The sequence below is a fragment of the Pholcus phalangioides genome, unplaced genomic scaffold, assembly GCF_987345545.1.
Source record: "Pholcus phalangioides strain wild (caught in Gottingen) unplaced genomic scaffold, Ppha-v1.0 ptg000016l_1, whole genome shotgun sequence".
Lineage (NCBI taxonomy): Eukaryota > Metazoa > Arthropoda > Arachnida > Araneae > Pholcidae > Pholcus > Pholcus phalangioides.
This window is the reverse complement of record NW_028301609.1, coordinates 3,638,470-3,926,827: the sequence shown is the minus strand read 5'-3', so window position 1 is coordinate 3,926,827 and position 288,358 is coordinate 3,638,470. Positions and strand designations below refer to the sequence as shown.

The window sequence follows — 288,358 nt, the reverse complement described above, 5'->3', positions numbered from 1 at the left end:
GAAGAACAAGTGTGATTCTATAATGAAGAAGAGAAAACGGTGATTCCATAATATAGAAGAGAAAACGGTGATTCCATATTGGAGAAGAGAAAACAGTGATTCCATAATGGGGAACAAAAAATGCTGATTCCATAATGGAGAAGAGAAAACGGTGATTCCATATTGAAGGAGAGATAAGTGTGATTCCATAATGGAGAAGAGAAAACGGTGATTCCATAATGGAGAAGAGAAAACGGTGATTCCATAATGAAGGAGAGATAAGTGTGATTCCATAATGAAGAAGAGAAATGGTGATTCCATAATGGAGAAGAGAAAACGGTGATTCCATAATGAAACAGACATAAGAGTGATTCCATAATGCAGAGGAGAAAACGGTGATTCCATAATGTAGAAGAGAAAATGTGGATTCCATAATGGAGAAGAGAAAACGGTGATTCCATAATGAAAGCGACATAAGTGTGATTCCATAATGAAAGCGACATAAGTGTGATTCCATAATGAAAGCGACATAAGTGTGATTCAATAATGAAGAAGAGAAAACGGTGATTCCATAATGGAGAAGAGAAAACGGTGATTCCATAATGGAGAAGAGAAAACGGTGATTCTATAATGCAGAAGAAAAAATGCTGATTCCATAATGGAGAAGAGAAAACGGTGATTCCATATTGAAGGAGAGATAAGTGTGATTCCATGATGGAGAAGAGAAAACGGTGATTCCATAATATAGAAGAGAAAACAGTTATTCCATAATGGAGTAGATAAAACGGTGATTCCATAATGAAGAAGAGATAAGTGTGATTCCATAATATAGAAGAGAAAACGGTGATTCCATATTGGAGAAGAAAAACAGTGATTCCATAATGGGGAAGAAAAAATGCTGATTGCATAATGGAGAAGAGAAAACGGTGATTCCATATTGAAGGAGAGATAAGTGTGATTCCATAATGAAGAAGAGATAAGTGTGATTCCATAATGAAGAAGAGAAAACGGTGATTCCATAATATAGAAGAGAAAACGGTGATTCCATATTGGAGAAAAGAAAACAGTGATTCCATTATGGGGAAGAAAAAATGCTGATTCCATAATGGAGAAGAGAAAACGGTGATTCCATATTGAAGGAGAGATAAGTGTGATTCCATAATGGAGAAGAGAAAACGGTGATTCCATAATGAAGGAGAGATAAGTGTGATTCCATAATGAAGAAGAGAAAACGGTGATTGCATAATGGAGAAGAGAAAACGGTGATTCCATAATGAAAGAGAGATAAGTGTGATTCCATAATGAAGAAGAGAAAACGGTGATTCCATAATGGAGAAGAGAAAACGGTGATTCCATATTGAAGGAGAGATAAGTGTGATTCCATATTGAAGGAGAGATAAGTGTGATTCAATAATGGAGAAGAGAAAACGGTGATTCCATAATGAAGGAGAGATAAGTGTGATTCCATAATGAAGAAGAGAAAACGGTGATTCCATAATGAAAGAGAGATAAGTGTGATTCCATAATGGAGAAGAGAAAACGGTGATTCTATAATGCAGAAGAAAAAATGCTGATTCCATAATGGAGAAGAGAAAACTGTGATTCCATAATGAAAGAGACATAAGTGTGATTCCATAATGCAGAGGAGAAAACGGTGATTCCATAATGTAGAAGAAAAAATGCTGATTCCATAATGGAGAAGAGAAAACGGTGATTCCATAATGAAGGAGAGATAAGTGTGATTCCATAATGAAGAAGAGAAAACGGTGATTCCATAATGGAGAAGAGAAAACGGTGATTCCATAATGAAAGAGACATAAGTGTGATTCCATATTGAAGGAGAGATAAGTGTGATTCCATAACGGAGAAGAGAAAACGGTGATTCCATAATGGAGAAGAGAAAACGGTGATTCCATAATGAAGGAGAGATAAGTGTGATTCCATGATGAAGAAGAGAAAACGGTGATTCCATAACGAAAGAGAGATAAGATTGATTCCATAATGGAGAAGAGAAAACGGTGATTCTATAATGCAGAAGAAAAAATGCTGATTCCATAATGGAGAAGAGAAAACGGTGATTCCCTATTGAAGAAGAGATAAGTGTGATCATATGATGGAGAAGAGAAAACGATGATTCCATAATATAGAAGAGAAAACTGTGATTCCATGATGGAGTAGTAGAAACGGTGATTCCATAATGGGGTAGATAAAACGGTGATTCCATAATGGAGTAGATAAAACGGTGATTCCATAATGGAGTAGATAAAACGGTGATTCCATAATAAAGAAGAGGAAACGGTGATTCCATAATATAGAAGAGAAAATGGTGATTCCATATTGGAGAAGAGAAAACAGTGATTCCATAATGGGGAAGAAAAAATGCTGATTCCATATAGGAGAAGAGAAAACGGTGATTCTATAATGCAGAAGAAAAAATGCTGATTCCTTAATGGAGAAGAGAAAACGGTGATTCCATATTGAAGAAGAGATAAGTGTGATTCCATGATGGAGAAGAGAAAACGGTGATTCCATAATATAGAAGAGAAAACGGTGATTCCATAATGAAAGAGACATAAGTGTGATTCAATAACTCAGAGGAGAAAACGGTGATTCCATAATGTAGAAGAAAAAATGCTGATTCCATAATGGAGAAGAAAAAACGGTGATTCCATAATGAAGGAGAGATAAGTGTGATTCCATAATGAAGAAGAGAAAACGGTGATTCCATAATGGAGAAGGGAAATCGGTGATTCCATATTGAAGGAGAGATAAGTGTGATTCCATGATGGAGAAGAGAAAACGGTGATTCCATAATATAGAAGAGAAAACAGTTATTCCATAATGGCGTAGATAAAACGGTGATTCCATAATGGAGTAGATAAAACGGTGATTCCATAATGAAGAAGAGATAAGTGTGATTCCTTAATGAAGAAGTGAAAACGGTGATTCCATAATATAGAAGAGAAAACGATGATTCCATATTGGAGAAGACAAAACAGTGATTCCATAATGGGGAATGAAAAATGCTGATTCCATAATGGGGAACGAAAAATGCTGATTCCATAATGGAGAAGAGAAAACGGTGATTCCATATTGAAGGAGAGATAACTGTGATTCCATAATGGAGAAGAGAAAACGGTGATTCCATAATGGAGAAGAGAAAACGGTGATTCGATAATGAAGGAGAGATAAGTGTGATTCCATAATGGAGAAGAGAAAACGGTGATTCCATAATGGAGAAGAGAAAACGGTGATTCCATAATGGAGAAGAGAAAACGGTGATTCCATAATGGAAGAGATATAAGTGTGATTCCATAATGCAGAGGAGGAAACGGTGATTCCATAATGTAGAAGAGAAAATCCTGATTTCATAATGGAGATGAGAAAATGGTTATTCCATAACGTAGAAGAGAAAATGCTGATTCCATAATGCAGAAGAAAAAATGCTGATTCCATAATGAGAAGAGAAAACGGTGATTCCATATTGAAGGAGAGATAAGTGTGATTCCATGATGGAGAAGAGAAAACGGTGATTCCATAATATAGAAGAGAAAACAGTTATTCCATAATGGAGTAGATAAAACGGTGATTCCATAATGAAGAAGAGATAAGTGTGATTCCATAATGAAGAAGAGAAAACGGTGATTCCATAATATAGAAGAGAAAACGGTGATTCCATATTGGAGAAAAGAAAACAGTGATTCCATTATGGGGAAGAAAAAATGCTGATTCCATAATGGAGAAGAGAAAACGGTGATTCCATAATGAAGGAGAGATAAGTGTGATTCCATAATGAAGAAGAGAAAACGGTGATTGCATAATGGAGAAGAGAAAACGGTGATTCCATAATGAAAGAGACATAAGTGTGATTCCATAATGAAGAAGAGAAAACGGTGATTCCATATTGAAGGAGAGATAAGTGTGATTCCATAATGGAGAAGAGAAAACGGTGATTCCATAATGGAGAAGAGAAAACGGTGATTCCATAATGAAAGAGAGATAAGTGTGATTCCATAATGAAGAAGAGAAAACGGTGATTCCATAATGGAGAAGAGAAAACGGTGATTCCATAATGAAAGAGACATAAGTGTGATTCCATAATGAAGAAGAGAAAACGGTGATTCCATATTGAAGGAGAGATAAGTGTGATTCCATATTGAAGGAGAGATAAGTGTGATTCCATAATGGAGAAGAGAAAACGGTGATTCCATAATGAAGGAGAGATAAGTGTGATTCCATAATGAAGAAGAGAAAACGGTGATTCCATAATGAAAGAGAGATAAGTGTGATTCCATAATGGAGAAGAGAAAACGGTGATTCTATAATGCAGAAGAAAAAATGCTGATTCCATAATGGAGAAGAGAAAACGGTGATTCCATATTGAAGAAGAGGTAAGTCTGATTCCATGATGGAGAAGAGAAAACGGTGATTCCATAATGAAAGAGACATAAGTGTGATTCCATAATGCAGAGGAGAAAACGGTGATTCCATAATGTAGAAGAAAAAATGCTGATTCCATAATGGAGAAGAGAAAACGGTGATTCCATAATGAAGGAGAGATAAGTGTGATTCCATAATGAAGAAGAGAAAACGGTGATTCCATAATGGAGAAGAGAAAACGGTGATTCCATAATGAAAGAGACATAAGTGTGATTCCATATTGAAGGAGAGATAAGTGTGATTCCATAACGGAGAAGAGAAAACGGTGATTCCATAATGGAGAAGAGAAAACGGTGATTCCATATTGAAGAAGAGATAAGTGTGATTCCATGATGGAGAAGAGAAAACGGTGATTCCATAATATAGAAGAGAAAACGGTGATTCCATAATGAAAGAGACATAAGTGTGATTCCATAACTCAGAGGAGAAAACGGTGATTCCATAATGTAGAAGAAAAAATGCTGATTCCATAATGGAGAAGAAAAAACGGTGATTCCATAATGAAGGAGAGATAAGTGTGATTCCATAATGAAGAAGAGAAAACGGTGATTCAATAATGGAGAAGAGAAATCGGTGATTCCATATTGAAGGAGAGATAAGTGTGATTCCATGATGGAGAAGAGAAAACGGTGATTCCATAATATAGAAGAGAAAACAGTTATTCCATAATGGCGTAGATAAAACGGTGATTCCATAATGGAGTAGATAAAACGGTGATTCCATAATGAAGAAGAGATAAGTGTGATTCCATAATATAGAAGAGAAAACGATGATTCCATATTGGAGAAGACAAAACAGTGATTCCATAATGGGGAATGAAAAATGCTGATTCCATAATGGGGAACGAAAAATGCTGATTCCATAATGGAGAAGAGAAAACGGTGATTCCATATTGAAGGAGAGATAACTGTGATTCCATAATGGAGAAGAGAAAACGGTGATTCCATAATGGAGAAGAGAAAACGGTGATTCCATAATGAAGGAGAGATAAGTGTGATTCCATAATGGAGAAGAGAAAACGGTGATTCCATAATGGAGAAGAGAAAACGGTGATTCCATAATGGAGAAGAGAAAACGGTGATTCCATAATGGAAGAGATATAAGTGTGATTCCATAATGCAGAGGAGGAAACGGTGATTCCATAATGTAGAAGAGAAAATCCTGATTTCATAATGGAGATGAGAAAATGGTTATTCCATAACGTAGAAGAGAAAATGCTGATTCCATAATGCAGAAGAAAAAATGCTGATTCCATAATGAGAAGAGAAAACGGTGATTCCATATTGAAGGAGAGATAAGTGTGATTCCATGATGGAGAAGAGAAAACGGTGATTCCATAATATAGAAGAGAAAACAGTTATTCCATAATGGAGTAGATAAAACGGTGATTCCATAATGAAGAAGAGATAAGTGTGATTCCATAATGAAGAAGAGAAAACGGTGATTCCATAATATAGAAGAGAAAACGGTGATTCCATATTGGAGAAAAGAAAACAGTGATTCCATTATGGGGAAGAAAAAATGCTGATTCCATAATGGAGAAGAGAAAACGGTGATTCCATATTGAAGGAGAGATAAGTGTGATTCCATAATGGAGAAGAGAAAACGGTGATTCCATAATGAAGGAGAGATAAGTGTGATTCCATAATGAAGAAGAGAAAACGGTGATTGCATAATGGAGAAGAGAAAACGGTGATTCCATAATGAAAGAGACATAAGTGTGATTCCATAATGAAGAAGAGAAAACTGTGATTCCATATTGAAGGAGAGATAAGTGTGATTCCATAATGGAGAAGAGAAAACGGTGATTCCATAATGGAGAAGAGAAAACGGTGATTCCATAATGAAAGAGAGATAAGTGTGATTCCATAATGAAGAAGAGAAAACGGTGATTCCATAATGGAGAAGAGAAAACGGTGATTCCATAATGAAAGAGACATAAGTGTGATTCCATAATGAAGAAGAGAAAACGGTGATTCCATATTGAAGGAGAGATAAGTGTGATTCCATATTGAAGGAGAGATAAGTGTGATTCCATAATGGAGAAGAGAAAACGGTGATTCCATAATGAAGGAGAGATAAGTGTGATTCCATAATGAAGAAGAGAAAACGGTGATTCCATAATGAAAGAGAGATAAGTGTGATTCCATAATGGAGAAGAGAAAACGGTGATTCTATAATGCAGAAGAAAAAATGCTGATTCCATAATGGAGAAGAGAAAACGGTGATTCCATATTGAAGAAGAGGTAAGTCTGATTCCATGATGGAGAAGAGAAAACGGTGATTCCATAATGAAAGAGACATAAGTGTGATTCCATAATGCAGAGGAGAAAACGGTGATTCCATAATGTAGAAGAAAAAATGCTGATTCCATAATGGAGAAGAGAAAACGGTGATTCCATAATGAAGGAGAGATAAGTGTGATTCCATAATGAAGAAGAGAAAACGGTGATTCCATAATGGAGAAGAGAAAACGGTGATTCCATAATGAAAGAGACATAAGTGTGATTCCATATTGAAGGAGAGATAAGTGTGATTCCATAACGGAGAAGAGAAAACGGTGATTCCATAATGGAGAAGAGAAAACGGTGATTCCATATTGAAGAAGAGATAAGTGTGATTCCATGATGGAGAAGAGAAAACGGTGATTCCATAATATAGAAGAGAAAACGGTGATTCCATAATGAAAGAGACATAAGTGTGATTCCATAACTCAGAGGAGAAAACGGTGATTCCATAATGTAGAAGAAAAAATGCTGATTCCATAATGGAGAAGAAAAAACGGTGATTCCATAATGAAGGAGAGATAAGTGTGATTCCATAATGAAGAAGAGAAAACGGTGATTCAATAATGGAGAAGAGAAATCGGTGATTCCATATTGAAGGAGAGATAAGTGTGATTCCATGATGGAGAAGAGAAAACGGTGATTCCATAATATAGAAGAGAAAACAGTTATTCCATAATGGCGTAGATAAAACGGTGATTCCATAATGGAGTAGATAAAACGGTGATTCCATAATGAAGAAGAGATAAGTGTGATTCCATAATATAGAAGAGAAAACGATGATTCCATATTGGAGAAGACAAAACAGTGATTCCATAATGGGGAATGAAAAATGCTGATTCCATAATGGGGAACGAAAAATGCTGATTCCATAATGGAGAAGAGAAAACGGTGATTCCATATTGAAGGAGAGATAACTGTGATTCCATAATGGAGAAGAGAAAACGGTGATTCCATAATGGAGAAGAGAAAACGGTGATTCCATAATGAAGGAGAGATAAGTGTGATTCCATAATGGAGAAGAGAAAACGGTGATTCCATAATGGAGAAGAGAAAACGGTGATTCCATAATGGAGAAGAGAAAACGGTGATTCCATAATGGAAGAGATATAAGTGTGATTCCATAATGCAGAGGAGGAAACGGTGATTCCATAATGTAGAAGAGAAAATCCTGATTTCATAATGGAGATGAGAAAATGGTGATTCCATAACGTAGAAGAGAAAATGCTGATTCCATAATGCAGAAGAAAAAATGCTGATTCCATAATGAGAAGAGAAAACGGTGATTCCATATTGAAGGAGAGATAAGTGTGATTCCATGATGGAGAAGAGAAAACGGTGATTCCATAATATAGAAGAGAAAACAGTTATTCCATAATGGAGTAGATAAAACGGTGATTCCATAATGAAGAAGAGATAAGTGTGATTCCATAATGAAGAAGAGAAAACGGTGATTCCATAATATAGAAGAGAAAACGGTGATTCCATATTGGAGAAAAGAAAACAGTGATTCCATTATGGGGAAGAAAAAATGCTGATTCCATAATGGAGAAGAGAAAACGGTGATTCCATATTGAAGGAGAGATAAGTGTGATTCCGTAATGGAGAAGAGAAAACGGTGATTCCATAATGAAGGAGAGATAAGTGTGATTCCATAATGAAGAAGAGAAAACGGTGATTGCATAATGGAGAAGAGAAAACGGTGATTCCATAATGAAAGAGACATAAGTGTGATTCCATAATGAAGAAGAGAAAACTGTGATTCCATATTGAAGGAGAGATAAGTGTGATTCCATAATGGAGAAGAGAAAACGGTGATTCCATAATGGAGAAGAGAAAACGGTTATTCCATAATGAAAGAGAGATAAGTGTGATTCCATAATGAAGAAGAGAAAACGGTGATTCCATAATGGAGAAGAGAAAACGGTGATTCCATAATGAAAGAGACATAAGTGTGATTCCATAATGAAGAAGAGAAAACGGTGATTCCATATTGAAGGAGAGATAAGTGTGATTCCATATTGAAGGAGAGATAAGTGTGATTCCATAATGGAGAAGAGAAAACGGTGATTCCATAATGAAGGAGAGATAAGTGTGATTCCATAATGAAGAAGAGAAAACGGTGATTCCATAATGAAAGAGAGATAAGTGTGATTCCATAATGGAGAAGAGAAAACGGTGATTCTATAATGCAGAAGAAAAAATGCTGATTCCATAATGGAGAAGAGAAAACGGTGATTCCATATTGAAGAAGAGATAAGTCTGATTCCATGATGGAGAAGAGAAAACGGTGATTCCATAATGAAAGAGACATAAGTGTGATTCCATAATGCAGAGGAGAAAACGGTGATTCCATAATGTAGAAGAAAAAATGCTGATTCCATAATGGAGAAGAGAAAACGGTGATTCCATAATGAAGGAGAGATAAGTGTGATTCCATAATGAAGAAGAGAAAACGGTGATTCCATAATGGAGAAGAGAAAACGGTGATTCCATAATGAAAGAGACATAAGTGTGATTCCATATTGAAGGAGAGATAAGTGTGATTCCATAACGGAGAAGAGAAAACGGTGATTCCATAATGGAGAAGAGAAAACGGTGATTCCATAATGAAGGAGAGATAAGTGTGATTCCATGATGAAGAAGAGAAAACGGTGATTCCATAACGAAAGAGAGATAAGATTGATTCCATAATGGAGAAGAGAAAACGGTGATTCCCTATTGAAGAAGAGATAAGTGTGATCATATGATGGAGAAGAGAAAACGGTGATTCCATAATATAGAAGAGAAAACTGTGATTCCATGATGGAGTAGTAGAAACGGTGATTCCATAATGGGGTAGATAAAACGGTGATTCCATAATGGAGTAGATAAAACGGTGATTCCATAATGGAGTAGATAAAACGGTGATTCCATAATAAAGAAGAGAAAACGGTGATTCCATAATATAGAAGAGAAAATGGTGATTCCATATTGGAGAAGAGAAAACAGTGATTCCATAATGGGGAAGAAAAAATGCTGATTCCATATAGGAGAAGAGAAAACGGTGATTCTATAATGCAGAAGAAAAAATGCTGATTCCTTAATGGAGAAGAGAAAACGGTGATTCCATATTGAAGAAGAGATAAGTGTGATTCCATGATGGAGAAGAGAAAACGGTGATTCCATAATATAGAAGAGAAAACGGTGATTCCATAATGAAAGAGACATAAGTGTGATTCCATAACTCAGAGGAGAAAACGGTGATTCCATAATGTAGAAGAAAAAATGCTGATTCCATAATGGAGAAGAAAAAACGGTGATTCCATAATGAAGGAGAGATAAGTGTGATTCCATAATGAAGAAGAGAAAACGGTGATTCCATAATGGAGAAGAGAAAACGGTGATTCCATAATGAAAGAGACATAAGTGTGATTCCATATTGAAGGAGAGATAAGTGTGATTCCATAACGGAGAAGAGAAATCGGTGATTCCATAGTGGAGAAGAGAAAACGGTGATTCCATAATGAAGGAGAGATAAGTGTGATTCCATAATGAAGAAGAGAAAACGGTGATTCCATAATATAGAAGAGAAAACAGTGATTCCATAATGGAGTAGTAAAAACGGTGATTCCATGATGGAGTAGATAAAACGGTGATTCCATAATGGAGTAGATAAAACGGTGATTCCATATTGAAGAAGAGATAAGTGTGACTCCATAATAAAGAAGAGAAAACGGTGATTCCATAATATAGAAGAGAAAATGGTGATTCCATATTGGAGAAGAGAAAACAGTGATTCCATAATGGGGAAGAAAAAAGGCTGATTCCATAATGGAGAAGAGAAAACGGTGATTCCATAATGGAGAAGAGAAAACGGTGATTCCATAATGAAAGAGAGATAAGTGTGATTCCATAATGAAGAAGAGAAAACGGTGATTCCATAATGGAGAAGAGAAAACGGTGATTCTATAATGCAGAAGAAAAAATGCTGATTCCATAATGGAGAAGAGAAAACGGTGATTCCATATTGAAGGAGAGATAAGTGTGATTCCATGATGGAGAAGAGAAAACGGTGATTTCATAATATAGAAGAGAAAACAGTTATTCCATAATGGCGTAAATAAAACGGTGATTCCATAATGGAATAGATAAAACGGTGATTCCATAATGAAGAAGAGATAAGTGTGATTCCATAATGAAGAAGAGAAAACGGTGATACCATAATATAGAAGAGAAAACGATGATTCCATATTGGAGAAGAGAAAACAGTGATTCCATAATGGGGAATGAAAAATGCTGATTCCATAATGAAGAAGAGAAAACGGTGATTCCATATTGAAGGAGAGATAAGTGTGATTCCATAATGGAGAAGAGAAAACGGTTATTCCATAATGGAGAAGAGAAAACGGTGATTCCATAATGAAGGAGAGATAAGTGTGATTCCATAATGAAGAAGAGAAAACGGTGATTCCATAATGGAGAAGAGAAAACGGTTATTCCATAATGAAAGAGACATAAGTGTGATTCCATAATGCAGAGGAGAAAACGGTGATTCCATAATGTAGAAGAGAAAATGCTGATTTCATAATGGAGATGAGAAAACGGTAATTCCATAATGTAGAAGAGAAAATGCTGATTCCATAATGGAGAAGAGAAAACGGTGATTCCATAATATAGAAGAGAAAACAGTTATTCCATAATGGAGTAGATAAAACGGTGATTCTATAATGAAGAAGAGATAAGTGTGATTCCATAACAAAGAAGAGAAAACGGTGATTCCATAATATAGAAGAGAAAATGGTGATTCCATATTGGAGAAGAGAAAACAGTGATTCCATAATGGGGAAGAAAAAATGCTGATTCCATATAGGAGAAGAGAAAACGGTGATTCTATAATGCAGAAGAAAAAATGCTGATTCCTTAATGGAGAAGAGAAAACGGTGATTCCATATTGAAGAAGAGATAAGTGTGATTCCATGATGGAGAAGAGAAAACGGTGATTCCATAATATAGAAGAGAAAACGGTGATTCCATAATGAAAGAGACATAAGTGTGATTCCATAACTCAGAGGAGAAAACGGTGATTCCATAATGTAGAAGAAAAAATGCTGATTCCATAATGGAGAAGAAAAAACGGTGATTCCATAATGAAGGAGAGATAAGTGTGATTCCATAATGAAGAAGAAAAAACGGTGATTCCATAATGGAGAAGGGAAATCGGTGATTCCATATTGAAGGAGTGATAGGTGTGATTCCATGATGGAGAAGAGAAAACGGTGATTCCATAATATAGAAGAGAAAACAGTTATTCCATAATGGCGTAGATAAAACGGTGATTCCATAATGGAGTAGATAAAACGGTGATTCCATAATGAAGAAGAGATAAGTGTGATTCCTTAATGAAGAAGTGAAAACGGTGATTCCATAATATAGAAGAGAAAACGATGATTCCATATTGGAGAAGACAAAACAGTGATTCCATAATGGGGAATGAAAAATGCTGATTCCATAATGGGGAACGAAAAATGCTGATTCCATAATGGAGAAGAGAAAACGGTGATTCCATATTGAAGGAGAGATAACTGTGATTCCATAATGGAGAAGAGAAAACGGTGATTCCATAATGGAGAAGAGAAAACGGTGATTCCATAATGAAGGAGAGATAAGTGTGATTCCATAATGGAGAAGAGAAAACGGTGATTCCATAATGGAGAAGAGAAAACGGTGATTCCATAATGGAAGAGATATAAGTGTGATTCCATAATGCAGAGGAGGAAACGGTGATTCCATAATGTAGAAGAGAAAATCCTGATTTCATAATGGAGATGAGAAAATGGTGATTCCATAACGTAGAAGAGAAAATGCTGATTCCATAATGCAGAAGAAAAAATGCTGATTCCATAATGAGAAGAGAAAACGGTGATTCCATATTGAAGGAGAGATAAGTGTGATTCCATGATGGAGAAGAGAAAACGGTGATTCCATAATATAGAAGAGAAAACAGTTATTCCATAATGGAGTAGATAAAACGGTGATTCCATAATGAAGAAGAGATAAGTGTGATTCCATAATGAAGAAGAGAAAACGGTGATTCCATAATATAGAAGAGAAAACGGTGATTCCATATTGGAGAAAAGAAAACAGTGATTCCATTATGGGGAAGAAAAAATGCTGATTCCATAATGGAGAAGAGAAAACGGTGATTCCATATTGAAGGAGAGATAAGTGTGATTCCATAATGGAGAAGAGAAAACGGTGATTCCATAATGAAGGAGACATAAGTGTGATTCCATAATGAAAGAGAGATAAGTGTGATTCCATAATGAAGAAGAGAAAACGGTGATTCCATATTGAAGGAGAGATAAGTGTGATTCCATAATGGAGAAGAGAAAACGGTGATTCCATAATGGAGAAGAGAAAACGGTGATTCCATAATGAAAGAGAGATAAGTGTGATTCCATAATGAAGAAGAGAAAACGGTGATTCCATAATGGAGAAGAGAAAACGGTGATTCCATAATGAAAGAGACATAAGTGTGATTCCATAATGAAGAAGAGAAAACGGTGATTCCATATTGAAGGAGAGATAAGTGTGATTCCATATTGAAGGAGAGATAAGTGTGATTCCATAATGGAGAAGAGAAAACGGTGATTCCATAATGAAGGAGAGATAAGTGTGATTCCATAATGAAGAAGAGAAAACGGTGATTCCATAATGAAAGAGAGATAAGTGTGATTCCATAATGGAGAAGAGAAAACGGTGATTCTATAATGCAGAAGAAAAAATGCTGATTCCATAATGGAGAAGAGAAAACGGTGATTCCATATTGAAGAAGAGATAAGTCTGATTCCATGATGGAGAAGAGAAAACGGTGATTCCATAATGAAAGAGACATAAGTGTGATTCCATAATGCAGAGGAGAAAACGGTGATTCCATAATGTAGAAGAAAAAATGCTGATTCCATAATGGAGAAGAGAAAACGGTGATTCCATAATGAAGGAGAGATAAGTGTGATTCCATAATGAAGAAGAGAAAACGGTGATTCCATAATGGAGAAGAGAAAACGGTGATTCCATAATGAAAGAGACATAAGTGTGATTCCATATTGAAGGAGAGATAAGTGTGATTCCATAACGGAGAAGAGAAAACGGTGATTCCATAATGGAGAAGAGAAAACGGTGATTCCATATTGAAGAAGAGATAAATGTGATTCCATGATGGAGAAGAGAAAACGGTGATTCCATAATATAGAAGAGAAAACGGTGATTCCATAATGAAAGAGACATAAGTGTGATTCCATAACTCAGAGGAGAAAACGGTGATTCCATAATGTAGAAGAAAAAATGCTGATTCCATAATGGAGAAGAAAAAACGGTGATTCCATAATGAAGGAGAGATAAGTGTGATTCCATAATGAAGAAGAGAAAACGGTGATTCAATAATGGAGAAGAGAAATCGGTGATTCCATATTGAAGGAGAGATAAGTGTGATTCCATGATGGAGAAGAGAAAACGGTGATTCCATAATATAGAAGAGAAAACAGTTATTCCATAATGGCGTAGATAAAACGGTGATTCCATAATGGAGTAGATAAAACGGTGATTCCATAATGAAGAAGAGATAAGTGTGATTCCTTAATGAAGAAGTGAAAACGGTGATTCCATAATATAGAAGAGAAAACGATGATTCCATATTGGAGAAGACAAAACAGTGATTCCATAATGGGGAATGAAAAATGCTGATTCCATAATGGGGAACGAAAAATGCTGATTCCATAATGGAGAAGAGAAAACGGTGATTCCATATTGAAGGAGAGATAACTGTGATTCCATAATGGAGAAGAGAAAACGGTGATTCCATAATGGAGAAGAGAAAACGGTGATTCCATAATGAAGGAGAGATAAGTGTGATTCCATAATGGAGAAGAGAAAACGGTGATTCCATAATGGAGAAGAGAAAACGGTGATTCCATAATGGAGAAGAGAAAACGGTGATTCCATAATGGAAGAGATATAAGTGTGATTCCATAATGCAGAGGAGGAAACGGTGATTCCATAATGTAGAAGAGAAAATCCTGATTTCATAATGGAGATGAGAAAATGGTGATTCCATAACGTAGAAGAGAAAATGCTGATTCCATAATGCAGAAGAAAAAATGCTGATTCCATAATGAGAAGAGAAAACGGTGATTCCATATTGAAGGAGAGATAAGTGTGATTCCATGATGGAGAAGAGAAAACGGTGATTCCATAATATAGAAGAGAAAACAGTTATATACCAGTTCCATATAAGAGAAGAGAAAACGGTGATTCTATAATGCAGAAGAAAAAATGCTGATTCCTTAATGGAGAAGAGAAAACGGTGATTCCATATTGAAGAAGAGATAAGTGTGATTCCATGATGGAGAAGAGAAAACGGTGATTCCATAATGAAGAAGAGATAAGTGTGATTCCATAATGAAGAAGAGAAAACGGTGATTCCATAATATAGAAGAGAAAACGGTGATTCCATATTGGAGAAAAGAAAACAGTGATTCCATTATGGGGAAGAAAAAATGCTGATTCCATAATGGAGAAGAGAAAACGGTGATTCTATATTGAAGGAGAGATAAGTGTGATTCCATAATGGAGAAGAGAAAACGGTGATTCCATAATGAAGGAGAGATAAGTGTGATTCCATAATGAAGAAGAGAAAACGGTGATTGCATAATGGAGAAGAGAAAACGGTGATTCCATAATGAAAGAGACATAAGTGTGATTCCATAATGAAGAAGAGAAAACGGTGATTCCATATTGAAGGAGAGATAAGTGTGATTCCATAATGGAGAAGAGAAAACGGTGATTCCATAATGGAGAAGAGAAAACGGTGATTCCATAATGAAAGAGAGATAAGTGTGATTCCATAATGAAGAAGAGAAAACGGTGATTCCATAATGGAGAAGAGAAAACGGTGATTCCATAATGAAAGAGACATAAGTGTGATTCCATAATGAAGAAGAGAAAACGGTGATTCCATATTGAAGGAGAGATAAGTGTGATTCCATATTGAAGGAGAGATAAGTGTGATTCCATAATGGAGAAGAGAAAACGGTGATTCCATAATGAAGGAGAGATAAGTGTGATTCCATAATGAAGAAGAGAAAACGGTGATTCCATAATGAAAGAGAGATAAGTGTGATTCCATAATGGAGAAGAGAAAACGGTGATTCTATAATGCAGAAGAAAAAATGCTGATTCCATAATGGAGAAGAGAAAACGGTGATTCCATATTGAAGAAGAGATAAGTCTGATTCCATGATGGAGAAGAGAAAACGGTGATTCCATAATGAAAGAGACATAAGTGTGATTCCATAATGCAGAGGAGAAAACGGTGAATCCATAATGTAGAAGAAAAAATGCTGATTCCATAATGGAGAAGAGAAAACGGTGATTCCATAATGAAGGAGAGATAAGTGTGATTCCATGATGAAGAAGAGAAAACGGTGATTCCATAACGAAAGAGAGATAAGATTGATTCCATAATGGAGAAGAGAAAACGGTGATTCTATAATGCAAAAGAAAAAATGCTGATTCCATAATGGAGAAGAGAAAACGGTGATTCCCTATTGAAGAAGAGATAAGTGTGATCATATGATGGAGAAGAGAAAACGGTGATTCCATAATATAGAAGAGAAAACTGTGATTCCATGATGGAGTAGTAGAAACGGTGATTCCATAATGGGGTAGATAAAACGGTGATTCCATAATGGAGTAGATAAAACGGTGATTCCATAATGGAGTAGATAAAACGGTGATTCCATAATAAAGAAGAGAAAACGGTGATTCCATAATAAAGAAGAGAAAACGGTGATTCCATAATATAGAAGAGAAAATGGTGATTCCATATTGGAGAAGAGAAAACAGTGATTCCATAATGGGGAAGAAAAAATGCTGATTCCATATAAGAGAAGAGAAAACGGTGATTCTATAATGCAGAAGAAAAAATGCTGATTCCTTAATGGAGAAGAGAAAACGGTGATTCCATATTGAAGAAGAGATAAGTGTGATTCCATGATGGAGAAGAGAAAACGGTGATTCCATAATATAGAAGAGAAAACGGTGATTCCATAATGAAAGAGACATAAGTGTGATTCCATAACTCAGAGGAGAAAACGGTGATTCCATAATGTAGAAGAAAAAATGCTGATTCCATAATGGAGAAGAAAAAACGGTGATTCCATAATGAAGGAGAGATAAGTGTGATTCCATAATGAAGAAGAGAAAACGGTGATTCCATAATGGAGAAGAGAAAACGGTGATTCCATAATGAAAGAGACATAAGTGTGATTCCATATTGAAGGAGAGATAAGTGTGATTCCATAACGGAGAAGAGAAATCGGTGATTCCATAGTGGAGAAGAGAAAACGGTGATTCCATAATGAAGGAGAGATAAGTGTGATTCCATAATGAAGAAGAGAAAACGGTGATTCCATAATATAGAAGAGAAAACAGTGATTCCATAATGGAGTAGTAAAAACGGTGATTCCATAATGGAGTAGATAAAACGGTGATTCCATAATGGAGTAGATAAAACGGTGATTCCATATTGAAGAAGAGATAAGTGTGACTCCATAATAAAGAAGAGAAAACGGTGATTCCATAATATAGAAGAGAAAATGGTGATTCCATATTGGAGAAGAGAAAACAGTGATTCCATAATGGGGAAGAAAAAAGGCTGATTCCATAATGGAGAAGAGAAAACGGTGATTCCATGATGGAGAAGAGAAAACGGTGATTCCATAATGAAAGAGAGATAAGTGTGATTCCATAATGAAGAAGAGAAAACGGTGATTCCATAATGGAGAAGAGAAAACGGTGATTCTATAATGCAGAAGAAAAAATGCTGATTCCATAATGGAGAAGAGAAAACGGTGATTCCATATTGAAGGAGAGATAAGTGTGATTCCATGATGGAGAAGAGAAAACGGTGATTCCATAATATAGAAGAGAAAACAGTTATTCCATAATGGCGTAAATAAAACGGTGATTCCATAATGGAATAGATAAAACGGTGATTCCATAATGGAATAGATAAAACGGTGATTCCATAATGAAGAAGAGATAAGTGTGATTCCATAATGAAGAAGAGAAAACGGTGATACCATAATATAGAAGAGAAAACGATGATTCCATATTGGAGAAGAGAAAACAGTGATTCCATAATGGGGAATGAAAAATGCTGATTCCATAATGAAGAAGAGAAAACGGTGATTCCATATTGAAGGAGAGATAAGTGTGATTCCATAATGGAGAAGAGAAAACGGTTATTCCATAATGGAGAAGAGAAAACGGTGATTCCATAATGAAGGAGAGATAAGTGTGATTCCATAATGAAGAAGAGAAAACGGTGATTCCATAATGGAGAAGAGAAAACGGTTATTCCATAATGAAAGAGACAAAAGTGTGATTCCATAATGCAGAGGAGAAAACGGTGATTCCATAATGTAGAAGAGAAAATGCTGATTTCATAATGGAGATGAGAAAACGGTAATTCCATAATGTAGAAGAGAAAATGCTGATTCCATAATGGAGAAGAGAAAACGGTGATTCCATAATATAGAAGAGAAAACAGTTATTCCATAATGGAGTAGATAAAACGGTGATTCTATAATGAAGAAGAGATAAGTGTGATTCCATAACAAAGAAGAGAAAACGGTGATTCCATAATATAGAAGAGAAAATGGTGATTCCATATTGGAGAAGAGAAAACAGTGATTCCATAATGGGGAATGAAAAATGCTGATTCCATAATGAAAGAGACATAAGTGTGATTCCATAATGAAGAAGAGAAAACGGTGATTCCATAATGAAGGAGAGATAAGTGTGATTCCATAATGAAGAAGAGAAAACGGTGATTCCATAATGAAAGAGAGATGAGTGTGATTCCATAATGGAGAAGAGAAAACGGTGATTCTATAATGCAGAAGAAAAAATGCTGATTCCATAATGGAGAAGAGAAAACGGTGATTCCATATTGAAGAAGAGATAAGTGTGATTCCATGATGGAGAAGAGAAAACGGTGATTCCATAATGGGGAAGAGAAAACGGTGATTCGATAATGAAGGAGAGATAAGTGTGATTCCATAATGAAGAAGAGAAAACGGTGATTCTATAATGAAAGAGAGATAAGTGTGATTCCATAATATAGAAGAGAAAACGGTGATTCCATATTGGAGAAGAGAAAACAGTGATTCCATAATGGGGAAGAAAAAATGCTGATTCCATAATGGAGAAGAGAAAACGGTGATTCCATAATGAAGGAGAGATAAGTGTGATTCCATAACGGAGAAGAGAAAACGGTGATTCGATAATGAAGGAGAGATAAGTGTGATTCCATAATGAAGAAGAGAAAACGGTGATTCTATAATGAAAGAGAGATAAGTGTGATTCCATAATGGAGAAGAGAAAACGGTGATTCCATAATGGAGAAGAGAAAACGGTGATTCCATAATGAAAGAGACATAAGTGTGATTCCATAATGAAGAAGAGAAAACGGTGATTCCATATTGAAGGAGAGATAAGTGTGATTCCGTAATGGAGAAGAGAAAACGGTGATTCCATAATGGAGAAGAGAAAACGGTGATTCCATAATGAAGGAGAGATAAGTGTGATTCCATAATGAAGAAGAGAAAACGGTGATTCCATAATGGAGAAGAGAAAACGGTGATTCCATAATGGAGATGCGAAAACGGTGATTCCGTAATGAAAGAGACATAAGTGTGATTCCATAATGAAGAAGAGAAAACGGTGATTCCATAATGAAAGAGACATAAGTGTGATTCCATAATGAAGAAGGGAAAACGGTGATTCCTTAATGGAGAAGAGAAAACGGTGATTCCATAATGGAGAAGAGAAAACGGTGATTCTATAATGCAGAAGAAAAAATGCTGATTCCATAATGGAGAAGAGAAAACGGTGATTCCATATTGAAGGAGAGATAAGTGTGATTCCATAACGGAGAAGAGAAAACGGTGATTCCATAATGGGGAAGAGAAAACGGTGATTCGATAATGAAGGAGAGATAAGTGTGATTCCATAATGAAGAAGAGAAAACGGTGATTCTATAATGAAAGAGAGATAAGTGTGATTCCATAATGGAGAAGAGAAAACGGTGATTCTATAATGCAGAAGAAAAAATGCTGATTCCATAATGGAGATGAGAAAACGGTGATTCCATAATGTAGAAGAGAAAATGCTGATTCCATAATGGAGAAGAGAAAACGGTGATTCCATAATGAAAGAGCAATAAGTGTGATTCCATAATGAAGAAGAGAAAACGGTGATTCCATAATGGAGAAGAGAAAACGGTGATTCTATAATGCAGAAGAAAAAATGCTGATTCCATAATGGAGAAGAGAAAACGGTGATTCCACATTGAAGGAGAGAAAACGGTGATTCCATATTGAAGGAGAGATAAGTGTGATTCCATAATATAGAAGAGAAAACAGTTATTCCATAATGGAGTAGATAAAACGGTGATTCCATAATGAAGAAGAGATAAGTGTGATTCAATAATGAAGAAGAGAAAAAGGTGATTCCATAATATAGAAGAGAAAACGGTGATTCCATATTGGAGAAGAGAAAACAGTGATTCCATAATGGGGAAGAAAAAAATGCTGATTCCATAATGGAGAAAAGAAAACGGTGATTCCATATTGAAGGAGAGATAAGTGTGATTCCATAATGGAGAAGAGAAAACGGTGATTCCATAATGGAGAAGAGAAAACGGTGATTCCATAATGAAGGAGAGATAAGTGTGATTCCATAATGAAGAAGAGAAAACGGTGATTCCATAATGGAGAAGAGAAAACGGTGATTCCATAATGAAAGAGACATAAGTGTGATTCCATAATGAAGAAGAGAAAACGGTGATTCCATATTGAAGGAGAGATAAGTGTGATTCCATAACGGAGAAGAGAAAACGGTGATTCCATAATGGAGAAGAGAAAACGGTGATTCCATAATGAAGGAGAGATAAGTGTGATTCCATGATGGAGAAGAGAAAACGGTTTTACCATTTTGAAGGAGAGATAAGTGTGATTACATAATGGAGTAGAGAAAACTGTGATTCCATAATGAAGGAGAGATAAGTAAGATGCCATACTGAAGAAGAGAGAACGGTGATTCAATAGTATAGAAGAGAAAATGGTGATTCCATAATATAGAAGAGAAAACAGTGATTCCATAATGGAGATGAACAAGTGTGATTCCATAATGAAGAAGAGAAAACGGTGATTCCATAATATAGAAGAGAAAACGGTGATTCCTTATTGGAGAAGAGAAAACAGTGATTCCATAATGGGGAAGAAAAAATGCTGATTCCATAATGGAGAAGAGAAAACGGTGATTTCATATTGAAGGAGAGATAAGTGTGATTCCATAATGGAGAGGAGTAAACGGTGATTCCATAATGAAGGAGAGATAAGTGTGATTCCATAATGAAGAAGAGAAAACGGTGATTCCATATTGGAGAAGAGAAAATGGTGATTCCATAATGAAAGAGACATAAGTGTGATTCCATAATGCAGAGGAGAAAACGGTGATTCCATAATGTAGAAGAGAAAATGCTGATTCCATAATGGAGATGAGAAAACGGTGATTCCATAATGTAGAAGAGAAAATGCTGATTCCATAATGGAGATGAGAAAACGGTGATTCCATAATGTAGAAGAGAAAATGCTGATTCCATAATGGAGAAGAGAAAACGGTGATTCCATAATGAAAGAGCAATAAGTGTGATTCCATAATGAAGAAGAGAAAACGGTGATTCCATAATGGAGAAGAGAAAACGGTGATTCTATAATGCAGAAGAAAAAATGCTGATTCCATAATGGAGAAGAGAAAACGGTGATTCCATATTGAAGGAGAGAAAACGGTGATTCCATATTGAAGGAGAGATAAGTGTGATTCCATAACGGAGAAGAGAAAACGGTGATTCCATAATGGAGAAGAGAAAACGGTGATTCCATATTGGAGAAGAGAAAACAGTGATTCCATAATGGGGAAGAAAAAAATGCTGATTCCATAATGGAGAATAGAAAACGGTGATTCCATATTGAAGGAGAGATAAGTGTGATTCCATAATGGAGAAGAGAAAACGGTGATTCCATAATGGAGAAGAGAAAACGGTGATTCCATAATGAAGGAGAGATAAGTGTGATTCCATAATGAAGAAGAGAAAACGGTGATTCCATAATGGAGAAGAGAAAACGGTGATTCCATAATGAAAGAGACATAAGTGTGATTCCATAATGAAGAAGAGAAAACGGTGATTCCATATTGAAGGAGAGATAAGTGTGATTCCATAACGGAGAAGAGAAAACGGTGATTCCATAATGGAGAAGAGAAAACGGTGATTCCATAATGGAGAAGAGAAAACGGTGATTCCATAATGAAGGAGAGATAAGTGTGATTCCATAATGAAGAAGAGAAAACGGTGATTCCATAATGAAAGAGAGATAAGTGTGATTCCATAATGAAAGAGAGATAAGTGTGATTCCATAATGGAGAAGAGAAAACGGTGATTCTATAATGTAGAAGAAAAAATGCTGATTCCATAATGGAGAAGAGAAAACGGTTATTCCATATTGAAGAAGAGATAAGTGTGATTCCATGATGGAGAAGAGAGAACGGTGATTCCATAATATAGAAGAGAAAACAGTGATTCCATAATGGAGTAGTAAAAACGGTGATTCCATAATGGAGTAGATAAAACGGTGATTCCATAATGGAGTAGATAAAACGGTGATTCCATAATGGAGTAGATAAAACGGCGATTCCATATTGAAGAAGAGATAAGTGTGACTCCATAATAAAGAAGAGAAAACGGTGATTCCATAATAGAGAAGAGAAAATGGTGATTCCATATTGGAGAAGAGAAAACAGTGATTCCATAATGGGGAAGAAAAAATGCTGATTCGATAATGGAGAAGAGAAAACGGTGATTCCATAATGGAGAAGAGAAAACGGTGATTCCATAATGAAGGAGAGATAAGTGTGATTCCAAAATGAAGAAGAGAAAACGGTGATTCCATAATGGAGAAGAGAAAACGGTGATTCCATAATGGAGATGAGAAAACGGTGATTCCATAATGTAGAAGAGAAAATGCTGATTCCATAATGGAGAAGAAAAAACGGTGATTCCGTAATGAAAGAGACATAAGTGTGATTCCATAATGAAGAAGAGAAAACGGTGATTCCATAATGGAGAAGAGAAAACGGTGATTCTATAATGCAGAAGAAAAAATGCTGATTCCATAATGGAGAAGAGAAAACGGTGATTCCATATTGAAGGAGAGATAAGTGTGATTCCATGATGGAGAAGAGAAAACGGTGATTCCATAATATAGAAGAGAAAACAGTTATTCCATAATGGAGTAGATAAAACGGTGATTCCATAATGAAGAAGAGATAAGTGTGATTCCATAATGAAGAAGAGAAAACGGTGATTCCATAACATAGAAGAGAAAACAGTGATTCCATAATGGGGAAGAAAAAATGCTGATTCCATAATGGAGAAGAGAAAACGGTGATTCCATATTGAAGGAGAGATAAGTGTGATTCCATAACGGAGAAGAGAAAACGGTGATTCCATAATGGAGAAGAGAAAACGGTGATTCCATAATGGAGAAGAGAAAACGGTGATTCCATAATGAAGGAGAGATAAGTGTGATTCCATAATGAAGAAGAGAAAACGGTGATTCCATAATGAAAGAGAGATAAGTGTGATTCCATAATGGAGAAGAGAAAACGGTGATTCTATAATGTAGAAGAAAAAATGCTGATTCCATAATGGAGAAGAGAAAACGGTTATTCCATATTGAAGAAGAGATAAGTGTGATTCCATGATGGAGAAGAGAGAACGGTGATTCCATAATATAGAAGAGAAAACAGTGATTCCATAATGGAGTAGTAAAAACGGTGATTCCATAATGGAGTAGATAAAACGGTGATTCCATAATGGAGTAGATAAAACGGTGATTCCATAATGGAGTAGATAAAACGGCGATTCCATATTGAAGAAGAGATAAGTGTGACTCCATAATAAAGAAGAGAAAACGGTGATTCCATAATAGAGAAGAGAAAATGGTGATTCCATATTGGAGAAGAGAAAACAGTGATTCCATAATGGGGAAGAAAAAATGCTGATTCGATAATGGAGAAGAGAAAACGGTGATTCCATAATGGAGAAGAGAAAACGGTGATTCCATAATGAAGGAGAGATAAGTGTGATTCCAAAATGAAGAAGAGAAAACGGTGATTCCATAATGGAGAAGAGAAAACGGTGATTCCATAATGGAGATGAGAAAACGGTGATTCCATAATGTAGAAGAGAAAATGCTGATTCCATAATGGAGAAGAAAAAACGGTGATTCCGTAATGAAAGAGACATAAGTGTGATTCCATAATGAAGAAGAGAAAACGGTGATTCCATAATGGAGAAGAGAAAACGGTGATTCTATAATGCAGAAGAAAAAATGCTGATTCCATAATGGAGAAGAGAAAACGGTGATTCCATATTGAAGGAGAGATAAGTGTGATTCCATGATGGAGAAGAGAAAACGGTGATTCCATAATATAGAAGAGAAAACAGTTATTCCATAATGGAGTAGATAAAACGGTGATTCCATAATGAAGAAGAGATAAGTGTGATTCCATAATGAAGAAGAGAAAACGGTGATTCCATAACATAGAAGAGAAAACAGTGATTCCATAATGGGGAAGAAAAAATGCTGATTCCATAATGGAGAAGAGAAAACGGTGATTCCATATTGAAGGAGAGATAAGTGTGATTCCATAATGGAGAAGAGAAAACGGTGATTCCATATTAAAGAAGAGATAAGTGTGATTCCATGATGGAGAAGAGAAAACGGTGATTCCATAATATAGAAGAGAAAACAGTGATTCCATAATGGAGTAGTAAAAACGGTGATTCCATAATGGAGTAGATAAAACGGTGATTCCATAATGGAGTAGATAAAACGGTGATTCCATAATGGAGTAGATAAAACGGTGATTCCATATTGAAGAAGAGATAAGTGTGACTCCATAATAAAGAAGAGAAAACGGTGATTCCATATTGAAGAAGAGATAAGTGTGACTCTATAATAAAGAAGAGAAAACGGTGATTCCATAATATAGAAGAGAAAATTGTGATTCCATATTGAAGAAGAGAAAACAGTGATTCCATAATGGGGAAGAAAAAATGCTGATTCGATAATGGAGAAGAGAAAACGGTGATTCCATAATGGAGAAGAGAAAACGGTGATTCCATAATGAAGGAGAGATAAGTGTGATTCCATAATGAAGAAGAGAAAACGGTGATTCCATATTGAAGAAGAGATAAGTGTGATTCCATAACGGAGAAGAGAAAACGGTGATTCCATAATGGAGAAGAGAAAATGGTGATTCCATAATGGAGAAGAGAAAACGGTGATTCCATAACGAAGGAGAGATAAGTGTGATTCCATAATGAAGAAGAGAAAACGGTGATTCCATAATGAAAGAGAGATAAGTGTGATTCCATAATGGAGAAGAGAAAACGGTGATTCTATAATGCAGAAGAAAAAATGCTGATTCCATAATGGAGAAGAGAAAACGGTGATTCCATATTGAAGAAGAGATAAGTGTGATTCCATGATGGAGAAGAGAAAACGGTGATTCCATAATATAGAAGAGAAAACAGTGATTCCATAATGGAGTAGTAAAAACGGTGATTCCATAATGGAGTAGATAAAACGGTGATTCCATAATGGAGTAGATAAAACGGTGATTCCATAATGGAGTAGATAAAACGGTGATTCCATATTGAAGAAGAGATAAGTGTGACTCCATAATAAAGAAGAGAAAACGGTGATTCCATAATATAGAAGAGAAAATGGTGATTCCATATTGGAGAAGAGAAAACAGTGATTCCATAATGGGGAAGAAAAAATGCTGATTCGATAATGGAGAAGAGAAAACGGTGATTCCATAATGGAGAAGAGAAAACGGTGATTCCATAATGAAGGAGAGATAAGTGTGATTCCATAATGAAGAAGAGAAAACGGTGATTCCATAATGGAGAAGAGAAAACGGTGATTCTATAATGCAGAATAAAAAATGCTGATTCCATAATGGAGAAGAGAAAACAGTGATTCCATATTGAAGGAGAGATAAGTGTGATTCCATGATGGAGAAGAGAAAACGGTGATTCCATAATATATAAGAGAAAACAGTAATTCCATAATGGAGTAGATAAAACGGTGATTCCATAATAAAGAAGAGATAAGTGTGATTCCATAATGGAGAAGAGAAAACGGTGATTCTATAATGCAGAAGAAAAATGATGATACCATAATGGAGAAGAGAAAACGTGATTCCATATTGAAGAGAGATAAGTGTGATTCCATGATGGAGAAGAGAAAACGGTGATTCCATAATATAGAAGAGAAAACCGTGATTCCATAATGGAGTAGTAAAAACGGCGATTCCATAATGGAGTAGATAAAACGGTGATTCCATAACGGAGTAGATAAAACTGTGATTCCATATTGAAGAAGAGATAAGTGTGATTCCATAATAAAGAAGAGAAAACGGTGAATCCATAATATAGAAGAGAAAATGGTGATTCCATATTGGAGAAGAGAAAACAGTGATTCCATAATGGGGAAGAAAAAATGCTGATTCCATAATGGAGAAGAGAAAACGGTGATTCCATATTGAAGGAGAGAAAAGTGTGATTCCATAATGGAGAAGAGAAAACGGTGATTCCATAATGCAGAAGAAAAATGCTGATTCGATAATGGAGAAGAGAAAACGATGATTCCATATTGAAGGAGAGATAAGTGTGATCCCATGATGGAGAAGAGAAAACGGTGATACCATTTTGAAGGAGAGATAAGTGTGATTACATAATGGAGTAGAGAAAACTGTGATTCCATAATGAAGGAGAGATAAGTGTGATTCCATAATGAAAGAGAGATAAGTGTGATTCCATAATGGAGAAGAGAAAACGGTGATTCTATAATGCAGAAGAAAAAATGATGATTCCATAATGGAGAAGAGAAAACGGTGATTCCATATTGAAGAGAGATAAGTGTGATTCCATTATGGAGAAGAGAAAACGGTGATTCCATAATGGAGAAGAGAAAACGGTGATTCCATAATGAAGGAGAGATAAGTGTGATTCCATAATGAAGAAGAGAAAACGGTGATTCCATAATGAAAGAGAGATAAGTGTGATTCCATAATGGAGAAGAGAAAACGGTGATTCTATAATGCAGAAGAAAAAATGCTGATTCCATAATGGAGAAGAGAAAACGGTGATGCCATATTGAAGGAGAGATAAGTGTGATTCCATGATGGAGAAGAGAAAACGGTGATTCCATAATATAGAAGAGAAAACAGTTATTCCATAATGGAGTAGATAAAACGGTGATTCCATAATGAAGAAGAGATAAGTGTGATTCCATAATGAAGAAGAGAAAACGGTGATTCCATAACATAGAAGAGAAAACAGTGATTCCATAATGGGGAAGAAAAAATGCTGATTCCATAATGGAGAAGAGAAAACGGTGATTCCATATTGAAGGAGAGATAAGTGTGATTCCATAATGGAGAAGAGAAAACGGTGATTCCATATTGAAGAAGAGATAAGTGTGATTCCATGATGGAGAAGAGAAAACGGTGATTCCATAATATAGAAGAGAAAACAGTGATTCCATAATGGAGTAGTAAAAACGGTGATTCCATAATGGATTAGATAAAACGGTGATTCCATAATGGAGTAGATAAAACGGTGATTCCATAATGGAGTAGATAAAACGGTGATTCCATATTGAAGAAGAGATAAGTGTGACTCCATAATAAAGAAGAGAAAACGGTGATTCCATAATATAGAAGAGAAAATTGTGATTCCATATTGGAGAAGAGAAAACAGTGATTCCATAATGGGGAAGAAAAAATGCTGATTCGATAATGGAGAAGAGAAAACGGTGATTCCATAATGGAGAAGAGAAAACGGTGATTCCATAATGAAGGAGAGATAAGTGTGATTCCATAATGAAGAAGAGAAAACGGTGATTCCATATTGAAGGAGAGATAAGTGTGATTCCATAACGGAGAAGAGAAAACGGTGATTCCATAATGGAGAAGAGAAAATGGTGATTCCATAATGGAGAAGAGAAAACGGTGATTCCATAATGAAGGAGAGATAAGTGTGATTCCATAATGAAGAAGAGAAAACGGTGATTCCATAATGAAAGAGAGATAAGTGTGATTCCATAATGGAGAAGAGAAAACGGTGATTCCATAATGGAGAAGAGAAAACGGTGATTCTATAATGCAGAAGAAAAAATGCTGATTCCATAATGGAGAAGAGAAAACGGTGATTCCATATTGAAGAAGAGATAAGTGTGATTCCATGATGGAGAAGAGAAAACGGTGATACCATAATATAGAAGAGAAAACAGTGATTCCATAATGGAGTAGTAAAAACGGTGATTCCATAATGGAGTAGATAAAACGGTGATTCCATAATGGAGTAGATAAAACGGTGATTCCATAATGGAGTAGATAAAACGGTGATTCCATATTGAAGAAGAGATAAGTGTGCCTCCATAATAAAGAAGAGAAAACGGTGATTCCATAATATAGAAGAGAAAATGGTGATTCCATATTGGAGAAGAGAAAACAGTGATTCCATAATGGGGAAGAAAAAATGCTGATTCGATAATGGAGAAGAGAAAACGGTGATTCCATAATGGAGAAGAGAAAACGGTGATTCCATAATGGAGGAGAGATAAGTGTGATTCCATAATGAAGAAGAGAAAACGGTGATTCCATAATGGAGAAGAGAAAACGGTGATTCTATAATGCAGAATAAAAAATGCTGATTCCATAATGGAGAAGAGAAAACAGTGATTCCATATTGAAGGAGAGATAAGTGTGATTCCATGATGGAGAAGAGAAAACGGTGATTCCATAATATATAAGAGAAAACAGTAATTCCATAATGGAGTAGATAAAACGGTGATTCCATAATAAAGAAGAGATAAGTGTGATTCCATAATGGAGAAGAGAAAACGGTGATTCTATAATGCAGAAGAAAAAATGATGATTCCATAATGGAGAAGAGAAAACGGTGATTCCATATTGAAGAGAGATAAGTGTGATTCCATGATGGAGAAGAGAAAACGGTGATTCCATAATATAGAAGAGAAAACAGTGATTCCATAATGGAGTAGTAAAAACGGCGATTCCATAATGGAGTAGATAAAACGGTGATTCCATAACGGAGTAGATAAAACTGTGATTCCATATTGAAGAAGAGATAAGTGTGATTCCATAATAAAGAAGAGAAAACGGTGAATCCATAATATAGAAGAGAAAATGGTGATTCCATATTGGAGAAGAGAAAACAGTGATTCCATAATGGGGAAGAAAAAATGCTGATTCCATAATGGAGAAGAGAAAACGGTGATTCCATATTGAAGGAGAGAAAAGTGTGATTCCATAATGGAGAAGAGAAAACGGTGATTCCATAATGCAGAAGAAAAATGCTGATTCGATAATGGAGAAGAGAAAACGATGATTCCATATTGAAGGAGAGATAAGTGTGATCCCATGATGGAGAAGAGAAAACGGTGATACCATTTTGAAGGAGAGATAAGTGTGATTACATAATGGAGAAGAGAAAACTGTGATTCCATAATGAAGGAGAGATAATTGTGATTCCATAATGAAAGAGAGATAAGTGTGATTCCATAATGGAGAAGAGAAAACGGTGATTCTATAATGCAGAAGAAAAAATGATGATTCCATAATGGAGAAAAGAAAACGGTGATTCCATATTGAAGAGAGATAAGTGTGATTCCATTATGGAGAAGAGAAAACGGTGATTCCATAATATAGAAGAGAAAACAGTGATTCCATAATGGAGTAGTAAAAACGGCGATTCCATAATGGAGTAGATAAAACGGTGATTCCATAACGGAGTAGATAAAACGGTGATTCCATATTGAAGAAGAGATAAGTGTGATTCCATAATAAAGAAGAGAAAACGGTGAATCCATAATATAGAAGAGAAAATGGTGATTCCATATTGGAGAAGAGAAAACAGTGATTCCATAATGGGGAAGAAAAAATGCTGATTTTATAATGGAGAAGAGAAAACGGTGATTCCATATTGAAGGAGAGAAAAGTGTGATTCCATAATGGAAAAGAGAAAACTGTGATTCCATAATGGAGAAGAGAAAACGATGATTCCATAATGAAGGAGAGATAAGTGTTATTCCATAATGAAGAAGAGAAAACGGTGATTCCATAATGCAGAAAAGAAAATGCTGATTCCATAATGGAGAAGAGAAGACGGTGATTCCATATTGAAGGAGAGAAAAGTGTGATTCCATAATGGAGAAGAGAAAACGGTGATTCCATAATGGAGAAGAGAAAACGGTGATTCCATAATGAAGGAGAGATAAGTGTGCATCCATAATGGAGACGAGAAAACGGTGATTCCATAATGCAGAAGAAAAATGCTGATTCTATAATGGAGAAGAGAAAACGATGATTCCATATTGAAGGAGAGATAAGTGTGATTCCATGATGGAGAAGAGAAAACGGTTTTACCATTTTGAAGGAGAGATAAGTGTGATTACATAATGGAGTAGAGAAAACTGTGATTCCATAATGAAGGAGAGATAAGTAAGATGCCATACTGAAGAAGAGAGAACGGTGATTCAATAATATAGAAGAGAAAACGGTGATTCCATAATATAGAAGAGAAAACGGTGATTCCTTATTGGAGAAGAGAAAACAGTGATTCCATAATGGGGAAGAAAAAATGCTGATTCCATAATGGAGAAGAGAAAACGGTGATTCCATATTGAAGGAGAGATAAGTGTGATTCCATAATGGAGAAGAGTAAACGGTGATTCCATAATGAAGGAGAGATAAGTGTGATTCCATAATGAAGAAGAGAAAACGGTGATTCCATATTGGAGAAGAGAAAATGGTGATTCCATAATGAAAGAGACATAAGTGTGATTCCATAATGCAGAGGAGAAAACGGTGATTCCATAATGTAGAAGAGAAAATGCTGATTCCATAATGGAGATGAGAAAACGGTGATTCCATAATGTAGAAGAGAAAATGCTGATTCCATAATGGAGATGAGAAAACGGTAATTCCATAATGTAGAAGAGAAAATGCTGATTCCATAATGGAGAAGAGAAAACGGTGATTCCATAATGAAAGAGCAATAAGTGTGATTCCATAATGAAGAAGAGAAAACGGTGATTCCATAATGGAGAAGAGAAAACGGTGATTCTATAATGCAGAAGAAAAAATGCTGATTCCATAATGGAGAAGAGAAAACGGTGATTCCATATTGAAGGAGAGAAAACGGTGATTCCATATTGAAGGAGAGATAAGTGTGATTCCATAATATAGAAGAGAAAACAGTTATTCCATAATGGAGTAGATAAAACGGTGATTCCATAATGAAGAAGAGATAAGTGTGATTCAATAATGAAGAAGAGAAAAAGGTGATTCCATAATATAGAAGAGAAAACGGTGATTCCATATTGGAGAAGAGAAAACAGTGATTCCATAATGGGGAAGAAAAAAATGCTGATTCCATAATGGAGAAAAGAAAACGGTGATTCCATATTGAAGGAGAGATAAGTGTGATTCCATAATGGAGAAGAGAAAACGGTGATTCCATAATGGAGAAGAGAAAACGGTGATTCCATAATGAAGGAGAGATAAGTGTGATTCCATAATGAAGAAGAGAAAACGGTGATTCCATAATGGAGAAGAGAAAACGGTGATTCCATAATGAAAGAGACATAAGTGTGATTCCATTATGAAGAAGAGAAAACGGTGATTCCATATTGAAGGAGAGATAAGTGTGATTCCATAACGGAGAAGAGAAAACGGTGATTCCATAATGGAGAAGAGAAAACGGTGATTCCATAATGAAGGAGAGATAAGTGTGATTCCATAATGAAGAAGAGAAAACGGTGATTCCATAATGAAAGAGAGATAAGTGTGATTCCATAATGGAGAAGAGAAAACGGTGATTCTATAATGCAGAAGAAAAAATGCTGATTCCATAATGGAGAAGAGAAAACGGTGATTCCATATTGAAGAAGAGATAAGTGTGATTCCATGATGGAGAAGAGAAAACGGTGATACCATAATATAGAAGAGAAAACAGTGATTCCATAATGGAGTAGTAAAAACGGTGATTCCATAATGGAGTAGATAAAACGGTGATTCCATAATGGAGTAGATAAAACGGTGATTCCATAATGGAGTAGATAAAACGGTGATTCCATATTGAAGAAGAGATAAGTGTGCCTCCATAATAAAGAAGAGAAAACGGTGATTCCATAATATAGAAGAGAAAATGGTGATTCCATATTGGAGAAGAGAAAACAGTGATTCCATAATGGGGAAGAAAAAATGCTGATTCGATAATGGAGAAGAGAAAACGGTGATTCCATAATGGAGAAGAGAAAACGGTGATTCCATAATGGAGGAGAGATAAGTGTGATTCCATAATGAAGAAGAGAAAACGGTGATTCCATAATGGAGAAGAGAAAACGGTGATTCTATAATGCAGAATAAAAAATGCTGATTCCATAATGGAGAAGAGAAAACAGTGATTCCATATTGAAGGAGAGATAAGTGTGATTCCATGATGGAGAAGAGAAAACGGTGATTCCATAATATATAAGAGAAAACAGTAATTCCATAATGGAGTAGATAAAACGGTGATTCCATAATAAAGAAGAGATAAGTGTGATTCCATAATGGAGAAGAGAAAACGGTGATTCTATAATGCAGAAGAAAAAATGATGATTCCATAATGGAGAAGAGAAAACGGTGATTCCATATTGAAGAGAGATAAGTGTGATTCCATGATGGAGAAGAGAAAACGGTGATTCCATAATATAGAAGAGAAAACAGTGATTCCATAATGGAGTAGTAAAAACGGCGATTCCATAATGGAGTAGATAAAACGGTGATTCCATAACGGAGTAGATAAAACTGTGATTCCATATTGAAGAAGAGATAAGTGTGATTCCATAATAAAGAAGAGAAAACGGTGAATCCATAATATAGAAGAGAAAATGGTGATTCCATATTGGAGAAGAGAAAACAGTGATTCCATAATGGGGAAGAAAAAATGCTGATTCCATAATGGAGAAGAGAAAACGGTGATTCCATATTGAAGGAGAGAAAAGTGTGATTCCATAATGGAGAAGAGAAAACGGTGATTCCATAATGCAGAAGAAAAATGCTGATTCGATAATGGAGAAGAGAAAACGATGATTCCATATTGAAGGAGAGATAAGTGTGATCCCATGATGGAGAAGAGAAAACGGTGATACCATTTTGAAGGAGAGATAAGTGTGATTACATAATGGAGTAGAGAAAACTGTGATTCCATAATGAAGGAGAGATAATTGTGATTCCATAATGAAAGAGAGATAAGTGTGATTCCATAATGGAGAAGAGAAAACGGTGATTCTATAATGCAGAAGAAAAAATGATGATTCCATAATGGAGAAAAGAAAACGGTGATTCCATATTGAAGAGAGATAAGTGTGATTCCATTATGGAGAAGAGAAAACGGTGATTCCATAATATAGAAGAGAAAACAGTGATTCCATAATGGAGTAGTAAAAACGGCGATTCCATAATGGAGTAGATAAAACGGTGATTCCATAACGGAGTAGATAAAACGGTGATTCCATATTGAAGAAGAGATAAGTGTGATTCCATAATAAAGAAGAGAAAACGGTGAATCCATAATATAGAAGAGAAAATGGTGATTCCATATTGGAGAAGAGAAAACAGTGATTCCATAATGGGGAAGAAAAAATGCTGATTTTATAATGGAGAAGAGAAAACGGTGATTCCATATTGAAGGAGAGAAAAGTGTGATTCCATAATGGAAAAGAGAAAACTGTGATTCCATAATGGAGAAGAGAAAACGATGATTCCATAATGAAGGAGAGATAAGTGTTATTCCATAATGAAGAAGAGAAAACGGTGATTCCATAATGCAGAAAAGAAAATGCTGATTCCATAATGGAGAAGAGAAGACGGTGATTCCATATTGAAGGAGAGAAAAGTGTGATTCCATAATGGAGAAGAGAAAACGGTGATTCCATAATGGAGAAGAGAAAACGGTGATTCCATAATGAAGGAGAGATAAGTGTGCATCCATAATGGAGACGAGAAAACGGTGATTCCATAATGCAGAAGAAAAATGCTGATTCTATAATGGAGAAGAGAAAACGATGATTCCATATTGAAGGAGAGATAAGTGTGATTCCATGATGGAGAAGAGAAAACGGTTTTACCATTTTGAAGGAGAGATAAGTGTGATTACATAATGGAGTAGAGAAAACTGTGATTCCATAATGAAGGAGAGATAAGTAAGATGCCATACTGAAGAAGAGAGAACGGTGATTCAATAATATAGAAGAGAAAACGGTGATTCCATAATATAGAAGAGAAAACGGTGATTCCTTATTGGAGAAGAGAAAACAGTGATTCCATAATGGGGAAGAAAAAATGCTGATTCCATAATGGAGAAGAGAAAACGGTGATTCCATATTGAAGGAGAGATAAGTGTGATTCCATAATGGAGAAGAGTAAACGGTGATTCCATAATGAAGGAGAGATAAGTGTGATTCCATAATGAAGAAGAGAAAACGGTGATTCCATATTGGAGAAGAGAAAATGGTGATTCCATAATGAAAGAGACATAAGTGTGATTCCATAATGCAGAGGAGAAAACGGTGATTCCATAATGTAGAAGAGAAAATGCTGATTCCATAATGGAGATGAGAAAACGGTGATTCCATAATGTAGAAGAGAAAATGCTGATTCCATAATGGAGATGAGAAAACGGTAATTCCATAATGTAGAAGAGAAAATGCTGATTCCATAATGGAGAAGAGAAAACGGTGATTCCATAATGAAAGAGCAATAAGTGTGATTCCATAATGAAGAAGAGAAAACGGTGATTCCATAATGGAGAAGAGAAAACGGTGATTCTATAATGCAGAAGAAAAAATGCTGATTCCATAATGGAGAAGAGAAAACGGTGATTCCATATTGAAGGAGAGAAAACGGTGATTCCATATTGAAGGAGAGATAAGTGTGATTCCATAATATAGAAGAGAAAACAGTTATTCCATAATGGAGTAGATAAAACGGTGATTCCATAATGAAGAAGAGATAAGTGTGATTCAATAATGAAGAAGAGAAAAAGGTGATTCCATAATATAGAAGAGAAAACGGTGATTCCATATTGGAGAAGAGAAAACAGTGATTCCATAATGGGGAAGAAAAAAATGCTGATTCCATAATGGAGAAAAGAAAACGGTGATTCCATATTGAAGGAGAGATAAGTGTGATTCCATAATGGAGAAGAGAAAACGGTGATTCCATAATGGAGAAGAGAAAACGGTGATTCCATAATGAAGGAGAGATAAGTGTGATTCCATAATGAAGAAGAGAAAACGGTGATTCCATAATGGAGAAGAGAAAACGGTGATTCCATAATGAAAGAGACATAAGTGTGATTCCATAATGAAGAAGAGAAAACGGTGATTCCATATTGAAGGAGAGATAAGTGTGATTCCATAACGGAGAAGAGAAAACGGTGATTCCATAATGGAGAAGAGAAAACGGTGATTCCATAATGAAGGAGAGATAAGTGTGATTCCATAATGAAGAAGAGAAAACGGTGATTCCATAATGAAAGAGAGATAAGTGTGATTCCATAATGGAGAAGAGAAAACGGTGATTCTATAATGCAGAAGAAAAAATGCTGATTCCATAATGGAGAAGAGAAAACGGTGATTCCATATTGAAGAAGAGATAAGTGTGATTCCATGATGGAGAAGAGAAAACGGTGATACCATAATATAGAAGAGAAAACAGTGATTCCATAATGGAGTAGTAAAAACGGTGATTCCATAATGGAGTAGATAAAACGGTGATTCCATAATGGAGTAGATAAAACGGTGATTCCATAATGGAGTAGATAAAACGGTGATTCCATATTGAAGAAGAGATAAGTGTGCCTCCATAATAAAGAAGAGAAAACGGTGATTCCATAATATAGAAGAGAAAATGGTGATTCCATATTGGAGAAGAGAAAACAGTGATTCCATAATGGGGAAGAAAAAATGCTGATTCGATAATGGAGAAGAGAAAACGGTGATTCCATAATGGAGAAGAGAAAACGGTGATTCCATAATGGAGGAGAGATAAGTGTGATTCCATAATGAAGAAGAGAAAACGGTGATTCCATAATGGAGAAGAGAAAACGGTGATTCTATAATGCAGAATAAAAAATGCTGATTCCATAATGGAGAAGAGAAAACAGTGATTCCATATTGAAGGAGAGATAAGTGTGATTCCATGATGGAGAAGAGAAAACGGTGATTCCATAATATATAAGAGAAAACAGTAATTCCATAATGGAGTAGATAAAACGGTGATTCCATAATAAAGAAGAGATAAGTGTGATTCCATAATGGAGAAGAGAAAACGGTGATTCTATAATGCAGAAGAAAAAATGATGATTCCATAATGGAGAAGAGAAAACGGTGATTCCATATTGAAGAGAGATAAGTGTGATTCCATGATGGAGAAGAGAAAACGGTGATTCCATAATATAGAAGAGAAAACAGTGATTCCATAATGGAGTAGTAAAAACGGCGATTCCATAATGGAGTAGATAAAACGGTGATTCCATAACGGAGTAGATAAAACTGTGATTCCATATTGAAGAAGAGATAAGTGTGATTCCATAATAAAGAAGAGAAAACGGTGAATCCATAATATAGAAGAGAAAATGGTGATTCCATATTGGAGAAGAGAAAACAGTGATTCCATAATGGGGAAGAAAAAATGCTGATTCCATAATGGAGAAGAGAAAACGGTGATTCCATATTGAAGGAGAGAAAAGTGTGATTCCATAATGGAGAAGAGAAAACGGTGATTCCATAATGCAGAAGAAAAATGCTGATTCGATAATGGAGAAGAGAAAACGATGATTCCATATTGAAGGAGAGATAAGTGTGATCCCATGATGGAGAAGAGAAAACGGTGATACCATTTTGAAGGAGAGATAAGTGTGATTACATAATGGAGTAGAGAAAACTGTGATTCCATAATGAAGGAGAGATAATTGTGATTCCATAATGAAAGAGAGATAAGTGTGATTCCATAATGGAGAAGAGAAAACGGTGATTCTATAATGCAGAAGAAAAAATGATGATTCCATAATGGAGAAAAGAAAACGGTGATTCCATATTGAAGAGAGATAAGTGTGATTCCATTATGGAGAAGAGAAAACGGTGATTCCATAATATAGAAGAGAAAACAGTGATTCCATAATGGAGTAGTAAAAACGGCGATTCCATAATGGAGTAGATAAAACGGTGATTCCATAACGGAGTAGATAAAACGGTGATTCCATATTGAAGAAGAGATAAGTGTGATTCCATAATAAAGAAGAGAAAACGGTGAATCCATAATATAGAAGAGAAAATGGTGATTCCATATTGGAGAAGAGAAAACAGTGATTCCATAATGGGGAAGAAAAAATGCTGATTTTATAATGGAGAAGAGAAAACGGTGATTCCATATTGAAGGAGAGAAAAGTGTGATTCCATAATGGAAAAGAGAAAACTGTGATTCCATAATGGAGAAGAGAAAACGATGATTCCATAATGAAGGAGAGATAAGTGTTATTCCATAATGAAGAAGAGAAAACGGTGATTCCATAATGCAGAAAAGAAAATGCTGATTCCATAATGGAGAAGAGAAGACGGTGATTCCATATTGAAGGAGAGAAAAGTGTGATTCCATAATGGAGAAGAGAAAACGGTGATTCCATAATGGAGAAGAGAAAACGGTGATTCCATAATGAAGGAGAGATAAGTGTGCATCCATAATGGAGACGAGAAAACGGTGATTCCATAATGCAGAAGAAAAATGCTGATTCTATAATGGAGAAGAGAAAACGATGATTCCATATTGAAGGAGAGATAAGTGTGATTCCATGATGGAGAAGAGAAAACGGTTTTACCATTTTGAAGGAGAGATAAGTGTGATTACATAATGGAGTAGAGAAAACTGTGATTCCATAATGAAGGAGAGATAAGTAAGATGCCATACTGAAGAAGAGAGAACGGTGATTCAATAATATAGAAGAGAAAACGGTGATTCCATAATATAGAAGAGAAAACGGTGATTCCTTATTGGAGAAGAGAAAACAGTGATTCCATAATGGGGAAGAAAAAATGCTGATTCCATAATGGAGAAGAGAAAACGGTGATTCCATATTGAAGGAGAGATAAGTGTGATTCCATAATGGAGAAGAGTAAACGGTGATTCCATAATGAAGGAGAGATAAGTGTGATTCCATAATGAAGAAGAGAAAACGGTGATTCCATATTGGAGAAGAGAAAATGGTGATTCCATAATGAAAGAGACATAAGTGTGATTCCATAATGCAGAGGAGAAAACGGTGATTCCATAATGTAGAAGAGAAAATGCTGATTCCATAATGGAGATGAGAAAACGGTGATTCCATAATGTAGAAGAGAAAATGCTGATTCCATAATGGAGATGAGAAAACGGTAATTCCATAATGTAGAAGAGAAAATGCTGATTCCATAATGGAGAAGAGAAAACGGTGATTCCATAATGAAAGAGCAATAAGTGTGATTCCATAATGAAGAAGAGAAAACGGTGATTCCATAATGGAGAAGAGAAAACGGTGATTCTATAATGCAGAAGAAAAAATGCTGATTCCATAATGGAGAAGAGAAAACGGTGATTCCATATTGAAGGAGAGAAAACGGTGATTCCATATTGAAGGAGAGATAAGTGTGATTCCATAATATAGAAGAGAAAACAGTTATTCCATAATGGAGTAGATAAAACGGTGATTCCATAATGAAGAAGAGATAAGTGTGATTCAATAATGAAGAAGAGAAAAAGGTGATTCCATAATATAGAAGAGAAAACGGTGATTCCATATTGGAGAAGAGAAAACAGTGATTCCATAATGGGGAAGAAAAAAATGCTGATTCCATAATGGAGAAAAGAAAACGGTGATTCCATATTGAAGGAGAGATAAGTGTGATTCCATAATGGAGAAGAGAAAACGGTGATTCCATAATGGAGAAGAGAAAACGGTGATTCCATAATGAAGGAGAGATAAGTGTGATTCCATAATGAAGAAGAGAAAACGGTGATTCCATAATGGAGAAGAGAAAACGGTGATTCCATAATGAAAGAGACATAAGTGTGATTCCATAATGAAGAAGAGAAAACGGTGATTCCATATTGAAGGAGAGATAAGTGTGATTCCATAACGGAGAAGAGAAAACGGTGATTCCATAATGGAGAAGAGAAAACGGTGATTCCATAATGAAGGAGAGATAAGTGTGATTCCATAATGAAGAAGAGAAAACGGTGATTCCATAATGAAAGAGAGATAAGTGTGATTCCATAATGGAGAAGAGAAAACGGTGATTCTATAATGCAGAAGAAAAAATGCTGATTCCATAATGGAGAAGAGAAAACGGTGATTCCATATTGAAGAAGAGATAAGTGTGATTCCATGATGGAGAAGAGAAAACGGTGATTCCATAATATAGAAGAGAAAACAGTGATTCCATAATGGAGTAGTAAAAACGGTGATTCCATAATCGAATAGTAAAAACGGTGATTCCATAATGGAGTAGTAAAAACGGTGATTCCATAATGGAGTAGATAAAACGGTGATTCCATAATGGAGTAGATAAAACGGCGATTCCATAATGGAGTAGATAAAAGTGTGACTCCATAATAAAGAAGAGAAAACGGTGATTCCATAATGCAGAAGAAAAATGCTGATTCGATAATGGAGAAGAGAAAACGATGATTCCATATTGAAGGAGAGATAAGTGTGATCCCATGATGGAGAAGAGAAAACGGTGATACCATTTTGAAGGAGAGATAGGTGTGATTACATAATGGAGTAGAGAAAACTGTGATTCCATAATGAAGGAGAGATAATTGTGATTCCATAATGAAAGAGAGATAAGTGTGATTCCATAATGGAGAAGAGAAAACGGTGATTCTATAATGCAGAAGAAAAAATGATGATTCCATAATGGAGAAGAGAAAACGGTGATTCCATATTGAAGAGAGATAAGTGTGATTCCATTATGGAGAAGAGAAAACGGTGATTCCATAATATAGAAGAGAAAACAGTGATTCCATAATGGAGTAGTAAAAACGGCGATTCCATAATGGAGTAGATAAAACGGTGATTCCATAACGGAGTAGATAAAACGGTGATTCCATATTGAAGAAGAGATAAGTGTGATTCCATAATAAAGAAGAGAAAACGGTGAATCCATAATATAGAAGAGAAAATGGTGATTCCATATTGGAGAAGAGAAAACAGTGATTCCATAATGGGGAAGAAAAAATGCTGATTTTATAATGGAGAAGAGAAAACTGTGATTCCATATTGAAGGAGAGAAAAGTGTGATTCCATAATGGAGAAGAGAAAACTGTGATTCCATAATGGGGAAGAGAAAACGATGATTCCATAATGAAGGAGAGATAAGTGTTATTCCATAATGAAGAAGAGAAAACGGTGATTCCATAATGCAGAAAAGAAAATGCTGATTCCATAATGGAGAAGAGAAGACGGTGATTCCATATTGAAGGAGAGAAAAGTGTGATTCCATAATGGAGAAGAGAAAACGGTGATTCCATAATGGAGAAGAGAAAACGGTGATTCCATAATGAAGGAGAGATAAGTGTGCATCCATAATGGAGACGAGAAAACGGTGATTCCATAATGCAGAAGAAAAATGCTGATTCTATAATGGAGAAGAGAAAACGATGATTCCATATTGAAGGAGAGATAAGTGTGATTCCATGATGGAGAAGAGAAAACGGTTTTACCATTTTGAAGGAGAGATAAGTGTGATTACATAATGGAGTAGAGAAAACTGTGATTCCATAATGAAGGAGAGATAAGTAAGATGCCATACTGAAGAAGAGAGAACGGTGATTCAATAATATAGAAGAGAAAACGGTGATTCCATAATATAGAAGAGAAAACGGTGATTCCTTATTGGAGAAGAGAAAACAGTGATTCCATAATGGGGAAGAAAAAATGCTGATTCCATAATGGAGAAGAGAAAACGGTGATTCCATATTGAAGGAGAGATAAGTGTGATTCCATAATGGAGAAGAGTAAACGGTGATTCCATAACGAAGGAGAGATAAGTGTGATTCCATAATGAAGAAGAGAAAACGGTGATTCCATATTGGAGAAGAGAAAATGGTGATTCCATAATGAAAGAGACATAAGTGTGATTCCATAATGCAGAGGAGAAAACGGTGATTCCATAATGTAGAAGAGAAAATGCTGATTCCATAATGGAGATGAGAAAACGGTGATTCCATAATGTAGAAGAGAAAATGCTGATTCCATAATGGAGATGAGAAAACGGTGATTCCATAATGTAGAAGAGAAAATGCTGATTCCATAATGGAGAAGAGAAAACGGTGATTCCATAATGAAAGAGCAATAAGTGTGATTCCATAATGAAGAAGAGAAAACGGTGATTCCATAATGGAGAAGAGAAAACGGTGATTCTATAATGCAGAAGAAAAAATGCTGATTCCATAATGGAGAAGAGAAAACGGTGATTCCATATTGAAGGAGAGAAAACGGTGATTCCATATTGAAGGAGAGATAAGTGTGATTCCATAATATAGAAGAGAAAACAGTTATTCCATAATGGAGTAGATAAAACGGTGATTCCATAATGAAGAAGAGATAAGTGTGATTCAATAATGAAGAAGAGAAAAAGGTGATTCCATAATATAGAAGAGAAAACGGTGATTCCATATTGGAGAAGAGAAAACAGTGATTCCATAATGGGGAAGAAAAAAATGCTGATTCCATAATGGAGAAAAGAAAACGGTGATTCCATATTGAAGGAGAGATAAGTGTGATTCCATAATGGAGAAGAGAAAACGGTGATTCCATAATGGAGAAGAGAAAACGGTGATTCCATAATGAAGGAGAGATAAGTGTGATTCCATAATGAAGAAGAGAAAACGGTGATTCCATAATGGAGAAGAGAAAACGGTGATTCCATAATGAAAGAGACATAAGTGTGATTCCATAATGAAGAAGAGAAAACGGTGATTCCATATTGAAGGAGAGATAAGTGTGATTCCATAACGGAGAAGAGAAAACGGTGATTCCATAATGGAGAAGAGAAAACGGTGATTCCATAATGAAGGAGAGATAAGTGTGATTCCATAATGAAGAAGAGAAAACGGTGATTCCATAATGAAAGAGAGATAAGTGTGATTCCATAATGGAGAAGAGAAAACGGTGATTCTATAATGCAGAAGAAAAAATGCTGATTCCATAATGGAGAAGAGAAAACGGTGATTCCATATTGAAGAAGAGATAAGTGTGATTCCATGATGGAGAAGAGAAAACGGTGATTCCATAATATAGAAGAGAAAACAGTGATTCCATAATGGAGTAGTAAAAACGGTGATTCCATAATCGAATAGTAAAAACGGTGATTCCATAATGGAGTAGTAAAAACGGTGATTCCATAATGGAGTAGATAAAACGGTGATTCCATAATGGAGTAGATAAAACGGCGATTCCATAATGGAGTAGATAAAAGTGTGACTCCATAATAAAGAAGAGAAAACGGTGATTCCATAATAGAGAAGAGAAAATGGTGATTCCATATTGGAGAAGAGAAAACAGTGATTCCATAATGGGGAAGAAAAAATGCTGATTCGATAATGGAGAAGAGAAAACGGTGATTCCATAATGAAGGAGAGATAAGTGTGATTCCATAATGAAGAAGAGAAAACGGTGATTCCATAATGGAGAAGAGAAAACGGTGATTCCATAATGGAGATGAGAAAACGGTGATTCCATAATGTAGAAGAGAAAATGCTGATTCCATAATGGAGAAGAAAAAACGGTGATTCCGTAATGAAAGAGACATAAGTGTGATTCCATAATGAAGAAGAGAAAACGGTGATTCCATAATGGAGAAGAGAAAACGGTGATTCTATAATGCAGAAGAAAAAATGCTGATTCCATAATGGAGAAGAGAAAACGGTGATTCCATATTGAAGGAGAGATAAGTGTGATTCCATGATGGAGAAGAGAAAACGGTGATTCCATAATATAGAAGAGAAAACAGTTATTCCATAATGGAGTAGATAAAACGGTGATTCCATAATGAAGAAGAGAAAACGGTGATTCCATAACATAGAAGAGAAAACAGTGATTCCATAATGGGAAAAAAAATGCTGATTCCATAATGGAGAAGAGAAAACGGTGATTCCATATTGAAGGAGAGATAAGTGTGATTCCATAATGGAGAAGAGAAAACGGTGATTCCATATTGAAGAAGAGATAAGTGTGATTCCATGATGGAGAAGAGAAAACGGTGATTCCATAATATAGAAGAGAAAACAGTGATTCCATAATGGAGTAGTAAAAACGGTGATTCCATAATGGAGTAGATAAAACGGTGATTCCATAATGGAGTAGATAAAACGGTGATTCCTTAATGGAGTAGATAAAACGGTGATTCCATATTGAAGAAGAGATAAGTGTGACTCCATAATAAAGAAGAGAAAACGGTGATTCCATAATATAGAAGAGAAAATTGTGATTCCATATTGGAGAAGAGAAAACAGTGATTCCATAATGGGGAAGAAAAAATGCTGATTCGATAATGGAGAAGAGAAAACGGTGATTCCATAATGGAGAAGGGAAAACGGTGATTCCATAATGAAGGAGAGATAAGTGTGATTCCATAATGAAGAAGAGAAAACGGTGATTCCATAATGGAGAAGAGGAAACGGTGATTCCATAATGAAAGAGACATAAGTGTGATTCCATAATGCAGAGGAGAAAACGGTGATTCCATAATGTAGAAGAGAAAATGCTGATTCCATAATGGAGATGAGAAAACGGTGATTCCATAATGTAGAAGAGAAAATGCTGATTCCATAATGGAGAAGAGAAAACGGTGATTCCATAATGAAAGAGACATAAGTGTGATTCCATAATGCAGAGGAGAAAACGGTGATTCCATAATGAAGAAGAGAAAACGGTGATTCCATAATGGAGAAGAGAAAACGGTGATTCCATATTGAAGGAGAGATAAGTGTGATTCCATGATGAAGAAGAGAAAACGGTGATTCCATAATATAGAAGAGAAAACAGTGATTCCATATTGGAGAAGAGAAAACAGTGATTCCATAATGGGGAAGAAAAAATGCTGATTCCATAATGGAGAAGAGAAAACGGTGATTCCATATTGAAGGAGAGATAAGTGTGATTCCATAATGGAGAAGAGAAAACGGTGATTCCATAATGGAGAAGAGAAAACGGTGATTCCATAATGAAGGAGAGATAAGTGTGATTCCATAATGAAGAAGAGAAAACGGTGATTCCATAATGGAGAAGAGAAAACGGTGATTCCTTAATGAAGGAGAGATAAGTGTGATTCCATAATGAAGAAGAGAAAACGGTGATTCCATAATGGAGAAGAGAAAACGGTGATTCCATAATGGAGATGAGAAAACGGTGATTCTATAATGCAGAAGAAAAAATGCTGATTCCATAATGGAGAAGAGAAAACGGTGATTCCGTAATGAAAGAGACATAAGTGTGATTCCATAATGAAGAAGAGAAAACGGTGATTCCATAATGGAGAAGAGAAAACGGTGATTCTATAATGCAGAAGAAAAAATGCTGATTCCATAATGCAGAAGAGAAAACGGTGATTCCATAATGGAGAAGAGAAAACGGTGATTCTATAATGCAGAAGAAAAAATGCTGATTCCATAATGGAGAAGAGAAAACGGTGATTCCATATTGAAGGAGAGATAAGTGTGATTCCATGATGGAGAAGAGAAAACGGTGATTCCATAATATAGAAGAGAAAACAGTTATTCCATAATGGAGTAGATAAAACGGTGATTCCATAATGAAGAAGAGATAAGTGTGATTCCATAATGAAGAAGAGAAAACGGTGATTCCATAACATAGAAGAGAAAACAGTGATTCCATAATGGGGAAAAAAAATGCTGATTCCATAATGGAGAAGAGAAAACGGTGATTCCATATTGAAGGAGAGATAAGTGTGTTTCCATAATGGAGAAGAGAAAACGGTGATTCCATATTGAAGAAGAGATAAGTGTGATTCCATGATGGAGAAGAGAAAACGGTGATTCCATAATATAGAAGAGAAAACAGTGATTCCATAATGGAGTAGTAAAAACGGTGATTCCATAATGGAGTAGATAAAACGGTGATTCCATAATGGAGTAGATAAAACGGTGATTCCATAATGGAGTAGATAAAACGGTGATTCCATAATGGAGTAGATAAAACGGTGATTCCATATTGAAGAAGAGATAAGTGTGACTCCATAATAAAGAAGAGAAAACGGTGATTCCATAATATAGAAGAGAAAATTGTGATTCCATATTGGAGAAGAGAAAACAGTGATTCCATAATGGGGAAGAAAAAATGCTGATTCGATAATGGAGAAGAGAAAACGGTGATTCCATAATGGAGAAGGGAAAACGGTGATTCCATAATGAAGGAGAGATAAGTGTGATTCCATAATGAAGAAGAGAAAACGGTGATTCCATAATATAGAAGAGAAAACGGTGATTCCTTATTGGAGAAGAGAAAACAGTGATTCCATAATGGGGAAGAAAAAATGCTGATTCCATAATGGAGAAGAGAAAACGGTGATTCCATATTGAAGGAGAGATAAGTGTGATTCCATAATGGAGAAGAGTAAACGGTGATTCCATAACGAAGGAGAGATAAGTGTGATTCCATAATGAAGAAGAGAAAACGGTGATTCCATATTGGAGAAGAGAAAATGGTGATTCCATAATGAAAGAGACATAAGTGTGATTCCATAATGCAGAGGAGAAAACGGTGATTCCATAATGTAGAAGAGAAAATGCTGATTCCATAATGGAGATGAGAAAACGGTGATTCCATAATGTAGAAGAGAAAATGCTGATTCCATAATGGAGATGAGAAAACGGTGATTCCATAATGTAGAAGAGAAAATGCTGATTCCATAATGGAGAAGAGAAAACGGTGATTCCATAATGAAAGAGCAATAAGTGTGATTCCATAATGAAGAAGAGAAAACGGTGATTCCATAATGGAGAAGAGAAAACGGTGATTCTATAATGCAGAAGAAAAAATGCTGATTCCATAATGGAGAAGAGAAAACGGTGATTCCATATTGAAGGAGAGAAAACGGTGATTCCATATTGAAGGAGAGATAAGTGTGATTCCATAATATAGAAGAGAAAACAGTTATTCCATAATGGAGTAGATAAAACGGTGATTCCATAATGAAGAAGAGATAAGTGTGATTCAATAATGAAGAAGAGAAAAAGGTGATTCCATAATATAGAAGAGAAAACGGTGATTCCATATTGGAGAAGAGAAAACAGTGATTCCATAATGGGGAAGAAAAAAATGCTGATTCCATAATGGAGAAAAGAAAACGGTGATTCCATATTGAAGGAGAGATAAGTGTGATTCCATAATGGAGAAGAGAAAACGGTGATTCCATAATGGAGAAGAGAAAACGGTGATTCCATAATGAAGGAGAGATAAGTGTGATTCCATAATGAAGAAGAGAAAACGGTGATTCCATAATGGAGAAGAGAAAACGGTGATTCCATAATGAAAGAGACATAAGTGTGATTCCATAATGAAGAAGAGAAAACGGTGATTCCATATTGAAGGAGAGATAAGTGTGATTCCATAACGGAGAAGAGAAAACGGTGATTCCATAATGGAGAAGAGAAAACGGTGATTCCATAATGAAGGAGAGATAAGTGTGATTCCATAATGAAGAAGAGAAAACGGTGATTCCATAATGAAAGAGAGATAAGTGTGATTCCATAATGGAGAAGAGAAAACGGTGATTCTATAATGCAGAAGAAAAAATGCTGATTCCATAATGGAGAAGAGAAAACGGTGATTCCATATTGAAGAAGAGATAAGTGTGATTCCATGATGGAGAAGAGAAAACGGTGATTCCATAATATAGAAGAGAAAACAGTGATCCCATAATGGAGTAGTAAAAACGGTGATTCCATAATCGAATAGTAAAAACGGTGATTCCATAATGGAGTAGTAAAAACGGTGATTCCATAATGGAGTAGATAAAACGGTGATTCCATAATGGAGTAGATAAAACGGCGATTCCATAATGGAGTAGATAAAAGTGTGACTCCATAATAAAGAAGAGAAAACGGTGATTCCATAATAGAGAAGAGAAAATGGTGATTCCATATTGGAGAAGAGAAAACAGTGATTCCATAATGGGGAAGAAAAAATGCTGATTCGATAATGGAGAAGAGAAAACGGTGATTCCATAATGAAGGAGAGATAAGTGTGATTCCATAATGAAGAAGAGAAAACGGTGATTCCATAATGGAGAAGAGAAAACGGTGATTCCATAATGGAGATGAGAAAACGGTGATTCCATAATGTAGAAGAGAAAATGCTGATTCCATAATGGAGAAGAAAAAACGGTGATTCCGTAATGAAAGAGACATAAGTGTGATTCCATAATGAAGAAGAGAAAACGGTGATTCCATAATGGAGAAGAGAAAACGGTGATTCTATAATGCAGAAGAAAAAATGCTGATTCCATAATGGAGAAGAGAAAACGGTGATTCCATATTGAAGGAGAGATAAGTGTGATTCCATGATGGAGAAGAGAAAACGGTGATTCCATAATATAGAAGAGAAAACAGTTATTCCATAATGGAGTAGATAAAACGGTGATTCCATAATGAAGAAGAGAAAACGGTGATTCCATAACATAGAAGAGAAAACAGTGATTCCATAATGGGAAAAAAAATGCTGATTCCATAATGGAGAAGAGAAAACGGTGATTCCATATTGAAGGAGAGATAAGTGTGATTCCATAATGGAGAAGAGAAAACGGTGATTCCATATTGAAGAAGAGATAAGTGTGATTCCATGATGGAGAAGAGAAAACGGTGATTCCATAATATAGAAGAGAAAACAGTGATTCCATAATGGAGTAGTAAAAACGGTGATTCCATAATGGAGTAGATAAAACGGTGATTCCATAATGGAGTAGATAAAACGGTGATTCCTTAATGGAGTAGATAAAACGGTGATTCCATATTGAAGAAGAGATAAGTGTGACTCCATAATAAAGAAGAGAAAACGGTGATTCCATAATATAGAAGAGAAAATTGTGATTCCATATTGGAGAAGAGAAAACAGTGATTCCATAATGGGGAAGAAAAAATGCTGATTCGATAATGGAGAAGAGAAAACGGTGATTCCATAATGGAGAAGGGAAAACGGTGATTCCATAATGAAGGAGAGATAAGTGTGATTCCATAATGAAGAAGAGAAAACGGTGATTCCATAATGGAGAAGAGGAAACGGTGATTCCATAATGAAAGAGACATAAGTGTGATTCCATAATGCAGAGGAGAAAACGGTGATTCCATAATGTAGAAGAGAAAATGCTGATTCCATAATGGAGATGAGAAAACGGTGATTCCATAATGTAGAAGAGAAAATGCTGATTCCATAATGGAGAAGAGAAAACGGTGATTCCATAATGAAAGAGACATAAGTGTGATTCCATAATGCAGAGGAGAAAACGGTGATTCCATAATGAAGAAGAGAAAACGGTGATTCCATAATGGAGAAGAGAAAACGGTGATTCCATATTGAAGGAGAGATAAGTGTGATTCCATGATGAAGAAGAGAAAACGGTGATTCCATAATATAGAAGAGAAAACAGTGATTCCATATTGGAGAAGAGAAAACAGTGATTCCATAATGGGGAAGAAAAAATGCTGATTCCATAATGGAGAAGAGAAAACGGTGATTCCATATTGAAGGAGAGATAAGTGTGATTCCATAATGGAGAAGAGAAAACGGTGATTCCATAATGGAGAAGAGAAAACGGTGATTCCATAATGAAGGAGAGATAAGTGTGATTCCATAATGAAGAAGAGAAAACGGTGATTCCATAATGGAGAAGAGAAAACGGTGATTCCTTAATGAAGGAGAGATAAGTGTGATTCCATAATGAAGAAGAGAAAACGGTGATTCCATAATGGAGAAGAGAAAACGGTGATTCCATAATGGAGATGAGAATACGGTGATTCTATAATGCAGAAGAAAAAATGCTGATTCCATAATGGAGAAGAGAAAACGGTGATTCCGTAATGAAAGAGACATAAGTGTGATTCCATAATGAAGAAGAGAAAACGGTGATTCCATAATGGAGAAGAGAAAACGGTGATTCTATAATGCAGAAGAAAAAATGCTGATTCCATAATGCAGAAGAGAAAACGGTGATTCCATAATGGAGAAGAGAAAACGGTGATTCTATAATGCAGAAGAAAAAATGCTGATTCCATAATGGAGAAGAGAAAACGGTGATTCCATATTGAAGGAGAGATAAGTGTGATTCCATGATGGAGAAGAGAAAACGGTGATTCCATAATATAGAAGAGAAAACAGTTATTCCATAATGGAGTAGATAAAACGGTGATTCCATAATGAAGAAGAGATAAGTGTGATTCCATAATGAAGAAGAGAAAACGGTGATTCCATAACATAGAAGAGAAAACAGTGATTCCATAATGGGGAAAAAAAATGCTGATTCCATAATGGAGAAGAGAAAACGGTGATTCCATATTGAAGGAGAGATAAGTGTGTTTCCATAATGGAGAAGAGAAAACGGTGATTCCATATTGAAGAAGAGATAAGTGTGATTCCATGATGGAGAAGAGAAAACGGTGATTCCATAATATAGAAGAGAAAACAGTGATTCCATAATGGAGTAGTAAAAACGGTGATTCCATAATGGAGTAGATAAAACGGTGATTCCATAATGGAGTAGATAAAACGGTGATTCCATAATGGAGTAGATAAAACGGTGATTCCATATTGAAGAAGAGATAAGTGTGACTCCATAATAAAGAAGAGAAAACGGTGATTCCATAATATAGAAGAGAAAATTGTGATTCCATATTGGAGAAGAGAAAACAGTGATTCCATAATGGGGAAGAAAAAATGCTGATTCGATAATGGAGAAGAGAAAACGGTGATTCCATAATGGAGAAGAGAAAACGGTGATTCCATAATGAAGGAGAGATAAGTGTGATTCCATAATGAAGAAGAGAAAACGGTGATTCCATAATGGAGAAGAGGAAACGGTGATTCCATAATGAAAGAGACATAAGTGTGATTCCATAATGCAGAGGAGAAAACGGTGATTCCATAATGTAGAAGAGAAAATGCTGATTCCATAATGGAGAAGAGAAAACGGTGATTCCATAATGAAAGAGACATAAGTGTGATTCCATAATGAAGAAGAGAAAACGGTGATTCCATAATGGAGAAGAGAAAACGGTGATTCTATAATGCAGAAGAAAAAATGCTGATTCCATAATGGAGAAGAGAAAACGGTGATTCCTTAATGAAAGAGACATAAGTGTGATTCCATAATGAAGAAGAGAAAACGGTGATTCCATAATGGAGAAGAGAAAACGGTGATTCTATAATGCAGAAGAAAAAATGCTGATTCCATAATGCAGAAGAGAAAACGGTGATTCCATAATGGAGAAGAGAAAACGGTGATTCTATAATGCAGAAGAAAAAATGCTGATTCCATAATGGAGAAGAGAAAACGGTGATTCCATATTGAAGGAGAGATAAGTGTGATTCCATGATGGAGAAGAGAAAACGGTGATTCCATAATATAGAAGAGAAAACAGTTATTCCATAATGGAGTAGATAAAACGGTGATTCCATAATGAAGAAGAGATAAGTGTGATTCCATAATGAAGAAGAGAAAACGGTGATTCCATAACATAGAAGAGAAAACAGTGATTCCATAATGGGGAAAAAAAATGCTGATTCCATAATGGAGAAGAGAAAACGGTGATTCCATATTGAAGGAGAGATAAGTGTGATTCCATAATGGAGAAGAGAAAACGGTGATTCCATATTGAAGAAGAGATAAGTGTGATTCCATGATGGAGAAGAGAAAACGGTGATTCCATAATATAGAAGAGAAAACAGTGATTCCATAATGGAGTAGTAAAAACGGTGATTCCATAATGGAGTAGATAAAACGGTGATTCCATAATGGAGTAGATAAAACGGTGATTCCATAATGGAGTAGATAAAACGGTGATTCCATATTGAAGAAGAGATAAGTGTGACTCCATAATAAAGAAGAGAAAACGGTGATTCCATAATATAGAAGAGAAAATTGTGATTCCATATTGGAGAAGAGAAAACAGTGATTCCATAATGGGGAAGAAAAAATGCTGATTCGATAATGGAGAAGAGAAAACGGTGATTCCATAATGGAGAAGAGAAAACGGTGATTCCATAATGAAGGAGAGATAAGTGTGATTCCATAATGAAGAAGAGAAAACGGTGATTCCATAATGGAGAAGAGGAAACGGTGATTCCATAATGAAAGAGACATAAGTGTGATTCCATAATGCAGAGGAGAAAACGGTGATTCCATAATGTAGAAGAGAAAATGCTGATTCCATAATGGAGATGAGAAAACGGTGATTCCATAATGTAGAAGAGAAAATGCTGATTCCATAATGGAGAAGAGAAAACGGTGATTCCATAATGAAAGAGACATAAGTGTGATTCCATAATGCAGAGGAGAAAACGGTGATTCCATAATGAAGAAGAGAAAACGGTGATTCCATAATGGAGAAGAGAAAACGGTGATTCCATATTGAAGGAGAGATAAGTGTGATTCCATGATGAAGAAGAGAAAACGGTGATTCCATAATATAGAAGAGAAAACAGTGATTCCATATTGGAGAAGAGAAAACAGTGATTCCATAATGGGGAAGAAAAAATGCTGATTCCATAATGGAGAAGAGAAAACGGTGATTCCATATTGAAGGAGAGATAAGTGTGATTCCATAATGGAGAAGAGAAAACGGTGATTCCATAATGGAGAAGAGAAAACGGTGATTCCATAACGAAGGAGAGATAAGTGTGATTCCATAATGAAGAAGAGAAAACGGTGATTCCATAATGGAGAAGAGAAAACGGTGATTCCTTAATGAAGGAGAGATAAGTGTGATTCCATAATGAAGAAGAGAAAACGGTGATTCCATAATGGAGAAGAGAAAACGGTGATTCCATAATGGAGATGAGAAAACGGTGATTCCATAATGTAGAAGAGAAAATGCTGATTCCATAATGGAGAAGAGAAAACGGTGATTCCATAATGAAAGAGACATAAGTGTGATTCCATAATGAAGAAGAGAAAACGGTGATTCCATAATGGAGAAGAGAAAACGGTGATTCTATAATGCAGAAGAAAAAATGCTGATTCCATAATGGAGAAGAGAAAACGGTGATTCCATATTGAAGGAGAGATAAGTGTGATTCCATGATTGAGAAGAGAAAACGGTGATTCCATAATATAGAAGAAAAAACAGTTATTCCATAATGGAGTAGATAAAACGGTGATTCTATAATGAAGAAGAGATAAGTGTGATTCCATGATGAAGAAGAGAAAACGGTGATTCCATAATATAGAAGAGAAAACAGTGATTCCATATTAAGGAAGAGAAAACAGTGATTCCATAATGGGGAAGAAAAAATGCTGATTCCATAATGGAGAAGAGAAAACGGTGATTCCATATTGAAGGAGAGATAAGTGTGATTCCATAATGGAGAAGAGAAAACGGTGATTCCATAATGGAGAAGAGAAAACGGGGATTCCATAACGAAGGAGAGATAAGTGTGATTCCATAGTGGGGAAGAGAAAATGCTGATTCCATAATGGAGAAGAGAAAACGGTGATTCCATAATGAAAGAGACATAAGTGTGATTCCATAATGAAGAAGAGAAAACGGTGATTCCATAATGGAGAAGAGAAAACGGTGATTCTATAATGGAGAAGAGAAAACGGTGATTCTATAATGCAGAAGAAAAAATGCTGATTCCATAATGAGAAGAGAAAACGGTGATTCCATAATGAAAGAGACATAAGTGTGATTCCATAATGCAGAGGAGAAAACGGTGATTCCATAATGTAGAAGAGAAAATGCTGATTCCATAATGGAGATGAGAAAACAGTGATTCCATAATGGGGAAGAAAAAATGCTGATTCCATAATGGAGAAGAGAAAACGGTGATTCCATAATGGAGAAGAGAAAACGGTGATTCCATAATGAAGGAGAAATAAGTGTGATTCCATAATGAAGAAGAGAAAACGGTGATTCCATAATGAAAGAGAGATAAGTGTGATTCTATAATGCAGAACAAAAAATGCTGATTCCATAATGGAGAAGAGAAAACGGTGATTCCATATTGAAGGAGAGATAAGTGTGATTCCATGATGGAGAAGAGAAAACGGTGATTCCATAATATAGAAGAGAAAACAGTTATTCCATAATGGCGTAGATAAAACGGTGATTCCATAATGGAGTAGATAAAACGGTGATTCCATAATGAAGAAGAGATAAGTGTGATTCCATAATGAAGAAGAGAAAACAGTGATTCCATAATGGGGATTGAAAAATGCTGATTCCATAATGGGGAATGAAAAATGCTGATTCCATAATGGAGAAGAGAAAACGGTGATTCCATAATGGAGAAGAGAAAACGGTGATTCCATAATCAAGGAGAGATAAGTGTGATTCCATAATGAAGAAGAGAAAACGGTGATTCCATAATGAAAGAGACATAAGTGTGATTCCATAATGGAGAGGCCAAAACGGTGATTCCATAATGTAGAAGAGAAAATCCTGATTTTATAATGGAGATGAGAAAACGATGATTCCATAACGTAGAAGAGAAAATGCTGATTCCTTAATGCAGAAGAAAAAATGCTGATTCCATAATGAGAAGAGAAAACGGTGATTCCATATTGAAGGAGAGATAAGTGTGATTCCATGATGGAGAAGAGAAAACGGTGATTCCATAATATAGAAGAGAAAACAGTTATTCCATAATGGCGTAGATAAAACGGTGATTCCATAATGAAGAAGAGATAAGTGTGATTCCATAATGAAGAAGAGAAAACGGTGATTCCATAACATAGAAGAGAAAACAGTGATTCCATAATGGGGAAAAAAAATGCTGATTCCATAATGGAGAAGAGAAAACGGTGATTCCATATTGAAGGAGAGATAAGTGTGATTCCATAATGGAGAAGAGAAAACGGTGATTCCATATTGAAGAAGAGATAAGTGTGATTCCATGATGGAGAAGAGAAAACGGTGATTCCATAATATAGAAGAGAAAACAGTGATTCCATAATGGAGTAGTAAAAACGGTGATTCCATAATGGAGTAGATAAAACGGTGATTCCATAATGGAGTAGATAAAACGGTGATTCCATAATGGAGTAGATAAAACGGTGATTCCATATTGAAGAAGAGATAAGTGTGACTCCATAATAAAGAAGAGAAAACGGTGATTCCATAATATAGAAGAGAAAATTGTGATTCCATATTGGAGAAGAGAAAACAGTGATTCCATAATGGGGAAGAAAAAATGCTGATTCGATAATGGAGAAGAGAAAACGGTGATTCCATAATGGAGAAGAGAAAACGGTGATTCCATAATGAAGGAGAGATAAGTGTGATTCCATAATGAAGAAGAGAAAACGGTGATTCCATAATGGAGAAGAGGAAACGGTGATTCCATAATGAAAGAGACATAAGTGTGATTCCATAATGCAGAGGAGAAAACGGTGATTCCATAATGTAGAAGAGAAAATGCTGATTCCATAATGGAGAAGAGAAAACGGTGATTCCATAATGAAAGAGACATAAGTGTGATTCCATAATGAAGAAGAGAAAACGGTGATTCTATAATGCAGAAGAAAAAATGCTGATTCCATAATGGAGAAGAGAAAACGGTGATTCCTTAATGAAAGAGACATAAGTGTGATTCCATAATGAAGAAGAGAAAACGGTGATTCCATAATGGAGAAGAGAAAACGGTGATTCTATAATGCAGAAGAAAAAATGCTGATTCCATAATGCAGAAGAGAAAACGGTGATTCCATAATGGAGAAGAGAAAACGGTGATTCTATAATGCAGAAGAAAAAATGCTGATTCCATAATGGAGAAGAGAAAACGGTGATTCCATATTGAAGGAGAGATAAGTGTGATTCCATGATGGAGAAGAGAAAACGGTGATTCCATAATATAGAAGAGAAAACAGTTATTCCATAATGGAGTAGATAAAACGGTGATTCCATAATGAAGAAGAGATAAGTGTGATTCCATAATGAAGAAGAGAAAACGGTGATTCCATAACATAGAAGAGAAAACAGTGATTCCATAATGGGGAAAAAAAATGCTGATTCCATAATGGAGAAGAGAAAACGGTGATTCCATATTGAAGGAGAGATAAGTGTGATTCCATAATGGAGAAGAGAAAACGGTGATTCCATATTGAAGAAGAGATAAGTGTGATTCCATGATGGAGAAGAGAAAACGGTGATTCCATAATATAGAAGAGAAAACAGTGATTCCATAATGGAGTAGTAAAAACGGTGATTCCATAATGGAGTAGATAAAACGGTGATTCCATAATGGAGTAGATAAAACGGTGATTCCATAATGGAGTAGATAAAACGGTGATTCCATATTGAAGAAGAGATAAGTGTGACTCCATAATAAAGAAGAGAAAACGGTGATTCCATAATATAGAAGAGAAAATTGTGATTCCATATTGGAGAAGAGAAAACAGTGATTCCATAATGGGGAAGAAAAAATGCTGATTCGATAATGGAGAAGAGAAAACGGTGATTCCATAATGGAGAAGAGAAAACGGTGATTCCATAATGAAGGAGAGATAAGTGTGATTCCATAATGAAGAAGAGAAAACGGTGATTCCATAATGGAGAAGAGGAAACGGTGATTCCATAATGAAAGAGACATAAGTGTGATTCCATAATGCAGAGGAGAAAACGGTGATTCCATAATGTAGAAGAGAAAATGCTGATTCCATAATGGAGATGAGAAAACGGTGATTCCATAATGTAGAAGAGAAAATGCTGATTCCATAATGGAGAAGAGAAAACGGTGATTCCATAATGAAAGAGACATAAGTGTGATTCCATAATGCAGAGGAGAAAACGGTGATTCCATAATGAAGAAGAGAAAACGGTGATTCCATAATGGAGAAGAGAAAACGGTGATTCCATATTGAAGGAGAGATAAGTGTGATTCCATGATGAAGAAGAGAAAACGGTGATTCCATAATATAGAAGAGAAAACAGTGATTCCATATTGGAGAAGAGAAAACAGTGATTCCATAATGGGGAAGAAAAAATGCTGATTCCATAATGGAGAAGAGAAAACGGTGATTCCATATTGAAGGAGAGATAAGTGTGATTCCATAATGGAGAAGAGAAAACGGTGATTCCATAATGGAGAAGAGAAAACGGTGATTCCATAACGAAGGAGAGATAAGTGTGATTCCATAATGAAGAAGAGAAAACGGTGATTCCATAATGGAGAAGAGAAAACGGTGATTCCTTAATGAAGGAGAGATAAGTGTGATTCCATAATGAAGAAGAGAAAACGGTGATTCCATAATGGAGAAGAGAAAACGGTGATTCCATAATGGAGATGAGAAAACGGTGATTCCATAATGTAGAAGAGAAAATGCTGATTCCATAATGGAGAAGAGAAAACGGTGATTCCATAATGAAAGAGACATAAGTGTGATTCCATAATGAAGAAGAGAAAACGGTGATTCCATAATGGAGAAGAGAAAACGGTGATTCTATAATGCAGAAGAAAAAATGCTGATTCCATAATGGAGAAGAGAAAACGGTGATTCCATATTGAAGGAGAGATAAGTGTGATTCCATGATTGAGAAGAGAAAACGGTGATTCCATAATATAGAAGAGAAAACAGTTATTCCATAATGGAGTAGATAAAACGGTGATTCTATAATGAAGAAGAGATAAGTGTGATTCCATGATGAAGAAGAGAAAACGGTGATTCCATAATATAGAAGAGAAAACAGTGATTCCATATTAAGGAAGAGAAAACAGTGATTCCATAATGGGGAAGAAAAAATGCTGATTCCATAATGGAGAAGAGAAAACGGTGATTCCATATTGAAGGAGAGATAAGTGTGATTCCATAATGGAGAAGAGAAAACGGTGATTCCATAATGGAGAAGAGAAAACGGGGATTCCATAACGAAGGAGAGATAAGTGTGATTCCATAGTGGGGAAGAGAAAATGCTGATTCCATAATGGAGAAGAGAAAACGGTGATTCTATAATGGAGAAGAGAAAACGGTGATTCTATAATGCAGAAGAAAAAATGCTGATTCCATAATGAGAAGAGAAAACGGTGATTCCATAATGAAAGAGACATAAGTGTGATTCCATAATGCAGAGGAGAAAACGGTGATTCCATAATGTAGAAGAGAAAATGCTGATTCCATAATGGAGATGAGAAAACAGTGATTCCATAATGGGGAAGAAAAAATGCTGATTCCATAATGGAGAAGAGAAAACGGTGATTCCATAATGGAGAAGAGAAAACGGTGATTCCATAATGAAGGAGAAATAAGTGTGATTCCATAATGAAGAAGAGAAAACGGTGATTCCATAATGAAAGAGAGATAAGTGTGATTCTATAATGCAGAAGAAAAACTGCTGATTCCATAATGGAGAAGAGAAAACGGTGATTCCATATTGAAGGAGAGATAAGTGTGATTCCATGATGGAGAAGAGAAAACGGTGATTCCATAATATAGAAGAGAAAACAGTTATTCCATAATGGCGTAGATAAAACGGTGATTCCATAATGGAGTAGATAAAACGGTGATTCCATAATGAAGAAGAGATAAGTGTGATTCCATAATGAAGAAGAGAAAACAGTGATTCCATAATGGGGATTGAAAAATGCTGATTCCATAATGGGGAATGAAAAATGCTGATTCCATAATGGAGAAGAGAAAACGGTGATTCCATAATGGAGAAGAGAAAACGGTGATGCCATAATGGAGAAGAGAAAACGGTGATTCCATAATCAAGGAGAGATAAGTGTGATTCCATAATGAAGAAGAGAAAACGGTGATTCCATAATGAAAGAGACATAAGTGTGATTCCATAATGGAGAGGCCAAAACGGTGATTCCATAATGTAGAAGAGAAAATCCTGATTTTATAATGGAGATGAGAAAACGATGATTCCATAACGTAGAAGAGAAAATGCTGATTCCTTAATGCAGAAGAAAAAATGCTGATTCCATAATGAGAAGAGAAAACGGTGATTCCATATTGAAGGAGAGATAAGTGTGATTCCATGATGGAGAAGAGAAAACGGTGATTCCATAATATAGAAGAGAAAACAGTTATTCCATAATGGCGTAGATAAAACGGTGATTCCATAATGAAGAAGAGATAAGTGTGATTCCATAATGAAGAAGAGAAAACGGTGATTCCATAATATAGAAGAGAAAACGGTGATTCCATATTGGAGAAGAGAAAACAGTGATTCCATAATGAGGAAGAAAAAATGCTGATTCCATAATGGAGAAGAGAAAACGGTGATTCCATATTGAAGGAGAGATAAGTGTGATTCCATAATGGAGAAGAGAAAACGGTGATTCCATAATGGAGAAGAGAAAACGGTGATTCCATAATGAAGGAGAGATAAGTGTGATTCCATAATGAAGAAGAGAAAACGGTGATTCCATAATGGAGAAGAGAAAACGGTGATTCCATAATGAAGGAGAGATAAGTGTGATTCCATAATGAAGAAGAGAAAACGGTGATTCCATAATGGAGAAGAGAAAACGGTGATTCCATAATGAAAGAGACATAAGTGTGATTCCATAATGAAGAAGAGAAAACGGTGATTCCATATTGAAGGAGAGATAAGTGTGATTCCATAATGGAGAAGAGAAATTGGTGATTCCATAATGAAGGAGAGATAAGTGTGATTCCATAATGAAGAAGAGAAAACGGTGATTCCATAATGAAAGAGAGATAAGTGTGATTCCATAATGGAGAAGAGAAAACGGTGATTCTATAATGCAGAAGAAAAAATGCTGATTCCATAATGGAGAAGAGAAAACGGTGATTCCATATTGAAGAAGAGATAAGTCTGATTCCATGATGGAGAAGAGAAAACGGTGATTCCATAATGGAGAAGAGAAAACGGTGATTCCATAATGAAAGAGACATAAGTGTGATTCCATATTGAAGGAGAGATAAGTGTGATTCCATAACGCAGAAGAGAAAACGGTGATTCCATAATGGAGAAGAGAAAACGGTGATTCCCTATTGAAGAAGAGATAAGTGTGATTCCATGATGGAGAAGAGAAAACGGTGATTCCATAATATAGAAGAGAAAACAGTGATTCCATGATGGAGTAGTAAAAACGGTGATTCCATAATGGAGTAGATAAAACGGTGATTCCATAATGGAGTAGATAAAACGGTGATTCCATATTGAAGAAGAGATAAGTGTGACTCCATAATAAAGAAGAGAAAACGGTGATTCCATAATATAGAAGAGAAACTGGTGATTCCATATTGGAGAAGAGAAAACAGTGATTCCATAATGGGGAAGAAAAAATACTGATTCTATATAGGAGAAGAGAAAACGGTGATTCTATAATGCAGAAGAAAAAATGCTGATTCCTTAATGGAGAAGAGAAAACGGTGATTCCATATTGAAGAAGAGATAAGTGTGATTCCATGATGGAGAAGAGAAAACGGTGATTCCATAATGTAGAAGAGAAAACGGTGACTCCAAAATGAAAGAGACATAAGTGTGATTCCATAATGCAGAGGAGAAAACGGTGATTCCATAATGTAGAAGAAAAAATGCTGATTCCATAATGGAGAAGAAAAAACGGTGATTCCATAATGAAGGAGAGATAAGTGTGATTCCATAATGAAGAAGAGAAAACGGTGATTCCATAATGGAGAAGAGAAAACGGTGATTCCATAATGAAAGAGACATAAGTGTGATTCCATATTGAAGGAGAGATAAGTGTGATTCCATAACGGAGAAGAGAAAACGGTGATTCCATAGTGGAGAAGAGAAAACGGTGATTCCATAATGAAGGAGAGATAAGTGTGATTCCATAATGAAGAAGAGAAAACGGTGATTCCATAATATAGAAGAGAAAACAGTGATTCCATAATGGAGTAGTAAAAACGGTGATTCCATAATGGAGTAGATAAAACGGTGATTCCATAATGGAGTAGATAAAACGGTGATTCCATATTGAAGAAGAGATAAGTGTGACTCCATAATAAAGAAGAGAAAATGGTGATTCCATATTGGAGAAGAGAAAACAGTGATTCCATAATGGGGAAGAAAAAATGCTGATTCCATAATGGAGAAGAGAAAACGGTGATTCCATAATGGAGAAGAGAAAACGGTGATTCCATAATGAAGGAGAGATAAGTGTGATTCCATAATGAAGAAGAGAAAACAGTGATTCCATAATGGAGAAGAGAAAACGGTGATTCTATAATGCAGAAGAAAAAATGCTGATTCCATAATGGAGAAGAGAAAACGGTGATTCCATATTGAAGGAGAGATAAGTGTGATTCCATGATGGAGAAGAGAAAACGGTGATTCCATAATATAGAAGAGAAAACAGTTATTCCATAATGGCGTAGATAAAACGGTGATTCCATAATGGAATAAATAAAACGGTGATTCCATAATGAAGAAGTGATAAGTGTGATTCCATAATGAAGAAGAGAAAACGGTGATTCCATAATATAGAAGAGAAAACGACGATTCCATATTGGAGAAGAGAAAACAGTGATTCCATAATGGGGAATGAAAAATGCTGATTCCATAATGGAGAAGAGAAAACGGTGATTCCATATTGAAGGAGAGATAAGTGTGATTCCATAATGGAGAAGAGAAAACGGTGATTCCATAATGAAGGAGAGATAAGTGTGATTCCATAATGAAGAAGAGAAAACGGTGATTCCATAATGGAGAAGAGAAAACGGTGATTCCATAATGAAAGAGACATAAGTGTGATTTCATAATGCAGAGGAGAAAACGGTGATTCCATAATGTAGAAGAGAAAATGCTGATTTCATAATGGAGTAGATAAAACGGTGATTCCATAATGAAGAAGAGATAAGTGTGATTCCATAATGGAGAAGAGAAAACGGTGATTCCATAATGAAGGAGAGATAAGTGTGATTCCATAATGAAGAAGAGAAAACGGTGATTCCATAATGAAAGAGACATAAGTGTGATTCCATAATGAAGAAGAGAAAACGGTGATTCCATATTGAAGGAGAGATAAGTGTGATTCCATAATGGAGAAGAGAAAACGGTGATTCCATAATGAAGGAGAGATAAGTGTGATTCCATAATGAAGAAGAGAAAACGGTGATTCCATAATGAGAGAGAGATAAGTGTGATTCCATAATGGAGAAGAGAAAACGGTGATTCTATAATGCAGAAGAAAAAATGCTGATTCCATAATGGAGAAGAGAAAACGGTGATTCCATATTGAAGAAGAGATAAGTGTGATTCCATGATGGAGAAGAGAAAACGGTGATTCCATAATATAGAAGAGAAAACGGTGATTCCATAATGAAAGAGACATAAGTGTGATTCCATATTGAAGGAGAGATAAGTGTGATTCCATAACGGAGAAGAGAAAACGGTGATTCCATAATGGAGAAGAGAAAACGGTGATTCCATAATGAAAGAGAGATAAGATTGATTCCATAATGGAGAAGAGCAAACGGTGATTCTATAATGCAGAAGAAAAAATGCTGATTCCATAATGGAGAAGAGAAAACGGTGATTCCATATTGAAGAAGAGATAAGTGTGATTCCATGATGGAGAAGAGAAAACGGTGATTCCATAATATAGAAGAGAAAATGGTGATTCCATATTGGAAAAGAGAAAACAGTGATTCCATAATGGGGAAGAAAAAATGCTGATTCCATAATGGAGAAGAGAAAACGGTGATTCCATAATGGAGAAGAGAAAACGGTGATTCCATAATGAAGGAGAGATAAGTGTGATTCCATAATGAAGAAGAGAAAACGGTGATTCTATAATGCAGAAGAAAAAATGCTGATTCCATAATGGAGAAGAGAAAACGGTGATTCCATATTGAAGGAGAGATAAGTGTGATTCCATGATGGAGAAGAGAAAACGGTGATTCCATAATATAGAAGAGAAAACAGTTATTCCATAATGGCGTAGATAAAACGGTGATTCCATAATGAAGAAGAGATAAATGTGATTCCATAATGAAGAAGAGAAAACGGTGATTCCATAATATAGAAGAGAAAACGATGATTCCATATTGGAGAAGAGAAAACAGTGATTCCATAATGGGGAATGTAAAATGCTGATTCCATAATGGAGAAGAGAAAACGGTGATTCCATATTGAAGGAGAGATAAGTGTGATTCCATAATGGAGAAGAGAAAACGGTGATTCCATAATGAAGGAGAGATAATTGTGATTCCATAATGAAGAAGAGAAAACGGTGATTCCATAATGGAGAAGAGAAAACGGTGATTCCATAATGAAAGAGACATAAGTGTGATTCCATAATGCAGAGGAGAAAACGGTGAATCCATAATGTAGAAGAGAAAATGCTGATTTCATAATGGAGATGAGAAAACGGTGATTCCATAATGTAGAAGAGAAAATGCTGATTCCATAATGGAGAAGAGAAAACGGTGATTCCATAATGAAAGAGACATAAGTGTGATTCCATAATGAAGAAGAGAAAACGGTGATTCGCAATGGAGAAGAGAAAACGGTGATTCCATAATGGAGAAGACAAAACGGTGATTCTATAATGCAGAAGAAAAAATGCTGATTCCATAATGAGAAGAGAAAACGGTGATTCCATATTGAAGGAGAGAAAATGCTGATTCCATAATGAGAAGAGAAAACGGTGATTCCATATTGAAGGAGAGAAAAGTGTGATTCCATGATGGAGAAGAGAAAACGGTGATTCCATAATATAGAAGAGAAAACAGTTATTCCATAATGGAGTAGATAAAACGGTGATTCCATAATGAAGAAGAGATAAGTGTGATTCCATAATGAAGAAGAGAAAACGGTGATTCCATAATATAGAAGAGAAAACGGTGATTCCATATTGGAGAAGAGAAAACAGTGATTCCATAATGGGGAAGAAAAAATGCTGATTCCATAATGGAGAAGAGAAAACGGTGATTCCATATTGAAGGAGAGATAAGTGTGATTCCATAATGGAGAAAAGAAAACGGTGATTCCATAATGGAGAAGAGAAAACGGTGATTCCATAATGAAGGAGAGATAAGTGTGATTCCATAATGAAGAAGAGAAAACGGTGATTCCATAATGGAGAAGAGAAAACGGTGATTCCATAATGAAGGAGAGATAAGTGTGATTCCATAATGAAGAAGAGAAAACGGTGATTACATAATGGAGAAGAGAAAACGGTGATTCCATAATGAAAGAGACATAAGTGTGATTCCATAATGAAGAAGAGAAAACGGTGATTCCATAATGAAAGAGAGATAAGTGTGATTCCATAATGGAGAAGAGAAAACGGTGATTCCATATTGAAGAAGAGATAAGTGTGATTCCATGATGGAGAAGAGAAAACGGTGATTCCATAATATAGAAGAGAAAACGGTGATTCCATAATGTAGAAGGAAAAATGCTGATTCCATAATGGAGAAGAGAAAACGGTGATTCCATAATGAAGGAGAGATAAGTGTGATTCCATAATGAAGAAGAGAAAACGGTGATTCCATAATGGAGAAGAGAAAACGGTGATTCCATAATGAAAGAGACATAAGTGTGATTCCATATTGAAGGAGAGATAAGTGTGATTCCATAACGGAGAAGAAAAAACGGTGATTCCATAATGGAGAAGAGAAAAAGGTGATTCCATAATGAAGGAGAGATAAGTGTGATTCCATAATGAAGAAGAGAAAACGGTGATTCCATAATGAAAGAGAGATAAGATTGATTCTATAATGGAGAAGAGAAAACGGTGATTCTATAATGCAGAAGAAAAAATGCTGATTCCATAATGGAGAAGAGAAAACGGTGATTCCATATTGAAGAAGAGATAAGTGTGATTCCATGATGGAGAAGAGAAAACGGTGATTCCATAATATAGAAGAGAAAACAGTGATTCCATAATGGAGTAGTAAAAACGGTGATTCCATAATGGAGTAGATAAAACGGTGATTCCATAATGGAGTAGATAAAACGGTGATTCCATATTGAAGAAGAGATGAGTGTGACTCCATAATAAAGAAGAGAAAACGGTGATTCCATAATATAGAAGAGAAAATGGTGATTCCATATTGGAGAAGAGAAAACAGTGATTCCATAATGGGGAAGAAAAAATGCTGATTCCATAATGGAGAAGTGAAAACGGTGATTCCATAATGAAGAAGAGAAAACGGTGATTCCATAATGAAGGAGAGATAAGTGTGATTCCATAATGAAGAAGAGAAAACGGTGATTCCATAATGGGGAAGAAAAAATGCTGATTCCATAATGGAGAAGTGAAAACGGTGATTCCATAATGAAGAAGAGAAAACCGTGATTCCATAATGAAGGAGAGATAAGTGTGATTCCATAATGAAGAAGAGAAAACGGTGATTCCATAATGGAGAAGCTAAAACGGTGATTCTATAATGCAGAAGAAAAAATGCTGATTCCATAATGGAGAAGAAAAAACGGTGATTCCATAATGAAGAAGAGAAAACGGTGATTCCATATTGAAGGAGAGAAAAGTGAGATTCCATGATGGAGAAGAGAAAACGGTGATTCCATAATATAGAAGAGAAAACAGTTATTCCATAATGGCGTAGATAAAACGGTGATTCCGTAATGGAGTAGATAAAACGGTGATTCCATAATGAAGAAGAGATAAGTGTGATTCCATAATGAAGAACAGAAAACGGTGATTCCATAATATAGAAGAGAAAACGATGATTAAATATTGGAGAAGAGAAAACAGTGATTCCATAATAGGGAATGAAAAATGCTATTTCCATAATGGAGAAGAGAAAACGGTGATTCCATATTGAAGGAGAGATAAGTGTGATTCCATAATGGAGAAGAGAAAACGGTGATTCCATAATGGAGAAGAGAAAACGGTGATTCCATAATGGAGAAGAGAAAACGGTGATTCCATAATGGAGAAGAGAAAACGGTGATTCCATAATGAAAGAGACATAAGTGTGATTCCATAATGCAGAGGAGAAAACGGTGATTCCATAATGTAGAAGAGAAAATGCTGATTTCATAATGGAGATGAGAAAACGGTGATTCCATAATGTAGAAGAGAAAATGCTGATTCCATAATGGAGAAGAGAAAACGGTGATTCCATAATGAAAGAGACATAAGTGTGATTCCATAATGAAGAAGAGAAAACGGTTATTCCATAATGGAGAAGAGAAAACGGTGATTCCATAATGGAGAAGACAAAACGGTGATTCTATAATGCAGAAGAAAAAATGCTGATTCCATAATGGAGAAGACAAAACGGTGATTCCATATTGAAGGAGAGATAAGTGTGATTCCATAATGGAGAAGAGAAAACAGTGATTCCATAATGGAGAAGAGAAAACGGTGATTCTATAATGCAGAAGAAAAAATGCTGATTCCATAATGGAGAAGAGAAAACGGTGATTCCATATTGAAGGAGAGATAAGTGTGATTCCATGATGGAGAAGAGAAAACGGTGATTCCATAATATAGAAGAGAAAACAGTTATTCCATAATGGCGTAGATAAAACGGTGATTCCATAATGGAATAAATAAAACGGTGATTCCATAATGAAGAAGAGAAAACGGTGATTCCATAATATAGAAGAGAAAACGATGATTCCATATTGGAGAAGAGAAAACAGTGATTCCATAATGGGGAATGTAAAATGCTGATTCCATAATGGAGAAGAGAAAACGGTGATTCCATATTGAAGGAGAGATAAGTGTGATTCCATAATGGAGAAGAGAAAACGGTGATTCCATAATGAAGGAGAGATAATTGTGATTCCATAATGAAGAAGAGAAAACGGTGATTCCATAATGGAGAAGAGAAAACGGTGATTCCATAATGAAAGAGACATAAGTGTGATTCCATAATGCAGAGGAGAAAACGGTGAATCCATAATGTAGAAGAGAAAATGCTGATTTCATAATGGAGAAGAGAAAACGGTGATTCCATAATGTAGAAGAGAAAATGCTGATTCCATAATGGAGAAGAGAAAACGGTGATTCCATAATGAAAGAGACATAAGTGTGATTCCATAATGAAGAAGAGAAAACGGTGATTCGCAATGGAGAAGAGAAAACGGTGATTCCATAATGGAGAAGACAAAACGGTGATTCTATAATGCAGAAGAAAAAATGCTGATTCCATAATGAGAAGAGAAAACGGTGATTCCATATTGAACGAGAGAAAATGCTGATTCCATAATGAGAAGAGAAAACGGTGATTCCATATTGAAGGAGAGAAAAGTGTGATTCCATGATGGAGAAGAGAAAACGGTGATTCCATAATATAGAAGAGAAAACAGTTATTCCATAATGGAGTAGATAAAACGGTGATTCCATAATGAAGAAGAGATAAGTGTGATTCCATAATGAAGAAGAGAAAACGGTGATTCCATATTGGAGAAGAGAAAACAGTGATTCCATAATGGGGAAGAAAAAATGCTGATTCCATAATGGAGAAGAGAAAACGGTGATTCCATATTGAAGGAGAGATAAGTGTGATTCCATAATGGAGAAGGGAGAACGGTGATTCCATAATGGAGAAGAGAAAACGGTGATTCCATAATGAAGGAGAGATAAGTGTGATTCCATAATGAAGAAGAGAAAACGGTGATTCCATAATGGAGAAGAGAAAACGGTGATTCCATAATGAAGGAGAGATAAGTGTGATTCCATAATGAAGAAGAGAAAACGGTGATTACATAATGGAGAAGAGAAAACGGTGATTCCATAATGAAAGAGACATAAGTGTGATTCCATAATGAAGAAGAGAAAACGGTGATTCCATAATGAAAGAGAGATAAGTGTGATTCCATAATGGAGAAGAGAAAACGGTGATTCCATATTGAAGAAGAGATAAGTGTGATTCCATGATGGAGAAGAGAAAACGGTGATTCCATAATATAGAAGAGAAAACGGTGATTCCATAATGTAGAAGGGAAAATGCTGATTCCATAATGGAGAAGAGAAAACGGTGATTCCATATTGAAGAAGAGATAAGTGTGATTCCATGATGGAGAAGAGAAAACGGTGATTCCATAATATAGAAGAGAAAACAGTGATTCCATAATGGAGTAGTAAAAACGGTGATTCCATAATGAAGGAGAGATAAGTGTGATTCCATAATGAAGAAGAGAAAACAGTGATTCCATAATGGAGTAGTAAAAACGGTGATTCCATATTGAAGGAGAGATAAGTGTGATTCCATAACGGAGAAGAAAAAACGGTGATTCCATAATGGAGAAGAGAAAACGGTGATTCCATAATGAAGGAGAGATAAGTGTGATTCCATAATGAAGAAGAGAAAACGGTGATTCCATAATGAAAGAGAGATAAGATTGATTCTATAATGGAGAAGAGAAAACGGTGATTCTATAATGCAGAAGAAAAAATGCTGATTCCATAATGGAGAAGAGAAAACGGTGATTCCATATTGAAGAAGAGATAAGTGTGATTCCATGATGGAGAAGAGAAAACGGTGATTCCATAATATAGAAGAGAAAACAGTGATTCCATAATGGAGTAGTAAAAACGGTGATTCCATAATGGAGTAGATAAAACGGTGATTCCATAATGGAGTAGATAAAACGGTGATTCCATATTGAAGAAGAGATGAGTGTGACTCCATAATAAAGAAGAGAAAACGGTGATTCCATAATATAGAAGAGAAAATGGTGATTCCATATTGGAGAAGAGAAAACAGTGATTCCATAATGGGGAAGAAAAAATGCTGATTCCATAATGGAGAAGTGAAAACGGTGATTCCATAATGAAGAAGAGAAAACGGTGATTCCATAATGAAGGAGAGATAAGTGTGATTCCATAATGAAGAAGAGAAAACGGTGATTCCATAATGGGGAAGAAAAAATGCTGATTCCATAATGGAGAAGTGAAAACGGTGATTCCATAATGAAGAAGAGAAAACCGTGATTCCATAATGAAGGAGAGATAAGTGTGATTCCATAATGAAGAAGAGAAAACGGTGATTCCATAATGGAGAAGCTAAAACGGTGATTCTATAATGCAGAAGAAAAAATGCTGATTCCATAATGGAGAAGAAAAAACGGTGATTCCATAATGAAGAAGAGAAAACGGTGATTCCATATTGAAGGAGAGAAAAGTGAGATTCCATGATGGAGAAGAGAAAACGGTGATTCCATAATATAGAAGAGAAAACAGTTATTCCATAATGGCGTAGATAAAACGGTGATTCCGTAATGGAGTAGATAAAACGGTGATTCCATAATGAAGAAGAGATAAGTGTGATTCCATAATGAAGAACAGAAAACGGTGATTCCATAATATAGAAGAGAAAACGATGATTCCATATTGGAGAAGAGAAAACAGTGATTCCATAATAGGGAATGAAAAATGCTGTTTCCATAATGGAGAAGAGAAAACGGTGATTCCATATTGAAGGAGAGATAAGTGTGATTCCATAATGGAGAAGAGAAAACGGTGATTCCATAATGGAGAAGAGAAAACGGTGATTCCATAATGGAGAAGAGAAAACGGTGATTCCATAATGAAGGAGAAATAAGTGTGATTCCATAATGAAGAAGAGAAAACGGTGATTCCATAATGGAGAAGAGAAAACGGTGATTCCATAATGAAAGAGACATAAGTGTGATTCCATAATGCAGAGGAGAAAACGGTGATTCCATAATGTAGAAGAGAAAATGCTGATTTCATAATGGAGATGAGAAAACGGTGATTCCATAATGTAGAAGAGAAAATGCTGATTCCATAATGGAGAAGAGAAAACGGTGATTCCATAATGAAAGAGACATAAGTGTGATTCCATAATGAAGAAGAGAAAACGGTTATTCCATAATGGAGAAGAGAAAACGTTGATTCCATAATGGAGAAGACAAAACGGTGATTCTATAATGCAGAAGAAAAAATGCTGATTCCATAATGGAGAAGACAAAACGGTGATTCCATATTGAAGGAGAGGTAAGTGTGATTCCATGATGGAGAAGAGAAAACGGTGATTCCATAATATAGAAGAGAAAACGGTGATTCCATATTGGAGAAGAGAAAACAGTGATTCCATAATGGGGAAGAAAAAATGCTGATTCCATAATGGAGAAGAGAAAACGGTGATTCCATATTGAAGGAGAGATAAGTGTGATTCCATAATGGAGAAGAGAAAACAGTGATTCCATAATGGAGAAGAGAAAACGGTGATTCTATAATGCAGAAGAAAAAATGCTGATTCCATAATGGAGAAGAGAAAACGGTGATTCCATATTGAAGGAGAGATAAGTGTGATTCCATGATGGAGAAGAGAAAACGGTGATTCCATAATATAGAAGAGAAAACAGTTATTCCATAATGGCGTAGATAAAACGGTGATTCCATAATGGAATAAATAAAACGGTGATTCCATAATGAAGAAGAGATAAGTGTGATTCCATAATGAAGAAGAGAAAACGGTGATTCCATAATATAGAAGAGAAAACGACGATTCCATATTGGAGAAGAGAAAACAGTGATTCCATAATGGGGAATGAAAAATGCTGATTCCATAATGGAGAAGAGAAAACGGTGATTCCATATTGAAGGAGAGATAAGTGTTATTCCATAATGGAGAAGAGAAAACGGTGATTCCATAATGAAGGAGAGATAAGTGTGATCCCATAATGAAGAAGAGAAAACGGTGATTCCATAATGGAGAAGAGAAAACGGTGATTCCATAATGAAAGAGACATAAGTGTGATTTCATAATGCAGAGGAGAAAACGGTGAATCCATAATGTAGAAGAGAAAATGCTGATTTCATAATGGAGTAGATAAAACGGTGATTCCATAATGAAGAAGAGATAAGTGTGATTCCATAATGGAGAAGAGAAAACGGTGATTCCATAATAGAGAAGAGAAAACGGTGATTCCATAATGAAGGAGAGATAAGTGTGATTCCATAATGAAGAAGAGAAAACGGTGATTCCATAATGAAAGAGACATAAGTGTGATTCCATAATGAAGAAGAGAAAACGGTGATTCCATATTGAAGGAGAGATAAGTGTGATTCCATAATGAAGAAGAGAAAACGGTGATTCCATAATGAAAGAGACATAAGTGTGATTCCATAATGAAGAAGAGAAAACGGTGATTCCATATTGAAGGAGAGATAAGTGTGATTCCATAATGGAGAAGAGAAAACGGTGATTCCATAATGAAGGAGAGATAAGTGTGATTCCATAATGAAGAAGAGAAAACGGTGATTCCATAATGAGAGAGAGATAAGTGTGATTCCATAATGGAGAAGAGAAAACGGTGATTCTATAATGCAGAAGAAAAAATGCTGATTCCATAATGGAGAAGAGAAAACGGTGATTCCATATTGAAGAAGAGATAAGTGTGATTCCATGATGGAGAAGAGAAAACGGTGATTCCATAATATAGAAGAGAAAACGGTGATTCCATAATGAAAGAGACATAAGTGTGATTCCATATTGAAGGAGAGATAAGTGTGATTCCATAACGGAGAAGAGAAAACGGTGATTCCATAATGGAGAAGAGAAAACGGTGATTCCATAATGAAAGAGAGATAAGATTGATTCCATAATGGAGAAGAGAAAACGGCGATTCTATAATGCAGAAGAAAAAATGCTGATTCCATAATGGAGAAGAGAAAACGGTGATTCCATATTGAAGAAGAGATAAGTGTGATTCCATGATGGAGAAGAGAAAACGGTGATTCCATAATATAGAAGAGAAAATGGTGATTCCATATTGGAGAAGAGAAAACAGTGATTCCATAATGGGGAAGAAAAAATGCTGATTCCATAATGGAGAAGAGAAAACGGTGATTCCATAATGGAGAAGAGAAAACGGTGATTCCATAATGAAGGAGAGATAAGTGTGATTCCATAATGAAGAAGAGAAAACGGTGATTCCATAATGGAGAAGAGAAAACGGTGATTCTATAATGCAGAAGGAAAAATGCTGATTCCATAATGGAGAAGAGAAAACGGTGATTCCATAGTGAAGGAGAGATAAGTGTGATTCCATGATGGAGAAGAGAAAACAGTGATTCCATAATATAGAAGAGAAAACAGTTATTCCATAATGGCGTAGATAAAACGGTGATTCCATAATGAAGAAGAGATAAATGTGATTCCATAATGAAGAAGAGAAAACGGTGATTCCATAATATAGAAGAGAAAACGATGATTCCATATTGGAGAAGAGAAAACAGTGATTCCATAATGGGGAATGAAAAATGCTGATTCCATAATGGAGAAGAGAAAACGGTGATTCCATATTGAAGGAGAGATAAGTGTGATTCCATAATGGAGAAGAGAAAACGGTGATTCCATAATGAAGGAGAGATAAGTGTGATTCCATAATGAAGAAGAGAAAACGGTGATTCCATAATGGAGAAGAGAAAACGGTGATTCCATAATGAAAGAGACATAAGTGTGATTCCATAATGCAGAGGAGAAAACGGTGATTCCATAATGTAGAAGAGAAAATGCTGATTTCATAATGGAGATGAGAAAACGGTGATTCCATAATGTAGAAGAGAAAATGCTGATTCCATAATGGAGAAGAGAAAACGGTGATTCCATAATGAAAGAGACATAAGTGTGATTCCATAATGAAGAAGAGAAAACGGTGATTCGCAATGGAGAAGAGAAAACGGTGATTCCATAATGGAGAAGACAAAACGGTGATTCTATAATGCAGAAGAAAAAATGCTGATTCCATAATGAGAAGAGAAAACGGTGATTCCATATTGAAGGAGAGAAAATGCTGATTCCATAATGAGAAGAGAAAACGGTGATTCCATATTGAAGGAGAGAAAAGTGTGATTCCATGATGGAGAAGAGAAAACGGTGATTCCATAATATAGAAGAGAAAACAGTTATTCCATAATGGAGTAGATAAAACGGTGATTCCATAATGAAGAAGAGATAAGTGTGATTCCATAATGAAGAAGAGAAAACGGTGATTCCATAATATAGAAGAGAAAACGGTGATTCCATATTGGAGAAGAGAAAACAGTGATTCCATAATGGGGAAGAAAAAATGCTGATTCCATAATGGAGAAGAGAAAACGGTGATTCCATATTGAAGGAGAGATAAGTGTGATTCCATAATGGAGAAGAGAAAACGGTGATTCCATAATGGAGAAGAGAAAACGGTGATTCCATAATGAAGGAGAGATAAGTGTGATTCCATAATGAAGAAGAGAAAACGGTGATTCCATAATGGAGAAGAGAAAACGGTGATTCCATAATGAAGGAGAGATAAGTGTGATTCCATAATGAAGAAGAGAAAACGGTGATTCCATAATGGAGAAGAGAAAACGGTGATTCCATAATGAAAGAGACATAAGTGTGATTCCATAATGAAGAAGAGAAAACGGTGATTCCATAATGAAAGAGAGATAAGTGTGATTCCATAATGGAGAAGAGAAAACGGTGATTCTATAATGCAGAACAAAAAATGCTGATTCCATAATGGAGAAGAGAAAACGGTCATTCCATATTGAAGAAGAGATAAGTGTGATTCCATGATGGAGAAGAGAAAACGGTGATTCCATAATATAGAAGAGAAAACGGTGATTCCATAATGTAGAAGGAAAAATGCTGATTCCATAATGGAGAAGAGAAAACGGTGATTCCATAATGAAGGAGAGATAAGTGTGATTCCATAATGAAGAATAGAAAACGGTGATTCCATAATGGAGAAGAGAAAACGGTGATTCCATAATGAAAGAGACATAAGTGTGATTCCATATTGAAGAAGAGATAAGTGTGATTCCATAACGGAGAAGAAAAAACGGTGATTCCATAATGGAGAAGAGAAAACGGTGATTCCATAATGAAGGAGAGATAAGTGTGATTCCATAATGAAGAAGAGAAAACGGTGATTCCATAATGAAAGAGAGATAAGATTGATTCCATAATGGAGAAGAGAAAACGGTGATTCTATAATGCAGAAGAAAAAATGCTGATTCCATAATGGAGAAGAGAAAACGGTGATTCAATATTGAAGAAGAGATAAGTGTGATTCCATGATGGAGAAGAGAAAACGGTGATTCCATAATATAGAAGAGAAAACAGTGATTCCATAATGGAGTAGTAAAAACGGTGATTCCATAATGGAGTAGATAAAACGGTGATTCCATAATGGAGTAGATAAAACGGTGATTCCATATTGAAGAAGAGATAAGTGTGACTCCATAATAAAGAAGAGAAAACGGTGATTCCATAATATAGAAGAGAAAATGGTGATTACATATTGGAGAAGAGAAAACAGTGATTCCATAATGGGGAAGAAAAAATGCTGATTCCATAATGGAGAAGTGAAAACGGGGATTCCATAATGAGGAAGAGAAAACGGTTATTCCATAATGAAGGAGAGATAAGTGTGATTCGATAATGAAGAAGAGAAAACGGTGATTCCATAATGGGGAAGAAAAAATGCTGATTCCATAATGGAGAAGTGAAAACGGTGATTCCATAATGAAGAAGAGAAAACCGTGATTCCATAATGAAGGAGAGATAAGTGTGATTCCATAATGAAGAAGAGAAAACGGTGATTCCATAATGGAGAAGCTAAAACGGTGATTCTATAATGCAGAAGAAAAAATGCTGATTCCATAATGGAGAAGAGAAAACGGTGATTCCATATTGAAGGAGAGAAAAGTGAGATTCCATGATGGAGAAGAGAAAACGGTGATTCCATAATATAGAAGAGAAAACAGTTATTCCATAATGGCGTAGATAAAACGGTGATTCCATAATGGAGTAGATAAAACGGTGATTCCATAATGAAGAAGAGATAAGTGTGATTCCATAATGAAGAACAGAAAACGGTGATTCCATAATATAGAAGAGAAAACGATGATTCCATATTGGAGAAGAGAAAACAGTGATTCCATAATGGGGAATGAAAAATGCTGTTTCCATAATGGAGAAGAGAAAACGGTGATTCCATATTGAAGGAGAGATAAGTGTGATTCCATAATGGAGAAGAGAAAACGGTGATTCCATAATGGAGAAGAGAAAACGGTGATTCCATAATGGAGAAGAGAAAACGGTGATTCCATAATGGAGAAGAGAAAACGGTGATTCCATAATGAAGGAGAAATAAGTGTGATTCCATAATGAAGAAGAGAAAACGGTGATTCCATAATGGAGAAGAGAAAACGGTGATTCCATAATGAAAGAGACATAAGTGTGATTCCATAATGCAGAGGAGAAAACGGTGATTCCATAATGTAGAAGAGAAAATGCTGATTTCATAATGGAGATGAGAAAACGGTGATTCCATAATGTAGAAGAGAAAATGCTGATTCCATAATGGAGAAGAGAAAACGGTGATTCCATAATGAAAGAGACATAAGTGTGATTCCATAATAAAGAAGAGAAAACGGTTATTCCATAATAGAGAAGAGAAAACGGTGATTCCATAATGGAGAAGACAAAACGGTGATTCTATAATGCAGAAGAAAAAATGCTGATTCCATAATGGAGAAGACAAAACGGTGATTCCATATTGAAGGAGAGATAAGTGTGATTCCATGATGGAGAAGAGAAAACGGTGATTCCATAATATAGAAGAGAAAACGGTGATTCCATATTGGAGAAGAGAAAACAGTGATTCCATAATGGGGAAGAAAAAATGCTGATTCCATAATGGAGAAGAGAAAACGGTGATTCCATATTGAAGGAGAGATAAGTGTGATTCCATAATGGAGAAGAGAAAACAGTGATTCCATAATGGAGAAGAGAAAACGGTGATTCTATAATGCAGAAGAAAAAATGCTGATTCCATAATGGAGAAGAGAAAACGGTGATTCCATATTGAAGGAGAGATAAGTGTGATTCCATGATGGAGAAGAGAAAACGGTGATTCCATAATATAGAAGAGAAAACAGTTATTCCATAATGGCTTAGATAAAACGGTGATTCCATAATGGAATAAATAAAACGGTGATTCCATAATGAAGAAGAGATAAGTGTGATTCCATAATGAAGAAGAGAAAACGGTGATTCCATAATATAGAAGAGAAAACGACGATTCCATATTGGAGAAGAGAAAACAGTGATTCCATAATGGGGAATGAAAAATGCTGATTCCATAATGGAGAAGAGAAAACGGTGATTCCATATTGAAGGAGAGATAAGTGTGATTCCATAATGGAGAAGAGAAAACGGTGATTCCATAATGAAGGAGAGATAAGTGTGATTCCATAATGAAGAAGAGAAAACGGTGATTCCATAATGGAGAAGAGAAAACGGTGATTCCATAATGAAAGAGACATAAGTGTGATTTCATAATGCAGAGGAGAAAACAGTTATTCCATAATGGAGTAGATAAAACGGTGATTCCATAATGAAGAAGAGATAAGTGTGATTCCATAATGAAGAAGAGAAAACGGTGATTCCATAATATAGAAGAGAAAACGGTGATTCCATATTGGAGAAGAGAAAACAGTGATTCCATAATGGGGAAGAAAAAATGCTGATTCCATAATGGAGAAGAGAAAACGGTGATTCCATATTGAAGGAGAGATAAGTGTGATTCCATAATGGAGAAGAGAAAACGGTGATTCCATAATGGAGAAGAGAAAACGGTGATTCCATAATGAAGGAGAGATAAGTGTGATTCCATAATGAAGAAGAGAAAACGGTGATTCCATAATGGAGAAGAGAAAACGGTGATTCCATAATGAAGGAGAGATAAGTGTGATTCCATAATGAAGAAAAGAAAACGGTGATTCCATAATGGAGAAGAGAAAACGGTGATTCCATAATGAAAGAGACATAAGTGTGATTCCATAATGAAGAAGAGAAAACGGTGATTCCATAATGAAAGAGAGATAAGTGTGATTCCATAATGGAGAAGAGAAAACGGTGATTCTATAATGCAGAACAAAAAATGCTGATTCCATAATGGAGAAGAGAAAACGGTGATTCCATATTGAAGAAGAGATAAGTGTGATTCCATGATGGAGAAGAGAAAACGGTGATTCCATAATATAGAAGAGAAAACGGTGATTCCATAATGTAGAAGGAAAAATGCTGATTCCATAATGGAGAAGAGAAAACGGTGATTCCATAATGAAGGAGAGATAAGTGTGATTCCATAATGAAGAAGAGAAAACGGTGATTCCATAATGGAGAAGAGAAAACGGTGATTCCATAATGAAAGAGACATAAGTGTGATTCCATATTGAAGGAGAGATAAGTGTGATTCCATAACGGAGAAGAAAAAACGGTGATTCCATAATGGAGAAGAGAAAACGGTGATTCCATAATGAAGGAGAGATAAGTGTTATTCCATAATGAAGAAGAGAAAACGGTGATTCCATAATGAAAGAGAGATAAGATTGATTCCATAATGGAGAAGAGAAAACGGTGATTCTATAATGCAGAAGAAAAAATGCTGATTCCATAATGGAGAAGAGAAAACGGTGATTCCATATTGAAGAAGAGATAAGTGTGATTCCATGATGGAGAAGAGAAAACGGTGATTCCATAATATAGAAGAGAAAACAGTGATTCCATAATGGAGTAGTAAAAACGGTGATTCCATAATGGAGTAGATAAAACGGTGATTCCATAATGGAGTAGATAAAACGGTGATTCCATATTGAAGAAGAGATAAGTGTGACTCCATAATAAAGAAGAGAAAACGGTGATTCCATAATATAGAAGAGAAAATGGTGATTCCATATTGGAGAAGAGAAAACAGTGATTCCATAATGGGGAAGAAAAAATGCTGATTCCATAATGGAGTAGTGAAAACGGTGATTCCATAATGAAGAAGAGAAAACGGTGATTCCATAATGAAGGAGAGATAAGTGTGATTCGATAATGAAGAAGAGAAAACGGTGATTCCATAATGGGGAAGAAAAAATGCTGATTCCATAATGGAGAAGTGAAAACGGTGATTCCATAATGAAGAAGAGAAAACCGTGATTCCATAATGAAGGAGACATAAGTGTGATTCCATAATGCAGAGGAGAAAACGGTGATTCCATAATGTAGAAGAGAAAATGCTGATTTCATAATGGAGATGAGAAAACGGTGATTCCATAATGTAGAAGAGAAAATGCTGATTCCATAATGGAGAAGAGAAAACGGTGATTCCATAATGAAAGAGACATAAGTGTGATTCCATAATGAAGAAGAGAAAACGGTTATTCCATAATGGAGAAGAGAAAACGGTGATTCCATAACGGAGAAGACAAAACGGTGATTCTATAATGCAGAAGAAAAAATGCTGATTCCATAATGGAGAAGACAAAACGGTGATTCCATATTGAAGGAGAGATAAGTGTGATTCCATAATGGAGAAGAGAAAACAGTGATTCCATAATGGAGAAGAGAAAACGGTGATTCTATAATGCAGAAGAAAAAATGCTCATTCCATAATGGAGAAGAGAAAACGGTGATTCCATATTGAAGGAGAGATAAGTGTGATTCCATGATGGAGAAGAGAAAACGGTGATTCCATAATATAGAAGAGAAAACAGTTATTCCATAATGGCGTAGATAAAACGGTGATTCCATAATGGAATAAATAAAACGGTGATTCCATAATGAAGAAGAGATAAGTGTGATTCCATAATGAAGAAGAGAAAACGGTGATTCCATAATATAGAAGAGAAAACGACGATTCCATATTGGAGAAGAGAAAACAGTGATTCCATAATGGGGAATGAAAAATGCTGATTCCATAATGGAGAAGAGAAAACGGTGATTCCATATTGAAGGAGAGATAAGTGTTATTCCATAATGGAGAAGAGAAAACGGTGATTCCATAATGAAGGAGAGATAAGTGTGATTCCATAATGAAGAAGAGAAAACGGTGATTCCATAATGGAGAAGAGAAAACGGTGATTCCATAATGAAAGAGACATAAGTGTGATTTCATAATGCAGAGGAGAAAACGGTGATTCCATAATGTAGAAGAGAAAATGCTGATTTCATAATGGAGTAGATAAAACGGTGATTCCATAATGAAGAAGAGATAAGTGTGATTCCATAATGGAGAAGAGAAAACGGTGATTCCATAATAGAGAAGAGAAAACGGTGATTCCATAATGAAGGAGAGATAAGTGTGATTCCATAATGAAGAAGAGAAAACGGTGATTCCATAATGAAAGAGACATAAGTGTGATTCCATAATGAAGAAGAGAAAACGGTGATTCCATATTGAAGGAGAGATAAGTGTGATTCCATAATGGAGAAGAGAAAACGGTGATTCCATAATGAAGGAGAGATAAGTGTGATTCCATAACGAAGAAGAGAAAACGGTGATTCCATAATGAGAGAGAGATAAGTGTGATTCCATAATGGAGAAGAGAAAACGGTGATTCTATAATGCAGAAGAAAAAATGCTGATTCCATAATGGAGAAGAGAAAACGGTGATTCCATATTGAAGAAGAGATAAGTGTGATTCCATGATGGAGAAGAGAAAACGGTGATTCCATAATATAGAAGAGAAAACGGTGATTCCATAATGAAAGAGACATAAGTGTGATTCCATATTGAAGGAGAGATAAGTGTGATTCCATAACGGAGAAGAGAAAACGGTGATTCCATAATGGAGAAGAGAAAACGGTGATTCCATAATGAAAGAGAGATAAGATTGATTCCATAATGGAGAAGAGAAAACGGCGATTCTATAATGCAGAAGAAAAAATGCTGATTCCATAATGGAGAAGAGAAAACGGTGATTCCATATTGAAGAAGAGATAAGTGTGATTCCATGATGGAGAAGAGAAAACGGTGATTCCATAATATAGAAGAGAAAATGGTGATTCCATATTGGAGAAGAGAAAACAGTGATTCCATAATGGGGAAGAAAAAATGCTGATTCCATAATGGAGAAGAGAAAACGGTGATTCCATAATGGAGAAGAGAAAACGGTGATTCCATAATGAAGGAGAGATAAGTGTGATTCCATAATGAAGAAGAGAAAACGGTGATTCCATAATGGAGAAGAGAAAACGGTGATTCTATAATGCAGAAGGAAAAATGCTGATTCCATAATGGAGAAGAGAAAACGGTGATTCCATATTGAAGAAGAGATAAGTGTGATTCCATGATGGAGAAGAGAAAACGGTGATTCCATAATATAGAAGAGAAAACAGTTATTCCATAATGGCGTAGATAAAACGGTGATTCCATAATGAAGAAGAGATAAATGTGATTCCATAATGAAGAAGAGAAAACGGTGATTCCATAATATAGAAGAGAAAACGATGATTCCATATTGGAGAAGAGAAAACAGTGATTCAATAATGGGGAAGAAAAAATGCTGATTCCATAATGGAGAAGTGAAAACGGTGATTCCATAATGAAGAAGAGAAAACGGTGATTCCATAATGAAGGAGAGATAAGTGTGATTCGATAATGAAGAAGAGAAAACGGTGATTCCATAATGGGGAAGAAAAAATGCTGATTCCATAATGGAGAAGTAAAAACGGTGATTCCATAATGAAGAAGAGAAAACCGTGATTCCATAATGAAGGAGACATAAGTGTGATTCCATAATGCAGAGGAGAAAACGGTGATTCCATAATGTAGAAGAGAAAATGCTGATTTCATAATGGAGATGAGAAAACGGTGATTCCATAATGTAGAAGAGAAAATGTTGATTCCATAATGGAGAAGAGAAAACGGTGATTCCATAATGAAAGAGACATAAGTGTGATTTCATAATGAAGAAGAGAAAACGGTTATTCCATAATGGAGAAGAGAAAACGGTGATTCCATAATGGAGAAGACAAAACGGTGATTCTATAATGCAGAAGAAAAAATGCTGATTCCATAATGGAGAAGACAAAACGGTGATTCTATAATGCAGAAGAAAAAATGCTGATTCCATAATGGAGAAGAGAAAACGGTGATTCCATATTCAAGGAGAGATAAGTGTGATTCCATGATGGAGAAGAGAAAACGGTGATTCCATAATATAGAAGAGAAAACAGTTATTCCATAATGGCGTAGATAAAACGATGATTCCATAATGGAATAAATAAAACGGTGATTCCATAATGAAGAAGAGATAAGTGTGATTCCATAATGAAGAAGAGAAAACGGTGATTCCATAATATAGAAGAGAAAACGACGATTCCATATTGGAGAAGAGAAAACAGTGATTCCATAATGGGGAATGAAAAATGCTGATTCCATAATGGAGAAGAGAAAACGGTGATTCCATATTGAAGGAGAGATAAGTGTTATTCCATAATGGAGAAGAGAAAACGGTGATTCCATAATGAAGGAGAGATAAGTGTGATTCCATAATGAAGAAGAGAAAACGGTGATTCCATAATGGAGAAGAGAAAACGGTGATTCCATAATGAAAGAGACATAAGTGTGATTTCATAATGCAGAGGAGAAAACGGTGATTCCATAATGTAGAAGAGAAAATGCTGATTTCATAATGGAGTAGATAAAACGGTGATTCCATAATGAAGAAGAGATAAGTGTGATTCCATAATGGAGAAGAGAAAACGGTGATTCCATAATAGAGAAGAGAAAACGGTGATTCCATAATAGAGAAGAGAAAACGGTGATTCCATAATGAAGGAGAGATAAGTGTGATTCCATAATGAAGAAGAGAAAACGGTGATTCCATAATGAAAGAGACATAAGTGTGATTCCATAATGAAGAAGAGAAAACGGTGATTCCATATTGAAGGAGAGATAAGTGTGATTCCATAATGGAGAAGAGAAAACGGTGATTCCATAATGAAGGAGAGATAAGTGTGATTCCATAATGAAGAAGAGAAAACGGTGATTCCATAATGAGAGAGAGATAAGTGTGATTCCATAATGGAGAAGAGAAAACGGTGATTCTATAATGCAGAAGAAAAAATGCTGATTCCATAATGGAGAAGAGAAAACGGTGATTCCATATTGAAGAAGAGATAAGTGTGATTCCATGATGGAGAAGAGAAAACGGTGATTCCATAATATAGAAGAGAAAACGGTGATTCCATAATGAAAGAGACATAAGTGTGATTCCATATTGAAGGAGAGATAAGTGTGATTCCATAACGGAGAAGAGAAAACGGTGATTCCATAATGGAGAAGATAAAACGGTGATTCCATAATGAAAGAGAGATAAGATTGATTCCATAATGGAGAAGAGAAAACGGCGATTCTATAATGCAGAAGAAAAAATGCTGATTCCATAATGGAGAAGAGAAAACGGTGATTCCATATTGAAGAAGAGATAAGTGTGATTCCATGATGGAGAAGAGAAAACGGTGATTCCATAATATAGAAGAGAAAATGGTGATTCCATATTGGAGAAGAGAAAACAGTGATTCCATAATGGGGAAGAAAAAATGCTGATTCCATAATGGAGAAGAGAAAACGGTGATTCCATAATGGAGAAGAGAAAACGGTGATTCCATAATGAAGGAGAGATAAGTGTGATTCCATAATGAAGAAGAGAAAACGGTGATTCCATAATGGAGAAGAGAAAACGGTGATTCTATAATGCAGAAGGAAAAATGCTGATTCCATAATGGAGAAGAGAAAACGGTGATTCCATATTGAAGGAGAGATAAGTGTGATTCCATGATGGAGAAGAGAAAACGGTGATTCCTTAATATAGAAGAGAAAACAGTTATTCCATAATGGCGTAGATAAAACGGTGATTCCATAATGAAGAAGAGATAAATGTGATTCCATAATGAAGAAGAGAAAACGGTGATTCCATAATATAGAAGAGAAAACGATGATTCCATATTGGAGAAGAGAAAACAGTGATTCCATAATGGGGAATGAAAAATGCTGATTCCATAATGGAGAAGAGAAAACGGTGATTCCATATTGAAGGAGAGATAAGTGTGATTCCATAATGGAGAAGAGAAAACGGTGATTCCATAATGAAGGAGAGATAAGTGTGATTCCATAATGAAGAAGAGAAAACGGTGATTCCATAATGGAGAAGAGAAAACGGTGATTCCATAATGAAAGAGACATAAGTGTGATTCCATAATGCAGAGGAGAAAACGGTGATTCCATAATGTAGAAGAGAAAATGCTGATTTCATAATGGAGATGAGAAAACGGTGATTCCATAATGAAGAAGAGAAAACGGTGATTCGCAATGGAGAAGAGAAAACGGTGATTCCATAATGGAGAAGACAAAACGGTGATTCTATAATGCAGAAGAAAAAATGCTGATTCCATAATGAGAAGAGAAAACGGTGATTCCATATTGAAGGAGAGAAAATGCTGATTCCATAATGAGAAGAGAAAACGGTGATTCCATATTGAAGGAGAGAAAAGTGTGATTCCATGATGGAGAAGAGAAAACGGTGATTCCATAATATAGAAGAGAAAACAGTTATTCCATAATGGAGTAGATAAAACGGTGATTCCATAATGAAGAAGAGATAAGTGTGATTCCATAATGAAGAAGAGAAAACGGTGATTCCATAATATAGAAGAGAAAACGGTGATTCCATATTGGAGAAGAGAAAACAGTGATTCCATAATGGGGAAGAAAAAATGCTGATTCCATAATGGAGAAGAGAAAACGGTGATTCCATATTGAAGGAGAGATAAGTGTGATTCCATAATGGAGAAGAGAAAACGGTGATTCCATAATGGAGAAGAGAAAACGGTGATTCCATAATGAAGGAGAGATAAGTGTGATTCCATAATGAAGAAGAGAAAACGGTGATTCCATAATGGAGAAGAGAAAACGGTGATTCCATAATGAAGGAGAGATAAGTGTGATTCCATAATGAAGAAGAGAAAACGGTGATTCCATAATGGAGAAGAGAAAACGGTGATTCCATAATGAAAGAGACATAAGTGTGATTCCATAATGAAGAAGAGAAAACGGTGATTCCATAATGAAAGAGAGATAAGTGTGATTCCATAATGGAGAAGAGAAAACGGTGATTCTATAATGCAGAACAAAAAATGCTGATTCCATAATGGAGAAGAGAAAACGGTGATTCCATATTGAAGAAGAGATAAGTGTGATTCCATGATGGAGAAGAGAAAACGGTGATTCCATAATATAGAAGAGAAAACGGTGATTCCATAATGTAGAAGGAAAAATGCTGATTCCATAATGGAGAAGAGAAAACGGTGATTCCATAATGAAGGAGAGATAAGTGTGATTCCATAATGAAGAAGAGAAAACGGTGATTCCATAATGGAGAAGAGAAAACGGTGATTCCATAATGAAAGAGACATAAGTGTGATTCCATATTGAAGGAGAGATAAGTGTGATTCCATAACGGAGAAGAAAAAACGGTGATTCCATAATGGAGAAGAGAAAACGGTGATTCCATAATGAAGGAGAGATAAGTGTGATTCCATAATGAAGAAGAGAAAACGGTGATTCCATAATGAAAGAGAGATAAGATTGATTCCATAATGGAGAAGAGAAAACGGTGATTCTATAATGCAGAAGAAAAAATGCTGATTCCATAATGGAGAAGAGAAAACGGTGATTCCATATTGAAGAAGAGATAAGTGTGATTCCATGATGGAGAAGAGAAAACGGTGATTCCATAATATAGAAGAGAAAACAGTGATTCCATAATGGAGTAGTAAAAACGGTGATTCCATAATGGAGTAGATAAAACGGTGATTCCATAATGGAGTAGATAAAACGGTGATTCCATATTGAAGAAGAGATAAGTGTGACTCCATAATAAAGAAGAGAAAACGGTGATTCCATAATATAGAAGAGAAAATGGTGATTCAATATTGGAGAAGAGAAAACAGTGATTCCATAATGGGGAAGAAAAAATGCTGATTCCATAATGGAGAAGTGAAAACGGTGATTCCATAATGAAGAAGAGAAAACGGTGATTCCATAATGAAGGAGCGATAAGTGTGATTCGATAATGAAGAAGAGAAAACGGTGATTCCATAATGGGGAAGAAAAAATGCTGATTCCATAATGGAGAAGTGAAAACGGTGATTCCATAATGAAGAAGAGAAAACCGTGATTCCATAATGAAGGAGAGATAAGTGTGATTCCATAATGAAGAAGAGAAAACGGTGATTCCATAATGGAGAAGCTAAAACGGTGATTCTATAATGCAGAAGAAAAAATGCTGATTCCATAATGGAGAAGAGAAAACGGTGATTCCATATTGAAATAGAGAAAAGTGAGATTCCATGATGGAGAAGAGAAAACGGTGATTCCATAATATAGAAGAGAAAACAGTTATTCCATAATGGCGTAGATAAAACGGTGATTCCATAATGGAGTAGATAAAACGGTGATTCCATAATGAAGAAGAGATAAGTGTGATTCCATAATGAAGAACAGAAAACGGTGATTCCATAATATAGAAGAGAAAACGATGATTCCATATTGGAGAAGAGGAAACAGTGATTCCATAATGGGGAATGAAAAATGCTGTTTCCATAATGGAGAAGAGAAAACGGTGATTCCATATTGAAGGAGAGATAAGTGTGATTCCATAATGGAGAAGAGAAAACGGTGATTCCATAATGGAGAAGAGAAAACGGTGATTCCATAATGGAGAAGAGAAAACGGTGATTCCATAATGGAGAAGAGAAAACGGTGATTCCATAATGAAGGAGAAATAAGTGTGATTCCATAATGAAGAAGAGAAAACGGTGATTCCATAATGGAGAAGAGAAAACGGTGATTCCATAATGAAAGAGACATAAGTGTGATTCCATAATGAAGAAGAGAAAACGGTTATTCCATAATGGAGAAGAGAAAACGGTGATTCCATAATGGAGAAGACAAAACGGTGATTCTATAATGCAGAAGAAAAAATGCTGATTCCATAATGGAGAAGACAAAACGGTGATTCCATATTGAAGGAGAGATAAGTGTGATTCCATGATGGAGAAGAGAAAACGGTGATTCCATAATATAGAAGAGAAAACGGTGATTCCATATTGGAGAAGAGAAAACAGTGATTCCATAATGGGGAAGAAAAAATGCTGATTCCATAATGGAGAAGAGAAAACGGTGATTCCATATTGAAGGAGAGATAAGTGTGATTCCATAATGGAGAAGAGAAAACAGTGATTCCATAATGGAGAAGAGAAAACGGTGATTCCATAATGAAAGAGAGATAAGTGTGATTCCATAATGAAGAAGAGAAAACGGTGATTCCATAATGGAGAAGAGAAAACGGTGATTCTATAATGCAGAAGGAAAAATGCTGATTCCATAATGGAGAAGAGAAAACGGTGATTCCATATTGAAGGAGAGATAAGTGTGATTCCATGATGGAGAAGAGAAAACGGTGATTCCATAATGGAGAAGAGAAAACGGTGATTCCATAATGGAGAAGAGAAAACGGTGATTCCATAATGAAGGAGAGATAAGTGTGATTCCATAATGAAGAAGAGAAAACGGTGATTCCATAATGGAGAAGAGAAAACGGTGATTCTATAATGCAGAAGGAAAAATGCTGATTCCATAATGGAGAAGAGAAAACGGTGATTCCATATTGAAGGAGAGATAAGTGTGATTCCATGATGGAGAAGAGAAAACGGTGATTCCATAATATAGAAGAGAAAACAGTTATTCCATAATGGCGTAGATAAAACGGTGATTCCATAATGAAGAAGAGATAAATGTGATTCCATAATGAAGAAGAGAAAACGGTGATTCCATAATATAGAAGAGAAAACGATGATTCCATATTGGAGAAGAGAAAACAGTGATTCCATAATGGGGAATGAAAAATGCTGATTCCATAATGGAGAAGAGAAAACGGTGATTCCATATTGAAGGAGAGATAAGTGTGATTCCATAATGGAGAAGAGAAAACGGTGATTCCATAATGAAGGAGAGATAAGTGTGATTCCATAATGAAGAAGAGAAAACGGTGATTCCATAATGGAGAAGAGAAAACGGTGATTCCATAATGAAAGAGACATAAGTGTGATTCCATAATGCAGAGGAGAAAACGGTGATTCCATAATGTAGAAGACAAAATGCTGATTTCATAATGGAGATGAGAAAACGGTGATTCCATAATGTAGAAGAGAAAATGCTGATTCCATAATGGAGAAGAGAAAACGGTGATTCCATAATGAAAGAGACATAAGTGTGATTCCATAATGAAGAAGAGAAAACGGTGATTCGCAATGGAGAAGAGAAAACGGTGATTCCATAATGGAGAAGACAAAACGGTGATTCTATAATGCAGAAGAAAAAATGCTGATTCCATAATGAGAAGAGAAAACGGTGATTCCATATTGAAGGAGAGAAAATGCTGATTCCATAATGAGAAGAGAAAACGGTGATTCCATATTGAAGGAGAGAAAAGTGTGATTCCATGATGGAGAAGAGAAAACGGTGATTCCATAATATAGAAGAGAAAACAGTTATTCCATAATGGAGTAGATAAAACGGTGATTCCATAATGAAGAAGAGATAAGTGTGATTCCATAATGAAGAAGAGAAAACGGTGATTCCATAATATAGAAGAGAAAACGGTGATTCCATATTGGAGAAGAGAAAACAGTGATTCCATAATGGGGAAGAAAAAATGCTGATTCCATAATGGAGAAGAGAAAACGGTGATTCCATATTGAAGGAGAGATAAGTGTGATTCCATAATGGAGAAGAGAAAACGGTGATTCCATATTGAAGGAGAGATAAGTGTGATTCCATAATGGAGAAGAGAAAACGGTGATTCCATAATGGAGAAGAGAAAACGGTGATTCCATAATGAAGGAGAGATAAGTGTGATTCCATAATGAAGAAGAGAAAACGGTGATTCCATAATGGAGAAGAGAAAACGGTGATTCCATAATGAAAGAGACATAAGTGTGATTCCATAATGAAAGAGACATAAGTGTGATTCCATAATGAAGAAGAGAAAACGGTGATTCCATAATGAAAGAGAGATAAGTGTGATTCCATAATGGAGAAGAGAAAACGGTGATTCTATAATGCAGAACAAAAAATGCTGATTCCATAATGGAGAAGAGAAAACGGTGATTCCATATTGAAGAAGAGATAAGTGTGATTCCATGATGGAGAAGAGAAAACGGTGATTCCATAATGGAGAAGAGAAAACGGTGATTCCATAATGAAAGAGACATAAGTGTGATTCCATATTGAAGGAGAGATAAGTGTGATTCCATAACGGAGAAGAAAAAACGGTGATTCCATAATGGAGAAGAGAAAACGGTGATTCCATAATGAAGGAGAGATAAGTGTGATTCCATAATGAAGAAGAGAAAACGGTGATTCCATAATGAAAGAGAGATAAGATTGATTCCATAATGGAGAAGAGAAAACGGTGATTCTATAATGCAGAAGAAAAAATGCTGATTCCATAATGGAGAAGAGAAAACGGTGATTCCATATTGAAGAAGAGATAAGTGTGATTCCATGATGGAGAAGAGAAAACGGTGATTCCATAATATAGAAGAGAAAACAGTGATTCCATAATGGAGTAGTAAAAACGGTGATTCCATAATGGAGTAGATAAAACGGTGATTCCATAATGGAGTAGATAAAACGGTGATTCCATATTGAAGAAGAGATAAGTGTGACTCCATAATAAAGAAGAGAAAACGGTGATTCCATAATATAGAAGAGAAAATGGTGATTCCATATTGGAGAAGAGAAAACAGTGATTCCATAATGGGGAAGAAAAAATGCTGATTCCATAATGGAGAAGTGAAAACGGTGATTCCATAATGAAGAAGAGAAAACGGTGATTCCATAATGAAGGAGAGATAAGTGTGATTCCATAATGAAGAAGAGAAAACGGTGATTCCATAATGGAGAAGCTAAAACGGTGATTCTATAATGCAGAAGAAAAAATGCTGATTCCATAATGGAGAAGAGAAAACGGTGATTCCATATTGAAGGAGAGAAAAGTGAGATTCCATGATGGAGAAGAGAAAACGGTGATTCCATAATATAGAAGAGAAAACAGTTATTCCATAATGGCGTAGATAAAACGGTGATTCCATAATGGAGTAGATAAAACGGTGATTCCATAATGAAGAAGAGATAAGTGTGATTCCATAATGAAGAACAGAAAACGGTGATTCCATAATATAGAAGAGAAAACGATGATTCCATATTGGAGAAGAGAAAACAGTGATTCCATAATGGGGAATGAAAAATGCTGTTTCCATAATGGAGAAGAGAAAACGGTGATTCCATATTGAAGGAGAGATAAGTGTGATTCCATAATGGAGAAGAGAAAACGGTGATTCCATAATGGAGAAGAGAAAACGGTGATTCCATAATGGAGAAGAGAAAACGGTGATTCCATAATGGAGAAGAGAAAACGGTGATTCCATAATGGAGAAGAGAAAACGGTGATTCCATAATGAAGGAGAAATAAGTGTGATTCCATAATGAAGAAGAGAAAACGGTGATTCCATAATGGAGAAGAGAAAACGGTGATTCCATAATGAAAGAGACATAAGTGTGATTCCATAATGCAGAGGAGAAAACGGTGATTCCATAATGTAGAAGAGAAAATGCTGATTTCATAATGGAGATGAGAAAACGGTGATTCCATAATGTAGAAGAGAAAATGCTGATTCCATAATGGAGAAGAGAAAACGGTGATTCCATAATGAAAGAGATATAAGTGTGATTCCATAATGAAGAAGAGAAAACGGTTATTCCATAATGGAGAAGAGAAAACGGTGATTCCATAATGGAGAAGACAAAACGGTGATTCTATAATGCAGAAGAAAAAATGCTGATTCCATAATGGAGAAGACAAAACGGTGATTCCATATTGAAGGAGAGATAAGTGTGATTCCATGATGGAGAAGAGAAAACGGTGATTCCATAATATAGAAGAGAAAACGGTGATTCCATATTGGAGAAGAGAAAACAGTGATTCCATAATGGGGAAGAAAAAATGCTGATTCCATAATGGAGAAGAGAAAACGGTGATTCCATAATGAAGAAGAGAAAACGGTGATTCCATAATGAAGGAGAGATAAGTGTGATTCGATAATGAAGAAGAGAAAACGGTGATTCCATAATGGGGAAGAAAAAATGCTGATTCCATAATGGAGAAGTGAAAACGGTGATTCCATAATGAAGAAGAGAAAACGGTGATTCCATAATGAAGGAGAGATAAGTGTGATTCCATAATGAAGAAGAGAAAACGGTGATTCCATAATGGAGAAGCTAAAACGGTGATTCTATAATGCAGAAGAAAAAATGCTGATTCCATAATGGAGAAGAGAAAACGGTGATTCCATATTGAAGGAGAGATAAGTGTGATTCCATAATGGAGAAGAGAAAACGGTGATTCCATATTGAAGGAGAGATAAGTGTGATTCCATAATGGAGAAGAGAAAACGGTGATTCCATAATGGAGAAGAGAAAACGGTGATTCCATAATGAAGGAGAGATAAGTGTGATTCCATAATGAAGAAGAGAAAACGGTGATTCCATAATGGAGAAGAGAAAACGGTGATTCCATAATGAAAGAGACATAAGTGTGATTCCATAATGAAAGAGACATAAGTGTGATTCCATAATGAAGAAGAGAAAACGGTGATTCCATAATGAAAGAGAGATAAGTGTGATTCCATAATGGAGAAGAGAAAACGGTGATTCTATAATGCAGAACAAAAAATGCTGATTCCATAATGGAGAAGAGAAAACGGTGATTCCATATTGAAGAAGAGATAAGTGTGATTCCATGATGGAGAAGAGAAAACGGTGATTCCATAATGGAGAAGAGAAAACGGTGATTCCATAATGAAAGAGACATAAGTGTGATTCCATATTGAAGGAGAGATAAGTGTGATTCCATAACGGAGAAGAAAAAACGGTGATTCCATAATGGAGAAGAGAAAACGGTGATTCCATAATGAAGGAGAGATAAGTGTGATTCCATAATGAAGAAGAGAAAACGGTGATTCCATAATGAAAGAGAGATAAGATTGATTCCATAATGGAGAAGAGAAAACGGTGATTCTATAATGCAGAAGAAAAAATGCTGATTCCATAATGGAGAAGAGAAAACGGTGATTCCATAATGGAGAAGAGAAAACGGTGATTCCATAATGAAGGAGAAATAAGTGTGATTCCATAATGAAGAAGAGAAAACGGTGATTCCATAATGGAGAAGAGAAAACGGTGATTCCATAATGAAAGAGACATAAGTGTGATTCCATAATGCAGAGGAGAAAACGGTGATTCCATAATGTAGAAGAGAAAATGCTGATTTCATAATGGAGATGAGAAAACGGTGATTCCATAATGTAGAAGAGAAAATGCTGATTCCATAATGGAGAAGAGAAAACGGTGATTCCATAATGAAAGAGATATAAGTGTGATTCCATAATGAAGAAGAGAAAACGGTTATTCCATAATGGAGAAGAGAAAACGGTGATTCCATAATGGAGAAGACAAAACGGTGATTCTATAATGCAGAAGAAAAAATGCTGATTCCATAATGGAGAAGACAAAACGGTGATTCCATATTGAAGGAGAGATAAGTGTGATTCCATGATGGAGAAGAGAAAACGGTGATTCCATAATATAGAAGAGAAAACGGTGATTCCATATTGGAGAAGAGAAAACAGTGATTCCATAATGGGGAAGAAAAAATGCTGATTCCATAATGGAGAAGAGAAAACGGTGATTCCATAATGAAGAAGAGAAAACGGTGATTCCATAATGAAGGAGAGATAAGTGTGATTCGATAATGAAGAAGAGAAAACGGTGATTCCATAATGGGGAAGAAAAAATGCTGATTCCATAATGGAGAAGTGAAAACGGTGATTCCATAATGAAGAAGAGAAAACGGTGATTCCATAATGAAGGAGAGATAAGTGTGATTCCATAATGAAGAAGAGAAAACGGTGATTCCATAATGGAGAAGCTAAAACGGTGATTCTATAATGCAGAAGAAAAAATGCTGATTCCATAATGGAGAAGAGAAAACGGTGATTCCATAATGAAGGAGAGATAAGTGTGATTCGATAATGAAGAAGAGAAAACGGTGATTCCATAATGCAGAAGAAAAAATGCTGATTCCATAATGGAGAAGACAAAACGGTGATTCCATATTGAAGGAGAGATAAGTGTGATTCCATGATGGAGAAGAGAAAACGGTGATTCCATAATATAGAAGAGAAAACGGTGATTCCATATTGGAGAAGAGAAAACAGTGATTCCATAATGGGGAAGAAAAAATGCTGATTCCATAATGGAGAAGAGAAAACGGTGATTCCATAATGAAGAAGAGAAAACGGTGATTCCATAATGAAGGAGAGATAAGTGTGATTCGATAATGAAGAAGAGAAAACGGTGATTCCATAATGGGGAAGAAAAAATGCTGATTCCATAATGGAGAAGTGAAAACGGTGATTCCATAATGAAGAAGAGAAAACGGTGATTCCATAATGAAGGAGAGATAAGTGTGATTCCATAATGAAGAAGAGAAAACGGTGATTCCATAATGGAGAAGCTAAAACGGTGATTCTATAATGCAGAAGAAAAAATGCTGATTCCATAATGGAGAAGAGAAAACGGTGATTCCATATTGAAGGAGAGATAAGTGTGATTCCATAATGGAGAAGAGAAAACGGTGATTCCATATTGAAGGAGAGATAAGTGTGATTCCATAATGGAGAAGAGAAAACGGTGATTCCATAATGGAGAAGAGAAAACGGTGATTCCATAATGAAGGAGAGATAAGTGTGATTCCATAATGAAGAAGAGAAAACGGTGATTCCATAATGGAGAAGAGAAAACGGTGATTCCATAATGAAAGAGACATAAGTGTGATTCCATAATGAAAGAGACATAAGTGTGATTCCATAATGAAGAAGAGAAAACGGTGATTCCATAATGAAAGAGAGATAAGTGTGATTCCATAATGGAGAAGAGAAAACGGTGATTCTATAATGCAGAACAAAAAATGCTGATTCCATAATGGAGAAGAGAAAACGGTGATTCCATATTGAAGAAGAGATAAGTGTGATTCCATGATGGAGAAGAGAAAACGGTGATTCCATAATGGAGAAGAGAAAACGGTGATTCCATAATGAAAGAGACATAAGTGTGATTCCATATTGAAGGAGAGATAAGTGTGATTCCATAACGGAGAAGAAAAAACGGTGATTCCATAATGGAGAAGAGAAAACGGTGATTCCATAATGAAGGAGAGATAAGTGTGATTCCATAATGAAGAAGAGAAAACGGTGATTCCATAATGAAAGAGAGATAAGATTGATTCCATAATGGAGAAGAGAAAACGGTGATTCTATAATGCAGAAGAAAAAATGCTGATTCCATAATGGAGAAGAGAAAACGGTGATTCCATAATGGAGAAGAGAAAACGGTGATTCCATAATGAAGGAGAAATAAGTGTGATTCCATAATGAAGAAGAGAAAACGGTGATTCCATAATGGAGAAGAGAAAACGGTGATTCCATAATGAAAGAGACATAAGTGTGATTCCATAATGCAGAGGAGAAAACGGTGATTCCATAATGTAGAAGAGAAAATGCTGATTTCATAATGGAGATGAGAAAACGGTGATTCCATAATGTAGAAGAGAAAATGCTGATTCCATAATGGAGAAGAGAAAACGGTGATTCCATAATGAAAGAGATATAAGTGTGATTCCATAATGAAGAAGAGAAAACGGTTATTCCATAATGGAGAAGAGAAAACGGTGATTCCATAATGGAGAAGACAAAACGGTGATTCTATAATGCAGAAGAAAAAATGCTGATTCCATAATGGAGAAGACAAAACGGTGATTCCATATTGAAGGAGAGATAAGTGTGATTCCATGATGGAGAAGAGAAAACGGTGATTCCATAATATAGAAGAGAAAACGGTGATTCCATATTGGAGAAGAGAAAACAGTGATTCCATAATGGGGAAGAAAAAATGCTGATTCCATAATGGAGAAGAGAAAACGGTGATTCCATAATGAAGAAGAGAAAACGGTGATTCCATAATGAAGGAGAGATAAGTGTGATTCGATAATGAAGAAGAGAAAACGGTGATTCCATAATGGGGAAGAAAAAATGCTGATTCCATAATGGAGAAGTGAAAACGGTGATTCCATAATGAAGAAGAGAAAACGGTGATTCCATAATGAAGGAGAGATAAGTGTGATTCCATAATGAAGAAGAGAAAACGGTGATTCCATAATGGAGAAGCTAAAACGGTGATTCTATAATGCAGAAGAAAAAATGCTGATTCCATAATGGAGAAGAGAAAACGGTGATTCCATATTGAAGGAGAGATAAGTGTGATTCCATAATGGAGAAGAGAAAACGGTGATTCCATATTGAAGGAGAGATAAGTGTGATTCCATAATGGAGAAGAGAAAACGGTGATTCCATAATGGAGAAGAGAAAACGGTGATTCCATAATGAAGGAGAGATAAGTGTGATTCCATAATGAAGAAGAGAAAACGGTGATTCCATAATGGAGAAGAGAAAACGGTGATTCCATAATGAAAGAGACATAAGTGTGATTCCATAATGAAAGAGACATAAGTGTGATTCCATAATGAAGAAGAGAAAACGGTGATTCCATAATGAAAGAGAGATAAGTGTGATTCCATAATGGAGAAGAGAAAACGGTGATTCTATAATGCAGAACAAAAAATGCTGATTCCATAATGGAGAAGAGAAAACGGTGATTCCATATTGAAGAAGAGATAAGTGTGATTCCATGATGGAGAAGAGAAAACGGTGATTCCATAATGGAGAAGAGAAAACGGTGATTCCATAATGAAAGAGACATAAGTGTGATTCCATATTGAAGGAGAGATAAGTGTGATTCCATAACGGAGAAGAAAAAACGGTGATTCCATAATGGAGAAGAGAAAACGGTGATTCCATAATGAAGGAGAGATAAGTGTGATTCCATAATGAAGAAGAGAAAACGGTGATTCCATAATGAAAGAGAGATAAGATTGATTCCATAATGGAGAAGAGAAAACGGTGATTCTATAATGCAGAAGAAAAAATGCTGATTCCATAATGGAGAAGAGAAAACGGTGATTCCATATTGAAGAAGAGATAAGTGTGATTCCATGATGGAGAAGAGAAAACGGTGATTCCATAATATAGAAGAGAAAACAGTGATTCCATAATGGAGTAGTAAAAACGGTGATTCCATAATGGAGTAGATAAAACGGTGATTCCATAATGGAGTAGATAAAACGGTGATTCCATATTGAAGAAGAGATAAGTGTGACTCCATAATAAAGAAGAGAAAACGGTGATTCCATAATATAGAAGAGAAAATGGTGATTCCATATTGGAGAAGAGAAAACAGTGATTCCATAATGGGGAAGAAAAAATGCTGATTCCATAATGGAGAAGTGAAAACGGTGATTCCATAATGAAGAAGAGAAAACGGTGATTCCATAATGAAGGAGAGATAAGTGTGATTCCATAATGAAGAAGAGAAAACGGTGATTCCATAATGGAGAAGCTAAAACGGTGATTCTATAATGCAGAAGAAAAAATGCTGATTCCATAATGGAGAAGAGAAAACGGTGATTCCATATTGAAGGAGAGAAAAGTGAGATTCCATGATGGAGAAGAGAAAACGGTGATTCCATAATATAGAAGAGAAAACAGTTATTCCATAATGGCGTAGATAAAACGGTGATTCCATAATGGAGTAGATAAAACGGTGATTCCATAATGAAGAAGAGATAAGTGTGATTCCATAATGAAGAACAGAAAACGGTGATTCCATAATATAGAAGAGAAAACGATGATTCCATATTGGAGAAGAGAAAACAGTGATTCCATAATGGGGAATGAAAAATGCTGTTTCCATAATGGAGAAGAGAAAACGGTGATTCCATATTGAAGGAGAGATAAGTGTGATTCCATAATGGAGAAGAGAAAACGGTGATTCCATAATGGAGAAGAGAAAACGGTGATTCCATAATGGAGAAGAGAAAACGGTGATTCCATAATGGAGAAGAGAAAACGGTGATTCCATAATGAAGGAGAAATAAGTGTGATTCCATAATGAAGAAGAGAAAACGGTGATTCCATAATGGAGAAGAGAAAACGGTGATTCCATAATGAAAGAGACATAAGTGTGATTCCATAATGCAGAGGAGAAAACGGTGATTCCATAATGTAGAAGAGAAAATGCTGATTTCATAATGGAGATGAGAAAACGGTGATTCCATAATGTAGAAGAGAAAATGCTGATTCCATAATGGAGAAGAGAAAACGGTGATTCCATAATGAAAGAGATATAAGTGTGATTCCATAATGAAGAAGAGAAAACGGTTATTCCATAATGGAGAAGAGAAAACGGTGATTCCATAATGGAGAAGACAAAACGGTGATTCTATAATGCAGAAGAAAAAATGCTGATTCCATAATGGAGAAGACAAAACGGTGATTCCATATTGAAGGAGAGATAAGTGTGATTCCATGATGGAGAAGAGAAAACGGTGATTCCATAATATAGAAGAGAAAACGGTGATTCCATATTGGAGAAGAGAAAACAGTGATTCCATAATGGGGAAGAAAAAATGCTGATTCCATAATGGAGAAGAGAAAACGGTGATTCCATAATGAAGAAGAGAAAACGGTGATTCCATAATGAAGGAGAGATAAGTGTGATTCGATAATGAAGAAGAGAAAACGGTGATTCCATAATGGGGAAGAAAAAATGCTGATTCCATAATGGAGAAGTGAAAACGGTGATTCCATAATGAAGAAGAGAAAACGGTGATTCCATAATGAAGGAGAGATAAGTGTGATTCCATAATGAAGAAGAGAAAACGGTGATTCCATAATGGAGAAGCTAAAACGGTGATTCTATAATGCAGAAGAAAAAATGCTGATTCCATAATGGAGAAGAGAAAACGGTGATTCCATATTGAAGGAGAGAAAAGTGAGATTCCATGATGGAGAAGAGAAAACGGTGATTCCATAATATAGAAGAGAAAACAGTTATTCCATAATGGCGTAGATAAAACGGTGATTCCATAATGGAGTAGATAAAACGGTGATTCCATAATGAAGAAGAGATAAGTGTGATTCCATAATGAAGAACAGAAAACGGTGATTCCATAATATAGAAGAGAAAACGATGATTCCATATTGGAGAAGAGAAAACAGTGATTCCATAATGGGGAATGAAAAATGCTGTTTCCATAATGGAGAAGAGAAAACGGTGATTCCATATTGAAGGAGAGATAAGTGTGATTCCATAATGGAGAAGAGAAAACGGTGATTCCATAATGGAGAAGAGAAAACGGTGATTCCATAATGGAGAAGAGAAAACGGTGATTCCATAATGGAGAAGAGAAAACGGTGATTCCATAATGAAGGAGAAATAAGTGTGATTCCATAATGAAGAAGAGAAAACGGTGATTCCATAATGGAGAAGAGAAAACGGTGATTCCATAATGAAAGAGACATAAGTGTGATTCCATAATGCAGAGGAGAAAACGGTGATTCCATAATGTAGAAGAGAAAATGCTGATTTCATAATGGAGATGAGAAAACGGTGATTCCATAATGTAGAAGAGAAAATGCTGATTCCATAATGGAGAAGAGAAAACGGTGATTCCATAATGAAAGAGATATAAGTGTGATTCCATAATGAAGAAGAGAAAACGGTTATTCCATAATGGAGAAGAGAAAACGGTGATTCCATAATGGAGAAGACAAAACGGTGATTCTATAATGCAGAAGAAAAAATGCTGATTCCATAATGGAGAAGACAAAACGGTGATTCCATATTGAAGGAGAGATAAGTGTGATTCCATGATGGAGAAGAGAAAACGGTGATTCCATAATATAGAAGAGAAAACGGTGATTCCATATTGGAGAAGAGAAAACAGTGATTCCATAATGGGGAAGAAAAAATGCTGATTCCATAATGGAGAAGAGAAAACGGTGATTCCATATTGAAGGAGAGATAAGTGTGATTCCATAATGGAGAAGAGAAAACAGTGATTCCATAATGGAGAAGAGAAAACGGTGATTCTATAATGCAGAAGAAAAAATGCTGATTCCATAATGGAGAAGAGAAAACGGTGATTCCATATTGAAGGAGAGATAAGTGTGATTCCATGATGGAGAAGAGAAAACGGTGATTCCATAATATAGAAGAGAAAACAGTTATTCCATAATGGCTTAGATAAAACGGTGATTCCATAATGGAATAAATAAAACGGTGATTCCATAATGAAGAAGAGAAAACGGTGATTCCATAATATAGAAGAGAAAACGACGATTCCATATTGGAGAAGAGAAAACAGTGATTCCATAATGGGGAATGAAAAATGCTGATTCCATAATGGAGAAGAGAAAACGGTGATTCCATATTGAAGGAGAGATAAGTGTGATTCCATAATGGAGAAGAGAAAACGGTGATTCCATAATGAAGGAGAGATAAGTGTGATTCCATAATGAAGAAGAGAAAACGGTGATTCCATAATGGAGAAGAGAAAACGGTGATTCCATAATGAAAGAGACATAAGTGTGATTTCATAATGCAGAGGAGAAAACAGTTATTCCATAATGGAGTAGATAAAACGGTGATTCCATAATGAAGAAGAGATAAGTGTGATTCCATAATGAAGAAGAGAAAACGGTGATTCCATAATATAGAAGAGAAAACGGTGATTCCATATTGGAGAAGAGAAAACAGTGATTCCATAATGGGGAAGAAAAAATGCTGATTCCATAATGGAGAAGAGAAAACGGTGATTCCATAATGAAGAAGAGAAAACGGTGATTCCATAATGAAGGAGAGATAAGTGTGATTCGATAATGAAGAAGAGAAAACGGTGATTCCATAATGGGGAAGAAAAAATGCTGATTCCATAATGGAGAAGTGAAAACGGTGATTCCATAATGAAGAAGAGAAAACGGTGATTCCATAATGAAGGAGAGATAAGTGTGATTCCATAATGAAGAAGAGAAAACGGTGATTCCATAATGGAGAAGCTAAAACGGTGATTCTATAATGCAGAAGAAAAAATGCTGATTCCATAATGGAGAAGAGAAAACGGTGATTCCATATTGAAGGAGAGATAAGTGTGATTCCATAATGGAGAAGAGAAAACGGTGATTCCATATTGAAGGAGAGATAAGTGTGATTCCATAATGGAGAAGAGAAAACGGTGATTCCATAATGGAGAAGAGAAAACGGTGATTCCATAATGAAGGAGAGATAAGTGTGATTCCATAATGAAGAAGAGAAAACGGTGATTCCATAATGGAGAAGAGAAAACGGTGATTCCATAATGAAAGAGACATAAGTGTGATTCCATAATGAAAGAGACATAAGTGTGATTCCATAATGAAGAAGAGAAAACGGTGATTCCATAATGAAAGAGAGATAAGTGTGATTCCATAATGGAGAAGAGAAAACGGTGATTCTATAATGCAGAACAAAAAATGCTGATTCCATAATGGAGAAGAGAAAACGGTGATTCCATATTGAAGAAGAGATAAGTGTGATTCCATGATGGAGAAGAGAAAACGGTGATTCCATAATGGAGAAGAGAAAACGGTGATTCCATAATGAAAGAGACATAAGTGTGATTCCATATTGAAGGAGAGATAAGTGTGATTCCATAACGGAGAAGAAAAAACGGTGATTCCATAATGGAGAAGAGAAAACGGTGATTCCATAATGAAGGAGAGATAAGTGTGATTCCATAATGAAGAAGAGAAAACGGTGATTCCATAATGAAAGAGAGATAAGATTGATTCCATAATGGAGAAGAGAAAACGGTGATTCTATAATGCAGAAGAAAAAATGCTGATTCCATAATGGAGAAGAGAAAACGGTGATTCCATATTGAAGAAGAGATAAGTGTGATTCCATGATGGAGAAGAGAAAACGGTGATTCCATAATATAGAAGAGAAAACAGTGATTCCATAATGGAGTAGTAAAAACGGTGATTCCATAATGGAGTAGATAAAACGGTGATTCCATAATGGAGTAGATAAAACGGTGATTCCATATTGAAGAAGAGATAAGTGTGACTCCATAATAAAGAAGAGAAAACGGTGATTCCATAATATAGAAGAGAAAATGGTGATTCCATATTGGAGAAGAGAAAACAGTGATTCCATAATGGGGAAGAAAAAATGCTGATTCCATAATGGAGAAGTGAAAACGGTGATTCCATAATGAAGAAGAGAAAACGGTGATTCCATAATGAAGGAGAGATAAGTGTGATTCCATAATGAAGAAGAGAAAACGGTGATTCCATAATGGAGAAGCTAAAACGGTGATTCTATAATGCAGAAGAAAAAATGCTGATTCCATAATGGAGAAGAGAAAACGGTGATTCCATATTGAAGGAGAGAAAAGTGAGATTCCATGATGGAGAAGAGAAAACGGTGATTCCATAATATAGAAGAGAAAACAGTTATTCCATAATGGCGTAGATAAAACGGTGATTCCATAATGGAGTAGATAAAACGGTGATTCCATAATGAAGAAGAGATAAGTGTGATTCCATAATGAAGAACAGAAAACGGTGATTCCATAATATAGAAGAGAAAACGATGATTCCATATTGGAGAAGAGAAAACAGTGATTCCATAATGGGGAATGAAAAATGCTGTTTCCATAATGGAGAAGAGAAAACGGTGATTCCATATTGAAGGAGAGATAAGTGTGATTCCATAATGGAGAAGAGAAAACGGTGATTCCATAATGGAGAAGAGAAAACGGTGATTCCATAATGGAGAAGAGAAAACGGTGATTCCATAATGGAGAAGAGAAAACGGTGATTCCATAATGAAGGAGAAATAAGTGTGATTCCATAATGAAGAAGAGAAAACGGTGATTCCATAATGGAGAAGAGAAAACGGTGATTCCATAATGAAAGAGACATAAGTGTGATTCCATAATGCAGAGGAGAAAACGGTGATTCCATAATGTAGAAGAGAAAATGCTGATTTCATAATGGAGATGAGAAAACGGTGATTCCATAATGTAGAAGAGAAAATGCTGATTCCATAATGGAGAAGAGAAAACGGTGATTCCATAATGAAAGAGATATAAGTGTGATTCCATAATGAAGAAGAGAAAACGGTTATTCCATAATGGAGAAGAGAAAACGGTGATTCCATAATGGAGAAGACAAAACGGTGATTCTATAATGCAGAAGAAAAAATGCTGATTCCATAATGGAGAAGACAAAACGGTGATTCCATATTGAAGGAGAGATAAGTGTGATTCCATGATGGAGAAGAGAAAACGGTGATTCCATAATATAGAAGAGAAAACGGTGATTCCATATTGGAGAAGAGAAAACAGTGATTCCATAATGGGGAAGAAAAAATGCTGATTCCATAATGGAGAAGAGAAAACGGTGATTCCATAATGAAGAAGAGAAAACGGTGATTCCATAATGAAGGAGAGATAAGTGTGATTCGATAATGAAGAAGAGAAAACGGTGATTCCATAATGGGGAAGAAAAAATGCTGATTCCATAATGGAGAAGTGAAAACGGTGATTCCATAATGAAGAAGAGAAAACGGTGATTCCATAATGAAGGAGAGATAAGTGTGATTCCATAATGAAGAAGAGAAAACGGTGATTCCATAATGGAGAAGCTAAAACGGTGATTCTATAATGCAGAAGAAAAAATGCTGATTCCATAATGGAGAAGAGAAAACGGTGATTCCATATTGAAGGAGAGAAAAGTGAGATTCCATGATGGAGAAGAGAAAACGGTGATTCCATAATATAGAAGAGAAAACAGTTATTCCATAATGGCGTAGATAAAACGGTGATTCCATAATGGAGTAGATAAAACGGTGATTCCATAATGAAGAAGAGATAAGTGTGATTCCATAATGAAGAACAGAAAACGGTGATTCCATAATATAGAAGAGAAAACGATGATTCCATATTGGAGAAGAGAAAACAGTGATTCCATAATGGGGAATGAAAAATGCTGTTTCCATAATGGAGAAGAGAAAACGGTGATTCCATATTGAAGGAGAGATAAGTGTGATTCCATAATGGAGAAGAGAAAACGGTGATTCCATAATGGAGAAGAGAAAACGGTGATTCCATAATGGAGAAGAGAAAACGGTGATTCCATAATGGAGAAGAGAAAACGGTGATTCCATAATGAAGGAGAAATAAGTGTGATTCCATAATGAAGAAGAGAAAACGGTGATTCCATAATGGAGAAGAGAAAACGGTGATTCCATAATGAAAGAGACATAAGTGTGATTCCATAATGCAGAGGAGAAAACGGTGATTCCATAATGTAGAAGAGAAAATGCTGATTTCATAATGGAGATGAGAAAACGGTGATTCCATAATGTAGAAGAGAAAATGCTGATTCCATAATGGAGAAGAGAAAACGGTGATTCCATAATGAAAGAGATATAAGTGTGATTCCATAATGAAGAAGAGAAAACGGTTATTCCATAATGGAGAAGAGAAAACGGTGATTCCATAATGGAGAAGACAAAACGGTGATTCTATAATGCAGAAGAAAAAATGCTGATTCCATAATGGAGAAGACAAAACGGTGATTCCATATTGAAGGAGAGATAAGTGTGATTCCATGATGGAGAAGAGAAAACGGTGATTCCATAATATAGAAGAGAAAACGGTGATTCCATATTGGAGAAGAGAAAACAGTGATTCCATAATGGGGAAGAAAAAATGCTGATTCCATAATGGAGAAGAGAAAACGGTGATTCCATATTGAAGGAGAGATAAGTGTGATTCCATAATGGAGAAGAGAAAACAGTGATTCCATAATGGAGAAGAGAAAACGGTGATTCTATAATGCAGAAGAAAAAATGCTGATTCCATAATGGAGAAGAGAAAACGGTGATTCCATATTGAAGGAGAGATAAGTGTGATTCCATGATGGAGAAGAGAAAACGGTGATTCCATAATATAGAAGAGAAAACAGTTATTCCATAATGGCTTAGATAAAACGGTGATTCCATAATGGAATAAATAAAACGGTGATTCCATAATGAAGAAGAGAAAACGGTGATTCCATAATATAGAAGAGAAAACGACGATTCCATATTGGAGAAGAGAAAACAGTGATTCCATAATGGGGAATGAAAAATGCTGATTCCATAATGGAGAAGAGAAAACGGTGATTCCATATTGAAGGAGAGATAAGTGTGATTCCATAATGGAGAAGAGAAAACGGTGATTCCATAATGAAGGAGAGATAAGTGTGATTCCATAATGAAGAAGAGAAAACGGTGATTCCATAATGGAGAAGAGAAAACGGTGATTCCATAATGAAAGAGACATAAGTGTGATTTCATAATGCAGAGGAGAAAACAGTTATTCCATAATGGAGTAGATAAAACGGTGATTCCATAATGAAGAAGAGATAAGTGTGATTCCATAATGAAGAAGAGAAAACGGTGATTCCATAATATAGAAGAGAAAACGGTGATTCCATATTGGAGAAGAGAAAACAGTGATTCCATAATGGGGAAGAAAAAATGCTGATTCCATAATGGAGAAGAGAAAACGGTGATTCCATATTGAAGGAGAGATAAGTGTGATTCCATAATGGAGAAGAGAAAACGGTGATTCCATAATGGAGAAGAGAAAACGGTGATTCCATAATGAAGGAGAGATAAGTGTGATTCCATAATGAAGAAGAGAAAACGGTGATTCCATAATGGAGAAGAGAAAACGGTGATTCCATAATGAAGGAGAGATAAGTGTGATTCCATAATGAAGAAGAGAAAACGGTGATTCCATAATGGAGAAGAGAAAACGGTGATTCCATAATGGAGAAGAGAAAACGGTGATTCCATAATGAAAGAGACATAAGTGTGATTCCATAATGAAGAAGAGAAAACGGTGATTCCATAATGAAAGAGAGATAAGTGTGATTCCATAATGGAGAAGAGAAAACGGTGATTCTATAATGCAGAACAAAAAATGCTGATTCCATAATGGAGAAGAGAAAACGGTGATTCCATATTGAAGAAGAGATAAGTGTGATTCCATGATGGAGAAGAGAAAACGGTGATTCCATAATATAGAAGAGAAAACGGTGATTCCATAATGTAGAAGGAAAAATGCTGATTCCATAATGGAGAAGAGAAAACGGTGATTCCATAATGAAGGAGAGATAAGTGTGATTCCATAATGAAGAAGAGAAAACGGTGATTCCATAATGGAGAAGAGAAAACGGTGATTCCATATTGAAGAAGAGATAAGTGTGATTCCATGATGGAGAAGAGAAAACGGTGATTCCATAATATAGAAGAGAAAATGGTGATTCCATATTGGAGAAGAGAAAACAGTGATTCCATAATGGAGTAGTAAAAACGGTGATTCCATAATGGAGTAGATAAAACGGTGATTCCATAATGGAGTAGATAAAACGGTGATTCCATATTGAAGAAGAGATAAGTGTGACTCCATAATAAAGAAGAGAAAACGGTGATTCCATAATATAGAAGAGAAAATGGTGATTCCATATTGGAGAAGAGAAAACAGTGATTCCATAATGGGGAAGAAAAAAATGCTGATTCCATAATGGAGAAGTGAAAACGGTGATTCCATAATGAAGAAGAGAAAACGGTGATTCCATAATGAAGGAGAGATAAGTGTGATTCGATAATGAAGAAGAGAAAACGGTGATTCCATAATGGGGAAGAAAAAATGCTGATTCCATAATGGAGAAGTGAAAACGGTGATTCCATAATGAAGAAGAGAAAACCGTGATTCCATAATGAAGGAGAGATAAGTGTGATTCCATAATGAAGAAGAGAAAACGGTGATTCCATAATGGAGAAGCTAAAACGGTGATTCTATAATGCAGAAGAAAAAATGCTGATTCCATAATGGAGAAGAGAAAACGGTGATTCCATATTGAAGGAGAGAAAAGTGAGATTCCATGATGGAGAAGAGAAAACGGAGATTCCATAATATAGAAGAGAAAACAGTTATTCCATAATGGCGTAGATAAAACGGTGATTCCATAATGGAGTAGATAAAACGGTGATTCCATAATGAAGAAGAGATAAGTGTGATTCCATAATGAAGAACAGAAAACGGTGATTCCATAATATAGAAGAGAAAACGATGATTCCATATTGGAGAAGAGAAAACAGTGATTCCATAATGGGGAATGAAAAATGCTGTTTCCATAATGGAGAAGAGAAAACGGTGATTCCATATTGAAGGAGAGATAAGTGTGATTCCATAATGGAGAAGAGAAAACGGTGATTCCATAATGGAGAAGAGAAAACGGTGATTCCATAATGGAGAAGAGAAAACGGTGATTCCATAATGAAGGAGAAATAAGTGTGATTCCATAATGAAGAAGAGAAAACGGTGATTCCATAATGGAGAAGAGAAAACGGTGATTCCATAATGAAAGAGACATAAGTGTGATTCCATAATGCAGAGGAGAAAACGGTGATTCCATAATGTAGAAGAGAAAATGCTGATTTCATAATGGAGATGAGAAAACGGTGATTCCATAATGTAGAAGAGAAAATGCTGATTCCATAATGGAGAAGAGAAAACGGTGATTCCATAATGAAAGAGACATAAGTGTGATTCCATAATGAAGAAGAGAAAACGGTTATTCCATAATGGAGAAGACAAAACGGTGATTCTATAATGCAGAAGAAAAAATGCTGATTCCATAATGGAGAAGACAAAACGGTGATTCCATATTGAAGGAGAGATAAGTGTGATTCCATGATGGAGAAGAGAAAACGGTGATTCCATAATATAGAAGAGAAAACGGTGATTCCATATTGGAGAAGAGAAAACAGTGATTCCATAATGGGGAAGAAAAAATGCTGATTCCATAATGGAGAAGAGAAAACGGTGATTCCATATTGAAGGAGAGATAAGTGTGATTCCATAATGGAGAAGAGAAAACAGTGATTCCATAATGGAGAAGAGAAAACGGTGATTCTATAATGCAGAAGAAAAAATGCTGATTCCATAATGGAGAAGAGAAAACGGTGATTCCATATTGAAGGAGAGATAAGTGTGATTCCATGATGGAGAAGAGAAAACGGTGATTCCATAATATAGAAGAGAAAACAGTTATTCCATAATGGCTTAGATAAAACGGTGATTCCATAATGGAATAAATAAAACGGTGATTCCATAATGAAGAAGAGATAAGTGTGATTCCATAATGAAGAAGAGAAAACGGTGATTCCATAATATAGAAGAGAAAACGACGATTCCATATTGGAGAAGAGAAAACAGTGATTCCATAATGGGGAATGAAAAATGCTGATTCCATAATGGAGAAGAGAAAACGGTGATTCCATATTGAAGGAGAGATAAGTGTGATTCCATAATGGAGAAGAGAAAACGGTGATTCCATAATGAAGGAGAGATAAGTGTGATTCCATAATGAAGAAGAGAAAACGGTGATTCCATAATGGAGAAGAGAAAACGGTGATTCCATAATGAAAGAGACATAAGTGTGATTTCATAATGCAGAGGAGAAAACGGTGATTCCATAATGTAGAAGAGAAAATGCTGATTTCATAATGGAGTAGATATAACGGTGATTCCATAATGAAGAAGAGATAAGTGTGATTCCATAATGGAGAAGAGAAAACGGTGATTCCATAATAGAGAAGAGAAAACGGTGATTCCATAATGAAGGAGAGATAAGTGTGATTCCATAATGAAGAAGAGAAAACGGTGATTCCATAATGAAAGAGACATAAGTGTGATTCCATAATGAAGAAGAGAAAACGGTGATTCCATATTGAAGGAGAGATAAGTGTGATTCCATAATGGAGAAGAGAAAACGGTGATTCCATAATGAAGGAGAGATAAGTGTGATTCCATAATGAAGAAGAGAAAACGGTGATTCCATAATGAGAGAGAGATAAGTGTGATTCCATAATGGAGAAGAGAAAACGGTGATTCTATAATGCAGAAGAAAAAATGCTGATTCCATAATGGAGAAGAGAAAACGGTGATTCCATATTGAAGAAGAGATAAGTGTGATTCCATGATGGAGAAGAGAAAACGGTGATTCCATAATATAGAAGAGAAAACGGTGATTCCATAATGAAAGAGACATAAGTGTGATTCCATATTGAAGGAGAGATAAGTGTGATTCCATAACGGAGAAGAGAAAACGGTGATTCCATAATGGAGAAGAGAAAACGGTGATTCCATAATGAAAGAGAGATAAGATTGATTCCATAATGGAGAAGAGAAAACGGTGATTCTATAATGCAGAAGAAAAAATGCTGATTCCATAATGGAGAAGAGAAAACGGTGATTCCATATTGAAGAAGAGATAAGTGTGATTCCATGATGGAGAAGAGAAAACGGTGATTCCATAATATAGAAGAGAAAATGGTGATTCCATATTGGAGAAGAGAAAACAGTGATTCCATAATGGGGAAGAAAAAATGCTGATTCCCTAATGGAGAAGAGAAAACGGTGATTCCATAATGGAGAAGAGAAAACGGTGATTCCATAATGAAGGAGAGATAAGTGTGATTCCATAATGAAGAAGAGAAAACGGTGATTCCATAATGGAGAAGAGAAGACGGTGATTCTATAATGCAGAAGGAAAAATGCTGATTCCATAATGGAGAAGAGAAAACGGTGATTCCATATTGAAGGAGAGATAAGTGTGATTCCATGATGGAGAAGAGAAAACGGTGATTCCATAATATAGAAGAGAAAACAGTTATTCCATAATGGCGTAGATAAAACGGTGATTCCATAATGAAGAAGAGATAAATGTGATTCCATAATGAAGAAGAGAAAACGGTGATTCCATAATATAGAAGAGAAAACGATGATTCCATATTGGAGAAGAGAAAACAGTGATTCCATAATGGGGAATGAAAAATGCTGATTCCATAATGGAGAAGAGAAAACGGTGATTCCATATTGAAGGAGAGATAAGTGTGATTCCATAATGGAGAAGAGAAAACGGTGATTCCATAATGAAGGAGAGATAAGTGTGATTCCATAATGAAGAAGAGAAAACGGTGATTCCATAATGGAGAAGAGAAAACGGTGATTCCATAATGAAAGAGACATAAGTGTGATTCCATAATGCCGAGGAGAAAACGGTGATTCCATAATGTAGAAGAGAAAATGCTGATTTCATAATGGAGATGAGAAAACGGTGATTCCATAATGTAGAGGAGAAAATGCTGATTCCATAATGGAGAAGAGAAAACGGTGATTCCATAATGAAAGAGACATAAGTGTGATTCCATAATGAAGAAGAGAAAACGGTGATTCGCAATGGAGAAGAGAAAACGGTGATTCCATAATGGAGAAGACAAAACGGTGATTCTATAATGCAGAAGAAAAAATGCTGATTCCATAATGAGAAGAGAAAACGGTGATTCCATATTGAAGGAGAGAAAATGCTGATTCCATAATGGAGAAGAGAAAACGGTGATTCCATATTGAAGAAGAGATAAGTGTGATTCCATGATGGAGAAGAGAAAACGGTGATTCCATAATATAGAAGAGAAAATGGTGATTCCATATTGGAGAAGAGAAAACAGTGATTCCATAATGGGGAAGAAAAAATGCTGATTCCATAATGGAGAAGAGAAAACGGTGATTCCATAATGGAGAAGAGAAAACGGTGATTCCATAATGAAGGAGAGATAAGTGTGATTCCATAATGAAGAAGAGAAAACGGTGATTCCATAATGGAGAAGAGAAAACGGTGATTCTATAATGCAGAAGGAAAAATGCTGATTCCATAATGGAGAAGAGAAAACGGTGATTCTATAATGCAGAAGGAAAAATGCTGATTCCATAATGGAGAAGAGAAAACGGTGATTCTATAATGCAGAAGGAAAAATGCTGATTCCATAATGGAGAAGAGAAAACGGTGATTCCATATTGAAGGAGAGATAAGTGTGATTCCATGATGGAGAAGAGAAAACGGTGATTCCATAATATAGAAGAGAAAACAGTTATTCCATAATGGCGTAGATAAAACGGTGATTCCATAATGAAGAAGAGATAAATGTGATTCCATAATGAAGAAGAGAAAACGGTGATTCCATAATATAGAAGAGAAAACGATGATTCCATATTGGAGAAGAGAAAACAGTGATTCCATAATGGGGAATGAAAAATGCTGATTCCATAATGGAGAAGAGAAAACGGTGATTCCATATTGAAGGAGAGATAAGTGTGATTCCATAATGGAGAAGAGAAAACGGTGATTCCATAATGAAGGAGAGATAAGTGTGATTCCATAATGAAGAAGAGAAAACGGTGATTCCATAATGGAGAAGAGAAAACGGTGATTCCATAATGAAAGAGACATAAGTGTGATTCCATAATGCAGAGGAGAAAACGGTGATTCCATAATGTAGAAGAGAAAATGCTGATTTCATAATGGAGATGAGAAAACGGTGATTCCATAATGTAGAAGAGAAAATGCTGATTCCATAATGGAGAAGAGAAAACGGTGATTCCATAATGAAAGAGACATAAGTGTGATTCCATAATGAAGAAGAGAAAACGGTGATTCGCAATGGAGAAGAGAAAACGGTGATTCCATAATGAAAGAGACATAAGTGTGATTCCATAATGAAGAAGAGAAAACGGTGATTCGCAATGGAGAAGAGAAAACGGTGATTCCATAATGGAGAAGACAAAACGGTGATTCTATAATGCAGAAGAAAAAATGCTGATTCCATAATGAGAAGAGAAAACGGTGATTCCATATTGAAGGAGAGAAAATGCTGATTCCATAATGGAGAAGAGAAAACGGTGATTCCATATTAAAGAAGAGATAAGTGTGATTCCATGATGGAGAAGAGAAAACGGTGATTCCATAATATAGAAGAGAAAATGGTGATTCCATATTGGAGAAGAGAAAACAGTGATTCCATAATGGGGAAGAAAAAATGCTGATTCCATAATGGAGAAGAGAAAACGGTGATTCCATAATGGAGAAGAGAAAACGGTGATTCCATAATGAAGGAGAGATAAGTGTGATTCCATAATGAAGAAGAGAAAACGGTGATTCCATAATGGAGAAGAGAAAACGGTGATTCTATAATGCAGAAGGAAAAATGCTGATTCCATAATGGAGAAGAGAAAACGGTGATTCCATATTGAAGGAGAGATAAGTGTGATTCCATGATGGAGAAGAGAAAACGGTGATTCCATAATATAGAAGAGAAAACAGTTATTCCATAATGGCGTAGATAAAACGGTGATTCCATAATGAAGAAGAGATAAATGTGATTCCATAATGAAGAAGAGAAAACGGTGATTCCATAATATAGAAGAGAAAACGATGATTCCATATTGGAGAAGAGAAAACAGTGATTCCATAATGGGGAATGAAAAATGCTGATTCCATAATGGAGAAGAGAAAACGGTGATTCCATATTGAAGGAGAGATAAGTGTGATTCCATAATGGAGAAGAGAAAACGGTGATTCCATAATGAAGGAGAGATAAGTGTGATTCCATAATGAAGAAGAGAAAACGGTGATTCCATAATGGAGAAGAGAAAACGGTGATTCCATAATGAAAGAGACATAAGTGTGATTCCATAATGCAGAGGAGAAAACGGTGATTCCATAATGTAGAAGAGAAAATGCTGATTTCATAATGGAGATCAGAAAACGGTGATTCCATAATGTAGAAGAGAAAATGCTGATTCCATAATGGAGAAGAGAAAACGGTGATTCCATAATGAAAGAGACATAAGTGTGATTCCATAATGAAGAAGAGAAAACGGTGATTCGCAATGGAGAAGAGAAAACGGTGATTCCATAATGGAGAAGACAAAACGGTGATTCTATAATGCAGAAGAAAAAATGCTGATTCCATAATGAGAAGAGAAAACGGTGATTCCATATTGAAGGAGAGAAAAGTGTGATTCCATGATGGAGAAGAGAAAACGGTGATTCCATAATATAGAAGAGAAAACGGTGATTCCATAATATAGAAGAGAAAACAGTTATTCCATAATGGAGTAGATAAAACGGTGATTCCATAATGAAGAAGAGATAAGTGTGATTCCATAATGAAGAAGAGAAAACGGTGATTCCATAATATAGAAGAGAAAACGGTGATTCCATATTGGAGAAGAGAAAACAGTTATTCCATAATGGAGAAGAGAAAACGGTGATTCCATATTGAAGGAGAGATAAGTGTGATTCCATAATGGAGAAGAGAAAACGGTGATTCCATAATGGAGAAGAGAAAAGGGTGATTCCATAATGAAGGAGAGATAAGTGTGATTCCATAATGAAGAAGAGAAAACGGTGATTCCATAATGGAGAAGAGAAAACGGTGATTCCATAATGAAGGAGAGATAAGTGTGATTCCATAATGAAGGAGAGATAAGTGTGATTCCATAATGAAGAAGAGAAAACGGTGATTCCATAATGGAGAAGAGAAAACGGTGATTCCATAATGAAAGAGACATAAGTGTGATTCCATAATGAAGAAGAGAAAACGGTGATTCCATAATGAAAGAGAGATAAGTGTGATTCCATAATGGAGAAGAGAAAACGGTGATTCTATAATGCAGAACAAAAAATGCTGATTCCATAATGGAGAAGAGAAAACGGTGATTCCATATTGAAGAAGAGATAAGTGTGATTCCATGATGGAGAAGAGAAAACGGTGATTCCATAATATAGAAGAGAAAACGGTGATTCCATAATGTAGAAGGAAAAATGCTGATTCCATAATGGAGAAGAGAAAACGGTGATTCCATAATGAAGGAGAGATAAGTGTGATTCCATAATGAAGAAGAGAAAACGGTGATTCCATAATGGAGAAGAAAAAAATATGATTCCATAATGGAGAAGAGAAAACGGTGATTCCATATTGAAGAGAGATAAGTGTGATTCCATGATGGAGAAGAGAAAACGTTGATTCCATAATATAGAAGAGAAAACAGTGATTCCATAATGGAGTAGTAAAAACGGCGATTCCATAATGGAGTAGATAAAACGGTGATTTCATAACGGAGTAGATAAAACGGTGATTCCATATTGAAGAAGAGATAAGTGTGATTCCATAATAAAGAAGAGAAAAGTGTGATTCCATAATAAAGAAGAGAAAACGGTGATTCCATAATGAAGGAGAGATAAGTGTGCATCCATAATGGAGAAGAGAAAACGGTGATTCCATAATGAAGGAGAGATAAGTGTGCATCCATAATGGAGAAGAGAAAACGGTGATTCCATAATGCAGAAGAAAAATGCTGATTCCATAATGGAGAAGAGAAAACGATGATTCCGTATTGAAGGAGAGATAAGTGTGATTCCATGATGGAGAAGAGAAAACGGTGATACCATTTTGAAGGAGAGATAAGTGTGATTACATAATGGAGTAGAGAAAACTGTGATTCCATAATGAAGGAGAGATAAGTAAGATTCCATACTGAAAAAGAGAAAACGGTGATTCCATAATATAGAAGAGAAAACGGTGATTCCATAGTGCAGAAGAAAAAATGCTGAGTCCATAATGGAGAAGAGAAAACGGTGATTCCATATTGAAGGAGAGATAAGTGTGATTCCATGATGGAGAAGAGAAAACGTTGATTCCATAATATAGAAGAGAAAACAGTGATTCCATAATGGAGTAGTAAAAACGGCGATTCCATAATGGAGTAGATAAAACGGTGATTTCATAACGGAGTAGATAAAACGGTGATTCCATATTGAAGAAGAGATAAGTGTGATTCCATAATAAAGAAGAGAAAACGGTGAATCCATAATATAGAAGAGAAAATGGTGATTCCATATTGGAGAAGAGAAAACAGTGATTCCATAATGGGGAAGAAAAAATGCTGATTCCATAATGGAGAAGACAAAACGGTGATTCCATATTGAAGGAGAGAAAAGTGTGATTCCATAATGGAGAAGAGAAAACGGTGATTCCATAATGGAGAAGAGAAAACGATGATTCCATAATGAAGGAGAGATGAGTGTTATTCCATAATGAAGAAGAGAAAACGGTGATTCCGTAATGCAGAAGAGAAAATGCTGATTCCATAATGGAGAAGAGAAGACGGTGATTCCATATTGAAGGAGAGAAAAGTGTGATTCCATAATGGAGAAGAGAAAACGGTGATTCCATAATGGAGAAGAGAAAACGGTGATTCCATAATGAAGGAGAGATAAGTGTGCATCCATAATGGAGAAGAGAAAACGGTGATTCCATAATGAAGGAGAGATAAGTGTGCATCCATAATGGAGAAGAGAAAACGGTGATTCCATAATGCAGAAGAAAAATGCTGATTCCATAATGGAGAAGAGAAAACGATGATTCCGTATTGAAGGAGAGATAAGTGTGATTCCATGATGGAGAAGAGAAAACGGTGATACCATTTTGAAGGAGAGATAAGTGTGATTACATAATGGAGTAGAGAAAACTGTGATTCCATAATGAAGGAGAGATAAGTAAGATTCCATACTGAAAAAGAGAAAACGGTGATTCCATAATATAGAAGAGAAAACGGTGATTCCATAGTGCAGAAGAAAAAATGCTGAGTCCATAATGGAGAAGAGAAAACGGTGATTCCATATTGAAGGAGAGATAAGTGTGATTCCATGATGGAGAAGAGAAAACGGTGATTCCATTTTCAAGGAGATATAAGTGTGATTCCATAATGGAGTAGAGAAAACTGTGATTCCATAATAAAGATGACATAAGTGTGATTCCATACTGAAGAAGAGAGAACGGTGATTCAATAATATAGAAGAGAAAATGGTGATTCCATAATATAGAAGAGAAAATGGTGATTCCATAATATAGAAGAGAAAACAGTGATTCCATAATGGAGAAGAACAAGTGTGATTCCATAATGAAGAAGAGAAAACGGTGATTCCATAATATAGAAGAGAAAACGGTGATTCCATATTGGAGAAGAGAAAACAGTGATTCCATAATGGGGAAGAAAAAATGCTGATTCCATAATGGAGAAGAGAAAACGGTGATTCCTTATTGAAAGAGAGATAAGTGTGATTCCATAATGGAGAAGAGAAAACCGTGATTCTATAATGAAGGAGAGATAAGTGTGATTCCATATTGGTGAAGAGAAAACGGTGATTCCATAATGGAGAAGAGAAAACGGTGATTCCATAATGGAGAAGAGAAAACGGTGATTCCATAATGGAGAAGAGAAAACGGTGATTCCATTTTGAAAGAGAGATTACTGTAATTCCATAATCAACAAGAGAAATCGGTGATTCCATAAGGGAGAACGAAAAACGGTAATTTCATATTGGAGAAGAGAAAACGGTGATTCCATAACGGAGAAGAAAGCAGTGATTCCATAATAAAGGAGAGATAAGTGTGATTCCATAATGCAGAAGAGAAAACGGTGATTCTATTGTAAAGGAGAAATAATTGTGATTCCAAAATGGAGAAGAGAAAACGGTGATTCCATAATGGAGAAGAGAAAACGGTGATTCCATAATGCAGAAGAGAAAACGGTGATTCCACAATGGAGAAGGAAAAACGGTAATTCCATAATGGAGAAGAGAAAACTGTGATTCCATATTGCAGGAGAGATAAATGTGGTTTCATAATGGAGAAGAGAAATCGGTAATTCCATAATGGAGAAGAGAAAACGGTGATTCCATATTGAAGGAGAGATAAGTGTGATTCCATGATGGAGAAGAGAAAACGGTGATTCCATAATATAGAAGAGAAAACAGTTATTCCATAATGGCGTAGATAAAACGGTGATTCCATAATGAAGAAGAGATAAATGTGATTCCATAATGAAGAAGAGAAAACGGTGATTCCATAATATAGAAGAGAAAACGATGATTCCATATTGGAGAAGAGAAAACAGTGATTCCATAATGGGGAATGAAAAATGCTGATTCCATAATGGAGAAGAGAAAACGGTGATTCCATATTGAAGGAGAGATAAGTGTGATTCCATAATGGAGAAGAGAAAACGGTGATTCCATAATGAAGGAGAGATAAGTGTGATTCCATAATGAAGAAGAGAAAACGGTGATTCCATAATGGAGAAGAGAAAACGGTGATTCCATAATGAAAGAGACATAAGTGTGATTCCATAATGCAGAGGAGAAAACGGTGATTCCATAATGTAGAAGAGAAAATGCTGATTTCATAATGGAGATGAGAAAACGGTGATTCCATAATGTAGAAGAGAAAATGCTGATTCCATAATGGAGAAGAGAAAACGGTGATTCCATAATGAAAGAGACATAAGTGTGATTCCATAATGAAGAAGAGAAAACGGTGATTCGCAATGGAGAAGAGAAAACGGTGATTCCATAATGAAAGAGACATAAGTGTGATTCCATAATGAAGAAGAGAAAACGGTGATTCGCAATGGAGAAGAGAAAACGGTGATTCCATAATGGAGAAGACAAAACGGTGATTCTATAATGCAGAAGAAAAAATGCTGATTCCATAATGAGAAGAGAAAACGGTGATTCCATATTGAAGGAGAGAAAATGCTGATTCCATAATGGAGAAGAGAAAACGGTGATTCCATATTGAAGAAGAGATAAGTGTGATTCCATGATGGAGAAGAGAAAACGGTGATTCCATAATATAGAAGAGAAAATGGTGATTCCATATTGGAGAAGAGAAAACAGTGATTCCATAATGGGGAAGAAAAAATGCTGATTCCATAATGGAGAAGAGAAAACGGTGATTCCATAATGGAGAAGAGAAAACGGTGATTCCATAATGAAGGAGAGATAAGTGTGATTCCATAATGAAGAAGAGAAAACGGTGATTCCATAATGGAGAAGAGAAAACGGTGATTCTATAATGCAGAAGGAAAAATGCTGATTCCATAATGGAGAAGAGAAAACGGTGATTCCATATTGAAGGAGAGATAAGTGTGATTCCATGATGGAGAAGAGAAAACGGTGATTCCATAATATAGAAGAGAAAACAGTTATTCCATAATGGCGTAGATAAAACGGTGATTCCATAATGAAGAAGAGATAAATGTGATTCCATAATGAAGAAGAGAAAACGGTGATTCCATAATATAGAAGAGAAAACGATGATTCCATATTGGAGAAGAGAAAACAGTGATTCCATAATGGGGAATGAAAAATGCTGATTCCATAATGGAGAAGAGAAAACGGTGATTCCATATTGAAGGAGAGATAAGTGTGATTCCATAATGGAGAAGAGAAAACGGTGATTCCATAATTAAGGAGAGATAAGTGTGATTCCATAATGAAGAAGAGAAAACGGTGATTCCATAATGGAGAAGAGAAAACGGTGATTCCATAATGAAAGAGACATAAGTGTGATTCCATAATGCAGAGGAGAAAACGGTGATTCCATAATGTAGAAGAGAAAATGCTGATTTCATAATGGAGATCAGAAAACGGTGATTCCATAATGTAGAAGAGAAAATGCTGATTCCATAATGGAGAAGAGAAAACGGTGATTCCATAATGAAAGAGACATAAGTGTGATTCCATAATGAAGAAGAGAAAACGGTGATTCGCAATGGAGAAGAGAAAACGGTGATTCCATAATGGAGAAGACAAAACGGTGATTCTATAATGCAGAAGAAAAAATGCTGATTCCATAATGAGAAGAGAAAACGGTGATTCCATATTGAAGGAGAGAAAAGTGTGATTCCATGATGGAGAAGAGAAAACGGTGATTCCATAATATAGAAGAGAAAACGGTGATTCCATAATATAGAAGAGAAAACAGTTATTCCATAATGGAGTAGATAAAACGGTGATTCCATAATGAAGAAGAGATAAGTGTGATTCCATAATGAAGAAGAGAAAACGGTGATTCCATAATATAGAAGAGAAAACGGTGATTCCATATTGGAGAAGAGAAAACAGTTATTCCATAATGGAGAAGAGAAAACGGTGATTCCATATTGAAGGAGAGATAAGTGTGATTCCATAATGGAGAAGAGAAAACGGTGATTCCATAATGGAGAAGAGAAAAGGGTGATTCCATAATGAAGGAGAGATAAGTGTGATTCCATAATGAAGAAGAGAAAACGGTGATTCCATAATGGAGAAGAGAAAACGGTGATTCCATAATGAAGGAGAGATAAGTGTGATTCCATAATGAAGGAGAGATAAGTGTGATTCCATAATGAAGAAGAGAAAACGGTGATTCCATAATGGAGAAGAGAAAACGGTGATTCCATAATGAAAGAGACATAAGTGTGATTCCATAATGAAGAAGAGAAAACGGTGATTCCATAATGAAAGAGAGATAAGTGTGATTCCATAATGGAGAAGAGAAAACGGTGATTCTATAATGCAGAACAAAAAATGCTGATTCCATAATGGAGAAGAGAAAACGGTGATTCCATATTGAAGAAGAGATAAGTGTGATTCCATGATGGAGAAGAGAAAACGGTGATTCCATAATATAGAAGAGAAAACGGTGATTCCATAATGTAGAAGGAAAAATGCTGATTCCATAATGGAGAAGAGAAAACGGTGATTCCATAATGAAGGAGAGATAAGTGTGATTCCATAATGAAGAAGAGAAAACGGTGATTCCATAATGGAGAAGAAAAAAATATGATTCCATAATGGAGAAGAGAAAACGGTGATTCCATATTGAAGAGAGATAAGTGTGATTCCATGATGGAGAAGAGAAAACGTTGATTCCATAATATAGAAGAGAAAACAGTGATTCCATAATGGAGTAGTAAAAACGGCGATTCCATAATGGAGTAGATAAAACGGTGATTTCATAACGGAGTAGATAAAACGGTGATTCCATATTGAAGAAGAGATAAGTGTGATTCCATAATAAAGAAGAGAAAAGTGTGATTCCATAATAAAGAAGAGAAAACGGTGATTCCATAATGAAGGAGAGATAAGTGTGCATCCATAATGGAGAAGAGAAAACGGTGATTCCATAATGAAGGAGAGATAAGTGTGCATCCATAATGGAGAAGAGAAAACGGTGATTCCATAATGCAGAAGAAAAATGCTGATTCCATAATGGAGAAGAGAAAACGATGATTCCGTATTGAAGGAGAGATAAGTGTGATTCCATGATGGAGAAGAGAAAACGGTGATACCATTTTGAAGGAGAGATAAGTGTGATTACATAATGGAGTAGAGAAAACTGTGATTCCATAATGAAGGAGAGATAAGTAAGATTCCATACTGAAAAAGAGAAAACGGTGATTCCATAATATAGAAGAGAAAACGGTGATTCCATAGTGCAGAAGAAAAAATGCTGAGTCCATAATGGAGAAGAGAAAACGGTGATTCCATATTGAAGGAGAGATAAGTGTGATTCCATGATGGAGAAGAGAAAACGTTGATTCCATAATATAGAAGAGAAAACAGTGATTCCATAATGGAGTAGTAAAAACGGCGATTCCATAATGGAGTAGATAAAACGGTGATTTCATAACGGAGTAGATAAAACGGTGATTCCATATTGAAGAAGAGATAAGTGTGATTCCATAATAAAGAAGAGAAAACGGTGAATCCATAATATAGAAGAGAAAATGGTGATTCCATATTGGAGAAGAGAAAACAGTGATTCCATAATGGGGAAGAAAAAATGCTGATTCCATAATGGAGAAGACAAAACGGTGATTCCATATTGAAGGAGAGAAAAGTGTGATTCCATAATGGAGAAGAGAAAACGGTGATTCCATAATGGAGAAGAGAAAACGATGATTCCATAATGAAGGAGAGATGAGTGTTATTCCATAATGAAGAAGAGAAAACGGTGATTCCGTAATGCAGAAGAGAAAATGCTGATTCCATAATGGAGAAGAGAAGACGGTGATTCCATATTGAAGGAGAGAAAAGTGTGATTCCATAATGGAGAAGAGAAAACGGTGATTCCATAATGGAGAAGAGAAAACGGTGATTCCATAATGAAGGAGAGATAAGTGTGCATCCATAATGGAGAAGAGAAAACGGTGATTCCATAATGAAGGAGAGATAAGTGTGCATCCATAATGGAGAAGAGAAAACGGTGATTCCATAATGCAGAAGAAAAATGCTGATTCCATAATGGAGAAGAGAAAACGATGATTCCGTATTGAAGGAGAGATAAGTGTGATTCCATGATGGAGAAGAGAAAACGGTGATACCATTTTGAAGGAGAGATAAGTGTGATTACATAATGGAGTAGAGAAAACTGTGATTCCATAATGAAGGAGAGATAAGTAAGATTCCATACTGAAAAAGAGAAAACGGTGATTCCATAATATAGAAGAGAAAACGGTGATTCCATAGTGCAGAAGAAAAAATGCTGAGTCCATAATGGAGAAGAGAAAACGGTGATTCCATATTGAAGGAGAGATAAGTGTGATTCCATGATGGAGAAGAGAAAACGGTGATTCCATTTTCAAGGAGATATAAGTGTGATTCCATAATGGAGTAGAGAAAACTGTGATTCCATAATAAAGATGACATAAGTGTGATTCCATACTGAAGAAGAGAGAACGGTGATTCAATAATATAGAAGAGAAAATGGTGATTCCATAATATAGAAGAGAAAATGGTGATTCCATAATATAGAAGAGAAAACAGTGATTCCATAATGGAGAAGAACAAGTGTGATTCCATAATGAAGAAGAGAAAACGGTGATTCCATAATATAGAAGAGAAAACGGTGATTCCATATTGGAGAAGAGAAAACAGTGATTCCATAATGGGGAAGAAAAAATGCTGATTCCATAATGGAGAAGAGAAAACGGTGATTCCTTATTGAAAGAGAGATAAGTGTGATTCCATAATGGAGAAGAGAAAACCGTGATTCTATAATGAAGGAGAGATAAGTGTGATTCCATATTGGTGAAGAGAAAACGGTGATTCCATAATGGAGAAGAGAAAACGGTGATTCCATAATGGAGAAGAGAAAACGGTGATTCCATTTTGAAAGAGAGATTACTGTAATTCCATAATGAACAAGAGAAATCGGTGATTCCATAAGGGAGAACGAAAAACGGTAATTTCATATTGGAGAAGAGAAAACGGTGATTCCATAACGGAGAAGAAAGCAGTGATTCCATAATAAAGGAGAGATAAGTGTGATTCCATAATGCAGAAGAGAAAACGGTGATTCTATTGTAAAGGAGAAATAATTGTGATTCCAAAATGGAGAAGAGAAAACGGTGATTCCATAATGGAGAAGAGAAAACGGTGATTCCATAATGCAGAAGAGAAAACGGTGATTCCACAATGGAGAAGGAAAAACGGTAATTCCATAATGGAGAAGAGAAAACTGTGATTCCATATTGCAGGAGAGATAAATGTGGTTTCATAATGGAGAAGAGAAATCGGTAATTCCATAATGGAGAAGAGAAAACGTCAATTCCGTAACGGAGAAAGAAAAACGGTAATTCCATAGTGGGAAAGAGAAAACGGTGATTCCATAATGGAGAAGAGAAAACCGTGATTCTATAATAAAGGAGAGATATGTGTGATTCCATAATGGAGAAGAGAAAACGGTGATTCCATATTGAAGGAGAGATAAGTGTGATTCCATATTGGAGAAGAGAAAACGGTGATTCCATAATTGAGAAGAGAAAACGGTAATTCTATAATTGACAAGAGAAAACGGTAATTCCATAATTGAGAAAAGAAAACGGCGATTCTATTGTAAAGGAGAGATAATTGTGATTCCATAATGGAGAAGAGAAAACGGTGATTCCATAATGGAGAAGAGAAAACGGTGATTCCATAATAAAGGAGAGATAAGTGTGATTCCATAATAGAGAAGAGAAAACGGTAATTCCATAATGGAGAAAGAAAAATTTTAATTCCATAATGGAGAAGGAAAAACGGTAATTCCATAGTGAAGAAGAGAAAACGGTGATTCCATAATGGAGAAAAGAAAACGGTGATTCCATAATGGAGAAGAGAAAACAGTGATTCCATAATGGAGAAGGAAAAACGGTAATTCCATAATGGATAAGGAAAAACGGTAATTCCATAGTGAAGAAGAGAAAACGGTGATTTCATAATGGAGAAAAGAAAACGGTGATTCCATAATGGAGAAGAGAAAACGGTGATTCCACAATGGAGAAGGAAAAACGGTAATTCCATAATGGAGAAGGAAAAACGGTAATTCCATAATGGATAAGGAAAAACGGTAATTCCATAGTGAAGAAGAGAAAACGGTAATTTCATAATGGAGAAAAGAAAACGGTGATTCCATAATGGAGAAGAGAAAACGGTGATTCCACAATGGAGAAGGAAAAACGGTAATTCCATAATGGAGAAGAGAAAACGGTGATTCCATATTGCAGGAGAGATAAATGTGATTTCATAATGGAGAAGAGAAAACGGTGATTCCATAATCGAAAAGGAAAAAACCGTAATTCCATAATAGAAAAGAGAAAATGGTGAATTCTTATTGGAGAAGAGAAAACGGTGATTCCATAATGGGGAAGAGAAAACGGTGATTCCATAATGGGGAAGAGAAAACGATGATTCCATAATGGGGAAGAGAAAACGGTGATTCCATAATGGGGAAGAGAAAACGGTAATTCCATAATTGACAAGGGAAAACGGCGATTCCATGACAAAGAAGAGAAAAAAGTGATTCCATAATGGAGAAGAGAATCGGTGATTCCAAAATTTAGAAGAGAAAACCGTGATTCTATAATAAAGGAGACATATGTGTGATTCCATAATGGAGAAGAGAAAACGGTGATTCCATAATGGAGAAGAGAAAACGGTGATTCCATATTGAAGGAGTGAAAATGCTTATTCCATAATGGAGAAGAGAAAACAATGATTCCTTAATGGAGAAGAGAAAACGCTGATTCCATAATCAAGAAGAGAAAATGGTGACTCCATATTGGAGAGGAGAAAACAGTGATTCCATAATGAAGAAGAGAAAACGGTGATTCCAAAATGGAGAAGAGAAAACCGTGATTCCATATTGAAGGAGAGATAAGTGTGATTCCATATTGGAGAAGAGAAAATGGTGATTCCATAATTGAGAAGAGAAAACGGTAATTCCATAATTGAGAAGAGAAAACGGTAATTCTATAATTGACAAGAGAAAACGGGAATTCCATAATTGAGAAGTGAAAACGGCGATTCTATTGTAAAGGAGAGATAATTGTGATTCCATAATGGAGAAGAGAAAACGGTGATTCCATAATGGAGAAGAGAAAACGGTGATTCCATTTTGAAGGAGAGATTACTGTAATTCCATAAGGGAGAAAGAAAAACGGTAATTCCATAGTGGAGAAGAGAAAACGGTGATTCCATAACGGAGAAGAAAGCAGTGATTCCATAATAAAGGAGAGATAAGTGTGATTCCATAATGCAGATGAGAAAACGGCGATTCCATATTGAAGGAGTGATAAGTGTGATTCCATATTCGAGAAGAGAAAACGGTGATTCCATAATTGAGAAGAGAAAACGGTAATTCCATAATTGAGAAGAAAAAAAACGGTAATTCTATAATTGACAAGAGAAAACGGTAATTCCATAATTCAGAAGAGAAAACGGCATTTCTATTGTAAAGGAGAGATAATTGTGATTCCATAATGGAGAAAAGAAAACGATGATTCCATAATGGAGAAGAGAAAACGGTGATTCCATAATGGAGAAGGAAAAACGCTAATTCCATAGTGAAGAAGAGAAAACGGTGATTCCATAATGGAGAAAAGAAAACGGTGATTCCATAATGGAGAAGAGAAAACGGTGATTCCATAATGGAGAATGGAAAACGGTGATTCCACAATGGAGAAGGAAAAACGGTAATTCCATAATGGAGAAGAGAAAACGGTGATTCCATATTGCAGGAGAGATAAATGTTGTTTCATAATGGAGAAGAGAAAAGAGTGATTCAATAATGAAGAAGAGAAATCAGTGATTCCATAATGAAGAAAGAAAACGGTGATTCCATATTGAAGGGGAGATAAATGTGATTTCATAATGGAGAAGAGAAAACGGTGATTCCATAATGCAGAAGAGAAAACGGTGATTCCATAATGGGGAAGAGAAAACGGTAATTCCGTAATTGAGAAGAGAAAACGGCGATTCCATGACAAAGAAGAGAAAAAAGTTATTCCATAATGGAGAAGCGAAATCGGTGATTCCATAATTGAGAAGAGAAAACGGTGATTCCATGACAAAGAAGAGAAAAAAGTGATTCCATAATGGAGAAGAGAAATCGGTGATTCCATAATGCAGAAGAGAAAATGCTGATTCCATATCGGAGAAGAGAAAACAGTGATTCCATAATGCAGAAGAGAAAATGCTGATTCCATAATGGAGAAGAGAAAACAATGATTCCTTAATGGAGAAGAGAAAACGCTGATTTCATAATCGAGAGGAGAAAATGGTGACTGCATATTGGAGAGGAGAAAACGGTGATTCCATAATGGAGAAGAGAAAACGGTGATTCCAAAATGGAGAAGAGAAAACCGTGATTCTATAAATTTCTATTTTCTTTCTATTTTCTCAATGGAGTTTTTATTGATAAATTAAAATGTGCTCTTGTTATACCCATTCATAAATCAGGTAATGTCAATGATTTCAAAAACTATCGTCCGATCTCTATTTTGCCCGTCTTTTCGAAAATTTTGGAAAAGATAATGAAACACAAAATTATAAATTTTCTAAATCAATTTAATTTTTTTTCGAGCAATCAGTTCGGTTTTCTTGGAAATAAGAATACCGACATGGCAATTTTGAAATTTTCAGCAAAAGTATATGAAAGTATTAACGAGAGCAAAAGAACCCTTGCTATGTTTTTAGATATAAAAAAAACCTTTGATAGTGTCGATCATCCAATTCTTATGCATAAGTTATATTGTTCAGGTCTGAGAGGCAACACTTATCACTGGTTTAAAACTTATCTGTCAAATAGAATGCAAGCAGTTAAAATAAATGATACAATAGGTACATACAGGATTATTTAAACTGGCGTCCCACAGGGTTCTGTTCTTGGACCGATTTTATTTCTAATCTTTGTTAATGATATCAATAACCTGGATGTACATGGTGATTTGATTAGCTATGCCGATGACACAGCTATTGTTTTGTCAGAACAAACGTATACCATGATGAAATCTGATACTGAAGAAGATTTAACAAAAATTAATACTTGGTTGAGGCATAATAAGTTAACCTTGAATCTCAACAAAACTAAATACATAAATTTTCAATTATACAATAGAAATATTGAAACACTTATAATTCGATGCCATGAGTTGGGATGTTCTGATGACCAATGTTTTTGTCCGATTGTCTCGGAAACTGAAGAGTATAAATATTCAGGAGTCACTATAAACAAAAATTTGAAATGGAACTCTCATGCAACTGCACTTAGTAACAAAATAAAATACATGAATGTTCGTTTATATTGCTTAAAAAATATTATATCTCCTCAATTTATTCATACACTTTATTTTGCTTGGTTCTACTCACTTATTCAGTATGCTATATGTGTTTGGGGAGGTGATTATGAGTCCAATTTAAATGTTTTAATAAGTGCTCTGAAAAAAACTATAAATATTATTTCCTCTCGTAACCCTACACCATCTGCCTATAATTATAAATCAGACTATAGATTTAATATTGAAAAATTGTATATATACCGAAGTCTAATGTTTATTTATAAAAATCCTACTTGGTTTGAAATCAAGCAATGCCCAACAAACACACGTCTCTGTCGAGGTTTTCAATATTATATTATACAACCTAAAAAAACATTAACCCAAAAGCAATTTATATATTTGGCTCCATTATATTTTAATAACCTGCCAAATGAAATAAAATATGAAAATAAATTAAGAGCTTTCAAACAATTAATTATCAATTATATTAATATTTTACTACAATAGGAAGGTACTTCTCGGCCCCCAGTATACAGTGTTGTGTCACCTAGGCCTTTGAAATATTTGTCTATTTCTATACTTGTATTTTGCTTAGTACTTGTTAGTAGCCTACATGAAAGTGTTTGCCACCACAGAAAAATTTATGTTTCTATACTCTGGACGGATCAAGCGATCCCTTGAGTAGAATACTGTATTTATATATTTATGTATATTGTTGTTTTTTTTTCTTAATAAACTATTTCTATTTCATAATAAAGGAGAGATATGTGTGATCCCATAATGGAGAAGAGAAAACGGTGATTCCATATTGAAGGAGAGATAAGTGTGATTCCATATTGGAGAAGAGAAAACGGTGATTCCATAATTGAGAAGAGAAAACGGTAATTCCATAATTGAGAAGAGAAAACGGTAATTCTATAATTGACAAGAGAAAACGGTAATTCCATAATTGAGAAGAGAAAACGGCGATTCTATTGTAAAGGAGAGATAATTGTGATTCCATAATGGAGAAGAGAAAACGGTGATTCCATAATGGAGAAGAGAAAACGGTGATTCCGCAATGGAGAAGAGAAAACGGTGATTCCAAAATGGAGAAGAGAAAACGGTGATTTCATTTTGAAGGAGAGATTACTGTAATTCCATAATGAACAAGAGAAAACGGTGATTCCATAACGGAGAAGAAAGCAGTGATTCTATAATAAAGGAGAGATAAGTGTGATTCCATAATGCAGAAGAGAAAACGGTGATTCCACGTTGAAGGAGAGATATGTGTGATTCCATAACGGAGAGGAGAAAACGGTGATCCCATAATGCAGAGGAGAAAACAGTGATTCCATAATCGAGAAGAGAAAATGGTGATTCTATAATCGAGAAGGAAAAATAGTAATTCCATAATTGAGATGAGAAAACGGCGATTGCATGATAAAGGAGGGATAAGTGTGATTCCATAATAGAGAAGAGAAAACGATGATTCCATAATGGAGAAGAAAAACTGTGATTCCTGAATGGAGAAGAGAAAACGTTAATTCCATAATAAAGGAGAGATAAATGTGATTCCATAATGGAGAAGGGAAAACGGTAATTCGATGATGGAGAAGAGAAAATGGTGATTCCATAATGCAGAAGAGAAAACGGTGATTCCATAATGGAGAAGAGAAAACGGCGATTCCATAATGGGAAAGAGAAAACGGTGATTCCATAATGGAGAAGAGAAAACGGCGATTCCATAATACAGGAGAGATAAATGTTATTCCATAATGGAGAAGAGAAAATGGTGATTCCATGATGGGAAAGAGAAAACGGTGATTCCATAATGGAGAAGAGAAAACGGCGATTCCAAAATGGGAAAGAGAAAACGGTGATTCCATAATGGAGAAGAGAAAACGGCGATTCCATAATACAGGAGAGATAAATGTTATTCCATAATGGAGAAGAGAAAACGGTGATTCCATAATAGCGATGAGAAAACGGTAATTCCATAACGGAGAAGGAAAAACGGTAATTCCATGACAAAGAAGAGATAAAAGTGATTCCATAATGGAGAAGAGAAATCGGTGATTCCATAATGCAGAAGACAAAATGCTGATTCCATATCGGAGAAGAGAAAACGGTGATTCCATAATGCAGAAGAGAAAATGCTGATTCCATAATGGAGAAGAGAAAACAATGATTCCTTAATGGAGAAGAGAAAACGCTGATTCCATAATCGAGAAGAGAAAATGGTGACTCCATATTGGAGAAGAGAAAACGGTGATTCCTTAATGAGAAAGGAAAAACGGTAATTCCATAATGGAGAAGAGAAAACGGTGATTCCTTAATGGAGAAGGAAAAACGGTAATTCCATAATATAGAAGAGAAAACACCGTGATTCAATAATGGAGAAGAGAAAACGGTGATTCAATAATGGAGAAGAGAAAACGGTGATTCCAAAATGGAGAAGAGAAATCGGTAATTCCAAAATGGAGAAGAGAAAACGGCAATTCCGTAACGGAGAAGGAAAAACGGTAATTCCATAGTGGGAAACAGAAAACGGTGATTCCATAATGCAGAAGAGAAAACCATGATTCTATAATAAAGGAGAGATATGTGTGATTCCATAATGGAGAAGAGAAAACGGTGATTCCATATTGAAGGAGAGATAAGTGTCATTTCACAATGGAGAAGAGAAAACGGTTATTCCATAATGAAGAAGAGAAATCAGTGATTCCATAATGGAGGAGGAAAAACGGTAATTCCATAATGGAGAAGAGAAAACGTCAATTCCGTAACGGAGAAAGAAAAACGGTAATTCCATAGTGGGAAAGAGAAAACGGTGATTCCATAATGGAGAAGAGAAAACCGTGATTCTATAATAAAGGAGAGATATGTGTGATTCCATAATGGAGAAGAGAAAACGGTGATTCCATATTGAAGGAGAGATAAGTGTGATTCCATATTGGAGAAGAGAAAACGGTGATTCCATAATTGAGAAGAGAAAACGGTAATTCTATAATTGACAAGAGAAAACGGTAATTCCATAATTGAGAAGAGAAAACGGCGATTCTATTGTAAAGGAGAGATAATTGTGATTCCATAATGGAGAAGAGAAAACGGTGATTCCATAATGGAGAAGAGAAAACGGTGATTCCATAATAAAGGAGAGATAAGTGTGATTCCATAATAGAGAAGAGAAAACGGTAATTCCATAATGGAGAAAGAAAAACTTTAATTCCATAATGGAGAAGGAAAAACGGTAATTCCATAGTGAAGAAGAGAAAACGGTGATTCCATAATGGAGAAAAGAAAACGGTGATTCCATAATGGAGAAGAGAAAACAGTGATTCCATAATGGAGAAGGAAAAACGGTAATTCCATAATGGATAAGGAAAAACGGTAATTCCATAGTGAAGAAGAGAAAACGGTGATTTCATAATGGAGAAAAGAAAACGGTGATTCCATAATGGAGAAGAGAAAACGGTGATTCCATATTGCAGGAGAGATAAATGTGGTTTCATAATGGAGAAGAGAAAAGAGTGATTCCATAATGAAGAAGAGAAATCAGTGATTCCATAATGAAGAAAGAAAACGGTGATTCCATATAGAAGGAGAGATAAATGTGATTTCATAATGGAGAAGGGAAAACGGTGATTCCATAATGCAGAAGAGAAAACGGTGATTCCATAATCGAAAAGGAAAAAACCGTAATTCCATAATAGAAAAGAGAAAATGGTGAATTCTTATTGGAGAAGAGAAAACGGTGATTCCATAATGGGGAAGAGAAAACGATGATTCCATAATGGGGAAGAGAAAACGGTGATTCCATAATGGGGAAGAGAAAACGGTAATTCCATAATTGAGAAGGGAAAACGGCGATTCCATGACAAAGAAGAGAACAAAGTGATTCCATAATGGAGAAGAGAAATCGGTGATTCCAAAATTTAGAAGAGAAAACCGTGATTCTATAATAAAGGAGACATATGTGTGATTCCATAATGGAGAAGAGAAAACGGTGATTCCATAATGGAGAAGAGAAAACGGTGATTCCATATTGAAGGAGAGAAAATGCTTATTCCATAATGGAGAATAGAAAACAATGATTCCTTAATGGAGAAGAGAAAACGCTGATTCCATAATCAAGAAGAGAAAATGGTGACTCCATATTGGAGAGGAGAAAACAGTGATTCCATAATGGAGAAGAGAAAACGGTGATTCCAAAATGGAGAAGAGAAAACCGTGATTCCATATTGAAGGAGAGATAAGTGTGATTCCATATTGGAGAAGAGAAAATGGTGATTCCATAATTGAGAAGAGAAAACGGTAATTCCATAATTGAGAAGAGAAAACGGTAATTCTATAATTGACAAGAGAAAACGGTAATTCCATAATTGAGAAGTGAAAACGGCGATTCTATTGTAAAGGAGAGATAATTGTGATTCCATAATGGAGAAGAGAAAACGGTGATTCCATAATGGAGAAGAGAAAACGGTGATTCCATAATGGAGAAGAGAAAATGGTGATTCCATTTTGAAGGAGAGATTACTGTAATTCCATAATGAACAAGAGAAATCGGTGATTCCATAAGGGAGAAGGAAAAACGGTAATTCCATAGTTGAGAAGAGAAAACGGTGATTCCATAACGGAGAAGAAAGCAGTGATTCCATAATAAAGGAGAGATAAGTGTGATTCCATAATGCAGATGAGAAAACGGCGATTCCATATTGAAGGAGTGATAAGTGTGATTCCATATTCGAGAAGAGAAAACGGTGATTCCATAATTGAGAAGAGAAAACGGTAATTCCATAATTGAGAAGAGAAAACGGTAATTCTATAATTGACAAGAGAAAACGGTAATTCCATAATTCAGAAGAGAAAACGGCATTTCTATTGTAAAGGAGAGATAATTGTGATTCCATAATGGAGAAAAGAAAACGATGATTCCATAATGGAGAAGAGAAAACGGTGATTCCATAATGGAGAAGGAAAAACGGTAATTCCATAGTGAAGAAGAGAAAACGGTGATTCCATAATGGAGAAAAGAAAACGGTGATTCCATAATGGAGAAGAGAAAACGGTGATTCCATAATGGAGAATAGAAAACGGTGATTCCACAATGGAGAAGGAAAAACGGTAATTCCATAATGGAGAAGAGAAAACGGTGATTCCATATTGCAGGAGAGATAAATGTTGTTTCATAATGGAGAAGAGAAAAGAGTGATTCAATAATGAAGAAGAGAAATCAGTGATTCCATAATGAAGAAAGAAAACGGTGATTCCATATTGAAGGAGAGATAAATGTGATTTCATAATGGAGAAGAGAAAACGGTGATTCCATAATGCAGAAGAGAAAACGGTGATTCCATAATGGGGAAGAGAAAACGGTAATTCCATAATTGAGAAGAGAAAACGGCGATTCCATGACAAAGAAGAGAAAAAAGTTATTCCATAATGGAGAAGCGAAATCGGTGATTCCATAATTGAGAAGAGAAAACGGTGATTCCATGACAAAGAAGAGAAAAAAGTGATTCCATAATGGAGAAGAGAAATCGGTGATTCCATAATGCAGAAGAGAAAATGCTGATTCCATATCGGAGAAGAGAAAACAGTGATTCCATAATGCAGAAGAGAAAATGCTGATTCCATAATGGAGAAGAGAAAACAATGATTCCTTAATGGAGAAGAGAAAACGCTGATTTCATAATCGAGAGGAGAAAATGGTGACTGCATATTGGAGAGGAGAAAACGGTGATTCCATAATGGAGAAGAGAAAACGGTGATTCCAAAATGGAGAAGAGAAAACCGTGATTCTATAAATTTCTATTTTCTTTCTATTTTCTCAATGGAGATTTTATTGATAAATTAAAATGTGCTCTTGTTATACCCATTCATAAATCAGGTAATGTCAATGATTTCAAAAACTATCGTCCGATCTCTATTTTGCCCGTCTTTTCGAAAATTTTGGAAAAGATAATGAAACACAAAATTATAAATTTTCTAAATCAATTTAATTTTTTTTCGAGCAATCAGTTCGGTTTTCTTGGAAATAAGAATACCGACATGGCAATTTTGAAATTTTCAGCAAAAGTATATGAAAGTATTAACGAGAGCAAAAGAACCCTTGCTATGTTTTTAGATATAAAAAAAACCTTTGATAGTGTCGATCATCCAATTCTTATGCATAAGTTATATTGTTCAGGTCTGAGAGGCAACACTTATCACTGGTTTAAAACTTATCTGTCAAATAGAATGCAAGCAGTTAAAATAAATGATACAATAGGTACATACAGGATTATTAAAACTGGCGTCCCACAGGGTTCTGTTCTTGGACCGATTTTATTTCTAATCTTTGTTAATGATATCAATAACCTGGATGTACATGGTGATTTGATTAGCTATGCCGATGACACAGCTATTGTTTTGTCAGAACAAACGTATACCATGATGAAATCTGATACTGAAGAAGATTTAACAAAAATTAATACTTGGTTGAGGCATAATAAGTTAACCTTGAATCTCAACAAAACTAAATACATAAATTTTCAATTATACAATAGAAATATTGGAACACTTATAATTCGATGCCATGAGTTGGGATGTTCTGATGACCAATGTTTTTGTCCGATTGTCTCGGAAACTGAAGAGTATAAATATTCAGGAGTCACTATAAACAAAAATTTGAAATGGAACTCTCATGCAACTGCACTTAGTAACAAAATAAAATACATGAATGTTCGTTTATATTGCTTAAAAAATATTATATCTCCTCAATTTATTCATACATTTTATTTTGCTTGGTTCTACTCACTTATTCAGTATGCTATATGTGTTTGGGGAGGTGATTATGAGTCCAATTTAAATGTTTTAATAAGTGCTCTGAAAAAACTATAAATATTATTTCCTCTCGTAACCCTACACCATCTGCCTATAATTATAAATCAGACTATAGATTTAATATTGAAAAATTGTATATATACCGAAGTCTAATGTTTATTTATAAAAATCCTACTTGGTTTGAAATCAAGCAATGCCCAACAAACACACGTCTCTGTCGAGGTTTTCAATATAATATTATACAACCTAAAAAAACATTAACCCAAAAGCAATTTATATATTTGGCTCCATTATATTTTAATAACCTGCCAAATGAAATAAAATATGAAAATAAATTAAGAGCTTTCAAACAATTAATTATCAATTATATTAATATTTTACTACAATAGGAAGGTACTTCTCGGCCCCCAGTATACAGTGTTGTGTCACCTAGGCCTTTGAAATATTTGTCTATTTCTATACTTGTATTTTGCTTAGTACTTGTTAGTAGCCTATATGAAAGTGTTTGCCACCACAGAAAAATTTATGTTTGTATACTCTGGACGGATCAAGCGATCCCTTGAGTAGAATACTGTATTTATATATTTATGTATATTGTTGTTTTTTTTCTTAATAAACTATTTCTATTTCATAATAAAGGAGAGATATGTGTGATCCCATAATGGAGAAGAGAAAACGGTGATTCCATATTGAAGGAGAGATAAGTGTGATTCCATATTGGAGAAGAGAAAACGGTGATTCCATAATTGAGAAGAGAAAACGGTAATTCCATAATTGAGAAGAGAAAACGGTAATTCTATAATTGACAAGAGAAAACGGCGATTCTATTGTAAAGGAGAGATAATTGTGATTCCATAATGGAGAAGAGAAAACGGTGATTCCATAATGGAGAAGAGAAAACGGTGATTCCAAAATGGAGAAGAGAAAACGGTGATTTCATTTTGAAGGAGAGATTACTGTAATTCCATAATGAACAAGAGAAAACGGTGATTCCATAACGGAGAAGAAAGCAGTGATTCTATAATAAAGGAGAGATAAGTGTGATTCCATAATGCAGAAGAGAAAACGGTGATTCCACGTTGAAGGAGAGATATGTGTGATTCCATAACGGAGAGGAGAAAACGGTGATCCCATAATGCAGAGGAGAAAACAGTGATTCCATAATCGAGAAGAGAAAATGGTGATTCTATAATCGAGAAGGAAAAATAGTAATTCCATAATTGAGATGAGAAAACGGCGATTGCATGATAAAGGAGGGATAAGTGTGATTCCATAATGGAGAAGAGAAAACGATGATTCCATAATGGAGAAGAAAAACTGTGATTCCTGAATGGAGAAGAGAAAACGTTAATTCCATAATAAAGGAGAGATAAATGTGATTCCATAATGGAGAAGGGAAAACGGTAATTCGATGATGGAGAAGAGAAAATGGTGATTCCATAATGCAGAAGAGAAAACGGTGATTCCATAATGGAGAAGAGAAAACGGCGATTCCATAATGGGAAAGAGAAAACGGTGATTCCATAATGGAGAAGAGAAAACGGCGATTCCATAATACAGGAGAGATAAATGTTATTCCATAATGGAGAAGAGAAAATGGTGATTCCATAATGGGAAAGAGAAAACGGTGATTCCTGAATGGAGAAGAGAAAACGTTAATTCCATAATAAAGGAGAGATAAATGTGATTCCATAATGGAGAAGGGAAAACGGTAATTCGATGATGGAGAAGAGAAAATGGTGATTCCATAATGCAGAAGAGAAAACGGTGATTCCATAATGGAGAAGAGAAAACGGCGATTCCATAATGGGAAAGAGAAAACAGTGATTCCATAATGGAGAAGAGAAAACGGCGATTCCATAATACAGGAGAGATAAATGTTATTCCATAATGGAGAAGAGAAAATGGTGATTCCATAATGGGAAAGAGAAAACGGTGATTCCATAATGGAGAAGAGAAAACGGCGATTCCATAATGGGAAAGAGAAAACGGTGATTCCATAATGGAGAAGAGAAAACGGCGATTCCATAATACAGGAGAGATAAATGTTATTCCATAATGGAGAAGAGAAAACGGTGATTCCATAATAGAGAAGAGAAAACGGTAATTCCATAATGGAGAAGGAAAAACGGTAATTCCATGACAAAGAAGAGATAAAAGTGATTCCATAATGGAGAAGAGAAATCGGTGATTCCATAATGCAGAAGACAAAATGCTGATTCCATATCGGAGAAGAGAAAACGGTGATTCCATAATGCAGAAGAGAAAATGCTGATTCCATAATGGAGAAGAGAAAACAATGATTCCTTAATGGAGAAGAGAAAACGCTGATTCCATAATCGAGAAGAGAAAATGGTGACTCCATATTGGAGAAGAGAAAACGGTGATTCCTTAATGAGAAAGGAAAAACGGTAATTCCATAATGGAGAAGAGAAAACGGTGATTCCTTAATGGAGAAGGAAAAACGGTAATTCCATAATGGAGAAGAGAAAAAACCGTGATTCAATAATGGAGAAGAGAAAACGGTGATTCAATAATGGAGAACAGAAAACGGTGATTCCAAAATGGAGAAGAGAAATCGGTAATTCCATAATGGAGAAGAGAAAACGGCAATTCCGTAACGGAGAAGGAAAAACGGTAATTCCATAGTGGGAAACAGAAAACGGTGATTCCATAATGCAGAAGAGAAAACCGTGATTCTATAATAAAGGAGAGATATGTGTGATTCCATAATGGAGAAGAGAAAACGGTGATTCCATATTGAAGGAGAGATAAGTGTCATTTCACAATGGAGAAGAGAAAACGGTTATTCCATAATGAAGAAGAGAAATCAGTGATTCCATAATGGAGGAGGAAAAACGGTAATTCCATAGTGGAGAAGAGAAAACGGCGATTCCATAATGCTGAAGAGAAAATGCTGATTCCATAATGGAGAAGAGAAAACGGTGATTCCTAATGGAACAGAGAAAACGGTGATTCCATATTGAAGGAGTGATATGTGTGATTCCATAGTGGAGAAGTGAAAACGGTGATTCCATAATGGAGAAGAGAAAACAGTGATTCCGTAATTTAGAAGAGAAAACGGTGATTCCATAATCGACAAGAAAAAACGGTAAATTCATAATATAGAAGAGAAAATGGTGATTTCATATTGGAGAAGAGAAAACGGTGATTCTATAATTGCGAAGAGAAAACGGTAATTCCATAATTGAGAAGAGACAACGGCGATTTCATCATAAAGGAGAGATAAGCGTGATTCCATGATAAAGGAGAGATAAGTGTGATTCCATAATGGAGAAGAGAAAATTGTGATTCCATAATGCAGAAGAGAAAACGGAGCATCCATAAGGCAGAAGAGAAAATAGTGATTCCGTAATGGTAGAGATAAAACGGTGATTCCATAATGGAGAAGAGAAAACGGCTTTTCCATAATGGGAAAGAGAAAACGGTGATTCCATAATGGAGAAGAGAAAATAGCGATTCCATAATACAGGAGAGATAATTGTTATTCCATAATGGAGAATAGAAAACGGTGATTCCATAATGGAGAAGGGAAAACGGTAATTCCGTAATGGAGAAGAGTAAACGAATATTCCATAATGGAGAAGAGAAAACGGTGATTCCATAATAAAGGAGAGATAAGTGTGATTCCATAATAGAGAAGAGAAAACGGTAATTCCATAATGGAGAAGGAAAAACGGTAATTCCATAATGGAGAAAGAAAAACGGTAATTCCATAGTGAAGAAGAGAAAACGTTGATTCCATAATGGAGAAAAGAAAACGGTGATTCCATAATGGAGAAGAGAAAACGGTGATTCCATAATGGAGAAGAGAAAACGGTGATTCCACAATGGAGAAGGAAAAACGGTAATTCCATAATGGAGAAGAGAAAATGGTGATTCCATAATGGGAAAGAGAAAACGGTGATTCCATAATGGAGAAGAGAAAACGGCGATTCCATAATGGGAAAGAGAAAACGGTGGTTCCATAATGGAGAAGAGAAAACGGCGATTCCATAATACAGGAGAGATAAATGTTATTCCATAATGGAGAAGAGAAAACGGTGATTCCATAATAGAGAAGAGAAAACGGTAATTCCATAATGGAGAAGGAAAAACGGTAATTCCATAATGGAGAAAGAAAAACGGTAATTCCATAGTGAAGAAGAGAAAACGGTGATTCCATAATGGAGAAAAGAAAACGGTGATTCCATAATGGAGAGGAGAAAACGGTGATTCCATAATGGAGAAGAGAAAACGGTGATTCCACAATGGAGAAGGAAAAACGGTAATTCCATAATGGAGAAGAGAAAACGGTGATTCCATATTGCAGGAGAGATAAATGTGGTTTCATAATGGAGAACAGAAAACGGTGATTCCATAATGCAGAAGAGAAAACGGTGATTCCATAATCGAGAAGGAAAAAACCGTAATTCCATAATAGAAAAGAGAAAATGGTGAATCCATATTGGAGAAGAGAAAACGGTGATTCCATAATGGGGAAGAGAAAACAGTAATTCCATAATTGAGAAGAGAAAACGAAGATTCCATGACAAAGAAGAGATAAAAGTGATGCCATAATGGAGAAGAGAAATCGGTGATTCCATAATGCAGAAGACAAAATGCTGATTCCATATCGGAGAAGAGAAAACGGTGATTCCATAATGCAGAAGAGAAAACGCTGATTCCATAATCGAGAAGAGAAAATGGTGACTCCATATTGAAGAAGAGAAAACGGTGATTCCATAATGGAGAAGAGAAAACGGTGATTCCTTAATGGAGAAGGAAAAACGGTAATTCCATAATGGAGAAGAGAAAACACCGTGATTCAATAATGGAGAAGAAGAGAAAACGGTGAGTCAATAATAAAGAAGAGAAAACGGTGATTCCAAAATGGAGAAGAGAAATCGGTAATTCCATAATGGAGAAGAGAAAACGGCAATTCCGTAACGGAGTAGGAAAAGCGGGAATTCCATAGTGGGAAACAGAAAACGGTGATTCCATAATGGAGAAGCGAAAACCGTGATTCTATAATAAAGGAGAGATATGTGTGATTCCATAATGGAGAAGAGAAAACGGTGATTCCATATTGAAGGAGAGATAAGTGTCATTTCACAATGGAGAAGAGAAAACGGTTATTCCATAATGAAGAAGAGAAATCAGTGATTCCATAATGGAGGAGGAAAAACGGTAATTCCATAATCGAGAAGAGAAAACGGCGATTCCATAATGCTGAAGAGAAAATGCTGATTCCATAATGGAGAAGAGAAAACGGTGATTCCTAATGGAACAGAGAAAACGGTGATTCCATATTGAAGGAGTGATATGTGTGATTCCATAATGGAGAAGTGAAAACGGTGATTCCATAATGGAGAAGAGAAAACAGTGATTCCGTAATTTAGAAGAGAAAACGGTGATTTCATGATAAAGGAGAGATAAGTGTGATTCCATGATAAAGGAGAGATAAGTGTGATTCCATGATAAAGGAGAGATAAGTGTGATTCCATGATAAAGGAGAGATAAGTGTGATTCCATGATAAAGGAGAGATAAGTGTGATTCCATGATAAAGGAGAGATAAGTGTGATTCCATGATAAAGGAGAGATAAGTGTGATTCCATAATGGAGAAGAGAAAATTGTGATTCCATAATGCAGAAGAGAAAACGGAGCATCCATAAGGCAGAAGAGAAAATGGTGATTCCGTAATGGTAGAGATAAAACGGTGATTCCATAATAGAGAAGAGAAAACGGCTTTTCCATAATGGGAAAGAGAAAACGGTGATTCCATAATGGAGAAGAGAAAATAGCGACTCCATAATACAGGAGAGATAATTGTTATTCCATAATGGTGAATAGAAAACGGTGATTCCATAATGGAGAAGGAAAAACGGTAATTCCGTAATGGAGAAGAGTAAACGAATATTCCATAATGGAGAAGAGAAAACGGTAATTCCATAATAAAGGAGAGATAAGTGTGATTCCATAATAGAGAAGAGAAAACGGTAATTCCATAATGGAGAAGGAAAAACGGTAATTCCATAATGGAGAAAGAAAAACGGTAATTCCATAGTGAAGAAGAGAAAACGTTGATTCCATAATGGAGAAAAGAAAACGGTGATTCCATAATGGAGAAGAGAAAACGGTGATTCCACAATGGAGAAGGAAAAACGGTAATTCCTTAATGGAGAAGAGAAAACGGCTATTCCATAATGGGAAAGAGAAAACGGTGATTCCATAATGGAGAAGAGAAAACAGCGATTCCATAATACAGGAGAGATAATTGTTATTCCATAATGGAGAAGGGAAAACGGTAATTCCATAATGGAGAACAGTAAACGAATATTCCATATTGAAGGAGTGATATGTGTGATTCCATATTGAAGGAGTGATATGTGTGATTCCATAATGGAGAAGTGAAAACGGTAATTCCGTAATGGAGAAGAGAAAACGGTGATTCCATAATTGCGAAGAGAAAACGGTAATTCCATAATTGAGAAGAGAAAACGGCGATTCCATGATAAAGGAGAGATAAGTGTGATTCCATGATAAAGGAGAGATAAGTGTGATTCCATAATGGAGAAGAGAAAATGGTGATTCCATAAAGCAGAAGAGAAAACGGAGCATCCATAAGGCCGAAAAGAAAATGGTTATTCCGTAATGGGAGAGAGAAAACGGTGATTCCATAATGGAGAAAGGAAAACGGTAATTCCTTAATGGAGAACATTAAACGAATATTCCTTAATGGAGAAGAAAAAACGGTGATTCCATAATGAAGGAGAGATAAGTGTGATTCCATAATAGAGAAGAGAAAACGGTAATTCCGTATTGGAGAAGGAAAAACGGTAATTCCTTAATGGAGAAGGAAAAACGGTAATTCCATAATGGAGAAGAGAAAATACGGTGATTCAATAATGGAGAAGAGAAATCGGTAATTCCATAATGGAGAAGAGAAAACGTCAATTCCTTAATGGAGAAGGAAAAACGGTAATTCCATAATGGAGAAGAGAAAATACGGTGATTCAATAATGGAGAAGAGAAATCGGTAATTCCATAATGGAGAAGAGAAAACGTCAATTCCGTAACGGAAAAGGAAAAACGGTAATTCCATAGTGGGAAAGAGAAAACGGTGATTCCATAATGGAGAAGAGAAAACCGTGATTCTATAATAAAGGAGAGATATGTGTGATTTCACAATGGAGAAGATAAAACGGTTATTCCATAATGAAGAAGAGAAATCAGTGATTCCATAATGGAGAAGAGAAAACAACTATTCCATAATGGAAAAGAGAAAACGGTGATTCTATAATGGAGGAGGAAAAACCGTAATTCCATAATGGAGAAGAGAAAACGGTGATTCCATAATGGAACAGAGAAAACGGTGATTCCATATTGAAGGAGTGGTTTGTGTGATTCCATAATGGAGAAGTGAAAACGGTGATTCCGTAATGGAGAAGAGAAAACAGTGATTCCATAATGGAGAAGAGAAAACGGTGATTCCATAATCGACAAGGAAAAACGGTAAATTTATAATATAGAAGAGAAAATGGTGATTCCATATTGGAGAGGAGAAAACGGTGATTCCATAATTGCGAAGAGAAAACGGTAATTCCATAATTGAGAAGAGAAAACGGCGATTCCATGATAAAGGAGAGATAATTGTTATTCCATAATGGAGAAGGGAAAACGGTAATTCCATAATGGAGAACAGTAAACGAATATTCCATAATGGAGAAGAGAAAACTGTGATTCCATAATGGAGAAAAGAAAACGGTGATTCCATAATGGAAAAGGGAAAACCTTGAGTCTATAATAAAAAATAGATATGTGTGATTCCATAATGCAGAAGAGAAAACGGTGATTCCACAATGGAGAAGGAAAAACGGTAATTCCATAATGGAGAAGAGAAAACGGTGGTTCCATATTGAAGCAGAGATAAGTGTGATTCCATAGTGGAAAAGAGAAAACAGTGATTATATAATGCAGGAGGGAAAACGGTGATTCCATAATGAAGAAGAGAAATCGGTTGTTCCATAATGAAGAAAGAAAACGGTGATTCCATATTGAAGGAGAGATAAATGTGATTTCATAATGGAGAAGAGAAAACGGTGATTCCAAAATGCAGAAGAGAAAACGGTGATTCCATAATTGCGAAGAGAAAACGGTAATTCCATAATTGAGAAGAGAAAACGGCGATTCCATGATAAAGGAGAGATAAGTGTGATTCCATGATAAAGGAGAGATAAGTGTGATTCCTTAATGGAGAAGAGAAAATGGTGATTCCATAATGCAGAAGAGAAAACGGAGCATCCATAAGGCCGAAGAGAAAATGGTGATTCCCTAATGGGAGAGAGAAAACGGTGATTCCGTAATGGGAGAGAGAAAACGGTGATTTCATAATGAAGAAGAGAAAACGGCTATTCCATAATGGGAAAGAGAAAACAGTGATTCCATAATGGAGAAGAGAAAACAGCGATTCCATAATGGAGAAGAGAAAACAGCGATTCCATAATGGAGAAGAGAAAACAGCGATTCCATAATACAGGAGAGATAATTGTTATTCCATAATGGAGAAGGGAAAACGGTAATTCCATAATGGAGAACAGTAAACGAATATTCCATAATGGAGAAGAGAAAACTGTGATTCCATAATGGAGAAAAGAAAACGGTGATTCCATAATGGAAAAGGGAAAACCTTGAGTCTATAATAAAAAATAGATATGTGTGATTCCATAATGCAGAAGAGAAAACGGTGATTCCACAATGGAGAAGGAAAAACGGTAATTCCATAATGGAGAAGAGAAAACGGTGGTTCCATATTGAAGCAGAGATAAGTGTGATTCCATAGTGGAAAAGAGAAAACAGTGATTATATAATGCAGGAGGGAAAACGGTGATTCCATAATGAAGAAGAGAAATCGGTTGTTCCATAATGAAGAAAGAAAACGGTGATTCCATATTGAAGGAGAGATAAATGTGATTTCATAATGGAGAAGAGAAAACGGTGATTCCAAAATGCAGAAGAGAAAACGGTGATTCCATAATGGGGAAGAGAAAACGGTGATTCCATAATGGGGAAGAGAAAACGGTAATTCCATAATTGAGAAGAGAACACGGCGATTCCATGATAAAGGAGATATAAAAGTGATTCCATATCGGAGAAGAGAAAACGGTGATTCCATAATGCAGAAGAGAAAACAATGATTCCATAATGGAGAAGAGAAAACGCTGATTTCATAATTGAGGAGAGAAAATGGTGACTTCATATTGGAGAGGAGAAAACGGTGATTCAATAATGGAGAAGAGAAATCGGTAATTCCATAATGGAGAAGAGAAAACGTCAATTCCATAACGGAGAAGGAAAAACGGTAATTCCATAGTGGGAAAGAGAAAACGGTGATTCCATAATGGAGAAGAGAAAACCGTGATTCTATAATAAAGGAGAGATATGTGTGATTCCATAATGGAGAAGAGAAAACGGTGATTCCATAATGGAGGAGGAAAAACGGTAATTCCATAATGGAGAAGAGAAAATGCTGATGCCATAATGGAGAAGAGGAAACGGTGATTCCACATTCAAGGAGAGATAAGTGTGATTCCATAATGGAACAGAGAAAACGGTGATTCCATATTGAAGGAGTGATATGTGTGATTCCATAATGGAGAGGAGAAAACGATGATTCCATAATGAAGAAGAGAAAACGGTGATTCCATAATGCCGAAGAGAAAATGCTGATTCCATAATGGAGAAGTGAAAACGGTGATTCCATAATGGAGAAGAGAATACAGTGATTCCATAGTTGCGAAGTGAAAACGGTAATTCCATAATTGAGAAGAGAAAACGGCGATTCCATGATAAAGGAGAGATAAGTGTGATTCCATAATGGAGAAGAGATATCGGTGATTCCATAATGCAGAAGAGAAAATGCTGATTCCATAATGGAGAAGAGAAAACGGTGATTCCATAATTGCGAAGAGAAAACGGTAATTCCATTATTGAGAAGAGAAAACGGCGATTCTATGATAAAGGAGAGAGAAGTGTGATTCCATATTAAAGGAGAGATAAGTGTGATTCCATAATGGAGAAGAGATATCGGTGATTCCATAATGCAGAAGAGAAAATGCTGATTCCATACTGGAGAAGAGAAAACGGTGATTCCATAATGCGGAAGAGAAAATGTCAATTCCATAATGGAAAAGTGAAAACGGCGATTCCATCATAAATGAGAGATAAGTGTGATTTCAAAATGGAGAAGCGAAAACTGTGATTCCATAATGCGGAAGAGAAAATGTCAATTCCATAATGGAAAAGTGAAAACGGCGATTCCATCATAAATGAGAGATAAGTGTGATTTCAAAATGGAGAAGCGAAAACTGTGATTCCATAATGGAGAAGAGAAGACGATGATTCTATAATGAAGAAGAGATAAGTGTGATTCCATAATGAAGAAGAGAAAACGGTGATTCCATAATGAAGAGAAAACGGTGATTCCATAATGAAGAGAAAACGGTGATTCCATAATGAAGAGAAAACGGTGATTCCATAATGCAGAAGAGAAAATGCTGATTCCATAATGGAGAAGAGAAAACAATGATTTCATAATGGAGTAGAGAAAACGGTGATTCCATAATGCAGAAGAGAAAATGCTAATTCCATAATGCAGAAGAGAAAATGCTGATTCCATAATGGAGAAGAGAAAACAATGATTTCATAATGGAGTAGAGAAAACGGTGATTCTATAATCGAGAAGGAAAAACAGTGATTCCATAATATAGAAGAGGAAATGGTGATTCCATATTGGAGAAGAGAAAACCGTGATTCCATAATGGGAAAGAGAAAACGGTAATTCCATAACGGAGAAGAGAAAATGGAGATTCCATCATAAAGGAGAGATATGTGTGAATCCATAATGGAGAACAGAAAACGGTGATTCCATCATAAAGGAGAGATAAGTGTGATTCCATAATGGAGAGGAGAAAACGGTGATCCCATAATGTAGAAGAGAAAACAGTGATTCCATAATCGAGAAGAGAAAACGGTGATTCTATAATCAAGAAGGAAAAACCGTGATTCCATAATGGGAAAGAGAAAACGGTAATTCCATAACGGAGAAGCGAAAACGGTGATTCCATATTGAAGGAGAGATAAGTGTGATTCCATAGTGGAGAAGAGAAAACAGTGATTCTATAATGCAAAAGAGAAAACGATGATTCCATAATGAAGAAGAGAAATTGGTGATTCCATAATGGAGAAGAGAAAACGGTGATTCCATAATGGAGAAGAGAAAATGTCAATTCCATAATGGAGAAGAGAAAACGGCGATTCCATCATAAATGAGAGATAAGTGTGATTCCATAATGGTGAAGTGAAAACGGTGATTCCATATTGAAGGAGAGATAAATGTAATTTCATAATGGAGAAGAGAAAACGGTGATTCCATAATGCAGAAGAGAAAACGGTGATTCCATAATGCAGAAGAGAAAACGGTGATTCCATAATGCAGAAGAGCAAACGGTGATTTCATAATCGGGAATGAAAAACGGTAATTCTATAATATAGAGGAGAAAATGGTGATTCCATAATATAGAAGAGAAAATGGTGATTCCATATTGGAGAAGAGTAAACGGTAATTCAGTAATTGAGAAGAGAAAACGGTGATTCCATGATAAAGGAGAGATAAGTGTGATTCCATAATGGAGAAGAGAAATCGGTGATTCCATAATGCAGAAGAGAAAATGCTGATTCCATAATGGAGAAGAGAAAACGTTGATTCCATAATGCGGAAGAGAAAATTTCAATTCCAGAATGGAGAAGAGAAAACGGTGATTCCATAATGGAAAAGTGAAAACGGCGATTCCATCATAAATGAGAGATAAGTGTGATTTCAAAATGGAGAAGAGAAAACTGTGATTCCATAATGGAGAAGAAAAAACGGTAATTCCGTAATGGAGAAGAGAAAACGGTGATGCCATAATGCAGAAGGGAAAATGCTGATTCCATAATGGAGAAGAGAAAACGGTGATTCCACATTGAAGGAGAGATAAGTGTGAATCCATAATGGAGAAGAGAATACGGTGATTCCATATTGAAGGAGAGATAAGTGTGATTCTATAATGGGGAAGAGAAAACGATGATTCCATAATGAAGGAGAGATAAGTGAGATTCCATAATGAAGTAGAGAAAACGGTGATTCCATAATGAAGAAGAGAAAACGGTGATTCCATAATGCAGTGAGAAAATGCTGATTCCATAATGGAGAAGTGAAAACGGTGATTCCATAATGGAGAAGTGAAAACGGTGATTCCATAATGGAGAAGAGAAAACAATGATTTCATAATGAAGTAGAGAAAACGGTGATTCTATAATGGAGAAGGAAAAACGGTGATTCTATAATATAGAAGAGAAAATGGTGATTCCATATTGGAGAAGAGAAAACCGTGATTCCATAATGGGAAAGAGAAAACGGTAGTTCCATAACGGAGAAGAGAAAATGGTGATTCCATTATAAAGGAGGGATAAGTGTCAATCCATAATGAAGAAGAGAAAACGGCAATTCCATCATAAAGGACAGATAAGTGTGATTCCATAATGGAGAAGAGAAAACGGTGTTTCCATAATGGAGAAGGAAAAACGGTAATTCCATAACGGAGAAGAGAAAGCGGTGATTCCATAATGGAGAAGAGAAAGCAGTGATTCCATAATGGAGAAACGAATACAGTGATTCCATAATGGAGAAACGAAAACAGTGATTCCATAATGCAGAAGAGAAAACGGTGATTGCATAATGTAGGAGAGAAAACGATGATTGCATAAGGAGAGTTGTTAGAGGTTGTTCCGTCTTACAACACTCATTGTATCCCCCCCCCCTCCCACTTCTCACTTGTTCCTTCTCTTGCTTTCCGCAGATATCGAGTCGAATCCTGGTCCTAAAGTTGTCCGCTCACCCACAAAATCTGAAACACAATTTAGATCAGTGATGGTAACTCGTGGGAAATTTCCCATAGTCATGGGAAAAATTGGCCAAAATTTGCCCAATTGGGAAATTTCTCAACATTTGTGGGAAATTTTGAGAGTTCATCAAACAAAAGAATTTTTTGCAAAAAAAAAAAAGAAATTAATGCAGTGCAATACTTTTATATTGTAAAATACTTGATTATGTATTTTTCCCGCTAGATGGCAGCACATTTTTTGGGAATGCATGGGTAAAATTTAGTCAAAAGATAAATTTTTGAGGGAAATTTCGCTGGAAGAAGTTACCATCACTGATCTAGATCCAATTCCCCTTCTGATGCGGCCAAAGCACATTGTCAGCCCGTTCGGGTTTGAGACCGTTCTCCTAAGTACGTGAGCGAATACCATTCCCTGATTTCAATTGCGTTGTGTTGTGTATATATAAAGTATAACCCAGGCAAAGTTTACGCAAAGTATTCATACACGAGATGCTGGAACTTAATTAATTTATTTACACTGTAGTTAATTGAATTTATGCCAATTGTATTTTCCATATCATCATCCTTATTAAAAATATTGATACATACTCTATTCAAAAATACTTAACAAAATCTTCGGTTGGCCCCCATAACAATTAAGCTCTCGGCCCTGAACATTATATGACCCGTGATTTTCCATTACATCTCAGTTCGCCCCCAAAACAATTAATTACAAGTACCTACACTATATCACATATGGGAGAGAGAATATAATCCATGCATCACTCACCAAATTGCAAAGAGACCTTTGTCCAGTCTTTAGCCCTTAGCAGCATTGCGTCTCGAGCCTCGATTACCCGAGCTTCACACACTACGGTCCTAATTATACTTTCTGGCTTCACTCCTCACGTTTGCTTCTCTTCTCGAGCTTCCTTTTTTCTCAAACTCCCCGTATCCAGACACCCATTTAATTTGATTTGATATTTTACCCCTCATCTCTAAGTTTCTATTCGTTTCTTCAAGGTTTATTCATAAGGAGAAGAGAAAGTTTAATAAGGAGAAAAAAAATTATCTCTCCTTTATTATCTTGAAGGTTTACTATTACCACTGCCGATCCATCCCTAATTTCTTTGTCCAAGCGATTCTCCCTTCAGGACCCCGAGAACCCCAACGGCCATGGCCTAACCTTTAACCTACATTGAATCTCCCCATGACTAACACTCGGCATTTTAGTTCCTGTGTTATACTTTAATTGCACCCCCTAAATAAAGGGATTCTACTTCTACTTAAATGGCCGTCATCTATTCTCAATCTTGAAAATTTGTCTATTCATTCGTTGGCCCCCTTTATTCCCCGCTTTTTCTCCAAGAAAACACTCCTCGGACGATCCCTTTTGCCTAGGGCACCCCTGAAGTACAACCGACCAGATGCTCTGTGACGGTAACTAAAACATTCCCTAATGAATGGCGATTGCCCCATCTATTTACATGGGTCTGTGATTGTATTTCTTTTAATTTGGACTATGTTCCCACCGCTTGGACAAAGCTTCTTCCATCGACATGACGCCACTTACTCTAAACCCTCAAGAAACATGTCTACCATCCATAGACAACCATTCTTATTTACGTTCCTATTATTCAATTATTTGTTTGCTGTACTATAGTAGATCGGTTACTGTCGCCCGCTATCGGCGCCTGACCAACAGTTCTAAATAGTTAAATCCAAAAATAACAAATTTAAATACTCCAAACTATCAATTTTAATTATATCTGAAAATAATAATTTTAAATATTCCCTCTATTCTCTATTTCTATTTTAACTAGCTCAAGCTAGTTAACATTCCTGCCCTTTTTCTAAAAGAAAAATCCATTTTTTTTCCTTTCCATGGTGAGCGATGATGATGTGTGTGTGTGTGTGTGTGTGTGTACTCTCTTTCCCTTACAATGAATGTGTCAGCATATTAGCGAACTACCATTCATGTTGCTAGAAATGAACATTCAAACAATCTAATATTCTCTCTCTCTTCATGTCAACTCATCTTCTTTCTATCACATACGTTAATAACGCATGTTGTACACTCCCACCAAAATTTTAACAAATATCATGATACTTCAATTGAAATACACTATGCAATAAATGACCCAATAAAGCAAAATATAATGCACCAAACCTATAAGAAATAAATATAACATAATATATATAACACAGTAAGACATATAAACTCACGGATTTCAACCTATGATACTTCTTAGTATATTATTCACTGTTTGCTATCAGAAAGATGTAGCTTATACAGTATATTGTATATAGACACTTGAACAAAACCTGATGTGTTATTCGGAAATTCTTGCTGAATTTTTTTTTTTACTCGAAGAAGTATTTATCTTCTTCATATGATTCCAAATATGGAAATCGTCCAGAATAAATCACTAGAATGTCACTATTTCGACGTTCAGTGTCTCTTAGCGTCACACAGTCACCCGCGAAATAGTTCGTTATTTTCTTTTATGATGAAATGTACCAATTGGACAACACTCCAATTAGAGAAAAACTGTCAGCCGGCATGGTTCCTGCAGAAAACCCAATTGAAAATTGAGATGCTGCTTTTCCCAGTGCACCACTGTTATTGGAACTACGCGTTACAGTTTGTCTTTTCTCCGAGGTGAACTTTGAACACACCTGTTTGCTTCACCCACTACAATCCACGATAATTGCAGATTTCTAAGATATATGAAGCTTCACTGCTCACTGGATTCGAATATAATAGTTCGGAAGACATTTTAGGCTGGGCGCTCCCAGTAAGCTCCCAGCTGCTAGTCTGGTCGCATTCATCGAATACAGTTCATATTGGCCGCGTAAAACGTAGGACTCCGTGCGAATTCGTGATGGAATTACCCCCATCTGATGTATGTCCCTACTGTTAGGTTTTACCTAGCAGTGACACTAGGCACTGTGTTCACAGGTAATCCACGGCATACCTTCTGAAACCCGTGCATCGTGATTCTTTACACGTTAGGCATCAACACAGAACGAACCACCGCTGACCAATGGGAGGCTTGGATGATCTGGAATCTTTGCGCTTCCCATCATGACGAGTAGCTGCCCATCTGCTAATGAAGTTGCAATGATAATTAGAGTTTATTCATCGAACTACGCTCTTATTTTCGGCTACTGTTCATTGTCACGTGTGTCGCACACCCGAATGTGACACCAGGTGCATATAGGTGGAGATGCTTAGGTCTCTTCCGGCCTGTCGTGAAATAGCATCAGTGCTCTGGTCGACACTGTTAACACCTTTCGGCACTGTACACTGTTAACACCTTTCGGCACTGTACACTGTTAACACCTTTCGGCACTGTACACTGTTAACACCTTTCGGCACTGTACACTGTTAACACCTTTCGGCACTGTACACTGTTAACACCTTTCGGCACTGTACACTGTTAACACCTTTCGGCACTGTAACACTGTTTACAGTACTGCATGTAATTTATAGACAAAGTGATTAACATGATATATCTCAAATAGTTAAATCCAAAAATAACAAATTTAAATATTCCAAACTATCAATTTTAAATATATCTGAAAATAATAATTTTAAATATTCCCTTTATTCCCTATTTCTATTTTAACTAGCACAAGCTAGTTAACAACCTGATAATTCTGATTCTTCTATCCTTCTTAATATTCATGATACTCAAATGACTATTCTCAACCAACTGATACTTCTCTCACAAAAACAGGACTCTTTCAATACCCAACCAAACGGCTTATCCCAACGATTAAGTGCAGTTGAAGACAAATTTTTCCCTATCGAAGACCTCCAGGAACAGGTCTCCGACCATGCCTTCTCCGATGCCTTCATTCTAACCTTGTCAACAAAATAACAGACCTTGAGGACCGCTCCCGTCGCGCCAACTTGATCTTTCGTGGCATCCCAGATTAACCCTCGGACTTGGAAACCCCCTCGACGCTTGAATCAAAAATTATTAATTACTGCTCCGATCTGTTACACATCAAAATCTCACCTTCCGATATTGACCGTTGCCATAGACTTGGTTCTAAAAGAGACGTCGGGGATCTAGACTCTCTATAATTAAATTCAATAAATATAAAGTCAAAACCGAAATTCTCCAAAACGCCTCTAAATTAAAAAATAGTGGAATTTACATTTCCGAGGATTTTTCTCTCGAGACCCGAATACTGTGGGGACAGATTTGGAAGGCTTCCCAGAAATTCCGCGACGCTGGTCTGAAAGTCAAACTTTTTCACAACTTTGCCCTCATCAATAACACTAAATACATTTGGGATCCCAATGCTAATGATATCCTTCCGATTTCCCAAAGTCCCCGTAATACTACCCCCCGTCTGACTTCCCCCAATCTTCTTCCACAGCCCCTTTAGGCTTCGCACCCAAAACTCCACCATCTCAAATTCCCTGGTAGCACCTCGGGAAAATTCCTTCAAACTCGGTACTATAAATGCAAGAAGCATTTCGAATAAAATTCATTCGTTCGAATGAATTTTTTCGATATATTTGAATCTTTATAACGATATCTATACTATCTATACTACGATATCTAACTAATCTTTATTTCGATATATTCTTTGAACATATGGTTAGCTCATAACCCAAATTTTCTTGCTGTCACTGAAACTTGGTTATATAGAAATATCAGCAATTCCGAGCATTTACCTCCTAACTACCTTGCGTTTCGTAAACATCGAAACACTCGGGGAGGGGGTGTTGCCCTAGTCTTTAACAGCTCCATTCCTTTTCTTGAAATTTCTTTGGATACCAATCTTGACATCATTGGGGCTGAGGGGCGTTGCCTGAACTGCACTCCCATTGCAATATTTTTTTTTACCCCCCCCCCACAGATCTTCACTGTTTCATCGAATTGGAATCAATTTTAGATAAATTTTCTAATTCACACCTCCTTATCATAGCTGGTGACTGGAACCTACCCGGAATTGACTGGCATAAATTGGAGTCCCTCTCGGGTAACCATTTTATTAATAATAGAGTTCTTTTTCTTTTCCTTAAATTTAATCTCATTCAAACTATCCTAGAACCGACAAGAATCTCGAACTATTCAAGCTCTACATTAGACTTAATTGCTGTTTCAAATAAAATCTCGATATCCGATTTCTCTGTTTTTGATGGCATTTCCGACCACAAAATGCCCTTTGTAAATTTTTCTCTCCATCGTACCCCCCCCCCCCTCCTTTAAGCACGCTGCAAAACTCAATTTTAACAAGGCCAACTTTCCCCTTCTGCAAAATATCCTCCGCACCCATTTCCCTGAATTCGTTTCATTATCTGACTCAAATGATGTTCATATTTTCTGGAGTAAATTCAAAGCTGTTATCGAGAAATGCAAAGCCTCTGTTCCCATCAAAAATACCTCTTCAAAATATATCTTTAACCCCTGGATCAATCGCGATATTATCCATTTAAAAAGAAAAATTCGCCGAAATGTCTCCAAACTCAAATTCAATAACTCGCTTTCTTTCAGAAATAAGATCTCAGTCTCTACATGGATGTAGAGACTGAGATCTTATTTCCGCCTTGAAGATCTTGAAGATTGACCTTGAAGATCTCATCCTCCGCCAAAAAAACACATTACCTAACTAACTTTACCTCAATACCTTAAACTCTTTACTACCTTAAAACTCTTCACCTCTTTACCTCAATACCTTAAAAGTAACCCTTCAAAATTTTGGAATTTCCTTCGCCCTACATCAACTGGCCCATCTTCCCTAAAAATTGATAATATCGACTTTACCTCTCACCTTGATATCGCCACAGAATTTAATCGGGCTTTTTCGTCAGTTTTTTCCTCTGACCCCACTCCCTCTCAGTACTCCTTTCCGATTCATTATTCAACATTAGTCCTATCTTTTTCTCTAAAGCAGGCCTTCTGAACCTTTTAAAAAATTTGAAACCCCACTCCACTGGCCCCGATGGGATCCCAAATCATATTCTCAAATTTTGCGCTGATGACATCTCTAATTATCTTTTGATTATCTTCAACGTACAGGACCGTCTTAAGAGTATCATAGGCCCCCGGACCAATTGATTTTTCAGAGGCCCTACCAAACAAATTCTCGAAAATTTCAACCAGATCTCATTTTTGTGAGGCCCCTTTTCGCTTGAGGCCCCCGGGCAGTGCCCGGGTGGGCCCATGCCTTAAGACGGCACTGTAAACGTATCGTTAAACACATCAACTTTGCCATCTGACTGGAAAATTAATAGGATTATCCCAATTCATAAAACACAGGTTCTCTTTCAAATCCTCTTAATTTCAGAACGGTCGCTATCACCTCTACCTGCTTGCAAGATTTTGAGTACACAGTTGCCAAGGAAATCCACTCACACCTCGATTCAATAAACTTCTTTTTCTCAAATCAGCACGGCTTTCAACCATCTTTATCAGTAACTACCCAATTAGCTCTTTTCATACATGATTTATCAAGCAGTATCGACAAAAACGTCCAAACTGGATGTAATTTTCTTGGATTTCTCTAAAGCTTTTGACAGGGTGCCCCCACAATAAATCTCTGCTTAAACTCCAAAACCTTGGCCTATGTGTTCAACTGCTTAAATGGGTGGAAGTTTTACCAACCGCAGTCAGTTTGTCTCCTCCAAGGGCCAGAACTCCCAATTTCTTCAATTTGACTCTGGCACACCCCAGGGTTCGGTCCTCTCGCCATTATTGTTTTTGATTTACATTAACGATCTCCCAAACTCCATCAATTGTTATATTAGACTCTTTGCAGATGATTGCGTCGTCTATCACACGGTGCACAACGAATCTGACCAAACATTTCTCCAAAATAGCATCAACATTGTCTCTCAATGGTGCTCGTCCTGGCAATTACCCCTTAACTCTTCAAAAACAGTTTTTATGAGAATTACTCGCAAAAGACTTCCCCTTGTTTCTTCTTACACTATCGATAACTCCTTGATCACCGAAATTTCTAATTATAAATATCTGGGTGTAATTATTTCTGCCGACCTCCGTTGGAATCTCCATGTTGATTACCTCTTTCATAAGTGTCTCCAAAAACTTTTTTTCTTCGTCGGAACCTCAAAAACTCCACCCGCACCTCAGACATCTCTGCTTCCAAACCTACATCCTTCCTGTTCTCTCATATGCCTGTGAAATCTGGGACCCCTATACTCTCTCCAATATAGACAAATTAGAATCTATTCAAAATAAATCCGCCCGCTTCATTCTTAACTGTTGGTCATTCTCTGCCTCCGTCACTGAGCTCAAGTGCCAACTCAATATGTAACCGCTTTTTACCCGTTTTAGATATATATCTCGGTTATCTTTTCTTTTTAAAATTCTCCACGGTTATTTTCATATCGACACCTCGGATCTTCTAACGCCGGCTTCATACTTTTCAAAAAGAATTAACCATTGACAAAAATTGAAACCCATCATTGCATTCACAGATTGTTTCAAATTTAGTTTCTTTCCTCTAACAACAACCGACTGGAACAACCTCCCTCCAAACATTATTGATTGTGAAACAATTTCCGATTTTCTTTGTGACATCAATCATCTCTATCTAACTTCATCACCGCATGCCCTTGTATAGGCTTCGGGCAACCAATATTGAATAAATAAATAAATAAAATGGAGGAGAAATAAATGTGATTCGATAATGAAAGGGAGAAAAAAAGCCCGATTATGTGTGATTACATAGTGGAGGACAGATACGACTGATTTCAATATGGAGGAGAGATACGAGTGATTCCATAATGGAGGAGAAATAAATATTATTTCATAAATAACACATTTAGAGAGTTATTCCATAAATAACACGTATGGCGATATGTGTGAATGAGTTTATCATTCTGATGAATTCAGAATGAATATTCATGTCATTTTTTCAATTTTAGTCAGAACTTTTTTTTTCATTTATTCAAGAATGATTTTTTTTTCATTTTTTCAGAAATAATTTTTTTTTTATTTGTTCAGAAATAGTTTTTTTATTTGTTCAAAAGTCATTTTTTTCATCAATTCCTTTTTTTTTCATTATTCTTTCATTGCTCCTGAAATTATTTAAAAAAAATGAATTTCCATCAGTTTTGAATGTAGGTCTCTATTTCTGGAAATATTTTTCATTACTTATGAATTTTCAAGAATTGCGAAACACATGTGAAATAATTTATTGTTTCAATAATTATGAAACCATTCCTTTCAATTAATTAGAAATTATTTCTTTGACAAATAATGCGATTATTTCTCATTAATTACAAAACTATTTTTCATCAATTCTGAAATTAATGAAAGAATCAATTCTGCGTACGGTACGACGGCCAAATAGCAATTGACAAGAAGTTCACATTACCGCATGAGGGCGCTGAGCTCAATACGGAAATTGCATTGCATAACATCAACACGGACAACATTCCATAACATCCCTGAATGCAAATTTCGATTGCTTACAAAAAATTACAATTGAGAAACATTACATACACCAAGTAATTTCAGACAATTGATATGTTCACATTGTAAGAGACCTTTGGTTAAAATATCACCTCCCATCTTAGTCGTGGACACATATTCCAATGATATAATATTTTCATTTAAAGCCTCTCTGACAAAATGATGTCGGATATCGATATGTTAGTAAGACTATGATACACGGAGTTTTCGGCTAACTTTATGGAATTATACGATTATCAGCAAATATTTTAGTTTCACATATATCATGCATTCCTAACTCTGAAATCACTTTTTGTAAATAAATTTTGGCTTCCTTAACTTTTTCTATGAGTGCCATGTATTCCGCTTCAGTTGAACTTGAAGCATTGGATTTTTGTTTACGAGATTTCCATGAAATTACAGTTCCACTTAGTACAAAACAATATCCAGTATAAGATTTACGATTATTATTATCATTTCCCCAATCTGCATCTGTATAACTATATAAACAATCATTGCAACATTCAAAAATTAAACCATAATTAATTGTTTGCTTCAAATATCTCAATACACGTTTTGCAGCAATACAGTAAGAATTATCAAAACATGTTAAATACTGGCTCAGGTTACTGACTGCATGAGCAGTATCTGGTCTAGTACAAACAGCTAAATACAGTCAAACCTCGTTAATGAGTCACTCTTGGGAGAGCAACAATATGACTTAGTAAGCGGAGTGACTCGTTAAACGGAGTAAGCCATAGCTGTACCAATTCCTGCCTGAGGACAATTGGGACTTCCTAAAAAGTGATCCGGTAAGCGGAGTGACGTGTTAACCGGGTGACGCACTAACGAGGTTTGACTGTACATCAAAGCCCCGACTAATTCCCTGTAGAGAAAATCAATTTCTTCATTACCATCAGACTTTTTGAGCTTTGTGCTAATGTCTATTGGAGTTGAAACGGGATTACAATCAGCCATGTTAAAACGATCTAAAAGATCTCTAATATAACCAGATTGACTCATTGAAATTTTTCCATTTAAAATGGAAAATTTTTTTCTGGTTGAACTCCACACCAATACAATGTTTGACTGGTCCCCATGTATTTAACAGATAATTCCCTTTTCAAATGCTTATTAAATTCAAAAATTGTATCACAAAAAATCTTGAGAAAATACTAGAATATCATCCACATATACAGTTAAAATACATAGTTAACTTACCTTTACGCTACATAAAATATACACAAGGATCTGTGTAACGGTATTACCAAAACCCAAACATTTCAAAATTTGATCAAGTTTCAAGAACCAGCGTCGCCCAGACTGTTTCAAACCATATAATGTTTTGTCCAATTTACATACTTTGTTACCACTTGATAAATCGTTCAACATATTTTTAGCTTTCGCAACTAAATCGTGATCCTTTTAAGCATAAACAATATCACATAATATGTCACTCAAATATTTAGGGGACATTCGATAAAAATATTTTCTTCAAAAGTGGCATTTAAAAATGTAGTTGTAATATCAAAATGATGCACATTAACATTCAGTTTTACAGCTAGAGCCATTAACAATCTGATAATGCTTTGGCGAGCAACAAGTGCAAACGTTTCGCCAAAATCTACACCAGGTTTTCGATTAAAACCTTGAGCAACTGGCCTAGCTTTTCCACGATTTAAAGACCCATTAGTATTATACTTATTTGACAACCCAAATCTACTACCACAATTATATTGCAGTTCTCAGGTCGATCAACTATTACCCATGAGAATCATTTTTTAAAATACACTTCAGTTCTTCAGCCGATGCATTTTTCCATTCACCTGAGTTCGAAGAAGATAGCGCTGAGTCAACGGGTATCTAATTATTTGTCTGAGCTGTATCACGATCCAGCTTCGTTACTGCTTCCGAGGGCGTCCTCTTCAACAGGTATGAGTCATCTTCGGTCGTCCTCTGCCATGCGTCGTTGAACTGCTGGTCACAGTCCTGTCAACACTCGTATCTCCATTGGTATCTTCAGATTCTTCGCACACACCATCATCGGGGTTGATCTGGAGTAGTGGTACTTCAATTTCCCGATTTTCGGATTTTGGTTGATTTTCAGGTTTGAAGTCCTCGAATCGCTTACCAGCGATGTCTGTAAAAGTCTCCAAAAACTTGACACTTCTATATATTTCCATTCGTTTTTTATCAGTCAGCCTTTCCTGACATGGGTACAACAGAAAAACCGCGACATGACCACAGAAACAGATTACTACCACAGGGTATCCCGCACCGAGGAGTTACCTCACCAACCTCTCGGTGATTGTAAAAAAAAGCTGCCGTTCACAATTGGCAATAAATAGGTACTAGTATAATTAGCCCTCGTGATCGGAAATGACCGTGGTGCGATAAAAATGATCAAATACATGACTAGGAGTTCTTTAGATCCCATGGTAGGGACTAAAATTATTTTTTTTTCTCCTTGAAATTCAGAACTTTCTACGGAATATCCAAGTCCTCCTTTGCAAACAGCTAAAATCGCGTAAGTGACAGAGCCTGGTCGTACTCGGTCCTTTTTTTCTGATCTGTCTACATCAGTTGAGCGCAAATGATATCTGTTCTTATATGGGAATTTGTAGAATGAATATCATTACACACGGCGAACGATATTATGAGAAATATTTTGTGTGTGATATAAATTCTTTATTAACTTAATAATTACTGTGCCCACAATAATACAGTTGAATATGTTGTTATGCATTAGTCATAAATGTATTTAGTTCAAGTAATCTTCATAACAAGGATAAGGGGATTTCGGAGGTATTTAATGAGGGTGGAAACTCATTTACACCTTAATGAGAGAGTAAATATTAATGGTGGTGACTGATAAAAGAAGAAATGACGTTCACGTCAGGGATTTTATTTTTGTCTCCTGAAGAAACAATTAATTTAATTGAACGAAAGAAATTAATTACATTTATCTGAAGTTTTGTGATTAGTATCGTCCCCCAGTGAATAAAATGTAGTTTTCAAAAGAAATTGACGATTATGTGAAATTAATGAAAGGCGACGGAGAATTGAAGGCAAGAAAAAAAAGGGAGATTAATTAGAAACGATGACGGCTGTCAACGCCATCTGCTTCCATTATGTTAGATATAAAATAAAATAGATTATACTCGTAATCATTGTTCTGCATTATACATATGTATTTATTTATTGTACAATATTTAAAATAAAACAATTTATAAGATATCAAATGTTTCAAAAAAAAATATCTATCAAAAATAAATATCATTAATTAAAATTAATAAAAGTTATAAAATACCGAGAATATAAATTATAAATATTTTTTCTTAAACCCTTTTCTAACGTTTTTTAAATTAAAGTTTCTTATGGCGATTACTCATTATTGATTTGAAAATAAGTAAATGTGGAAGGAACAGTTAATCAGTTACTGCGGTGTACTCAAGATCGACCTTTGGAGGAGGAGGGTGGTACAAAAAATTTCTTCCCGACAAATTTTGAAATACCTACCTCCAAAAATCATTTAAATTAATAGAAATTCCTTAAAATAACATTCAAAAGGTATTTTCTTTCGATATTTTAATTTATTTAATCCGCTAGGGGGATGCACAGGCCCACGCCTCTGCTTACGCCTCTGATCAATTACCCAGATGACACTGGCATAACCATAGCAGCAGAAAATTACGATGTTCTGAAAAACCATGCTAAAGCAGATCTGTGTACAATAAACATCTGGCTGAATAATAATAGACTAGTCTTAGGAGAACACAGGCCTATGAAACAGCTCATGCCTCTGATCAGCTACGCAGATGACACTGTCATAACCATAGCAGCAGAAAATTACGCGATATTCTGAAAAACCACGCTAAAGCAGATCTGTGTGAAATAAACATCTGGCTGAATAATAATAAACTAGTCTCTTGAATCTTAATTAAACTAAATATATCTTCTTTCAATTGTATAATGACAACAACAGAGAACAATCGTTCTCTGTTGTTGAAGCAGAGTTAAGAATCGTCATCAGTCAGATTGTTGTGCGTGCCCCACGATTTCTGAGGTGGAATGGAAAACCTGGGGAAAATATTAAGTAGAAATCTCAAATGGAAATCCTGCGCTATTACAATCAGTAATAAACTTAAATGCGTTAACATTCGATTTTACCATCTGGAAAACATAATTTCAAGCGTCAATTCCCCGTTAGCGGACAGTAAAATCAGGCAAACTCTAATTCTTTTTTCAAAACTGTAATTTGTTAATATTTGGTCATAAATATAGAATTTATCATATTCAACTAAGATTATGTTTAATCTCAACCTCGTATTAGTAAGTAATCATAAATCGTCAATCGATTACTTAATTAACTGAACATAACTATGGTCCAGGATGGGTGAATTTGAATGGTTTTCATACACATTGATGAGGCGAAAGTTCGAGCCGCTAAGGCTGCGAGATTTCTAAACAGAGTCTGTTACACACGCTCTACACTTCACCTCAAAAACAAAACCATTATGTACAAGTCAGTCATTAGACCAATTATGCAGCACCATGCTTTTCCACAGCGAAACCCTCTGTCATCAAACAATTACAAGTGCAACAAAATAAAATACTTCGAGCGATATACAGGAGCACAATGGTATATCAGAAATCTTGACATAATGAAGGATTTGAAAATTGAAACCATACATGACTATTTGATCAAACTGTGTAGAGCAGCGTTTCCCAAACTTTTGAAGTTTGCGGCACCCTTGGGAATAACAATAAAAATTTGGGGCACCTTTCCTTGAAAACAGAATGCAGTTTACTACAACAAAAATCAACTACTAAGTAAAATTACTACCAAGTAAACAAATGCATCATTAGAGTTTTGTTCGATTAATCATTAAAGTGAAACTTGTAATTGATGCTTAGAGAACAGATACTTGAAATCAGGCTTTAAAGTTAGCAACAAAACACAGAAATTGTTCTCTAGGTCTTGCAGTCTATTTCTTGACAGATGGCAGCACTACACATAACAAGCATTACACAAAAACAAGCGTCACGTCAGGTTCACAGCACATACACTCACATTCCGGCATGTACCAATGCGTTAGAAATTCCATAAAGTAATGTGGACGAGGTGCATGTACGGTTGAGTAGTAGTAGTCTATTTCTTGCTTTGTATTTTATGGTCGTCATATAGCAGAGAAAGCTTGCTCGCATAGATATGATGTTGGAAAAGAGCAAAAGTGCATTAGTTTCTCGCAGCACCCCTTAGATAATATCGCGGCACACCGGTTGGGAAACACTGGTGTAGAAGATATTTCGATAGGGCTAAAACATCAGAATATCAGCACATAAGAGACATCTCGCCTTATCCTGCGGGAGAGATGCTGAAGTTTCTTTGACCTAAACACAACGACGTAATATGGGTCAGTGAATTGGTTTAGTTTTGTAAAAAGCGTAAATAGAGCTCTAATTCTCTCTTCATTGATTGAAGGCATAGTGCTGATTATATACTAAACGCTGCTACCCATTCTTATCGCATTTAATCTTGTATCCACATGTAATCATATATATTGTATTTAATCACGCAATTCATTGGAATGAACATATAATTATTCTGTTGTAACCATTAGGTGCAGAATTCCACACTTTTTTATAAATTATTTGCTAATATAATTGACAGTCAGATTTGTAATTGAATATGAAATGCGTTCTTGAATTTTAATATTTCACCTCCTTCGGACATAGCTGTACAAATTCCGAATTTCTGTGATAAGTAAGCCACAACTTATCGAATTCACATTTTCTAATATGATCTCGATTAATGTGACATATACTGACTCTCTGAGTACAGCATTAGGATTGAAAATTTTATTATCTTTTATTGACACACCTCTTATACACGTACACACCCAACTATGACATACAAACAGTTTCCTAACTTCTTGATCTAGATCGTACGGAGCAGCATCGAACAGGGAAGCTTATGGGAGTCTTGACTCGGTACGCCCTGAGAAAATGTATCTACCTCAGTCAGTCAGTCAGTCCGTCAGAATTTCAGTGGTAATGTTGGTTTTGTTTGTTGATACGTATGAAGAAAGCCAACATTACAAGACTGATAATACAAATACAAATACCACGCCACAACAGGCAAATTGCCCAACGAGGTGGCTGACTTAAGAACATCATGGATCCCCGAGCCATTTTTTGGAGGCCCTACCTACTACTGCTACACCACCCACCCCCACCCCCCGCGAAACCCCCAACGAATCGGTACATGCGGGAATGTGCGTGTACGTGTAGTGAAACCTGACGTGAAGTTTTTTGTTTCTCTGTAATGCTTGTTATGTGTAGTGCTGCCAGCTGCACAATGTTATTATGAATATTTTTATCTTCTTCATACTTGTTTTAATTTAATTTTTATTGCAAAAATATGAATACTGCAAGTATCAGGTGCGGGTAAAAACAATTAATTGGTTTAATGAAGAGAAGGAAGGTTATAAATTAAATTTTTCCATATTTTTCAGACTTTCCACACGCATACACGCAACTTCATTTCGGAATTATGCATAATCTCTGGTAAAAGCGATAAATGTAATTGAACTTTCTTTATCGAGACGATAAGTGATTATAATTATGTATCACTTTCAGAGAGAGTAACATATACAAAATGTATAGGAACCAATTGCTACTGAATCCAAACGTCGGTCGTATAAGATTGACAGTCTTATAAATGAAGTTCCACTGTGTATATCGTACCTCCTGTGTTAACGGACACTTCCTGTTAGCGGAAAAGATTTTTGATCCCACGAGTGTCTGTTATAGAGAGGTTCTACTGTATTATGAATATTTACATTGCACATATGCATTTGCATATAGGTAACCTTGGCTCTAATAATGAATAATCCGTTTGTACTGATCTCTTCCATAGCTTTTGTCTTCTACTACCGTTTACTCTATTGATTTTCTGCCGAACTTTCCTTTTCCACATGCTTCTTTCTTTTTCATGGAAAAGAAATAAATTCCCCAACAATTTAATTCTCCTAATGCAATAAAGCAATAAGGAAGAGGAAAGAAACACGTTAGGAAAGAAAAAAGCAATACTTGGGACTTTTTACCGATAGAAAAGCATACATCATGTTGCTGGAGTTACAAGAACTAGGTCGGGAGACAAACATCTTTTTGTTTTATCGAAGAAATTTTTCATCCCAGGAAACTGACTTAACTTTCTTCAAATTTATCTATTTCCTTTTATGTACAAATAAGATTCGGGAAAGAGACAATTCAACTGTTTCAGAAATTGTGAGTTCTTATACTTTATAAATAGGTCACATGATGCTAAAATTTCATATCCTTTGCATATTTCATGCACGAAGTAATATAGGAGACCATAGGTGCGGAACCTAGGGGCTAAGACCATTTGAGGCCACCAATAAATTTTGTAAGGGAGCTGAGCCCTTCCCGATAATTTCTGAAGAAAAATAATGCATTGTACCCTCTCTCTCCTGCGTACGCGCTTGAATACCGTATAGACGGAACGACCAGCAACTTTCAGTCTCCCCCATTGTTTTCTTCATGTCGACGCCTCTATAGGAGACCTATGAAGTACAGTAAAATCCGCTGTAACGACAGTTTACAATCAGAGAAAAAATGCAAAAATGTCGTTGTACCGGTCTTCTCGTTATAAACGAAATTTTATTTTTTGTACTGTAGAAACATATGAACGGTAAAAAAAGAAATCAGATAAATCTAATCTGAACTATTTTGCTGAAATATACATCCAGAGTTAACCGGTTATGCATATACAATGTTGGTTATATAACAAAATTTTGCACTTTGTGGAAGGCAGCAGTTTCTTCAACCGGATCGTTCGTTGCACGATAAAAGTTGAGTGTCCAGTAACATTCAAGGCAGAGGAAATGATGAAATAAATTACTCGCTGTAAGCGAATAATTTTTGCATCTATAACATTCGCTCTTTGACAATCACTTGCGAATTACTTGTAATAGCATGGTTCTCTTTATAAGCGGTACTCGTTATAACGAACTTTTATTGTATATACAAATCCCGAAGACACTTTCCCCCCCCCCCTCTCTCTGGATCGATAATTCACTCTTTCCAGTCTCTCATTGTTGATACAAAACTTTTTTGTTACATCCATTTTCGATCTTTTATTGTTGCTGCAGTAAGTTTTCTTTGCTTCATTTCAGCTTATTGTTGATATAAAAAATTTTCATTACCTCTTTCCAATAGATCACTGTTGATACAAAAACATCTAAATATTTTTTTTCAGTCGTTCATTGTTTATGTGCAATGATTTTTTCTTTGTTTCATTTCAGTCTATCATTGCCGATGCAAAAACTTTTTATCATCATTTTTGGTCTCATTGTTGATGCTTTGAGTTTTATATACCTCATTTCTGCCTATTGCTAATATAAAAATATTTTATCCTTTTCTCAGTCAATCATTGTTGATAAAAAATGTTTCATCATCTCTTTCTAGTCTCTTATTGTTGACGCAAAAATGTGTCTATTTGCAGTCTATCATTATTGACACAAAATGTTTCATTATCTCTTTTCAGTCACTCTTTGTTATGATTCATTTATATTTTATCATCCCTATCGTTTCTCACTGTTGAACCAATGAGTTTTCTTTATCTCATTTCAATCTATCATTGCTGACACAGAAATGTTTCCTTATATCCAGTATATGTTCCAGTATATATCACTGTTGATATAAAAATGTTTCATTATCTCTTTCCAGTCTATCATTGTTGATGCAAAAACGTTTCATTAGTTTTTTTCCACCACTCATTATTGATGTGCAATGAGTTTTCTTCGTCTCATTTCATTCAATTGACGCAAAAAATATATATATATTATCCTTTGTCAGTCTGTCATTGTGTTGGCCGCTGTGGTGGTCGAGCGGTCAAAGAGACGGACTCGCATCGCGAGGACTCGGGTTTGGACGCCACAGTGGTGGTTGGCTGAAGTTGGTTTCCTGAGGTTCCGAACTTCGAGGCGCGAATGCGAATTCAGTCACTTTCACTTCAATTCCCTTCAATCAATTTCACTTCACTTCTTAAATGTAGATGGCAGCACTGAAAAATCAGACAAAACACTATACACGAATTAATTAGGTACACGCACTCACACTTCCAGCACAACTCACTCGACAATAAATTGCCCATGTTGATAGACCAGAGTTGTGTTCGTTTAAAAGAAAGAAAGGTCTTTCCATGTTGATGGTACGAGTTTTCTATATCTCATTCCAGTCTTTTGTCGATATTTCATTATATCTTTCCAGTCTATCATTGTTGAACAAAAATGTTTCATCTTTTTCCAGTCTGCAATTATAGACGTAATAATGTTCCATTGTCTCTTTGCAGTCGATCTTTGTTGATTCATTCAGATTTTATTATCTCTATAGTTGCGCATTGTTGATGCAATAAGTTTTCTTTGTCTTATTTCAGTCTATCATTGTTGATACGAAAATATTTCTTTATCTCTTTCCAGTTTATCACTGCTGGGGTGTAAAACTTTTTAATTTTCTCGTTTCAGTCGAATTTTGTTGCTGCATGGGGATTCTATTATCTCTATGCCTTTTCATTGTTGAAGCAATGGGTTTATGACATTTTAGTCTATCATTGTTTTCCCGAAAATGTTTCATTGTCCTTTCCAGTCTATCATTAATGATAAAAAATGTTTCATTACCTCTTTCCTGTGTATCATTAATGATACAGAAATGAATCATTGTCTCTTTCCGGTCTATCTATCATTGTTGACGCAAATACGATTCATTTTCTCTTTTCAGTAGCTCGTTGTTGATGCATCACTTTTCATTACTCCTATAGTTGCCCATTGTTGATGCAATGTGTTTTCTTTATCACATTTCAGTCTATCATTGTTGATACAAAAATATACCGTTACCTATTTACGGTCTATCATTATTTATTCATCGAGATTTCATTACCTCTGTGTTTTCTTTATCTCATTTCAGAGTGTTGTTCATGCAAAAATGTTTCATTATATTTTTCCAGTCTAATCATTATCGATACAAAAATATTTCATCATCTCTTACCATTGTTTATGCATCGAGATATTTGATTATCTCATTTCCACGATGTTGGTTTCAATATCAATTACTTTGACGCTTTAAAATACCCACGATTATAAGAGAGGAATAAGTAGTCGGAATTCTTATTCCTGGGAAAGGGAATACTGAATCTGAGACGGGCCTCATTGAAGAGATCAACACTCTTCTCTAATTAAGGTGTCCGACTGCGTTCGAGAACACTTTTGTATAAAATGGTACTAAAGTGAACGTTAATAACATTTTTTAATAGATGGTGTCCCAAAATGGTGAAAACAATAAAACATTTTGGACTCTTACCCATGACATTTTCTATGTTTTCTTTGTCTTTTAATGTCAAATTTGAAGCAAAATTCATGTAATATTCGAAACACGATTACAAAACATTCTGCGAAATGTTTTGTTATTTTCACATTGCATTCAGCTACTAACGGTGCAAGTTATGAACCAAAAGGTTATGGATTATATGGTATGCTTATAGGTTACACTCAAATCTGTTTCGAATTCCATACTACATATCGTCTATAAAACACTGTAATTAGACAAATAAATGTGATAGACCTTAGATTTTGATTCACACTCCTCAACAATATATAGAAAAATATCATATCAAATTTCGTAAGTATACAATTAGTACATTTTTAAAAAATCATGTTTCAAACTAGAGTAAAATGTCAAAAATAACATTCTTCGTAAAGAGCGTTTAAAGATTTTACCCACGGCTACTTGAGAAACCTTATGTGTAAAAACCACTTGTATGTAAAACGCAACACTAAAGTGAACGTAACTTCTATTCTAAGCGTCATGTAAACAAAACAAGGCCTGCTTTGGAATTACAACACAAACTTGGCTTTCATAAAAAATAAAAATAGATAATTTCTTCCAAAATGGCGTTTCCAACATAATCGAAAACCTTAAATATTTATAGTAAAAATTATAATAAATAAAATATTTATAGTTATCGTAAAGATTTAGAAAATTATTCCCTGATTTACGTCACTATTTGTAAACTTATGTTTCCTCACATAGATGAAGTCTGGCAAGTTTTGAGATCTGTGGTCTTCCCAGTTGATTAGGTTATTCTCTCCGTAATAATATTGAAAATCTTTTGATCCCATGTGACGACCGCGTTTTATTATAAAACGATGCCCCAAACGATACGATATGCTTTAGCGAAGAAGAAATGTTTATGGAAATATCTCTTGAATACACGGCAGCAGCTGTTGTCGCGAAGCTAATGTTCGTGTTAAAACCAATTAAACTTTTCGGTAACAGAATCTATCGATGAAGGCAACGGCATCTACCGACCTTTTTTGATGTAAATTAGCGAGATAATTCAAAGATCTGTTTATGGATTAATATTAAATCTCGAATCAATCATCAATGTGCTCTCGTTTTAGGACAATCCCGCTTTCATAAATGCAAGTTGCGCCGCAGTATTGATAGAATAAAGGATCGCATCTGTTTGCATTCTGTCTCTCGTGGTGAATATGAGACTTTCCGTTAAAAACTTCTCACCACGGAGAGCAACGGACACTGTAACAATACAAATATTCAATCACTTCACTGCCATGGTATGAGATACGGGGGGGGGGTCATGGGAAGGGACGCTGGAGGATGCCCTCCAGCATCAAGGATAGAGTCAATTGATCTAATGTATATGTCATAGGCGGAGATAGACCTAAAAGTCTGGGGGGCAAGGTCATTATTGCTGGGGGGGGGGGCACGATGATGATGATGTCAATTCATATACACACATATACATTAGATCTGCCCACTCCGCTTTTGACGCTTGGGGGGGTGCCCCCCACGCCATATCTCCGCCCATGGTATATGTGTATATATGAAGTTACATCATCATCATCGTGCCGCCCCCCCCCCAACAAAAATGACCGTGTCCCCCAGACTTCTAAGTCTATCTCCGACTATATTCGAAACCATGAGTGAAGATGGTTTTAATATAGATGGCAGCACTAAAAATTTGCGTAAAACACGAGATACGCAATCTGACTGTTAGTCACACATTGTTAGTCACACATGTACAACTGATTCGGTAATAAATTGTTCATGGCGATAGAACGGAGTTGTGTTCAGTTTGAAAGAAAGAGGAGAAGAAAGTAGGAAAAATTATACCGCGGTGTGCGGACTCTTATCACGAGAATACAAGGTTCGAACCCCGTTGGTGGCACAGCGGTGGTTGGCTGGAGTTGGTTCGTTTGATCAATTTTTGTCGCATCACGGTCATTTTCAGCACACTAGAGCTTTTTAGATAGAGACCAACAATTTATTGCCGATTCCAAACGGCAGCTTTTTTTTTTTATGCTCACCGAGAGGCTGGTGCGCTAACCACTCGATGTGGAACGCCCCCTTGCGGTAGCAATCTTTTTCTGTGGTCATGTCGCCGTTTATGTTGTACCGCTGTATCTGCTTCTATAGCTTAGTGATAGAGCACTCGTCCAGCATACGAGAGACCGATGTTTCCGAGTTCCCGTGGAGGCAGATTTGAATTTTTCTTTCGAAGAAAAAAAAATCAGCGTACATCCAGTTTTCCGGATACCTTGTATTAATAAGTGGAAAGGACATCTTTCTCTACATTTACCATCTTCACTTCAAAATATGGAAGACAGATGGAAGCACCAACAAGAACTACAAAATAACAAAACGCTGACAGCATAAATACGTTTCGGCCATGAGTTAGAACACACATTTGCACATATATCGATTCGTTAGAAATTCTGCAGAGGAATGTATTCACGTAAAAAAGTAGTAGTAGTAACTTCTCGACGACAGAATCGATAACCATGATGATAAGAATCGTTTTGAATACCGCCGACTCGTTCCTAGACCTGAGGACAAGTTTGATTTGGGTTTGATGGTCATAATTAGGGGGAAACCCAATGTTGAGCAACAATTGTCGAAACTGGCTCAACATCTCGTTTCAAGTCAATTATGTCAACGCCCTCTATAGATCAGATCTATTTATAGGATCTTATATATAGGGAGGGTGGAGGAATGCTGATTAAGTACGCTTAGCTCTTGTATGTATTCTAATTAAAAGATTTTCTAGATCAGCGTTTCTCAACCTATTGTCTGCGACGATGGCGTGGGTGGTCCGCAGGCAAACTTGACAGTTTAATTCTAACGGAATGAAAAATTATTCAATTGTTGCAATTGATGTTAGCAATATTCATATCGAGTTGAGATAAAAATTGTGGGTGCTTTCATACTTGGATTCGCTATGCCTCATCGTGGAAAATGCGGTCCTGGGAGCGATATCGCTAATTGTAGACAATAAATGCAATTAGCGATAAATTTGCTAATTACTGCTACAATTGCTAATGGTGTGAAATAAAGGGTTGCTACAAATCTCGCAGTAAACAAAAAAAGTATCTCACGTAAAATAAAAATCGATACACTTGGTGACCTCCTTGTTTTGAGGAAAATATGGAAAACTACGATCGATCGGTAATATACGGGAATCCGCCAATTATCACCAAAAACGTCACCAGAAATTTACAAAATCGAACAATTGCTCTTGAAATTGCGGAAATAACAACGAACCTGGCAAATATGTGAGAGGAATATCTATATTTATAAGCCATAATTACTATAATATAATTTATAAGGAATGTAAATTTAAATATCATAAATAACCATCTTTTAAAAAGAAACAAATGAATAAAAAAGTCGGAACACACAACCAAAAATACAGGAATGTCCCGTAATATGGGACGCAAGTGGTCCGTCGAATCGTTTCAGGCATTTTACAGGTCATTGGGCACAGAAAGGTTGAGAAACGTTTCTCTAGGTCAATAACGCTGCGGTGTTCATCAATTTGGCAAAATTTTGCTTTCTTTTGGCTATTTTTTTCCGTCGGGTTAGCCGAATTGCCCACAAAATCCCGAATATCCATATCACAAAACATTATTTCCAAGCAAAATTTAAAAAAATATTCTCATGAACATCCCGTATGGAAATAACACTAGAAAGACAGACGGGGTCTGCGTGACCCTGCCCGCTTTTTCCACTCCCAATTCTCAAGTAAGAATTAACCAAAAGCTTTACAATTACTCGACTTTTCCTGAATTTTCATGTTCTTAGTGTACAACAAAGTTTTTTTATTATCTTTCTTAGCAACAGAGGTAAGAACGAATATACCTGCACAGAAGGAAGGGGGTCACACTGGCCCTCCCTTATATTTTAGAACCCATTTGCCGTATAATACTGCCAACATTGTCACGATCGATTTTGTCAAAGGTCAAAATTCTTCTGATAGTCCATTGTCCATCTGATACTGGTATATACATATATACAGTATATAATCCTCATTCGTGATACTTCTTCTCACCTTCATTTCTATCTGGAGATGTCGGTCAGCAGGTGTCTCAGCTTTTGTTGTCACGTATTTTGTCATTTTGTCCAATTAATTATTTGTTCTGCAGACTAGAAGTATCCGCGTGACTATCATTCCTATAGAAATGGCAAAAAGACGAAGCTTTGCCGAAAAGAAACCTATTTAGAAGTTGTCAAAGAGAAAAAACAGCAGTGCTGATAATGAGAATTCAGAGGAGGGAAAGAATGAAAACCACCCGATGCAAAACTTTTGTGAAGTAATCAACAGTATTGATGATGGATGTTAGAATCAGAATGAAATCATATCTCCAAAAATGCCTCAGCTGATGCAAAATGAACTACACTAAAGCGTCAACTGTTTTCCATATAAATATCAGAGATCTCAATAATTGGAAGAATAGATAAACTTTGCCTAATACCACTAAGAAAAGTTCACCAACGAAAAAGGCAAATAATGGAAATTACGAAAACTCCTTATGCATTTCGACACGCTATGGGCGTCGTCTTCAGAGGATAAACTCTCTCGCTGACCGAGGATCCCGCTTGCCAAACTTTAACTTTCGGTTGCTCAGCGGAACGAAAAATATACGTCTGCTCACGTCAAACGTCGTGATCAAAATGCTGAGAAATTCAAATAGACCAATCAGATAGCTCCATTTCACAAGCAGCCAATCAGGGATGTAGAGAAGACTTACACGCCTGCCGCTCAGCTTCGTTTTGATCACGACGTTTGACGTGAGCAGACGTATATTTTTCGTTCCGCTGAGCAACCGAGAGTTAAGGTTTGGTATTCAATCCAAGCGGGATCCTCGGTCTGCAAGAGAGTCTATCCTCTGAAGACGACACCCATAGCGTGTCGAAATGCATAAGGAGTTTTCGTAATTTCCTTTATTTGCCTTTTTTCGTTGGTGAATTTTTCTGAGGATCTCAATGATATTCTTGTTTATCGCTAGCGAAGAAACTGCTGCAGATGAAAGTGTAAGAAATATCGCGGGACCGTCCTCGTCAATAGGACGTCAAGGATTCTAAAATATTTTACGATAAACTCACTGCTTACAGACACTGATTCCACATCATTGGATTTTTTTTTTTCAAATCTAAATCAAAAAGCTTGCTTGAAATCCTTCGGAAACATCATCGCCAGGTGCTTCCAACCACGAAAAAAATATAGCACGCACATTCTTTGATCATATTCACAACCTAAAAGTGATATAACACTGAAATCCTATCGGGAATATAGAAAATGCCTCTCCCAGTCTCGAGTTCCCTTCACACTGACGCTGATCAAGAGAGGTCGTTTGCACACATAACAGAACCCTTTAAAATTAAATAATGATAAAATATATTAAGAGGTCAATGGTTTTGCCCTTTAGTTGTGGTGCAACTCTATTCTGTCATAAAAGTATTCTACCATACTGTAAAATTTCAACGCACTCAAAAAAATTGCCGGAAAAAGCAATGGGCTCAGAGATCGCCTGACCCGTCTTTCTAGTGTTAAATCATCAAATTTTCTTTTATTCCGCGTCACGTTTTAAACCATAAACTTTCGTTGTACATGTTCGTTTATACGCCGTACGTGAGCGCCATTCATCAAAGCTCTTTTTATACATAAAAACAACTGCTATTTCCAAAAAAAAAAAAAAATAATAAATTGGAAATTCTACGAGATAAGAAAAATGGCGAAAAGCTTTATGTGTAGGAATAAAACAAAAAAAAGGCGTTAGGGGAGGGGGGGGGGGGACACAATTTTCGCTCTGGTTCTTTTCGCAATTTTATTTCAAATAGATTAATCATTGTTCGGAGAGAGAAGAGAAAACTTAACATGATTTACTCTAATCCTTTACACGTGAAACATTCCTGTGAAAAAAAAAAAAATCGTAACTTTTCCCGCGGTAAACAATTTCTTTGGTAATCGAGGGATTAACTGCAAGCAAAAGGGAACCTCGAGAGATTTATTATTTGGGATACAAAAGACGATGGAAATTGAATTTTAAATATGCCCAAAAAAAATTCTATTTAGGAATTAATTATGATTTTTATACTTTGCTTGCAGTAGGAAAAACATGGTTGAAAGAGAAATTTTTAATGTTTTTAATCTGACGCTGTCGTGGTTTTCTTCTATATATATGTATCAAAGGTTTTAATTTCTCTGCCGTAAGGCTCCCGAAACCTGCACATGCCCACAGCCGTGCTGTATTTCAATCAAAAAGGGCTTATTACTGAGAGTAATTTCAAATTTCCGAAATTTGAAATTTCTCCTGGCTCTCACTAGGAGGATGAGGTGGTGTTACACCAAGAAAGCTCAAGTCAAATTTTGAGTATCTGGAAGCATTAAGAGTAACTGAAACAAAGACATTATTGTAAAAAAAACAAAAAAAAGACCTTTTTTTTTTGTATCACGGTAATCAAAATACACAATCCGATAGGCACAATTGTTGAAATTTAATTCTTTATATACAACCCCTGACAATAAAGTTCGGTGGATAGTCCGGTAACATTAACGTAGATGAAATGTTAACGAAAGTTACCTTACTGTCCTTCGAAATAGTCACCTCCCACCCTGCCGCTGTGGTGGTCGAGTGGTTATAGTGACGGACTCGCGATGCGAGGATCCGGGTTCGAACCCCACAGTGGTCGTCGGTTGAAGTTGGTTTTCTGTGGTTCCCAACTTCAAGGCGCAAATGCGAGCCGATCTCCCCGTTAAAAAGTCTCGCCACAGAGAGCAACAGTCCTACAACGATAAATCATTCAATCATAACACTTCACTCATAGTTAGAAAAACTGGTGGCAGATGGCAGCACTACACATAACAAGCATTACAGAGAAACAAAAAAACTTCACGTCAGGTTTCACTACACGTACACGCACATTCCCGAGAGAAACAAATAGATTGAAAAGTGGTAATCGGGAGCACCAAATTCCTGCTCGCGGATTGCTAATGGTGTTGCCCGAGTTTTTTAAGGTGAATTGTTAACCTCGGACCAATGGTGGCTCCGGGGATATAGAATGTATATATTTTTAACATGTAATTTTTTTTTTTTTTTTTTTTTTTTTGATTGAGAAAATAAATGCTCCCTTCGGGAAACCCCCGTATGGCGAATCACATTCGCCGGGTCGGGGTAAGTAACTCATACGAAAGTTTTCAAGAACTAGCTGTTGCGAAGATGAATTTTTTTAAGTCACCATCTGGTGGCTGCGTCAGTAATTGTGAGCTTGGCCCGAGTCAGGTTCCGCCGTCCAATGTACGCGGTCCGCGTAATTACAATCCCTACTTTCTTAGTAACACAGGAAGCATTTCCACGCCGGTGATTGGTTACTGCGAACAAAAAAGCTAGCAAGACGTCACGAGAGGCGGAGTTTTGGGCGAAACTGAATTACAAAGTTCATTAACGAAAAATGAAAGCATTTTTTATTGAATCAGTAAATGTGGAAGCTGGGCGCTCGCTTCGTGAGCCGTTATTATCGTCTTCTCGATACACGTGAACCGCGTTTGATTAAATCAGAAACAAAAGTGGAAACATTTTTTAGTAAATCAATAAATGACAGCAAAGATGGGAAAAAAAAACTAGATGGGTTTCAGACCGAATCGAACACCCAACCTTCGGTACGTGCGTCTCGTGCTATAACCATTACTCCAAGGGTGGATGTGGGGATCCCGCACAATTAAATGCATCTATTGTTAAACGTCGCCAGCAAAAATTTCACCAGGAGTGACGTAATGGTTCATCACTCATTTCGGCCAATCACGATGCGCTAAATTTCCACAATGTAGCTCGAAATGTAGGGATTGTTTATAAGCGTACGGTCCCTTTCAGTGCACACGAGCTCCAAGGAAAGATTGAGAGATCCGTTGCTTTTGTAGTCTAGTGCAGTGGTTCTCAACCGGGGGCCATATAACCTCAGGGGGGGCCCTAGGATATTCCAGGGGGGCCACGGATGAAAATCTGGCGAAAGGGGAGCCACGGCTACTGATACGGGGGCCACGAAGAAGTTTGTGGAATTAAATTTTTTTAGTCACTCTTGACTAAAAAAAATTTAATTTCAAACAAAAAATGCATAGAATATATTTTTCGCAATTTTTTTGCTATTCAAGTAACAATAACATGAGGAAGAAAATAAAAAACGACTTGGGGGTGACAGTAGGCCCTGACAGAAACTATAGAAGAGGTTTAAAGCAAAATGGAGTAACTGTAAAGACAGAAAGTGTTGTGTGTGTTCGAAGACTTTTAATTCAAAGAGGGCTGCCATAAAGAAAGCAGACAAAGATTTGTTGACCATTCATTGACATTCTTTTGAGTGCTGGTAGTAAATGCAATCCAAGAAGTAGATGGGTGAAAAATGAAAGCTTTTAAAAAACCCATCGTTTTCATGCAATTACAGACGGATAGCCATCTAGTTTAGCTCAAAGCTATCTTCAACCGGCACTGAGTGGTCTGATCATTGATCATTTTTGTCGCACCACGGTCATTTTCTGCACGCGAGGGCTAATTAGACCCCGGGGCCTACAATTTATTGCCGATTCCGAACGGCAGGCGTGTTTCTTATACTCATCGAGAGGTTGGTGCGCTAACCCTTCGATGGGGGACTCCGTGCGGTAGCAAATTTTTTGCTGCGGTCAAGTCGCCATTTTTTGTTGCACCCCTGTGCCAGGAAAGTTTTCTGACAAGGACAAACCGGGTATCGAACTCGCGACACCTCTAAACCTGAGTGGTCTGTTGGGGAATATATTTATAAAAATCGAATAAAGAACGATTGCTGTAGGGTATTTTTTCAATGAATTTTTGGGGAGGGATGTGCCAACACCCATTGTCTCCACTGAAAAGAAATAAAGTCGAATTCAGTTATAACGCACTGCAAGAGACCAAATCATACAAGAGGAAAAATACCCACGAAATTAAATTTTTTAAAACTGCATTGCTGTATAACTTAAGAAATTGTAATTGCATAAATTTGCTGTTGTTTCAAAATCGCAAGTGTTTGTATGCCATTCATTTCAATTTAACAGAAAAAACGTGATTTTAAACATATTTAAGACGATCTTAACGTCATTTGGTTTGTGCTGATTGGTTTCTATATGCAATCCAAGCAGATGATGTATTGGGACTTAGTAGGACTATAAGATTGACACCACATCTTTAACGTTATTTTAATCTATACTGTAATGCTTCCTATTAACTGCCCTACTACGTAAGCGTCCTGCTGGCCTGCAACATCCCAAATAATTTCAATACAATTTTCCTATCCTTTGAACCTTTGAAAACCAAACACACCCCGCTTCCCATCTCATTGAGATATCGAAGCGTTCCTGGAGGATGGGTGTGTCTGGAAATTTTATTAAATATCTTTAGAACAATAAATAAAAATATTACATATAGATTGCACATATAAATTCACATATAATCAATGTTCGTCAATGGACGTATCATAATATACGGAGGAAGAGATTAAAGAGCTCCGAAAGGTATAACCGCCAGATCACGCTCATCTTATAGTAAAGAGTTGATTTGAATAATCGTAGTATCGCCAAGACTAATTAAGATTGATTGATTAATTTTCCTATCCTGCAAGAACAATGTTGTGAGCATTAGAGAAAAAAAATTCTAAAATGGCGTATGACCACATTTAAAGCTATTTAAATCCGTTTATATGAGACTCACCGCGTCTGTTGGTTTGACAGAAAAGTGCCATAAATTGTCACGCAAGTCTTCATTTTGAAATGTCCATAACCGGCTCAATGCGTATCTTTGTATCTGTCAACCTAAAATTTGTGGCTTTTATTGTTGATAATACGCATGCAAAACCAATTCAGTGACGCATTCTTCACAATCTACATGGAAATGATGTCTAAATGCCAAAGATTTGGAGTTCGAGTCAAAATGAAAATGCCAAATAATTGAAATTGTGCTTCGTATAAATGAAATATTTAAATATTGAAAGCTATATATAGAGGTTAATCGTAACCGTAGTCAAACGTCTCATAAATGTGAAATTTTGTCATAAAACTGAGAGTGAGATGCGAATCCCCTTGCGCACAAGTGGAATTTCAAGGCATTTACGCACAACCGAGCCCCCCTTGGCCATTTTTCTTTTTTTCTCCCCCACCCTTTCTTTCTTTTGTTTCCTTCTTAAATTTATAAAAGTAAAATGACATAATCATTATAAAAAGGACTGCTTTCACATCAAAAATTGCAAAAATATCAGATTTGTTTGGTGGGAATACAGTCAACCCCATTACAATGAACTCCAAGAGACCGGAGTAATAAAGAAATTTCGTTAAATTTCAGATTTTTATATTGTTCCTACGTAAACTTATCCGGGGGGATTAGAAAAGTTTTCGTTAAAACGATATTTTTTCCGTTATAACGGTATTCGTTAGAACGAGAGTCGACTGTATTTTTTGACGTGTATATGCAGGCTCATGGGTAACAGGGCGTATGGCACTATTTGCGAGCCGTTAGTCTTAAAGACATACCCAACTAGAAAAAGTATCCAAATCACGTGCCCAACTCAGATATGTCATTCATGTTCTATGGGGTTGTATAGTTATAAAATAAAAAAAATAAAAACTTTTTATACCATCCCCGTGTGCCAAAGAACCCAATTAAGTAGTTGTTGCTCTGTCTTTTCCGATGGCAACTAAAATAATTTCACGTTTCTAAGTGCAATATTCACCGAGATATGGGAATTCGAAAAATCGAGGAAATTTGGGGAAAAAACAGCATTAAATGCGGGTAAAATGGTTTCCCCTCATTTAATGCTGTTTTTTTCCAACTTTCTTGGAATATGTCAGTGAAAATTTGAACTTAGACACGTTGAATTTTTTTGTCGGAGACCAGGAAACAACTTTCCAATCGGGTTTTGGGGCACAGGGTGTCCGCATAAAAAGTTAACATTTTTATTTTAATAACTATAGTTCGTTTCAAGTTAACTTTGCAGTGAAAGGGAAGCTGCGAGGGAACCGCATCACACGTTGCTATGACAACGGAAGCCTTTCAACTAATGTATCGATGCGCGATCATGGTAAGGTATACCTGATTCTCGCCAATCTCACTGAGAAAAATCTTTATTTTTACGTATAATGGTGTGACCTAATTTAAAATTCTTAAATGAATAAAGATCGATTCAGAACAATATTTTTTTCAGTATTTTTTTTAATCATTCAAAAAATTTAAATATTCTGCATAAATGATCATCGTAAGAATCCGATGTATGGGAACTATATTTTGCGGCGAAGGAATACACTCTCTACCTTTCTCTGCACTACAAAGTTAAAGTGAAACGGACTATATGTAACCCCTGGCAACATGAATCAAATATGTGAGTACTACACATTATTCGGGTACTTTTTCCAACTGGAAGTATGCCTCGAGAACCAATGGTTCGCCAGTAAAATGTCATATGCCCCGTTACCCCCCTATGCGCCCTGTATATTAAATATAGTACGGACTGTTATGTGAAATATTGTGTTGCGTTTAAGCTAACTCGCACGTTGCTTCGTTCGCCTGCGAGAGAGCGGCCACATTACGAACCAAAAAGCCGCTTGAATGCAACTTGTCATCCAACGAAATATCAGATTTTCACCGTATCGAAATCGAAGTCAACAAACTGATAACTTGTTATTTGAAAATCTGATTAGGGGTCATTCAAGTATTACATCAGCATCGAGGGGAGAGAGGGTGTTTCGGATTTGCTGACTTTTGATGATAAAAGGGGGGGGGGGGTTTGAAGGTTGCTTACGTCATCAACCATCCCTTTTCGAATATATGAAATATTCTAAGCTGCTGACGGGGGAAGGGGGGGTGTTAGGGGGTCAGTGTTGACAGGGGAGGGAGCGGGGTCAAAAATGGCTGAAAATCTGCTTACGTAATACTTCAATGGCCCCTTATTTATATTTCCCGATGGGCTTGAAATCCTGATAGTGAATCATTATTATGTTCACATGAACAGTTTTGTCACTGCGTTACGCAATGACAAAACCCGGCTATACCGGGTGATTGGAACTGTTACGCCGTTCGCCAATAGCAGTTTTGTTTTTTTTTTTGCCTTGTAGCATTTGCCGCGAATTCACAATGGCATTAACAATTTTAAACGGGAATTAAAATTACTTTAATACTCTAGAGTACTTTAAGAAATTCATTTTTAAAAATATTGTTGGTGCTGCTACCTACTTTCAAAATCAGAAATGCCTTATGTGGTGATGACGAGAAGCTCAGGTATAAAAAACTAAATTCTTCATTCAGCTACGCTCCTTATAAACTGACCTGAAAGATCAAAATTCCAGTTCAGTAATTTTTTCAAGACCCAAGGAGACCTTTGTCCAAAACATAGGACCTCCACACAAGCAGACGGCAGGTAAGATCGTAAAAAGTGAATTTTTCCACACTGCACTTTATAGTAATGTGCTGCCATCTAATGTCAAACTAAAAAGTGACTCACGTGGTGATGATGAAGTTCAAAGTGAAAAAAACTATATTCTTTATTCCGCTCAGTTCCTTATAAACAAAGCTCTTGAACTGAACTGGAAATTTAAACTATAAGTTCGGTTATTTTATTTGAGCATAAGGAGACGTCCAAAACAAAGAGCCTCTTAATGAGCAGACGACAGACAAGAAGTCGGTCCCCAACAAGCTAAGCTCACAAACAGAACTGGAAGTTCGAACTGCCAGTTCAGTAATTTTTTCAAGACACAAGGAGACGCCCAAAGCGAGTAATCTGGGGAGAAGCAGACGACATTACTGGTCGGACTTATTACTAGAGGGCGCATCCAGCCACAGCGACTGCAGCGACATCAAATGCAAGGAAATTACTTGACTCGGTCAAAACAAACTTCCCGCCTGGCAATTGTTCCATGAAAATGTACGGTTCGGTCTCTAAATATTGGGTTTTAAAGATTTTAAAAAAGGATAGAGAGAAGAACTCATCTAAAGAGAGATGAAAAAAGATTAAATTATTTTCATTTAATACCGGAATCATTTCTTTCATCATTTCTTGAATTTTCCTTCATTATTTTTTGAATATTCTTTCATTAATTCTGGAATTTTATTTCCTTTATTAATTATTATTTCTTTCATTGCTTCTGAAATAATTGCTTTCATTAATGCTGAAGTTATTTCTTTCATTAATGCTGAAGTTATTTCTTTCATTAATGCTGAAGTTATTTCTTTCATTAATGCTGAAGTTATTTCTTTCATTAATGCTGAAGTTATTTCTTTCATTGATTCTGAAATTATATCTCATGAATTATGGAATTGTCTCTTTCATTAATTTTGGAATTATCTCTTTTTCATTAATTTTGGAATTATCTCTTTTTCATTCATTTTGGAATTATCTCTTTTTCATTAATTTTGGAATTATCTCTTTTTCATTAATTTTGGAATTATCTCTTTTTCATTCATTTTGGAATTATCTCTTTTTCATTCATTTTGGAATTATCTCTTTTTCATTCATTTTGGAATTATCTCTTTTTCATTCATTTTGGAATTATCTCTTTTTCATTCATTTTGGAATTATCTCTTTTTCATTAATTTTGGAATTATCTCTTTTTCATTCATTTTGGAATTATCTCTTTTTCATTAATTTTGGAATTATCTCTTTCCTTCATTCTGGAATTATCTCTTTCCTTCATTCTGGAATTATCTCTTTCCTTCATTCTGGAATTATCTTTCATTAATTTTATTATTATTGCTTTCATTAATTCCTTCACTAATTTTGGAATTATCACTGTTATCAATGCTGTAATTATCTCTTACATTAACTCCAGCATATTTTCTTCCATTAACTCCAGCATATTTTCTTCCATTAACTCCAGCATATTTTCTTCCATTAATGCTGACATTATCTTTCTTTAATGCTGAAATTATAACTTTCATTAATTTTGGAATTATCTCGTCCATGCTGAAATTATTTTTTCATTTATTGTTTTAAACTCCTATTTATGCCACAAGAAAATAACAGTTGCGGGGGGGGGGGGGATCGTGTTTGTTTTCGCCGAGTCACGTGATGTTATATTAAATATAATTTTTTTCATAATTGATTATACAGTAATCATATAAATACTGTGTATATTCATCTCACATATTTGTCGACTCGATTGCGACTCCATTCCCGTCATTGGCGATTTCTCAGCATTTTTAGCAATAGTTGGCAACTTTGCTTGCATTTGACAATTTTTTTTGCCCGTAATTTGCGACTAAACATGCATTTGACAATTTTTGTGGTGATATCTCGTATTTTTATGAAGGAAATATGATAAGCCTAGGTATCTATTGTGGTGCGTATATATTGATACTTATCTACCAGAACAACTTTCACCGGCGGGAAGGAACCATTTGACGGGCCGAATCTGGCCCGCGGGGTTGTGTACCTCTGTTTCAAAATTTTTCAGAGTGATCTCTAAATGTTCCGCGGATCCTTCAAGTGAGCTGGAAATGTGTCCGTTCCGCTCAAGTACTCTAGAAATGGGTCGCAGGCGGCTTAAGTGGTTGCTCTGGTACTGTTCCGCGCGTCACTCAAGTTATTCGTGATGATGCCGTGGATTACTTAAGTAATCTGGGAATGGGCCGCGGGGAACTTGAGTGATGCAGAACCGCAGTGGGTGCCGCTTAAGTGCTCTAAAACTGTGACACATGTCACTCAAGGGATCGCTTAAGTGTTCTGGAACTCCGTCACGGGTGTGACCTTAAAATGTGCCACGGGCCACTTAAATGCTCTGGAATTTAGTCACGGGTCACTTAAGCAATCTGTAAATGAGCCGCTTAGTTCATTTTTACAAAATTAGGTTTGAGGGGGTATAGGACACATCAGATAACCCGCAGTGCCACATTTGGTCCGCGGGCCAAGGGCTTATCATATATGACTTAGAGGGCGGGTCGCAATAATTTCTTAAAAAGAAATTGTGCGTTTTTTAAATATCATTACAGTTAACAGGAATTGATTATAACAACACATAAAGGTATTTTCTTCGGAAATTTTAATTCTTTTGAAGAAATATATTTTTTGCATTAAAAAAATAAATTTATGTTCGGGGGGGGGGGGGCAGGCCACACCATACCCCCCCCCCCCCACCGAATACGTCTCTGATCCCATCAACTTGCGTTAGGAGGCGGAGGCAGAGCTGATGACGGAATGTTTTTTTTGCTGACCGGGGGAGGGGTCTCAAAAATGGCTAAAAATTCGCAGACGTAATACTTGAACGGCCCCTATATACATAATTTTATCCAAATTTTTCTCCTCAAGACATTGGATGAAGTTCATTACGCAGTAATAGATGACTATAAGGCAGTAATTAGAAATATCTATCATTAATAATTTGTAAAAATTCATCAATTTATATTCCAGGCAATTAATACGTTACAACGAAGGCTCATAGCAAGTAGAAATTAATGAATTCTGCTGGTGATTAATTTTATTCAGATACATATTTCTTATATTGTCTTCACGGTTCTGCATTTTTTTTTCAGTTTTAATTTTCTTAAAACATGAAAAAAGGTTATAACATATTTTTTTGTATACGTGGTTAACAAGAATAATTGTTCTCCATTGCACTAATACGACATTAGATTGTGAAAATACACTAAATATATTTTCTTATTCTTCAGTCTTTTTTATGTTCGCTCTGATTATGGAATAAATGTGCACTTAGTACCGGTAATTATGCTTGTAATTGAGTTACATGCAGTTAATTCCTCTTTTTTTTGTTTCAATATTTTTTTACTTTAATTTCGTAATCACCAATTAACGGGAATCATTCTGTGATTGCTTTACCGTAATTTGATTATAGACGCCATTTCTTTAATTTGTGATGTTAAAGGACTGTAATTAAGAAATTGGTTATGGGAATTATATTAATGCAGATGTAATGATAGCGATAATTATTAAATTCTAAAAATGGACGTGGCATTTTGAAAATTTGAGTACATTACTCATCCGTTTTGATAGGACGACAGTGAATTAACGCCATTGTTGCAGTGAGTACTTTGCAAGGGGTCCCCGTCGGATCATTTTTATTCACTACCATTGCATGAATGACACATTTCAATGCTGTGAAATTGTAATTCATTCAATTTCTTTACGATATGCAGAGTATTAAAACACCTACAAGATGAGTTCGGGTACTACGATTTTCTAGAGTAAATATGCAAATACATATATAAGCTATTACTTCAAGCTAAGTATGGAACCCCAGAACCTCACTTTGACTGGTAAGCCCATAATGTCCAGACAGCGCCCTGCATCAAACTCCCACAAAAGAGAAGTAAACTGGGAATATAGAGTTCAGCTCTGTTTATAAACTTTTCATTTACTATAAATTTTCCTCAAAAATCAGTTTTACTATTAGAGTAGATATCGCTCTGTGGATATTAATTACTACTGGTGCCACGAAGAAGACAAAAATGGCCGCGGGAAGAAGATATAATACAAAAGGAGCCACGGGAGAGGGAGGATTTACAAACGCTCGTCTCGATTTTCTTTCTCACTTGATAACTCATATATACGGGTCTAAATTTAAAGACCTTTTTCAAGTCGAAAGCACCATCTGATAACTGAAATTTCAAACCAATGGTTAGAACCAAAGACGTACGCAGGGGGGGACACAGGCAGAGCTCCTAGATAGGTACTATCTAGGGGGCTGCATTTGGGCACCTTGCGCGGGGGAGGGGGGGGGCGGGGGGCGTGACTTGACTGCTAATTTACGAGTGCGTTTTCTTTCATGCATACATGCAGAGTCAAACTTGATTATGACACCCTTCATGCAATTATGCTATTGTTTCGCTCGTTGAAACTGAGACAGAAGAAGGGTCTTCTTAATACATTAGCCGGGCCCCAAATACATAAGGGAGTCTAGTGCTGCACAGAATTAAAAAAAAAAAAAAACAATAAATGGTTTGGAATCAGGACCGCAACTAGAATGGAGCAGACGGGTCTGGTGACCCAGGCGATGGACCTGAAAGGGCGCCGAATACTCAGGCCCGTAGCCAGAAATTTCATTCGGAGGGGACCAAAATGATATAACAATAGATTTGGCTATCTTTTTTTCCTTTTTCGGTCATTTTCTCACATTTCGGGGGGGGGGGACCAAACCCTCAAGTCCCCCCCCCCCCACTACGCCCATGCTTTAACTGCTTCTTCTACACGCAAGGGGTGCCAAAATTCCTTGGACGAAATGCTTGAGCCGTAACTGAGATTTTCGGTGCCCGGGGCAAGCAGGATTTTGTTTCCCCCCTCCCCACAACTTCAAAAAATTCGATTATTTTATAACGATGTTTCTTTATTCTCACATAAAACTGCCGCCTCCTGAATTTTGGTGACCTGGGGCTCGACCATCTACTTGTCGTTCATAACAACCTGTCCCTCACTGAAGGACAATTCTGAACGACAAGCTGAAGGACAAAATTCTCAGCGACAGTTCTGAGCGACCATTTTCCACTCGTTGAAGATTGTCGTTCAGACCACGTGATACGATAAGTACGCGAAAATGCTTCTTCGAGAGTAATTCATCTTCTGACCAATCAGCGCTATGTTAAGGAAATACAACAACTACTATGTTTTTTATTTTAATTGTTCTTCCTGCCGGTGGCAACAGAAACATTGTTTATTTACTTTCTGTCCCTTTCATGTGCTTTTTTCATTTCCTATCGCAATGAATGGTGCTCAACCCAAGCGATGCTCTAAGACTATCGCCACTCAGTATGAGGCGATGGTAATTTTTTTAGAGAAACACCATGCTTTAATTGAGGAGAAGCTGTCCTCTGATCTCACAAGTCATGATAAAAATGCAACATGGTCACGGCTGGCGACGAAATTAAATGCCATTCCGTATGGTCCCAGCAAAGATGGGAAGGATTGGAAAAAGGTGAGTACTTCCAAGTTTGTTGAATTTCACCTTGTAATTTATGAAATATAGTTAATTTATTAAATATGTTTCGTTTATTAAACCAAAAGTTTTGTTTCCTGCTGATGTTAGAAAAATTACAGAAACGAAATAAGGAAATATTGCATTTAATCGCTTAAACTAAATTTTTTTTTTATCAACATCTCTCAAAGGAAAAAAAATCTAATGTAATTGTTTTTTTATGTGGTTTATATAAACAATGGTAGAATGTTACAAAAATTAACAGCGGTCCAAACAGGCCTTTTTGAATCTGGTTTTTGAAGGTTGAATTAATGTGGCAGTTATGCATAGGATGATTATTTAAACCACAACATTTCTTTTTGTGTAGACATGGACTCACTACAAGAGTGCTGTGAAAAAAGTGAAATTCACTTCATCCAATGTCACATTTTCTCACAAGCGAAGAGCTGCTTTACATTGTGATCTCATTAAATTTAACTTTTGGGACACTGTGTCTATTACCTCTGGCATACAGAAATGTTTCACGCATTTCCAATTGAGTTTTGTGGTCTTCCAGTTAGTGCCGTCTTAATACATAGGTCCCCACCAGGTTTGAGACTGCCCTGCATTTTCAGAACCTTATAACACATACAGTTGTGACATGATGGCATTGGGTTGTATCATTATTGTATATAACTGTCTGAAAGTTTGATGCATAATGGATATGATTACGAGGTATTATTTGTTAAATCTCCTTCACTTGAATACACATTTCAGGTCCTGTTTATGTATCCCTTACTGTTCCTTCCCATCAAGAGGAAACAGCCTCAGCTTCATTGAACAGGACGCCACAACGAAAAAAAAAAAAAAGAGGATGCGATAGAAGAGCTCATACAGGCACAGGAGGAAACTGCAATAACCTTCAAAGAAGTACCCACTTCTATAAACAATCTTTCATCACAGTTATGTAACATGTTTAAAGATTTTATTGAAGTATATAAGAAAAATTAAAATTGTGATTTTTTTTCCTTTTTATTGATTGAATTTATATTGCTGTATTTCATTTAGATAGGTCACTTTTCAATCTCCCACAGGAGACTGGAGGATAATATGGCCCTGTTTACAGTTAAATTCAACCATTTAAAAATTCATGAAATGTATGCATCGGCTAACAGAGATCAGGAAATAATAACAGATTGGAAAGTTAAAATGAACAAACATAGGGAAGGATCAAGATCACTAAAAATATTTTAATAAAAACTATTTCCGATATCTTTTTAAAACCAAAATCAATGAATTCCTCACACCTTGATTAATTAATGAGTCAACTCTCAGTTACATTTAGTTTCATTGTGCATTTATTATTTTCTTTTCTTGCAAAATTTGAGGTATGGCAAGAATTTAACTGCCAGGACAATACATTGCAGCATAAAACATTCGAAACACAAGACATTTTATAAGCAATACTATGTTCAAAAACTAAAAACATCACAATCAAAAATTCACAAAGATAAAACTTGGAAGACAAACGCAACATTTGTGCATGCCCTTCTGGTCAATAACACTTTCCCTCCCTATTTTTGACTGCATCCACACATATAGGTTGGAAAAACACACCCGCAGTCAGTGTTTACCGCTTAAAAAAAACAAAAAACACACAGTTCACTAGCAATAGTCATCATTACCGCTGAGCATCCATTGCCTCGATGTTGAGTCAGAAGTTCTGTCTGAAATAATAAAAAAAACCATGTAATGATAGTTAAAAAGACTGCATAGAAGTATGTGAATTACTAAAACCTGACATTGTGTCAGACAGAAATCGTTACAAATATCCTGAAATTTAGTAATGGAAAAAAAATTTCTTTACATAAAGGTTGAGAACAGTGTTCAGACAACATACGTGTATAGTACTACAAGAACAAATTCTGTTTGATAGTTTGTATAAAGATATCACACCTTTTCTTATTTTATGTCATTGCATAGCGGCAGTTTTCACGGAACGTATCATAAATGACTACTAAACCAGACATGCACCTCAGCCATATTGCTCTGCGGAACTTCTAGCAAATTGATACATGTTTGAATGTGCGTGTCCGTGTTGTGAACCTAACGTGAAGCTTGTTTCTGTCTAAAATGTTTGTCAAAATGTTTGTTATAGTGATGCCATGTGGCACCCATGGGCATAAACTCATTGAAAATTTGGAGGGAGGAGTTCAGGCTCAAATAATGGTGTCGTATGAATGCAAAAACCATATAACTGGCACTTTTAAAAAATTAACCCCCCCCCCCCCCACAGACGTTTCCCAAAATTCAAAATCATAAAGGATGATTATTGGCAAAGTTGAAATACTATATTTCTCACCATTTGTGCGCTGACAGAGTGAAACTGCTTCCCGTTGACGTAGGAAGGCTCTGGATACTTCTTGTCAAACTTTGATGGTGCCACAACAGGAATGCGTATACAGTCTATGGCACAGATAACTCCCAGGAATTTGAGCTTCTCCCAAAAACTCTCTTGCAGGTTGAAATATTGGGACATCTCACATACTTATGTAGCATCAACGTATTGATGGCCTCAGTAACTGTATGGATAGAGTTACTCACAGACTGTTCATACATCCCCAAACAGACGTCTTGGCTCAGGCTTCTTTGGTAGGCACCAGTGGCATGCACATAGAACCTGCGCAAAAGTTAAATCAAACATGAGGTAGTTGTTCAAGATATATTGTAAAACTATTATATTTGAATAAACTAATGTTATGGTAAAGTGCTACAAGAAAATTCTGTTAGAAACAAATGCTAACACGCTCACGGAAAATGTAACCACCCCCCCCCCTCCAAAAACATGAAAAACAATGATATATAGTGTGGCTATCGGTTAGTAATGGAATGGTTGCTATTGAATGAGGTCATTATAACGAGCATATAGACTGAATACCGTATCTCTCACTCATCCCCCAGTGCAAAAGTACAAGGGAAAAACATGCATAAGTGAGAGCGGGGCCGCAACTGGGGGGGGGGGCAGATGGGTCTCGGGCACTAGACCCGAGGGGGGTGCAAATTTCATTCTGATACCTCTCCTTCAAAACGTTACAGAGGGGAGTCAAAATACTCGCTTGCTCTGGGTGACCAAGCATCTAGTTGCGGCCCTCAGTGAGAGAAGCATACAAGCGAATAGCATTATTATCCATGCAGTGTGCAATCGCTTCAGTACTCACAAAAATAGGTAAACCATTAAGTGAATATTTCATTGGAACAACTGTGATGGACAAAGGGTGATCTAAACAAAATACTGTAAACTGGTGTAGGGTACTTATTAATTTTACACACACACATATATACACAGGCAAGGCTTAACAAATGGAAAAAATATTTAGGCGCCAGCCCAATTTCTTAGCTGCCCTGCAAAATTTGGAAATCACAGGTCTGGGGTTGTCTCAAGAACGCAATGGGTCCATGAGCCCCCATTCCGCAGGACCGCTACGCTAGGATCTTTGCCGGTCCTTTCCAGAAAAGGTGAATTTAGAGTGTAAAACAATGAAAAATGATAGAAATCGTCCCCGGGCCCCTTCAGCCCCACCCTTGTGGGTACCATGCATGGGCCTCAGGCAAGGTTATATTCTAGGACCCCCTTAATTAACTGAAAGGGCCTGTAGCTTATAAATTTTATGCTTTCCTCGCTCGAATCATAGCACCAACTCTCACTTTTACGAGGCCACTTATGCACGGGGGGGGGGGGGGCACAATCCTCCGGGTTGTGCCCGGAAGGGGCCCCACGTGTTAAGACGGCACTGCACAGAACTACATATTTTGTGCATGAGTTTTTCAAAATACTTTTATTTTGAAAGCCTAGTGTTTTTTTAATGAATATCAAAATTACTTGAAAACATCGTGAACATAAAAAATGTATAGGCCTAAATAGGCTTACGTTAAGTACTTGATTCGTTTTCCATTATTAATAAAAAAACATTCATTCAAAATGAAACAACGAATAATTTCTGATTAAAATTATTTTAATTTAAACGTTAATTATTACTTACCTTTCTCTCAACTGTCAGCGGTGTCTCGAGTTCCGACCTATGGGCCAACATCGGCGCAATTCCTCGAACATTTTCCTCGTAGCATTTTTCTTCAACCTAAAAAGGTTCACGAATTCTTTATCCGACAGCTTAAACGCATCCATGACGTATCTATTTCAAACCGGAGCACGTGCAGGCATTTGAGAATCGTAATAATCATTTAACAACACGTAAGTCGACGCCATCGCCATTGTTAAGCCTACTCAAATAATTGTCCTTCCGCTGAACGAGAGGTTCCCGGCTCTCGTTCACAATTGTCCCTCCCAGCGATCCGCATTTATCGTTCACGAAGAATATGGTCGCAAAAACTTCCCTTTTATCGCTCATAACGAGAAATCGCTGAGTGAACGATAAAATCGTTACCGGGGACAAGTAGATGGTCGAGCCCCTGGACTGTTGCTCTTCCCCCCCCCCCCCCAGTTCCAACCCCGTCTGAACTAATTTCAAACGTCAAATATTGTACTAAAGATTGAAATCATTTTACCACTCGAAAATGTTTTGCATTATTTAACGCTGTTTGCAAAAACTAATTAGCACGCTAGCGAGACACAGCTTCCATTTGCGCAAAATAACTCGGCCAACCCCGGGATGTCACGTGGCATTTCGCAAAAGAAAAAGGCTGCAAAAAAAGCGATGGGTGAATTTTTTAAAGAGCAAAATTCTCGCGGCGAAAAACTTTGGTGGGATCCCAGCCTTAAGAGAGAGAGACAACTCATGACGAATATCTTCGTCATTGTCACTTGACCGGTTAAAAATCTTTTGAAGCTTTGCGACTGGAAATTCTCTGGAAGATTTTTGTAATGATTCCCACCCCGAAGTAGTTGCACCCCCCCCCCCCACTCCACTGGTCGATCCTGCTTACTCCCTTGATCAGAATAACCAAATTTCATAAAAATAAAAACCAGCTATTTCTACTGAGACCTCTAAGGGGTCATTCAAATATTACATAAGCAGATTTTCAGCCATTTTTGACCCCCCCCCCATTGTCAGTAAATGTCAGCAAAACACTGACCCCCTCCCCCCCGTAGGCAAAATTTCGTCAGAAGCTTAGAATGTTTCTTATCTTCAAAAAGGGGTGGTTGATGACGTAAGCAACTTTTAAACCCCCCCCCCATGTCATCAAAGTCAGCAAATCCGAAACCTCCCTTCCCCCTCGATGCTGACGTAATACTTGAATGACCCCCTAATCTTATGGACTTATTTTATAATCACCTGGTACGTATAAGTTTTGTTACGTTAAATGCATTAAATCTGGTTGAATTATGCATAATCGCCGACCATTTTGGTATGTCTGATAAATTTTCCAACATTTATCACTTCTATCGATTATGCATAATACCCGAGCATCGTTGGTAAACATGATAAATGGTGCTAAATTCATCACATTTGCTGGTCATTATGCGCAATCGAGATTTCTTATTTCTAAATATCACAAGTCGGTCCCATTGCCGGGAAAAAAAATTATTATTTAGATAACCGTTCTTGTGAGCCAAAGTCTGAGCCGGATATAATGAGCTCTGATTTAACGAATATTTCCGAAACAGCTCCTGACGAATTCTGAAATCGTACCCCTGATATAACGAACTCTATTTTAACAAATTTTATAGTCGTATCCCGTTATATAACGAACTTTTTAAGTAATTTTATGACTACCCGAGCATAATCGATTCCCGATCGACAAATTTCACGATCGCACTCCCGATGCTACGTATTATTTTATCGAATTCATTACGTATAATTTTTTTTAGCATGTATCAAATTATTCAACGACGCTTGGGTATTATGCATAATCACCGTTAAAAGTGATGAATTTATCAAGTTTACCTAAGTGATTGGCAATTATGCATATAACAACCGATTTGTCACATTCACCGTAGCATATACAAGACATCCACAGATGGGCCAGATCTTTCTAATATATTTTCACAATTAACTTGAAAAATCTTTATACTGACTCCAGAATGCATCAGGAGAAAAATCCTCCAACACACAGAAAGAGCGGTATCTTCCGATGTTTTACGTTATTCATATCGCTACGATTTACTAGAAATTCCTTCCAAATTAATTTATTGATTTTCATTCCCTCCTTTCCCTGCGGATGAATATAATGAAATTTTACGACCCGTGCACTAATTAGCCGAAAGATTCCAGCAACTGTTTCCAAACAGCTCCTCCGAACACTACGTCCATCGATTTACAATCTGTTATCTTAAAGCATGTAATTGAGTGTTTTTCCGATAAAATACTCTCTTTCCTACACATGAAGTCGAACTTTATATACACACGTGTAATTATTATCATTTCCCCGCTTTTCTGTTTCTCTCGCTGCCGGTTATTTCCGGAATTTTAAAACATACCCGGAGCCATCGTCTCGGTGTATTAATCAAGAACTATCTGTCTTCCCGTCGTGGAAGTTCTGTGAGAAAGTCATTGTCTCGAGTTCCCGTACGGAAACGAGACATTTTTGTTCTGTCCCCGAAGATACATTAATTTTAAACATTCATATTCATGTAGTAGGTGAACGTTCTTATGCAAAGTTATCGGGGTAATGGGCGAAATATTTCTGTAATACTGATATTAGGTGAGCATAAAACAAGTTTGGATACTCAGAGCATTTTGCAGTTCTACCAAATAGTCGGTTCGATACCAAATTTTCTGCACTTGCGTTCAAAGATTCATTAATTTAAAACTTACTTTTTTTTGTACTTCTCTCATGAAAAGTCCTAACTTTCAATAATTTCTAGCGAGTGCAGCTCGTCATTTTTAGTTTTCTCAAGAAAGTTCATGACAAGCCGAATTCGTCATTTTAGTTTAAGGGAGCTCATCAGACCAAGCCATCCATGGGCAGAGATACGGGGAAGGGACATGGGCATGGGGAGCATATCCCCCACCAATGTCAAAGGCGGAGCCAATTGTATTTTAGACATCCATATTTACTAAATAGATGGCAGCACCAATAATTATTTCATACTCATTCGCAACTAACGTCAGTAAGGGCCTTCTCACACCGGGACACTGTAGTCTTACGACCGATAGGAGACTTGGTATCCAGAGAATCGAACACGCGTATTTCCAGAAAGCTCTTCACACGAGGATATTGGCAACAAAATATCCTACGCAACGGTGTCACTTTGCGACTTGCATGCTACTGGAACGCAGCAAAAGTAACTCGACTCTTAAAATACTCCTTATTTTCGTCGGTTGAGATTATACGAAAGGTGCTCGATGCTGAATTTTGTAAAGGTAAACAGTTATATTATAGGTAACTTGTATTTTCTACAAACTGTTCTGTGATGCAACCCTAACCCCAAATCCATCTCGAAGAAAATGTGTTGGAATATAAATATAGGTTACTCACACATGCTTGTGGGAGTATATGGGAAAACCCCTCCAAGACACACACACACACACACATGCAGTTACATACTTTTCTTTCAGTATGTTAACAACATAGTCAGCTCTTAAATGGAAATGAAACTTATTTATCTTATAGAACTACAACGATAATAATAATAATTATCTTTATTGATTTAGGCAAAAAGCCTCTGCAACGACTCCAGATAATAGATATTCACAATATGAATTTGACTTACTTTAAGGATTATTAGCAGTCATTCATCAGGGCTGACAGGTAATCAGCTGACTTATTAATTGCAGGTAAGTCTCTTTTCTGATTCGTATAATGCAAGGAATTCGATCCCCGTTGGCCGTAACGAATAATGTACGATTAATTCTATTTCCAATGTTTGGATATGTACCCATAATTTTTTTTCTCTCTATATTTATCCTTTTTTTTTTGCAGAAATGGTAATGAAGAATAACAGCTATTTATAATTATATAATAAGAAATTCAAATCAATAACGTCATCGCTGCTAGAATCGCGAAAAATTTGATTTTTTTTTCGCCTGCCCCGGACCATAATGTGATGAAGGGAGATGTGGAGGAGCAATAATACGGAACTAAATGCTGGGTCGTTTTTATTAATTTTCCCGGGATTTGAGTTTTTATTTTCGTAGCATCGTGTGAGAGAGAACTGGCAACTCGACTCGTTCAAGTCAGCTCGCGTTGCTGCTACTCGAGTTCGAGTTGCGTATCCCCTTGTGAGGAGGCTCTAACACATCTGTCGAATGGAAACAATAATCTCAAACTGAATATTCTCCGAAAACTTTCCAATGTACGAGATAATCCTTTCTTTGCCATTGCTACTTCTGTCCATCAACAAACGGTTCACTAGACAGAGAAATTAAACCCAGAAGCAATCATAGACTATCATGGGGGGGGGGTGTTTTCATCGAGAGCGATGACTTGCCCACTATATATATATTGACTCGCTGACAAATAACTTACTGGAGCTGCTACTTTCGACAAAATTATTTAGTATTGTGTATTAAAATCTCTAAAGCAGGGTAAAGTTTTCTAATAAAACATTTCGGAGAACGTGGGCCACGAAGAAATAAAATGGTTCATAATTACGAATATTCTATTTCGAATAACGAATAATCTTCAATCCAAAAATCATTACTTTTCAGGAAACATACCTTTATCAGACTTGGATCAAAATCCCTTGGACATTTAGCGGCTCTCTACAACATATGTATGGTCAAAATTTAGTAAGAGGCCTTTTCATGCTTGGTTATGAAGTTTATAATTTTTTAAAGTGTTCTGTAAATAAAATTTATACAAGAAAATTAATGAAAGGGGCTCACTAAAAGTCTTAGCTTGAAGATTAGTCAAATATACGACCCTTTCTTTTCTTTGTTTCAAACTGAAAACGGCCAAGGCTTCTATCGGCTTTTGTCAATGTTAACCATTGCGTTTGTTAAAGGGCGGGACCGTGTTGAAGAAAACAGCAATAAGCACAATCGATTGTATATATGCATACATAATTTACTTATACACAAAATATTATAACAGAACAAAATTTTTTACAAAATACAAAATATCTGTGCAAAAATGCAAAACAACAAAAAAAGCAGCTTTTGTCTGAAATGCCTTTACTTATAAGGCTCTAGCTAGACAAGCCCAGGGGCGCGGTAGCCCAGGTCGATAAGAAACTCGCCTATAGTACCAAAGGATGTTTGGAGGTGTCGCGAGTTCGATACCCGGTTCGTCCTTGTCAGACACAGGAGGTACAACAGAATCGGCGACATGTCCACGAAAAAAGATTGCTCCCGCATGGACTCCCACATCCAGCGAGTTTAGCGCACCAACCGCTCTGTGAGTATAAAAAAAGTCTGCCGTTCTCGGAATCGGCAATGAATTGTATGTCCCGGTCTGATTCGCCCTCGTGTGCAGAAAAATATTTATGCGCATTTTTCTTTTATACAGAAATTATCGGAACGGGAAAGCTAACAGAATCAGACTTCGAAACTCATTCATCAATGTGTGTGTTCCTAGCCGACATAATTCTGACACACACAAGCGTGTGTGTGTGTGTGTGTGCAATTGGGCTAAAGAATGCAATTCTGTGGAATTTCACGCATGTATGTAGCATGTATGCATTCGTTAGCAGCTATGATACAAATCTGTGGTCAAGGTATTTTGATCTATTTTCACGGTATTAATATTTAACACCCCGGTGCGGTAATGGGCCCTCATATACTGCAACTGGATTCATAGGCTGGAATCTTCGGCCCATTGGCTTTGCTTGGCTCCTTTGATGACATCAGAGCAGCTATGTGCGAAAGAAAGATTACTACGAAACATTTGTGTGTGTCAGAAGGATGAATTATGTCGGCTAGGACCATCGATGTATGAGTTTCGAATTCTGTTAGCTTTCCCGTTCCGATAATTTCTGTATAAAAGAAAAATGGGCATAAATATTGCTTGAAAGAAAAAAAAAATCTGTGATAGGGTTTCTGCTGCCATCTACCAAGTAATAAGCACACACACAAAACCATCTGTTATATTCTTAGAGCAAAATCATTGTTGATTTTAAACCAATGTGCTGTGAAAATCAATACCATGTAGCATGGGAGAAAATTTTTAATTTCTACGCTGCATACCAATTTGAGCGCCAAAATACCGGGCAATATATTTTTATGTTTGCCGCGGAATCACTTTTTGTAAACACCAAAAAAAACATGCTTACCCGGTATTTTGATACATAAAATTTACACTTATATGCAGCATAAGAATAAGAAATTTATAGTTTCATACCATATGTTGTATCACATCGCATATCGGTTTGAAACCAACGACGAGTTTATTTTATGAATTATAACATTTAGTTCCATTTTTATTCAATAGGTGACAGCAGAAGTCGTAGCTCAAAGCAGTTTTTGGTAATTATAATCAGCCCTCAATTATAATAGTAAGGTACAAATATGAAATATTTTAAGTTTTTTATCATTTGCATTTATAAATACGGAATATTTATGCGGAAGAAGGTTTAAAAATTTCCCCTTTTAATTTTTTTCTTTCTTTTCCGCCGGTTTGAAAATTATTTCTCGCATTTATGCCAAATCGCGGAAATTTTAACATAATTTCAGCGTTTTGCTTCAATGAGAAGAAGGTAAAAGAACTCTGAACTAAACCGTGCAAGGTCCAGGTTTTCAATGCCAATAGGTAGTTTTATTTCATTGCCTATAACAATTCGACATTATACTGCTCAGATGTCCCGGTTTTTAGGAGGGTTTGTCCTGGTTTTAATTTGCATGATCTGGCCACCCTATCCTAGGCCACGCCTGCCCAAGTTCGGTCCCGTACCGTAAACCAGTTATGGTTCTATAACCGCGGTGAATTGTAACTTGGTGACTTCTTTTCCGACGCCAACAGCGTGGAAAATTATAATTAGTGGTTTGAATACTTTTAGATTTTTAATTGATGACCACAACGCCTTTGGAATTTTCGTATTTCTTTTAAAATTTTGGTAATTTAAAAAAATCATATCACTTTTGATACTTATCATGCTAATAAATCAATTCATTTTTTTACATTTTTTAACCAAGTAAATAAAGTGATAATATTTTCCTGGCATGTAAAATTTTGTGATTCGGGCATCCACCATTTTAAATTGCAAACCCGACTAGGCATGTAAGTTTATTTGGAGATTTGTCCAGCCTTGCTAGACCTCTTAAACCCGAGCGCCAAAAATGGCTAGTGTTGACTTGTGTTTATTATCTGTCAAAATGAACTTTGAAAATAAAAATTAATTAATTTATTTATCTATTTATTTGAGATGGATACCTTTGTTAGGACCATTTGAGTTGAGTACAAATATGTGTAACTCGAGTTTCAATTTTGGAAAAGAAACATTAAAACAATTTAAAACTACACATATGTATACTTCTGGAGAGCGAAGGATCGCTCATAAGCTCCTGTGGAAAATTCGTGTGAAAAATTATATGATTCAGCCGAGGACCTAGGCTAGACCCTTGTCCGTCTCTTCAGTCATTCATAATTATTTCCGATTATAACCGGAGCAATTTAGCTATTATTATACCTCCATCAAGACGTGCTGGTATATATAGGAGTATTTATTTAGTAAAACTTGACAGTGTGAGTGTGTATGTGTCTGCTTGATATACGTCCAGAAGTTCCAGCCATATAGTGACCCCGGCACCAGACTGGTGCAGTGTTAAGATGCTGGTGTACCACCGGGAAGGTGGCTGTCAGGTCAGAGGGTTCGATCCTGGGCAGGAACATAAGTAACAAGTTCTTCATTCAGGGGCCTTCATTTCCGGGCCAAGTCGACCGACAGTAAATTACTGTATGGTCATATGACCGGAGTTGGTGTGTGCGGCAAAGTAACCATATAGTGTCTAGCTACGAAGCTGATGCGGTTGTTCTTGGCTAATAAGGGCTTTCAATGTAGTTTCCATGAGGAAAAAAAACACATGGAAAATGAAATTCCGCTTAATAAAAATGAAATAGTCATCGCGCGATACTATTTACGGTGTAAAATCAACAAAAATCCTTACTTTAATCTGATGTTTTGGAAACAATTTCTGGTGTTGAAATAAAATTATGGACAAAGTTTATTCAAATACAACGTGCAAAAATGATAACTCGCATGTAGTAATTAACTAACTTTGTTTTTATAACGTAACAGAAAACTCTCTCTCTCTCTCTCTTCCGTGATACTCCTACTCCTTTCAAACAAAACCATTAATAAAGGAAAATAGCAGTGAGAAAATAGCTTGGCTATATCAACTAATTAAGCTAATAGCCAGGGATAGTTTAGCTAATTAGAATTTATTGCTCGCTGTGTGGATGATTACGAGCAAACTTGTCTCTTTTTTCCAATTTTTTTTCTTTTCGAAACGTTTTACATATGGTTTGGGGAAATTTAAATTTGAATAGCAAACACATTATTCAAAATAATCATTTTAATGGATGAAGATATAAAATACACCTTTTACTATTATATTGCTTAATGTAAATTTGTGTCAAAATGACTAATGGATTTGAAGTTGAAATATTGGACGCATATTTCAACCTAATAGTAATAATTAATTATCGGTAAATAGTTCAAATTAGTAAATTATAAATTTTCTTACTTTTTTAAACGTGATTACAGTATATTCTAGTTAAAAATTTAAATAAAATATATTTTTGACCAACAACATGGATTCGTGAAAAATTTCATTTCAAATTATCATGTTGTTGATGCTTTCAATAATAATAACCGACTATACAAGTGGTTTATACTGACTTCGTCAATTACTATATCTCACTTTCTTTTTGGTTCTTTATGGGAACCGTGGGTTGTTCGAACCAAAAAGTGCATGGTCGCTCATTTTGGTTCGAACAACCCACGGTTCTCTTACGAGTTGAATGGTGTCACTATCCCGGATGCAACTAGGGTCACCGATTTGGGAATTCTCATTGACGAGCGACTTTTAGTACACCGCCAATCGACTGCTTTTGCAAGGGGACACCAGTATCGATTGGTGAGGGACAATGTAAGGTTATGGTGTCGCAGGGAATTTTTCTCTAATAGGGTTGTTAATAAATGGAATAGCTTACCCCCGGAGGTAGTAAATTGTAACACAATTGACACGTTTAAAAAGAAATACGATAAACATGTTGGGGTAAATCGAGAAGCTATTCATTCTTAGAATAAGACAATCATAAGTATTCTTTATGGGCGTTGTATAATATTTTATCATGTGTATATATTGTTTATAATTTGTGTTAATTGCAATTTTAATTGGGTTGCTGTATTTTTGAAATATATGACATCCATATTTTTATGGGCATCTTTTTGTCAGCCACCTCGTTGGGCATTTTGCCTGTTGTAGATCTTTTTTATATTTGTATTTGTATTTATTTATCGATGAATGTGACTTCACTTTAAATTTGGAATATTGTTTAATTTTCACACTGTTGTTTAACAATTCGCACAATATGCTCATTGACATCTGTTTTCATCTTTTTAAAAATTACGAGAGCAGATTCCCTTAAATTTAATTTCACACACTGGAAAACCTTGTTAACTTCTGCATTCTTGAAAACTTTCTTTGCAATGACATACGTATATCCAAGAAGCAGATTAAATTAATCCCAATGGGGACCTGCTACTCAAGCGCCTTTGCCAACCTTTTTCTCCACTTCTTTGAACAAAAATCCAAACTGCAATACAACTTTGTTGGCGCTCTCGTTACATTGATGATCTAACCATTTTCAACCGCTGCAATTTTAACAGCATCTTCCCCAACATATACCCTGGAGAGCTTTCTCTGAAGGAAACCACAAGCTGTTGACAAGGATGTACAGTAATACTTTATTCCCGAGACACGTGAGGTTTAAGTTGCATCGAGAGGCGAAGACGCACTCGAGGAGTTCGATTTTAACCTTCATGACGAAGGGTTGTCAGTTTCGCATGTTAACGTAGAGTTGTACTGTATTAATGGAGAATAAACAAATTTTCCATGTTCGCCGCTCCGTACACTCCTCACTGACCGTCACGAGGCCAAATAAATTTCCTGGATATGAAAATATATAAAATCAACAATAAATGGGAAATAGGTGTATATGACAAAAGAATAGACTTCAACTTTTTCGTTAACTGTATAAGCCACTGGCATTCAAATACAAATACAACGCCACAACAGGCAAAATGTTCAAACATCAACACCAAAATATTCAGAAACACACTCATTTCGCAAATCCGTAGATTCGGACGCATTTGTAGTAAAAAACAGGAATTCAATACAGCACTCCTTTTCAGAGCTGCATCTGGCAACAGTATTCTCGCCGCCTTCTTCAACAACATTTCCAATATATATATATCATTTTTTCATTTTCAATATAAATAATACTTTCAACAATCGCTGCAAAGATCTTGGTTGGATAAAATAATGATTTTCATCAATCATAATAATTATTGCTTCGATTTTTTAATGTTTATGTTTGAAATATTTTAGAAAATATGTAGACGTTTTTTAAAATTTCAAATATCACGATATATCGGATTTCGATTTAATTTGATTATCATGTGGATTTTTCTTTCGTCACTCGTCCCGTTTGTATTATTTCTACCCTCAAATCTGAAAATTGCTTCATTTTAAAATCTTCCTATAATCTTTCGCGGAATTATACGGGGTGATTATAAAAAAACTATCCCGACATATGGGCCCCTAACTATCATACAATTCACAGAAACTGAATGAAATTTTGGCATAAGGTATTTTGAGGTATGCGCTCAAGAATGATATGGAAAACAACAGTGGCACTCTAACAGTTACGGTTACAGTGAGAAAATTTCGAAAATATCAAATGGCAACACCAAGTTTTTTGTATTGGAATGCGATCTCCGTACTGAAAAACACTAAATAGCGTTGGAATGGCACCTGTAGCACGAAAATCCCCGGAGCTAGGCAAGGAAAAAGGACTTTGCCGTGCACCAGAGCATTAATGTTCGTTTCATTCGTCACACCGTTTCTTCGGCTGAGATCCCAGCCTGATTAGCAGTCAAAAATAATTCAATAAAATAATTTTTCACGTCCTAACCTTTTTTACTACAAATTACCATCTTTTTCAACCTTAATTTTTCAGAACTGATACTAACAGAAAACAGTCTGTTCTTGATTTTTCTGAAATATGTCATACCCTTTATTTGAATATTTTTTTTACCATCAACAAACACAATGTTTAACAAAAATGTTTCCTTTTTTAAGATTTCCTTAAATAAGTCTTTTAAATTTTTTCTCCTCTTTTCACATGTTTTTATCGTAATCTCTTTGTGTGTATTATTTCTTCGATACTTGGGTGTGTGTACTACTCTCTTTGTGTGATTATTTCTTTGATCTTATTGAAATGAATTGCATTCATTTTTCTGTATTTCTTTCGTTTTTTTTTTCTATTTGGCTGGGAGAAAAATCGTGCATTGAAAGAAAATTTACAAAAATAATTTTAAATTCAAATATTACCTTTTTCAAAAAGAAAATTTAATAGTATTAACTTGAGATTATTATTTTTTTTCAAATTTTTATCATCAAAGTTTATTAAACTGGTTGTATTCACGTCTTCAATATCAATTTTTTGTGTATCAAAAATAAATTATGTGCACTGCTATGTTATATGTACATATCCCGATTACATACAGGGTGTCCCATAGATTCATAAACAGTTTAAAAATTGATAAAAATTGAAGGAATTCGTATATTTGAATGTGGTTTGCGGAAATGTTATTCTTTTTGCAAACCACACTTTTTTTTGCTAACCAAATTTTTTTCTACAGAAAGAAAAAAAAAACTAATCTAAATTTTTGTGGACAGAAGACCAGGGAAGCCACTGCTGCTGGAGTGTTTGGATCTGAAACTTTTTACAATCCCTTCTCTGTCTGACACGTTCATAAAGCTTCATCCGGTGATTCGTGTTACTGTGGTAAAACAACTCGAATTTCCACGTATGAAACCTTATGTGAGTGCCAGTAACAGTAAATCTCAGAAATGACGTGTTAATCGTACCCAGATACCCAGTATATAGTGCGCATATTCGAATATTAGTATAAATATATTTTTTTAATTTAATTACTATTTGCATAGCTTATTTGCGTGAAAACAGCTAAAATTTAAGTAGCTGATCAAAATTAACGACAAATATTAATTTCGTCAATTAATTATGCTCATAAATATTATTAGAATCGAAAAACCTTCCAGCAATAGTTTATTGCCGCAGAGAGCAGCAACAGGCCTACAATGACATACTATTCCATCATTTACATTTCATGCATAGTTAGAAAAATTGATGGCAGCATTACACATAACAAACATTACACAAAATCAAACTTCACATGGCTTAGTTGATGGCTTTATCGTCGCAGACAGCAACAGGCCTCCAACGGTATACTATTCAATTATTACACTTTATGTATAGTTAGAAGAATTGATGGCAGATGGCAGCGCTACACATAATAAACATTTACACAAACTTCACGGAAGGTTCACTATACGTACACACATACACATTCCAACATGTACCAATTCAAGATATACAGAAGACTGGATGTTGTGAAGATATTTATTATTTGAGATGTTAATTTTTTAAGGAAGGAAAAAACTCATCTCTGCCTCTACCGGGAGTCGAACCCGGGTCCCTCGATTGCCGGACGAGTGCTCTGAATCGAGGGACCCGGGTTCGACTCCCGGTAGAGGCAGAGATGAGTTTTTTCCTTTCTTAAAAAATTAACATCTCAAATAATAAATATCTTCACACCGTCGTCTTCCGTATATCTTGTATTAACAAGTGGAGAGCGACATTCTTGTCATATGTACCAATTCGTTAGAAGTTCCGCAGAGTCCATATTGCGGAACTCCACAATATGGACTCTGCGGAGTAGTATGATATGAAGAAGTCGATTTAAAATTATCAAAGTATTTCGACTTCTGTTGAAATGCAAAAAATAAAATTAAAAACTTTGAAAATACACAAGTATTATCAAAATTTTCTACAATCAAATGATATACTAAACAATTGAAGTTTCAATCGTTTTATAGAAATTGAATTCTCATTTTTTTGATTTGCCATGATATATGGGAGAGCTATCGATTCAGGACAAGAGATTTATGTTATTTACGTCGATTTACAAAAGGCATCGATAAAGTAGACAGATTGCTATTACTTAGGAAGCTAGCTGGCATGGGTGTTCCTGATAAAATTGTAAGGGTAATTCAAGTAACAGACAGGGTTCATCAGGTTCTTGTAGCGAGCGCCATGTCACAGAATGTCAAGTGGCCAGCGGAGTCGTCCAGGGATCGGTATTAGGCCCGATCTTACTTACTTTGTACACTTACGATATTACTCAGGCTGTGTCACCTGTCTCTCTATTGTAATTCGTGTTGATGACGTAAAGTTATTTTCTCCAGTAGCAAACACTAGGGACTAAGAATTGCATGCCAACATCTTTTTCAGTGGAGTTGCAAGTAAAACTCCCTATTTCAACATCAAAAAGTGGATTAATGCATTTAGGCAGACGCGCCGATCTTGAATATTTATTTATTTAAAAATACAAACTACAGGCAAAAGACCAGTTACAGTTTGCATAAATGAATACAAGATAAAGATACAAACATATGTATATATACAAAATTAAAAGTTTAAAAATATACATCATCAGTATTACTGCATCTCAGAAATCGGTACAATGGGGAATTGAAGGTTAATTAATGGGATCGGTACAACCGGTACAAATTATCAACTAGGTAAGAAAACGTTACAGCAGTTAGCTACATGCGTGGATTTAGGTATCGCAATGAGCCAGATCCTAGATTTTAGCTATCATTATCACGGTATAGTCCGCAAAGCTAAGAGAATTTCATACATGTTATGTACGGCATACCGCAGGTGTGATGCTCATACGTTGCCACATGCTTTCCGTGTGTATGTTCGCCCGACTCTGGAGTTCTGTTCGCAAGTATGGAACCCTTACAAAATTAAGGGCATAAAGCCCTTCAAAATTAAAAATGCCAGCCTTTACAAAATGAATGGCTGGCATGAACGGCTGGTCTTATTGGGAGAAGCTTCAATTTCTGGGGTTGCACTCACTGGAATAGCGTAGAATAGCTGCAGATATGAAGATGTGCTACAAACTAGTCCATCAAATGGTTTATCTACCATCGGGAGAACCTTTCTTCGAGGTCATTGAGAGATGAGTTAGTTTTTATTATTTATGCTTCATTATTCTATTATTTATTATTACTTTTCCCAGTGTAAGTGCATTTGATGCCTTCTAGGAATATTGTAAATAAATAAAAAATTATGCTATCAAAATTCTAATTCTCTCGAATTCGTGAACATCAAACATTCAAATTCCAACACGGTAGAATCCGGACTATCTAGCTTAATGTGACGGAAGGGTGGGCCGAATAACAGAAAAGCCGGATAGGTCGGAGTTCTATAAATGCTCACTTCGTACACTCCTCTCCAAAAACTCCATAATACCAAAGACCGTTCCTATTCATATTTTGTGGTACAGGTCAGTACTTCATATATAGACGTAATGTACTTTATACGTAAACTAGCTGTAACCCGCGTCTTCACTAGCGTGAATTTAGTCATCTGAAAATTGTTCTGCAATGATTTCTCCACAAAACATTTGCACCACGTTCAGAGTAAAATTTTCAGGGAACCCGTCGTAGTGTGATTCTCTGTATTATAAAATATAATATTCACCAAATTTCATATTTATAGCTTCTGCTTTTCGGATTCAACGAGGATTGCGCCATATAACCTTTGAAACCCCTCCCACTGAAGCTATAATCATGAACAAATTTCATGACTATAGCTTTAGTGGTTTTGGCTCGGAATGATTTCAATATGTTACCTTTGAACCCCCCTTTTGACCCCCTTAGCGGTCGAATTTCAAAAAAACCCTTCTTAGTGAGTCTTTACGTCATGAAACGAAACTATTTGATATTTATAGCTTCAGTGGTTCTAGTTCGGTGATGATGAATCAGTCACACAAGATATGTTATTATATCCCGTATGTGTAGATGAATGCAAAATGTAAATGTTTATTATATATAATGTTTATTATGTACTCTACGTTTTAAAAATTTATTACAGTGAGCCCAAGAATATAAATGTTGTTGCGAAAATTACGTAAATAGTTCTTATTTATCATTTATTATGCCATTTTTCGCCTGTAAATTGTCATTATCTTACGTAAAAATTAAAACTGACGAATTCCTCTGTAAATATCGACAAAATGGCAACAAACTTAGGAAAGTTTGGTGACAGCTCCGATGATTTGGCGACGTCATGGCGCCAAAAGACTAGGCCGGATGGTCGCGAGCCGGATAGTCGAAATTCTGCATAAAAATCCAAAATTGTGAATATTTTCATTATTTTGAATTCCTTAGGTCAAAAATTGTTCATATGAATTACAAAATATTTCAGCCCTCCTAATTCTTGAATGTACGCAAATTCTTAAGTATCACCGATCTGAATTCTTTGAAATGCTTCAAGACAGAACACTGTATTTCATTTTAATTAAAAAGCATTGAAAATTCGAATTTTCTTAACGGTCGCAAATTCAATAAGAAAAACAAACTCAAATATTTATATTTCGAGGCCTAAGAAAATCCAAAAAATTGTATTCGGGAAGTTAAAAAAAGAATTGATTTTATTTAAAATTGTTATTTTTCAATTCGTTTAATTACCGAAAATTTAAGTATAGCTATCGCTGGAGATATGTTATATACAGGGTGTCCCATCAAGACCGCCCAAACTCTGCACAGCCAAATTCCTCGCTTGGAATGCATAAAAAATGCCCAAGAGCTGTACCTGTACGACCCATAGTTTTCGAGAAAAGTGCGACGTCATATCCGGTGCAAGGGAAAAAAAAAAACTTTCCACGTCATTCCACAGCGCGCGCATGCATGTCTCGATATGCGCGGTGGACATTTTGAACATCTTCCTACGTAAACATGCAAATACCCGATGTTCATGTTTCCGACAAAGTTTATTCTTTCCTTGCACCGGAAATGACGTCATACATTTCTTCGCATTTTTCTCGTAAACTATGGGTCGTACGGGTACAGGTCTTTGGGCATTTTTTATGTATTCCAAGCGAGGAATTTGGCTGTGCAGAGTTTGGGAGGTCTTGATGGGACATCCTGTATATAAGCTATAATATTTGAAAATTCAAATATTGAAAAATTTCAAATCTCAATTATTGAAAAATTTCAAATCTCAATTATTGAAAAATTTCAAATCTCAATTATTGAAAAATTTCAAATCTCAATTATTGAAAAATTTCAAATCTCAATTATTGAAAAATTTCAAATCTCAATTATTGAAAAATTTCAAATCTCAATTATTGAAAAATTTCAAATCTCAATTATTGAAAAATTTCAAATCTCAATTATTGAAAAATTTCAAATCTCAATTATTGAAAAATTTCAAATCTCAATTATTGAAGTTTTAATTGCCAATTATTGAAAACTTGAATTATTGGAAACCCGAATTTTTTTAAATTATTAAAAACCTGAATCAATGACTATTAAAATTTAAATTTAAATTACTGAGAAAATTTCAATTCATGAAAGGCTAAAAAGAGGGAAAAAAAAACCCGTTTAATTTAAAAACATCCTGAAGACTTGAAAATGAACGAAAATAAAATATATGAATTTTTATTTCGGTACGCGAACGCGTCTATAACAAAATTAAAGTATTTGTTAATTGAATTATTGTCTCTCAATATTTTCCTCTAATCCCATTAAACCAATAAAGCGAAATACACTGCACTTATGAATAGATAGTAATTAGAGCAGCTCTTCACTTCGCGGTTTATCTTGATAATCAAGGGCTTTTTCCACTCTTTTAGAAATTTCTATAACTTCGCTGGAAAAGAAATAACTCATACATACAAAAAACAAAATGGTAAAAGGAACTTAAAAGAGCTATTTTCAAGCGGAAAACAAATTGACTGAAAGGAAAATCCAGGGTAAGGATAACGAACGGTGATGAAATTTACCGGAAAAGTCGATTCTAATTAAAATTTATTCCGATACGCGTTCAACCATCAAAGATATTTATCTAGTTTTTTGAAGGGAGGGGAAAAAAAAGCCCGAATAAATAATAAAATCCTTTCGGATCCATTATCTGCCGCTGACAGAAAAATCTTATTCCCTCCATTTAACTTTGAGTTTACTCTTGATATAATAATTTAACCAAAGAATATTTATGTGCGCGTAAACATGTTCAGTTTTTAACAAGACATCGTTAGTTTCGGTAATTGAATTTACACTAATAAATACACAGTGGCAGGTTGGAGATGGAGAAATACTTTTACCGATTGCGGCTTTTATCAATTTTTTTTTTTCCTAAAAAAAAAGGCTTTTCGGTAGTTTGAAGAGAATTTTCCATCGTGGAATCTTCATTATTTTATGAAATACGAGTTGGGGGAGAAAAGAATCTCTATGAAAAGAATTTTTTCGGCGGGCAAATATTCAAAACATGAATGGAATCGAGTATTTTCTATTGAATTTTTCAACCATGCCTATAGAATAACCTGATACGCATGAAAAGAATTTTACTGCTATGGATTACTGAAGTTATTAGTACGGTTCAACGTTCTCCGAAGGTATTAAATGTGAAATACCAAGTAAAGAAAAAAAATTATATCTCGGGTTGCAAATGCCTCTGAAATGAGAGATATTTCAGCAAGTTATGCAAATTCATTTGTGTATATACAAATGAAATTTACTTGCGTAGGGGGAATAAGGTGGATATCTCTGCAACAGTTGATGTTAGAAACACACTTTCAATTGCAAAAATGTTTTTAAAAGATATGCAGTTACGGCATGCATAAAAAATGGATGAAATTGACTTTTTTATATATAGTCTCCCCCGTGTGCTGAAACTTCCAATTATTCAAATGTAGATCCCGCTCTGAAAAGTCATTCCCACAAAAATTCATATTTTAAATGCAATATTTATCGATGTATTAAATGTATTAAATCACTATGTTTTAGTGAGCTATCATCGTGTTGGCCAGTTTCCATTGGCTCAAAAGTTACCATTTTTAGGGACCGGGGCATAAATAGAAGGAACTCATCTTCACAATAAATGTCAACTACGTTTTTTTGACAATAACCGAATTTTTATAACGTTGAATTTAGTTTAGTTTTGCAATTCATAAACCACGCCCCTCAATTATTGGCAACAAGTCTTCAAAACATCAAAGTCAAATATCTCCGCTAATGTTAAATTTAAGATTATGCAAATTTTTCTAAATCATTTCTCAGAACAACATTTACATTTCACTGATTGAACGTTTCGGAAAACGGGGTCTACATAAAGTGTTATTTTCCTTGTTTTTTACGAGTACGTTCGCCTTGGAAATTTAAGACATTTTGAGTAAAATGTTTTTAATATCCATTTTCGGGAGAAAATATTCCTCTTTTTTGCTTAAAATTCTACTTAAATGTTAAGATTTTCTTATACTTTCCTGACATTTTCAGTGAATTTCTCCATACAAGTCTGTCAATGTGACTACATGCAAACGATCATAAAAAGAAGTAAGTTTGTTCAAAAATACAGCGGGGAAGTGTTTAGTTCCAAAAGACATTTCTCTCTTGTTAAAAACCTGGAGAGCACGTCAAAAACTGACTGAAATTAATTTCCCGTCTTCCCATCATTACATAACAAGGAGATATATCAGCAAAGCAAAAATCGAATACAAAAGGAGCCCCCGGACGTAGTCACAAATAGCTTCTGATAAGTGTATTCACAGGCAAACACAGGAAAAAAAAATACAAAATAAAGGATCCGGGATTAATGTTTTGCGTGTCGAAACATTATGTCGAGACGCTTGGAAAATTCTGATAAGGGAAATTGAAGAGAGAGCACAAAATAATCTTTAAGAGAGCACACAAAAAAAGAGAGCTAGAGCTCACAAATTCCACTTTTGTTGGAAGTTTCGCGAGGCTAATGGCGTTTTCGTCTCTCTCTCTTTCCGAACAACGAGATGAATAGAAAGTCGAGATAAAAGCAGAGAAGTCCGCTATTATTATTATTATTATAATTATTATTATTATCGTCTTACATGGTGGAACTTGTTGACTGTAGTGCCGCCTGTCTAATTAACTTCGTTTTAGGAACGTGGAAATGTCCTCGTAAGAATGAATGAATTCGCCTGAAGAACAAAAGGTCCTTTTGTAGAGAAAACTATGTTGTTGTTTTTTTGTTAAAATTCTAACTATTAAAAATATATCATGAAAAATTTTCTTTCTAATAATTAATGTGAAGTTTTTGTTTCGCGGACGTATTCATTCATTTTGCGTGATAATGAATGGCGAAATAATAATTATGGAGAGATTTTTGTTAAAGACACCGATGACAGAGAATAAATTTCTTATCTCTGAAACCGCTTTCTAATATTCTAATTTATTTTTATTTGAAAATCACTTGATCGCATGTTTGAGGATATTCATACCAGCTCTGACAGTGAAATATTAATTTAGATAAGGTGTCGGTTGGATGAGATAATTTCCTGTGTATATCTCACGATTAGAGCCCGGATTATATGCAAATGGATATGCGCATATGCATTTGCATATTTTTTTGCCTTTTTTTAGCATTAATGCATATAAATGCATGAAATCGAAGAATTTTCAGAATAAGTGCATATTTTTGAAAGTTTAAATATGCGTAATCACTTTTTTTTACAATCTTTCAAATGAATATTACTAATAATACAGTGAAACCTCTCTTTTGTGGTCACCGGCGGGACAAAAAGATTCGTTCGTAAAAGAGGGGTGATAGTTGATCAGGGATTTGATATGCATACTTCTATTATACAAGGGGAAAATATTATTTGGCCGTAAAAGAAGGGTGACCGCATCTCAGGGGTGTCAGTTAAGAGGGTGGTTTCACTGTATTTTTAGAATATCGGTTTTTCTGCAGCAGGTGGAATTTAGTGAATTAATAAGTAAACTGAAGAGCCAAAAAAACTAGTACAGGCATGCATATGCAAATAAAGAGATATGGAACCAATCAGAGTACGGCGCTGCGGTCGGCAACGCCTATATAACACAGCAAGTGTCTGGCATAGTTGTTAGATTGGTTACTGCTGCTACAATAGCAGGTTATCGAGATTTAAGTGAGTTTGAACGTGGTGTTATAGTCGGCGACGAGAGATGGGACATAGCATCTCCGAGGTAGCGATGAAATTTGGATTTTTACGTACGACCATTTCACGAGTGTACCGGAATATCGGGAATCCAGTAAAAAAATTAAATCTACGACATCGCTGCGGCCGGAAAAAGATCATGCAAGAACGGGACTGACGAGAATCATTAAACGTGACAGACGTGCAACCCTTCCGCAAATTGCTGCAGATTTCAATGCTGGGCCATCAACAAGTGTCAGCGTGCGAACCATTCAACGAAACATAATCGATATGGGCTTTCGGAGCCGAAGGCCCACTCGTGTACCCTTGATGACTGCACGACACAAAGCTTTACGCCTCGCCTGGGCCCGACAACACCGACATTGGACTGGAAACACGTTGCCTGGTCTGATGAGTTTCGGTTCAATTGCATCGAGCTGATGGACGTGTACGGGTATGGAGACAACCTCATGAATCCATGGACCCTACATGTCAAGGGGACTGTTCAAGCTGGTAGAGGCTCTGTGATGGTATGGGGCGTGTGCAGTTGGCGTGATATGGGACCCCTGATACGTCTAGATACGACTCTGACTGGTGACAGGTACGTAAGCATCCTGTCTGATCACCTGCACCCATTCATGTCCATTGTGCATTCCGACGGACTTGGACAATTTCAGCAGGACAATGCGACACCCCACACGTCCAGAATTGCTACAAAGTGGCTCCAGGAACACTCTTCTGACTTTAGACACTTCCGCTGGCCACCTAAATTCCCAGACATGAACATTATTGAACATATCTGGGATGCCTTGCAACGTGCTGTTCAGAAGAGATCTCCACCCCCTCTTATTCCTACGGATTTATGGACAGCCCTGCAGGATTCATGGTGTCAATTGCCTCCAGCACTACTTGAGACATTAGTCGAGTCCATGCCACGTCGTGTTGCGGCACTTCTGCGTGCTCGCGGGGACCCTAGACGATATTAGGCAGGTGTACCAGTTTTTTTGGCTCTTCAGTGTATAAAGATGTTCGTATTTTCCAAATATCAAGTCGAAAGCGTTCAATTTTTTTTGGGAAATAGTTTCGAAATTATTTTGTTATGTAATTTCGTTACTGAGTACAACAAACTAGAAATTAAAAATGCTTAAATAAAAAATATGTTGAAGTATTTTGCATATGTGGGGGTTTTTTTTTGTAAATGAATATGCACTTAGAAGTAGAAAATATTCATTTTAAAAGCGTATCTGCTTTTTTGTATGGTGATTTTTTAAATGCATATTTTCACATTTTTTACATTTTTGATAATTTTTAACTTTTTCATGATTTTTTAGTGTATATTTTGGGTTTTAATGCATATTTCAGCATTTTTCAGTGCATATTTCAGTGCACATTTCGGCATTTCAAGTGCATATTTTGGTATTTCAAGTGCATATTTTGGCATTTTTAAGTGCATATTTGCATATTTTTAGAGCATATTTCGCCACTTTTTTAGTGCATATAATCCTGGCTCTACTCATGATACAGATAGATAGCTTTAAACATCGTCAAAAACATGATCACATTTGCATTGCCTCCGGCAGAAATATCATTAAAATATTATTTAAAGGGTGGTTGGTGCACGATATTGGCTTCCCATGCTTTACTATGGGAAAAATCTTCCAGCTTTAATGAACATTTGAAAATTTTCTGTTCACTCTTTAAGAACTCAATTTCTTTTTTTTTTTCTCAAATACTATGGATATTTTTATACAATTCAACCCCAGCAATTAGGATTTCAATTGTTGCTTATTTTTTTTCTCACGAATTTCGACTTTAACAACATGCATTAAAACATGCATTAAAACAACATGCTTTAACAACATTAAAAATAACCAAACTTTATCCGTTTTTTCTGTCATAACATTTTTTTAAAATAATTTTAACAAAAAATCCTCGCGTTAAAGTATATAACCCCATAGTTAGACACACAATAAACACACACAAAAATTAAAGACATTTTAATGAGTGGTTTGTTCGAAAAAATTTTCCTTTTCTAACAAAAAAAACTTAGTTTTGAGGAAAGAGCATTTTAGTGGGAAACATTAGCATTTATACAACCTCTGACAATAGAGTTCGGTGAATAGTCCTGTAACATTAACGTAGATGAAATGCTAACGAAAGTTACCTTACTGTCCTTCGAAATAGTCACCTCCCATTACTATGCACCGCTGAGATCTCCTATACATGTCCTGGAAACAAGTCTTCTTTTGGGATGGAGTTCAAAAGCCTTGTCACGTGGATGTCAGGAATATCGTCAAATCTCTATCCTTTCAAAGCGAGTTTGAGTCGTGGGAATAGGAAGAAGTCTGGAGGATTGAGCCTCATCTGGCGAGTACGGTGGATGTTCAATTTGCACCACCCCCTTTTTTGCCAGTAACTGTTTGACGATATTGGCTGTGTGAGGGCGAGCATTGTCGTGAACAAGAAACCATGAACCTTGTTGTGCGTACTGAGGTCGTACCCTGCGTAGACGTTTCATGAAACGGGTCAAAATTTCAATGTACCTTGCAGCATCCATCGTCGTTCCCTCAGGTAGAAATTCCTTGTGGATTTTCCTGTTTTCAGTTAAGAACCAACGCACTAAACAAGCACTTTGTAAAAGAAGTCTTTCACGGAACACAAACGACGCTCAACTGAACATCTGCCGCTACGCATGTGCAGCGTTTTGCTTCGCCAGTGTTGCCAGATCGGCCGTTCCGACTTCATTCACCGAACTTTATTGTACAATGCCTGTCAACAGTTTATATTAAAATATTTTAAAAATATTTCTAGCACAGGGGGTAGTACAAATAATTGAACACAGATTTCTGATTCCTCCATCATGAACTTTTTTTTGGTGCAACAAGACTCGAATTCAGTCGCTAGGAAGTCCGATATTTTATCAAAATACGAGTTATCCCATAAATTCGCGAATAGTTTAATCACTCATAAAAATTGCAGGATTTGTTATAGTTGAATGCAGTTCGAGGAAAAAAGTTATTGTCATAAAGAGAGGAGATTTTTTTTCTTGTACAAAAAAGTCCAGATTTTTGTTGATAGATGGCGTTGCATCATAGCAAATCACTGAAAACATTCAAATCAGAGTCATATAGAATGCGAGGTGTACGACTAATGCATCATTTCTAAATTTCCCTGTTACTGCCGAAACATAAGGCTACATTGTGATGTTGTGGTGGACAAAGCACTATTGGTTAAGCTGTTTTACCACGAATAGAAAGCTGAAGTTTTACAAACGTTTCGGACACAGAAGAGATTGAAGAAAGATTCAGGTCCAATATTCTGTGAATTTTTTCCGTGCAACGCCATCTATCAACAAAACTTTAAACTTTTTTGTGCACCTAAAAAAATCCCCTTTGGTGAGAATAACTTTTCCGCACACAAACCGCACTCAATTTCAACTTTTGTGAATTTTTACACCATCTACGAATTCACGGCGGGACACCCTGTATATAGAATGTAGATTCTCATACCACGAACGTGCTAATAATAACCCATGAAATTAATCACTAAAATTCACAAAAATAAATTCCGTGGGGGGGAAATGGATTTTTCTCGGATACGTTTACGGATTTTTCCACCAAAAATACGCATCGGTGCATATAAATTCGTATTATCTCTTACGTCACCGACCGAGGTAAAGAAAATTGGATCGTGATGTACCAAAACTTCTTCAAAACCCAACGAAATGAAAAAATATATATGCACACGGTACGTATAAAAGAAAATGAAAAAGAAAAACTAACTCATCACATGCATATATATAAAAATGAATGCATTATGCAGTAGATATACGATATGCAAAATAAAAATGGAAGAGGAGAGAGATCCATGTTTTTTTATGGAATTTCATTTGGAGCAAGAAAAGGGTATTTCTTTCGTATGATGAATACATATGTGTGTGTGCACGTATATACTGTACAGTATACTTTCATTGGAAGCCATTTCTTCTTTTCAAATTGTGAAAAACCTCTTTCTCTTCAAACTCTTAAAAGGATTTTCGAGAGAAAAGATTTGATGAATGGAAAACAAGGAGTTTTTTTTTTATTTTCCATCTTAATATGATATGCATTTTCATTTACAAACTTTTGGTTGTTGTATTTCCCTTTTTCGTAAATAGGAATGAGGAAAGGAATCAATATTATATTCCGTATTTTGTTTGGGAAAAGTAAGTTTTTCCTCGTGTACGCATTGGAATATTTAAAGTGTAAAATGGCTCTATAGTATAACCACTGCTCTATAGTATAATATGGTCGGTGTGCTTGTCCGGTATGGAAGAGGTCCCGGGTTCTTTTCCCGGTAGAGGAAATGGCACTTTTTCTCAAGTTCACCTCGTCATATTATCCAGAAAGCCTTGATTTTTTTTCACGTCCATAAATCTTTGTGTTTTTGGCATGCACCAATCCATTAGAAATTCCGCAGAGGATTATGTGCGAAGTGCATGTGCAGTTTAGGGGTAGTAACAGTAACATAACCATATACGGTCGAATCCCGTTATAACGACCGGAGAAATCACTTCGTTATGACGAAATTTCATTATAAAGGAATTCCAGGTTTTTGCATTTTGTTCTTTCGTAAACTTGTCTGGGGGATTAGAAACATGTTCGTTAAAACGAGATTTTTTTCGCTATAAAGGTATTCGTTAAAACGGGATTCGTGACTGTAAATATAATTTCTAGTGGTTTACAGATTTGCTAGTGTATCTCATTTAAGTTGCTACACATGTACAATCTCTCTCCACACATCTACTCCTCCCTCTACATTACATCCACGAATCTGTCTTGAATATTTTAAACGCCCTTTTACTACATAACCAACCATTTCAGCACATTTATATAAGTATTCCAAGCAAAAAAAAAAATCAAATGTTCTCAGTTCAAGTAAAAATCAAAAGAAATGGACGATCATCAAACATCATTAAAATTTATGTTACTTTTATCGTCGGAAAAAAAAACACTTCGAATCTTCCATGGAATGCGCTTAAAAGGAAAATATTTCCAATTAAAAAAAATCACGAATAACTAATACTTATTAAACTGAATCCAGTATTTAAAACATTCTTTAAAAAAAGAGCTTCCTCGCGGTAAAAGCATCCGTAATAAATGGTTCGGAATAAATACATTTGTATAATTATGACTGAAATAATTAATATTAGGAAGAAATAAAATTTATAAGAAATTTTTTTTTAATTGTCTTTTACCATCGTTTTCATTGCTTCAGGCTTGAAATTCTAATGAGTTATGATCGAGAGAAAAAAAAATTATCGTTCGATATATTCCAAAAGAAAACTTATGATAATATTTTTTTCTTCAAGTATTTAGGAATTCGAAGAATTTTTCTAGGAACGTTTATTTCCATTAAAAAGAAATGAAAAACGGGAAAAAAAATTATGAATTGTAACATCCAAAAAAAAATGTTATTTTTACATACTTTTTCTAGTTTTTTATGAATACTTCACGGAGAAAAGCATTCAAATGGTTCTTTGAAAATTACAATATGAAAAAGCAGGTTGGAAAATTTTTTTTGTTGGAAATGCAAATAACAAGTTCGGGGCTTATTAGTTTTGAAGAAATTAGAAGTTTTTTCAAGCTTTAATAATCACGTCCTTCATGTTTTTCGTAATTTTTTTTTTTTTTTTGTAGGAACGAAATGAATTGGAACAAACTAAAATCAAATATAAAAATTTTCTTCTCCACTTGGAATATTTTTAGCGTTTTTTTTGTTTTTTTTTTTTTTGCGAAAGACAAATGTTTATTTAAGTTCCTCTTTTTCTTGATGATTCTAGAAAAATGTTAGCGTTATGGATTCTCGATAAAATGCGGATTTTATGACGTGCAGCCCTGAGGTTTCAGTACCAACCTCCGGCTTGTTCGTGAGGGGTCAAAATGGTATTCTGGAAACAACTAGCTGAGTATTAGAACAGGAGTTCTTAACCCTTTGTCTTCCATGAAGACTTGCCAATAAGACGAAAACCACGGACTCCCCTTTAGAGAATAACAACACCGAACACAACAACTGTTGTCAAAGTTTCTGCGTCCGAATCAAAAATAGCAATTTCTTATGTAATTCAGTGAGCTGAACGCGAATTTGATCATAAAAAGAAGCTGGGTTGGCTACGGTATGAAGCTGCATATTTGGTACACATATAACAACACGAAAAAGATCAGTGACACACAAAATAGTTATATATATTAGAGAAAAAATAATACCCAGAAAAACAACAGAAATGTATAGAAACTTTACCTATATATAGAGGCACAACATTAGTACCTGCATAAAAACGCAGCGCAAATACATAAATCAAAGCAATAGTGCATAGAGACACAACACAAATAACTAGAAACGCATGTATTTCTAGACACTTACGTAGTTTTGCACTGCGCTTGTACTTGGCATAAGACCGGTCGTCCACTGGAATCGACAACATTCGGCAAACTACGCGAGAGGCAACTGCTGACATTTAGTCCCACGATAAAGGGTGTGTCTGACGTCGTCCACTGAAATATACCTCAATTTTAATCGCTAATCAGTTCGCGACTACACTCCGACACGGTCGAGCCTCTTCATAGGGACAATGGCTAAAATCGGCTAAAGCCGATACGAAACCAGTATCATGGTTGTGAAGAAAAGAAATGATCGGGCTCAGAATTGGCAATGTCTATGCCCCATATCCAATCACTATGCGGTATTTGTGTGCCAATCAGGAAAATTTCTACGCCAAAATAAGAAGAAACGAAATAGGATGCTGTATTTCAAAATGTGGCAAACTTGCAAGGTAGTCAGAATGACGTTTATGGCAAACAGTGCAGAGGCCTTCTATCTCTAGGACGTGCTGGTCTGGGTCGTGCTCAGTTTGAAAGAAAGAAAGCTTCCATATTCATAAGAGAAAGGAGAAGGAGATAAAGACACCACCACTCCGACCAAACTAGAAGAAAAACGAAGCAAGGGGCGCGAAAAAAAAGGAAAGGAACGTGTTGTGTCTGCATAGATGCGGCGAGTGGCATGATATCCCATTCGAATCGGAAATTTTTCTCGGCTGCTATTGTAGCCGGAAATCTCTACAGTGTAAGATCGCTGCTAATGGACGAAGCTCTCTTACTTTCTCTGCAGTGGGATCGGTCTTGCGAATACAAACAATTACGCGCGACTTGTTTGTCGCTTTAAGTCGCTTCCAATGGACGACCGGCCTAAGGCGCATCTCTTAAAACAGTAGTCATTGTACAAAAGTAGTCAGCCAGCATCGAGGTTGACCATTTTGCCTGGTAACATTGTTCCACAGCTTCTACCACTTTTCACCATATAATAATGTTCGTAAAGCTTTTTTTAAATGCTAACAGGGGCGATATTTGGAAAACGAAAGCCAATAATTTTGTTTCATGCTGGTATTCATGTTCAGGAAGTTAAAATCATTTTGAATTGTATATTTTCATGTCGGACGCAATATCATTGTTGTCCATTGATAAAATCAGCACATAATAAATAATACAAAAAAATAATTTCAGAATTAATCAAAGAAAAGAAATTTCATAATTAATCAAAGAAAAGAAATTTCAGAATTAATCAAACAAAAGAAATTTCAGAATTAATCAAAGAAAAGAAATTTCAGAATTAATCATAGAAAAGAAATTTCAGAATTGATGAGAGAAAATGTCCCAGAATTGAAAGTATGTGTGTGTGTAGTGCGACAGGTGACAGCACCTGTCACACACTCCTAAGGGCGGCTCTGCAATCAAGAACACCTTATTCATCGGAAATCAGAGGGAAGAAAGAGACTGGAAAATTATCCGATGTTTTTCTTGGACCATTACTTATGAAAAGGAAAAAAAAACTCTTACTAAAACTTTTTCCCAATCCAGGTTTGCTTGAAACATTAATGCGTGAGCATGTGTCCACGACGCTCATTGATTGTGTCGACTGAGGACGCCATTGAGTTAGTACTTTGGCGGTCTTTTAATGTTGCTCCAATAAAGGCAGAAGAAGAAGAAAGCTCTCCACCTTAACGATCGTTGCTGCTCCCTTTTTATGCCTGACATCGCAATCAATTGAATGGAAACGCGAATCCCTCGACGTCCATAGAATAAACGAATAAATACAGACTGGTGATGACGCAGCGGCTAATAATTTGTTCCGCAAATGAAGGTGAGAATTTAACCTTAGAAGATGGCGATCAAAGACATCCAACGAAACTTGAAGATAGTTCGTACTTATGGTCATCCATCTGGTATTGGAAGTGGTGGGAATATTGTATTCCGTGTCCGGTAAATTCATCGACCAACAAGGCACTGAATGGAAAATTTATCGCAGGGAAAATTCACCGACAACAATTCGGCGAAATTAAAGGAGACTGCATAATCGGCTTGTCACTAGAGCTAGCTCGCTCTTGCTCACTCACCAGGTCACTTGGTCAATCATTAGGTAGCTCATTATATCTCCCACTCACTTGCTTCATAGGTCACTCACTTGCTTCATAGGTCACTCACTTGCAATGTCACTCACTATAGGTCATTCACTTACTCACTATAGGTCATTCACTTACTCACTATAGGTCATTCACTTACTCACTATAGGTCATTCACTTACTCACTATAGGTCATTCACTTACTCACTATAGGTCATTCACTTACTCACTATAGGTCATTCACTTACTCACTATAGGTCATTCTCTTACTCACTATAGGTCACTTATTCTATCATCAACTCACTAGGTCGCTCACTCTCACTCGCTTACTCACTAACTAACTCTCTGTCACACATTCAACCAGCAGGTCACGCACTTACTCACTCAGTCACTCGCTCACTCACTAGGTCACTTACTCTATCTCTAGCTCGCTCACTCACCAACACTACCCACTGTCACTCACTCACTAACTATCATTTACTGACTGACTCACTCACTAGCTCATTTCATTCTAATTTACAGGCTCACTGACTCGTCTCGAACTGTTGTCGGTAAATTATTGGTGGGTGAGTTTTCCATAAATCATTGTATTCACCTGGAATAAAAATACATCTCCATCGATAATACACCGACTGACCACTTTATTATGACCACCTGGCAGTTGATTCTAGAGCCAAAAGCAGAAAAATCATCCAAATAACGTGTACGACTCATATTTGCAATTCATGTTGCGGGGAGGGGGGGGGGTGTTTAGTTATTCAATTAAAATAAAAGCTATTTATGTAGACACCCCGTGCTCAAAACTCAAGAAAATTGTTGGCCTGTTTCTCCCGAAGCCAACAAAAAAATTCCACGCTTCCAAGTGCGATATTTGATGAGATATTTGAATTGAAGAATTGCAGGAAACAACAAAGAATTTCGAGGACAAGGTGTCTGTATGAAAAGTTAGTTTTTGTATTTTAATAACTATACAATCCCCCCCCCCCCCGACGACATGAACGACGTGCTGAAGTTCCACGCGTTATTTGGATAATTTTTCTGATTGCAAGGATCAAGCGGATCGCCAGTAAAATGTCATACTCCCTGTTTGCTATGCACCCTGTATACATTATGTTTATATATATGTGTCCTGACTGACTGATTCATCATCGCTGAGTCGAAACATCTGCAGCTATAAATATGAAATTTAGTCAGTATTTTGACTCCGTAATGTCGAAACTCACTACAAGGCGGGGGGAATGTTTCAAAATTCAACTTTTAACGGCCGTATTCACCAACACAGTTTAAACTGCAATCGCAGGTGAAAGGATTGAAGATCGAAACGGATTGGTTAAATTGAGGATTTTAACCGATCCGTATCGATCGCTAACCGTTTAACCTGTCATTGTAGTTTAAACTGTGTTGGTGAATACGGCCGTAAGGGAGTCATAAAGGGAAGGAAGGTTCAATGGTTATATGGGGGCAGTCGTTGCTGAACCCACACCACTGAAGCTATAAATATGAAATTTCGTCAGTAATATATTTTATAATGTAGAGACTCTCTAAGACGGGATTGCTGAGAATTTGACTTTACCCCCATCCCCAGGGGGTCATGAGGAATTCAAATATTATAGTGGGGTATTATAGGGGGGTGGGGAATCATTGCTGAGCAATATTCAAATTAGAAAAACGAGTAAGCGAATCCGCGGGTAATTCCTGAAGACTTTTGAAAATAAATGGATAAGTGTGGGATTCTATAAATATCTATTGAAATGTGGACATAATTTTGTTGAAATAAGTTAATTAGTCGGATAAATCTGATAAAGCACATATACAATGGTCGCATACTCAACATACAGCGCAGGGATATTTTCCGCGTAGTTAGTTGAAGAATCACCTTAATTGAATAGATTTACAAATACTGTATATTTCTACGTATACACAATCGGTAATATTTGAAAATTCCACTATTTTATAAAGGCCATTGCAACACTTTGATCCGTCGAAATTAAGTATAGAATATTTTGAATATTTGGGGCCGCAAATTCTAATTTAAAAAACAAACCGTACACATTTCCATGGAAACTCAAACACTGTCGGTGAAATTCAATATCCACATTCCATTATATGGAATGGTAGTACGTATTACTAATTTCAATTTTCAAATTTATTTTACAATTTGTGTGAATACATATTATATGATATTATTGGCAACCAAGGAGACGAATGTCCCATACTGGTTGCTGCAATCGATAGGTCTATAAAATACAGTACAGTGATATTATTTTCAGACATATTTGGGGAAAAAATGAAAAAAAGAAAGATAGTAGTTACAATTGACACCTTTAACAAGAAATACGATAAACATGTTGGGGTAAATGGAGAAGCTATTTTATGGGCACTGTATAATATTTTATCATGTATATATATATTGTTTATAATTTTTGTAATTGCATTTTTAATTGGGTTGCTGTATTTTAGTGATACATGACATCCATACTTGTTATGGGCATCTTTTTCTCAGTCACTTCGTTTGGCATTTTGCCTGTTGGGGCCTTGTATTTGTATAAAAATAGTATAATTAACAAAATATAAATAAAATATGTTAAAAATTGTAATATAAATAATAAGTAATATGAAGGATATTCTCATGGAACTAATTTTAATGTTCAGAGAAAGGATCGGTTTTGCTTATATGAAATCCGAATAAATCATGTCTAGACGATGTCTGAGATAAATTCATGATCTCAATGAAGAAAATCTCGTTAAACTTGATTTATAGTCGAGTTCGTCCTCCTTTATTCGATCCTGGGTGTGAATTTGATTCGTTTTAATGATGTTCCGGTGTGAGAGATATTCCCATTCACATTTCCAACTTATCCCATTCATTATCGAATCCAGCGGAAAAATATTAGCACTTTTCGCCAACAACAAAAATGTTTGAGCTCTCCGTGAGCTTCTGGATTATAATTTAATGGATTTTTCGAAATTGGATTTTGAATTGAAATTTTTAAATGTAGATGCGCGCAATCACATTAAAGTATTCGACGTTATAACTAATTCTTTTTAATTTAATGAAAGTGTTTCTATTTTTTATACAAATTTTACAGAAATATCTGTTATTCTCTCGAGATTTATAAGACATTAATCAGACTACGAGAAAGTGAAAAACATTTCAAATAAGTTGTCTGGAAAAAAAAATACTTATTTACTGTAATGAGGTTATGGATATTCAAATAATATTACCAAATATAATCAAATCAACTATATTATCAAATAGCATTAATATTCTATGGTTGGTAAAAAAAAACTAAATCATGGAAATAATATTGGGAAAAACAGAGTGCACCATAAATTCGTAAATGGTTTAAATATTTATTTTAAAAAAATAAAGGAATTGGTATATTTGAATGCGGTTTGCAAAAAACAGTTATTCTCAAAATGAGGATTCCTTTTGGTACAGAAAAAAAATTAGTTCAAATCTCCATCAACAGAGGACGCTGCACAACAGTGAATCAGGAGTGATCGGACCTGTACCTTTCTTCAATCTTGTCTGGGTCCGAAACGTGCGTAAAACTTCATCCACCAACTATTCGTGGCTGAGGTAAAACAAAAACAACTTCGCCAGTAGAGCTTTACCCACCGGTGTCAACATCACAATGAAAACATTATGTAAGTGCCAGTAACAAAAAAATTCAGAAATGAGCTCTTAAGTCACACACCCTGCATTTGAAAAGACTGTGATTAGCATATTTCAGTGATTTGCCTTCGTGCTATGCATTCCATCGACAAAACTTTGAACTATAGTTTATTCTCTACCAAAAAAAAAAAACTTTCGTGAGTAAACCTTTTTCGCAAATCTCATTTAAATAGATCAATTCCTTCATTTTTTTTTATGAATATTTAAACTGTTTACGAATTTATGGGACACCCTGTATATCGATAGACTGACTGAGTAGACTGCATTTTCGCAGGGAGTGCCGAAAAGCGTCTTCCTTAATTCCCTCAGTTGAATGCGGCTCCGTTCGAGGTGCGTGAATAGAGAAAATATGAGTGAGGAATTCACCCTGTGTAATATTTTAACAAAAAATCGGTCAAGATATCAGTGATTGAAATTCTTGAATTCTAAAATGAACAAATTTCAAAAGAATTTTGAAGTCTTTTTTTTTGAAAATTCGTCAAAAATTGCAATTATCAATATCCAATATGTCGGGGAATTTTGATTCACATTTTATATTATAAACTGTTTTCGCTATGATAGGAAGGTGGCGCAAATTTTAGTGTATGATATTACTCAATTTTGGGGGTTATAAAATATTTTTTTTAATTACTTTAAATTAGGCAAAAATAAAACAAATATTTTTCCAACCTTTAACAAAAATAAACTTTTCATTTTTATTGCTCATAATAATGATTTCACGCTGGTGAAATTTACTTTTTCAGAAAATATTTGCTATACACTTCAATTTCAGAATCGACCATAGAAATTTTATTTGTTTTGGACACCCTTAGTATAATTTTCTATTTTTATGATATCAGTTATATGATACACTATTTATTTACATTATATTTAGGATGTTTTACGTAAAGTGTGGGAAAGAATAAAAAGTTTCACAAATTACAGTAAAATATGAAAAAAATATCTGTAGAAAGAAATGCAGTTGAGATTGTGGCTTGTGCAACTAATAATAATTAGAAGAAATACAAAAATGTAAATTATATATAGATATATAAATTTGTGTTTTTGTATTTTCCTTACCCAAATATATTGCCGTGTTAAAGGAACATTTACAAGAAAATTTGCTGAGATACAGGCGGTTGAAACTCTTGATATATTAAAATTTTTTAAACCGCTAAACTGACTTTGTAAATACGCACCAAATGTCAAAAACTAGATAATTACATTGTCAATGTCTCTGTGAATTTTTGTATGAATGACACGGGGTAATTTTTTATTTGGTTTTTTTTTTAGATCAGTAAACCAAGACCAAATTTTATTTTATGGATATTTCTCCGAGATTGAGTCGTAAAAACTATTAATTTCTATACTTTCTCCCATTTATCATTTTACAGAGGTGCCGCAGATGAACTTTCCTGTGTTCTCTCACTGATAATATATTTCCTTACTTTAATTTTAACGTGAAATTTTCATTCTTTATTCACACTTTTTATAAAATGTGTTGTATACTGAAACGATATTTTCAATCAATTTCATGACGCCAAGAGCAGAATAGGTGTTTTGTTTATCATTTATTGCCTACTAAAGTAACATGTTTATATCAATGAGCTTTTACCGAACCTTAATCCACACTTAAGATAGAAAAAAAATCTCTCTTAAGTAGGGAAAAACTTTATCTACTATGGAATAAGGAAAATAACCAATTATATAAGTACCAGAATAATCCGTATTCCTGAGGGATTGTGGATCCTACTTCGTCCATTGATAAGATCTGAAAACATTTTTTATTCATTCCCTAATTTCTTTTGGAGCCAGGAAAGAACACAGTCTTCTACGAAGTAAATAGTTTATCGCGTACTATTGAATGTGTTTCAATTTCCCATTTATTATGTGTTTCTATTCTTTTATATATATATATATATATTTTACGATACGCATGGAATATTTTAATAATATTTCAAGAATGCCACATTGGTAAAAATAATTTCTATACATATACCACAGAAAAAGGTTAATCCGATACACTAATCTGAATATTTTAATTTTTGATTAAGTTTTCTTCTGAAATCAGGACTTTATTCCTAAAATTTCGATCAAAAGATCAAATAAGAAAAAGATCACTGCAGTTTAATTAAATTTATGTTTTATAAATGCATAATGTTTCTTTTTTATTCTGAAAAATAATCTCGATCCTCACATTAAGGATGTAATAATTAATGTTACGGTTCCTTAAAAAAAAGAATAATGTGATGAATGATGAATTTAATTGTTGGCTCGTCCATAACAGTATTTCAATTTTTTTATGGTATCTATCCATTCATGAGAATTGCTGAAATGATTTCCATCATTTGTGAACAACCAGTGTTTGAAATAGTTTTGTTTTCTTGGATCGTATCGAGAATTGTACATTCATGGAGCTTTACATTAGACAATTCTGTCGTGTTTGGTCAGAACATGATATCTCCAAAAAATGGCTTTTTGATCTAGTAGTAAGTCTTGCTAATTATAGCTTATTAGTGAGATAAATGCACAAATACGTGCGTACGGCTAAACAACATGTTGACGTATGATATTTTCATTTGCATTTTGTATGTATGCTTTATTTTTGATTTTTAAATGGCAATGGAAATGCTTATTACTCAAAAATATGATTTTGGGGTTCCCACCAAACACACCAGAATTAAGGGTCAACGTCATGTGTATATCTTTGAAGACGTGGAATACCGACAATTTGACAGATGGATTGATGGGTTAACACTACCTAAGATCTATATAAATTTCAATTTTGTAGTTAGAATTGAAGTGTCATTTAAAATAAAAACTTTGACGGATGAAATTCTTCATAAAGCATGGAAAACGCGCTTTGTTATCGAAACTGCATCTAAATACAGGGTGTCCCATAAATTCACAAATGGTTTAAAAATTCATAAAAATTGAAGGAACTAGTAGAAAAATTATTCTCACGAAGCGGGAATTTTTTTTATGCAGAAAAAATACTTGAGCTTTTTGTCGATAGAGGATGCTGCACGTTATGCACGTTAGTCTGGCAGGGGCGATTGAACCTGAACCTTTCTTCAATCTCTTCTGTGTCCCAAACGTTTGTGAAACTTCACGATTCGAGTCTGAGGAAAAACATCTTCGCCAATAGTGTTTTATCCATCGATGTCAACATTGCAATGAAAACCTTATATAAGCGACTGTAAACAGAAAAATTCAGAAATTATTTGTTAATCGTACATCCCGCATTTTATAGGATTCTCATATGCATATTTCCAATGATTTGTTTTTGTACAGCGCCTGCTATCGAAAAAAATTTGAACTAATATTTTTTTCCTGTACCAAAACAAAATACCCCCTTCGTGCGAGAATAACTTTTTTGTAAATCGCAGCTAAATAAACATTTCTTTAATTTTAATAAATTTTTAAACTCTTTGCGAATTTATGGGGTACCCTGTATAATTCATAGCTCCCAACTTCTATCTCAAAGTATAATTATCTTTTAAATTTCACGCAATTATTTGCAATTTATATCAATCAATTATTTCCTTTTCATGGTAAGGTATTTTTTTCAATGTTAATTTTTTGGTATGAGCAATACAGAAAACCGCCATGAAATTTTGTTTCAAAATGGAAAATTCTGGATTGATAAAAAATTATTCTGGAAATGAGTCTACGTCAGGGGTTCTTAACCTATGGGTCGCGACCTAAACTTGGGTCGCAGTAACTGCTGAGATTGGTCTCGTAAGAACCCACTTACAATACAGGATCAATGAAAACCATTTCCCGATTGATGAAAAATGATTCCAGAATAGATTAAAAATAATTCTAAAATTAACGAAAGATAATTGGAAATCAAAGAGAGAGAAATAATTTCAGAATTAAAGAGAATTCAGAACTTGTGAAAGAAATGATTAGAGAATTCTAGAAGGCTCTCAATAATCTGGGGGGGGAGGGCTCTATTTGTTAAAGGTGCCGGGGCTCAGGCCCTCTTATTAGGACACCAAGGACCGGCTTTTACTATGTCAGAAACCTTAACATTTTGTGTTAATCAGAAATATTTAACAAGAAGTTTTAAATTAAAAATAGCCGATGGGTCGCGAAGTTGATCATGTTGTTGGTTTTTTGAATCGTGGCTGAAAAAGGTTAAGAACCCCTTGGGCTACGTCATACTTGCACTACAGAAACACGCATGCAATTCGTAAATATTCTTCTAATGAATTTCTCTAACGAATTCGGGTGCACACCGGGAAGTGTTATATGAATATCTGTGCCCTTAAAAAAAAGGAATTTATGAGTACGTCCGGTGTAAAGCATGATCTATATATGGTCTGTGTTGTTGTTATTGTTGTTGTCGTCGTCGCGTGCGTGTGTGTGTTTTCAATTTTTTAGCGAAATGTTGAAGGCATATTCTATGTATCGTTTTTATAGTTCGCACTGTTTCTGCTTATTCAGTTTCCTCTATCAATATTCTACATTGAAGTGCCAAAAGTCATGGGATACCTCTTTTAATATCGTGTGGGACCTCCTTTTACCCTGCGAAGTGCAGAAATATTAAGAGGTATCCCATGACTTTTGGCATGTCAGTGTATATATTACCATATTTTAACGAGTATAAGAAACCCCTGATTTTTAGGCTTAAAATTTGGAAAAAAAGTTAAATGTTATATCCATACTACTATTCATGTATAAGAAACCCCCTCCTATTTTTAAGACCCAATTTTTGGCGAAAAGCGTTTCCTTATACACGTTAAAATACGATGCATGAAGTTTATACAGGGTGTCCTGTAAGAGGTATCACGGCCTTTATCTCATCACCCGTCCGTCGTAGAAGTAGGATTCCAGTTTAAAAAAATGCTCAATAGGCGTTCAAACATTACCCTGTACCAGTTTTGGGAGTGAAAATAAAGTCCCCCTTGCCCTTTAACTTTCAATTAGAAAGGTGTTTCCCTGTCTCTACTGATGCCAAATCCCATGTTTCTAAGTACAATATTAATCTAAGTGCAAGAAAGACCAGGCAACAACTTTCTAATTGGAAGTTAGGGCACAGGGGGGACCGTATAAAAATTTAGATTTGTTATTTTTTTACACACTGTATTTTCACTCTGAAAACTGGTACAGGATAATTTTTGAACGCTTATTCAGCATTTTTTTTAACTGGAATCGCACTTCGACGGACGGTTGATGAGATAAAGTCCGTGATGGCACTTACAGGACACCCTGTATATTAAGGTTTTTCCCGACACTGTTCCGCCTATCAACAGGGGGGGAGGGGCAAATACAAAAATTGATGGTCGTCGGTGTTTGATAGATTGTGTAACAAACATAACCTGGAAAAATGGTAGAGAATCGTGTAAATTTTTGAATCGGAGGAATGCATAGTGCTCGGATTTCTAGGTCTCATGTCACTTTTTTTTATGACGTCATATTTTGGTCATTTTCGATCTATTGGTCATATTTTCGAATTTGCAAGTAGTAGATCTTTTTTTTTTCGACATTTATCACCAAAAACTTGGCCCCGACTGAATTTGAGTGCTCAGAGTATAGTGTTACGGAAGTTTTCCCCCGACTTAGGAGAGAATATTTCCAGCACTGATGGTAGCTGCTGTGCAGTCATGTGGGTGTCGTGAGGGTATCGCACCACGAGAACCTGGGTTCGAATTTCGCTGAATCTTGGTATTCTTAATCGTCCAGCACCCGGGGCACCAGACCGCTCTGGCCTTCTCCTAATCGTTACCCTACCTGCAACTATACAAATATGCAAACGTTACAGTTCACTCACAATTCGATATACTGATGGCATCACTAACTTCACGCACAACACCAGATACGCAAGCAGACGGTTAGGTATATTAGGCATCAGTTAGAGAAAATTTCAAATGAAAAATGGGTAAATTTGTGAATTTTTCATTTATTTTTCAACATAAGTAGCAATAACTGGAAAAAGAAAAGATGGAATAATGGGAAAATTATAAAATCATATTTTTGTTTTTTTAGGTCATAAATGCTTGCATATTTTTAAGATTAAGAGGTCATAAACATCCGACCAAGTTATAACATTAACCCTTTCTGGCACGCTAACCTTTGAAGTTGTAATTTCCCAAAGAAAATTTGTAGACAGTTTATTCAAGCCTAGAGGAGTACGCATGTGTAATTTTGTAAAGATTGCACCTACTGTTTTAATTTTGTGGGTGCGCCCAACCTCGAAATCTTGGCAATGGGCAAACATTGAACGTACAAAGTTAAAACTTATGCAGAATAAAGAGATTAGTGTACAGCCAACAAAATAACATAGAAAAGTTTTTTCCGGAAATCCTTTTTATTCCCAAAAAAAATGAAAATTCTTTGAAATTTGAATCCATTTTTTTTTTTAAATTAAGGGTTTTCAAAAAATAAACACAGGCCAAAAGTATGGATTGGCTTGTGTGGTGCTGTAATCTAGTGTTGATAAAGATGGTTCAAAAAAAGTAACCTAAACTAATTTTCATTTCATTTATCGTTTATTTTCAGTGTTTGAAAAGGGAATTTTTGGGTGTACCCAGACACGGCACACTTGTGTCGGAAATGTGTCAAATAAAATACGTATTTGGTATCACTCAATTTTTTTTAATATATGCTTTATTTAAAAGACATGAAATTTAGTTTACTTTAATAACTTAATTGAGACTTAAATTTTGTTTGGCAGTTGACACTCTGCGTTAGATGCACAGTGGTGGTCAGCTGAAGTTGGTTTTCTGCGGTTTTCCAACTTTGAATGCGAGCCAGTCTTTCATTTGAAAAAGTCTCTCCATAGAGAACAGGCAGGCTTTTAACATGATACTTACCGTATTTTTCGCTTATAATCCACGGTGGCGCATAATCCACATGCGTTTTGAAGAAAGGAAAAAAAAATTTAATCCGCGGTGGCGTATTATCTGCATGATTTAAAAATAATAATAATAATTTACCTTGTGTTTTAATAATCAATCCCTTGGTATGCTAATTAATGAAATTTATTTATGAAACAATACTATTATTTACACAAAAAACAAAATTTACAGTTCAATCAAAAACATTCAAATTCAGATTCATCCGAATCTACTCATCAAGCTGATAACATAATTTCCTTCAAATTGTCCAAAGCGGTAGATAATCCACATTTTTTTAATGTTTAACCTCTTTTGTAATAGATAATCCGCTGATTATACGGAGGCAAATACGGTACATAACACGAAAATTCACACATCAGCTATTTTCATTTCAAAATACAAAAACACAGATGACAGTTTTAGTGCATGAAGTACGCATAACCGTGACCGCATAACTACGTTAGGGTGAATGCAATACCGAATCATTCACTCATAACACACGTTCCGGCATGTACCGATGCGTAAGAAATTCCAAGAGGAATGTTTTCGAGGTTCACGTGTACTGGTAACTAGAAGTAGTATAGTTAGTTGTAGTAAAATACATAATATTTGAAAAATGCAAGCCCAGTTCCCTTCCCAGAAAAAAAAAAAAATTCTCTTTACAATCAAATAAATGCAGTTTCTTTTCAAATAGTGGGAACTAAAATTTTAAAATTTGTCGTCACTTTTCATCTGTCATTTTTTTTTCTTCTATTCAATACTTGAGAAATTTGCATCTTCGAGAAATTTGCAAGGCAGTAAAAAGTTCTTAAAATATTTTCGAAAAAAAAGAACATAAAATCCAATGGAAGTAGTTCGGTGTGAAATTAAATTCTTGTTTAAAAGCTTGAAATTCTCTAAATTCTATTCGTTATTCTAGCACAAGCTTCCCTCTTACTTACCCTGACAAAATAGGAAAAAGAATAAGACCTGGTAAAAAATCATTTGAAATTTTTCAGAATATGATTGTTTTTTTCTTCCTTTCTCTATTTTTCTATTTTTTTCATTTTTACCCGTTTTTATTGTTGTTTTTGTTGTATTATATTTAGCTTCTGATTTCCATTCAGTTGCATGCAATTTTTTTTTCAAGTTACTTATTCTATAGAAAGAAACAGAAAATGACGGGAGACGAAAGTAGATTACATTCAAATTTTTGAGAAGGACACAGAATTCAAAGCCTCACTCACACGAAATATAAGTTATTCATTTTTCTTGTATGTCAGGGAATGTTTCTGTAATGTATAGAGCATTATATTTTTTTATTATAAAGCCTTTCAGACATTGCGGGCCAAATTAAACTTTAAGCCCAAGGGCCATCGAGTCATACCATCGGTTACTAACGGTTACTAAACAGGGTTCTCCAAATTTATTGAACACTTGCATTTACTCTGGATTTATTGCGTTCATTAAATTTGAATCTTTATTGATTTTTAAATAACTACTTTAATTAATTAATTATTTTTTTCAATTATTTCTTCTATTAAATCTGAAATTTGACCCTATTATTCTGAAATTATCTTTTCATTAGTTTTAAATTTTCATTAATTATGAAATCATTTCTTTCGAAAATTCGAAATTTTTTCATGAATTATGACTTTCTGAACAATTCTGGAATTATTTCTATCGGTGAGTTATGCAATTACTTTTTTTTCAGTAATTCTGTAACCATTTTTTTTTTCATTAATTATAAATTTTCATCAATTTTGAAATTAATTTGTCAATGGCTCTTGAAAATTATTTTTTCCAATAACTCTAAAATTTTTACTTTCATTAAGGTGGTTTTTTTTACGTTTCTATAAATTTCGTAATTATGTTTATGTTTACCTTTTGGATGCCGGGAGAGAGAGAGAGAGAGAATTCAGCCTCTCGACATATAGTGCGTATGTGAAATCATAGACCTCAGAAACGAAACTGTTTCGGTTCAGCCCCCCCCCCCACTCCGAATATCGTTAAGTCAGCCCTTTTATTGTATCCAATGTACGGCACTACTATTGAATCTGGAAAGTACCTCACAATTCTAAATACAGCAGCACAGATTTCAGTGGCAAAAAGCTCTTTAACAATTTCTGTCTTTTGGAATTTGATCTTTTCCCTATGTAAAGTGGCTATTTTCTAAAAATGGTCAGCGGGCCACAGAAAAAAGCTCCGGAGGCAACATTTGGCCCGCGGGCCATTGGCTGAATATCCTCTGATATAAGGCAAGCAGTAGTATAAATTGTATATTCATCCGAAAAACGTGGTTCTACGATGAAACGAAAATGGTTGTTCTTTGAAAAGAAAACTCACATCAATGCACATACCATCATTGTATATATTATGTATATATATATATGTATATGTATTATATTATTGTACATATTATGCATGTACACTTGTGTTTTTTTAGGACACTATGATTAAAACTCTTTTTCAGTTGGAGGTGTAACTCTGGGCTTACTAGTAATTTGGGGTCAAGGGACTTCATTAATCCTCTGTATTGCCATGACATAATAAGGTATTCAACGAGCTTTCCCACTTGATTGGATTACCGTCTCCGTAACTTATTAGTGGTATGTGAACATTACAAAAATAATTTTCACGAATTATATTTTTATAAGAATGAATAAACAGTATCGTCGGACATGATTGTTTCTCGCTTCGCGTGTAGATATAATTTTTGTGACAAACGTTTCCATTGAATCCATTTCATTTAAATCACTGTTATGATTCTTATCCCCTCGTACAACATTTTTGTCGAACTTCACGAAACCATTACATTGAAAATGAATGGAAAATTCCATATAAATTTTAGTCCAATGAACCATTAATTTTCTTTCAAGGGCATTGTTTTATTTTTCAGAAATTGTCTGAAAATTCCCAATTTTTTTCAATTAAAATTACAGTTGCTCACATACTCTTCGACTCCATAGGATTGTGGAAATCCAGTATATTCCATGATAACACGCTTTTTTTCGTATTCCTGACTCACTTCAGGAAACCCCCATGACGAATCACAAATAAAATGGAAGATGAAAAAACCACGAGATCACGAGTTTCGGCAGCTTTTCCTCTTCGGTACCTCGTCCAGAACGCTTATTATATGAGTTTACCTCTTCTTTTCCACAAAACGTGACGAGATTTCCAGAGGTCCCAAAAATTTACTTGTTCTGTTTCAGCCCCAGTGGGTATAAGTTTCCGCCTTGTTTCATCTGCAGAAAAACGCATTTGCTCCCATTCGCGTCTGAGAAGAATCATTTCCAAGAATGAAGCACTTGAAGTCCGTTCTTTTCTTTGAAAAAGAAATATTCCTCTCAATAGGAATATCTTATGTATAAAATAAATAAAAACCCTTTTTTTTTTCAAATTCTCTGCAGACGAATTTTTCGAACTTCTCTTTCCGATGATCTCATTTATAATTTCAGTCTATTGTATGTTAAATAGCATTTTGTCGAAAAGGGTATGACTATCCCAGTAGCTCCGAACCCTTTCTTCGCCAAGCCCCCCTAAGCATTTGGAAAAATCCTTATGCCCCCCCCCCCAAGGGACACACGTTAGGTTGATATGGGGCACATGCACCCACCTCCTAAAAAAATGATAGTTTAAAAAAAACTGTTAAAAAGTTAAAATATTCAAAAAGAATTATTCAAATGCCGTTTAAATAAATTTTTGTGAGTTGGAAACGCTTTTTGAAGGTTTAGAAACTCAAAGTTTCATTGAAGTGCTTCCTCTTTGTGCTCCCCCTGAAACCTCAAATTAGCCTGTGTGTGCTCCCTTTGCCAAAAGTAGATCCTGCTTACGCCTCTGTCCCTTCTCCGTGACGTATATAACAGTTCTTATTATTCGGAAAGGGAACTACCACCTACAAGCCAACGAGTCGTACTGTGGTATCTCGATTCAAAGCGTGGCGACTTAGCGGGTGGACCCAACGGGGTGCCCCCAAGGCTCCGAGTCAAATAGGGAGCCCTACATCATTGGAAAATTGCATTTATTCTAAGATAATTTTTTTATTATTACATATGGATTTAAATTAATTCTGAAATTGCAAACGTGTGTGCAAGAACTAGATTGCTGCACTTATTTCCGATTTTCACTTCTTCCTATAAAGGAAACAATTCCTCATCAATTGGTGCAAGAAGTTTACATCCCCAAATAAAGGTGTATTGTGTGTATATGTGTGTGTGTGTATATGTGTGTGTGTGTATTTTTTTTTTAACGAGTGCCTTCAATTCGTGCAACACATTTGTGGGAGCAAGCCGTCAGATTCCGATTGGATAAAATAGTGTTTATTTCGCTACCGAACTATCAGTAAGGGCCTCCTCATACGGGGATACTGAAGTCTTACGACCGATAGGAGACTCGGTAACCAGAGAATCGAACACATATATTTCTATGGAGCTCCTCACACGGGAATATTGGCGTATTGGCGACGAAATGTCCGAGGGGGACTCGGACATTTCGTAATGTCTCTTATTTCCTCATTCCGTAGAATGCAATGAATTTGGAATACGGATCTCGTAATTCCGTGGCCGAAATAGTGTCATCTTAATGTATGGGCCCACACGGGCACATTCCGGGGGGGCCTCGTGAAAATGAAATCTGTATCAAATTTTCGAGAGTGAGCATGTGAATTTGTATAGGCTTCTAGCCAGGCGGGGTGGAGGGGATCAGAAAAACCAATTTTCTCTGGACCCACGGTGCTCTTAAGACACGGTCGTGTGCTGAAACGAATAGTCTACAATGCGTAATCTTTTCAATGTATGATGTACGTATATTTTCCTTCTAATTCGTTTTTATAGCGGAGATATAATACAGTACAGGATAACAATTATTTATATTATAATAATAATTATATCATCTTCGCTATAAGTATTTTTATTCATTTTCCCGGGTGCTCTCTCTTTGCAATTTCTTTCTTTCTTTTCTTTAGTAGCGCTGTAATACAATTCTCAAGTTGAGTCCTACTCGAGACCGATTCGAGTATCCCCGTGTGAGAGGAGGCCCTAAAATCTCATTTGAAAAGATGAAGAAACATTTTAACCCTTTCAGACACCGAGCACTCATTTTTTGGAATTCATAAAATGTCTTGACATCTTTGATACTCACAAAATGCACTAAAAACGCAAATGTTAGCAAATCTTTATTTTTTTTTCTTCAAATTTGCATGTTTTCCCCCCCCCCCGAAGAATTAATTCACTTCGTTCAATTTTTTTTCAGCCGAGATGATGCAGAGTAAATTCATCTTCAAATACAATATTTTCAAGAATTCCACTGCTAAATTTTATGCAATAAATCACACTTTTCCTGCAGGCACTTTCTCCTTGAAGCCATATTAGAAAAAATAAATAAATAAACACCTTGAATGTTCAACTTTAAGTGCTGCCCTATGATGACAGCCTCCAAAGTCCATATTCACTATATTTTTAACTCAAAAAGTGCTCAATCTATTTAGTCAGGGCCTAACCTCCTGAGATAAAAAAAAAAAAAAAAAAAAAAAAAAACATACATTACAGTGAGAAAAAACAACTCAATTTATTCATGTGCGAGCAAAGCCCTAGGACCAGATGATATCTATCCCAGGGTCCTCAGGGAATGTGCTAATGAATTGTTGAGGGCCAGTCGCGCAGATTTACAGGAGTAGTGTTGCTGAGGGTATCGTTCCAAGGGATTGGAAAATTGCTAATGTTGTTCCGATATTTAAAAAGGGTAGTAGAGAGTCTGTGTCCAATTATCGTCCAGTGAGTTTGACGAGCACCATCTCGAAAATTTTCGGGATTATTATCAAAAAGCAATTGGTGAAGTGGCTAGACGAGAATAGTGTATTGTCGGATAATCAGCATGAGTTAAGGAAGGAGAAGTCACGTGTGTAACTAACCTCCTTTGCTTCTATGATCTCGTGACTACGGCTTTGGGTGATGGCAAAAATGTAGATGTTGTTTACGTTGATTTCCAACATGGTAAACTCTTGAAGCGTTTACACGGGATTGGGGACAACTTGCTGAATTGGATAGAATCGTGGTTGAGAGATAGGTCACAACGGGTTATGGCAAATGGGGAATTCTCTGATTCGACAGGCGTCACTAGTGGAGTTCACTAGCAGCTTGAATTATGCAAACAACAAGCATGCCCCCCCCCCCCGCTCTATCTCTTGTGGGATGCAAGCAGGCTACCGTACGGCTTGGCCATGCTGGGGAAAAAAATGTCCCGCTAGACTCACCAAGACCACGGGCCGAACGGCTTGAGATATGATCGAAGTGTTCAAAATTTTCAACGGTATTAATGGGACGGACCATGATTTATTAATTCGCCGTCAATCAACTGCTTTTACAAGGGGATCACCAGTATAGTTTGGTAAGGGACAATTCTAGGTTATGGTGTCGCAGGGAATTTTCTCCTCTAATAGGGTTGTTAATAAATTGAATAGCTTACCCTCGGGGGTGAGTAAATTCTGACACGTTTAAAAAGAAATACGATAAACATGTTGGGGTAAATCGCTATCCATAGTTAGAATAAGACAACCATAAGTATTCTTTATGGGCATTGTATAATATTTTATGATGTATATATATTGTTTGTAATTGCATTTTTTATTGTGTTGCTATATTTTTTAAATATATGACATCCGTATTTGTAACGGGCATCTTTTTCTCAGCCATCTCGTTGGGCATTCCGCCTGTTGTAGCGCTATATTTCTGTATTTTCTTTGATATTTTTTCATTTTTCCCCTATGGAAATCCTATGTATATGATAATCCTATGATTGTATCGTGCTCGATGTTTTCTGATGGATTGTTTCCACAGAATGTATATAATAGTGCATAGCTAATTAGTGCAAATTAGCGTGTATTTAATCTTTTTTCGTTGGTTTACATATTTTATTTCATTTTTCTCTTAGTTAATCCTGATTGTACTGTATGTATCCTCAATGTCTTCTGATGGATTGTTTCCATAGAATGTACATAATTTTTTCATTTATTGAATAACTAGAAGATGCTCTACGACACGACCCAGCCTCTTAGGAGGTGAAGAGAGGAAGTTGTCTTGCACAGCAGCCCTGGGCGTGAGCGGTCATCAATTAATCAATCAATCTGTATTTGTAGCACCAGGGTCTGAAAGGGATAAAGAAAACAACTACACTCATGTCCATAAATTGAGGATAATGCCAGCGCCGGCAAATAAAGGTTCAGAAACAAAACAAACGTTGCTTATTCATAAAGCCCATTTATTAAACAAAAGATAAAGAACAAAAACGATGGTGTATGTATGATACCATTCATAAAAACTACGATTTTTGCTCCCTGGAGCAATTGTAAAAAATATCTCCTTTACAAAAACTTACTATTACATGGTTGGTATGATTGTTAATACATTGTATGTCTCCCATGCGATGAAATACAATCCGTACAACGCCTAGGCATGCTGAGTATCAAATTATCGATCTGATCTTGGGGAAGATCACTCCACTCAGTAAGCAATGCTCTCCGAAGTTCCTGTACACATGTAGGAGGTGGTTGACGGGCTGCAACTCGTCGGCCAAGCATGTCCCACACACGCTCTATCGGATTCAAGTGAGGTGAGAAGGCTGGCCATTCCATACGGGTTATATCCTCAGATTCAAGGCATTCGTTTACGATGTTTGCTCGGTGAGGACGGGCGTTGTCATCCATAAACGCAAATTCTGCGCCCATGGCACCCCTAAACAAACGTACATGTTGTTCCAGAATGATGTCCCGATAAATTTGGGCTTTCATGGTTCCGGTTTGAACATGCAGATCTGTTCTGGAACCCAGTATAATTCCACCCCAAACGAGCAATGCTGCACCACCGTAACGGTGTCGTTCAATGATGTTGTTTTGGTGGTAACGGGTACCTGGTGTTCTCCATATGAAAGACCGACATGAATCAGACTGCAAGCTAAACCTGGACTCGTCGGAAAACATCACACAAACCCACTGTGACGATGTCCACATTGCATGTTCTCTACTCCAGGCTAATCGCTACCGACAGTGAGTTGCCGTGAGTGGAACACATCTGACAGGCCTGCGAGCATATAGACCAATATCTCCCAAACGTCTGTACACACGGTTTGCCTTGAAACTGTGGTACCCGTGGCTGCAGATAGCTGACGAGACAGGTCGGATGCTGTGCTCCGTCTGCTTCTTTTGGCAGTTACTGCCAAATACCGGTCTTCATTCGGCGTTGTAACTCGGGGGCGACCTGTACTGTAACGTCTACTGATATTTCCGTTATCTTGGAATCGTTGCCAAAGCCTAGAGATGACACTTTTGGCAATTCCAAGTTCCTCGGATACTTCCATCTGAGTACGCCCACATTCCAGGCGGCCGATAATTCTACCACGTAAAAAATCATCCACATACGTCCTCTGTGTCATAACTATTCACTTATGGCACTGAACGCCTTACAGAACTCTTGTGAACAATTTTACTTCATTGCCACCATTCCTTATATACCCCCCTCTTACACTCTCGTCATTGTGACGTACTATCGGCATCATCTGGTGGCTTCCTGAAATTTGCATATCATTCTTGCAGATGTGTGTGATAATTCTACAGGTGAAATTTTTACTTTAGATTTCGATTTCCGTGTGATTCTGAATTATCCTTAATTTATGGACATGAGTGTAATTCGATAATTTGTAACTTTTTAAGTTCATGCATTAAAATGCTTCTATAACTTAAATTCGAAACTCTTTTCCAGAATAATTCGATGAGTTGATAATTGTGAAGTAATGAAATTATATATAACTTTTTGTTTAAATTCGCTAGTTGGTCTTTCAATATAAAATTTCGAATCCATTAACTTTTCCAAATGACAGTTTATATTTCTAATCAAGTATCTCTTTCTGGAAATAAATCACTTCGGAAGTATCCGTGTTCAAGTAAATTCTCATTCCAAAGTAAACCACTCGCCACGACTCCTTTCGGCTATTACAAGACCTCGAACTACTTTGTGATTAATTCCAGAGCTCTATCCTGGCCGATAGGTAATTCTCACCACCAATAAGATTACACAGGAGCGGCTACACCACACACAAATGAGTGTTACCAGGCCCAGGATCGTGACCAACGTTGAAGGAGTATAAAGAGTGTGGAGATGGAGGACGGGACTCCCTCATACTTGTGAGGAAAAGGAATCCTGTCCCGGATTCCAATCACGATCCCAGGATTCTCTTTCTCTCTTCAAAAGAACAGGCCGAGTAAATGAACTTGTACCGAGAGTAACACGAGCGACTCGAATGCGCGTATTTGCATTCGTTGCCGTTCGTCTATTCAAACCACTAATGAATACTTTCCACTATCACTAATTCGACGGATAGCGATTCATGTGCTAATATTGTCTTCTTTTTTCGTTTGTAGATGTCCTGGGGGAAAAAAAAGCTAGTGGCATTGTTCGGTCTCTCGGAGACATGATACGAGTTCTCGAGGTGGCACCAGGGATAAGAACCAGACAATACTCGAATTAGTTGTTGGACAGTAAAATCAGACATTCTGCCACACAAAGGAACTACTCGACGTCAGAAAGAGAAGTCGACAGTGAAAGGAATTTTTCTGTGTTGAAAGACATTTGCAAGTGCCTACAATTGCGAGAACCGAAACGCTTTCGATGTCCGTGGAGCAGAAACATAAGTACGGAAATAAGCATTGTTATAATTTTAGGAATTCGTGAACCATCCAATGAAAGAACTCCGTCTAAACAATGAGAACTAAGCTCAACTTAATTTTCTTCCTCTTAATTGTTAATCAATTCTTTTGCACATGGTAAAACACACTGATTTGAGCTACAATGAGCCCCGCTTAATCGGAAAAAGGATGAACTGATACCCCGTTTGAACGGATAAAATCCTCCAGAACCAAAATTTCTCCCATAGAGACAATGTTAAGGTTCCCGCTTAATATGATAATCTTAACCAACTGTGAACCCTCACAGTGGCAATCTCGAGATAACTCGTCTTCTTGAAACCCCCTCATTTCGGCAACCCCTATCTTATATAGCTTTGCCTCATAACATGTTTTCCTTTCCCCCGTCCTGTCAATCAACCGCCAGTGACCGGAGTCAGCTTTTGTTCAAAATCTGATTACGGAAGGTGGGACAGAAAGGATGTTATTTTTTTCTTTCCCTTGGAGGTAGTTATGCAGTCGACGCTCGTTATAACGACTCCCTTCGTTCCTTCGAAAACGTACGTTATATTGGAAAGGTCGTTATGTCGAAAGTGAAACAATTATGATAGTCGTTCTATGAAAACGTTTGGGACTTACCCACCGGTCGTTTTAATGCAATGGTCGCTATAACGTGGGATATCGCTGCAACGAGCGTCGACTGTACTTTTATGCGTGCAGTATAAATAACAGAAAACCGTAGTTTTTTTTCCTTCTTCCTTGTTTTTTTATTATTATATTTGTTATTTTGTGTTAAGGGGTTAATCGGATATTACGCTTTAAACGCCAACTGTTAATACCTCATCAACCACTATGCACATAATGTTTTTATGGGCATCTTTTCTCAACCACATCGTTGAGCATTTGGCCTGTTGTGGCGTTGTATTTGTATTTGTTTTTATTGAATTAAAGATTTAATATTAATTGAAAATATGTTACTAGGTTCAGATAAATACATTCAAGAGTAGGTACTGGCCTCCAAGTATTCAAGTTGTCTTCAATGCGTTCATTTAATTATTTTATTTTTTGTTCCCTGTTGAGCCAATAGGAAGCGCCAACTCTCCTAATAAAAAATAGAAATATTAGGTATTGTGCCATTGTATATATATATAGGGTTACCAACCACCTTCCTGTCTGATATAATTTCAAGCGTCCTCCTTCGTTTCTGCTTTTTTGTCCTCCTTTTTAGGTTTCTGGAAGTATTTTCCATTTTTTCCGGGGAAATTTTCGTTTCTCCACTTTGAAATACACATTTCTTTTCGTGCTTTTTTCACTCACGCATTCGCCGATAGCCGTCGAAATTCCCAGAATTTTTTCTGTTACTGCTTTTTCTTAACGATTCTGTTTTCGAGTTGGGAAAAATTATTGTTGTGGCCGGTGATATTGATCGGAATAGTAGCGCCATCTATCGAGAAAATTGTCATGAGTGAAGTATTCGGATCTGGTAACCCTAATTAAGGAATTTGGAAGACGCTTTCATAATATGCATTGAAAAGACCTTTTGACTACCTACCTATCTTTCAGATTGATAGCAATAACTTGTGGGGGAAAATGAGTCTGGTTCAACCTTAACGTCAAAATATGTCAAAAAGAAAAAACTTTCGACCAAAAAAAATTGATAACACAAATCATAATCGATAACACAAAAACAGGATTTTTCCCATGTCATGATATTGCTCCGTTCCGTACTTAGCGTAAGTGATAACAGTACCCAAATGATAACATTATCTTTTATTCTAGTAAGCTGTGTCTTCTGTGTATCCATAAATTTCAATTATTCTTCCGGCAGTATTTCAACATAAACCTGCCAAGAAATTGAGTGCTCACGAATACAACTACCTAGGAATAATAATACAAGATGTGATCTATATAAAATAGAACTTCACACAATGACAAAAAATAAATGAGAAAAATAAGAATTTATGCAGCAATTTTGTGTAGACTTAGCGATACAGTAGTTTTCTGAAAGATCTATTTTATGCTTCGATATACTCAATAATAACATACGGAATTCTCTTCCTTGGGAGGTGCATATCAAACAAATATATAAAAACTAGATACTATAATATATAACAAAATAAGATGTAATATAAGTATAACAAAATAAGATCCCACAAATAACAAACACCACAGTAAACAACAATACAACAAACATAATGCCCTAGCTACAAGACAAAACTGCATTCATAGACTAATATATCATTCATTTTTAAAAAATAAATGGCTAGAAAAGAAGCAAAATAGAGGCTCGTCTAGATTAAATAATGTATATCAAGTGCCAAAAGCAAAATGAAACGTTATTCCAAAAGAATTATGGATATACCGCTCTCTCCGCTACAAAAATAATGAATCTATACCATGCAATCAATCATTCAAATAATGACATAAGAACCAATAACACACACAACATCTTTTATATTCCATAAAGCACCAGTCTCGATTCTATAGTATAACAATAATATTACAGCACAATATAACAACTCATCTGTATGCACTATATTTTCTTTGTTTCAGTAATACAAAAATATATATATATATATATATACTTTATGAAAAGAAACCTAGACAATCACCAACCAAGACAAGCAATTACCAAGACAGGCAATCACAAAGACTAAGACAAGCAATTACCAAGACAGGCAATCACAAAGACTAAGACAAGCAATTACCAAGACAGGCAATCACAAAGACTAAGACAAGCAATTACCAAGACATGCAATCACAAAGACTAAGACAAGCAATCACCAAGACCAAGACAAGCAATCGCCAAGACCAAGACAAGCAATCACCAAAACCAAGACAAACAATCGCCAAGACCAGTAATCACCAAGACAAGCAATCACCAAGACAAGCAATCACCAAGACAAGCAATCACCAAGACAAGCAATCACCCAGACAAGCAATCACCAAGACCAAGACAAGCAATCACCAAGACCAAGACAAGCAATCACCAAGACCAAGACAAGCAAGCAATCACCAAGACCAAGACAAGCAATCACCAAGACCAAGACAAGCAATCACCAAGACCAAGACAAGCAATCACCAAGACCAAGACAAGCAATCACCAAGACCAAGACAAGCAATCACCAAGACCAAGACAAGCAATCACCAAGACAAGCAGTCTCCAAGACCAGCAATGACCAAGACAAGCAGTCTCCAAGACCAGCAATGACCAAGACAAGCAATTATCAATACAATCAATCACCAAGACAAGCAATTACCAATACAAGCAATCACCAAGACAAGCAATTACCAATACAAGCAATCACCAAGACAAGCAATTACCAATACAAGCAATCACCAAGACAAGCAATTACCAATACAAGCAATCACCAAGACAAGCAATTACCAATACAAGCAATCACCAAGACCAATACAAGCAATCACCAAGACCAAGACAAGCAATCACCAAGACCAAGACAAGCAATCACCAAGACCAAGACAAGCAATCACCAAGACCAAGACAAGCAATCACCAAGACCAAGACAAGCAATCACCAAGACAAGCAGTCTCCAAGACCAGCAATCACCAAGACAAGCAGTCTCCAAGACCAGCAATGACCAAGACAAGCAGTCTCCAAGACCAGCAATGACCAAGACAAGCAGTCTCCAAGACCAGCAATGACCAAGACAAGCAATTATCAATACAATCAATCACCAAGACAAGCAATTACCAATACAAGCAATCACCAAGACAAGCAATTACCAATACAAGCAATCACCAAGACAAGCAATTACCAATACAAGCAATCACCAAGACAAGCAATTACCAATACAAGCAATCACCAAGACAAGCAATTACCAATACAAGCAATCACCAAGACAAGCAATTACCAATACAAGCAATCACCCAGACAAGCAATTACCAATACAAGCAATCGTCAAGATCAAGACAAGCAATCACCAAGATCAAGACAAGCAATCACCAAGTCCAAGACAAGCAATCACCAAGACCAAGACAAGCAAGTACCAAGACAAACCTTACGCAATTATCAATTTGTACCGACCACAAATGATTAAGGCTTTTGCTGAACTAATATCACTAAGCAACCATTATAGACCTGCTAGAAGGACGTTCAAGTCCCTTGAGGTCAATAGTGTGTGTATTATATGTTTGTATATTTTACTGCTAAAGCCTGAAATTGTCAAATTCGCGACGGGGCCGGTGATCCCGGGCCAAAGTCCGATAACAAAAAACATGATTCGGGATAATCGTCAAGTTGGCGTACTTTTCGTGATAATTATATCCACGTTAGTTATGAGAACCCATCATTACCGCATGCGGTAATAATTTTTTTTCGCCAAAATTTGGCAGAAAAAACTGTTTGTATAATTATTTTTATAGCTTTTTTCTCTCAAATTTTACTTTTTTTCTTTCGTCACAAGGTGCTAATCCAATGCAACTGCTCTGTATAGACATGTGTCACACGTTGACGATTAAAAAAATGGATTTGCCTCCTACCGGGCCGTCTTAGGTTAGTACATCGAGCTTTGGCCAGAGATCTCCAGTTACTTCGTAAAATGGCTGGTCAAAGTCCGGATCATTTCTGCGATTCATCTTTTGGCAAAAATTCTTGGCCAATTCACGAAGTGGCCGGCCCTGACGTGAATTGGCCGCACTTCGGGATTTGGCAGTAACATGTATATGTACGAAGGTTTTTAATAGTTGGCTGATGCGAAGATGTATTTTTTGAAAGAGAGAAAACTCAACTGCCCCGCGGGGAATCGAACCCACGTCCTTTCATTTTCCGGGTGAGCGTCGTAGACTACAGAGGCAACCAAATATCTCAATCTTTCCTTGGAGCTCGTATGCACTGAACGGGACCGTATATATGAACGATCGGACGCAATTCCGTGTTACTGCCATATACATATACAAACAAATATATATATATATATGTTACTGTCAAAGCCCGAAGTTGGGTCAATTCGCGAATCGGCCGAGAGTTTTGACCAAAGTCCAATTTTTAGAAATGATTCGAGCTTTGGCCGGACAATCCGCGAGGTGGCCGCAGATCCCTGGCCAGAGCTCGATGTGCTCATGTAAGACGATCCGCTAGGTGCCAAATCCATCTTTTTCATCGTCAATGTGTCATAGTACAATGCGGCTACATATAGTAGCTGCATTGGAATAGCTCCATGAGAGAGGAAAAAAAGAGAAGTTTGAGAGACAAAACTACAAAAATAACAATATAAACAGTTTTCTGTCAAATTTTGAAGGAAAAAAATGATTACCACATCATAATATGATGGATTGCCATACGTAACGTGGCAATAATTATCACGACAAAATACGCAAACTTGACGATGATCCCGAATCATGTCTTTTGTTATCGGACTCTGGCCAGGGATCCCCGACCACTTCGCAAACTCGCTGACCAAACCCAATCAATTGACTTGACCAATGTCCCAATTTCGGGCTTTGGCAGTAACATTTATATGTTTGCATGTCTGTAATCTTCGTATTTGTGCAACTGAAAAAACTTCTCGTATACGCATTGGTATATTTTAATACATAGGAAACAAAGCTGAGACATTTATATACTAATATTTCGAGAAAAGAAGAACAAATACGAAACATTCGTATGCGAAGGACTTTCAGAGACACATCTGCAAAATAACACGTGGCACTCGAACTCCACATCCATGAAATCCCCCTTTTAAAACAAATATAGTGAAAATAAAATCGAAAAGAGAAGTTTATGTAAAGAAAATGAATTCTTTACTTTTCAAATCTCGGCTCTTTGACATTTTCTTCATTCCCAGCAATACGTCGTCCTGGACTTTTTCCCAAGAAGAGAAACTGGAGAATAAGAAGCGGAAAAATGGAGACACGTTTCCCAAATACGAAAAACTAGAGTGTGTTCACATTTTTTTTTTTATTTTCTTTCGGTAGCAAGTGTCGAAGAATCCGAGTGAATCGAATTCAAGCAAGTGAATGAATGCATCTCACACGCGTCTTTGCTTAAACTGGAATAAATATCCTGAAAAAGTTTCCCCCTATTTCTCTTCTCACTCACTTCAAGAGCTATTTTTCAACGTAAACGTTCTTTTAAATGATTTCTCTCTACGATGGAATTTCGAATACGTTGGAAATGCCATTTCAGAGAAGAAAAAAAAATCAAAAAATAATTTTTTATTTCATTTTTCAGTGAATAACCAAGGGAGTGGTTTATCGAGCGATTGAGTGACCGTATGAGTGAAACCGTGAATGAGTGAATGGCCGGGTAAGAGAACGATAGAGCTAGACCGTAGTTACCCAAACTTTTCATTTTCCATCTCGCCCCCTTCAGAAATTTTTTTCTATCCACGTCCCCATCTCAAGTGATCGTATATTAAATTCGTAGCTTCTATCGCCCTCTGGACCATTCCATCACCCACCAGGGGGCGATATTGCCCACTTTGAGAAACACTGAGCTAGACAGTGACCGAATGACCGTAGTGCCCCAATATACGGGAAAGAAATTAGCACACTCGGCTGTTATCTCATCAACCGTCCGTCATAGAGGTATAATTTTTTTAATTTAAAAAAAAATGCTCAGAAGACGTTCAAAAACCACCCTGTACCAGTTTTGAGAATGAAAATACAGTGTGCGAAGGTTTTTAATAGTTGGCTGATGCGAAAATATATTCAGGAAAGAGAGAAAATTCAACTGCCCTTGGGGGGAATCGAACCCACGTCCTTTCACTTTCCGGGTGAAGGCCCTGGACCACTAGACTACAAAGGCAACGAATATCTCAATCTTTCCTATTAAGTCGGATAAGTCGCCATCTGGTAGCAGTGTCGGCAATTGTGAGCTTTGGCCTGAGTTAGATCCAACCGTCCATGTACGGTCCCGTTCAGGGGCCGTTCAAGTATTACGTAAGCAAATTTTCAGCCATTTTTGAACCCCCCACCCCCACTTGTCAGCAATATTTCGTCATCAGCTCTGCCCCTCTGGATCCCAACTCATATTTTCATAAACGGTAGTTGATGACGTAAGCATTATCCAACACCCCCCCCCCTTGTCATCAAAAGTCAGCAAATCGGAAACCCCCCTCTCCCCCCCCCCATCGATGATGACGTAATACTTGAATGGCCCCGCAGTGCACACGAGCACCAAGGAAAGATCGCGATATTCCTTGCCTCTGTAGTTTAGTGCGTTCACCCGGAAAGTGAAAGGACGTGGGTTCGATTCCCCGCAAGGGCAGTTGAATTTTCTCTATCTCTTAAACACATCTTCACATCAGCCAGCTGTTAAAAACCCTCGTATGGATAGCGGTGAGTGCAAAAATTACGAAACAATGAATTACGTTGCGAGAGTTTTCGTTTTCATTTTTTTTTCCAGTGTCGTATTTTTTATTTGTCCAAATGATAGGTTCACAAATCTAAATTTTCGTTAAAAAATAGAGAAAAGTTTAAGTTTTAGAGTGGAAAAATCGTCAAAATAAATTTCAAAAAATTCACACTCATATCAACAGATTCGGATGTAAAAGTACAAACATATCATAAAATTCTTTAAATTTTGATCCATAACCTGAATCATTACTTGTTGAATGTACTGTGAAAATAACAAAACATTTCATTCATACAATTTTCGCGCGCAGACACACAATCGTGTTTTGCGTATTACACGAATTTTGTCCAAAATTTGACATAAAAATGACTTTTTCATAAAAAATGACATGGGTAGTCCAAAGTTTATTAGTGTTTTCAAAATTTTTGAGACTTCTTTTAAAAAATCAAAAAAAAAATGTTTATTAAATTTCACTCTATCGTACCTTTTCATAAAAAAATAAATGCTAAGAAAGATAAGTCGGGTACCTTAATATTTAATATCAACAATGAGACAAATAGATCCAGATACCATCACGCGGCGCTGAATTTCAACTCACAAATACATTTTAATATTTTTTATTCGCACCTCACACACTTAATCCGAGAAATACGGAATGAAAAATTCCCAATGCTTCATGTATTTAATTTGACGCTATACCTCAAGTTGTATTTCCATATTGCTTCCTTTGAAAATTCATTCCCCCCGCGCCCCCACACCAAACTGTTTGTCTTCGAGTGAGATTTTCTAATACATTTGGGAAATCAATATCCGTCGATTCGAAATTTACTGTTTGGGGGGGGGGGGGAAACACTCCAGAACATTTCTGTATGAGAATCAATGAGGAAAAAAGTTATTTCAGATCAATTTTATTTATTTCTTTACGGAGTCATTTCCTCTTTAGTTTTTTTTTCTTTTCGACGTAAATATCAGTGGGAAAATTAGATTTCGACTTCAGAAAATGAAATTTCGGTAGAAATCAGGAAAAATAAAATTCCCATCGCATGAAGAAATTAAAATTACGTTACAAAGACGAACATTTCTTTTTGAAAGAGAAACTTTTCAATTCACCTCAAGCCTATTCCTTTCGATATGTTTTCTCACGTAACTATATGTATTAATATTGTGTTGCTTTTTTGTAAAGGTCTCAAAGTATTATCTTCGGTAATTCATATGCAAGATTTCATTTCAATTCTACTTTTCGAAATCACTTTTTTGATAGGGCAAGGATTGTGAATGTATTTCCACATTTTTGTTGCGAGTTATCCCTGGAAGAACATTCTTTTCAAAACATTTTTGACTTCAATAGTCTATTCATTCAATTTCTTTTTTCCAGCGAAACCTCATTTGTGTACCATATGAGTACCTCATTTTTAACGGTTTTTAATGGTTCTTTTTTTTCAAGTTAAGATCTAATGTACACATATGTGCACCAACTCAAATGGTCTGTCTGCGTAAAAGTATTTGTTTATTTGAGTATGCAAGCTACAGGAAGCCCAATATTACAGTTGTGGAAAAAACACATAATACCAGCATAAAAACACATAATAAGCATAAAGATAAATTCATATCGGTACTTTACATACAATCAACTCAAAGTTAAAATAGGGTAAAGGAAGAATAAAGACGAAAAAATCTGTGTGAGAATCTCGCGCAATGGAAGTGAAATTTTTACGAATTTTCGAAAATTTGTAATTTTCATAAATATGCCAATATAATGTGAATTATGTCAAATAAAGTTTAGAAATGCGTTAAAAACAGCTTGCACGCATGATAGAATAACCCGACATCAATGAAATAAACATAAATGACATCAATGCCATCAATAAACGGCACATCAGTGAAATAACGTAATTGAATAAAAAATTATTCAAAATAAAAGAAATTGCGTTATGACAGCGCAGCCAATTAGGAGCTGGCACTGTGACGTCACAGAAGTTGCGTTCGCTTGCGAAATATAATCTCGTGTCCCCGGGGGGTACGGCGTCACGGGGAGTAGGGGAGAGATAATAACTATCTTTTCCGCCACAAACCGTATAAACCAGCCGCCCTCCCCCCCAAAAAAAACTTGATTTTCTTACACGGCCGAACCTTTATTGACATCCCCCCACCGTCGCCACCACAATCCATCTACTTCTCGGACCTTCCTATTACAATCAGTTAGAGGGGGAAAAGGAAGTTGGATTTTCAAGAAAAAAAAAGGATTTCAGTTTTTATTATGATGAATTTCCTTTTTCCTCACATGCGAATCTTTCAATAGTGCATGAATGACCGATATCGGTAGAAAAATACCTCAATGCAAAAATAAATGCTTGATGAGCGTGTTCTACTTGTATATTCCGGTACACGTAAATTAATTTTGGATAGCCCATTTCTAAGTATCGGGGGGAGGGGGCGGCATTTGTGTAATCAAATGGGGGGCGTGATAAGTGGTTATCGGGGGTACAGAAAGCTGTAAAAAAAATGAATTCAAAGAAATCAATCAAATGAAATCAAGCTTTGAACTAAAATATTGTTCCGGATAATTTTTCACAAGACTTCGAGATTGCAAAACAAGAAGCGGTTCGACGGACGAACACAGATTTATTTACAGAACAGCAATTTACACGCATTTACAACCTAACCAGAGAGCTAACAACTTTCTCGTAAAGTTTAAACACAACTGACTGTTAATCCAGTCTCTTTAATCTCTATTCTGGAATCTGTCATAATATCCGGCATCCCTATTCTCATTCTCCCTCTACTTATAGGTCTTTCGAAGCTTCGGGAAAAGGAATATTCTACAAAATTCTACTTTAGAGTTTCCAAGTTGGCGGCGCCACCGTACGGAGGTTCGGAACCACTGTCTGGAGGGGCGGGACCTTCCAGAATGTTCCCACCAATCGCATCTTTTTCCGATAAACCTGTATCAACTCTTGTTGCCAACGGAAGATTGCAAAAAAGACTTGTATCATCTATCTTCTATAGATCGTAACAATATTGTAGGAGAGCGACTACTTTCAGAATCCAGCAGAACTGTGAGTAGAATTAAGGTGTGTGTGTGTGCGTATTGCAAGGTATATTTACCGTCATACACATTTCTTTCCAGAATTTTATTGCTAAAATTTTATGTAATAAATCCAAATTTTTCCGGAGGCACTTCCTCCTGGAAGCCATCTTAAGAACACCCTGGAAGTTCCACGTCATGTGCTGCCATCTGATGGAAGCCTCAAAGCTAAGCCCGTATTCACCATATTTGTAACTCAAAACTTACACACACAATCCTTTATGTCAGGGCTTAACTCTCTGAGAAGAAGAAAAAAATCCTAGTGAGGGAAAGCAACTCACGCATTTGTGGTACCAGGGTCTGAAAGGTTTAACGCATGAGCCCATCCGAACATGTCCGGAACGTCATGAGCATGTCCATAGAAGGCCTACATCATGAAATCTGGTAACATGATGTTCGTATGCACATGTAAACTGTTGCTTTACGGTGATGAGTACGGTGCCCCAGAAGATCACTTACCGTGGGAATCCTACGATGGAATTTATAAGTAGCTTAGCACCACCACGTCCGTCCCCCCCCCACCCAGTAAATACTCCTCTGCCCCAGACGCGTGGTGTTGCTAAGCGGGTTACAAGCATAGAGCGGTAGGTTCGGACATTAAGTTGTCAAGAAAATTATGCTAGAACAGGATGAGGGAAGGAGGCAAACCCAAAAATTCACCTTTGCTGCTGCTCCTAGGTGAGGAGAGTGCCTCGGATAAAATAGTAAAGGACGCAAGAAGAAAATATGCTTCAAAGGGGGGTGCCCATGAGCGAAAATCGGTTTAGAAACACTAGTTATAACGGACTTTTACTGTATTTCAATAGGTTTCAGATAAGAATGTTTTACCGAATCGTACTGAAGAAAGATCAAATTCTCCAGAGAATCTTTTCTCCCAAACGAAATTCTGATCGATGTCATCGTACACTTGAGATAGTGTCTTATAAAATTGTCTCCAACTATTTTCAAGAGAAGAGATAGCTCTCATCATGTCGTACGTATCTTACACTATCAATCACGGATTGCAATGTTAGCCAATGAGGAGGATCCTGGAAATGTCAAACATTTGCCGTCAGAAAACGTTCGTCGAAGAAAACGATTCATCTTATGTGCACGTATCGGGAATATTTCGGGAATCTTCTCCGTACAAAACAGGTATTCGTTCAGCTCGTGATTGCTCGCGATTTCCGGGAAATTTGCATGGAAAAGTTCCATTGATATATAGTTTCGTCGATCTATCAATCTGTGTAACGAGCAGAATTCAAAATAAAACGTTCCTTCTCAATAGCGATAAATCGAGTAGTTATATATTCAAGTGCGATTTGAAAAATTGGATCAATTGAGTGATGCGTGACCCTGTTCCAGAGCAGGCGCGTCATTTGGGGGGGGGGGGCAAGGAGCCGTTGCCCTCCCCTGGCTTTTGAAAATACACTAAAAATGGTATATATATATATGTACCCCCCCCCCCCAGAAAAAGTTGAAATGACGGCCCTGTGTTCCAGAGCACTCGAGTAACCCGGATCTGCGAATTACTTGGATCTGCAAAACATTAGAGACGTAAGCATCATCCAACCCTCCCCCCCCCCCCACTTCCCCGGAATATTTCGGTGAATAGTCCACTTGGAAAAGTGGATTTTTTTTCAATTGCCTCAGAAGAGACGGGTCCACAACTTTCTCATAGTGTTTTCGAGTGCACTAAAAAATGCGTGTAAAAAACATTTGCATTTTAATAAATTTACAAACGTTATTTATTTTTGCATTTTATCAAATATACAACCCCCCTGCAATGTGAAGGACGCAAGCCGAGAGGAGAGATGTGGCCCAGCACCTGGGCTGGCCACTGTGATCCGAATGGCTGACCCGAGCCACCAAGCCGAGAAGAGTAGAATTCGCCCAGGGCTTGGCCACGGTAGAGGGCTCGCTAGAGCCTCCAGACTGAGAGGAGAGATGTGAACTAGCGCCTGGGCTGGCCACTGCAACACGAAGGGCTCACTCGAAGCCACCAAGCCGAGAAGAGTAGATGTAGTCCAGGACCCTAGCAAAGAGCTCAATACAGCCACCAAGCCGAGAGGAGGGATATGGCCTAGCATCTGGGCTCCCGAGTGGCGTAGTTGTAAGGTGCTCGTCTACCACCGTGAAAGTTGCCATCACGATCCCAGGTTTAAATCGAGGAAGAATATAGATAAGATATATAGCAGGGGTCCCTTCTGTCTCCTCTTCAACCTTTCTCGAGTCGCGAGCACTGCCAATGCTGAAAATCAAATGCAGAGCACCTCTCTCTTATGTCAAGGGTTCCCAACCTTAGGGAGAAAGCGGACCACTTCATTGGTTTAAAAACTTGTCGCGGGACATTTAAGTGATCTGAAAATGTGCCGCTTGGGTTAATTTCACAAAACCAGGGTTCGAGATCGCAGCCAAATCATATTGCTTCAGCAGGTCGAATTAAAACGTTTGAAGGCAGGCCCTAAGAACTTGAATGGGTTCTGGTGCTCCAGAACCATTGCTCTTCACACAGAGAGCAACAGACCTACAAACAGTACAAATGTAATTCAATCATAACACATCACTCACTTCTCTTCTGAAATATAGATGGCAGCACTGAAAAAATCAAACACAACACTACATACGCACTCGACTGTTTTAGGTACACATACAGTTACACTTCCGGCACAACTCACTAGGTAGTAAATCGACTATAGATGGTAGTAGACCTGAGTTGTGCTCGGTTTGAAAGAAAGAAGGTTGTGTGTTCGATTCGGTGTTTGAAACCCTTCCAATTTTTTCCCCCATATTTGCTGTCATTTATTGATTTACTAAAAAATGTTTCCACTTTTGTTTCTGATTTAATCAAATGCGGTTAAATGTATCGAGAAGGCAATATTAACGGGCCCAACCTTCATATATTCACTGATTCAATAAAAACCAGGCCCCCCTGGCTTTCAAAAATACACTAAAAATGATATATATATACATACATACATTGAGTACATGTGTTTTGTCCCTTCCCCCCCCCCCCCCCGCCCTGAAAAAAGTTGAAATGACGGCCCTGAGATAAAAACTGCTTTCATTTTTCGTCAACGGACTTTGAAATTCAGTTTCGCCCAAAACTCCGCCTCTTGTGACGTCTTCCTAGCTTTTCTCGCTCGCAGTAACCAATCACCGGCGTGCTAATGCTTCTCGTGTTACTAAGAGAGTAGGGATTGTAATTACGCATCCGGGCACATTGAACGTCCGAAGCGAGTTTACCTACCGGGCCTAGGGCGACCACCAATGGATAGAGCCTTCATTTCCCAGCCAACTCCACTGGTTGGAAATTGTCCTATGGAGATACATGACCGGAGTTGGTATGCGGTAATGTAGACTGTGCAAAAAAAAATTTTAATGTTTTTTATGCAAGATTTTAAACTATGAGCGTGCTGAACTGAATGATTCTCAAAGAAACCCGTGACTTTTTTCTAATGTGATTCTCATGCACTCCAGGAAATTTACTAGCGTTAGTAAACATCGAAGAATTGGTATTCGAACTTAAACTTGCGAAATCAGAGGCTAGTTAGCTCCTTAACCACTGGACTACTAGGCGAAAGTTTTTGCAGCATTTCATCTGTCTGGGAACACAGCAGCGAGTGAGTTTTCGGGGTTATTTTACTGGTGCGAAACTTTTTTTTTATTATTATTATTTCACAAATACAAACATGTAATACACACATTCAGACATGTGTAACACGAATACAAACATGTGTTACACGAATACAAACATGTGTTACACGAATACAAACATGTGTTACACGAATACAAACATGTGTTACACCAATACAAACATGAGTTACACAAATCTAGAAATGTGTTACACAAATACAAATATATAATACACAAAAAAAAAAAAAAAATGGATGCACACATATTACAAACAAACACTCTGTAGCCTCAAGGGACTGAAAAATCCTTCCAGCAGGAAGGACTACTTAGTAGTAGTTTTATACGTTAATCTCTTGATCAGCATTGATGAACCAACCACGAGTGTGTTATTCTTTCAACACCAGTTTAATGCCATTGTTTTTTAACGAAATTCTTCAAGGCAGCCGTATTGCAATCGAGTGAAGGAGCATTTCGGATGCAAACAAAAAAAAAATGTTTCATTCTCGGTAACGTTCAGAATAAGACGTAGAGTTTAATGTTGGAAAATAATTTCCACGTGTTTTATTTCCAGGTGGAAGGATTCCGTGTTCGATTCAGGAATTTCCTCTTCGCGGAGATTCAAACTCTTCTTTTGACGAAGGAACAAATAAGAAAACTCTTGGCACCAAATCATCTGTAAAAGAAAAGGAAAAAAGAGATTTTGGCATTAGAAAGAAACTAGGAAACAGAAATAATGTTTCAGCAGCACATGCGAGAATTTTTGTTTTTGCTCCCGTTTTCATGCTCCATCGCATTTCAATCAGTATCTAAGAATCCTTTCCGTTCGGGAATTTTTCCTCTGTTCAAGTTCAGTTTTTCGCATTACGTACAAATTCGGAACATTTCTACAGGGAAGAGACGTCTTTAACACGTTTTTGCCTGAAGAAATCGGGATAAAAATTGTTTTTCCCCAAGGATCGAGTTATGAATTATTTCATGTTACATTTAATTTTTTTTTTTGAATAAACAGAGGCCAAGGGCGTTGATATTGTATGAATTCACATTGTTAATAATTCAACCGTTTTGATTCAATTACAGTTGGTCGCTTTTAAACGGATATATATATATACATATAAACGGTTCTGGCACATAATATATTATTAAGCAGGGAATAATTTCCATTTCACACCGTTAGTATAGCTTGTCTTATAGAGTGAAACCTCGATATAATGATAAATCCCTCTTAAACGACATTTTTTTTCAAGTCTTGTTTGGAAGTAGCTATAGTTTAGTGTTAAACTACTGCCTCGCGGCATAACGATAATCCCACTACAACCATACGTTTGTTTTCTTGGTCCTCATAGCATCGTTATATCGAGATTTTACTATAAAAGTTTGTAATGACTTAAACATGAAGTTATTCCTATGCTTCCATCTGTGTAACTATCCCTTTGAAAAAAAAACTACAGTTTTCAAAATCTTGGGTGATTTTCTCTGCTTTCTCTCAAATCATGTTGGCTGACGCATTTTTTGCTCTTTGGGCATGAAACCATTACCGTATACAAATCCGTCAACACCATCGGAATGCGATTTTCTCCTTCTGATCAGCGTGCTTTCGCCTGACTCTTCGATTTCATTGAAGTTTTTCTCAAAATTTTGAGGTTCTACGTCGAAGTGGACTCGACATAGTTCCGAATTAGAAAGCAACGGCACTCCATTGTTGCAATGGCCCCCGACGGTAATAGAAAGGTCCCGGTGAATTCGGCGTCTCAGCAGAACTCGGACGCTATACAAAAAACTGTAAAAGGACAGCCAGGAGCCTTCCTCATTGCGAGGAAGGAGTTATAAAGTACGAACTGTGTAACCAACGAAGCACCGAAAAACCTCTGGACCGTAAAGGATTAATGTTCGATACCCCAGCTTGAGAAACTCCATACTCTTTGGTAATGAGTGGTAATCTGCGGCATAAAGCTAAAATCCTTTCTTTTTTCACGTTCTTTTTTGCAAACTTAAAGACGTTGCAGTTAAATATGACATGAATGTCGCTCTATCTCCTCTGTAGCTTAGTGGTCAGAGCACTCGTCCGGCAATCGAGGGACCCGGGTTCGACTCCCGGTAGAGGCAGAGATGAGTTTTTTCCTTCCTTAAAAAATTAACATCTCAAATAATAAATATCTTCACAACATCCAGTCTTCTGTATATCTTGTATTGCAGTTAAAGATTTTTACTTCTATCGAAAAAGTTACCGCCCTCTACTGGCTTAACAAAGAACAGGAATGCAATAAAATAATCAGATATACTGAAGACCGCTTGGACTCTTTAAGCCCCATAAGTCTAGTGTTCTCGTAAATCTAAATTGACAACATCTTTGCCATAATTTTCAAAAGGTTCGTCTAGTAAAATATTGTGTACATAGTGTTAATATATATTTACAGTTTTCGTGTGAATTCTATTATTCGCTTGAGCCGGAGAAATTATCGCAATAAGCAAGGAACTTGAACATTGTCTCTATGGGAGAAATTTTGGTTCCAGAGGATTTTATCCGATTTAAGCGAGGCCGGTACTATAACAGATCGTTGTCGTTATGTATAGGTAATAGTTATAAAAATAACTATAAGAAGAGACAGTAGAGAGTAGTAAATCAGAAATCTTGACATAATGAAGTATTTGAAAATTTAAACACACACACACCATACATGAGTATTTTCACACAGTACAGCGTCATAACAGGGTTGAAACCATACATACTTTGTAAAGGATATTTCGATAGGGCTGAAATATCAGCACATAAAAGACATCCTGCGGCAGAGGTGTTGAGGTTTCTTCGACCTAAACAACCTAATGGCCTAATATGGGTTAGTGAATTGGTTTAGTTTTTAAAATGTGTTAATGGAGTTCTAATTCTCTCTTTTCATTGATTGAAGGCATAGTGTTGCACATATACTGAAAGCTACTACTCGTGTTTATCGCATTTATTCTCGTATCCACATGTAATCATATGTATCGTATTTAATCACGCAATTCATTGGAATGAACAACTCTGTCGTAATCATTATAGGTGGAGGATTCCACACGTACTTGTCAATTATAAGCTCAGATTATTGACAGTTCGATTCTGGAATGTCATATAAAATGCGTTCTTGAATTTTGATACTTCACCTCCTTCGGACATAGCTCTACAAATTCATGTGATAAGTAAGCCACAACTTATCTAATTCATATTTTCTAAAATGATTTCAACTAATTTGATTTATACTGACTCTCTCAGTACAGCACAGGGCTGTAAATTTTATTATCTTTTATTGACATGATCTAATAAGAAATAATAATCTAAATAATTAAATAATAATCTAAACCCTGCATAATAGATGCCAAAAATTTCTATCTGTACATCGTTTGGTTCGCTATATGCTGAGTTTCAAGGTTCGTACGGCATGTGTTCGCTATAGCGAGGTTCAACTTAGATACACAAGTTTAAGAAATAATCACTGCTAAATATGATCACATCTCGAACTCAGGGTTTCTGATAGCAAACATCGATTGATAACTATATCCGAATGAAATGCAAAGCGAATATGATGACCACAGGTCCCGTTTGATCGAATGGGGCTTATGAAAACGGGACAACTCAGGGGTTTTTTTTTTCATAATAACTGGTTGTCGAATGTCAAGTCGTGCGTTTTCTTTTTCATCATTCTAAAAAAAGAATATTTTTGCTTTAAGCTGAAAATTCTTGTGGTTTCTTTATTATTACTCAGCCATTTTGAGGCGTTTCAATGGGGCTGACTTTCTAATGTATATTTAACGAGTCTTTTGGCAGAGTAGCTGTGAAAATGGAAGAAACTGACCAAAAACTGTGTAAGAAGGGGTTTTTTTTCACATTACAATTGCCTCCACTATATAGATAAGCCATTGCAAAAGTATCTTCATGGATTATAGCAACTACTACTCTCCGAATAGAGCATTGTCAACTGAGTGCATTAATATTTGTAAACAAAACAGGGCGTACACCTTCTCACCTCATACATCGGTTTGTAGGGTGAACTACCGTACTCGGTGCCGTCTTAACGCATGGACCCACCCGGACACGGACCGGGGACCTCAAGAGAAGGGGGGGGGGGGCTCGCAAAAATTAGATTCGGTTGAAATTTTCTAGAATTCACCTGGTAGGGCCTCAGAAAAACCACTTGGCCGGGGGACCCATGATGCTCTTAAGACGGCCCTGACCGTACTTCACGAAAGTGATAACAGTAACCGAAACATAACATTATCCGTCATTCCAAGCGGCGTCAACTCTACTAAATTTACATCCATGCTTTCATTTCGCACATCAGGTGTAGCAAGAGGTGTATCGAATAATCAAAGCACATATTCAAATAGAGCAGACTCATGGCAACTCATGGCCCGCGGGACAAATATGGCCCTTGGAACCATCTGATATGGCCCGTGATCTCAAACCTAATTTTGTAAAAATGAACTAAACGGCACATTCCCAGATCACTAAGTTCATCCGCAGCACATCCCAGATCACTAACGTCACCCGCAACTAATCCCAGATCACTTTAGAGAACCGCTACATACTTACAGATCACTTGAGTGGCACACGGAACAGTTCCAGATCGCATAAGTGACCTGCGTCACAGTTTCAGAACACTCAAGTGACTTACAGTGCAGGTCTACATCACTGAAGTTATCCGCAGCAGAGTTTCAGAACACTCAAGTGGCTTACAGTGCAGGTCTACATCACTGAAGTTACCCGCAGCAGAGTTCGAGATCACATACGTGACCTGCGGCACATTTGCAGATAATTTAAATGACCTGTGGCACATTTACCGATCACTTGAATGACCGGCGTATATAACATTTACAAATCCCTTAAGTGACCCGTGACGCTGTACCTGATCTCTCAAGCGGTCCGTGATGAAGTGGCCCGCACTCTTCCAAAGATCGAGCAATTCCTGGAATAGAGCATGTCGGTAACATTCTGGACGAAATCATTCTGGACAGGGTGAAAATCCATCCTCCATCAATGGATCATAATCTCACTGGACACGACAATAAAACTGCACGGACACGCAGACGCGGCTCCCAATCTCGTATCCAAGGTCCAAAAACCAGCGCTGTAATAAAAGCTCTCAAGCTTGACCTCATACACTTGATACAGAAAAGAAATCATCTCGCGATCGCTTGACCTTGAAGAATCGTCGTTGAAAATCTTTTTTTCCCCGACCAGATCGTTATTCCAAATCCGTTCCTTATATAACTCTCTCGTGTCATAAAAACCACGAAACCGATACAATCCCAGGTTAACGGTGCACGATATAAAGGAATAAATTCACTGTACACGTATACGGATTCTTAAGAAACCGTATAAAATAGAAGAATTCGCTTTTTCTCTTCGGTATTCACGTATAATGCGTCTCCCGTTATGCGGGAGAGATCTCCAGAAACGTATTAACGGTTTCGGGAACCTCTCTACAATAAAAACAGGAGCTTATTTATATTTCCTTACCTTTTTTTTTTTGTCCGGTGTCTGTTTTGAATGTATTCGGACGGTGTTCATGAATTATTTAGGCCATAAAAACGTGAAAGGGGATCTTCTTATACGCGGCATTCACAGAATCCATATGCGTTCGATATTCTTTTTGGCCGCGGGAGAATCATTTTTTATAAGTGTCCAAACTTTTGCGCAAATATTTCCCATGTGAAAACGCATTCTAATGTACCTACTAGATCAGTGTGCCCTTCGTTTGCTGGTGCGTGGGACGGTGTCTGTCGGTTGGTGGGAAGTTTTTCTACCGGTCCGCGAGAAATTCCGGCCGATTCAAATGTCGTGTAGATATTTTCAGATTTAACAGACATATTATACAGTTTGGGCAAAATGGCCTCTTAGAAACTTCATAAAAAATTCATAAAAACCGGAGAACCAACTGAAATAAAAATGACTACTCTCTTGACTACTCTTTCCTCGAATTTTCCACCCTGTACTATACCACGATTGCCCCCCCCCCCCTGCAAGTACACTTATGTCTTTAAGTCACTTTTTGGTCATTCACATACTTGCACACCGTTTTGTTGTTCAAATACTTTCACATGCTCTAGGTCACTCTTTTGATTACTCACTGACATGGTCCCTTGCTTTTTATAGGTCACTATTTTGATCATTTTACAGGTTTACACATGCTCTACGTCAGTGTTTCTCAACCGCCGGTCCGCGGCCCGTACTGACATCATTCCTACGGGCCGCGACTGATCTGCCGTTTCCTTTTCCCCCTATTCATGTTCCGTTAATCATGTGTTTGACCGGGCCTTCCACTTACAAAAATAAATGAAACCGGGCCGCGGGCTTCCAAAGGTTGAGAACCACTGCTCTACGTCATTCTTTTTGGATATTCACATGCTTTTACCTTGCCTAGGCGTTCCTCTTTTGGTCATTCACATGTTCACTCACGCTCTAAATCGCTCTTTTGCTCCCTCTCGTGCTTGCAAACTCTCTAGGCCACTCTTTTGGTCACTCACTTAGTCCTTTGCTGCCTGTACAGAGGTGAATTTATCGAAATTTACACAAATTTTGCCGCTTTATCCCATTCTATAAACTTTCTTGGCCATTCATTCCACAAGTTTACCGCCCCAGGCTATAGTCGCTAAGCCCCACTGTAAATACGCCACTGATCATGTGCAAACGTTCATATGTAAAGAATTCTTGTTAATATCCTGTTTAAAATTCCCTCAGACTAACTAATGGGCGTTCTACAGCCCACGATTATATCGGTCATTATCCGTCCCATTTCGGAAACCCTCGAGTTAAGGCGTGTGTTCCCCGTGCATTTCTCCAACCCAACCCCGACGAAATATCCGCACTCTCACCCGAGCGTAATGGTTTATATCACAAGAAGGTTAGTCAAGTAATTAGTGGTCTCGGAAACCGTCCATTATATTTGCATAATAAATCCGAGACCTTAGAGTATGTGAAAAGAAGATTAACTTCACTTGGGAGAAAATTCTTCTCCCAAACTCTCACTCTCTCTGTCTTAGACACGAACTTTGTTGTGAGAAGGTTGTAATTAAACATGTTTTGAACCAGCCTGAAGGTAGGATGCGTTTTCGCACTTAACGGAAAGGAAAATAACTCAACACACGACTTCAATCGCACAGGGACTTGTTAAAACATTAAATGAAATCATGCGAATTAATTTCGACCTACACACTCTCTCTCTCTCCGTATTTGTTGAATGCGGCGGATTCGAGAGAAAACTCCCACGATAACATGAAATGACGTTGGAACACCGCCTTCGTAAATTAACGACTGAAGGAATTCTACTGAGTTCTGTGTATTTAAAACATGCGAATCCCCCCAAAAATCATTCAGACTCTACGTAGAGAAATAGTTTGAGCATTCTTTTACAACATGAATACGTATGAAATTACATTTACGGAAACCGTCCATTATATATATATATTTTTTTTTTTGTTCGTTTATTTTATAGAATTATTTCTCCCATTTATTCCATCATTATTTCCTTCATCAACGTCGAAATTACATCTTTGAACAATTTCGAAATTATTTCTCTCATTAAATGTAGAATTAATTATTTTTCAATAATTTTCTGAAAATGATCGGCGGTTCCACGACTAAAAAGCTCGAAAAGTGCCAAATGTGGCCAGTAGGCCATACTCCGAAGCTCCCTCTCATAAATGTTTTAATTACCCGAAATTCAAGATAGCAAATTGCAGAATTTCTATTTTTGTTCTATGACAAGCTTGATCTGGAATTTTTGTTGTTTTGTTCATATACGAGAAAAACATGTTGTTCCACTAAACATTTTTCTACGTGTTTCTCGAACTAAAACCCGTAAACTGGGAATAATGGATTCCATCAACCGAATATCAAACAAAATCAAAACGTACATCTGAAAGAGTTTACGAAATATCATTTTTACGATCGCCGAGAGAGACGTAAAAGACGTTTCGGCTCTTTTCGTGTAAAACGGGTTCGTTTTATTACTTCTCTCTTTCTCCCTTTCTCTCTTATATTGATGTCGTAAAACAAACCTCCAATTTAAGGCAGATGCGTCCCCGATTTTAATAACTTTTCGGGTGATTTCGGTTCGCGTGGCCCGTGTGCCACGATGAGCCCTATCTTTCGGATTCGTATAAGAGACCGATGCTTCAAAATATAATGACAGATCAAGTATCGAGCGAAATTCGAGATTCATTTCATCGACGGTGTAAACAGAGCCAGCCTATGGACGTAGTGATTGAGAGATTTATTGTCTTTTCTACAGATATTAAATGGTTTCAATTTTTTCCGAAATAAACTCACATTTAAGAGAATTTGTTTTTGATTTTGTTACGTAAAATGAAAAATATTTACCCTCAATTTTAAAAGTAATCGCTACGTGCAGTTCTACCAAAGCGATTACTGGGTTAGAATTACAGGAATAGCATATCTTTATAACAACAAACGATAACATATACTTTTATATAGGAGAAATGCAGGGGTCCCATAAAAATTGGTAAATAGCTGAAACATTTGTAAAAAAATTAAGAAATTGTTATAGGCCCTATTTGAATGCGGTTTGCGAAAAAGTTAATCTCACGAAAACTGGGGGGTCTTTCTTTTTTGGTGCAGAAAAAAAATAAGCTCAAATTTTTGTTGATAAAGGTTGTTGCACGAATGCCAATCACTGGAAATATGCAAAACAGATTCCTATATAAGCTCATTTATGAACTTTACTGCTATTACTCGCGCTTACCTAAGGTTTTCATTGTAATGTTGACATTGATGGATAAAACGGTATCAGTGAGGTTGTTTTACCTTAGCTACGAACTATCGCCCGATGAAGTTTTATGAAAGTTTCGCGCACAGAACAGATTGATGAAAAGTTTAAGTCTCACTTTGCCAGATTAGTTTCCAGCCCCCTTTATTGACAAATAATTTGGTAACTTTGCTTATAACTTTCTCGCAAACATCGTATCAAAATATACGAATTCCTTCAATTTTTATGAATTTTTAAACTATTTACGAGACATCCCTGTATTTGTAATAATATCACCAACTAGAGTACGAACACGTGCGCATTATAAACAGAATACTACTGTTATAGAAATCTTCAACATTTTATTTGCGCTAAATACTACATGGTTTCGGGTAATTTTTTTTAATGCTGGAGCCAAAAAGTAATAAAGCCAGCTTAAAAAAATACTGCGTTGAATCCATCTCATTTCACATAACACCGAAAATATATCCAAGAGGAATCCGTAAGATGAATCCTAATACATACCTACGAAAGTCAAGTCGAAGCTAAGAATACAAGGCACGTTTTTCGTTAACAAAAACTTTTTTCCACTTCCACATCCGTCCATTTCATCTTTAATTCCGTATTCGATGTTACTCATTGATTCCAAACGAAAATTTTCTTCTAATTTCAATCACTCATTAAATTAAATTCATTTTCTTTTTCTGAAGTGTCCCCACACATATTCTTTTTCAAGTCATTCGGTGCGTTGAAACACCAAAGCGCATGTGAGATCGGAAAATTGTTCAAGAGAAAGATTTGAAACTTGGAGAACAGAATCGACAAGAAAGATTTATTTTTATTTCTAGAAGATACTTCTTTTTAATAAAACATGAATGATTCTTAACATGAATGTCTCCAGACACGAGCAGCGTTTTATCGACAGCTAGAGCGGAAAATGTCTTCTCCCACAAGTCCCTAGTACTTCTCTCTCTCTCTCTCTCTTGACTGAATAAGTCGTATATCACACATTATAAGGTTATTTCATTCCAGTCTGACAATTTCGATGTTTTCTGAGTGAAAAAAAAAACAACATATTTTTTTCCCCTTCAGTATTTGATGCATTAACTGAAGGGACTTGTCATCGGAAAGAAAAGAAAAAAAGTGTATATACATTATTTTTCATTTTGTAATTCCTTTTTTTAGCTAATCTCTTTCGTGTGACATGGAATTACGATTTCACGGGCGATGACTTCCAGAACATGAGTCTTTTTCTTCTTATTGATAGTGATTTAAATATTTTGTGTGTGTGTGTGTTGGTGATTAAATAATTTTTAACCCTAGTGATACGTTGTAAACTACTTATATGTGTGTTGGTATTAAATCTTATTAAATCACTTATAAATTATGTTTCCGTCGACCATATTTGAAGAGCATTATGAAAAGGAATATTTATTCAACTTTACGATTTCTGCAAGATATACAGAAAACTGGATGTTGTGAAGATATTTATTATTGAGATGTTGATTTTTTTTAAGGAAGGAAAAACTCATCTCTGCCTCTAACCGGGAGTCGAACCCGGTCCCTCGATTGCCGGACGAGTCTCTAACCACTAAACTACAGAGGAGATAGAGATCTCACTTCGCTAGAGCGTATATGTGCCGAACGGAACCGTGCAATGGACACGATCAGCTAATAGCTCATGGACGACAAGCCACCGGATGGATATACGCTCTAGCGAAGGAAAATCTCTGTCTCCTCTGTAGCTTAGTAGTGGTGAGAGCACTCGTCCGGCAATCGAGGGACCCGAGTTCGACTCCCGGTAGAGATGAGTTTTTTCCTCCCTTAAAAAATAAACATCTCAATAATAAATATCTTCACAACATCCAGTTTTCTGTACATCTTGCATTAACAAGTGGAGAGCGACATCGTGTCATGTTTACGATTTCCGTTCCTGAACTCAATGCAGTCGGCCCTGCTTAATCGGATCGGATATCAACGATCCCAGCGTACAGTATCCGATTATACGAGGAACAATTCGATTGCGCCATCTTACGTTAGTATAGTTTGTATATTGAAAACTGACGGATCAATATCAATAAAGCTTCTGGAATAAATCAGACAAAGAATGAAATGAAAATTATATTTAATTACAATGCCCAGAGTACCTACGATTTTATTCATTAGAAGACCGTGTTTTGCGTGCAGTAGACTATCCCGCCCGCGACTGACCGGCCTCCGTACTATCTCCGGCCTAGTTTGAAAATAGTTACAATTCCCCATAATAAAATAATGAAAATTTACTTGGCCGAAGCGTTGCAAGAGTAATCAATTTGTGTAATCATTTATCAATGAAATAAGTTAAATTACTTTTTGTAAGAATTAAGCCTACATTTTACGTTAATATTCTATTTACTTTTTAACCCTTTCCACGGTATAGTGAAACGCACTAGACCTCCAGTAAAATGTCATCTCTTTTTTTTAATATAGAGAGGGTTTTTCCCGTTTTTCAACAGGTGCAAAGTTAGGAGGTACAGGGAAAAGTGGTCCATATTGGGAAATCACCTGTACAAAATGACTTGTCGATGGTAATATAAATCGCTTTTAAGGAGGCGAGATCCAATGCCACTGAGAGGGTTAAGTGTTTGTAGTCAGGTCATACTTCGATAGGATCATTACAAAATTTACCTCAAAATGTGTGCAATATTTTTGTTCTTGGCCTTTTTTTCTGTAATAGGATTTTGAAACGTAGTGTGCAGTATATCATGAAGTACATTTATGAAGCTGCTCGCTTATGCTTAGAGGACAGAAAATATGAATAGGTGCGGGTTTTGGTACAAAAAGGACGGTTTTTCATAGTAGGAATTGACAATTTTTTGAACTAAAGGCCTATCCGGTTTTTCTGTTATCCGGCCTACCCTTCCACCACATTAGCTAGGATTGTTCAGTCTACTGTTCTGCATTTAAAGTTATGATTGCTGAGGTCCGAATTGGGTGAAAACTACGATTAGAGTGGTGCTAGGGCTCATTGTTTTTTCAGCCAATTCTTTTTCAAACCTTTTTTTTTTGCCGCTGTGTGGTAGTGGGGACATCGAGCTGGTATGAGCGGGTCCGTTCCGCTCATAATTATTTGAGTATAAAAGTTAATTAGGTAAAGTGTTAATTTATTTAAATGGTTAATTGTTTAAGGATTATTTTGTATTGAAAGATTATTTTGAAAAAGGGACTAGGTAACGGATATTAATTGAGGCTTGGCATTAAGTAGTTGTAAAGGACACGTGCAGAACGGCCACGAGTGATAAAAGATTATGTATGAAAAGAAGAGAAGGTGCTTTTTAGGCTAACTGCCAATGAAGCACAACTCATCAGGGAAGGTATGAAGCTATGAAATAAGAATGTAAGATGGAAAATACATGAATAGTGGATGTCAATAGATTCGGGACCTCCACTGAAAAGAAGATGCGATTTGAACGCACTTGAAAAGAAAGAGGATGTTAAAGTGCGAGAATAATGAAATTTTGGAATTAATGAACAGTAAGGATATTGAGAAATTGAATTTTCTGGATGTTATGTTGAAACTGATATTTGGAAAGAAAAGTGATTTGTCTCCTCCGGGAATCGAACCCGAGCCCCCCTTGCATACCCTGCAAGTGCGCTAACCAATACACCAGAAACATACTTTTCAATACCTTATAATACGCATTAGTAGCGTAAAGCGCTGAGTGGAATCATAGCAGCCTCCCTTAACTACAGCAATTTTCGGTGATTCAAAAATGTTGTTGTTTTTTTGCGGTTTTCCAACTTCGAGACCAGCAACAGGATACTGATATAACATGCAACTTCAAGCATTTACCATCTTTATTTCAAAATATGGAAGCCAGGTACCAGCGTCAGCAAGTTGATGAAAAAGCACAATTCTGACAACATAAATACATTAGGGCTACATACGCACACACACACTCAGAATACACATTCCGGAATGTACGAATTCCTTAGAGGAATGTGAACGAGATGCAGGTACGGTTAAGTAGTGGTAGCCAATTCCTTTCTGTGTAGAAACAATACTTATTTTGAGACGTTGGTAAGCTGAAGTTCTCTCCGGGTTCAAGGATTCCATTTCAGTTCATCGTTAACAAGCTTATCGTCTCACAACACATCATATTCGTGGATCAATGTTTGCAGTATTTCAATATCGTGGATGGAGACGCTGTGCGTGTTATGCTCCTGCAATCTTATCTAAACCATACAGAATATTTTTTTGAAGTTATAATCCTGGTAATATATCAGATAAGAACGTCGTACGAGTGAATTTTTCTTCGGAAATCGATATTGGAATACAGAGATAGGAAGAGAAATATTTCATTGAACGTATATAAGTATAAAAAAGCCTGATATATATACATATGGTGGCATATTTCAGACATTGATTCCAGACACCGTATTTCTTTCGATTTCATTGCTGATGGCTTATCAGAAATGAAAATGTATTTTTGTGTATTTTCTTTTTTTTTTTTACACGAGTTTGAATATCTCTCGGCAGAAAATACTCTTTACTATTTTCTGTTTATTACAAATTACTAATCATATTACGATGAATCAATTCTTATATAACAAGTAATAATAATTAATAATTGATATATATTTGATGTCATGCAAAAGCTAGAACCTCGTCCGAATCTTATCAGAAAAAACACGCATCTCATATCTCGTATCTCTCATTCGTATCTCAGATCAGATAAAAACAGGACATCGTGATTGTCAGAACGTGACATTATGTAAAAAAAAACTTGATTCTCGACAAAATAATTCCACTATTTCATCAAATGTAATAAACTCAAGTCATCTTCATGAAGAATACGGAATATTTGTTTTATAAAAATGACGGGATGTCTGAAAATGTGGAAAATACATAACACATATATGATCATTTTACTCGAATCTATTTTGTATTATAAATACGTCAATTAATACGTCCAATTGATTTTCTGTCTGTGTGTCTCGGTGTGTGTGTGTATGTTCTCTATACAAATCTACAATTTTAGATCGATCGTCAAGTCGGCACATGTCTATACAGTAGTCGAATTCGTCCCCAACTTTTGAGAGCATGTTTGCATCTACTGCTGCTGTGAAGCGTATCTCTTCAGTTCGGCTAATGTGGCTGGAAGGGGAGACACATAAACGTAGTCTTTTATAAACCCCCCCCCCCACAAGAAGAAATCGCACACTGTGAGGGAAGGCGATCTATGAGGCCAGTAATGTTTCGCAGAATCGTCAGGTCCCGTACGGCCGATCCATCGTTTAGAAATGCTATTGTTTTAAAATTCTAGAACGTCCAAGCTCCAGTGTGGTCCCGTCCTGCTGGAAAATGAAGTCATCCTTTTTACAAATGTGGGCAAAAGCCAATCTTAACAAACACTGAAGTGACGGCAGTAGGAAGAGCGTTAGCGCCACCTGTCGGCAACTGCGTGAGAACCTCGAGATTTCCCTATTTCTACGTATACATTATTCGATGTAAACGGATTAAAAGCTGAACAGTTATGATGTTTTTAAATCGGATTATTATTTTTGAAACACCCTGTATATCAATTTCTACGTTTCTTTAAATATAGATTTGTTTGTTTAATGAGTCATGCAGGAAGTCTCAATATTGGTTAACTTGAACACGGTTTGTATGTCCCTCAAAGAAAGAGGGTGATATCACGTGATCGAAAAAGCCTCATTGAAGAAAACCCAGGCAGTTCCGGGTATTATAGCTTGTTTTAAATAAAACTCATTACTCAAAACTCATTACTCAAAACTTTATTCACCGCTTTCAAGAAGTGTAATATTTTTTTTCAGCTCACCAATATCTCAAAATAAGTAGTGTTTTTACATAGAAAAAAATGCAGAGTTTTTTTCAGTTTCAAATCCTGTAAAATTCCGGTTGAATGTCGTGAAAATTCAGAAAGATGTCGGTAATAGAGTGAGCTATAATTTAAGTAGCTTGCTGAAAATATCTGGATGGTAATGGATTTTGCACAAAGTGATATTTAGATTACTTTTGTCATTTAATTACTTTGAAAATAACCTGTATCGTTATGCGAATTCTCGTGCCTGATGCTATTTAAGAGAAACGCTTGAGCACAACAGACTTGTATAATGCTAAAATATGTATAATGTAACTGACGAAAAAAATGAAATGACGGGAAATAATCGAAATATCAATTTATGGAGAATTCTTTATCACTGAATATACTTTTAGCAAGCAACTTGAATTACAGTTCACCCAACACCTTTCCCAATTTTCACGACATTCGATTTCTAGGACATTAAAAATCCCTTGTTAGTAAATAATGCCAAACATATTGACATCATTTTCGCGGTGTTTGGAAATCACGAAGAAATCATAATCATTATAAATAAAGCTTTGTAGAGAAATGACACACACAAGATCTGATTGAAACTAATGATAAATAGATCAAATCGGATTATACTAACGATGATGAATTATTATTGGATAATTTCAGAGAGGATTAGCAACCGAAAAACGCATCAATATTCTTTGTCATTCATCGCGAGCACTTATCTTTAATATTCGGGATTTGTTTCGTTTCTGGATTACTTCACTGACGATCATATTTCGTATAAATGATAATTACTTATTCTTTTATACGAGGATAATAATCTCTAAGGTATTTACTTCTTTCGCCAATTCCCTTTATGCTTATTTCCCATCGACAACCACGTGTGTCGGTGCCATGTATAAATAAATACTGTGTAACGATTTCTTTTCTCCTTTCATACTTTGTAAATCCCTTAAGCGCAGCGAATTACGAAAAGAATGAGTTTCTGGTTACTTAATGGATCCTTATGAACGGGTGGGTGATAAAGGAATACAAAATGAATACTTCATTTTAACTATTTGAGTAATGACTGTTTTTTTCTTGTTTGTGATACGAGAAATCCTTTCACTATGAAATTGCGATGGCGGGGAAATTTTCCAGGAAAAATAAGTATCCCTTGAATTACTCTTTTTCCAAAAATGATGAAGACATAATGAATTTCTATGATGGTGTTTGATGGAAGGGGTGAGATTCACAGACTCACACAAATTCAGAACGAGTGCTCCAGTTCAGTGTTTCTCCACATTTTTAGCCCCATAGCCCCCCACCTAGACCATATTTTTTTCTCGTGTACAAGAAATAATTTGTCGAACGGCAAAAATACATAATCAAAAGGTACATATACAATACACAAATACATAATCAAAAGGTACATATACAATACACAAATACATAATCAAAAGGTACATATACAATACACAAATACATAATCAAAAGGTACATATACAATACACAAATACATAATCAAAAGGTACATATACAATACACAAATACATAATCAAAAGGTACATATACAATACACAAATACATAATCAAAAGGTACATATACAATACATAAATACACAAATACATAATCAAAAGGTACATATACAATACACAAATACATAATCAAAAGGTACATATACAATACACAAATACATAATCAAAAGGTACATATACAATACACAAATACATAATCAAAAGGTACATATACAATACATAAATACACAAATACATAATCAAAAGGTACATATACAATACATAAATACACAAATACATAATCAAAAGGTACATATACAATACATAAATACACAAATACATAATCAAAAGGTACATAATAAAATACATAATAAAAATAATATGGGGCCCGGCAACTAAAAAATTCAAGGACTCGCGAAAAAATGAATAAACGAGAGAAAAATCTTTAAGACAGGGAAAGAACAGCATAAATCAGGGAAAAGGGCGTTGTCCTTAGTTTATATGTATAAACTTTGTCCTTATACAGCGTTGTCCTTAGGTTATATATATATGATGGGGGTTTTTTTCCCAATTTTCCTCCGATATTTCAATTCAAAAACAAATATCGCTGCGAATATTGCACTTAAAAAACGTGGAATGTTTTGTTGGCCTCAGGAGAGACATGGCAACAACTTTCTAATTGGATATTTGAGGACAGAGTGCCCATATAAAAAAAATCTCGTAGCGCTTGTGGAAAAATTTTAGTTTTAAAACTGAAAAACAAAAAAAAGATTCAAAATTAAATAAGTCGGTATTTTTTCCTCTTGCGATTATTAAATTACGTATTTGGAAGAGAAATACGTTCCCTAGAAACTTCCACACAAATACAGTTACTTTATAAGAAAGAAACCAGAGCTGTCATCATTACAGATAACGTTGCCTTTGGAAAACGTAATTGGAGTTCGTAATAGTTCGATGACTGTAAATAACGCAAGGTCCCGTAATTATTATTATCTACCCGATCCCTCTCCTCGGATTAATTTCCTCCTACTGGCTTATATTCCCTAGGGAATATTAGAAAAAGAAGTAAAAAAACAGGAAAAAGTTCTCTCCCAGAGAGTTATTAAGCCCCCAATCAACCAGTTTTCTCATCTACTTATAAGTAGTTACATTACTCCTGAAAATAAGTAGGGTTTTCTCTCACACGGGTATACGATATCGATACGTGTTTTTATTAGATGTTTTGAAGATAATTTGTTTTCTCTTTCTTCTTGCGAATGAGCTGTATCTCAGCAATAAGTTTCTTAAATATATAAAGTACAAAGAAAACAGTACAGGGGGCATACAGGGTATCTTGTAAGTCCTAATTTACCCTTTATGTCATCTTAATATATCTACTGTGAATCTTCATATCTACAGTACAGGGACGCAGTCAAATTCGGTCGACGTCAGAAATTTCACTATTCTCTATATGTTTCGGTAAGTGTAATAAATAGGTAACTATTCGTAATCACCGCTTGTTAAGTATAATCACCAATCGGTCTCGGTAAGTTCGAACTTATCACTACATTTATTACTTTCACCGGTGATGATCACCCCACACACACACGTAACCCCAGGATTTAAGCAACAACTTTTTGGTATGGCCGACTATGAAAAAGTTTAAACTAACGGGCAACAGGACATTTTGCAATGTTAAATCATGTTTTGCAAACGTTTTTTTTTTTTTTATTCCTTGTAGATGGCAGCAGGGGTTTCAGTGTAAAAACACAATTCAATGGCCTCTCATCATTCGTATGCAAGCTTAATTAACATGAATGATTGGCACAGACAAACAGTCCTCTTGACAATGTTCCATTGCATAACGGTACTAGTCACCCTGTCATGTTTGGTTTTTTTCTTTTAAGGTGAAAAATTCTCATCAATTATCGACCATCCCTTACCTCATTCTATGGGAATCGTCGTTGAGAAAAGATTGAAGTATAGTATGTTAAGTTTTCTCTTCTCTCCAAACGATGATTAATCTGTTCAAAATAAAATCTCGAAAAAGAAGAAGCGGCGGAAAAGGCTTTTTCCTCTAACACCATTTTTCGTCCCATATATAAAATTTTTCATCATTTTTCTTTTCCTATATCTCGTGAAATTTTCAATTTTATTTATTTTTAAAAAAAGAGAAGAAGAAGGAATTGTTCTTTAAACACAAGGGAGTCTTGATAAATGGCACTCACGTGAAAACAAACTTAATACAACTGAAGTTTCCGGTTAAAAACGTGAGGAAAGAACAAGGAAATAAAATCGATTGCATTGAAAGTGTTTTGAAGATTCGAGAAATACACAGGTCTATATATTTTTCCCTTCTCAATTCTTAATACAGTGCACGCCGCACATAGGGACTCTCTGGGTTTCTGATAACAATCACTATATCCGAAAAAAAATCCCGGTTGCAAAAATGAAGACCATATGTCTCATTTGGTCAAACGGGACAACACCGTTTTCTTTTTCTGCGCTGAATATCTACTCCTAGGAAAACCCGGCTCGAGGGCGGCTCATTTCGTCAGTTTCACAAATAAGTCTATTTGCAATTTGCTAGCGATAATGGTGTTGCCCTATGCACTATACTGTTACATAGTAGACAATAAATGCACGGTCATCGTCAGTATTTGAATCTGAAGTCACGCAGAAAAGAAGATGGGCTTTGAGCATTAAAAAAATAAGCAATCAGCGTAATTGAACAAGTGATACAAACGTATGGTGGCAGATATATTGAGATAATTGTGATTCGTAAGACGTTTGCCAATTTAATGAGATGAAACGTTAATTACTTTCTTTTCGCTTAATTAAGAGAAGAAGACCTCTTTTAATTCGGAATATTTTTATATATAATCCAAAATGTTTCTTCCCAAAAAAAGAGTCATTATACCTACCGCTGAAACTGATTCTGCGCCATTTCCGGAGAATAGTTAATGGCTGTTGTTGCTATCAGGTGCTAATTGCGTTACCGACGTGCGTCGTGAGATCAATTAATTTTCATTCCTCCATTAAAAATCCAACGGATCATCGCGAATTATTTTTTTTTAACGGCTTTAAAATAGTATCGTGGCTGTAAAAAAAATTCCCACGGGATGAGAATTTAATGAATCATGGAAAGAGTTGAATATATTATTATTTCTGGCACATTAATTAATATTTTTAATGGCTTACACAAAACCTTGGATATTTTGTATCATTTCAGTCTTCGGCTTCATTGAAACAAAACTCGTGTGAAACTGACGTTTGTTAAATAATCGTCTGATGTCCACGAATAGTGGAGTAGTATTTTAGCCGGCATTACACAATAAAAATTTTAGGAACGTTCTTTTATAGAACTTGAAAAATTCAACCAATACGCGCATTGGTTACATTCTAACGAACGGATCATAACATTCGAACGAATATAACCGATGCTCTCATTGGTTGTTTTTTTTCAAGTTTTGTGAAAGGTATCTTATCAAACTTTTATAGTGTAATCTCGGCCTTAGTCTATAAGAAAAACACCTCTACCAGTACTTTAAAGATATTAAACTGTTAGAGTTAAAATTTATCATCACGGATGAACCAACCAGTGTCGATATCACAAGTATAATCACAGTATTAATCAATATCACAAACTCAATATGCAATATACAGTATGCTTTATCCGGGCCTCAAATTCAATATTTGTATATAACTTTAGACGCTACAAAAACTATACAAAGCACCTGCATTCACGATAATATCGTGAAATATCCGAAATGAATCGGTAATTTACATATGAATTTATCGACGTGTAGTTTTGAAATATACCTCCGAGCAACAGAGATTCTTCTTGAAATATTGCAATTTCATATTGTAAAAGGCTTTTCAAAATATTTCCCTACGTAGAGTCTGAATGATTTTGAGGATTCACGTGTTTCAAATACACAGAGCTCAGTAGAATTCCTTTAGTAGTTAATTTACGAAGCCGGTGTTCTAATGATAAAACGTCATTTCATGTTATCGTGGGAATTTTCTCTCGAATCCGCCGCATTCAACAAATACGGAGAGAGAGAGAGTGTGTAGGTCGAAATTAATTCGCATGATTTCATTTAATGTTTTAACAAGTCCCTGTGCGATTGAAGTCGTGTGTTGAGTTATTTTCCTTTCCGTTAAGTGCGAAAACGCATCCTACCTTCAGGCTGGTTCAAAACATGTTTAATTACAACCTTCTCACAACAAAGTTCGTGTCTAAGACAGAGAGAGTGAGAGTTTGGGAGAAGAATTTTCTCCCAAGTGAAGTTAATCTTCTTTTCACATACTCTAAGGTCTCGGATTTATTATGCAAATATAATGGACGGTTTCCGAGACCACTAATTACTTGACTAACCTTCTTGTGATATAAACCATTACGCTCGGGTGAGAGTGCGGATATTTCGTCGGGGTTGGGTTGGAGAAATGCACGGGGAACACACGCCTTAACTCGAGGGTTTCCGAAATGGGACGGATAATGACCGATATAATCGTGGGCTGTAGAACGCCCATTAGTTAGTCTGAGGGAATTTTAAACAGGATATTAACAAGAATTCTTTACATATGAACGTTTGCACATGATCAGTGGCGTATTTACAGTGGGGCTTAGCGGCTATAGCCTGGGGCGGTAAACTTGTGGAATGAATGGCCAAGAAAGTTTATAGAATGGGATAAAGCGGCAAAATTTGTGTAAATTTCGATAAATTCACCTCTGTACAGGCAGCAAAGGACTAAGTTAGTGTGTGACCAAATTGACTGCAAGTACGTGAGTGAGCGAAAGAATAATTTAAAGCGGGAGCGAACATGTGAATGACCAAAAGAGTAACCTAGGGAATGTAAAAGCATGTGAATAGCCAAAACAATGGCGTAGGGCATGTTTAAACGTGTAAATGGTCAAAAGAGTGACCTATAAAGCAAGGAACCATGTCAGTGAGCGATCAAAAGAGTGACCAAGAGTATGTACAAATATTTTAACACGAATTGAATCTGGGGACCCTCATGGCGATTTGATGAATCTCGTTTGTTTTTTGTTGCTTTATTATTATTTTTATTAAAATTCGCTACTTCAGTAAGCTGGTGCTTTCACACGTCCGTTTCCATAGCACGGTGATGAAGTTGGACGAAATAAACAAGATATGATGTGAAGAGAAGTGGGGGGGGGGGGTTGTTGTCCGCCTAAGGTGGCAGGGGGGGCAGAGCCCCCCTAGTAAGACATAAAATAATTAAAAAATAATAATGCCATAAACAAACATACAATACGATAATGTTTGCAAATTAACTTGCTCTAAACCATCTCCCCCTTCTTCAGAATTTTTTTCTCCCAGCGCCCCCCAACGCAATCTAACCCATAGAGTCCTATGTTATACCCGTAGCTTCTACCCTCCCCCTGGAACATTCCATCGCCCACGTTGGGAATCACTGCTCTAAACTCTAAACGAGCAGAGAGAAGACTATCGTTTAAGACGGCTTACATACTCTGCGTCTATAAGCTTAATTTTTTTTATGCGACTTTAAAAAGGAACCCTATCTATGACACTTGCTTTTGCCTTTTTTTCCGAAATGGGAAATCGCACTATCGTTTTGGACAGATTTATTACTCACACTGCTACCTGTTTGGGATGATTCTCTTCTACAAAGTTTGGCACAGATATTCCCACGCTCTACTCATCTCTCAATCTCATTTGAAATGAAGGATTCCTCATCTGTCTCTTCGTCTTCCTCAGACGAGATCCCACGCATAAACTCTTGCTGTTGCGCGCAATGGAGATCCATCAGTTTGTCTGTGTTTGTTCATCCACCAGTTGTTGAATGTCGGGCTTATGCATCTCCAATCCTATTGTCTTCCTCAATGACATAATCTGCACAATCTGTTTCGAAGCGGTGGCCCTTGTTCATGAGAGAGCCCCCTGAAGTCACGTTAAATAATGCAATCAGCCCACAGTTTACGCCAAGCAGAATTTAAAAAAAAAGTTCAAGCGCGCATACGCGTGGTTACAATGCTACATCTAGTTTCGTATCGTATACAGTCGCGTTCGTAAAGCCCGGTTTCCCTAGGAGCAGGTTTCCTGTGCGGGGCGCAACGTGATTCACCCAGCGCGACACGCCGTCCACTCACCAATAACAAAAGCAGCATGACTGTTTTCCTACAGAGCGCAATACACCTCACGACAGCGCTTTACGTCGGGCGTGATTGGCCGACTGCTTCTGGAGGAGTCAAATGCGTCGTACGCCGCGCGTTTTGCCGATGTTCTCTTCACTTCTCGTGTGTGTTTTCTTTCCCTTCCCTTCAAATCCTAGGGGGAGATACGGGGGGGGGGTCCGTGAGGGCATTGCCCCGCCCCCCTGCGTCAAAAGTGAAGTTGACTGATCTAATGTATATATATGTATGAATTGACATCATCATCATCATCGTGCCCCCTCCCCCAGACTTCCAAGTCTATCTCCACCTATACATCAAACCGGAGCATGCAGACGACAGAGTAGCTGATGCCAATGGCATATACTATAAAATAACCGTCCTGTTCTGATGCGCCCCGCTAGGAAAACACAAACGCGTAGCGTGGTTATGTAAAACGTTTCTGCCGGCGCGAAGTGGTCGGTTCACGCGGCGCAAAAAACTTATTCCTAGGAAAACCCGGCTTAAGGGTGTTTATTTTTCGAGTTACTCACACGCTGACAGAAGACTGTGGGGGAGAATATTATTCACAGTTTCACAACACGTGTTGGGTGAAAGAGATGGGAAAAACCCCATCAGAGAGCTCAGTTGGGATGACGCAAAAATAAATAAAACTCAAAATTTTTACTCGTTATATGAATTGCTCGTTAACCAAAGTTCCACTGTATGCATATGAACAACACTTATTAAACTTACCGAAACGAACTGTTAATATGCAGATTTATCACTTTATATAGAATTTTTGCGCTAAAACCTACCTCCGATTAGTTAAATACGCGAATTCTGCTATGAGAAGTCATTTACAAAAAAAATATTTGCAGAGATATATTTGATTTTCAAGTTATCAACATATTTATCGCCGACAACATGGCTGACAAATTGCGAAATGTAAATTCACAATTCCATGTTTGAAATTATTCCTATTGTGTCTAATTAAATGAAAAAAAAAAAATGTTCACACACCAATTTTTAATGGTTTCAATAATAATAACGTTCCTTAATTAACAAAAAAACTTAGTTTTGAGAAGAACGCATTTTAGTGAAAAAAACATTAGCATACATTAGCATATAATGCCTGCCAGCAGTTTATATTAAAATATTTTTAAAATATTTCTAGTTCAGGGGTAGAACAAAAACTTGGGCACAGTTAGGCGCAGAAAATGTCATAGTATTTAAAAATTGAAAAATTTGAGAGAAAATGGGTTTTTTGGAAAATTTGCGTGCACCTACCCCTCTTAAACGCGTCAAACATAACCAGGAATGTGATACGACACTTATTCGGTCAAGTCAATGTAAATTTACGTGGGAAAATATTTACGTAATAATCGGTTTTGCGTCAGATATTGCCATTTTTTTTGCAACAAGTTTCAGGATGTTCTCATTTTTTACGCACCTCGTATATGTTGGTTTATATTTGGGTTTTTTATCCCTTGTTCCCAGCTGGATGTGATACTAAAAAAAAGAAATCAGTTTTCTCCCAGGAAATTATTCCATCCAAACATATTCATAATTTGAATTTTACCGGCAAATTATAGTTTCCCAAATTTAGAAACATGGGAGATAAATTCACCCTTCACGAATCAGTTCTGCCATCTGTTGTCAGTACGACCAACCACTATAAATTTGGTTTCTGAACATCGAAGAAGGTGGCAGCACTACATGAATCACGATGGTATACTATGTGCGTAAACAAACTGAAATCCTCTTTTACGGACGAATTTTTTTTTTTTTGTCGCACCGGTGTCCGACTGTATTACTGTATCCATAACAGTCATCTATAACTATGATTTTCTATCTGCAAGTAAAAGCAAATCCAGCATTATCCGTAAAATTTATTATAAAAACAGACTGAAGTTTTAGCATAAAATTTCCTGTAAGTTGAAATAGTCTACTATTATGCATACTCACCAATAGGACCTGGGGATTATGCACAATCACTAAATTTATCAAACTTAACGAACGCCAAGAGACCGGAGGAATCACTTTCGTTAAAACGAAATTTCGTTATAAAGGAATTCCAGGTTACCTAGCATTGTCCCCATGTAAACTTATTTGGGGGATTAGAAAAGTGTTCGTTAAAACGAGATTTTCGCTATAACGGGATTCGTTAAAATGGAATTCGACTTTAGTCGTTAATTACGAATAATCACCGGAATTATAAAATTTACCGTAACATATGTACAGGGTTGTCCACTCTTATCGTTATCCCATAAGTAATTCTCAAACTCAAGTCGTCTTAAAATGAAATATTTCACAAACGTTAGAAAAATTCAAATATGTTTCATGCTTTTCTTTAAATCTGAGCACAACTCAGGTCTATCGCCATGGACAATTTACTGAATAGTGAGTTGTGCCGGAAGTGTAAGTGTGTGTGTACCTAACAGTCTGAGTGCGTATCTAGTGCTGTGTATTAGGTTTCAGTGCTGCCATCTATAAAAAAAAAAATTCTGTTTTGCATATTCCCGAAAGGAGAAAATTTTTCTAAGGATTGCTAGAGTATTTTTTTTAATGAATTTATTAATAAAAAAGTACCATCTTGTGTATATTTACGATATTATCGATACTTTCTTTGTCATCGATAGTTTGTAGCGCACGAAAATAACGGGAAAATTTTGATAATTCTGAATTTAACAAAATAATTTTTTCTATATAACTTTCCACATTCACAAGTTTAACGATTTATATTGCTGCCGAATGAAGAATGGGGCTGTTTTGAACTCGGTGCTCTGTGCAACGTCTCACAAGTTATTGCTTAAAAGTTCTTCCCTCGAGGGGATTAACCAGATCGTTACGTAAACATGGTGCTCTGACAAGAATGTCTATGTTGAGAGAATATCGACTTTTTTCATTCTGTGCATTTTTGTCAAAACATCATAATCTACACCAGTGATTCCCAACGTGGACGTTAACGCCCCATGGGGGGCGATGGAATGTTCTCGGGGGGCGGTGGAAGTTACGGGTATAGCATAGGATTCTATGGGTTAGATTGCGTTGGGAGAAAAACATTTTTGAAGGATGGGGCGATAGAACAAAAAAGGTTGGGAAACTGCGACCTACACGATAACATTCACGTGTGGTTCATCAAATTAATTAGCAACTGAACGGAGTGTAAAATCTTTTTTCATGATTATTACTTATTAAATTTGTCTTAATAATAAATTAAATAAAAGAGGTTTTGCATAAAATTAATGATTACATTTTAAAGTTTTTTAATTTAATTAAAATTTTTTCAGTATGTGAACTTTTTTATATTTATAATTACATTAACGGGAGTATATACGGGAGGACTGGAAACTTTCAGCCCCTTCCCCACGTTTTTCTTCATGTTGGTGTCTCTGCTTGGGTGCATTACATCTTTAATGAATATTTCAAAAATTTGATATGAAATTCGCAAATACAGTCGAATCCTGATTTAACGAATGCCGTTATAGCGAATATCTCGTTGTTACGAAAACTTTTCTAATCCTTTTATAAGTTTACATAGGAACAATGTATTGAGAATTCCAATATTACAAAATGAAAAATCCGTTATAACAAATTCAAAAACAAGTTTCTGAAAATCAACGAATGAGTACAGAACGCTCCAAAATGATCTTTTAAAATCGGTTTCAGAGAATTAACTTGCTGAACTGTTTTGGAGGAGAGATATTAACCAATATACGGTACGTGAAAAGAAATGAAATCTGTGGTAATCCAGTGCGTGCTAAGGAATGTTTCCATATTAGTTCTGTTTAAAAATTTCGAGTGGCCTCCAAAGACGATGTAGTTTTCGATTAAAGAAAAACTCAAGATCATCTCTGAATTTGATGCTGGAAGAAATAACAACAATATGGTATTAAAATACAGAAAATCCCCATCTACTTTTTCAAAGTTTTTGAAAAATCAGATGAAGTTGGAATTTTAAATTCAAACCAGAGTAGAAAAAAAAATACTAGAATCATAGGTACCGGAACCTAGGTGCTGAGGACGTTTGGGCACCCCCTCAATAAATTTTATAAGGAGCTCAGCCTTGCCCCCCCCCCCCCCACCCATAATTTCTGGAAAAAAAATTCACAATATACCTTCCCTCTCCTGCGTACGCGCGAGTCCCGTATATACGGGATGACCAGCAAATTTCAGATCTTCCCCCCCCCCCCCAATGTTTTCATCATGATGACGCCTCTGCTGAGGAATGAAGTATGGGTGAAAAGATCGGCTAGAACTGGACAGGGAGGACAAGTTTCCGTTTCATCTCATAAACTGTCGGCTAGTCTCCTTCCCCCCCCCCCACCCCGTGAAAGCGACGTACACCTTGGGAAACAGGATTTCACACCACGATCTGTATATATTCAAAACTCGCCAAACAATGTCTTTCTCCAAAGGACGAATACAAAAAAAATGGAACAGCAAAGATGACCAGATGGCGGGGAGGAGAAAGAGATGATTATATGCTATTTCTTTAAATATATGTTATTTTGTGAACAAAAACGAAATTTCTGACCTGAATTTTGTTTGCGAATAAATGCAAAATTTATGATTTTTAAATTTTTTTTTTTTTTTTTTTTTTTTGCGAAATTTACTTATCTCTCATGATGATGGTCGCTAATTCTTTGCTAAATGTTTCACAAAAATAAACAAAACTGATTTTTAGGCAAAAAGTGAAAAAATTGGCCAGGATTCCCCTATATGTGTCAAGCACCAGTGGTTCCTAGCCCTTGTGTATAAGACCAATGTCGACGGTAGGAGAAGCATCCATCTAATGAATAACTCCAGTACAAATGACGATGACATTCTAAACGATATCCTGTTTCTCTCTCTCTCTCTCTCTCTCTGTGACTTTTATGGCCGGCCATAAAACCCTACTGTTATCGAATGTTGGAAAATTTCGAGGAAAAAAAAATGTAAATTGTGTATTAATGAAATAAGTAATTTCAGAGTAAATGAATTCGAGGATTGACGAAAGAAACAATTTCAGAGTAAATAAAAATTGAACATCCATGACGGATATAATTTTACAGAAAATGGAAATTGGCAACGAATGAGAGAAATAGTTTCCGACAAAATGAAAATTGAGAAGAAAAGAAATAATGAAAAATAATGAAAGAAAATTAAAAGAAATAATGAAAAATAATGAAAGAAAATTAAAAGAAATAATGAAAAATAATGAAAGAAAATTAAAAGAAATAATGAAAAATAATGAAAGAAAATTAAAAGAAATAATGATAGAAATTACTGAAATGATTAAAATTCAAAACTATCGACAAGTAATTTAAGAATTTATGAAAGCATTCAAAATGTGGAGGGGGGGGGGAGTGAATCTCCTGTTTTTGATTGAAAGTCCCTCTGACTCCCAACGAGAAATTAAAATGCTGTTATGATGCACCCTGGTGCTGCGGAGTCCCATTCGCGAGACGGATAACTCTCCGCATTATAATTTTTTTATTTTATTAGTTGAAGCTCAGACACTTTTTTCACTTAAAAACAATTTAATTCATATATATATATATATATATATATATACTAGCTATAATATATAGAAAAAAGAATTTGAGTTTTATTTAAAACAAGCTATAATACCCGGAACTGCCTGGGTTTTCTTCAATGAGGCTGTTTGGATCACGTGATATCTCCCTCTGTCTTTGAGGGGCATGCAAACCGTGTCTAAGTTCACCAATATGGCGACTTCCTACGCGACTTCATGAAATAAACAAATCTAGATTTAAAGAAACATAGAAACGAATATATATATTTTTTCCTTTTTTTAAGGGGCGCTAGGTACTTCGATCCCCCCCCCCCCTGAACTTTAAGTTATCCATCTGCCTGTTTCAGCTTTCAAAATTGCTTAATTGAAGCTGTGGAATTTCGTCGATGTACTTTACGGTCGCATAATTAATTTTAAAACATCCTAAACTATGAATTTATGCAGTTGAATATCAAAAGACAATACGGAGACATTAATTTTCATGCTTGAGAAGATATAAATAAAAAGTTGAAATCAATGTTATTGCATGAATATCCAACTCGAAAGTAGGTCCAGCTAATTACTTAATATTTAATCTCCCGGGCTTCGTATATCTCTAATCGAACTTAGTATTTCAGAAATCTAGAATTCAATACAATTTTTAAAATTATGTATGTGACAGAAAACTCCACAAAATTTCAGCATTTCTACAGCAAAATCGGCAATTTTAACACTGATTTCTATGAGGATCGCCCTTTTCTTGACCCTGAAAGTGATGCTGATGATGATTATGACGTCTATTCAAAAAGCCTCTTTACTGGCAGGATTGAAAATGTGGCAAACCATTATAAAGGCATAAACTATTATACATATACCAATAGGATTAAAGAAGTGACAAACTGTTGTAAAGACATAAACACGTCTGAAACGCATTGCTAGGGAACCACGGTTACCAAAGTAAACGTTCGGAAAGTGATTGTTGAGGCCCAAAAACCATTGTTGCCGGACAGTTTTTTGCCCATTTGGGGCATTTGCCCTGGTCTGACGAAATTTTAAAGTAGCCTATCGTTCAAGTCGGGTCCCATTTGGTATATATGCAAAATTTGGTGACGATCGATCTAAAATTGTAGATTTGTATAGAGAACATATACACACACACACAGAAAATCAATTTTATATATATAGATATTTCTCACTTCTATTACCGTGAGGTCGGGGCCCCTGAAAGCGAGGGCCCGATGCAATCGCACCTGTCGACAGTCGACCACAGGACCGTCTCAGGACAATCATGGGGTTCCCGAGATTTTTCTGAGACCTTGCGTAGGAAATTCTCGAAAAAATTCAAATGTATTTCTCATTTTTCTGAGTCCACTTTTTCCTTGTGACAGCATTGATTGACCAACCCTGTGGGCAGTGATGGTAACCTCGCCAAGCAAAATTTCCCTTTCGACTAAATTTTTCCCACAAATTCCGAAAATTGTGCTGCCATCTATCTGTGGAGGTATGTAATCAAGTATTTACATTAGAAAAGCATTTTTTTTTGTTTTGCATTTATATATTTTTTTTCAAAAAAAATTTACTGAACTCGCTGGCTCGTGCTGCCTGAACTAGTATTTCCATTCCAGTTTGATTCATACTGGAAGAGCTGCCATCTAGGTTAGAAATTAAAGACGACTCAAGTGATGATGACAAAATTGTGATCGAGAAGCAGAAATTTTCATTTGGTACTGTTCCCTACGAATGAAGCACAAAAACCGAACTGAATGGCAAGTTCAGTTCGTTTTTCGGGCACAAGGAAACGTCCAAACCGAAGAACCTAGAATATAGCAGACGGCAACATTCAATACAGTTCCTTACGAGTGAAGCCCAAAAGCTGAACTGAACGGCCAGTTCAGTTCTTTCTTCGGGGCATAAGGAAACGTCTAAAACAAAGAACATAGGATAAAGCAGACGACAGCAGAAATTTTCATTCAGTACTGTTCCCTACGAGCACAGTTCACAAACTGAACTGAATAACAAGTTCAGTTTTTTCTTCAGGGCACAAGACGTCCAAAATAAAGAACGTATCGTCATTTTGATATTTAGAAATTCGTCTGCAAGTTCACGAATTCATCGCTAGATGGCCGCTCATACACCAAATAGGTCTCATTAGTGTCGTAGCGTACCTTCTAGTGGCTCCGGGAAGACATTTTCTTCTGGGAAGGGGGGGGGGCCTTAAAATAGAAATAATTGTGCAAAATAAGTATAAATTTCTTGTCAGGGCCCCATTCGGCTCCATGTCCGAAAAATTCACCGACATCAATTCACCGCCAGGAAAATTCACTGACAGCAGTTTGATACGAAGCTACCGTGTCCGTGAGCGTAGGCGGAGATAGACTTGGAAGTCTGGGGGGGCAAGGTCATTATTGCTGGGGGGCACGATGATGATGATGTCAGTTCACATATACATATATACATTAGATCAGTCGACTCCACCTTTGATGCTGGGGGGGGGGGGTACCGTATCTCCGCCCATGTCCATGAGCACCCTCACTCACCCACTCACGGACTCGGGAGCTCGCTCTCCCACTCATTCGCTCACAAACTCGCACGTTCACTCGTCATTCAGTCACTCACTCACTCTTAGACTCGGTAGCTCGCTCACTCAATATTTCGCTCGCCCTCTCGCTCATGGACTCAGTAGCTTCGTGACGAACTGTTAGTGAGTTGTTGTCGGTGAATTTTCCGTAAACCATTCGGTTCGGGGCAGTGCCCCGGTTGGCCCAGACTAGTTACGGCCCAGGGTGTCACAAATGTCTGACATTAAATCAAACTTCTTCACAGCCATTGAACCCGGGTTTTAGTTACCGTCAACAGGTAGCAGCAGCAGCGGCATTTTGATTTTATTTAATTACTGAGGGGCTCAACCACCTGTGGCGGCCACCCCTTCCCCCATTTTCTCTTCACAACATATTTTGTTTATTTCGTCCCACCTTATCAGAGTGCCCTGACGAATTTTAAAATAATAAACGGGAAAAAAATCAAATGCGATTCATCAAGTACCCCCAGAAAACTTCTCCATGAGGGTTCCCCATGCTGGAGCCCTGTTGGACCAAGAAAAATTTTCACTTGCATTCATTTCACCAACATATAAATTCCAGGGCACCCAATCGAGGACCCGGGACCCGATTCATAGAATTTTAGAATGTAATTCATCCAGGGCCCCCAAATGGGACTTTAACTTCCACATGGGGCCCTGACTTGGAAGCTTGCCAGACATTCCCTCTGAGGGCCACGAAAAATTTTCATTTATATTCATTTTAACAACAAATAAAATCCAGGGTCCAAACTAATTACCCGGGACTTAATACGCAGATTCTTAGTGGGGCCCCCAAACTGGATTTATCTCGGGCTACTGCTGTAGCAAATTTTAAAAATGTTAAACAACAAAAATCATTGAGATTCATCCAAGGCCCCCCGAAATGAAACCGGTCAACTTTTCCGGCCCGACCCGGAGACTACTCGGACATCCCCCCCCCCCACACCACACCTGAGAGGGCATTAAAATCAAATAAAATCCTGAGATCAAATAAAATCCAGGTCCGCCCAATCAAGGAGCCGAGACACAATTCGCAGATTTTTATGGGGGCCCGCAGACTGGGATATATCTTTTCTTGGGCTTCCGCTATTGCAAATTTTTCAATGTTAAAGCAGCAATAAAACTTTGAGATCCATTGAAGGAACTTGGAAATACAACCTTTTACTTTCCACATGAAGGTATAAGTGCAATGCCACGCACTGGGTACCCCGACCTTGTGTGCTGCGAGCACTGGTGATATATCTATATTATACATATATATACCTCTCGGCATGCCCCACAAGGGCAGGGCTGACAGGGGCCGGAACGATTCTTACAACTTTTTGATTTTTCACACTAAATTAACCACAGAGGCAGCGCCGTCTGAACGCATGGGAACACCCGGGCAGGCCCGGGGGCCTCACGAAAATGAGGTCTAGTTAAAATTTTCTAGAATTTATCTAGTAGGGCCTCAGAAAAACCTTTTGGCCCGGGGGCCCATGATACTGTTAAGACGGACCTGCACAGAGGGGGGGGCTCCCCGTGAAAAACTGGTTTGGGGGGCCACCAACTATCCCAGCCTAGGGGCCCTGCTGCAGGATGTTGGGAGCACGCCTCTCGGCACATACACATAATTTGGTCCCGATGAGTCAAATGGTTCCCGATAATCGTGGGGGGATGTGTCATATTCGTGCATATTTTTAGAATGTGCGGGAGCTGGGGCTGATTCAACACCACACTAAATATATATTTGCGTTGGCTGACTCCGTGTCTGTTACATTATAGCAAGCTGTGAAATGATAAGAGCCATACGTTGGGTTACGGGACATCGATACCGTACTTCCGTGCACAGTCCCGGTTTTTTGTGTTTTTCTGGCTGTCCCGACTTTTTTGCAAAAATGTCCCGTATTTTCACGCATTTTCAGCGAATCCAACTTCACTTTTAATTCTTAATTTTATTCATCAAATCAACGAATAAAAGTATGTTCCAAACTCAGATATTATATCAATACTATAAACAACAAAAATCATCTCACATTTTTTCCATGTCTTTTTTTATTTAAATTCACTGCAATTTGAAGCAGGCTTCATTTCCCGAGATTGACGACTTTTCTGTGATTTTAGCACGAGTTGGTAAATATGTTTACTTCTAGTATCAGTTTTGGTGATAATTGCTATATCTCGCCAAAATTGATACTAGATTTCTAAGCTTAATTACCGTATTCTATGCTTAATTTACCGTATTTTTCTCGAGCAAATATGGTCAGTCTCCTAATGATGACACATCAGCATATAAAGACTCAATAGATGTCACTGCAATTAGTTTGTTGTCTGTAACAAATATAAGTTACCATATCAACATTTTACTAGTGCCTAAAACGTAGTAAAAGTCCATACACATTTCTCAGCTAATGATAATTTCTCATAATATAAAGTCTCGTTAGATGTCACTGCAAACAGTTGGTTGTCTGTAACAAATATAACTAAACAAATCAACCTTTTACCAGTGCCTAGAACGTAGTAAAAGCTCAATACACTTCTCTCAGTTAATGATAATTTCTCATAATATAAAGAATCAATAGATGTCACTGCAAACAGTTGGTTGTCTGTAACAAATATAACTAAACAAATCAACCTTTTATGCCTAAAACATAGTAAAAGCCCAATACACTTCTCTCAGTTAATGATAACTTCTCAGAATATAAAAACTCAATAGATGTCATTGCAATTAGTCTGTTCTCTGTAACAAATATAAGTAAACGAATCTCACTTTCTACCTAAGCTTAAAATGTAGTAAAAGCGCAATACACTTCTTACAGCTTATGATGATGCCATGGATAAAGACTCACTAGATTCACTCATTGTGGTGCATTGCTGATTGTGATGCGTAGCGTATTGTTATGCATTATGCGTTATAGTAAATTGCGTGCTGTATTTCTCAATGCAATGCAGTGCTTATTGTGGTGCACTGCAAATAATTGTGCATCGCTGATTATAGTGCATCGCTTTCTTATAGTATTTCAGTGGTTATGGTGTATTGTGGGGCTTATTGCGATGTATAGTGATGTATTGCGTATTGAACTGTATTGCTTATTGATGCGCATTACGCGTTGTAGAGTATTGCATGCTTTATTGTTTATTATAATGCAGTACGTATTGTGTGTTGTGGTGTATTGCGTTTTATGCTGTATTGCATTACGTATCATAATGTCCGTGCATGCTTTATGATTTATTATAATGCAGTACGTATTGCGTATTGCGCGTTTTGTGGTGTATTGCGTATTGTAGTGTATTGCTATTGTGCTGTATTGCTTATTGTAGTGCACTGCAAATAGTGGTGCAATGCTGGTTTTAGTGCATCGCATGCTGTATTGCTTATTATAATGCAGTCCGTATTGCGTATTTTGTTGTATTGCGTATTGTGGTGAATTGCTATTGTGATGCTTCTCCGATTGCAGTGCATTGCTGAATTTGCTGGTTGCGTACTGTTATGCATTACGTATTGTAGTGCATACGTGTTGCATTGCTTATTGTAATACAGTGCGTATTATTGTGCTTTGCTTAATGCGAGACATCGCGTATTGTGGTGGATTGCATATTATATTGCATTGCTTATTGTGGTGCACTGCAAATAGTGGTGCATTACTGATTTTAATGCACTGCGTCTTGTAAGGCATCACGTGCTGTATTGCTTATTTTAATGAGTGCTTATTGCGTATTGGGGGTGTATTGCTTATTGCGGCGTACTGCAAATAGTGGTGCATTCCATATTGTAGTGCTGTAATTGCTTTAATTTCTTATTGCAACGCAATATTTTTTGCGTGTTATTGTGCTTTGCTCAACGTGATACGTTGCGTACTGTGGTGCATTGCATATTGTGCTGTATTGCTAATCGTAATGCAGTGCTCATTATTATGTATTGTGGTGCATTGCATATTATGGTAGTTCGCTTATTGCGATGCATCGCGTATTGTGCTGTATTGTAGTGCATTCCTTATCATGGTGCATTACTTATTTTGTCATTTTTCACATGTTTCCAACCGAGCTAACTTGACCTTTTATTCTTCAAATCAACAATTGAAATTACCTTTCCAACTCAGACATTACATTAGGATAATCACGATCGCAAACGAGAATATTCATCTTACATTTTTTTTTTTTTTTTTTTTTTTTTTAAATTTACTGCATTTTGAAGTTGGGCTTCATTTTCCGCGTTTAAAGACTTTTCTGCGATTATGACTTTTTGGTGACTTTGCTTACTATCGGTATCATTTTTGGCGATAATTCTCAATCGCCCGTATTTTCCAATATTTCGGAGCCCAATTTCCGGTATTTTTCTCGAGCAAATATGGTAAGCCTAGCCATTCCAAATAATTGCGCCTAAAATTATTAAAATTACGCAAGGTTTTTTTTCCCAGTTTATTTTTGTGGTACCCCTGAAGTAATTTTTTGGGCCCCCCTGCTCTGATTCACCAGTTAGTGTTTTCAAAATACTGTGTTCGCAATTTTTTTTAATAATTAATATAAAAGTTTCACATTCCGTCCCTGTGCAGTGCCGTTTAGTTCGGAAGAAATATATTTTTGGGAACCCTCTTCCCCCCCCCCTTACCCTGGACTTAGGCATTAAATATCTTTTACACAAATATTTTGTGTCTATGATAATTTGATTGAGGCGCTGCTCGTCCCCTCCCTGCACGTATCAATTGAGACAACACTAGCAGAACCTGACTCATTCAAGAGCTCTTTTCAACCCTCGCCGTGCTTGCACACTTCCTTGGTCACATTTCTTTGGTCAAGATTTTGGTCGTTCACTGACCTGGTCCCACGCTCTTTAGGTCACTCCTACATATGCTTACACACTCTCGAGGTTACTCTTTTTGGTCACTCCTATGCCAATACCTGATTTCAAGTACCCGTTCTCTAAGCATCAATCACAAGTTTCACTTTAATGATTAATCGAACAAAACTCTACTGATGTATTACTCAGTAGAGAATATAGTTTACTGCTATATTCTGTATTCAAAGAAGGGTACCTCAAGTTTTAATGTCATTCGTAAGGGTGCCGCGAACTTCAAAAGGTTGGGAAACGCTGCCATATATATATTCGCAATTGTATGTGCTGCCATCTATTGAAGAAAATGAGTGCACCAATATTTGTCATGCTGAATAAAAGCAATTCCCCCCTTAACATTATTTCATACTTATTTTTAGGGTGACCATGGCCCCCACATCCTGAAGCAGGGCCCCTAGGCTGGGATCTTTTACGGGGCCCCAACCAGACTTTCACGGGCCCCTTTATGATAAATTTATAGCTCGAAAAAAAAAAAAATGATGAAAATCACCCCGGCCCCCACGGCTGGAGCCTTGCCAGCCCACCCCTTGTGGGGGACGATTTCCGCATGATTTAGGGGCCGTTCAAGTATTACGTCATCATCGATGGGGGGGAGAGGGTTTTTGATTTGCTGACTTTTGATGACGGGGGGGGGGGTTTGGATAATGCTTACGTCATCAACCACCCTTTATGAAAATATGTGTTCGGATTCAGAGGGGCAGAGCTGATGACGAAATTTTGCTGACAAGGGGGGAAGGGGGATCAAAAATGGCTAAAAATTTGCTTACGTAATACTTGAAAGGCTTCTTGGCAACTTCGTTCACTTTTGGGATCATTTTTAGCAATAGTTGGCGATGTCCCTATTTTCCCGTATTTACCATATTAAGCCAAATTTACCGTATTTTTCTCAAACAAATATGGTCAGCTTACTTAATCTTCTATTTTTAAATATTTCCCCGAACGAGGAATATTCTTAACGATTGTTTTAAATGTAACCCAATAATAGATATAAGATTCATAATTATGGTTTAGTTTCACAACAATTAATTACTAAAAAAATAAATTGTTGGAACTTTTACGTGACAATCACAAAACATTTCAAATATTTGTCATTCGTCAACTTCCTGCAATATTTTGTCAGTTCGTGAATCAAAGTTATCATATTCAGTTTATATGATACTGTATTATAATAATATACTTATAATCGATTGTAATAATCACATAATTATTATTTAAATAATTATGTTATAATAAATACAATAGAGATTGCAGTAAATCTTCATCATTACTGAATCAATAATCATAACTTTTAAAAAATGGTTCCCAACTTCTGCTCCGTGGAACTGTGGGGATCCGCAAGAGCTTTTTATAGGCGTTTCGTGGTATTAGAAACTATGAAAATATTCACACATTAGGTGTTCTAATCTTGTTGAAAAAATATTCATGTTAGTTTGGTTTCCATAGGACGGTCCCGAAAGTCCGAAATTAGAGCAGGTGGGGGGGGGGGGGCAACTGCTCTGGTGGCAGTTTTAGGTGGGAACAAAGAACGTCATTATAAAAGTACCCAATTTTAAAGTTCTTTTAGGCGAAAAAGTCCTACTTAGCCCTATCCTACGCTCCCATAGAGTGTTGGCCGAGGGTTCCACTGTAACAATAATCTCGTAATTATTGACCGGGCCCCAACAAGATATTTTATCAGCCGGATCAAGCACGCATTTTGCCACCCCGTGTAATATAGATAAAGCTGTTAAATGGGGTGAATTCGGTGCCGCAAATCTACCTGCTCTCCCTAGATCATCGAGGCAGACGTGAAGGGAGGGGCGAATTGTGTAAGTTATTTTGCCACGGACCGCTCTGCTAATAAAATGAAGCCCACGAACCCGTTTAAAGAATAATATAATTTTATTCATTCAAGCTCGCAGACCCGGTAAAATCTTTTCAAGGACCCGCATCAGGAAATTCCGCGAACCTCGGGTTAAGAACCCCTTCTTTAAAGACTGATTGATTTCGGTTTTTTCGTATTTCTTATTGAAAATGAAAGTTTTCGTGAGCGGAAGACACATTCCGTGAGAAAAAGACTCGAGCCTATGCGTTTTGCGGTTCTTTAAAAATGATCACGTAACTCGAATAAACGTACTCTCCATATGTACGTGAGTCGGTTGACAAATACACATTTCGACATTTCCTTTGCCGTGTCTGTAACCCACAGGGCCGCCTCGATAAGTTCGGTGGAGCCTAAGAATTGAGCAATTTTCAGAGCCACTCGATCCGATTTTGTGTATTACAGATAATGTAACCCGCGAGCCATGTTCAACAACACAATTTTTTAACTTTGCGACCCATGGTCTGTTTCGAATTTAAAACAGACACACACACGCTTATTCCAAAGTAACGAAATCTTCAGTTTTTGAAAATTTGTAGAACCAGTAAGTGCTATCTTAACGTGTGGGCCAGCGGCTTCTAAGCCTAGGGCCCAGCACGAATCCCCAAATTATTGAAAGCTTTCACTATTTCTCAATTTTTTGCTCTCATTCATCAATGCTGAAATTAAATCTTTTATCAATTCTCAACTTAATCTTTCATTAATTCTAAATTCTTATTAATTTCCATCTTTCATTTATTCTGAAGTAGCTGTTACCCGGCGACGTTGCCCGTCCCGTAAAAAATGTATATATTTATGGCTTATTAATTATTTCTTAATATTTTAATTAAAAACTTCAGGCAGTCGCTTGTGGATGCACAATATTTTTGTTTGTCCATCTGGTGTGTAGATGTACAAATTTTTGGGATTACCAACACGCGAACAGGCGACGAAAAGCTGTCCGTGAAAAATACAGGGCTCAAGTAGGTTTGATACCTGCCACTGCTAATGACTGGCCTTGCGCTTTGTTGATTGTCATGGCAAAAGTTAAACGAATCGGGAACTGTAATTGCTTGAAAGTGAGTGGCATTTCTTCAGTGATAATTGGGATACGTGAAATGAAGACGTCTTCTCCTTTGGCACATCCAGTTAGAATCGGTGTTCAATGATGTAATTGGGCAATTTCTTCACGCAGAGTCTGCTGCCATTGCAGAGTCTCGGTGTCTCCAAATTTCTTAAAAGCATTATAGGTGCTCCGACTTTGAGGGTCCAGTTGTGTGGTGGCACACCCGGAATATCCAAAGAGTTCAGAAATTCTGCAGGATACAGAACTGTCTGCGCTGTGTCTGTGACTGTGTCAACCGATTTGTAAGATGTCCCGGAATAATTTTAAGGATTTTTTCGTTGATCTTGTTCGCACTGTCATTTTTCGGTGCCAGAATCGCTCTTGCGCAAAGCCATTCATGGTTTCGGTGATTTTGTTGAATGTTTGGGAAGACTTTGCAAGTTCTTGAACTGAGTTTAACAATTGGCAAAATCCATTTGGGAACGTAATCAGTCCAGTGCTTGGATCTACGGGAATTCCCCCATTGCCAAGTTTCATCAACTGATATGAAAATTAGGAACAGTGTCCCCCTACACCGCCCCCCCCCCCATATCTCCGTCCATGTGACATGCGGGGACGGCCAGGGGATTTCCATTTACACCGACAATCCGTGTCTCGGAAGTGTTTATCCCATCGCCTAGTACTCTGAGCGGTAGGAAGTTCAACACCAGGGTTATTATCGACGGAAAGCACGATGAACATGTTACGGACTCGCACTCCGCGAAGCTTAGAACACAAAACGATTTCTGTTTTGCAGTCGCCATCTTGACAGACACTGAAGTGGCGGCCGAAGGAAGAGCGTTAGCGCTACCTGTCGGCAACTGCGTAAAAAACTCGGGATTTCCCCTCTTTCTACCTATACATTATTCGATCAGAACGGACTGAAAGCTGAATAGTTAAGATTTTTTTTTAAATCGGATGATTCCTTTCAAAACATCCTGTAGTATGATAGTGATGAATATTTTTTGAGTAATAATATTAGTTGAATTGTCAAGTTAACTTAAAAATTTTAACAGTTACTGTTTGTGTATAGTAAACTAACATTAATAAGATGCACAAGAGTAATACAGAACATACTCGGCATTTCCGAATTTCAATCATAAAAAATATAGACCAGTGATTCCCAACGTGGGCGTTAACGTCCCTCCGCAGAGGCGTCCTGTGGGTTAGATTGCAATGGGACAAATATGGTTGGGGAACTACGATCGTTTAATGATTACAATTATAATTTTGAGCACATTTTACTTACATTAATTTACCGCACACAAACAATTACTGTTAAAATTTTTAAATGAACTTGACAGTTCAACTAATATTATTACTCAAAAAATATTTATCAATATCATTATTATACTGACTTTTTCTTAGCGACGCATTAATTAATAAAGGTCATCAGTTTCAATCTAAGAATCACAACAGTTGTATTTTTTATTTGATAGGTGACAGCAGTAGTTCCGTTTCAATATGATGTTTCATACATGTAATATAAAGCAGTGTTTCTCAACCGCCGGGCCGCGGCCCAACACCGGGCCCTGAAATCAGTCGAACAGGGCGGTGAATTGTTCACCGGTTTATTTTTACCCATCTATTTCCCATTAGGCGTGCGTATGACCGGACCGTACACTCACATAAAAGAAATCAACCTGGCTGCCGCGGGCTTTCAAAGTTGAGAACCACTGCTCTAGAACAGTTTTCCTCGAACGATGGGCCGTGAGTGATTCATTATTTGATTTCCCCCCATTTGTTTCCTATTAGTCGACCGGGCCTTCCACTGAAAAAATGTAATTCTACCGGGCCGCGGGCTTCCAAAGGTTGAGAACCACTGATATACACGGTGTATAGTATTTACTGGTGAACCGTTGATCCTAGCGGCATACTTCAAATTAGAAAAAGTATCCAAATGGCGTGTAGCTCTCAGATATGCCATTCATGTTGCAAGGGGGTTCTATAGTTATTAAAGTATGGGAATTAACTTTTTATACGGACACACGATGCCCAAAAACCCAGTTAGAAAGAAAATTGTTGCGCTATCTTTCCTGATGCCAACAAAGAAAATTCCATGTTTTCCAAGTGCAATATTTTCACCGATACATTTGAATTCAAAAATCGGAGGAAAGTTGGGATAAACAGCATAAACAAACGGACAAATCTAATCTTTCCCTGATTTAATCTTTCTTAAATCTTTCCTTTCCTAATCTTTCCCTTTCCGGGTTCCGGGATTTTTAAGGGTACCGCAGTGTTTGATCATGCGGAACCCCCAAAAAACTGTCACGGAACCCCAGTAGGAAACCCACTCTGTTCTCCCTCTTCTAATTTAATTTCAAGACTTACGCTCAAGGGCGTCCCAAAAATGTCTGGACCCTAGGTGCCCAAACTCATTAACTCATTAACCTACCACCGCAGATAAAAATCTCGGTGAGATTTTGTTTCTTAAATTAAATTAAATATACGGGGCAAAAAGAATTTATGTTTATCAAAAAAAAAAAGTATTTCGGGACACGGGACATTTCTTTCAAGAAAATACGGGACTATACTGCAAAACCCTGTGTATTATTATCCGGATCTGGTTCATACATTGTTACGTCGTTAAGATGTCATTTTCCCATTTTAGTTTCGTTCGTAACTTGTTCCGCGTCATTGTTTTGAAGATGTTCTGGTCCCGAACTGTCCATTGTCATTTATACATTCATTTGACTAAGGAGACGTATTTCGTGACTTAGACAAAAATTGGGACGCCGTCCCATAATTAGTCCCAGAAATAGAAGTAATCGTTTCGTCATCGGATTGATTTTCAGGACCATTAGGAATTGGATTTGCTTGAAATGAATGGATGTCAATAATTTAGATCGCCAAAGCTAGGCACAATTAGAGATCCCTCTAGCGGCCCGCGGCGCATTTCTAGATCGTTTACGTGACCAGCGGTAAAGTTTCAGAACACTTAACTGGCCAGCAGGACATTATCAGATCACTTAAGCGTCCCGCGGCATATTTACTGATTACAGCGGCACACTTTTGGAGAACTTACGTTACCCCAGAGGCGTAGCCAGAAATGTGGTCCGGGGAGGGACCACAGTGATAGAACAATAGATTTGGCCATCTTTTTCCCCTTTTTCGGCCATTTTCTCACATTTCGGGGGGGAACCAGACCCCCAAGTCGTCGTCGTCGTCCCCCCGCTACGCCCTTGCGCTACCCGTGGTGCATTGATCACTGAAAGTGGCACATTTTCAGATCGCTTGAGCGTCCCATGCTATATTTACACCGTGGTGCATTCCTGGATCACGTAAGAAGCCCGCGGAACATTTACACCTAGTGACCCGCGGTGTTACAAATCACATCAGTGGCCTGAGAAACGTTTACAAACCAATGAAGTGACCTGCACAGTCCTAAATGTTGAGCGCCCTTGCACTGAGCTAGTGATTGGCACACTACGGCCCACAGGCCAGATGTGGCCCGTTTAGAGGTCCGTCAGCGATTATGAATAGTGCATAAGCGTCGTTGGTAAATTTGATAAATTTCCCTAAATTAATCACTTTTACCAGCGGTTATGTATAGCACCCAAGCATCGTTGGTAAATTTAATAAGTACTAAAAAAATATCGCTTTTACCGGTGATTATGCATAATAGCCAAGTGTCGCATCGTTGGTAAACATGATAAATCTTACTGTATGATATACTACACATGGTAATTCTTACATATATTGTGCCATTATATCGGGGTACGAACGTAAAATTTGTTGTTATTATATCACGAT

At 36.4% G+C, this 288,358-nt stretch overlaps 1 long non-coding RNA gene and 1 other non-coding gene across 3 annotated transcripts; both read right to left on the bottom strand.

The window, feature by feature from the left end:
* Window positions 1–181,073: 181,073 nt before the first annotated feature.
* Window positions 181,074–184,293, bottom strand: LOC149074903 (uncharacterized). Of its 2 annotated transcripts, XR_016194308.1 has the most exons (3): window positions 183,871–184,293; window positions 182,193–182,510; window positions 181,074–181,557 (listed from the first exon to the last, which is right to left on the bottom strand). It is a non-coding gene; the product is annotated as an uncharacterized LOC149074903 (long non-coding RNA). The 2 variants fall into 2 exon arrangements; XR_016194309.1 differs by lacking the exon at window positions 183,871–184,293 and having other exon boundaries at window positions 182,193–183,477.
* Window positions 184,294–239,253: 54,960 nt separating this feature from the next.
* On the bottom strand, window positions 239,254–239,327 carry TRNAS-GGA (transfer RNA serine (anticodon GGA)). Its single transcript has one exon. It is a non-coding gene; the product is annotated as a tRNA-Ser (tRNA).
* Window positions 239,328–288,358: the final 49,031 nt, after the last annotated feature.